The sequence below is a fragment of the Trachinotus anak genome, unplaced genomic scaffold (assembly GCF_046630095.1).
Source record: "Trachinotus anak isolate AG129_WGS33_773 ecotype Australia unplaced genomic scaffold, CSIRO_AGI_Tana_v1 ptg000001l, whole genome shotgun sequence".
NCBI lineage: Eukaryota > Metazoa > Chordata > Actinopteri > Carangiformes > Carangidae > Trachinotus > Trachinotus anak.
In genome coordinates, this window is record NW_027273852.1 from 6,560,530 (window position 1) to 6,766,718 (window position 206,189).

Below are 206,189 nucleotides of genomic sequence, written 5' to 3' on the forward strand. Positions count from 1 at the left end.
AGCAAAAGGAGTGACAAGGGGGGGAGAGGAATGAGAAAATAAGTGGGGCTGGAGAAAAAATTAGTGGCTGAAAAGGGGGAGGAGGCGTAGAGGAAAGGCTTGGAGGATAATGGACGAGATATCAAGAATCTGCAATAAACTGATTAGAAAAATGCCATCTAAGTAATATTACATTTCCTGAAAATGAAGTGGAGCCAGATGATGGGCTTTTCCTTTAAAAGGCAATCATTTCTACTAAATATTATTGATACACCTGAAGTCAAATTTAATTTGTCAAGTCAACAGAAAAATGTTTAATTAACTTCTTATGCTGTAGATTTCAGAGACAAAATTAAGCCAAACTGACCAAATATAAGATTAAAATTGCACTTTGACTAAAGCGGCCTGTTTTCAACAGTTACTGCCTACGTGTCCACGTGCCCACATAGTCTCTAGAAAGTACCATTAATGCTCTTTTACAGCTATAAGATGATGTGGTAATCCATGGTAAAATCTACCAAAACGGGTCCAATATGAACTTTCTTCAGCTTTGGGCTCTGATTTAAAATGCTGACAAAGTGATCAATAAAGGGAAAATGGGGTTGAGTGGAGGGGGTGGAGTAAGGGGTAGTGGGAGTATAGACTTGGGTGAATAGAGACAGAGGGAGGACACAGAGGAGGGGTCAGGGTGGGAGTAGGTGTGGTAGATCTACAAATAGCTGCGCTCTGTGCCTGGCATTTCTTCACTTAGTTTCCCTCCCAGTTGCCCAGTGGGACAGTTGGGTCTCAACACCTCAAGCGGCTCCATCCAAACCACAAGCCAACCGAACAGCCAGCCAGCCATGAGCAAGTCATACTCCTCCTCAGCCCAGAGTGCCTCCTCATACCGCCGCACCTTCGGCTCCGGCGTTGGATCAACCCCAATGTCTTCCCTCTTCTCCTCTGGAGGAGGCCGCAGCTCCTCTTCAAGCCACATGTCTGCCAGAGTCTACGAGGTCAAGAGCTCAGGCATCCCCTCCTTTTCCAGCTACAGGGTGTCCTCTGGTGCCGGAGGAGCTGGGTACGGCTCCTCTACAGCCATGCGCACCTACGCCGGTGAGAAACTCGACTTCAACCTGGCCGATGCCATGAACCAGGACTTCCTCAACACAAGGACCAATGAGAAGGCCGAGCTTCAGCACCTCAATGACCGCTTTGCCAGCTACATCGAGAAGGTGCGTTTCCTGGAGCAGCAGAACGCAGCACTGACGGTGGAGATTGAGAAGCTGAGGGGTCGTGAGGGGCCCGGGCGCGTGGCTGAGCTGTACGAGGAGGAAATGAGGGAGCTGAGGAGGCAGATAGAGGCTATCTCCAGCCAGCGTGCCCGAGTGGAGGTGGAGAGAGACAACCTGGCTGATGACCTGCAGAAACTTAAGCTGAGGTAAATTGGATGCTGAGGATGGATTGAATTGTGCCAGTGTGTGGGTGAATGGATGAATGATGAGTTCTGTAATGCCACTGGATTTCTATATATATGAGTGTGCGAATGTGTTTCCCAGAAAAGAGGTGTACTTCGGCAGGTGTGAGCAACAGATTGATGTTAACTTTTGCAGAAAGATAAACATTATACAACTGTATAATAGAGTTTAGTTTGTGCCTTTACAGCAAAACAATTTCTACTCCCTACTACTAACACATCTATGAGTTGATGTTCCCTTCCCTTTAATTTCAATAGTTTGTAGAAATCTGGACAGATACAATTTTTTATTTAACGTTTTTTCTTTTTTCTAATCTTGGTGATGATCTTGTGATCTTAAAAATGGAAGTTTCTGACCCATAGGTTGGCAACCACTAGTAAACATTACAAAAACAGAATTGACACAGTGCTGGATGTTGAAGGATGAGAGAATAAGAAGATATGGAAAGCTTGAGAAGAGTACGAGTAAGTGGAGTGTAAAGGTAGTTTTCCTGATTAATGAGTTAAAAACACCAACATGTGGCTTCCGTGACAACTCACTGATTTCCAGAGGTGTAGCTTCTCTTCTGGAGGAAAGGGAAATAAAATCACAAAGAAGAGATTTGAGAATAGCGTCACTTTAATGAGTGTCACAGTCCACCAACTTTTTTACAAAGGTAATTTATCATTTACTCACAGGAGACGTAGCAGGAAAAAATGAAAAGAGGGAGAGAGAGAGAGAGAGAGAGAGAGAGAGAGAGAGAGAGAGAAAGAGACGTGCAGACTCATAGGAATAAAGCTGAGGCAGACAGACAGACAGATAAAGTTTCAGTTAGACAGAAAGTGGTGCAGCAGTCAGTAGGAGAAGAAGTAGACAGATGAAAAAAAAAGAAAAACAGATGAACACACACAGCCTCTTATGTGTACGTGTGTGTCTACAAAGATAGAAAAACGAAGAAAAATGAACTAAAATTTCAAAAAGACCACCAAATACACGTAACTACTGTGTGTGTATGTGTGTGAGAGAGAGAATCAGAGAGAGAGAGAGAGAGAGAGAGAGAGAGAGAGCTGTGATGTGGGTGTATCGCTGAATTGTCTATTTGTAGCTACTAGGTCAGCTCTATGAATTTAGAATTTCTGTCACTGCAACAGCAAGGAACATCACTTAAATTTAAGTGTATATAGAGGCACACTCACACACACATACACGCACAGCCCATGCACAAACACTCACTTTCTTTTTATCAGCCCTTTTTAAATTGTTGCCTGCAGCTCTGGGTGAATCTTGCCAAGGCACCTGCTGCTCCCACTGATATCAAAATACTCTCAGAAACCTCCTGCCTGCCAACAGTTACAATGCCTGCATGCAGACACACACACAGGACGATCGCAGAGTTTAAAGATAGCACCTGCATCTCAATTATATACTATAAAAACAAATGTGTCTGACCAATTCCTTCTTTTTCCTGCAAGATACTTGCAATAAAAAAAGTGTAAAATAAAATGTATTTGCCACACACACATCAGCAACTACAATACACTGCAAGGACTGCAGGGGTATTAACAGGAATAGCACAGGTTGTTGAAAATATGTTAAAGTATGTATAATGTGCTGGGTGCTGCCCAACTGGTCCAATCAATATGAAAAAGAAGTTTGCATTATTTGAATTCACATATAACAAACCTTAGAATAAGCAGAAATTTCCAACCAGTGAGTCCTGAACCAGAAATACTTTTGCAGTTTGCAAAGGCTTCTCTGCATTTTCTACACTTTTCTACAGTTCCCAGTTGTTCAGGGTGCATAGTGAAATGCTAATTCTGGATACAGTAATAGCCAAGGGCAGACCTCTGTAGCTTTCTCAATGTTACCCTCTGACTCTGACAGTGTGAGAGCAGCTGCACCTCAGCTTTAGGACTCAAAGAGCAAAAGCGCAAGAATGTGTGAGCATGTGTGTATGGGTATGTACAACATTAACATAAGATTGTGATGTGTCATTGCCCAGTCGGTAATGTTCTTATAAATTTACTGGCAGCCAAAAAGAGCAGAGAGCGGAAAGCTGGAGGAATGAGAGCTGGCTACTTCATTTATCTGTTTAGTAATTGGTCCCCAAGGAAGAAACCATACTCTCAAGCACAGTTGTTGTGTTTGTTTTCATTTATGTTTCAACTTTCCTGTTTTTTTTTGCTCCCTTCCTCTTTTCCTCTGCTGCTCTTGCTCTCTCCAGACTGCAGGAGGAGATTCACCAGAAGGAAGAGGCTGAGAACAACCTGTCTGCTTTCAGAGCCGTATGTCATTATTTCCATAAAATCACTCTAGTATATTTCAAACTTTAGTCATTTTCCCCTCAAAGCTTGAGGTAGAAGGTGAAATTTTCCTTCAATCCTGCTGGCACAACTTTCCCTTTTATCTCTCATTTACCTTTATCTATCTTCACTGCCTCTTAATTTCCTGTTCTCACTGCACCTTTTCATCTTTTCTGTTGGTTGTCACTATAATGTTTGTTTTTTTGTTTGTTTTGTATCCAGGATGTTGACAATGCTACTCTGGCCAGGCTGGACCTGGAGAGGCGCATCGAGAGTCTGCAAGAGGAGATTGCCTTCCTCAAGAAGATCCATGAAGAGGTTTGTTGATCCGACTGTAAATTTAGTCTGGCTGCCTCCATTGAGGCCTACAGTGATATGTCTTTGTACTATGTGTGTCATTAGGGCGGTGTGTACTGTATCATATAGCAGCTCTGTGTGAGAATATGCTGTAATATCAGATCGGAGCCTCTGTAGGCATGCAGGGGATCAAATGTTTCACACTTGAACACACCTCCTGATGTTAAAACATTTATTCTCCACATTTACTCACCGCCACTCTCCGTCTCTCTGATGTCCTCCTCCCTCTGCAAAAATGTAACAAATTATAACATGCAGCTCTTATGCAGAGCAAAAGCAAGGAGTGCAGCAGATACATCTGTGCACATTCACTTGCAGACATCAAAGGACATAGCCAGCCACACACTCAGACACACGTCGGCACTCTTGAGGTCCCTTCCTGTCATTTTGTCTACCCTGCCTCTACTTTGACCTCTCAGAAATGCTGAACTGCGGATAGGTTAAAGAGAGCATGACAGCTGTTGTGTCTGTGTGTGTGCGTTGGTGTGTGCATGTGAACAGATGCAAAGCTATTTATAGCTTTTGGTTAGATCAGAAGACAGCTGAGTGGGGCCAAAGCTTACCATTTTGGAACTAGTTTTACACTGCCCGAATCAGCCCTGTGTCATTCTGGATTTCTAATAATAATGTTGCATCAGTACACCACTGGGGAAATTAATAGTCTAACTTTTTGTGGATATGTCATTGATGCCCTATGCTGACTTTTATTGATATATTAAGTTTCTTCAGTTCCAGTGTCAAGTTAGCGGTAAAGTGTTGTGGTTGTGAGAGGGACATGGTTTAAATGAGAACCTTGCTCCGTTTCTTTAACTTTAAATACCCACAAGACTAGTTCTTTTTGTCTTTCTAACCTTCCTGTCATTTTCTTTATTCTCTTGTCACCTTGCAGGAGATCCGCGAGCTGCAGAGCCAGATGCAGGACACTCAGGTCCAGATCCAGATGGACATGTCCAAACCCGACCTGACTGCCGCTCTGAGGGACATCCGCATGCAGTACGAGGGCATCGCCGCCAAGAACATTGCAGAGGCTGAAGACTGGTACAAATCTAAGGTATGGTGGAATCACCTACACATACACCCCCCCCACCACACACATGCAGTCTCTTTCAGCTGTCACACTGCTAAAACCTCATCCCCTCTCCCCTCAGGTGTCTGATCTGAACCAGGCTGTGAACAAGAACAATGATGCGCTGCGTCAGGCCAAACAGGAGAGCATGGAGTACAGACACCAGATCCAGTCCTACACCTGTGAGATCGACTCACTCAAAGGCACCGTGAGTATTTAACTCTCTCACTTCTTTCAAACAGATTTAATACATTTAGTTTGTTTAATTTTCCTTCCTTAAAAGCATACTCTCTGTTATCAACATCCCCTCTCCCCCTCCTCCTGTCTCTTTCATTCAGTCTTAGACCACTCTGTCCCTTCACTCTTCTAACCTCATGTCTCTGTCCCCCTGTAGAATGAGTCTCTGCTGCGCCAGATGAGAGATATGGAGGATCGCATGTCCCGCGAGGCCTCTGGCTACCAGGACACTATCACACGACTGGAGGAAGACATCGCTAAGATGAAGGTAATCAGCATAGAGATTTTACATGAAGTCTTTAGTCCATAAATCCACTAGAAAGTACTTTCAAACAGATACAGAATTCAGTATATTGTTTGACTGGAACTTAACTCAATTTAGCCACTGCATCAGTGATTTTGAAAATGACTGAAAGTAATCTTGAGTGCAGCTGAAACCTCCGATGGGCACACTGTCTGTGATTTTTAAACAGGATTGTTGCTGTTTTTCTAGGTATATTTTTTTTGAGCAGGCAATAAAAGCTTTATGAAATGATTCACAGGATGATATGGCCCGCCACCTGAGAGAGTACCAGGACCTCCTCAATGTGAAGATGGCCCTCGATATTGAAATTGCCACCTACCGCAAGCTGCTGGAGGGAGAGGAGAGCAGGTGTGTGTGTGTGTGTGTTTGTGTGTGTGTGTGCTGTTCATATTTGAATGTGGATTAACTCAGGCAGTATTATTCCCAAACCATCTACACTAAGGCTATCATAAGCTTCCTTTTCTCACTGAGATTTGTTACTTGTATGTAGGTATGTATATATCTACCTTTTTTTACTGACCTGTAATGCTGCATTATGTTCTCGTTGTTTACAGGATCACTACCACTGTGCCTGTCCAGTCTGCCTTTTCTTCTATTGGATTCAGAGGTAGGAAAAACACTACACATTCTTCCCTTCACACAAAAATACCCACAAAATCCATTTTACATTCCAGATGAGTCAATGAGAGGATAAAAAAGACTAATTATAGCTTGTGACTGTATATGGTAGGCACTATTTTGAGGGCATTACATGTTGCATTTCTGCAGTGTCACATTCTGACCACTGTGTGGAGATATATGACATGTCAAAAAACCCCTATGGCTTTATGATTCATAGAAGCAATCAACACAAACCCACAATTCAATAAACTCACAACTTAGCCTCTTCATTTAATTTTTTAACTGGTGAAACATGCCATTAATCTCTGCCACTACCTCCCCTTGTCCAGTAATTAGAAACAATGAGATGAAATTAGAGATGATGTAAGAGGTACAGCCATGATTCATTAGTGCCTATGAGTTTGAATATTACACTTTTAAGTGGCAGTCATACTGTCTCTGCAGACTGCCTGATGGCTGTATCCATAATGTTGGAGGCATGACAACATGGTGTTCAGCGCCAATTAACCCTCTAAGAGCAATACTAAACTAATGTTATTGTCTTCAAACTAATTGAGCTTAGTGGAACTGTAGCAAAGCGTAATGTACCAGTCTATGAAAGAGTGTAAGAGCTGTATGAATGTGTTCTCACAGAGACCAGTCCTGAGTCCCAGCATCAACGCTCATCAGAAGTTCACTCCAAGAAGACCGTTCTCATCAAGACCATCGAGACCCGCGATGGAGAGGTTTGAGCACATACGCATAAACATAAACACACACACGCACACACACACACACACACACACACACAGCAAACAGTATATTTTTCAGCAAGTACTTTACATATGTAGAAATCCATGCATAGGCATGCAAGACTCACATAAAACATACACTCATTAGTTTAGCTGTTGCGAGATAATATTAATAAATTATCCAGCTGAGCTGTTTTGATTTGTTACTTTCTTATCCAGATGAAGTATTCTATGAGCCAGGGTGCTAGTGCCCAGTGTGTAAGTCTGGTTCCAGTGTCCCACCTACCACCTGTTCACTATGGGTTTCAGCAAACTACCAAATTTAAAAAGAAAATGCCTCTATTCAGTTTGATTTCCTCTCCACCTCTGCATGTCCATCTAAAAAAGACAAAAGTTCACATGTGCATTTCACAGCATGGAGAAAAAGGTGACACTAACCAGGAGTTGAAATTTTAGCTGCAGCAACATTTCTAGTCTGTGACTGAATGGCTGAAATCTTGTAGTTTGCATTGACCCTGTGTAGACACTTTTACATAGGCAGCAACCCTCCACGCTGGCTTCTATGAATAAACAGCTTCACTCTCAGTGGTTACCGTTGTCCCCTGCACGACTCTTCACTTCAAACAATACCTGCCCTTAGGAGGGGAACATCAGTAGCATCAGTATCAGCCTGTTCACTGTTGATATGCTCACGTTTGATCTGCAACACTCTGCAGACCTTAACATATATAATGAATGTTGTTCAATTTGTTACAATTTACAGTACCTCTTTTTGTCCTCCTCAGGTGGTCAGCGAGTCCACACAGCACCAGCAAGACATCATGTAAACAAGAAGAGGCAACATTAGAAACCATATAAGTAATAATACAATTAAAAAAATTATGCAAACATCTACATTTTCCTACCAAGACTAAGACAATTTATAAGATGGGCCCGTTTGTAGATGCAGAAGCACAAAATTGTATCGGTGAATGCAACCAGTAAGCTTGTGCATCTTTACACACTGTTCTGTATACAAAATACAAAAAAATAAACAGGATAGAGGTACTATGGAGGTAGCCTGGTTTGAAATAAAAGCCATTCCACAAATGTATACTTTATTCATGTTACTTTCCATCTTTCAAAAACACCTACATTTGTCAATTTGTCATACTTTGTCTACAAATATAACTCAAAAGCATGAGTGCAGTTTGAACTAACAACACATATCTTATGTAGCTGTATTGGCCCAATATCTATAAGAAATTTTGCGAGGTGCAAGACAGATCAATGGCCGTGAAACACAGTGGTCAAAAATATTATTGTATCAGTAATTTTCACTGAACGTATTCCAAGTATGTGACTGAATCTAGGGCGGCTTTTATTTGTGTGACTGATTCAAAGTACGTGAAACGTTGGTCTAAGTTTTGAAATAGGTCAGAAACACAAACATCTAATGAAAGAGGAACTCAGTGATGTTTTAAGTTTGAGCTCAGTAGCATGTGCTGGATTTTGTATGTGTATGGGTAACCATGGTACGGGGCTTCATTGTGACAAAGTCTCAAATAAAGACATTTATTATCGCCATTTGTCACTTGAATTTCTTGATATTTTGTCACAAATGAACATCTTTAATTTTTGCTTTTGTCAGCACAAAGCCCAGAGAGCGTACATGGCTTTTCATTGGTTCCCTTATGAACCGTTTCTACCCGCTGCATTCTTTATCTGATGTGGCCTGTATTAGGTTTCTAAAAGGATACAAGCTTTCCCGGCCGAGCGGAACACTCCTGTCAACATTTAATTCACTTTTAGAAAGAAAATAGGAGTTGCAGTTTTGTTGAAATGATCAGTAACGGTACTGGTCTCAGTGCAGAGAAAAGTGAACAATGGTTTGTTAATGAGCTGGTCCCGGTCGTGCTTTGTTTCCAGCAGAAAGCAGATTAGCACAGCACCAAGAATTACAGTCTGTGCAGTTTGTTTATGGAGCCACTGGACTGAAAATGTCAGTGGAGATAAAAAAGAAAAAAAAATAAGTCGGGTGAGGGAGGAAAGAGAAAAGAAAGACACAGACAAATGAGCATGCAAGAAAGAGAGCGAGACCGGGAGGGGGGTATGGGGAGAAAATGAGAAAAATTGAGAGGACGAATGTAATGAAAAGGTTATTCAGAGACATGGAAAAAGAAAGGAGAGGAAGATTTAACGAGAAGACACAACAAAGAAAGAAGCTCAGAAAGAAAGGAAGAAAGAAAGAATGTCATTTCTCTGCTTTTCCAGTAATTAGTGGAGCCATGTTGGACCTTTCTGTCTCCATCACTGTTTCCTCACACTGCTGTCAGCGGCAACAGCTTCGCAGTCCTTATAGGTCGATAAAAAGGGCAGCGTGTTCCTCCGTTCCATTTCCTTCAAATGAAGCCATTTTATCTTTTTGACCCTTCCTCTATCAGCTGGTCAAAGTACAGGTTGACAGCATTCATTCTGGCTTTTTAAAAGATGTTTGTAGAAAACATTTATTATGAATGCACCTCTGATTGCATTTATAATTGACAGACTGAGAGTACAGCAAGCTATACCATTTCTTACATAACTGCTGCACTGTAGTTTTTCATCAGCGCAATGTAGCCTGAAACCTACAAGTCAGAACGTATCACTGCAAACAGCATGAGGATGAGCTCAACCAGCCAACCAGATGCTTTGTTTTACCATGTGTTATGTTTGAACTCCTCAGTAGATCTTTATCGTGGCTGAGGTGCAGAGCAAAGAAGGAAGGAGAGGAAGGAAAATACAATACAGATGGCTTATGAAAATTCATTTGCCACTTATATTCTCGTTTACATGGAGCCGTGTGTACTCCAACTTCAACCACCTTAATAAAAGAGCGGGCATTGCGGTATTAGTGATCTATCCAGACATATTGATACACTGATATCCAAGTAATAGGTGTGTTTCTCCTTCCGTCCAGAATTGTGGGCTTTTCTTTTTGGTGCGCATAAGCCCAGATTTGAAAACTGTTGTTATCTACAATGCACAGAACTGACTGCAAACAGGCCACGTGTTGCAAACTGCTGTAAAACCCCAAATGAGATGCAAATTCTGAATGTACTGTATACAATGTCCAGAGAACACTCATGAAACCTGTATAATATCTCTCAGGTCTTATAAGATAATGCTAAATTTGGGAAAAGGCCATATTCGGAAAATCCTAACAGAATATGCTGTTTATATGACCCACATGGAATGATAGCAGAACATTACTGTGCATGTAAATGTACTGACTGTTTCGAATGAGCTCAACCCTAATTTGGCATTTCTATGTGTACGGTAATTTGTTGTTACCTGCAACACACATACACCAATATCTGTAGATCTGTGGCCAGGCTAACTACTGGAATAACCTCGATGTAGCATGTGATCAGACTGCAGTATGTGACTGTTTTAAGTATGATTGCTGAATATTTGGTATTTTGTGCTCATGAATGCACCTCTATATGCAACTGTGTAGGAGCAGTACAGACAACAAGACCATTAGATTGTAGAATCACAATGTTTATCATATTTTAGGTCCATATAAATTCATGCTCAATAATAATAATGATAATAATAATAATAATAATAATAATAATAATAATGACCAGGTTGTTTGTACAAATTTAAACAGGGTGGAAGGGAAAATTAATTGCTGTCTCGCAATTACTGAAGTACTGATAACTGCTGATAATCAGAGTCAAGGCTCAGTTTGTTATTGTTGAATTTCAACATCACATGTTGAAACACCAGGATTACAATGATACAAGTGCCTCCACCACCCAGCCAAATGAAACCAACTGGACATACAGTAGTAACACAATATAAAACAAGTCTACTCCATTAGAAAAGAATCAGCTGGATAAATTACATAACATAAAGAACCATGGTGTAAACATGAAAATGGAACCGATCATTTGTACACTGAAAAACTATTTACAGTTCAATATCTACAATAAAAGTGTTCCCCCAAAATATATTCAGCGTTGATAAGCAACCACAGAAAATCATAGAAATGAAAAAAATTAATTAAAAGAAGAGAAATAAAAGATTTTTGTTTTGTTTTGTCCCCAAATTACAAGCAAGAGAAGGGCCAATTTTCAAATTAACCTTTTGTTCCCAGGTAAAGACAGTAATAATGTTACAACTGCATTACAATAAAACCACAAAGGAAGACCAAAACAGGACTGAAATGTAAGTAAAAACCAAAATAACACTTGAATAGCCACTACTGCAAAACATTATTGGAGTAACACTGATACAGCAGAACAGAAGGTGACTTAGCATAATACATGTCAAGAGGAGGAAAGTGATTTAAATGCCTTTAGAAAGCCCTTTTAACTGGACAGCATGAGCAAGAGAAGAGAAGAGAAGAGAAGAGAAGAGAAGAGAAGAGAAGAGAAGAGAAGAGAAGAGAAGAGAAGAGAAGAGAAGAGAAGAGAAGAGAAGAGAAGAGAAAAGTTGGACCTATTCACTGGGACTGAATAGTTTGGACCTTTCAAAGATGTTCTATACATGTTTTCCTTGATTATTGAAAAAAAAGCACTGTGGTCACTGAAAACAATCAGATTATGATGTTCAATTCTGCATATTAGTTAACATTGAAGTGCATTACACTTCAGACTGACATCCTTCCACAATTTTTATTTCATTCAGTCAATGTTGAAAGTGTGTTGTGCACCCTTGGACCAACAAACTAAACAGGAAATCTGAGTTTTTTTTACATGACAACAGTGACACACTGAAACACTGACACACTGGAAACAGTTACACAAGGATTCTCATGCAGTAATGGGTTAAGATGTAAATTACTAGTCCTCCAGTCCCATGTCCATCATACAAAGAAGTGCAAAGCCTGCTAATTCCAAGCACCACTTGAGTATTTAGTGGTACTTTAGTATTTAAGTATAGTAAGATTGTGTTGTTGATATAAACCTCAGAAATAAAATCCTCAAAAAAATACATAACACATATAATCCAAATGGCCATGATTTGTTTCCAATTAGAATTTAAAAACATTTATGCACTGAGGAATTAATTTTTGTATTTTGGGATATTTATTTGTGTATTTTTACAGAAATGTTTAACCTCAGTTGGAACAGTGACACTGTCTATTATGGGGTAAAACAGTATCCAAAGAGGTTCAAATAAAACAAAAATAGCTCAGCTGCACTGAAAATACTTCCTTTACATATCTCCCTCAACTCTCTGGATGTTCAGTACAACAACAGCAATGTTAGCACATTTGAGTTTAAAAGCGAATCACACGCAAATGCATGTACACACAAACATATTCACACATTAGCCTAGAAAAAAATGGTCCAGTAGTAAACATTAGAGGGTGCTATTTGCAAACGCTTTAATCTTTTCACTATGTCTCATCATTTACAGGAGATTATCTTTATTTTAAACCTCCTCCTTTTCATCATTTAACTCTTCATCCAAACTAGAGGATTCACATTTTAACCAGACCAGTATATTGGTGAAAAAGAGCCAACAGAGCACGTTTTACATACATTACAATGAATCCCCCTCTCCCTGCCCAGTGTTTGGTACAAGCCATCACTTGCCACAGGGCTCATGTGTCCACTCACACACACAAATACACTATATTAACCATTTTGTCGCCTCCAAAGAGATTTCATGTCAACAGTTAAGTTTCTGGACGACCAGTTATCAGACAGCAGGTAAATGTCTTTGTGCCTTAACAGCATTTTTAAACAGCTGACAAATTCTGTAAAGGTAGATTGTTGTTAGGATAAGAGGTGGAAAGGGAACAAGAGAGCACTTAGACACATGTCGACAAACAGAATTACACACAGTCGCTCTAAATTTTAGTGGAAAGAGGAAAGAAGAGGGGAGGTATGGATGTGTTTCCTGCTCAGGTCTGTAGTTAAAACAGTTGAAGATTGAGGGCACAAGGAAAGTAATTAGATTGTAGCACATTCCCCTTCGAAAAAGGCAACAGCATAGGAAATGACACATTGAGTGTTCACGGGAGAAATGACATAAAAATTGTCTTCGGTGTGAACTGCTTAATGCAATGCGCACCTAAAACCGGCTCCACTACTGCATGTTGAAGCAGCTGAAGACTTGTGCTGCCATGTGTGGATTCAAAGGCTGTCAGTGGAGACAACAGGCTGATTTCATGAACGCCTTGCTTTTTACACAATGACCTTTCAACAGTGAAGAGCTGCCTTTTTGTTGTTTTGTGAACTGCGTCTTGTACGCTGTTTTTTCCTTTCATTTTTCTCTGAGTGCTCTTAATGGAATCTTTATAGCAAATCATTTCATACCTTGACAACATGAATAACACGCGATGCATTTTGTCTTAAATGTTGCAGCCTCAACCTTTTTTTTTTCCATCTGCAATGACACTGGATATTACTTCGTACTGCTTGAAGCAACCAAGTCTTTAAATCAAATGTTCAACGGAGACAGTTCATTCAGCTCCCCACAAGACAGGTCCAGTTTTTTCTAATGCCCTCAAAACAAGGACAGTAACAGAAGAGCCAGATACAGCGTGTGATGACACATGATGTCTGAGATTTGACCACGTGACCTTCAGCTACAATCAGTTCTTGCTCCTTCTTGGCTCTCTTGTCTTGACATTCAAAAAGAGCAAAACAGAACCAAACTGGACAAATAAATACAACCAAACCAGTGTGGGACTCAATCATACCATCTTTGGGACATATTGAGTTCCTGTTGGGATAGGCAGTTGATTAGGTTGGCACGGTAAAGTTAGGTTTCCTATCCCTAACTGAGTTTTGAAGTAGCCTAATGTGATTGTGCGATTGTGTGTGTGTGTGTGTGTGTGTGTGTGTGTGAGTGTGTGAGTGTGCGAGCGCGTGGATTTGTACATTTCGCTGCCTCAGATGCGAACTGGATGTCCGCTGGGGGCTGTGAGGGGCACTTGAGAGCCACAGTCGTAGTCCAGTTCGGCCATTCGGGATCGGCTCATCATTCGACTGTGGGAGTACGCCCGTCTGTCAGTCTGTCTGTCCCTGAAACTCCTGATGTAGCTCTGTGGACAGACAGACAACACAGGGTTGATACAGGAATCTTTTTGAGTACAGGTGTAATGGCAGTAAACCGCACAAACAACAGTTGTTAAAGCTTACACTCATGTGCAACCACTGTTTAAGGTAGAGTACGCAATTGTAATGTAATACACTTCTTATCAAATTCAGTTAATATCTTCTCATTGTCTGCCAGATGTCCACTCTGTGTGTGCGCTGAAAAGCAGTTTACCCTTCTGTCAGTGCCAGATTGTATGGACTTTTGAATGGGATTGACTGGGAGACTGGAGGTGAAGGTGAATGCATGAAAGAAATTTCTACCATTTCAACAATTTCTATACTCCACAACACAATTGTTGAAAAATGGAGAAAGAGGCTGAGGACACCCAAAGAGTAGAAGGTCAAAAAAACAAAAATTTAAAAAGACGTGCTATGATCACGCAAGGGTGAAGAGTCTTGTTAACACTGCTAAGGCTTTCCAGCAGTGAAGACTGCACAGTTGGACTAGGAAACAAAATTCAGACCTGGACTTATCCACTGCGTCCAGCCCGCACCCCAAATGATAATGATGATTGTAAATATGGCTATCTGCAGCCAGTGGGCTGACAATGGGAAACCATCTTGTCCTCTGCATGTTAGCTTTGCAGCAGCAACTGTAACCACAGTTTGTTGTCTGTTGTTTGCTGTGTATCATGTTATTTATCTGTACAATATGCAAAAGGTTTTACTGTTACGAAGACCTAAAAACACAAGTTTTCCTTCCATGCTGCATAAAATTCTCTGGATTGCACTGCTGTGTTGCTTTGGCAATGCGCTACCATGAAATTTTGAGGCAGAGCACCTGAAGGAGCACTGAAGGGAGAGGTGGATTTGTTTTGCTGTTGAGTTCAAATATCATCAGTCTTCTTCAGGACTGCTGCAGAACTTATTTGCTGGCAGGCAGATTTTTTTGTACTTTGACCAGAGCCAAGATACCCGTTTCCAGTCTTCATGCTAAGCTAAGTTAACTTGCTGCTGGCTTCAGCTTCATTTTGAACACACTGACATGAGAAAGGTATCAACCTTTTAGTCTAACTCGTGGTAAAGAATGCAAATAACCAACTTTCCACTGAAGGTTACATGGATAGATAAAAAACACTAAATATATTACTAAATTAACAGCTTATCTTTAGCATCCCTTGAAATATTTTTTCACTAAAGCCGAAATCTCAAGATTAAGGGGCCTACTGCATCTTACCGGTGACAGCACATCTCCATCAAAACGCCTTTTGGGGTTGACCTTGCGGTGGTAGCCGGGCTCAGTCTGAGGAGGTGGGACTTTAGGAGGCTGAGAGCTCTGGGCTTGATGATGCGGGTGGGATGCCGCTGGGTGGTGATACTGCTGGTGGTGGTGGTGATGGGTGTGGGCCTTCTGCTTGTGGCTTGTCTTCTGGTTCTGTCGTCTTTTTTTCTTCTTGTTCTCCCTCTCTTTCTTTAGCCTCTCTTCCCGCTGTCGGATACGCATGAGCTGGACCCTGCGTTGCTGTCGACTCAAAACCACTACAGATGGAGAGAACAGAGGTGTGATGAATTTGTGGAAAGAAGGAGAGAAAGAGGATAATAGATACTCAAGAGGGGATGAGAGGATGATGACGAAAACTATAATTTAGAAACAAAAGTAATTAAGTGATTAAGTCAATAGGAAAGAATGCTCAAAATCACTGACACTGACAAGAAAAACAGGAGTCATGTCCAATCAGATGACATTTGTTTAGAGTATTTTTAATTAGCTTCTAACTACCGATGGTGAAATATCCCTAGGGAGTTTATTGTAAGTGCAGGCTACAAAAAGAAAAAACCACTGATGTCCATTTCCTCATTGCCTTCATTCTATTCAGTCAGTTGGCAGACGGATAATTTTTCTCACTGCATGTATCCATACTGAGCTGCTCAGTCTCCTGACATATTGTGAGTGGGTGAGAGTGTTTGTGCTACTTTTGGATTGCAAAAGGATGTCTAAAATCCATCCTGTCTCAATCTCCATTCTCCATTCTCCATTTTCTCCATCCAGTGTTTGTAGGCATTTTGATTCACTGGGTTAATATACAGTACTGTGTGTAGTGTAGTGTCGGGGATGTGTTTCCTGTTCATTATGGTCAAAATGTTGAAACAAATGGGAGGACCCCGCTGAACTTCATGAAGACAACATGCACTGCATGTATCACAGTTACTCTGTGTGTGTGTGTGTGTGTTTGTGTATGGGTGGGTGGCTGGGTGTGGGAGTGTTATGAGGTCTATTGTTGTTTTCATTGTGTGTGTGGACAGCTAACAAGGCACCATCTGCCAGGGAAACTGCTTAATGATACCCCCCTTTCCTTTCTCCCAGCTCACCCCACCTTGGGCCCCTCTGGCCACATGCTAGTGTGTGTGTGTGTGTGTGTGTGTGTGTGTTTGTGTGTGTGTTTGTGTGTGTGTGTGTGCGCGTGTGTGTGCGCGTGTGTGTGCGTATGTGTATGTTTGTGTCTGCTCTAGTTCGTCTGTCTTTGTGAGGACCAAGTTGAGCTTTCGACCTTGCGGGTGAGGACATTATAGTGAGCCCCCGCTTCTTTAGAAGTCTGTCTGAGACTTTAGATTCAAGTTAGGTTCCTAATAATCAATGAGGGTCCTCACAAGTACAGAATCACCAAATACGTATCTGTGTGTTTTATCATTTGTGAAAAAAAAAAAAAAGAGAGAGACAGGCTAAACATTTGTTAGCTCATTCATTCATGCCTGTGTCCTGCATGCTCTTCATTCGGCTGACAGATAGATGATTTTCCTCACTGCTCTACTTGGGTGCTCCGCTTACCCATCGTGCCCCAGTTTATCACCCTCGCCCTGCCCTTCCCCCAGTACACCTGCTCCCTCTTTACTCCTCCACATCGTTCCCCACCCTCTTTTCCTTGTCAATACAACGTTTGTCCACATAAAAGGCGCTTTCGGCAGTTACAGACTACAAACAACCTGACTGGAGTTCACTTGACATAGTATAAAGGTTAATTTAAAGCGGTTTACAATTAATACAAATAATGACTTGCCTCTTATCACTGACCGGCAGCCTGCATTTTTTCCTTTATTCATCTTCCCAGTCACAAGCCACAGGCCGTATCTACGTCAGCAAGCATGCAATGCACACAGAGAATAACTATGTTTTGCTCTCCTTTGTCTCATCTTGCTATTTGTTTTCATTATCATCCTTAATTGCTTCAGTATTATTATTGATATTTTTCTTACTTTTTATTCTTCTGTGTGGCCATATTGCTGAAAACCTTCTCAATGTGATTATCTTTTGATTTAGTGTTTAGATATAACAGGTGTAATGAGGGATACTGTACAAATTGCGAGGATGACTGGAGTGAGATCAATACAAACTGGTCTAGTTTTTAACCGTGTAGATAACGCTGTTCTGTCCTTTAGAGTATTTCTATTGTATTTCTATTTGTAAGTTTCCTCTGCCGCCAAACGTGGCTTCTTGCCGGGAGCGGGTCGTGGTGATTGTTGCTTGACAAGAGCTTGGGCCATTGTTGCGTTTACAAGACAAGAGGTTATGATACGCCCTCTGAGCAGAACTACATCTTCAGGGCAGACTGGAGGCGACAATCAGTCACTTTTGGAAAGTGATGAGACGGGCTGAGGCTAGCTGGTTAGCGTGCTAACTTCAGTAGAAGAAAAGATGTGAGAGGGAAAGAGTTAACACTGGCGTTGATTTCCATCGCTGGAGACAGCTCTCGGTGAGTAAGGGAATGGAGTTTGATGCTGAACTGGCATGTTTCTTCGAGACTGGTAGGTAATCAGCTCTCACTGCTAATGTTGGCTATGTAGCAATCGCAAAACTCACAAATGGCTCCTAAGCAGAAGTAATTGTAAAGACTCCCTCCCCTTTCTTGTGGACAGTTTTTAGTCTACCCACACTTCCTTCATGTCTCAATTTCTTTCTAGTGCTCTTTCACCCACAGTAAATTGTACATATTTCAAAATAGCACTAAAAAGCTCCCTCTATATCTTTGCCCACACCCTCTGACTGGAAGCCATGGCTGCCTGCTGTTTAATCCCATTATTTGAGGCCATGTGTGACTTCTTCTAAGATGCTGTATAAATCTGCACATCACAGGCCAGCGAAGAGCTTGTGTGTTTGTGTATGTGTGTACTAATGAATGATGTGTGTGTTTCAGCTTTTCTATAGATAGTGTGTGTGTGTGTCCGTGAGTGAGTGAGTGAGACTGTGTCCCAGTATATTACTGTCTCTGTCTGTATTGTGTGTGAGCAATCTTGCCATCTGTGCTGTGGTTGCTTTCAGAACAGACACTGTTTCTGTCAATAACACATTCTGTTGACAACGCTAATGTTGGTGTATTTAAACTCTCCCTCACACATACTCACACGCACACACATTCCCACACACGCTTCCTTGCCCTCATAATGGCTATGACTTCTAAAGCAATGACACTGCCCGTTTAATAGATGCAGGATGGATCTGTCAGAGCAGCTTGTAGTGGCCGCGCATTGGGACCAGCACCGAAACAAGTCTCATCAACATTCTGTGGACTCCACACAGTGTCCAAGATTAAACTTTAAATCAAATTCAAAATCAGAAACTAAAATGTTCTGTTGAAGTCCCACATTTTTATTTAAAACTGTGTTAAAGTCACCCTTGATTAAACATCTCTTCTGCATGTGCATAGCAGCAGTCCTCCTTCATTTATGTAGTCACTGTCATTGGTGGTAAATACTGTAACATAAATTTAAAGCTGCATTATACAAGATATGTAAACGGTCATCCTTATCACAGAACTAAACCACAAATTGAGGCTGCAAAACAGACCTTGTAGATGATCCCTCCCTGCCCATAAATCAGCACCTCTTCAAGAGGTCTGCATCAGTGTTCCTCTTGCCTGAAGCTTGTGGCTATGGCCCACTTTACCGCCAAGCTGGAGTGGACACGGTGATGTGAGAGCTGCTTTTCTTGATTCAGCCATTTCTGAGCATATCCTTCATGGATTCACAAGTTCACAAGTTCCAGGCTGGTGCAGCCACAGTCAGCTGTGTCTCACTGTGGCTTTATTCAGCAGTAAACTGACAGACTGAATTTACATTTAGGTAAATGAAGTTTATTCTTTATTCATGAGATGTGTATCTGCACATTTTCATAAATTCATTAGCTTTTATGATGTCTTTGATTAAAATTCAGCACCAAGGTAGAGATCAAAGTCTCTGCTGTTGTTCTGACATGTCCTGTGGACGTGTTGTGTCTCTCTGTTCCTTTCTTTAGCCTCAGACATTCTCACTTTCCCAAGGCCCTTGGATTTTTAATGGAATTTTTTTTCAAACTTTCCATCCCTATTGTCCGGCAATTGTCCCTGATGTGTCCTCGTCTTTCTGCTTCACATGACCTCCCCACCCACCTGCACTCCCTCATCCCCCCATCGTCTCCCAGTGCCCCTTAAGTGGTCGTTTCCTGCTGGGATGTCACTGTTGTCATATGCTGGTCCTTTCCAAGCACTCTTGTCTGCATATGTATCTGAGCCTGTATTTACCTGCCTGTATCCTGCCTGACTCTTACTGCCTTTGCGCCGTGTTAGATTTGTTTGGATGTTTGGACTGACTGCAAACTGCTGAATAAGCATGTTTTTGACACGACATAGTGGGGTTCCTTCATTCAACCTGTTCTGCCAGCAAATATCTAGATGCCTTGTTGCCGGTGCATGAACTGTGGCAACAACATATTTTTAGATAATAGCTAAATGCTACTGTGTTACTGTGTAGTGTACTGTAAGGGAAACTATTCTCATAAGATATTGTTTGTAGCCATGTTATTTAGTTTTTTTTTTTGTTCATTTGTTTGTTTTTGTTTCTTTTTTTGTCAAAAATCATGTTTTTTTTCCGATGGAAAATTTCTACTTCTTGGAGTGTTCACTATACTAACTTAGTCACTTGCAACCCCTAGTGAGGGTTACAAGATCAGAGTGGATAAGAGGAGTTGCAAGGTGATGAACAGAGGCAGGCAGAAAAAACATATAAAGTTACGTTAATTTGTCAACATTTTCACTGATCTTTGCCTTTTTCTTGTAAATTACTGGACGATTCTACAACTTCAGCTCTCCAAACCAGATGCAAATAAATCATGGTGTGGTTTAACAACCAGTAGACCTGTGGTGATAAGAGTTGCAAACAGATGTGACTCTTTTTTTAAGGTTCACAAGCCCAAAAGGTTGGGAAATAATATTCCGAAGTATGGTGGCTGGTTAAGTAAGTCGTGTTGTGTGGTTGTGTGTGTACATTAGCATCACTCACCCTCTGTGTGAGAAAATCCCTCTGCAGTGACTTTCCATTGGATCAACACTCCGAGGAAGGCCAGGACAGGCCACACCCCCAAGATGACCCAAGTAAACCAGCAGACCGGCTTCTTTGGCGCCACCTGCAAAGATTGCAGAATTTGCTATTTTAGTTGAATCATTTAATCCTGATAAACTGAAACTCAAAAACTACACATTTAATGAATGAACCACATTTGCTAAAGTTTTGTCAGTTCCTGTCACCTTGTAGACATTTTTAACCTTGTATTGTGTAACTAATATCATTCTGTTTGTTCTTTATTGTGGTTAATTCATTCTACCCCTGTGCCTTCTGCTGTTCTTTGATCTTTTATTTGACATATGTGTAGTTGTGTACGATGCCTTATGCTCAGCACTTGTTAATGCTGCTGATGTTGCTATTCCCCTGCCTTTTTAAACTCCTATGTGTTGACATAATTAAATGTTATGCTTGTCATGTTTGTATTAATTCTGCTAATTAATTAACTTTCCCTTCTTTTCATTGTTTTCATCTGTAATTGTATTTATGTTGAGGCTATATAACATCTGGCAAGGGATTACAGATGAAAAATAGCCTTAGGATAACTCTGATGCTTTAAAGAAATGCTTATTAATGTAAATCTGTTCCAGTAAATAAATAAATTAGAAAAAAAAAGTATGTTTCTCAACATGTCTTTAGTTTTCTTGATACGCCTTCTTGTTATGAAAGCACAATGCATATGAAACACTGAAAAGAATAATAAGATTAAATCTAATTGTTTGCTTGCGAAATAACATTTCTAAAGATGAAATCTGAGTGTTTTAATTGGAAATCCTCAAACCAAATTGAATGTTAGATAACAACTGCACCAGAAGGCTGCCCAGTGTCTACTCGCGGAATTGTGTGGGTTTAATCATAATGCATGTCTGAATACAGCTCATTGTCCTGAGAGGTATGTTAAAGACTTAATCACGGTTAGGAATTACATTAATGTTCAGACTTTAAATACACAAATAAAACACAGAAGGTTTGGAAAGATGACAGAAAATTGACTATATTCTAATATATCACCATGACAGTATACATTTAAAGTACTATAACAGAAGATTTTATCCATATCACCCACCATTTACTCAGCCTGTCCTACCCTCATCCAGTCACATTTGAAATACACAGAGCTCCCTGTCTCAGATAAACTATTGACCCACTCCTTCCTCTTAATTTCAACCTGCAGGCGCACCCTAAGCTCCGGGCAAAGTTTTGCAGACAGTGCACCAAGGTGAAATGTCTAAAAATCCCTGGTGTTGGCTGCTCTATAAAGTAGTCAATATCAAGAGGTTTTATCGGTCAGTCTGTCGAACAGTCTGTCTGTCTGTCTCTCATTCTCTCCCACAAAAACACATACACCAACATCTCTGACCAAGGCAACCGGCTTCATAGCGAAATGCAGAGATGCAGCACTGTTGTTTGTGGTACACACATGCGAGCTTACACATATGACTGCCCTCAGACATAATTAATAGCATCTCTCCAACTCTCTCTGTCACTAACAGTTTACTCAGAAACAGACAGGCAGAGACAGACACAGCCAAGCCTACCCTGAGTCTCTCGTAGATATAGTGTACCAAGGCGAACAGCTCTATAAAGTAATCCACTGTGACAGTGATGATGGCAGAGCCGAAGGTGGCCGTGGAGAAGGTGACGAAGCAGCACTGCCACTGAAGAGTGAGGACGGCAAATAATGTCCCGGAGCCCAGGAGGATACCCAGAGGAACCCACACTGTTTTGGGGTGGTAGAACTCCTCCATGACCTTTTAGAGAGAGAGAGAGAGGGAGTGGGTGGTTGTTTTAATCAGCCGAACTGGGGCCTTGTCACATCACCATTTATGTTGCAAAAATGTAAATGAGGTAAGTAAAAGTTGTGCAAAAGTGGTTAAAAAGTACAATCCTTTACATATATTACATTGTTACTGAGCAGATTCCACTGCAGAAAAGGCATCAATCTACAACCAAGACTAATCCATAGACAACACAACCACAGATGCCACTTTCTGGCCCAAGAAGGCTTTCCTGTGATAACAGTACAGTCATCATGAAAAGGAGCACATGGTACTTTTTTAGGTGAAGATGTATGCAAATGACCATGAAACTACGAGGTGCATAACCAAATGAGTCTCTTACCACCAGTGAAGCCACCCCAACCAGCAGGCCAAGCAGCAGGCCCACCATAAACAGTCCCACACTGCGAACCAGCATGGTCACCAGGCCACACAGGGTCCCAATGCCCAGGCCGATGCCGACTGAGGCTTCTACGCTCAGCTGAGTGTCCATCACCCTCTCCTTGTAGCACAGCATGAATATGACCACAGAGCCAAACATTAGGCCTGTGAGGAACAACACGGCCTTGAAGCATCGATAGCCTGGAGGAGAGATGCAAACAGACCATTGTGAGGCTATCACGAGCATGCAAACAGTGACAGGACGTTTTATTTTCATATCATAATTACATCGTACAGTTTTCTCAATTCAGCCTGATGATTAAATGTAGATTTCTTGGTTGTTTTGCAAAAGGTTCTTAAAATTAAAATGATGTTATTGTATTTAAAAGATAAAATCTTACAGGGAGGATGGGTAAGGAGCGGTATGTACACACACACAGAGGCATTTTCTCATTAGAGGCTGATGGGAGCAGCTAAACTCGCCCTGTAAACCTTTATGAAACTGCTTTAAAATATGATAATCATCATATTGCAAAAGGTCATACACATTCATTAGTCAACAGGCCTGCTTAAAAGAACAGCTGTGCTCCTATTAGTTTTTTTTTCTTTCCCTATCATATGGTCCCTCCTGTCTGTCTTGGCTTTCTCCGTTTTGCTCTCGCACCAATTTATTTCCATTTTAATTAGCTGAAAACTGAAAAATGACTCTAAAGCATTAAAAGCTCAATTTATCAACAGTTAAAATCTCTTTGTCCCTTGCTCCCGTGTTTATTTAATGTCTGCATATCCCTTTTTTTTCCTTATCTCCTTCTTTCTTTCTCTGACTGGACTGTGTCTCAGGGGGGACGAAAATCTGATTGTTATCTTTGTGTAATCAGGCATTGCACAGCTGAGCAGAACAACACTCTCATCTGAACCTGTCATCCATGCTCCTCCCTCGTGACCGTATCTCATTCATTTGATAAACTTTTTTCGATTCACTTCTACTTAATTTTGTGTGTTTTCCGTGATATCGCTCAGCCACCATGCCTTTACAAAGAAAGTGTAGTGAAAGTCAATGTATTCTTCACAGCTATTTGCTCTTCTTCTATGGCAGAATGCCTGAATGAATACAAGTCTGACACAGAGTTGCTAGAGCATCGACTCTACGGCCACCTGAACATTTGTTTTCTCAGTAGCTGTCACAAATTCCCAACACTGTTCTTCCGTATCAGATAGTCTCCATCAATCAATTTTGAAATATCACATCTCTCCCTGACTGCTCCTATGCTTCTGGTTCACTTTCACTGTCCACTTTTCCCTGAACCATCCTTCCCTTGCCTCACCCTTGCTCAGTCCTTTCACTCACCATTGTTGCACTGCTCCACTCCTCTGCTTATCCCACCTCCTCCCTCTTTTGTTCCTTATTGCTTCCCTTACTTTTCCCTCCAGCCATCAAATCCTCTGTCCCATCTGTTCACCCTGGCTTTGTTCAGCTCTCCTCACACTCTCCCGCCTTCTCTCCCTCTCTTTGCCCCGTCCATCCAGCGTCTATAACATCACTCATCATTTCTGCTGCAACTGTATTTCTGGATCAATACATGACAGCTAACCTTTTATTTCCAAAACCTTGGAACTAAATCACATTCTTCTGATGCATCTCTCAAGAGTCATCTATCAGCAGGGAGAATCAATTTTCCTGCTGATGACCAGCAGAAATGTCTTTTTTTTCCTCAGATCATTCAAAGATGACTGAGGGGTTTCTGAGAAATGTCAACAGTATGCATTGCATCTCATTTGCAGTGTTTTTTTTTTTCCTTACAGAGCAAGATCTGACACTGAGACTGAAAATGCACATCTTTATCTTTTTCTGTTTTTCTCAGAATACAGTTTGCTGTCAAACAAAGAGGCAAACCGACACCAGATGGTGAAGGACTGAAGAGCTCAAATATTTGAAGTAAAATATTTGAAGTAAAATTATGCCATTCTGTATTTGATGCCTTGTTATGTGTTTTTGGTGTTATTTATTCTTTTATTGGCAGCATGTATGAAACAACCTTTTTGATGTGTGTGATTCTCTAATTTTGAGATTTCCGTCAGCTAGAGACTTTCAGAACTGAGCTAACATGATAACATCTAGCTTCATCAAGGATTCAAATGGTAGCATGCTAATCCTAGAGGTATGCTTGAAGTACAGCTGTATATTGAACGTGGATGGAGCATAGTCTTGTGTCTGATACCACCCTGAGGGCAAACTTGACATTTTCTGCCCTACTAGTGTTAAGGACCTACGAAAACCAATGTTCTGTATATTTTTAATCCACCCAGCTGTTTTATTTTGGGGCCACAAGCCACAATCTTGTTTGTATGCTGCTTGTAATGCAAGGACGAGTGCCAATACTTTACTGGGACATATAAAGTGAATGTTAATGCTGTCTGTATGCTTCAGTGAATTCTGCTCTGTCGATTTGTATGCACAAGCCTGCTCACAGCTTCAACATACATCAATATTCATCCAATGTACAGCATACCTGTTGGTGTATTTTGAATATCCAAAACACCACATTGAGAAATTTCTGGGGGTTTTATACAATTTTGTATTTTTTTTATACATTTATGTTTTTCTTTTGTGGGTTAGGCTCTATTATAGTTCACACACAAGACTATAAACTTCTGTGGGATGATGTATGCATGGCTGTCGTGTGCATGTTGTGTTCTTGTTTGGAAATGAAGTTCCCAGTAGTATTTCTAGCACGTCCTGTTGGTCAAGTAGTTACTGATGCATATCATGTCACTGTGACATTGACAGTTTATTTAGAAAAGAGTTTCAGTCTCTTTTTATTCTGTCTGCGGTCCAGTAAAGGCAAAAAAGACATTTAAAAAAAAAAAGATCAGCATGGAGCTGACCTTGAACGCCTGCATTCCAACAGCTACATCATTAACTGGTGCAAAGACAGCAAGAAGAAAATCTCTGTGTCTGCCATTTTAACCAGAAAACCGCTGCAAACAAATCATTATATGTGCCCATAACCCAACCTAAGGCAATACAGAGAAATTAGTTGCACCTTTGGACAAAAATGCATGAGACATTCTGAATGCAGTGTCATTATTTGAGCACTTTTATGCAATTTGCCTGCTCACTATTCAAACGGAGATAAAATTTTCAACCCATGATTTTTTTAAGCAACACAAACAACCCTAATGTAGAAAGCCTGTAGCCATTACAGCAGATTTTCTCTTTCTAATTATTTATTGATTGCTCTTTGCTGTAATGACTTTAAATCCAAACTCATTAGGATGAACCCTTCATACTTATGGTGTAGTCACATCCAGTCACCCTCTGGGCACAAAATGAAAGCTCAAATAAGGGGTTAATGTAAATGGACCCATGCAAACAGTATGTGTCCAGGCGTTTGATGGCACAGACGAATTAAAAAAGGAAAAAGACAACAGGGCTCCACCGCCAGTTCAGTCTGGTACTTTTGATTAATTGTAAAACTGTGCTTCCTTTTTCCTTCAGCAGCACTGCTGAAAACAGTAGTTGAAAGAAACGAATGAAATGAGCAGCAGCAGAAGATAACATGTTTTTTCTTTAAAAGACAGCAGGCAGTCCAACTTTTTATGACGACAGCAATTTGGGGGTAGAAATCAAGGTTTTGATTTAAGGAAAAATATGAGTGTGAAAGTGCACAAGGTAAGCTTAGCGTGGTGTAGTCCAATTTACTCTCTGACGTAAATACATTATGTTATAGCAGTGCCACAGTTGCTTAATCTGTGGGAATACAAGTTCAGTATTGACTCACACACACAGGAACAAGGGAACCATTCTGTGCTGCTCTGAAATCAATAATATCTTACACCAACAGAGCAGAATGAACCACAAATGACAGAAATATGATCAACAGCAGAGATTTCAGGGATGTTTGGCTGCATGTTTTAACAATTTTCCAATAATTTCCTGGCACTTGCACATAAGATAAATGTCAACTACAATGCATTCAGAAAGTATGCAGACCCTCACATTTTGTTTTGTTGCAGCCTTATGCTAAAATGAAGCTTAAATTAATTTTCCTTTATCGATCTACACCCAATTCTCCATAATGACAAAGCAAAAACAGAATTTTAAAAACTTTTATATAAGTATTTAAAGGGAAAAACTGATATATCATATTAACATTAGTATTAGACCCTTTACTCAGTATAGTTGAAGCACCTTTGGCCTCTCAAGCTTTGTCAGGTTCGATGGGGACCGTCGGTGGACAGACTCTCCATCTCTCTCCAGAGATGTTCTGTCAAGGACATTCACAGAGTTATCCCTAAGCCACCACTGCAGTGTCTTGTCCTGTTGGAAGGGGAACCTTCAGCCCAGTCTGAGGTCCTTTGCTGCATTCAGCTTTTCCTCATCCCTGTCCAGTCTTCCTGTCCCTTCCACTGAAAAACAACCCAACAGCATGAAGCTACCACTATGCTTCACTGTTGGCTTGGTATTGGACAGATGATGAGCAGACCCTGGTTTCCTCAGACATGATGCTTAGAACTGAGGCCAAACAGTTCAAGCTTAGTTTCAGACCAGAGAATTTTGTCTCTCACAGCCTGACAGTTCAGTTCTCTTCTTTTCACTGATGAGAGGCTCCCGTCTGGCCACTCTGCCATAAAGCCCAGATTGGTGGAGAGCTGCAGTGATGGAAGTTTGTCCAATCTCCACACAGGATTGACCAGCCAGAGTGACCATTGGGTTCTTGGTCACCTCTTACCAAGGCCCTTTTCCCCCAATTGTTAATTTTGGCCAGACAGCCAGAGCTGAATGTCAAGTGTCATTATGGGGTATTGAATGCAGAATGATCAGGGAAAAATGAATTTAAACAATTTTAGTATGTGGCTGCAACATAACAAAATCTGACAAAAGTGAAGGGGTCACTGAATCTACATGTCACTCTTCAGGGGTTGTTGATTGTTGAGTAATGCAACTGGCTGATTACTTCATTGGTTAATACTCAGGATCTCCAATTTTGTACTTATGTAAAGGAGTAGTTTATGTCAGCTTTTAAATGATTGAAAATCAAAGCAGTGTATAGTAGGTAAAAACTACAGGATAGCTAATGGTGGATGATGTGCACACATTCTGCCAAGCTAATGTGACACATTAACTTATGAAAGAAGCATGATTGTCACAATGGAATAGGAGACATTTGTTCTTGTACATATATAAAACAGATAAAAACTCAGATAAAAAGACCTCTGTGAGGTCACTACTCCTTATGGTTATTAGCTCTTTCCAGCAGACAATGACAGCCACAAAAACATGTGCCCTTGACACCAGACTCTTAAATTATACGAGAACCCCGTAAAAGCAATTTCAAGCTTTTTATGAAAGCACATTTTTCAGTGATCCCATTTAATGCATGAGAAATCTTTAGATATATTTTAGCACTGGCTCAGACCTTATAAGCACAGCTCTGACTACACCATCACTCACCAAAGAAGCAGTAGATGATTCCAAAGAGGCAGCACATGGAGCAGACCACTGAGGGCACGATCTCGTATTTCCTCTCAATCTCCTGGTCACACCTGAGCCCAACCTCCGCCAAACCCAACAGTTGACTTGTAGAAGTCATGATGCCTGAGGTGGTAGGAAGGGAGGCAGGGATGAGGGATACAGGGGGTGTGTAGGGATGTCTGGATCAGTGGGCCTCACCCACAGAGACGTGTCTGTCTGCAAACAGGAGGCACAGAAAGGAAGTGAAGGAGAGAGGGGGAAGGAGTGAGAATGAAGAGAAAGAAAAAAAACAGAGGAGAGAGTGATTATTGATTGCTCATTTGAAGCACTCAACAGTGAGTACAGAGCAGACAGAGCAGCAAGCATGCTCTATGATTTTGAAACTAGAATCATTGCTTATTGCATATGCCTCCACCACAGAGATGTTTCAGGTAGCATCCCTTTTTATCCAGAATCATATAGAATATTAACCATTTGTGTGAAATTTTGTCACAATTGTTATGTGAATTCTTGAGTTATGGCTAAAAACATTGTTTTGTACAGTCACACTGACCTTGACCTTTGACCTTTGGCCACTAAAATCTAATCAGTTCCCTGAATCCAGGTGAACGTTTGTGCCAAATTTGAAAAAATTCTTTCACAGCATTACTGAGCTTTTGTGCCGGAGGCATAAAAGGAAACAACTCAGCACAGCAGAGCCACTCTCACTACTCACAACTATCACAGCAGATGAAATGACTGCGGTATGAAAAAAACTATCATGCACTTGGATATACAGTAGAGAGGTAGCAACAGATTGTTGCCAACAGTTGGGAAGTATTGGACCAGAAGCAGAAGATCTGTAGTGCACATATAATAGTTGCCATGGAAAGAGAATTCATTTGCATGAATTTGCATGGAGTGGGAAATTTGTGAAACAAGAACTAGATTGTTTGTGAGCCTTATAAAACCTTGTCAAAACTTTTTTAGAGGGATTTCCAAAGAACAAAAAACAAAACCACATTCGTCTCTCTGCTTAGTCCTGATTTGCCACTTCTCTGATCACTCACTGGAAATCAGCCAAAACTCTGCTGTTGAGTTGCAAAGCTGAAAGATGTCATAACCTTATATAGGACAAAGTAGTGCTGCGGTATTGACCATGTATAATGTTTCACTATTGCCTGAATCATGCAGGACAAACATTATGAAACATTAGAGTATCATTGATTTCTCATGCAACAATCAGACTGACCCTAACTCTAATGTCGTCAAGCAAAAAACCGAAGTATGATAGATGAGGTCTTACAACACGAGCTGCGAGAGAAGCAAGGATTTGAAGATGCAATGAGAGCAGGTCTGTCGCTGAAACAAAGGGGTTTCCAAGACCAAACATCAACATAGCAATTACAGTACAGGAGCTGCAAAGGCACTGACCAACTGAACCATCTGTCTTGGATTCTAGTCTTAAAGGAAGTCAGGAACAAGAACTCATAATGTAGGTCTCTGAGGGCAAATATGCACTTGAGACCTTGCAAAAGATATATGATAATATTTTCCTTGAGAGTGGCTGCACCACATCACTGCTGCATCACATGACAGGGAGAACAAACTAAATCTGGACTGTAGTGTGTTAAGTTAACACAAAAACAAAGTATTGATCTTTACCTTTAGTAAAGTATTTATTAACCTAATCAAACATACAACATTCATGTAAAAGCAAAATTATATTGCACCTGTAATTAATATTAGACTCCACTCACTATTTCATTGACTTTAATTTGTAAATGTTGCCACAGGGCAAATGGAGCTTTTGCTATTGCAATGATTGTCACTTACAAGAAATTACTGATTTCACAATTTCACATTTCACATTTCTTATTCCCAGTCTGTAACGTATACCTTTCATCTAATGAGATGTTATGTGGAAACGTACATTATGTACTGCAGCCCAGTAACGATAACTTTACTCCTAACCGAGCTCCTTGTGTTCTTTGGGTCACTGAGAGAAATCAGTGAGGAGTGTGGCATCAGCTGCAGGCACATTGCTTGAAAAACCCAAACCTTTGCTTTTTGTTACAGGTATTTCTTCGAACTATGTTGGATTAAAGTGTGCCTGGAGCTTCACCTTTGGTCCTTTTTTTGTGGTATTTCTACCATCAGCTAATAAAAGAGATCAAAGTCAGCGGTGTTTCACATAGTTTGTGTGATGATAGCCAAGGGCAAACTCAGTCAATCACTGTGTCACACTCTACCCTGACATAACACCAGATAACACACAGAATTTTGCATTGAACTAAATTCTACATGCACATATTTAAAGTAATACACTGTGTAATGCATGTGATTCAAGGAGCAAAGACTCATGCTGTTAGCCACACACCCACACACTGCTACACACTCATTCAGGCAGCAAATCCCAATGTTTCATTTCCAGCTAGGGTACAAATTAAAACCTACTGAGCCTATAGGCTCACTTACATTTACATTTAGTTGGAGGTAAATGTCAGTATTTTACTCTGCATTATAATTTCACAAAACAAGTACTGTACTACATCTTTTATGCAGTCTTCAAGGTTGTTCTCTGTCATGATGTTGTGACATCTCTTGCAAAGACACTTTCATGTATGCATAGGTATAATGCTATTCCCAATCTTTACACATCTTTCCCTTTCCATCGCTTTCATAGAGATGTGTGACTCCAAGATTCCTCTATCTAGACCTGTTTGCATCTTTTACCTGTCTGCATCTGCGTGTCTGTCTAGTAAAGCCCCAGACTTCAGAAAGAGACTTCAGAGTTTGTTCTTTCCGGAGAATAACACTGGAAAAAGATGGAGAGGGTTTACTGAGGTAAGAGGTGTAGCATTTTTTGCATTTTGTTTGCACTTTGTAACTGTACAAAAGTGCATTACTCCCCAACCTCTCCACCGCAGGATCTCTGGCTTTAAGGAACTGACATTTAGATGATTGTACTGCACGGTACATTGGCTCAGGTACTGTAGTAGCTCACTACTTACTGCACTCAAAACCCACATTGTTCTTTTGCAGTCTCTGTGGGTTAGAGATTGTGTATTAAATTTCAATTTCTGTTACTCTGGATCCTTTACCTTAGTCTGGTTTTCACCTTCAGGTCAATGCACTTGTCATGTCAGAGTGCAGATGACAAACTCAAATACTCTGTGTCCCAGTCTGCCTATCTTGGACTTACTCTTGCACAGGCATACACACAAATATACAAAGTGTGCACACAAACATGCCTGCATGATTAAACAGGGGAGGTAAGCCCTTGTTATTCCATATTGACCTAGTGGGTGATGATGCACTGTGGCATGCACACACACACACAGGGACACACACACACACAGGGACACACACAGCCGTGACTATCATGTTGTTGCTAGTAAGAGGAACTCAGTGATGAGCAGATTCCAATTTGACCTGTCGCTTTATTGATTGTTACAAGTACACCATCCGCACTGCAAAGAAAAAAAAAAAAGAAAAGAAAAATAAATCTTTGCGCTCACGTGAGGGAGACCGCCATCAGTCGGACACACATTACTAAAGGCCACACATTCTACACATTCTTGGTGGATGGAAGTGTGGAAACTGATGAGTCAAGTGAAAGTCTTCACTACATTCAGTGAATGGGTGCTAGCATCTAATCATCCACAGTGTCTCGATAAATAATTGCTCCCGACTGTCAGCTCCTGTGTTTAAAAAACTGCTCTTCTCACAGCACCTTTCATCAGATCCACTCCTGTGTCACCCACCTGAGTCTGCACCTCTGGGCTTCGCTGTCACCACTAATAAGGAATTAAAAGCACTATAAGATGAACTATAAGCCGGTCTTAAACATTTTAATGATACGGTGTAAACGATGCTCCCCGCAGGTCACGTCGGAAGCACATCACTCAGAGCTCAATGGAAGCTGATTAGCATTAATATGGAGCGTTTAAATAGGCTACAGCACTCGTCACTCACAACCATATTAACATACATAACCTGTACTGCATGGCCATGTCAAATACAATCATAACAACTCAGAGTAAAATGTGTAATGCTACATTGATCAGTGAAGTTAAATCCTGAGAGCCAGATACAGAAAACTTCAGCAGGGTAGACAGTTATTGACAGCAGAATTTCAGCTGTCTGGTTCATTGCACGATTTCCCAAGTCATTACGCCACTCTGCTGCCATCCTGCTGCAGACCTGCGACTCCGTGACAACTCTTTTTTATTCTAAGCTGGTGCAGATAATATGATAAAACTTCAACCAAATTGCTTAGGTGAGTACAACTGAAAGTAAGCTTCTGGAAACTTCTGTAGGCATCTTCAAAAACAGAAAATTGCAATAAAATTTAGGATTCTTTATTGGAAACTTGAAAGCATTAAGAGAGAATATACCTCTGCCAAGGCCTCACAATCACCTATGTTTAGAAATACTTAATCATGCTTTTTATCATTCTATGAAAGCTACTTTATGTAAGAATGCGAGGCAACCTACATGTATAAACCATTTTTTTATCGCCTGTGTCTACCTACAAAGTATGAGTAACATGTTGCTGACTGCAGTTTACTTAACAGCCACCAGTGTCATTAATGACAAGGGTTTTCTGAATGTTACATATAGAACCTTTAAATGCAGTTGTGCAGGAAAATTTATTTAAAATTTATTTAAATTTAATTAAAAATTATCTGTGTTGCAAGTTAACAAATACTTTCTTCATGTGCATCCCCATTGAGATTTGAAGTTTCAAACAAAAGCACCACAGCACCAGTTTGCACTCTGTCCAGAATGGGTCAAAAACCTGAAAAGCGAATGGAGGATTTCCAGTTCATAATTGCCTGTCTTAGAAAATCAGACTCCACTGGTGAAACAGATTGTCAAGACTGCAGCTTAGTTACACCACAGGCACCCTGACTCAGGAGGGAGATCCAACTGACAATGTATGACAAGGGACACTACTTCACTGCCAAAAAAGAATAATGACAAAGAGGAAATGTGGGCAAATGATTTGGTCTCTAAAGCTGATTTTCTTTTCTTCTTTTCTTTCTTTTATTTTTATTAAATTACATATTCAGACGACACAGTGTGAGTCATGACAGACTTTTCACTCCACAGTGAATGACTAAAAATCTGTGGGTCAGGAAGTGTAGTCGTTACCAGGTGTGGAAAAATGTCTGTGGAGGACGATATTTTTACTGCGATTTCTTTCATATTGCTTCTTTTTCTACTTTTGTATGTCCCTTGTATCCAATACTATAGATAGGAACTAATGAAGCTCTTTGCGATGTAAAATCCCATAAATTGTTTGACAAAGTGGTAGGTTGCTTAGCTACGCAATGCTAACAAGCAAGCTACATGCTACAGTTGTAGACGGCCCCACACACAGTCACATGGAGACTTCAGGGAAACAGTGTCTAAGAATTAGTTTGATTCTCATGAGGAAAAGAGTAATTTAATAAAAATAATCAGAAGTTAAAGGATTTTCCACTTATAAAGAAGGAAAAAAGTAATAAAATAGTAATTAGTTGAGAAAGTGAGAACAAACAGGGTAAATGATGCCGCTGCTTGGATACCATGTCAAATGCTGTGTCACAAGTACCGCACTGTTTATTTTTATTACAGCTTCAATTAAACTATAGTCATCCTAAGTTTACATCGCATGATTTGTCAACTTGCATATTGATTTGAATGTGTGAAGATTTTGTCACTTCTTATTCTGTGGTGACCTGACAGTACCTCTGCTAACTGCTACGACCACAGAGAGATGTCATGATTAGAAAAGAGCCCACAAGGTCAGAATAAGGAAGAGGAAAAAACAGCAAATTACACAACAATGTCACGTTCTGTCTGTTGCTATGACAACGAGCAGCGGTACAAGGACTCTGCAAATGGAACAGGGGGCTTGTCTCCATGGGAATGTGCATAATAAGATCCAATCCGTGATGGTTTCTTTGAGGCTTCTGGCAGCAGACTGTCCTGACCTCTGACCCTATTCAGCTAGTGCCTCTTTGTAATTCACCAACATATTAGGCTAATGAACAACATTTTAGATCTACAATAAGAGGAGTGTATTAAGGCATTAAATAGTTCCATCCTTGAAAATTGTCAGCCTTGCTAGTGGCATGGTCTGTTAGTCCGTTCACCACTTTGGCTCAGGCTGAAATATGTCAACTATTGAATGGCTTACCATGAAGCTTTGAACAGACATTCATGGTCCCCAGAAGTGATTCCCCAACTTTCCAGTTTGCACCATCATCAGGTCAGAGTTTTTATGGATTTGTCCCATACTAATGACAAATAATATTCCCATCAGCCTCAGCAGTACTTTGTTTTTAGTGGCTACTAAACGTTGCTAACATTAATGAAGATCAACAATTATGAACATGGCAAATATTAACACATTATCAAGATAAACAGCAACATCTTAGCATTGTCATTGTGAGAATGTTAGCATGCTAAAGTTAGCATTCTGGTCAATACAGCCTCACAGCCTGGTGTGTGATGGTGAGATAAACCAAGCAGTTTGACCCAAAAAAAACCCCAAAAAACTTCTCAACTGTTACCTGTAACCTGAAAGACTGGTGATGTGGGTTTCAATCAAAACATGTCTATAGTAACTTACAATGAGGTTTAGGTTTGCTGAAATGCTATAGCCATATGTAGAGAAGAACAGTAACAGCAATAATATGCACTGGTTTCATTTTTGAAAAATCTGCAGCTTCTTCGAAAGGTAAGAACTAGCCTCAGATGTGCTGTGTGATTGATGCTGACTACTCATCCAAAAGCACCCCAAATCATCATGTGCTTATGTTTACTCAGCCTCAAAAACACATGGTGGAAGACATCACACCATAAATTAACATTACTGCAGGAGAACAGCCTTGTATTATAGTTGATTTCTCTGTGAGACAAACAGAAATGATGCACCTAAAGGTCACTGTTCATTGAAAAACCATTATTTGCTTCACTGCAGCACTATGTAACCATAGAAACTGAACTGTGGATCTAATTATTACAGTACACAGTGCTTGCACTTTAATAAGACATACATTAAAGTTGGCACATGTGATGACACATCCATCCCTTTCAATTGTTTTTGTCTGAAATTAGGTTGGATAATGCAGCAGCATCAAAAGAAAATCACATTTTCCACTGTACTGAATAACCTGAAAGATTTCATTAGGCAATCAGTTAGCTCCACTTGAGAGCTTTTGTATGTAAACTCTACAATGAAACCAACATCTAAATGGTGTTTCACAGGCTCGATTTTCCTCCCTGCTGACAAGCGAGGGAACACTGAATCACTCTGCAGTACTTCTGACAGAGATCACGGTTCACATGATGATTTGCTCAGCCATATCCTTGCGTGCATGTCTCTGTCAGCCGAACAGGCCAATAATGTTAGGTTACATATCAAAACCGCTGGCAGTGTAATAACCATTCTGTGTGTTGATGTGCTCTCTGTTGGAGTTTCGCCTCTGTTCCTCTCTCCTCCAAATGGGTCGAGAGTCTGAGGTGACAGATCAAATCTGAGGACTGCTGGCACTGTAATAAGGTTTTCATGATTTGTTCTGCTTCATGCCAACTTGTCTCTGTGGCCTGTACTTGCCATTCGCGGCGCAGTGTGACTTCACCTTCACTTCTGAGTGTGGTGACTTTAACCGATCCATGATCTTTATATCTCTGATGTATTCAAAATATATATCTGCTGCAAAAAACACTGCCCTTACAATTTACAAAATAATTGACTTGAAAAATTGTTCATGTATAATGTAATCACATATGAATGTTTGATTTTGTACTTGCACTTTAATTAACATGATTATTTCAAATACAAACTGTAGAAATATAGTAAATATCAAACAGTACTCTTCAGAAATTCACAGGTCTTCTCTGCTTTTACTATGAGGCCCAGGGACATGAGTGTGTGTGAGTGTGTAAAGCTTTTTTTCCCTGAACCTGCTGTGAGATAAATTATATTTTCTAATATTCTATTGGTATGGGCAAACTAAAAGGGAGAAAAAGAAGATGGGTTTGAAAGAGGTTGTGTCTGTGTGTCTTTAGGTGTGTGTATATGTGTGTCAGTATGAATATTTCAGAGACCCCACACTGAGTGGTGGCGACAGAGCATCACCAGAACGAGGACACACTGCTCTCCAGGGTGAGGATTGGAGGGTTTGGACAGAAAGAGAGAGGGGGAGACAGAGAGAGAGAGAGAGAGAGAGAGAGAGAGCAAGACGTTAGACATATTCAGAGAGAAAAACAGGGAGGCACTGTAAACTCAAAATTGTATCATAATTAGAATCTCTAGTAGGATGATATGCCTGTGAACCTCATCCTCTTTTCAAAAGTGTGTCTACAGGGGACAACGAAGTTAGAGTCAAAGATACTCGGTCTGACTTGACAGAAATCAAAAGACAGCATAGATTTTTCCTGTTTCCTGCCTTTCCAGTGTTCAAGGAACAGTGTCATGCCCAATAAACTCCTATACAAGAAAACAAAGCTCTCATGGCATCCAGATATGCAGATGCTTTCGGTTTCATTGTCCCGGGCTTGATATATTCGTCTCTGAGATTTCTGCCTCAACCCCAACACAACGGATGTGAAATGAATTTTCAAAAACAACATGTCTTTCAAGAAACATTGTCCAGAGCTATGGGAACAACTTGTTTTTGCAAAGAGACGATGCCACTGAATCTTATTTAGTATTCAGTGGTGAAAGCAATGCAAACTATTACTCACCTCTGTTGTACTAGGGTTGCAGGAGAAACCATAAATCTTGAAAATCTTCAGAAATCTTCAAACTTAGATCAAACCACAACTATCTGGAGTGTTCGACTATTTATGTGTGGATACCATACAGCTTATAGGAAGGGAGTTCATTGGGTTATAGTTCAGTAGGCTAAAGGCAGATGGAGATTTAGTATGGTTAATTAAAGGTGAAATGTTTCAGAGGTAAACCTTTCTAATGCCACTAAAGCTGTTAGGGAGATATCAAGCTTGTTCCCCTGCTGTAGTTAACAAGATACAACAGAGAGGATCACCAGGTAGTAGAGAAGATGGAGCTGCAGCAATGTATTTGGCAGGCTGATACATCAGCTGGTATTAGCTGACTGCAGAAACATTGGTATCGCTGTGTCAGCCAATAAAGGACCCAAAACCGAAGTACAGAAATGTCAAAGATACGTTTTAAATAGAGACAAGTAATGTATCATGCTGATTACATTCCATCGCTTTGCTCTAGACTGGGATATCTCAGCTAAGAAGAATTGTAACTTTTCTTCTAGCACAATTATTATAAATAAATATACTTTATTATATTCAATGCATCTGCAGAATGGTAAAGATTATGCACACTATGAAAACTATAATGTAAACGCAGATTGCAACCAGGAAACAGCATGAACACTGGGCTGAAAGTATTGAAGGCAAACTCTTGCCAAGCCATCCACCAACCTCCAGATGCTTCAGGAACTTCCAACTACTTTATTCATCAGCACTGAACATTGCTAATGAATGTAACATTGCTTAGACAAGAATAATTGCTTATCAATATATAGTAGGAGACGGAGACGCAGAGAGTGAGTGCTTCTGGGTAGCTGATGCATAATCCATAGACTGGAATCATTATTCGACTTTCCATGTCACAGACTGCCTTTGTATAGTCCACCTTGCCCTTTGAGCAAGCATTTGCACAGATACATATCAGACTTCCTTGCTGTCTGTTTGGCTTTTTATCTTGTCTTTCTGTCTGACCATTCATGGACTTATTCCTCTGTGCCAGACTCATATCCCAATAAGATTTAGGAACTTGATTCAAAACAGAGACAGAGATGGTCATGTCATGAACCTTCGCTCTTCTGTTTCCAGTTTAGAGAGGGAAAGAGGGAAAGCATTCATGTGCATGTGACAGTGAGTAACAGTGTTGCTGATGTCATGGTTACTAACAGGATGACTGTGTTTCCATCAAGCCCATCTGTCACCAGGGAGACTACTACTGTGTGTGTGTGTGTGTGTGTGTGTGTGTGAGTGAGTGTGTGAGAGAGAGAGAGAGAAAGAGAGAGACTTATAGAGTGCGAATCTAATTAGTATTTTATACAAATGTAACACAAATGTAACAAAAAAATATAGCAAACAAATATACCACTCCAAACTCGCATCTTCTCTAATGCTGAATAAAGAAAATATGTAATAAAAGGACCAGAGCTTTGGAGCTTTGTTAGGGGGATCTATTGGCAGAAATCAAATAGAACATTGATTGAACTATGTTTCATTGATGTATAAACACCAATGAAACTAAGAATCGTTGTGTATTTGTTAGCTTATGAGCCCTTTATATCTACATAGCGAATGGGTCCTCGTCCATGGAGCCCACCATGTTGCACTGCCATGTTCCTACAGTAGCCCTCCTACACATTTGGAAAGGGAGGGGTGAGGAGATGGGTGTTCAGTTGGTTGCAGTCTGCAACCTCAACCCAAATGTCACTAAATCCTGCACACTGGTCCTTTAATTCACAGTGCAATTATTACTATTCCACATGAAATTATCTCAACACTACTATTGTATGTATCTTTATTATGATAATGAGCTTGGCAGAGATATGATAATGTATGCTTTAAGTGTGGCGTTCTATTAAAAGAACAGTACATATGCACTGGTTCCATGTGTTGTACACATGAGAACGATCCTTAATGTGATGATACTATAGATATGAAAGTGATGCAGTAATATACAGCATTTGCACCACTATTTCCTACAATGGTTACCAACATGTGTGTTGTTTACACAAAACTTAGCAAAGTTTTGCTGATGTCTATAACAATTTTAAAAAGGGAGAAAACTAGGGAACTAATAATTCAAGTTGTTTATGAAGGACACATTCCAAACACTGAGTGCTTCCATCTTCTCAAATGTGAGTAATTGCTCGAGTGATTATCTCTTTGATTTGTATATGTGGGTGTCCAGAAGTGTTCATTGGACAAATAGCAACTTCAAGAGTTTGGGCTTTGAGAATGTGTGATTAGGCACTATTTTCTGACATTTCAGGGACTAAATGATGAATTCACTCATTAACAAGTTCATTGACAATGAAGATAATCATTTGTTGCAGGTATATTTCTTAGCAAGCCACATTTGTGCACTTATGCTGAACTAGCTCCCTGCTCAGACAGTTGGCATAGTAACCGGAGAGCACAGATAGCCTTGTCTTATTGGAAATGCCTCCATTGTTGCATCTTTGATTAATTGGGCTGCTTAGCTGAAGGTTCTGTACCAACATTGTTCATACAGCAAATACAAGTATTGCAGATTAACAGTGTGACTAAAAAGTTAATGGTCATTTGTACAGGTATTAGATACTGATACAGTCTCAATTCACTCATCACAGCATTCACATCTTAAGTTTGCTTTACAAGCTCAACAAGTGCTAATTTCCATAATATTGTCCATAAGTCATTCTCACTGAATTGTATTCATGTCATGATCATATCTTGATCCACTTGTGATACTTGATTTAAAAAAATTACAAATTCCAATGTTTGACATTATGAATCATAAGGAAGTGAAGATACACTTATATTCCTAAGGGCAATGTAACAACATATTTTTGACAAAATACAGTACCTTTGATTAATAAACCACGCACGTAGATGGATAGATGGAAAAAGAAATGTTAATATCACAATTTTTTCACAACCTGTGTTATCAAGTGAACATGCAATTCAAGGCCATTTCAGAGCCAAATTGCACTCAATCTGTGCTATTTGTGCTTTAAAGAAAAATAAGTTCGGTCACAATTTAAACTGTTTAAATGCCTTTTATTCCTCAGGTTCTCAGCCTCCTCCATCATGCATACATGCATTTCATCAGCTTTTTTTGTCTCTGTTAAATAAAACTCAGCCAGAGGACACTCACAGTGAAACAGCCTTGGCCTGGGCCATTTGGTTGTCTGGGTCATTGGGTTTAAATGCAGGATGGGTGATTTGTATGGGAGCTGAGAAACTTTCTCCTCACACTCTCACTCTCTCCCATTGAGCTTCAAGTCTATTGAGATGTCTGAGTGACCCCTCACGCACCCACCCGCCCACACACACACACACACACACATACAAAAACCAAAGAGAAGTAATGTCCTAATCTCTAGCCATTTGTGCTCTTAGCATTCTCTTTTTGTGCATCTATTCATCCATCAATCCATCCTTTTTGTCTACTTATTAAGTGCCGCAGTATGGGTGAGTAAAGGCTGCTTTGCCATGCACTGACCCCCGAAGGTGTTGCATGTGTACCATGGGCAGCCTCGGAGCACTTAACGTGAGGTGATCTGAAGAGTGTGTATGTGTGTGCATGTGTGTGCGTATGCTGGTGGCCTCAGCATTGATCCCCCTCTAAGCCTTGGTCATTGCTTGTGGCCTGAAGGTGAGTTGACAGCGGAGTAAAGAGGCTTTCATCAGATTACAGCTCATTCTCTGTCTTTCATCGTCTCTTTTTCCAGCGTCATTTGTCTCACTGCTGCTTTCAACCACTTTGCTCTTTCTCTCTCTTCCTCTCCAGCAGAACACTAGGCCTACTTTAAGCTACAGTGTTAAATTTGTCTCCAACCCCACATGGACCCATTTGTCTCTTTTCAAATGTCCCCCATGAGCTGATAGAGACTGTTCAGAGCTGAGCGACAGCACATCAAGACAAACACTCAAAATGCATGAAACCACAGGCATTACACAGGTAACTGAGATCGCTTTAGTAGAGACTAATTTGCCATCTTTTGTAAAATCATTGTGCCTCCACTTCCTACATAAATACTCTTATGCTGCTTCATTATATTTTTCTCCAAATATTCTCCTGAATTTCTATATTAAGGTATAACTGCCTTGAACTCTGGTTGTCTAAAGTCTACGAAAGGCCACTGTCATTATGAATTAACATGTAAACAGCATTTTAATGGCATATCTGGTTTAGGTGGAGCCAATTTTAAAATGTTCATACACTGATGGGTAGTTGTATGTACTGTATAAAACCCCATCCATCATATGCTCATTATAGGTTTTTAAAATCATGTTCTACAAAGTAACGACAGCTGTTAAATATATATACCTGAACAAAAAGTACAATATTTGCCTATGAAATGTAATGAAATATAAGTATAAAGTAGATTTTACTGTATGCAGTATTCAAGTCAGGTACAGGAAGCTCAAAATTGTACAGGAACTGAACAAATGTACTTGGTTCCTTTCCACCAGGGGCAAACACACAATAACTTTTTGTCTGTGGTGAAAACACAACTAGAGGCTGTGGTACATACTCTAGACTCAAGTAGCAGACACACACACAACCATACACACAGAAAACACACTCCGTATAAAGCCTCGCCTTCAATGTTTTACTGTTTCTATTAGCTGTGCACAGCTCTGTCTCTCTGTAGACCCGTCCTGAATTACTGAATTCAATTGTAGCTCTGCTCTCCATTTGCTCCTGTGTTAGTTGATGTTTACCCTGTTAGCACACACATTCACAAACATACATACAGTATTGCTATACATTACGCATGAGAAATGTCTGTTGAACTGACTGATTCCAGATTGGCCAGATTTAAGTTAAACATTGACCACAATTCTCCTGAGGATGAACCAGAATCTTTATTCAAAAGAATAGTCTTTGCTTGTGTGAGAAAAGCACACGGTCGACAAATAAAGTTCACACACACCTTATAAACAACACATACTGCATCTGTGCACACATGCCTACACACACATTTTTCAGATATTGCTTGCATGTAGGACATAAATGTTGACAGATACAGATGCGTCTGCCAAGATAGTATGAAGAGACCCTTTCAGCTACAAACCACCATGACAGCCAAGCATACACAAACACATACACACACACACACACAAAACGCCACATCACCAGAGGGCTCTTACTGTGAGTCGGGTCTGGTTGAAACTAGTGGCTCTCAACCTGACACTGTCCTCATTACACTGATGGGAGTACTGACGACTGTACATTCAGTGTATAGAGTTGCCAAATCATTAAAGAGGACGTCCAGGCAGCATACTGTTGAGCTGAATAACAAACAGCAGCATATCTGACCGGTACTCTCCAACAATGAGTGTATGTGTGGTGTGTGTGCATGTGAACATGCCAGTGGGAAGGACAGCACTGGTGTGTATTAATGGGATTAGGATCGACTTTACCCTCTCTCTTCCCTCTTCTCTTTACACTCATCCTTCCATCCCACACCACAACCCCCTCCTACTTCTTTGTTCCCCATCTCTTTCTCCACTCTAATCATCCTGCTTGGAGTCCAGTCCCTTAATTTTATGGGGGTGGGGTTCTCTTGCATGTTTTTCTGTTTGTATTCAACTAAGTCCCCACTTTTCATTAGTCATAACCCTGCCCCCTTTCGCTTTTTCCTCCTACCTTCTCCCTTTTTCCTTCATTCTTTATATTTTTCTCTCTAATAACTCCCACGTTTACCCACAGTCCTCCCTCATTGTCTCCTTGTCTGCCCTCTTTAAATATGTAACAAAAACACAGAGGCCTGTTGCTGACTAGTTCTGTTAGACACAGAAGCCACTGTAGACATTTTGTACTCTGTCTTGAGTGTGAGTCTTTTTGGCTTATGTTCACTGCACTTATATAACCAATCATCAAAGCATTGCGCAGTGAGAGCATTGCAACACAGGCAATCCATGAATTGTATCGTCTGTGTGAATGATATTCTCTCTGGTACCCATCCTCCCCTCGATACTTAGATCAATTAAAGCATTTCTGTCATAAAATGCTGAATGATGAGGGCAATGTTACAGTTTGAAACAACATTTGTGCAGTTGAAAGTTTTCCTCTCCATACTCTCCAACATTTCTGTTTGTTTGTCTTGACTGAGCTGTTTTCTTTCAGGTACTCAAAGGCATGGGGATGATATCTCTCAAGCGATAATGGCTGAAAACAAAGATATTGTTCTTATGGCTGCGCAAATCCGAGGAAGTGCCTTTTATCACCTCTGTCAGCTTCACAGAGAGCGAAAATGCCACAAGAAGACAGAAATTTGGGACTTCTAGCCAGACAAAGGCAAAGCCAGGCAAAACAGCACGTGGGGGTCCCATTCAATTTTTTTTTATAGACTTTTCAAGAGCCATGGGATTGAGTCCCATTGCACGTTACACATCTCACATCTCCTCTCTGTCCTCCCGTCTGTCCTTCATCATCTCCTCATCCATCTTTTCTATCTTTTGGACATTATTGAAAATGAAAGTAAATGCGAAGCACTTTTAATTATTCCCGGTTGGGTGATACCCCACCCCCCACCCCACCCCCCACCCCTCACTTGCCCCACTGAAGCAGAGCAGCTTCCAGCAGTAAAAAGCTTGGTGCACGCTGAGCTGAAGGTAAATATGTGACTGCAAAAACTGTTTGTTCCCGAGAAACAACAAGCACGCTTTGTGGCGGTTTAGCTGGGTGAAGATATAACTGAGAGCTCTGTTATTTACTTAACATTTCCGATGTAGCTTCATTAAGCTATTAATTTCCTTAAACATACCTCAGTTTCATCTGTGGTAAGGCCACGGATTCACAGTTCAGCTCAGGAAATGATTCACAGACTGGAGGCGAGCCTTATTAAAAGATTTAATAACACTACCAAGTAAGAAACCCCCGTGGGTTGACACCAGAGCGCTCTCCAATGCATCAGCTGAACAACAGCACTCAGTCAGTAACTAGCAGCACAATGGTTTCTAAACACTCAAACACACTCCGTCTTATTCATGCTTCTTCCCATGGCATCCTTTCATCAGCATCCACTATTCAAATACAGTGCAAGCTTTAAATCTATCATTATATCTCAAGAGATCTCCGGTCAGGGATGTAATTTTACTTTCTCTAATAGACTGTGCCCGGTCATTTTTCATGCTTGCAGAGGGCCAAAATGTCCCTTGTAATCTGTCATTTTAAAGGCGATTTGGAGCACTCTGTATTTTTTTTGCTCTTTTAAGTCAGTGTGATATTTCTTAGTTTTCCCTGTAGTAGAAGGCATGTACAGTATGTGAATGTCTACAGTCTTTTCTGGGTGGACGCTTTATGTTTCTCTTCTCTAACACAACATGGACAGCTGTGCACACTGGTCTCACAAACACAAACACACAAACACATTATTAGAATGGAGAAAATGGAGAAGAAGAAGCAGATATGAACAGTTTTTTTTTTTTTAAATGTCAAATGGGTTTGTTTTGATCCACATATGAATAATGATATCTTAAACCACAGAAGTGGGAAATAAAACACACAAGTTCAAGCTTTGCTTGTTCTCAGAAAAGAACTAGTACATGGTACCAAGACAACATTTGCATGCTTAACAATGGAAATAAAATAAAAATGCCTGCACACTTAGCTCAGCAGGCTTGCTGCCTATAATTACTTCTTCTTTGCTCTGGCAAACTACTAATTATGAAGATGTTAAATGTGCTATTACTGTTCCCTACAGAAGAGAGGAGGTGGAGAGACATAAATCCACTGTGAGAAAGAACCTCTTTCTCTGTCAGATAGATAGATAGATAGATAGATGATAGATAGATAGATAGATAGATAGATAGATAGATAGATAGATAGATAGATAGATAGATGTGAATGGGATATGGATGCATGTGACTTTCAATCAATTTGGCTCCTAGTGTTTACACGCTGTCCAACCCAATTATCTACAGGGGTATCAAATTCAGAGTTTAGTCCTTTAAATTATTAATTCCCACACATCATGAAGGATTCATCTGGCTGTCACTGATATGCGCCCGTTGAGGGGTCTCTAAGAGCTTGTGTCTTGTTTAAGGGCACCAAATGTTCCGGTTTGAAAACAATAGAGGGAAAACAATAGCAGAGCTGGGGGAGTCCTCCATGTGTCTAATTTTCACAGGCAATTACAGTGACGGGCATAAGGCTGTGGGCAGTGTGATTGGCTTTTGGGAACCATTTTTAACATTAGGAAATGTGGATGGGTCTTCGTTCGGGCTGTTGGATGGAGATTAGTGGACAAAACGTCGGACTTTAGTCTGTATTTGTTGGCCCGCGTCAGACTCGGTTCAATCGAAATCTGTGTGCTGTAATTTGAGGTGAACAAAGAAAACTCACTCACCTCAGAAATGCAACATATTAGCGTGTTTTTCCGGTCTTCACACTCCAGTGCAAAACAAACAAACAACAACAAAATAAATCGAAACGGACGAAAAGAAGACAAGAAAATCTCCACTTGTCGGCTCGGTCAGCTTGAAAACCCCAGCATCGTGTCCCAGTGAACCGGATTCGGTCCAAAGCCTGAGAGCAACTCCAGAAACCTTTGAAGCGAAGATGAAACAATGCTCAACTCCTCTTTCCTCTCCTCCGCTCTTGGCTTAATTCTCACTTGCTGCCCGCCTCCCGTTGTCCAGACAGACGCGCTGTTGTTAGTCGGCACCTCATGTAATATTGAACGCCGATAATGGACCAGTGCGACGGGAAATGGAGATGCAGCCTTGCGGTTTTTATTCCATGTTTACATCATGCACCCAATTGTATCCCTCCTAAACGACCAGTGTATGCGCTTCCTTTGTGCTCCCTGTGTCTCCCTCACTCGCAACGGGTTAAACCATTCCCGCAGCACAGGAGGGGGGAGTGTGTGTGTGTGTGTGTGTGTGTGTGTGTGTGTGTGTGTGTGTGTGTGTGTGTGCGGGGGGATGGGGAGGGGGTGGGCGTGGGGGGGTGCAGAGGAGAGGAGAGGAGCTATTCATGTGATTATATGGGAACGAATGGGCTTGGTGACTCGTGGCCAAATGTTGTTATTGTCGGGGATAAAGAGACGGGGAGACAGGAGGGGAGGAAGAGAGGAGGGAGAGGGAATGAGAGGGAAAGGGAGGAGGCGGAGAGGGAGAAAGTCGGGGAGAGAGAGAAAGAGACAAGAAAAAAGAGGAGGGACAGACAGTAAAGGTGCAAAGGACGTGTGTTCACAAGGAAAACAGACGGCTTTAGTGTCATCAAAAAAAAAAGATTTTAAAAGAATTGAATTTAAAAAGTATTTTACGGGATAATCACCCACTCTGAAACCTAACCTCCTTAACACTAAACCATTTTTCCTCTCACATGCAAGGAGGATTTCTCCTAAGCGTGCTCTCATGCTAGATTATGCAACCGAGATATAATTACATCCAGTGTAATGGTAGGAAAAACAAAACCAAAACATAAGTACCGTTTTGAGAGCCTTTTGTCCTGCTGCCTTTCAGTCCCCTCAGCACCAGCGGAGCGTCAGTTCAGGACCGTGGAGAGCTCCCAGCCAGCACCAGCCACCTGAGACGATAAGGAGCTGAACTTCACCGTGCACTTTTATTTGCCAATCATGAAATAGGATAACAAATTATTTTTTTTAAGTATATTATACGGGATATTAAACATTGTATTAATGTAGCCAACTTATAGTCAGGAGCAGGTCACTGCAACTTCACCTCTAACATCACTCAGAGCTCACACTGAGATGTGAGCAGTCTCTCCTCTGTACTTCTGCAGAGCCGTGGTCCTTCACCAGGCTGCTGCAGCCCTTGATCAAAAACAGACACATTTTAAAAAGTGGGAAACTCTAAGCTCTTTAGACGCTGTAGCTATGTTGATGTGATACGGGCCAATAGTGCCATCTCCCGGAGTATAAAGTGGATTATTGCAGAGCGGAGTGGAACCGAGATGCAGATGTCCCGGTCGCAGTCGTGGTTTCTCCTCAGGGTCGATGATCATCTGGGAGAGGACACACCAGGGTATCAGCGCTAGCACTGGAGCAATTGTTAGTTCAAGTGGCCACCCACGCTCACCGTGTTGATTAGAGACTGTTTTTACAGGCCTGCACCTTTGCTGGCCTATCACCATTTACAGCCTGATGTCAAATTGTTATAAGAACCTTTGCTTCAAAACTTAATGCAGAAAAGTCTAGTTTTTTTTCAAGTAAATGTTATATCTGTCCATACTTAATAGTACTTTCTTCTGTCTATTATAGTTCCAATCCAACCTACGTTTCAGACAACACTGTATTTCATTATAGTCTCACTGTGTCGTTACTACTGTAAACACTGCTGAGCTGCTGTCACTGATCCCCTATGCTGTCGCTTCACTTCATGTGTTACGTAACCATATTACTGAGACACATAAGTTTGAAGCATTAACACATGCTTATGGCGAGGCCACGTCCAGCTGTTTGTTTGGTGTTCGTTGTTTGCTGTTTGTGTTTGTGGTCAGTTGTGAATGTTCATCAGGATATTTCATTGCTTGTCAATTGAAAACATTTATCATTTAAGACCTTCGTGATCCTCGGTTCTAGAGACAAATTATTTAAAAAAAAAACAAAAAAAAAAACAGAGATTACAAAAAAAAAAAAATCCCAAAGATTAATTTTATTAAAGCGCACCATGTCCTTCTGAAACACTTGCTTTTGTCCATATTTTAGCCGTGCCGGTGGATATACAGTCTCCTGGATGCGCGGCAGCAGCTGTGCCTTTAAGAGCATCTCTCGCAGCATCCTCCTCCTCTGTCACGGACGCGCACACAGCGGCTCAATATCAGAGAATACAGCTTAGCTTTCTGCACACACATAGGCCTAATTCTGTAGATACATCGTAACATCTCATAATCGCATTTATCAACTTTATTTTCTACACTGGACATTGATGAATTTGATTCAACGGTCGCCGTAGCGGTCCATCCGATCGTTATTATTTTTTATTTCCTTCCTTCCCGCATCCAAAGACTTATCTACGCTACAAGATGGCTGAGTTGAATTTGGGGAAGGGGCTGACTGCAGGGAAAGTGGCAAGCAACGTCCAGAAAAAACTAACCAGAGCCCAAGAAAAGGTAAGCGAAGAGCTGCTCCTGCTCCATGTTAATATTTGGGAAATTATGTTTCAGGCCTACAAGCTGCGAAGCAGCAGTGCCGCATCCCCCAACACCGAGGCGCAGTGTCGCATCACGACATCATAATATTAAAAGCTGTGTTTGGGGAGGGGGATGTCCACTTTAAATGCATTCCTCTTTTAGTCAATGTCAAGCAGCGGACACGGTCATAGTGCAATCAGATGCACTGTAGGCCTACTCATAATTTAGCCTGACGACTGATGTGGTCCTGGCATGTAAGTCATTACCTGGGCATCTTCATGAGGGTTTGTCACTCAGATGGTGACTGCAACCCACTCTCTTTGCACGCTGCTGGCACCACGATAATATTTAACACTCATGCTGCAATATGTGTAAGTGGTAAATAAGGGGCCTATTCTACGCGTGTATGCACCTGCGAGTTGTGCGCAGAATAAATGACAGGGGGCGCTACTTGTCTGTCAAAATGCACCATGAGCTGTTGGGCTGAAGAGCGGCGGAGGGAAAACTGATTGTGGTTCCTCTGTCAAGCCGTTGTGCGTTATATCTGTGAATGGGAATGCAAGAACGGTTGTATTACACTGTAGACTTGACTTACTTGGCTTAATTCTGACATTATCTATGTACGTGTGTGTGTGTGTGTGTGCCATATGCTGTTTTTACAAGCCATTCATTTTCCCATTCATGCAAATAAATCATATTTGAACTTAACCTTGAGAGAGAGGATAAAAGATTAAGACGAACAGGTGAATCCTCACGTTCAGTGTATTTTTGGGAGCGTCAAAAACTGACCTCTTGTCTCTTATCACTGAAAACTCAGCAGAATCAATAGCGACAGTTATCCTTTGTATTGTCTTATGTTACTATTTGCTTGACGGACAGGTTCTCCAGAAGCTTGGCAAAGCTGATGAGACCAAAGACGTTGCCTTTGAGGAGGGAGTTATCAACTTCAACAAACAATATGTGAGTGCGACACAGTGACACACAGAGCTGTGTTTCCAATTTTTACTGTAGAAAATGTTACATAACAGACCAGCTTTAAGGGAGCTGTAGCTTGCCAGACTTTCTAGTCATGTTTGTAGCCTAATCTCTGCCTATACCAACTTGCATTGGCTCAAACAGGTTTGAATTTGTTGAAACTGAAACTGGCTCAACAGGCCTGTGACATCTCTGCACTTGTCTACTCTGTACTGCTTTTGTGTTCTACGCCTCATGTTTTATGTTTCACTCACAGGCTGAGGGCAGCAAACTGCAGAGGGACCTTAGGGCGTACCTGGAGGCAGTGAAAGGTGACACACATACACGTCCGTTCAAAGTTACACTGATGAATGGACAAATGCATTTAAGCCACGCATGTAGATGCAATCATGGATGAACAAATACATACTTCAACCTGGAAATATAAATGCCCATCAATGCACACTATGTGTCTTTGTCCTCAGCCATGCATGAGTCCTCCAATAACCTGCAGTCGTGTCTGGCTGACATGTATGAGCCAGAGTGGTACGGCAAGAACGAAGTGGATTCCATTGTGGAGGTCAGAGACACTTTTATAAATGTGTTTGAAAGACAGCGATTGACTGCATGTGTGAGAGTGTGAGGACGAGCTGATTTTCATGTAGAGGTCTACTGTAGGCCTACATTAGTTGATTGTGTTTGTTTGTTGTTTATGTCCATGTTTGGCTCCTGATTAGCTTATATGTATATCCTAGCAGCTCCCTTTTTTTTCATGGTTAGAAGAATGGAGGTCTGGAAAGTTATTGTGTTCTTGTGGGATTATTTTCTTTTTGCTGTGCTTTATAAGTTGTTGAGAAATGTTGAGTAGATCTTTATATTCAACTTTGACTTCATTATGTTTGCTCTTGAAATTACCTTTGAATTAATGTGTCTTGTCAATCTATAACTGCAAGAAAATACATAATCACTTAAAGATTTAAGTTTATTCTTAATTTTAACACAAGACCACTTGGCTAGACATAGCAACTGAGCAACTGGAGTTCTAAGATATGAAGAAATGTTATTGTGCTATTATGTTAATCTATGCTGCAGGACTGTGATGTGTTATGGACCGATTACCACCAGAAGTTGGTTGATCATGCTCTCATCTCCATGGATACTTACCTGGGCCAGTTCCCCGATATCAAGGTAAGATGTGTGGTCATAAGGACATGTTGTAGCCTTAGCTGAAAACTATTGGCATTGAGCATTGATGCAGTGGCAAGGCTACACATAATATGCCATATTATTATCTTACTGTAGTTTTAATGAGCATACACTATTTGGATTTCAGTTGTGTTGTATTAGAAATATTGACCACAAAAACGACTATTAAACACATAGTATGTAACTTCTGCTGCTAGGGGTCTCTCAATCAAAACAAAAGACAGCGTTGGGTGATGTCATGGAATAGCGTGGGATCCTGGGAGCTGTTGTTTTCACCACCATTGCCGTAAACTTCTCCCGGTTTGAATTTCTTCACTGTCACTCGTTTTTACTTGGAGCTTAATTATCTACAGAGGTCTCCTCCTCTCCAAAATAAAGAGACCCGGTGATTATAACCGTTAAAAGCACTAAAAAGAGTTTCACATTACATTTAGTGTTTCGCTGGCGCTGTATGGTAGACACAGGACATCAGGGAACGGTTTGGGTCTTAGCCTGCAAATCTAACTAACTGTAAATTTATGAACCAGAATTATCCGCAAAGATGTCCACCTCTCCCAAACAAATGGACCAGGGGGTTAAATGAAACAACGAATAAAACAGTGTCACTTTCAACGTCTGTGATCACTGACTCCTCGGTGGACACAGAGCATCCATGAGCTGCCACCTGCCTGGCTGTTCTCTCTCCTAACTTAAATCCAGACATTTGATGACTAAAATCCTTCCACCGATTTAAAATATTTAGTTGAAAACGACCAAGTTGTAAAAAGTGTATCTTAAAATGTGGCGTAAAAAAGTCAATTTTGAGTTTCTGGCAAGCAACTGATGTTTCAATATTTATGAAGCATGAAAACTGGGCATCTCTCTGCAGATAGAGACACTAAATTACACTGGTAATTATTCTTCTCTTGTATTCATTTCTACTTTTCTGTTCAGGCTCGTATAGCTAAGAGGGACAGGAAATTGGTGGATTACGACAGTGCCAGGCACAACTACGCTACTACACACAAGACCAAGAAAAAGGACGGGGGGATTAAAATTACCAAGGTAAATCAAATACACAATAGTCTGATACCTAAGCAGCGGTACACTGCCAATGATGTGTATAATCACACATATATACATGTTAACAATTATAATTTATCAGGTGTAACTATAACTTTAAGGGTATTTACCATATGAACTTGTTCTCTCTCTTCCAGCCCTCCTCTTTGCTGGAGAGGGCCACTCCAGGCTGGGCTCAGGGTATCTTGTCTGCACACAACGTTGCCCAGAGCAGTCTGTCCAGGAGCCAGGTACACACTACTCTTACTGTACTTCCGACAAGGTCTGCTGACTATGAAGCAATGATAAGAGGTGTCCTGGTAGCTCAGCAGTCAAAGACACATCCTCAATTCAGGGGAGTTTTTTGGATGTCATTGCTCGCTCTCTCTCTGCTCAGGTTCCCTGTCACGTACTACTGTTGAATATATAGTGAAGGCAAAATGAAAATGATACTGGATAATGAATAATAAGAAACAGGAGATGTCAAGATATCAAGCACACATATATTGCTCATCACTTATCTATTGTACATCCAACACGCACTCATGAACAATGCCTGATGCCTGTGTGTGTGTGTGTGTATGTGTGTGTGTGTTTCAGGCTGAGGAGGAGTTGGAGAGAGCCCAGAAGGTGTTTGAGGAGATTAATATTGACTTGCAAGAGGAGTTACCTTCGCTCTGGAACAGGTGTGTGTCTTTGTGCGTGTGAGTGTCTGTGCAAATTGATTTTCCTTTTGATGGATAGATGCTATAATTACATGTCACTTGCATCTGTGCCACATTTACCTTCGCAGGATATTGAACTAAACCAAGCCGGTAATGCAGTCAATACTGTCTCTCTCTCTATCTCTAGTCGTGTTGGGTTTTATGTCAGCACCTTCCAGAGTTTGGCTGGTTTCGAGGAGAAGTTTCACAAGGAAATGAGCCGGGTGAGACTATTCTGTGGTGCTGCTGCATTTAGATAAAGACCAGACAAAACATTCTGACACCAAATATCAGATAACTGTTCTCGGAAAATGTTGACAGTGCCAGACTGTGCCAGTGTCTACATTAACAGGGGCTGCAATTTCATCTAAAAATGTTAACTTATTGCTGCACATCAGCACTGATTTTGAAACCATATGCAAAGTGTGTTATAACACATTTCTTATTTCTGGCCCAGTAAAGCAAAGCTAGAGCATGGGGTTTTAACTGAGTGCAGTGAGATTATCCCCTGTAATACTGCCTTAGCTTGAGAGTTGTAAATATTGTCTCCCTGAATTTGGACATACTGATGCAAACAAGCTGTAGTTGTAACTTTGCAGTGCATGGATAATATGATTATGTTAATGATTATGCCATAGAAGTTGCCAGAACGGTGTAAGATAATTGGATTTAATAAGTGGAACTGGGTAAAGATGTTGTTTCTCAAACAAGCTTTTGTGTGAATTATACGGTGTAACAGTTTCCACCCTTCTTTTTGCCCTCCTTGTAGTTGGATCAGGATTTGTATGACGTCTTGGAGAATTTGGAGAAATCAGAAACAACAACCAGGTTAGTGAGCAAAGATATATTATTAAATTCTCTGATAGTAAGTCTTCCTACTGTTTAGTGCTTTGTAATATATTGTGTAGCTCATAAGAGATTTGTGGAATTAAATGTCAAGAAATCTTTAATCTTTCTATTGAATGTTATAAGTGACAAAAATAAGCACCAATAAATCTTTTCTTAACAGTAATGCTATTCAGACTCAAACGTACTCGGATATTCTGTGAAGGCTTTGCCTTTCTATTTCGTTGAAATTATACTCAGGTAAAAACCCAGGAACCTCAGGTTTTTGCAATTCTAAGAAAAACCCTGGGAACCAGTTTAGAGAGCTGAGCCTCATCAGTCAATCACTGTGGTTGGTCGTCTTAGCCAGTGCAGAAAATACTCGCTATGCTGCGTGTCTGTGGCTCCTTCTCTTTGACCAAAAAAACATCCATTCAGACATGTTAAATATTTGAACCTCTTTCACTGTGCTTGATGAATGTAATGGTCTGCATCAGAAGTGAGAATAGCAGTAAATTAAGTGGTGATGCTATTTTCAGTGAACTCATTTATTTTCCCTGTTAGTGTGTTTACTGTAAGCTAGGAGTTAAAAGCTCAAAACGCTTTTTTATTTTAAATTTTAAGGCTAGGCATCTTTTACTGCCAACACATTTCAGTTGTCCATTTATTCTTTTTTAGACTGCACACAGAAAATTCAAACTCAAAACTCAAAACTGAAAAACAAGTGCATTAAAGAGATGATCCTAATATATCCAACTGATTATTTTACTGATTAAAGTTGAAGGTTCATCCCTCCATTCCTGGTTCTGTCTGGAAAAATGCAAAACCCATAAATTAGAACACTACACATCACAAACATTTTAAGCTACAGGAATAGACAACCAAAATGACATTCACTAACCTGGAGCCACCCTGAACCCCCCCTTGCAGAAAGACAGGTAACCGCGGCGCCTCATCGTCAGGAGCAAATAGGAGGTAACCGGCAGCAACTGTGGTAACCACGGTGACACAACTCTTGTCTGTCTGTCAAACTGACATGTCTGTCCAGCTGTCTGTATGTCAGTCAGTCTGCAGGCTTGGAAGTTTTTGAGGGAGAGTTAGTGCTTGGTTGTGTAAGTGAATTGACACACTGATCAGAGAGTCGTGTGCTCAGAGCTGCAGATGTACAAGAGACGAGCAAACCTGTGTCTGTAATGCTGCACCAGGCAACACTGTTACTTTATAATACACATACCTCACAATATCTCATCTCCCATTAACTTTTTGAAATGAAAGTGTACTCCAATACGTGTCTTTTTAGTCCCATCTCACAACGCCTTTCCTTTACTTAGCATTGTGAGACCACTTTGTCCATTTTATATCCTCTGATAAACACACAGCAAATGCACTGTGTTAGATTTTTGGGCCCTGTGCCAGAAGTTGGTTGCTGCAATCAACCTCCTGCTACTCCCCTTCTCTGTGTAATCTCTGTTGCAATTTGACTGAGAGACTACAGAACCACAAATCTGAAATAATAAAACTAGATTAAGCCTCAAGAAAAAGTAATAAAGCAGGACCCACCTTAGGTCCCTTGTCATGCCAGTGGATCGCTTTAGTGCTCTGTATTCTCAAACATATATATTAACACCAACCTGCTGATGCACTATAAGCCTGGAGCCTTTGGGAGCCCTGTAGTTCTGGGGCCCAAGAGTATTTGTCCACTATGCCTGGCTGGTAATACAATCATGGTAAAGTAGTTTTTAAAACCACCAATGTACAAAATTGCCTCCTCCAGCAGCAATTTGCAGGTATGCTCCAAGCTCTTTAAATATCTGCAGATCTGGGGCTGCTTTTGTCAGCTTTAGAAGATCTTCTGAATGACAGTGAATGCCTCTTTCACCGCTCGCTTGTGAGGATTTACAGGAGGCACACTCTAAGCCTGCTTGCATGGGATGGGAGGGATGGAGGGAAGGGAGGCTCACTTTTTTTGCATGACAGCTCCCACAACAACAATTTTCACTTAAACTCCTGTAGCATGCCCTGTAACTTCTCTCTAGTGATGTTTTGGCTTTTAGCTGCTCTCTTTAACCTTTGCTTCCCTCTTCTCTCATATTGTTTGCCATCCTTGTTACTCTCTCTATGATCTGTGTTCTCTTTTTGCCCTTCATCACTCCCTCTTTCATTCATTTAGTGGCGATGAACCATCTAACCACACTCTCAGGCCAGGAGGACCACCCCCAATCCCCAAATCTCCATCCAAGGTAGACACACACAAAAGAACATGTTTATTTTGTGATCTGAGCGTGAATTCTCCAATTGTTTTTTTGTTTTTTTTTTTAAGTTAACAGTTTTGCTGAGGCTCATATTAATTCTTTCTACAAAATTCAGAAACACAACAGAAATTTAAATCTCAAAGCAATGAAGTCATATTCATATGGCTTGTGGCACAACTTCATTACCACATTTTTTTCCCCTCTTTCCTAGCTAAAGCCAGCAGTGCCTCCTCCACCCAAGGTGACTCCATCTAAGGAGATGAAAACAGAGAACATCATCAACCTGTTTGATGCTGCAGCTACTCCTGATATCAGTGTCACCTCCCCTACAGAGGTTAGTGAGCAGCTGCTGCCGACCAACTGTGGAATAGCCCTTTAACTTTTCCTTTTCCTGTGCAGGTCAGAACCATTAAACACTCCTTCCTCTGGCCTGCCCGTGCTTCTGTTCTATTCTATTCTATTCTATTCTGTCCACTTCCTTGCCTCCTCTGTTGCGCACAGTTAGCCAACGAGCCCTCCTATTCCTGTTGTTATCAGTTTGACAGTCCTGCAGTGAGCAGCCTGTTGGACATGGACCTGGACTCTTTCAGTGCAGCCACCAAAGCCTCCACGGTCACACAGGTGGATGAGTCATGGCATGAAAATATAGTCGTAGAGACACTCCACTGCAAGAAATGCCAAGCTTCACAAGAGATTTTATGTTCTATTCAGAAAGTTTTTGAGTTCATTTCATGATACTTAAGTGGAAATAAATGAGTCTATGACCTGTTCAGTTAAATAAGTTGAACAGATGTTAAACTTTTGTTAAAGTTTTCTTTTAGCCAACAGCTGTGCCAGTTGCCAGTGCAGTTGTTTGACTTTGAATATATTGATATAAGCTTGATAAGTCTGGATGCAAACTGAAATCACTTGGTAAGTTTGGCATAGTTTGAGGTGTTACCTGCTCTGCTTCTGTCCAGTTTTCCAAACAAAAGGCGGACGACGGCATGATGATCTGTAGAAACCTGTTTCTAGTGACCACTTCTTCCTGCTTTAGCACAATCCACAGATCACTCATGGCATGAACTGTAGACTGACAATCCTGCTCTGCTCTGACTTCTTTCACATCAGACCTGGACAAAAGTACAGCAGAATGTAAATGTGAAATACTGGAATGACTTCAGCTGTGCTTATTGTATCTTAGCGCACAGCTGAGTAGACTAAAAGCTGCTCACGATACTTGGAAGGTGAGATAAATTAAGCACACCTTGTGTTATGTCACCTTTTTGAAAAATGATTTCAGCTGCTGTTTGATCCAGGTCTGCCACTAAGCCTCAGTATAGCATACCAGTTCCTGACTGTTGAATGGCATGTAGACTACTCTATACCTTAACGTAGCTGGTAGGTACCGGAGCCAAACTGGTCCTGTCATGAAAATGTAGGGATGAGATGACAGAGTTTTGATCTTTTGTTTGTATGATTTTTCATTCTGTGAATCTTGGACCTATATTATATCATTTTTTTGCACATTTCAACATAAACAGTTACAGCCTGTATATTTACCGTATACTTCAGTCATCTGCTCAGTACCAAACAGCAGAGAGAAAAAATTGGCAACTAGTTTGTGAAAAAAATAGCCACAGACAGACTTTGTACATATTTACATCAACGGAAAAAAATAACACATTATGGAATTTGTCATAACATGATTTGCAGTCTAATAAAACTGATACAACCTCCACCTATCAGAGAGAAGGGCAGCCTCCTGTATATATAAATAAAATTAGCTTCTGTACAATAAACATATGACAGAATTAATTCTTCAGATGTACATCACTTGCACTTCTTACTTCACCAAACAGTGCCTGTACTCTTGTTCTGCTAAAGATCTCCTGCGATGGGCTTGTAGGGTAAGAGCATGGAACCTGCATCAGAAATGCCTTACTGAATGCAACGGGTATAACCAAGAACTTTAGAGAGTTTTGTTCTGTCTTCTCATTGTGTTGCTTCCTCTGTTTTCCACAGCCTGCAAACTGGGACTCGTGGGTAAGCTTATCATCCCCATCCAAAGATAATGTTTTTAAAAAATAAAAAAAAAATAATGATGAAAATATATAATTACCATTATGATCATCATCTTAATCAGCATATTCTAATTTGTGTTCATAGCAACCATCTAATTTGTCATAGTTTAGTCCTTATGTACTGTATGTCACCATTATACAAGCCCCACTCTCATTGTGCTTGCTGCTACAGCTGGAGGATGCTTGACAGTCCTGCACTACAAATGCAGGACATGCTTGGCAGGGACTTCTGTAATGGTCATTTCTGCAGTCTTTTCCGTAAAATGGACCTCTTTCATTTGTCTGTCCCAAATCTGTTTGTGCGTTGTCCTTGTGTCTGCAGTGCTTGATGTGATAACACTGAACACTGACGAGATTGTTGTACAGCACAAATAGAACTTGGGAATCAAGTCAGTTCAGTTTCAAATGGACATTTTACACTGTTACACATACGTTTTTTTTCTCTCCCTCTTTGTATATATGCAAGATATACAGTGATATACAACATATTGTAAAGCAAAGCCTATGAAGGATTAATTGTAAGACACCATCCATAAAAGTGTACAAATGTACACACCCTTGTACACAAAATTAACCATGAATGTAAGGTAAATATATCTTCTGTGTAGAATTATTTGAAACTGAAATGACCTCATTTCTTTGTTTCCCCTCGTATCCCTGTGTGTTCACATGTTACAGTACATGCTCCATGTGACACACAGGGAACAGTTGTATTGTGAAAGTCGCGTGAAGTTGCTCATGTTTGCAGTGGGTTGTTTTATAGAAATGACACTGAAGAGTTAGTGGGCAACTTCACAAAGCCTTGCTTGCAAGTTGGCATCCTGATCATTAAATAACCTTTTTGTTAATCCCTGCCACTGTAAGAGGGATGTGTCACAACAGTCATACAGTTCTGTGTTAGAGCTTGAGGCGAAGCAGTGATAACCCAGACAGAAGCGACACTTCTACTCTTACAAAGCTTCCTTCCTCTATCTCCATCTGAACATAGCCGTGGGAATATAAACCATGCTTGCTAACTACACACAGAAGATCCGACATCTATCTTCTGATGGGACTATTTTTTCTTTCCTGCCTTCTACTGCCACCTTTCCTTATCTTCATTTGCCTTTTGATTTAAGCTGAACCTTCTCTGTAAAGGTTTATCCTTCTACATCAATCTTATGATGATGATGGTGATGGTGATGATGATGATGACTTGCTGACATCTGCTGCAGAATACCTATCGGTGTCTATGGCATCTTTCATGGCCCTCCTTTCTTCTCATGATTGCATTTTGCCTTAAATATGACAAATCAGCTTAATCAAAATAATACTTGATACCAACTCCCCGAACCCTCATTCATGTTCAAATCCATTAAAAGGCCATTCTAATGTTTTTTTCAGGTTTTAGCCCTTTTATTAATCAAGCATCTTTTACTGCCAACTGATTTAAAATAGCTGTAAAACTGTACTAAGTCAGAGCAGTCATTCGAGTGAAATGCTAACGCCATGCTAACATACTGATATGCTAACATGGTGATGATGTTTGCCATGTCCCCCACCTTGGTTTAGCATCCTAACATATGCTAATTAACACTAAACACACACTGCAGCTGAGGCTGATTTTCCTGATATTTGGTCATAAACCAAAGTAAACTTTGGACCAGATGATGGCGCAAGAGGAAAAGTCAGTTGACAGACAGAGTTGTCACAATTCATTTCTCCCTCAGAGGGACATGAATGTCTGTACCAAATTTGATGGCAATCCATGTAATAATTGTTGAGACAACTGTAAACCTTCTAGTGGCATGAAGGGCAAAGTCAGGGGATCAGCAATTTTAGATTTTAGTGTCAACCAAAATGGCCGAATGACTGACATTGCAATCTCTAGAGTCTATAGTCTAGAGATTCTAGAGTCAGAGTGATGGAATATAGTCAGCATAAGATATAGAAAACACACTTTTTAGTTTATGGACTAAAGCAAACAAAATCATTTGTTTGGTCCTTTAATGCTTGAACCCCTTACCTCTCATTCTGGTAGTGCAACCCTTACGCACCTCTTTAGTGCCCCTTTAATATCCCTATAAATTTTCTAATCCCTTGCCCATCAAAACCAGTTTACTGTATTTCATTCAAATAAAATGTTTTCAAACATCTGATTTACAAAAATGATACCCGTAAGGTAAAATATCTCTTATGACCTCTGATTCCTTGAAACCTGACCCTTGCCCCTCAGCCTGAGGACAGTGGCGCTCAGGAACAGGACACCCAGGAGCACTATGACCCTGTAGTTGCTGCTTCAGAGGCCTGGGGGGATGATGGTTCGCGGCCCGTCCGCTATGACCCCATATCAGCTGCCAATGAGGGTTGGGGGGATGACGGAAGCCAACCAGTTTCCTATGACCCTGTGGCTGCGGCTCAGGAGGAATGGGGGGATGATGGGAGCCAGCCAGTTCATTACGACCCTGTGGCTGAAGCCCAGGAGGGCTGGGGTGATGATGAGAGCCAGCCAGTCACAGAGGTGCCTACCACACCTACAGCTGAGGCTCCAGCTGACACTGCTGAGGAAGAAGCCACCCCAGCTGCCGCCCCGCTGGATAATGAAGAGGGTCAGGTAACCAAGGAGAGAAAAAACGGAGAGATGCATCTGGACGAAAATGGTGGATGCATTGACTCTTGAGGAGGAGGTTTGAGCATGGGAAAACAAGCAGATGATAGAGAGACAAATTGTGAATGGGAGGTGGAAAGATGGAGAAATCTTGAAATGGAAAGATTTAGGATGCATCTGGGCCAGCAGCATGGATGCATCAACTGTGACACAGAGGGCTAGATGGAAATTAATTGATGAGGGAAAGAAATGAATAGAAACATCTGCTTCTCAATGCACATAATTATCCCAGTCACTGCTAATCACACATGTACACACAGTATCCTGTGCAAAAGTTTTATCTTTATGGCAAATGTGCATTAGTATCTAATCCTGCTGTCTATTCAACATGCCTGCATTAACTATGACTTTGCTGTTTAGGCTGTGCTGCTTGTCTTTTGGTCTGTCTTTGTCTTGTCTGTCTGTTCCTCCTCCTTTCTTACATTCTTTCCACTTCCTTATTGATGACCTTTACCTGTCTCATTCTCTAACCTTTCTCTGTTACTCCTCTATGTCTCCCAGGATGAGTCTGCAGCAGCTGCTGCAGTGGCACCAGAAGAAGCAGCAACAGAAGAAGTGAGTGCAAGAATTCCTGCAGAATTCTAGATAATAATATAATGGCTTTTCCCCAAAAACAATTGGAAGCAAAGCAGTAAAAACAAACTACTGTATAGGATTTCATATTTACCCTATACACACATACACATAATTCAAACAACTTACACTACCCATTACATACATGCATTGCATGGTTATGTTTTAGGAATTATAATTATGTGAGGCATCCCTTAAAGGTTCTGAGATACTACAACAATCTATTTCAATGGGGTTTATTTTTTTTATTAGTTCTGATTCATCCATAATTAAATTAAGAGTTTTCTAGAATAAAGTATTTTGTAGAATCATATCTTTGTAGAAAAGCTATTTGTGTAATTTACAGATACAGGCGCTTAATTGTAGAAAGTTCTGCTGGTTCAGTTTCTTTCTAATCTTTTTAGAAATGACACTTAAAGGACTCAATTATGTGTATTTACAAGATGAAGAAGTGCTGCAGCATGAACAGTTTATCAGTAAATTGCACCTCTCTTTATTGTCTAGACACCTGTAGAAGAGGCAGAATCAACAGAGGCAGCATCAGAGCCTGCAGAGATGCCCCCTGGCTTCATGTTCAAGGTAAATCAGGAAAAAAGTTTCAAATGTGCTGAACATCTACTAACCAAAAATATATATCTTTTATGTATGGTGATAATTCACATTTGTATATATATATGATACAGGTCCAGGTGATGCATGACTATGCTGCCAATGACACAGACGAACTGGAGATGAAGACTGGAGATGTGGTGCTAGTAATCCCCTTTGAAAACCCAGAAGAACAGGTACGCACACACACAAACACACACAGGTATGCTCTGTTGTTTTCCAGTAGATTACTGAGTTGATTGTTTGCCGTGTGTGTGTTTAGGATGAAGGCTGGCTGATGGGAATGAAAGAGGGCGACTGGCAGCAGAACAAAGAAAATGCCGCTAAAGGAGTATTCCCTGAAAACTTCACCCAGAGGCTGTGAATGAGGAGGACAAGACATCATTCCAGCTTCTTTTCTTTATGTCTCTCTTCCTCTTGCCTCTTTCCTTCATGCCCTTTCTTGCCCAGATACTGTATCTTTACTAGGACTTTGGCCATAGAAGCAGAGCTGTCACAGCCCTGGCTGAAACCATGCATTTCTAAGGTCTGCTACACTGTGCTAAAAGTGGATCTTGGCATTTCTGTGGATTTCTGCCAACATTTACAAATTATACATGTAGGTAGCCATTTCACAGGTGCCAGTTTGTCTTGCTGCTATGTTACCAGAGCAAGTGATCAGAGAATCCTGATCATACTGGGTTGATGCAGGAATGGATGACCTCTGCAATGGCTACCACTGTAATTTCATTATAATGTTTGATTTTTAATCATGTCTCATCATATTCCATCACCATAACAGAGAAAATGTCTGTTCTTGAGGGATTGAGAACTATGGGAAATTATTAAGACAATGCCAAGTGTAGCAGAGTATCCCTTATACACACAAAGATACACACATATAAATATATATATGTATAACCTGTTTCATAAAGGTTGAGGGGATGTAATAACTAAAACCAGGCTGAAAGGACACTAACTGAGTCTTCACTATGTTTAGAAATTTCTAGCTGGCAACATCAAATCAGTCAATCTGTGAAAAAACCTTTGAGCACACAAGGTGCTAAAGTCTAATCAGCTAAACTGCACATATTTAATTAATCGGGGGGGTTCTCAGACTGGTGATCACACTCCTGACACAATGCCAATCCTTTATTCCTACTTTAATTATTGACTTGTGAAACATGGGCCCTTGGTTGTTGTATTCGTTTAGAGTCTATGGTGATATAGGTAGTGTGACGCCGTTGTTGAAGTCCAAATAAATACATATGGAGTTTGGTCATCAAACACCAGCCTAGTTAAAGTGACAGCCGGAATTCAATATGAAAATGTTTTAGGAATTCAAACAGAAATACTGGTCTTAGAGCCCTATAGAGCAGAGAAACAGGACTGCTAAAATGATTTTTGACAAGCAAGTTTTTTGACGGTCGTCTTTTCAAAAGTGATTCCAAATATGCATTCGTCAGGCTTGCTAAAAAGCTAGCCAACAAACTACACCAAGGAGAAGCTGCTACTTGTTGTATTGTAGTTAGGCAGATACAGTTACAGTAACACCCTAATACTAATCAATATATAATTACTGAGCCAGCCTCATTCGTTTAAAAAAAAAAAAAAAAAAAATGTGCCAGAAACAATTCTTTCAGTTTGCATAGAGACGACTTAACTCAAATGCAGATGACTCAGAATATGCACCAGAGCAACTTCTTTTATTTTTGTATGCTGCCAAGCAATGATTACATATAGCCTAATGTAACTATGTCAACATAATTGCCAACAAGAGGATGTTATGGAGTGTTTTGTACTTCTGTCAGGTTTACTGCTCTCAACATAGCCGCATCTCACATTCAGTCACTGACTCAAAAAAGATTCACGTTTCTCATGATGTTATTAACATGTAATAAGTGTGAGAGAAAATGTATGTGTGTGCGACTGTGTGTGTGTGCGTTTGTGTGTGTGTGTGTGTGTGTGTGCGTGTGTGTGTTATGGGTTGTTTGGAAACATAAATTCTTTATCTATAGGCTATTGTTATTGGACGATATCACCAACACCTACCAGGAGATGAGGCCGTTCGCTTAACAGGAAGCCTTTTCTGACTGGACAAAGACAACTCAAATGTATTTGGGTCTTTTTCCACTGGCTGGTATCATGGTTCCAGGTGTTATTGTGCATTTGTTGTGTATAAGTGTAATTTTTGCCGAGATGTGATGACAGATACATATTCTATAAAGACATTCATATCTGTATGTGAGTTACTGTGAGCATGCTGACTTCCCATGTGTTGTTGTGTGAACACCCCTAATTTAAGACAATGATACTTGCATCACTTTTGAGGCAGTTGAAACAGGCAATTTTTATTTTTTATTATTTATTTTCTTAATCTTAGTAAGGGGGGTGGCGGGCAGTTACATGCTGTATGTTTTTTCCACCATCCTCCCTCAAATTAGTCCTGATTAATGTTGCTGGTTATCCATCAGCGTTGCCTCAAAATGTTGCCGGGGTATCATGGTCCAAAGAGAGTTAAACATGATTACAAGGAGAGAGGACACATAGAGATACATTTCAAAACACCAGACTCAGGTGGACCAATTTTTCAATGGTTTTCAGTGTTTTAACTTCTTGAGATGTGCATGATTTCTTTATGTGGATTTAAAAAGTCTCACATTTGAGAACATCACCTGCACATTCAGGTAAACCAGTCACATTTTGTTTTCAAATTTTATGCATAACTTGGTGAGTGTTTTACCTGGGTCTGGTTCTCTATCTGTCTTCACTGATCAGTCTCCTGCGATGAGTTATGGGATACAACGAAAAGGTTTTTCCTGTACCTAACTGACCGATAATAATAAAGATGACTTAGAATCTCCTTTTGCTTACTGATCGTTTCTGGCTCTTGTTCTGATCATTCTTTTTGGTCAATCATCATGTGAAAAAATGGATAAAATATCTCCAGTCAATATTTGTTTTTCCTCTCCCAGCTTCCAAGATAGAAAAATAAGTGGTAGCTAAGACAAAACAAACTGTCCTGAATACTCTTTATGTGTGGATTATTGCTCATTTCCCCTCTGCAAGTACTGATGCATCCAGCAGGGTGTGCTGTGTTCAAAGACCTAACTCTCCATCCTGGAAAAAAAAAAACACTTTGAGGCATCAAGAGGAGGAAAGAGGAGTGTTGCTGAGTGCTGCTGTCCGTGGTACTGAAACCAATGAGCAGCCCACCCTGTAACCACAGCTATTCATTCTGGATCGACAATGATCCAGCTGATGTCAAACTTCACCACTGACAGTGATCACAGACTACGGGCTGTTTGATGACATGATCGAAACCCAGTTGTTAGCTCTTATCGGTGATTCTGAGCAAGCATGATGTAAATAAAAAGGAACTTTATTATGTAAACAGTATTTCTTTGCACTTTAGTCATTAGTGATTTCTGGCATATGTTTATATACATATTTTTTAATTATTGCTAGCAAATAATGCACAGAGTGGTTTTGGTTTAAAAACAACAGCTTTATGTTTCAAATACAAATTGTATGCACAGAGATGCCAAAAATAATAATAGTTTACATTATTTTCTAAAAAATAGATCTTTAAATAGTCTCTCCAACAATAGCTTAATATACATATTTAACAAATCTTTGAGCAGGCATATAGAAGAAAGCCTTGGAGTTCCTAGATAACTGCATCGTTTGAGTTTTCACAAAACATGCTCCACAAGTGTTTCCTGAAGGGATGCTTGGATAATATGAGCTACATGCGTATCCATATTAGGGCTGAATAATTTATCAAATTAGTAAAATCACAATATGGCCAAGTGCAACATTCAAATCGCAGGAACTGCAATTTTTTGATGAAAGCAAAATGTGTCACAACAAACCATAAATGAAACATTGTGGTGCTACAGAGATGCCACATATTAAATCATATTCTCCAGATATAAGAAAACATGCTTGTTTGGTTCAGACCCCAGAAAAAAATCACATTATCTTCATCTTTAGGTTTTTTTTTTATAGTGAAAATGAAATGCAAAAATGCTATTTCCTCTATAATTGTGATTCATGTTGCAATCGCAATATCTGTCAAAACAACCAAAATGATATGATTGCTTTTTTTTGCATATCATTCAGCCCTAATCCATACCCTTTCAGCCACATATCACAAGATTAGATGTGCTTCTCACTATATTAAAAATCAGATTTTCTGTACCTCTGGTCTTGGTTGATAGATGGAATACAAAAAAAAGAATAATGTAAAGGAGAGCTATCAGACAAACTCTTACTATTCAGGATTAAAGATAACTGTTATCATGATGCATAGCTGTTGCTTAATACAGTAGTTGAATACAGCCTGAGTGTTAACTAGATACTACTGACCTGAAAACTGAAACCTGAAACCATGAAAAACATGTCACAAAATACCTGATTAGAACATAGAGATGTATACATGAACCATATGAATCAGTCTGAGACAATCAAATTGGATGAAAGCAAATGGCAGAAGAAGAACAAATTAACAAGGTGGCCAATACAGCACCATGCATCTATCCTGCATCAGTACTTCACAAAGTTTGTTAAGTTGAACTAAAAACACTGCAACACAACTGTCATATCTGTCATCATTCCCTGCCTCGAGAATAGTTTTCCATCAAAGCCCTTTTTGCTGCAGTGCAACACCAGCATATAGCTACACTGCATTCAGTAAATACATAGAACCTCTCCGTGCACGTTTTCATGAGCTTCATAAATTTTCTAGTCAAAAGTTATTCTGTAAATGAATTCTAACATACAGTATAGGCTCTACATAGAGAATCAGTGGATTTACTGCAGTGGTGATTTTGACAGTAAACAGAGCAAATTTGATTTGTTGTCTTTCTTTCCTTTTTATCATTATGTAACTGCATAAATACCTATGTACATACAGAGCTTCAAATCGCACCATGTTCCTTCTCTAGTTTTCTTCATGACGCTTCACTTTTTTCCTCATATGTTAAAATTTCTTCTGACTGTATCAGCTTGATCTCAAAATGAAATGCATGAATGTTGACAGATTACAGTAAATACAAAACATAGGAATGATGAAACCTCATTGTCTTACTCCACTACCCACTTTTTTTGGTCAAATTAAAGCTATCATTTTAATTGTGACCACTAAGGTGACTGGAGATGCTGCTTAAGGCAGCATTTATGTTGGTATTTAAGCTAGAAGTTTTATTTTGATTTATGCTGATTTTCTTGCGCAAATTGTCTCAGTCTCCTCTCTTTGTCTCTCGTACAATTGTACTGTTGCTTCAAAAAGGAGCAGCACATACAGGCGAGAAGAGTTAGTACAAAATACATTTACACTGTAAAATCAACTGTATTTGGTGGATCCTCAGTCGCTTTCTGTTGTTGAGAGAGACAGCTGTGGTCTGTGCTTTAGTGCTCCTGAATACAGGTAACTGAATAAAGTCATCAGTGTGAAACATGTCACTGTGGCTCCTATCTATGTCCTTGCTCGATCCCCCAGGGGTGGAAGTGTCCAGCATCCAGCAGCATTTGCCCTAGCTTCTGTAGAAGCCAAGGATACCAGTGCAGCCCGTCAGTCTGCAGTTCTGAAGGTCTTATCAGGCTGTAGAAGAACCTCAGTGGGGCCAGGACCCAGTGGGCCAAATGGTGATCGTCCACAGCAGCATAGCAGGATGCGAGCACTCCGTTCACCACTACAGAGCCATGCTGGGTGAGGGGGGCATACAGTCCGGTGCTCCTCTGCTCCTCCACAAAAGTCACAACTGACAATGTCGTCTGTGACCCCACCTTCCCTCGCGGCGTAAGTACACACTGTCCTGGATGGACCTCGCTGGCAAAAACTGTCCTCAGACCTGCTTCCCAGCTCGGCCTGCTCCCCAGTATAGAGCCCAAAAGTGGCTCTTCAATCGTCTCCTCCCACCCAGGCTCACTCTGACCACCAGTGCAGTCCGTGACAAAGATCAGGTGGGCTGCTGTGAGCGTAATATTACGTCCTGTGTCGGTGCCAATGACGTAGAAGATCTTTGTGACGTTGGGCTGGCGGTCCAAAAAGGACAAGACTGGGCTGTAGAGAAGAGGACCGTGGCCATCCGCTGTTGAGGAAGCTAAGACACGGTCACCAGGGTGAAGGTCACGCATCTGTTTAGTAGCCCCGTCCTCGAGAATAACCTGAGCATCGCCAGGGAAACAACCACCAGTTTTGGCTGCCACAGAATGTTCTGGAGAGATGAAAGACAGAGAAGCAAGATTTGTCTTGCATTATTATCATTATTATTGCTTGATGCTGCCAGAATGAGGAGATAAAACATAATGACAGGAATACAGTTGGAGCTCCTCTCAGGAGTGGAGCGAGAGTGCAGCAGTAGCACTTGGACTTCTACATCTACAGGTTATTCTAGGTCACCCAGTGATCTATAAAGCAGGTGAGACTTTGACACTGACTCAGGGACAACATTATCTCAGTGGATCAGTGGTAGATTGTTAACATATGCATATGATGTGACTGGGGTTCAAACTTTGTCTTGACTGTCTGTCCCTGGCTCTACACACACACGCGCGCACAGAAAGACACTTTGGAAATCTTGAGATTAGCATTTTCACATGATTTAACATGAAGGCCTATATAAGGGCTATGAATCCGACTCAAAAGTCATAATAAAGTTTTTCAAAACCACAGTCAAATGCTCGGTGTGGTCACTGGAATTGGCAAAAATCCTACTTTTTCTCACTGTTTGTCCCTTCACATTGTTATGGTACGGACGTCTTTCCTTCTACTCTGCTCAGTCGGTCAAAACCACTATAGCATGCTGGCATCAGTACGACATGAGTAATACAACATTATTAGAAAAAAATGTTTTTTGTCTGTTGCTATTCATTTAGGCTGCCAACGTTGCCGCAACCTGTGCGTTTGATCTTGTTTTAGCTTATCTCAATAAGGTGGCCCTTTAAGACACACGGAGACGAAGTGGCAAGAAGAGGTAGTCGGCAAGAGCTAATGGATAACCAGCTGATTGTATCACCACAGTCAGAGCACGGCCGGGGGTCAGAGAGACAGGAAAGTACACAGACTCAGACCTGGGTCTAGAAATTGTTTGGATTACAGCAGAGTTTGAGTTTTAAACTGAGTCACATGGTCAGTCATGGGTCCGCACAAGGAAAGAGCACCAACACACTGTAATGAGTTTGAATCCCAACACAGAAATCTGCTAATTTGAAGGAAGACTTAGTGGAACGACTGGGAAGAAATTGGGAGGGAAATATCGGGGCAAGACTCCTAAGAGACTCCTAAGACTCCAGTAGGGAAATCAGTTTGAAATACGAACTTCATCACTCTTCATCAAATGTGTGTGTGTGTGTGTGTGTGTGTGTGTGTTTATGGGAGGGCTGTCTTAAGGCAGCGTTAAGGCAGCCAAATATTTGTTCAAGGTGTGCGTGTCTGTGCGCCTGAGGGCTGCAGAAAAGGAGGGCTGTGACCAGGAGGTGATAAGACTCAGATAAGAGATCTGAGAGAAACCTGCTGAAGGAAAAGCAACAGCAAAACAAAGAGAGAGTTAATCATCTCACAGCCTACTAACCTCGTCAGGCTGCTAGAATGAAGTTTGGCATCAAATAACTGGTGGTACCAGACATGGGTAAATGGATTTCTAAAATGTCTGAATGAAGTTAGCATTGCTTGAGATGGAATGTGGTCAAGTATTGTTTGCATATCTGATTTGTGTTTTATAAAATATGTGTGTGTTGGAGAAATGTAACTTAATATCAACATTAAAACTGGGGGAAAGATTTAAACACACAATCATAGAAATGCAGAAAGGATATGACGTGTCTTTATTATATTTATTATACTAAATTATTTTTATTTTATTCAGTGGATATCACTCCTCTTTTTTTTATATAAATGTGCTGTAATATTAGTTACTGCTCTGTCCCACTCCTGAACATAGCACAGCCTTCATCCATGTCAAAAATGACAGTGGCTGAATCTGCACTACAGATACATTATACAGCTTAGTGTTCCAAAATCACAAAGACATCTTATGATGACATCTGACCAAGAGGTGAGACTGAATACAGCAAAGGGCACAGGTGCACACCCTGCTTTGATTGGCTCCCAATAGGCCACACACACATAAACACTCGCAGACTGATGATACAGGCACAGAAAGGCAAGCTAGCGAATCACCAACAAAGGGTCTAGCATCAACCTCATTAATGGTAACGACAGCTGGCCGTGAAAACAAAAACATACAAAAACACACATTCAGATAATGCACACACACACACACACACACACACACACACACACACATTGCAGTTCATATACATCTCTTACCTGACTTGACGCTACAGTGAATGTGGGCTTTGGACTCGTAGTAGACCCAGTCAAATCCAGCTTCTACAGCCAACCGGGCCAACATGGCATACTTATTTCTGTCCCTGAGAAGAGGAATAAAAAGACATTCTTAACTTCCAATATGATTAAATCAGAGCTTGGCTAACATGGAGTATTTCTTCAAAGATCTACAGAGGATCATTTCTTTTAGCTTGGCATTTATGCAGTCGTTATAATGCTCTAAAGGGTTGTAATTTCAGGAGGAATTTGGTTGCACACATGTATAGTTTGCTGACTAAGTGGTTGCCTCATCACATTACTGATAAGCTGATTGACTTGCTGACTTGTTGATTGACACAACTGGCAGACTGAAGTTTTTGCCCCGGACTATGTCTTGTCTGGCCTATTTCCACCATATAATCTGTTGTATTGTACGCCTACCTGTCTGAAGTGGTGATGTCGACAGCACGTCCCTCATAGTGCAGCGAGTCCTCTGAATGATGGCCGTCCTCATCCCAGCCCTCTGTCACTCTCAGCTTCACACCTGGCCACATGTTCATCACAGAGATGGCCAGAGAGTTTAACTTGTCTTTACAACGCTACAGAGAGGTACAGACAGGGAGAGAGAAGACAGGTTGTTAGAAACAAACGACCAAGAAACCAGCTCAGAACGTAGCCTGATGCAGAGAAAGGTCAACCGAAGAGAGAGGAGAAGAGGGAGCGAGTGAGACAAGTTGGTGTGATGAGTATGAGGAATGGTTACAGCCATGTGATCGACGGAGACATACTAAGTTCAGATTCAGGGAATAGACAAGTTTTCACATGAGTTTCATCACATTAAGGCAGGTACATGGAAGGTGGGATGACAGAAAAAGGAAAAGCAGAGCTCAGACAGATGAAGAGGAGGAGAGCAAGAAAGAGACTAAACAGCATAAGATATACCCATCAGGTACAAACACAGAAGGGAGGGGGACATAATGTAACTATAATGGGAAATCTTGTCATGTGAATGGTCAAACTACACACTACTATCCATGTGTGTTAGCTTGGAATGATTTAGCAGGTTTACAGTTGCCCCTCAACAGTGGAGATGTATTTGTTCAAATCTGATGAATCTCATTTGAAGCTATTTGTTTTTTTTAATGCAGTTAATGTTAACGTCCATCACTGAATGAATGAATGAATGAATGAATGAATGAATGAGTGCTAGATTTGTTTTATTTTCACCCAACACACAAAACAGTGCTGGGTAGAGATTTGGCGCGCTGTGCGTAAAGGAGCAACTGGCCCAGTTGTTACAAATGCATATGGGTGAAAAGTGTCTTCTTGTGGGCCAACACCAGCATTAAGATTATAAACTGAAATTTAGATTAAGATTAATAACTTTGATAGCCTACTTTATCGGTAGGTCAAATGTATCCTCCAAATTTAACCCTAAAAGGCGTGATTTTACGCATCTTCATGTGTCTAGCCTTGTGGAAAAGTGTACAGACAGACGATGACTATCCAACAAAATAAGACTCAGTTTGGGCGTAAAAGCAATACTTCAATTCAATATCAGCAGCTGCGTATGACAGGTAGGAAAAATCCAGAGGTGAAACGAAGGCCAGGGAGTCGATGAAATCAATCATTTGGGTTTAAACATTTAACTGACAGCAAACATTCAGCAGAATTGGATGTAACAGTGTGGCAAATCTGGACTGAAGTGAGTCAGTTCCTTCGGCCACATGGAACAGGTTCGCTGTAGTCATCTGAGAGCTCAGGGGTAACCGAACGAGATCTTGAAAATTACATCTTTGCCACTATAACCTATGGACGGTACAATGGTGTAGCCTACACAGAGCAGTGGCACCCAGGACCTGTGGTCCATTTGCGCATCGGTGCAAGATGTTCTGCATCCATTTGCTCCGCGTACCCATTCATCTCCCCTCCTCACCTGGGTCATGAGCCTGTCGGCGCCCGTGTCCTCCTCATCTTTGAAGATGATGTCTGTGTTGTAATTCGGCGTCAGTTCTTTAAAGCGCTCGGAGTTGCGCGTTATTTTGCCCTCGGGTCTGCCGCTGGCTCCCAGGGTCTTCTCGGCAACGTTGGGGCTGAACTGCTTGTAGGCGAGCGGCGTGAGCTTCTTCGGGGGCCGCCTCTTGCCGTACCCCCTCCCCGGCCCGCAGCCCTCCGAGGCAGGTGCGAGGAGGAGGACCAAGGCACACAGAGAGGCGGTGAGAAGAAGGAAGGAGATCCGCATCGCCCCGGGGGGGGAGGGAGAACTCTCCCTGGGGAGAGAGATGTCTTCAGTATCTCCCCGGTTCAGTTCCCGACTCCATCGTCCGTGACTGTCGCAACATGACGTCCGAAAAACTCGGATAAAAGAAGCTCAGCACCTCGGCTGCACCGGGCACCATGAGGACACCGAAAAGTTTTTAGTGGCTCCAAAAACCAAAAAAAAAAAAAAGACCCAAATTGAGAAACTTCGCTCCCTCCGCCTTACAGAATCAACAGTAAGTGTGCAGGCTGTAAAGTCCGTGTATTTAAACAAACAGGTTCAAAGTCGATTTGGTGGGTGACAGAGTTAAAGAGAGAGAGCGGTTACTGATATCCAAGTTGCAGTGTTGTGGTTTCTCTCCCTCTCTTTCTTTTGCTCTGGGAAACTGTCACAACATCAGCCACTTTCGCCTGCTGTTTGGTTGGTGCCCTCTCTGGATTGAAAGCTTTTCCTTTCCATATGCGGCCGGCGCGCAACAAGCTGCAGCTTTCCAGTTGAATTGAAGGGATTTGAGTGATCCAAAACGATCTGTTGCCACTTCAGACCGCACCCTGCCAGTCCTGCCCTCCTCTCCTCTCTCCCTCTGTCCCTGCTCTGCCACCCACCCCGCCCCTCCTGGGCACAGGGCGCACTGGAGAGTCCTGTCCACACTCCGCTGGCAGGCAGGCAAGCAGCAAACATAAGCTTTGCCCTTCACTGCTGCCACTTTACATTTCCAGTTGCTGTCTTTCTCTGTCTGTGCCCTTGACAGCTCTGTACGCTTTTTGTTTTCAACTGTAAACAACAGGCAATCACAATCAATTAAACCGATCAATTTCCTGGAGTATGCAGCCACTAGTGCTTTTTTTTTTTCCCAGCTGCATTCCAATATCAAATACGATCAAGGGTCACTGATTGACTGGCTGGGTAATGGGGTAATTTACTAGCTGTGAGACAGACTGATAGCCTGGATGTGTCACAGGTGGACTAGCTGGGGGATTGCTTGGCTGAATAAGTGATTGACTCACTGAGTGACTGACAGCCAAAAAGATTGTTTGACTTGCTTGCAGACTGACTAAACTGTCTATAACTGGCTGGCTGCCTGACTGACTGCTGACTTACAACTGTGCCGTTTAGTTTAGACAATACTCCCAATGAATGACCAGATTAATTACTTTATGCCAGTTTCCTAATATGGACAAATAAATTACATCTTAAATGTATTAACTTTTGGCTTGCTCCCTGGCTGCAGGCTGAGCAGCACACACACACACACACACACACACACACACACACACACACTGTTAAACACCAGCAAACGCAGCCCCTCCAAATTAGCTCTTCAAATATTTGCCAGCAGAAAATCAGTGGTCTCACCCCTGTTTCTCAGGGCAAGCTCCTTTGAATGAACTGAACTGTACAAGGCTGAGGGTTTCCACAATTTATGTTTTATTATTTGTGAGCGTAAACACCATAAAGTATTTTTGCTATGCCACCGCTTTTCATGTCTCTTGATGGAACAGAGAAAGGCAAAGAGTGAGATTCACTCACAGTAAACAACCATCTATAGCTGTGTTTACCTTTTAGCTGAAATAGAACATCAACTGAAACTTGTGTAAATTCATTAGGACTATACTGGTGAGGAACATACAAGCCAGGTAAAAGAAATCTAAATCACTCATAATGGCGTCAGTGTTTTACTGAATTTGTGGTGGAAAAAGCTCCGATAATGAAGTTTCACCTCATCATAGAAGTGGAACCTCTCTTTGCATTTTAGTGAGAGGGCAAAGTGTAGCAAAGTGTCTCAGAAGTCTCTCTTTTTCTGCTCCATGACCAAAGGTATGTGGAGGGTATGGTCACTGACCACCTTTTGTAAAATCCCACAGCTAAAAAGTTTCCTTGCAGCGCTTTTAGCTACATCAGTCGGTGGCAGCGTATCAAGTGACTGAACATGTTGACTGTCAAAGCAATAGTTTAACTTGACCTGTCTTTATGCTAAGCTAAGCTAGCCAGCTGCTGGCACTAGCTTCATATTTATAGAGAAATGAGAGTGATCTAGCTCTGCAGGAAAGACAGCGTATTTACCACAATATCAAACTATTCCTGTAAGAGTTGGTGGTTCAACCTCTGTTTCCTCTTGACTGTTTAAGTGTTATGGGGCAAGACACTGAATCCCAAACTGCTACGGATGCGAAACCCAGCGCCTTGCATGGCAGCTCCACAGCAGTCTGCAGTGTAAGGCATTGTCAAGAGCTTCACACTGCCCTCAGGTTAAAGGTATTGCATACTACAGGATGTTTACCATTCACACTATTTAACAGCTAAATAGGCTGCTTTTCATTTTAAAGACACAACTGCAGAGCTGCTGTGACCCGTTGCATTAATGTAAGTGGTGATACTTCTACATGTGTAAAAGGTTTGTCTTTATCTGAGTGCGTTCGTGAGCAGAAATCTCTATGCAAATTTGTGTGTACCCACGTTTGCACAGGCATATGTTTTCCTGTAACTATCAACATTTTGTGGGTGTGCGTGAGTGCGTGTGTGTGTCATCTTTGCTTTGAAGATCATAAATACGGGCGTGGCTCCAGGCAGGCCCGCTGCCTATTCAGCGTGGCTGTCGACAATGCTTCAGAAGTGGTCACATTCTCCCATGCATCCATCCCTCCCTTCATCCATCCGTCTTCCAGTTCCTCTTTTCCTCAAGAAATGGCCTTTCAGCAGGCAACAATCTGATCAGATCAAACCAAAGTGGAACCTCACACCCCGCAAAAAATATTCTTTCTTTGTTGCTATTCATCAACCTGTCAATTCCTCTCACTGACACCATTCCTGTCAGCATCTACTCCTGACGTGGTTCACATACCGTAAGGTATCAGCTCAAACACACATGCATCCTCACAAATACATTTACTGTCGCAAAGACCCACACATCCAGGCACGTGTGCAAAGCACAAACTCATATGTTCACATATACACACACACACACACACACATACACATACACCAGGCCAGCCGACAACCCAACCATGCATCAGGCCCTCGCTCATTGATGTTTGTTAAAGTTATTAATTTTCTCTGTGAAATAAGAGGCCACGGTGGCAGGACAGAGGGAGATGGGTGCCAGCCCCAGAATCTCCCTCTGCTTTCATCTACTGACACTGGGGCTCTATGAGTCCACAGCATTGGGCCTTTACATGGGCACCGGGGTTACCCACGCATACCCGGGGACCTAACCAACAAAGGCTCTGAGAGGGGCAAAAGGAGGAAGACACAGATAAAAGAAAAAGCTAAGAAGGAGCTGAAGAAAAAGATATGGGGAGGATGTGAAAAAGAATGATACAGAAAAACAGAGATAATGACAGAGGGCGAGAAAATTGTACAAAGGGTTTGAGGGAAACATACTGGGAGCAAGATGTGAACTAAGAAGTTGATGAAAGAAAAAGAAAGAGGAGAGGGGTTGAATGAGTAAGAGAGAGTGAATGGCATGGCACATTAGCTGGTAAACAAGTGAGTTTGGGTTGTTTTGCAGTCAGTGGAAGCTAGCGTGTTTGTGGTTTGTGGTGGATCGCTGTAATGGGGGTTAAAGTACGTTATGCTCAAGGTAACAACAGCTGGTGGCTAAAACCACCATCCCTCTTCCTCCTCCTCCTCCTCCTGTCCCTCCACACACTTCAGCGTCCAACCCCAGACCACAATAAACACCTAACACTATGTCTCTATACACTAGTCCTATAAGTATCAGAGAGGTTCTGTCTTAATCCATGTAAGCCTCAATTTTCCAGGACAAGGGGATCATGACTTCCCGGATGTGCTTAACTGCAGCCTTTACACATTTTGCCATACATTTTTGTCAGCGAGAGCCACTCGGCCAGTGCAAGCAGTTTAGGAACTAAGCCGGAGCTAACATGGCAGCCAGTGAAAACCACATTGACCAAATCTGTCTATCAATGGTTCAGAGTGGCACCGATACTAGTCCTTCTTAAGGCCAGTTTAGTGCAGCGTGTTTGGTCTGAGAGCAGACAGAAGGAAAATAAAAGCAGGATGATATAAAAGTGGAGCACAGGCTAAATGTGTCTTGGAGTTAGCGGGCTAGGCTAGCCACCACATGGCTAAAGCAAACAAAAGAGCTGCCCAGGGGACTGAAGTACGCCGTGCTCTGACACTAAACACATATGCATGGAGAGACGGAAGCACATGTGCACGCACATACACATGCCAATATACATACACATAGAGGAATGCAAGTGCCCGCAGGCATCAGTCATCAAACATATACACGCAGATGCAGTAGGCCTGTACAGTTACACATGCAGCATTTAGTTAAGCATTAAATCATGCATACAAAATTACTTTATGATAAGAAAACACAGTCTTATACTACCGCACACACAATTAAATGTAAACAGACTGGAATAATTATGTCATTTAGAGAATAGAAAATAATACAATTGAACAGAGTACAAGAGATTCAAACAGTTTTCATTTGTGAGCTTCCTAGTATGGTCATTGTGAAAGTATTTGGACTATTGGAAAAGAGGAGAGGAGAAATACATTTTGCTAACTATGACTGAGAAGTAACACCAGTGTAGCAGTCTAAATGCAGCTGCAAATCAAATGTCTGTCTCAGAGAGTAGTTGAACTTCCCTCATAATTGCACTTGAATGGCATATTTATTAATTACATATGGATAGTTTTTTTTAAGTTCCTTTAAAGACTAGTCTTAAATTAAGACTTGAGGGTTGAGTGAGACTCATGTTCAAAAGATTGGAGACTTGCTTCAAGATTGTTGACGAAGACCTCGAGGCAAATTTGTATGAAGTGTCCTAATAACAAGTCCAGTAGCTTGGTAATGCCAACAATAATGCAGTCAGTGCTCCTGCTGTAGTCTCTCCATGTCAAATGAGGGATTTTTTTCTCCTCCCTCTCTCCATCCCCCTCTCTCCCTCCTGAATGTGTGCCACATCTGCGGGCACTGTGGTGATGTTTCTCTGCTCAGAATGGATTCACCAGCTCAAAAACGTCCTTATTATATTTATATTTTACTACACCACTAGAAAACCATGCCAGCTGGGCTGCAGAACTTTGGGCAGAAAGAGGGAGAGAAAGCAAAAGGGGAGGAGGGCAAGTGAGAAAGAGAGAGAGAGAGAGAGAGAGGAATGAAAGATGAAGAAAAAAGGAGTGAGGCAAACAACAAGCAAAAACAGGATTCAGGATAAAGACAGACAGGTAAAGACAGTACAGGGAGAAGAAAGTATAGTGCAGTAAGGATGAAAAGCAAAACAGATGGGCGGAAAAGCACAAGAGAGGAAGAGAGGTGGATAGAGAGAAGTTGAGTGGGCACCCTGAAATAGTCTGTGACAATATGATTACCCTGGGTGCTCAAAGGTAAACACAGGAACGCACTGACGAATGGATGGAGGGATATGAAAACTGCGTTGAGTCAAGTTACTCTTACGCACATACACACTGAAGGGCACACACGTACACGTGCATTTACACAGATTTCTAACCGAAATCAGAGAAAAACAACAGTGAGCTCCGATGATTGGAGGTGGAGGAAGGACAGAGGGACGTGGCTTTGAGAGAACGTAGGGAGGGAGAGTTGATGAGAGATGAGGAAGGGAGAAGTCCACAGATGAGGAGAGAGAAGGTCAGCGGAGGGTGAGTGAGATGACAGGAAGATTCGGTTGAGTGGAGGGAGAGGAGGTAAACACAGTGGGAGAGTGTGACGGACAGGAGAGAGTACAAAGTTAGGGGCAGGATGAAAAAGGAGCATAAGGACACATATTGTTTTATATGTAAGTAATCTGAAAACTACTCACTTGTTTCTCTTGTACTCCTTCGTTATCTCTGAGACCCAATCCATTTATATACTTTCATTTCCTAGCATGTGTAACATAAGATGCATAACTGCATTTACCCCTAGAGGAACAAGAAGAAGAGCTAGGTGTCATCAACAATTTTAAGTGCATCACTCCCAAACAACTGAGACTGTGACGGTCAGTCCCAGGTCCATTTTGTTCCTTGTACCTGAGCTGAAACTAGTCCAAACTGTATTTAGCCTAAATACGCTGGGTAGGGTTCTACTGTATAAGTGCAGGCCTCGGGTCACTGTGTCAAAACAAGAAGAATCAACTGCAACAGAACAAACCTGCTCTCACCTCTGATCACATGGTGCAAAGACTGTGTGTTTCTGAAGCAAGAGAAGGGCTGGGGCTGAGGAAGAGGAGGAGGAGGGATTTGCAGAGGCTGATGTTGTACAGGAGTCTACAAGAGCAGACTGCGGCTGCGATGCTTGCAGTAAACATCAGTTTGTTATCCAGGATCAGACCCAGGCACCTTGCTGTTAGAGCTGACATTACCATAGCATTGACATTGGTCATGGACATATCTCAGTGTGAGCGTCCCCTCACCTTAGGAACTAAAAATGTCCTTCTGTAATAATGACCCCTTAAGCCATCTGTGCAAGCAGTTTATTACGACCCATAGTTACGTTTTATTATCAGGTTACCTTAAGGGGTTGTAGTTATTAAGTCCGTATGAGGAGGAGAATTTTGACATGGGAGACTGCTGTTCCTTTCCCGTGTGAAACTGATAGTAAACATTTTTTCTTTTGTCCATGAACATTTGACAACCTTAACTTTGTGTTTATTGTTGCTACCATGAGAACAAAGACTCATTGGTGCTGTTGGTATGCACGAATGGGTCGTATCCAAGAGTAGGGACAAGCCTTTAGCTTGGAGGTATGTGTTGGGAGAACCAGATGGTTAGTCTTGTCCAAACTGAGCTTGAGGTGGTGCCAACAACATCCAGGAATGTCTGCCTGGTCACCTATGGTGCATGCCTCTACAAGAGCAGGCAGTCAGGGGGAAATGAGAGGAATAGCTGGATGTCATCAGCATAGCAGTGGTAGGAGATGCTGTGGAAATATATGAAAGAACAAAACATTCTTGTGTAGATGGAGAAGAGAAGGGCACACAGATTCCCTGTCAGGCAGTCTGGCTCAGACACTGAACCTTTTCTAGTCACATGGTCGGAGTGAGCCATCATCCAGGATGCAAGCAAAAAGGTCACAGAGCCTGAGAAACTCAAACCTTAAAAGGTGTAGAGAACAATCTGGTAAATGCAGGAGTATGAGGACAGAGGACTTCTGTTACTGCAAGGAGAGCTGTTAACTACCATTCATCTTACCTGCCCACATGTGAACCATTCACTAACCGGCAGCTCAAGTACTGTAACTGCTCCTTTAGCACACAGCCCCCAGCTGGTGTTGCTAAACACCTCCAAGAAAGCAAAATGAAACTTCTGGTCGAACACATGCCTGGGTCTGGCCCATATACTTCCACATCTAGGCAGATTCCAGCTGTTATTCTCTGTTATTGACTGACTGCTAGAAGATTTTCTGTGTGTGTGCACCAGAATTGGTGCAGATGTGGAAGTAGCATCTGACGATCATGCTATATATGGGCCCAATTTGGGTGTATACTGGGCCAAAAGAAAACAAGGATGTGGCCCAAATCAGAGCTGGATTAATTTTATAAGAACCCACGGTACACTTACATCCAATCTATATACAATCTTAAATTTAGCAGTCACACTTTATAGCTAATATTTATATCTTACATATTAATGGATAACAATCCCACAAAGCCTAAGAACAGAATATTTGTACATCTGGTTATTCTGGAGAGAGAACACATTTTCTCAATGGGATCTACTTAGTTAAATAAAGATTAATGTATAAATAATGGGATAGAACAAGTCTTATCTAAATCTATTAGATTCAAATCTAGCCTATTTAAAGGTTATATTTAGCACCATGGTTCTTTTGCAAAATTTGCAATAGAACGTAAACTAAAATTTTCCACTCAGTTGCACGGAACGATATTAATAGAAATCAACATAATATTCACTTTCCCATGAGGCTAATAGTTACCAGAGTGGAACAGCTACTACTGAGGAAGGAAATTGGGACATTGGAACAATTTTATTGAACAAACAGCAGGGTTAATCGAGATCGTTATCAAAAGGAAGTGATACTGGCTACTCCCAATAAAACTAAGACCACAATAGCCACAGTGTCTGGTGTGCAAGTAGGTTTTGTTACTTTTGTTGTACCTCAGTCTTCTTTCAGCACATTGCTATGAATGAAACAAATACATCCACATCTGCACAATACTAAAATGTTGCTGTTGTGCCATTCTGTATGTGCTAGGGATGTGGATTACGTGTCTTGCTCAAATGCTCACCAGTAGCTTTTACTGGGAGATTGATTGATCTCATGAAGCATCATAGTCAATAACCAGTATCAATGAAGCAGAGTCAGGAACTGTCACTTATCAAAACAGTCAACATCGACTATCTTGGTTCACGTGTTGCTTACTTTGCAGAAAACCTGTCAAAATGAGTCTGGGTGAGACTGTGGGAAAAATCTGCTGTAAACACAATTTTCTCTCATTTTGTGTAAATTTTCCCACAAAAAACATCCTTATTCATAAATCAAATACATGCTTGGAGAGCAACTATTGTGCAACTGTACAGACATTTCAGTTTGTGAAATTTGAAGAAAAAAGAAAAGTGTATGAATGAAAGGTTTCAAAGGGAGAAAGAGAAAGGAGGAAAAAAGACGGAAAGAATCAGAGTTGATACCGATGTAAAAGAGAGCAAAGAAGAAAGAAGAATAGAGATAAAGAGAGTAAGGGAGTGAAAAAAAAGAGGTTGAGAAAGAGCAAAAGAGAGAGATGGATGGCTATGAAGACTGGTACTGATCAGTAGCTCTTTCTGTGATGCGGCTTCCAGCTTCCAGCCCACCGACTGGTCAGCTGCCTAACTCGGAACATGCGTTCCCACAATCCCTCAGCACCACTTCAATCCCACCACACTGGTTCACCACTCTGCGGCTCAAAACAGTGCCTGCTGGCACAGGCAACATATCAATAAATTCATTACACATTTATACTTAAATATTTATACTGCAGCAGTGTGTTTTGAACAGGGATGGTATTTATAGTGTGTGTGTGTGTATGTGTTTGTGTGTGTCTATGTGTGTTCATATTTATAGCACACTGTCACATCGTAGCTCTGTGCTGCGGTGAGACAGCTGTCTGGGGTGGGGGTGGGGGGCGTTGGCTTTTGGGCCGTGTGGCAGTGGGGGGGGTTATGTGCACTGTAACAGAGAACAAGTGGAAAGACTGAGGGGCAGGCTTTTAACAGAGATATATAGTGGATGAAGAAAGAGGAAATCCAGAGGAAACAGACATGGTCGAGAACAGAAGGGGGTGTCACACAGTAAGTAAATGGGAAAGTGAGAATCTGTGAGTGATTTCAATGAAAAATAAAAAACAACTATAAATAACTGATAACAATCCATACTGCTATTACTAGAAAACACTGCAAGAAAAAAGCTCGAAACACAAAGGAAAAATAAACTTAAAAATTAAATATTCTTTTATTGGCACCACCAGTCCCGCCCATTGACTCACTTGTGCAAAGACAGAGAAATATTTATTCTGTGGAAAACAGAAACTAGGGAAATTACATGGTGTCTTATTGTTCAGCTGTTTATTGAATAAAGACATTCCCATTCACAGGCCCTTTTAGATACTTCACCATTGTTCGTATGGTTACAATAGTTTTTATAAAGTCCATTCAAAACAGTAGCAAGAGACTACGTGCCATCTAGAACATGGCAGGGAGGGTGAAAAGGACACAGAGACATTAGTAAGGCCTCTTAACATGGAGCTGAAAAATACATTAATGTAGACACACTGAGCTAGTGTTGGCGGGGGGTGTTTGAGAAATTCCAGTTTAAATTACGGTTAGGTTAGGGGGCTCTGTACTGTACCTGTGCTTTACAACAGATCCAACCTAAATTTGTTCAGACATAACATATGGAAGATGTAACATGCAATTCTTCAGCTGTTGCTGCAAGGGCACTTTCTTAGAAGATGTCTCTGCTAAGGGTTTAAGCACTTGACCCAAACTCTTCGTCAGTGTTACTGGGAAACATGCAGCTGACTTATGAATGAATTTACTGACGGGAGATTGTTGCTAGGTGTGTTGACTTGTTAACTGTGTGCATGATGCATGTTTATTCAGTGAGCCAGCAGTAAAGGAGTGGAACATACATGACCTGTATGTTTATTTGCAAATGGGTATGTGCGTGTGTGTATGGGTGTAGAGAGGTGCTGAAAACATGGATTTCCCTCCTACATACAGAAGGCAGTGTTTGCTCTGGTTTCCTTTATCCCATGAGCTGACACAACTCAGAGCCATTGATCATCTTATTCCAAAACTCACCACAGGCCTAAATATTAAATATTTTACCCAGGTCACTCATCATCTTCTGTCTCAGTGTGGGCATGTTTGTTTGCATGAATGTGTGAAATGCGCATGTGTGTCATGTCGGTGTAGTCCTCATACATGTACCACTCCCCCCCCTGTTTGTGTTCAAAACATGTCTGTGGTGCACACATACAGAGGCCTCACTGAAAATAACACCCCAGTCAACAACGTCTTCATTTGACTTAATTCACCATCAACAGCCTCATTTTACCTTACCATAATTATACCTCAACCAGCCTCCATTCCCCAGCAACAACATCTGCACTCCATTTCCATCAAACATCTCAACATCAAGATTATATTGTAAATGAACAAAATATTCATTTTGGAATTAATTAACACATCTACTTTATTTCATATTAGATTTTTATCATGCTGACACTTGGTGGTGATGGATTTCTTTGTGTTTTAATGTTACTTTCAATAGCAAACAAAACAGAGTTTATTGCAGCACAAATATAGCGTAGTTCTAAGAAACCTTGGGAACCCTCGTATTGGTCCATGTTTTGTCTGATCAGAGTAAGTACAGTCACAGCATTATAATGTGCGCAGCCAAACACGGCAGTGTATAATGTGCGCAGCCAAACACGGCAGTGGCCCAAAAAGGGAGAAAGAAATTAGCATAGCTGCTGCAGTGAACCATAAAGCCTCCTGGTTCATGGTCAGTAACGTGAACTTTCAACATTCCCCAGCTTCAATTAAAAAACAGAAACGTTCAAAATGTAGAGCCAAATGCTCTTTGTGTATTGTTTGGGGTCTTCCCCTCATTGCTTTCCATCTCTACATCAAAACAGGATGTCTTAGCTTTTGTCACCCTATTGGCTAGAAGACTAATACTGACAAATTGGAAATCAACAGTATCTCCTTTTCATAGCCACTGAATAAGGGACATCCTTTATTTTCTTAGATTACAAAAAAGTCAGACTTTGATTGAGGGCAAAATATGGGGTCCATTCTTCCAACTTGTTAAGAGGATACATTTCCCAATAACTTCTGATTGGAGCAACTTTTGTGGTTTGGAGGTGTGTCAACATTGTCTTTGTTGTGGTGTGAGTGATATGCTGCTATACTAACTGGTGTCTTCACTATTAGTTGACTGATTTTTTTTTAGCATGTGTTTGTTTATCTTTGTGTTATTTTAGTTTCTCAGTCTTTGTAAGCTGTTTTGCTGTTTCACAAAATGTCAGACACTTTTTAAAATGTCCTTTAATAAAAGGGAATATATTCTTTTTCCTTTTTATAAATGCTCTGATGACACAGTCGTATGTTGTAACGTAGCCTGCAAAAATTATAAATTAGATTTGAATTAAGATTTTGACATTACAACAAGAAAAAACAACCCATGACTTTCTTGTCTTGTCTTGTAAATCAGTCATGACTATGCCCTGACTGAGAAGAAGAGTAACTTATGAGAGATGAAAGAAAGGGAAAGAACTAAATATTTCCCCTTGAAGCTGAGTACAAATCAAGCCATAATATACATATAATGCATATAATTAAGTGCACACTTTCATGTAATGCACATTTTAGATTTGTGAATGCATACACTTTTGGCTCAGGTCAGCACACTGACCTGGATGAGAGGGCAGCAGTTTTTAGATGTGTGAGAGAGAGAGCAGAGATGATGTGAGAGTAAGAGAGGTTAAAAGAGAGACAGAAACAAGGAGACAGCGACGGACAGACCGAGAAATTAGGGGCTCTACTGACCAGAAACTGCTCTGACTCAGACAAAGTCAACATCTTTGCTGACATCACTGACCATCAGCTCCATCATTTCAACTTTAAATGCTTTGATGGCCCAAACAACCTTCATTTGTCTAAACCCACAAGGGTTTTACTACTGCCAGGGAGACAGGGGTAGCCCTGTAGCACTGCAAAAAAAAAAAATGCCACAGCAGGTTTATGCTACATCCAAACACATTAAAGGCCTTTAAGTCAAATGATTTCATTGCACTGCAAAATTCCAGTTTCAAGATGTAAATATTGTCCAACTTAAATGATGAGTTTGGTATCTCCAAAAGATGAAAAAATATTTGCTAAATGTGTCTTTTTTTTGGAGTGACTGCCTACTGGGAGAGTGGTGTTCTGAATAAGAAGACTGTAGTGTGAGATGAGAGAGGTAGACAACTGACCACAGGCGTCCTCCAGGCACCAGTCAAATATACACCTTCTTAATTAACACTTGTAAAAAGCCGTAGCAAGGCTAACAATGTGATTCACGGTGGGTTTTCATATATAATATAACACCACATGGGGTGAAATAAGGATGAAATAATACAGGGATCCATGTATAAATACATAGTTTTTTTCTGATATTTGGTAGTTGGTACATAGTTGGTAGGAAAATCATGACAGATTATGGAGCTAAATTAGGTAATACTAGAAAAAGAAGTACACTGAGAAAAGAGGTAATTTCCATTGAGAAATTATGAAAACATGGTGATAATAAGCCACAAAAATATCAAACTTTCCCTGGAGAGAAGACTCTCCATGTAGGGTAGAGTGAAACTGAAGGGAAATAGTAAAATATGTGAATAAGAAACTACTCAATTTATGGAAAATGACAGGTAGTAGTAGCAGTAGATTTTGATAATATTTATTTTTTAATCCAAACACATGTAATGCAGGCGGAATGAAGAGGGGTAGAGGGAGTTTTGGGTTTAAGGTTGTGGTTGTCTACATGGGGGGAGAGGGGAAAAAGGGGGTGTCGGGGTTTCAAACCAGCAGCCTCTAATCCTGACACGCTGCCTCTGGCAATTATAAGGCCTTCAAACACGGCCGGTGGGAGGAAAAAACATGACCAGGGAGACCAGACTAGCGCCGGGGCGTATTTAGCAACATACAGGCAGACTGTAATTACATATATGGCCAACAGAGAGATTTAATGACTTTTTCCTCCTTCTACTGATTGACAAGGCAGAGGGATTGATGGGGGCGGAGGGGGGGGGGGGGGGGGGGGGGTAGCACAATAAAAAGAGAAAGAGCACGAGTTGAACAGTTTCTTCTTAGCAGAAAAAGAACATTTCAGGATTTTTGTTAAACAGGGTTTATTACTTTGACATAAATGCATTTCCTATAACATGACAGTGAGCGGGCTGCCAGAGAGGACTCTAAGGAGTTTTCTTGTGAATAGATGTAGCAAACAGTTATCAACACGAGATACTAGGTTTGAAAGAACTGCTGACTTTCAGGGCTTGAGCGTGGAAGTCCATTCTTGATCTTGGGAATAACTTGTGATATAAAGGTTGACTTACTAGCTTTGTTCTGAAGTATCAACCACATCTCACATTCTTCATCCCCTGAAAAACCCCATCAGAGAACTGAGCTAAGTCAGGTGTCATCATGTGACGTACAGTATGTAGAACGTTATATATGGTTGAGTAGATATTAACCCCCATCTTGGTTCAAAGTAGTATACCTGAGCCAACTCTGTGCACTGATGAAGTCAATGACATGTGGTTGAAAGTGAATCAACCTATTAGATAACATTACTGCCACACATGCTGACTGTTGTAAATAGGTTATGATATCTCTAATGTTCACCAAACGTATATGTGAACATGTGTAGTAGCCTACTTCACTGCTACGCTGATGACATCCCATTATACCTGTCATTCCAACCAGACGATGCCACGGTCTCATGGATGAAGGAATGCCACCTTCAACTAAACCTCTCAAAGACTGAACTCCTAGTCATCCCGGCCAATCAGTGTCTTCATCATGATATTGATATCAAAATCACCTGTTAAACCCTTACCAAATCTAAAGTCGCGAAAAACCTGGGTGTCATGTTTAATGACCAATTATCCTTTTCTGACCATGTTGCATCCGACTCTCAGTCGTGCCACTTTGTTCTATACAACATCAGGAAAATCAGGCCTTAGTTGACTCAGTACGCCACCCAGCTCTGGGCCCAGGCCATGGTTATCTCTCTCCTCTGTGCACGGTGACACCCTTACAGATGATAGAATGCAGTAGCCCCCCTGGTTTTCAATCTGAAGCCCTTCTAGGGGCTTCAGTGGCTACCCATGGCTGCCCGAACCAAATTCAAGTCATTAATGCTTGCCTTCAGAGTGACTTCTGGGTCTGCATCCATCTACTTGACCTCAGTCATACAGCCTTATGGTCCTTCTTGGCCATTGCATTCTTCCAGGGAATGTCATCTGGCATTGTCATCCCTGCACACCAGGCAATCTCAGTCCAGTCCTGTTCTCATCTGTGGTTCTACGAATTTGGAACGAGCTACCAAATTCTATCACAGCAGGGGCGTCCCTCTCTATTTTCAAGACTATCTTGAAAACTCATCTCTTCCCAGAGCACCTCCTTTCCAAAAAACTTAACATGTCTAACTAGCACTTACTATGCCCTTTTGGTGCACTTCCTTATACAATCTCTTTGCACGCATTAAATAGATGTATTACTTAATTCTTGGACCAAGGTGTCCCACTGCACTGAAGCTTTACTAATGACCTTCACTTGTAAGTGGCTTTGGATAAAAGAAAATGAGTGATGCAAATGTAGAGTAATGAGTAACGTAATGAGCAAATGGAAAACGTAAAATGTAATGGCAAATATAAGTCTATCATCACCTCACATAGCATTGCACAGTGTCTCCCTATTTAATGGTAAGCCTCAAGGACCGTCTCCCAGAATGAGATTATACCTGATGTGTTTTGCTGTGATGAAATGATGAGCAAGAACAGCTGTATTGCTCTCCTCTGTCCACTGCAATTCCACATATCAACTGTTGGTGGCTGTAATGTGTCATAAAAGAACATGTGCTACTCAAGGTGGAGAAGAAGAGTGGAATATGATAAAATGTGGGACACATGAAAAACTGAAAAAAAGTATGCTGGAAAATGATTCCATAAAAATGTACAAAGGTTTGTGTTGTGGACAACAAAACAATTAAAGTTTGGAAATGTATTCATGTAAACATACTTTATTTGTTAAGGTCTACAGATAGACTATACTAGTACTATATTTTAAAACTTTGTAACATTTTATTTTACCTTCCTGTATTTTCCAGGTAATTTCTTGGAATTGTCTTCAGAATTTCCCAAACATTAGGTGATATTTAGCTGTGAATTAAAGGACAGTTACAAGAAATGCCTACATAGTTTGGTTCTGATTATAAGGGAAATTGAGAAAGTGTTAGTTGCTACAGTAAGGACATTATGTAGTATGCAAGTGGAAAAAAATAGAAGATCAAAATCCATTTTCCTTAACAGACTAACTGACTATTTTTCATAACTTTGAACTGCCAAACATTATATATAAGCTTGGTAATCAAGAAATGTTGCTTATTTGTGGAACTGTATGCTTTTTCAGCTGCACTGGAAATTCCTTATTTTGTGTTTCCAATTGATATGATGATCATCAAATACAATATAATCAATTTTCACAGACTCATCAGTTAAACTTTCAAACATATTTCTACCTAATTTCCACAGATCGAACCTGTAAAATGAAGTATGAACTGTAAAATATTTGTCATTTCATGTACTACTTAACTACTGCATAATATCCTAGTTTTTTTCTGAAAAACTCAAATTTAATGAGAACGTACTTAAAGGAACTGTTTGTAAGTGTTGCTATGGCTACATAGCCAGTATTAACAGCTGTTTATTTACCAGTCTAGAAGAAACTAACTTTATTCCTTTACTCACAAAGAGCTGTTTCCAGTGTTGGAAAACAACGCCAATGTTAACTCTTGTTCCTATCACGTCTTTTCTTCTACTGAAGTTAGCATGCTAATCCCATTTAGCCCTGTCCATCTCATCACTTTCCGACAGCGACTCACTGTAGCCTGCAATCTGCCCTGAAGGGGTGTATTATAACCTCTTGTATTCTACACACAATGATGTCCAAAGCTCTTGTCAAGCAATAGTCACCACCACCTGCTCCCATCAAGAAACCATGTTCGGCGGCAGAGAAAAACTTACACACTTTCACCATTTCCCAAATTAGTACCAAATTGGATAGGCCTTTCTTGGAAATATCCTTATACTTTAAAACAAAATAAATATCAGTTATTTTTTTAGGAAATTACAAGGATTCTTTTCAGGACATTAGGTGGAAAAATACAGTAAAGTGTTAACAAAAATTGTTTATGTGTGTTTAATGCAAGATTTAAGACCCCTAAGCATCCAATATGCCAAAAACTAATTAAATGTATCATTAATTCTGCTGCAACAAAAGGAGTCTCAAATCTACATATTGTATCACCTTTTATCTTGTAAATTTCTATATCATTTGAGACACACAAAAACATGATGTTTTCATATGTTGTTTGTAGATAGCGTGCTGCTCTTGTTTACTCCATTGCGAGTGTCTTACATCATTACAACCGCAGCAACATAATAATAGCGTGCACTGTAGACACACACTAGCAGACATGGACACACACACCTCATCCCATCCTTTCATCGCACACCACATTCACACTTCCCGTAAAACCCTGGCTTCTTAAACGATGGGTCTCAACCCATGATGGGTCACAGCCCTACTTCCGGTGGGTTGCCACATGATAAAGAGTCCTCATATTGTTTAATGAGCCTGCATCCCAGGCTATATTTCTCCTTTTGGTTTTAAAGGCAGAGGATGTGAGAGAAACTGCTTTAAACATCCCCTTTTATTGGTGATAGATCTATCCAACCCCCCCCATCTTTCCTCTATCCATCAAAAAGTTCTAGTCTCCGGCTTTAATTTCTTCCTTCAAACCTCTGTAATCTTGCTCTTCAGAGATATGACCACAACCAGTTACCATGGAAATGACTGCATCATTGTTCATTACACTATTACACAGTGCTATTACTATGCAGGGTACTCCACAATTTCACAGTTGTTGAAAATGTATTTCAATTTGCCGGCATATTGTCCAGGTTGGGCACAAGGTTTAAAATAGGCAGCCAGAGTTTAGTTTGTCATTAAACATTCTTTTGGTGAACCAACCAGTGGGAATAATATTTCAGTCAGTTACAGCAAACAGAACAAAAATTAAATTGAACAACAGAACATATACAAACATGTGACTGTTAAAGCTTTGTATTGTGAACATTTGTAAATATACACACTAGTCTGGGAAACAATTGATCCTAATGTACCTGTATCCTACAGGGAAAGTAGATTGTTAAAACTTGTTAAAAATGCCATTGCTGTAAGATGAGGATTTTGAAACTGATCTGTCACAAATGTAGTTCCACATTTTTGTTTTTGTCCATACAAACCTGTCAAAATGTATTTAATATCTTAAGTGCTCTTGCCAATAAGACTCCAATCAATCATATTTTACTAGCTTTACAGGATCATTGTCCATCATCAATGCCCTTTCTAAACAGATAATACTGCATGACTCCTGTGTATCTGTAATTTTCCACATTCCCTGGCCACCTGAACTAACCCACTGTGTGCTCTGAACTAATTTAAAACATGGTTGCTGGATTTTTGAGGTACAGGAAGATTCACGCTAAGAAAATCTTCAGTTTCTATTGCTGCATAGTACTGGACAGATGTAGCTAATATTAACATAGGATAGCTACAGCATATTGTAGTTTGTTGATGCTAGCTTGACACATAAGACTATTTTTATTTTATTTTATTTTTTACAAATGTAAACATCTGGCAGTACTCTTTACCAGCTGAGTATCTAGGAATGATAAAGTTTTGATGGCATGCTAACGTTAGTTTTTTCTGCTAGATCAGTGGCACTACCTCATCTGAACTGAAGACTACTCTGTGAAGATGTGCACACTTGCTACACAGTTTTGTCATGTTGGGTAGATAGGCTACACCAAACATAGCAGCCTCTGGGATATTCTTAAAGTCCTTTATCAGTGAAATTCACTTAACAAATATCCTGTGTTTTGTCACAGCAAGTATTGTACTTTTCTACAATTTTCACTGGATACAGTTTAAGAGCCATTACAATACACCTTTATACTGTATTTCAAAACTACAAAATAATGCTTACATTGAATATTTTTCTCACTATCTTGTACTATTTTGCTAAATCACTAAAACAAATTTGTAACTTGAATAGGATGCCAGGGCAGTGTCCCGACATGTACATACTCACACACACACACACACACACTTACAGACATCTTGCTCCCAGCAGATGTTTCGTCCACCGCTGCCTTCCCAGAAACCCACAAGTGAGCGTATTTTCCCGCCGCAGGGTCGGGGAGCAAAACCACTGAAGAAGACCGCTGCACCCCAACATAAAACAAAACACCAGAGGGAAAAAAATGTACAGAAAACCTTTCAAAAAGGAAAGGAAGGGAAAAAAGCAAAGGATTTTCTAATCCATCCTTTATTGAGGTGGCTGGTTTTCGGCAGCGCAACCTTTTTTATGTGTGAGAAGCCTGGCCTGTAATTTGGGTAGCCACGACGACCAGAGGGACTTGTAATAAAACGAGACTCTATTCTGGGATGCTCTGTAATAATGGACGCCACCATCCACTCCTCTTGTTAGAGATGGAAGGATGGATGGAGGGATAGCGATGGATGGATGGATGGATGGATGGACAGATGGATAGATGGCAGTATCACATATGGACAGGCTCAAAGACAGATGGACAGTGGCTGGACATGCACTGTGTGAAGACTGAAATTAGACCAGCAGAAGAGTAGGGTCAAACAAAAAGCAAAAACCTGAATCAACAGCCAGATAGATTCTTGTTGGATAAATTAAAATACTGAATGAATGGACAGATGGATGGACATATGGATAGATGGCACAATTGATAAACTATACCTAATTAAACATTCAAGCTCACACCAACTCACTCACTCACCTGCAAGACCCCTCTCAAACACACTAACATACTAATACTTATCAATACCTGGCAGGACTTCTGTGTAGCCATTATGTCCCTCAACACCGTTACAAGTCCCTGTGGTTGAATTTCTGCATTCAGACACCTCTCTATAATCTCTGCGCCATGTTAACAGTCACCCATTATGCCAAGGCCATAATTAGGAAATCACATTGGCATATACATCCTGTCATTAGAAGTGTCTATTGCTATTGCATTGTAATTACATTTTAGTAGGTTGTTATTACACCATTTAGAAGCTGTCCATCTTACCTCAATCTCCTCCTTAATTGGTTATGTTGGTCTGTCCCGCCTCCCGGGTCCGCCCACCTCTTTGACGGAACATTCCAGTGGTCTAAGCATTTTAAGCTGGAGAGTATTACAACTGAGTCTAATATGCCACAGAATGAAAAAAATGAAGGAGAAAAAAAATGGGCACAGTGAGAGAGAGAAATTGGTGAAAGACAGAACTTGGGAAGAGGAGTTAAAAAAAAAAGGGGGGGGGGGGTCAAGAGAAGAAATGAAAGAGGGAGAAAAAAAGGGTGAAAAACACAGTTTTCTTGTTGCATGACAGATTCCCTCCCAGCCAACCAAGGCTTGTCCTTTAATACCCAGAAGCCTTGATGTGGCTTCTCAACGATTGCACATGGGGCAAAGCTGACCACATTGCTGCCACGCTGCTTATTATACTGCATTGCTCACACTCTGCATGTGTGTTTGCATGTGTGTATGTGTGTGTGTGTGTGTGTGTGTGTGTGTGTGTGTGTGTGTGTTTGAGACTAAGTGCCCATATACAGCAAATGTGTACACATGCAAGTGTGCATGTGCTCATTGGAAAGCAGCATCAGTCATGCAGAGAAGTGTTCAATGAGACTTGCACATTTTTATTTGTCAACACTCTGGTGATGGATGGGAGAAAGAAAACCGGATATAAATGTAAAAATGCGTTGGAGAAATGGAGAAATGGGACTCAAGTGAGGAAAACACAAAATACATTTCAAAGCAGGAAGAAGAGCGTATAAAAATTGAAATTACCATACATGACCTGTCCTTCTGTCATCATCTCTTACATCTCAGTTTGATATACATAACAATGGGCATTGTGTTGATTTACAGTCATTTAATTTACATAGCATAATCTTGCAATCCATTTAAAATGGTAGAAGTATGGAGATTAGGTCATATCAGGTCACTAAAATTCTTAAAAATGAGAAGGTCAGTTACATAATAAAAACATTAACGTTAGCTACAATAGAGGTTATTTGAACAAAATAATTTGAAAAAGATACAAATATTTCCTTTAATTGTATGTAATCCCAAGTGCAGAAAGCCTACAGCAAGCCTGACTGCACTGTATTTACCATCAATAGGGAATGATGATGACCATTTTCATAAGGTTACAAACTTCATTATGGCATTTCATGTACATACTTATACTCTACTGGCTCACCCACACATATACAGGCCCACTGGACGCATAGCATAAGTTTTTCACCACTGTCAAAAGCAAGAATAGATGGATGAAGGAGAGGAAAATGAAGGACGGAGACTATGACATGGAGCAAAACATGTGTTCCTTTCTACTGACCGCAAGGACTTCCTCTTTATGACCTTCGTGACCAGCCTCATATACAGCACGCACACACGCACACACACACACACACACACAGTACAACTTTTTTTTTTTAAACTTCCTTCAAACCAGATATCTCATAAAAATCACATATAAATATATCTAAAGCAATAATGAAATTGTTTTAAATAATATACTAAACATTCATGTCTAACATTTTGAAAACGACAAACACAAATAACTTTGTAAGGCAAGGTGACTGATCATAAGGAGAACACATGAATAAAGCTGTCTAGTTCTGGCCACTGAAAACTGGCCCCAAGACATAACAGCGCTAATCAACAGTAATGATGCTTAAACCTCAAACCAAATAAAGATAAGGGTTAGGGTTTTATGCATGTGTGTTAAACACCAATGTTTATAGTGAAATAGTTTGGCAGCCTATCCATTCAATGTGCTATTGACAAGACAAAGGTCCTTGTACAGATATTTGACCTGGATCTCCTGTTACTGTATGCTTGCAAAAAAAATTATTGTTTATGAGAATAAAACACATTACACATTAGAATGGCTTTTATTGCTGTATTGTATTAATGTACCAAATAATAAATGTAGGCTTTTTTTCATGGACAACATTTTCACATGTGTCAGGGGCAACAGCACAGGTGTAAACAACAATAACAATGGTTGAATTCCATGTAGCTGCTTCAGTATTGGGACGGTAGAGTAGGGCAAAGACATTGTTAATGACATTTGTAACACACGTGCTATGATGTCAGTTCAAATTGTCTGCTGTAAAAGGGCCTATTATTCACATTCTTACTGAAATTACATTATACTCAACGTCATCATGCAGTGCTGTATATACTGATTCGGATTCTCATACCGATGCACTACAGGTTGCTGTACATCAACATTATTGGGTTTTTGCTTCCCTCTGCTGTTCAACAGTCAAACTTCAAACAGGGTTATCATTTTCACTAAGCAATAGACATATAAAGGAAAAGGGTTAGTTTGAACAAAACATAATAGTCAAATAAACAAGTGACCTAAAAGATTTTTATAAACAACAGACCTGAAAATTACATTTAAAAGAATATTTGAAAATCATTTGTAATACCAATGTATTTGCTATTTTTGTAATCGCTTTTGGCATGCACAATATCCAGTTGATGAGTATTATCAACAATAGTTATCATTCTTGTTTGTCCCCAGACATACCCAGCTCGGCAGCTTTAGGTCAGGACTTCCAAATATAGACAAGACAGGAAAAATGTGCGCACACGCTGTGCATAGCTTATTGTAGCTTAGGGTTCTCGAACGTTGGTCGGAGATCTCTAAAAAGTTGTCAGATGGCTGATTACAGTCAGCCAAGTAGTGCTGGAGGTGTGCATGCATTTGTGTGTGTCTGCGTGCCCCTGTGTGCGGACAGGAAGTGGTGGTGGCTGGTTTGAGGTCAGTGGCAGGAAAGAATGGCAACTATGCTGTTGCTGTGACTACGGCTGGTCACAGTGCAGGCTTTGGGTTTCCTGACACGCTGCAGCCTGAAACCGCATCTCACCATCACTCCATCCATCCATCCATCCCTCCTGCATATGTGTCATTAGTCACTTTACAATGAATCATTATTTTAATTTATCTCACCTACATACCTTTTCTCCCCTTGCGTGCATTTCTTTGTCTCTCTCCATTTCTTTCTCTTTTTCATTCATCCCACAACGCTCCAACACCCCACTCTATGCCCAGTGGCATCTATATAAAATGCTTCCTTACTAAATGCTGCTCCACCCTTCTCTTTAAACATTAAACGCTGCACAAAAGCGTGACCACAGGAACTAAAAGGCCGTGTTTCTGTGCTGTTTACTAGTCTGAGGCATACCGCATCCCTCTCGTTCACATATGGGCCCACAACCATCTACAACCAATGAGAGATGGACCAAATGATATCACCACATTGAGGAAATTGATCAATTATGGCAACTTTTTCCAATTTTTGTTTTCCAGCATGATGACAGCAGTGAAGAAAAGTTGTTATCCCTTACATTTATAGTTTAATCTCCAACACTTTTATAATATGTCAAAAACCCTCATAATCTTAATCTTAAAGGATATATCACAGCATGTTTAAGCAATGATGCCAAAGGAGGGTAATGGTCTCACCAATGAGGAGCACAGCTGCATGTAAACTTTTATTTTAAACATTAATTGAACTGCTTCAGATGTGACCCAGGTTGTACCATCATCATGTGGCCTAATACACGCACATTACAAGGGAATTACAATTATGTTTTGCTTAAATGAGATTACTTTAACTTTATTTATTTAACTTTAACTTTATTCACTGCTATGTCATTGCTGCATTTTACTGATGGGTCTGAGATAGGTCTGATATCATATTGTTTTTACTTTGTGAATAAAGTTATATTTTATTGTGTTCGTTCAGTTATTTACGATCTTATTAACATTCGTGATTTAAAACCATCAAAAACTGCAGTGGTCACTGATCCCTGGCCTCGGCATGAAACGCGCATGCGCAGACGAGAGGGACCGGTCTGCCAGCTCAGCTGACAACAGCAGCACCTCCGCAGCAGACAGGAGATGATGGCAGACTCTGGAAGCAGCGAAGAAGTAGCTGTGATCGGTAACACCGACCTCACTTCAACTGAATCAGAGAACAACATTATTAACACGGTCGTACTTTTTGTTTCTCTCTATTATAAGCACTTTTGAGGTCTAAAAAGCCCGTATTTTCTGGTGAAAACTTTTCCAAACAGGCCTAAAGTAATGTTAGCTAGGTGGAGTTAGTGACATATCGAGCCACGGAGACTTTTCCGCTTACATTTTCTAAAAGCTGTAGCAGTTTCTGGACCGTCAACTGGCTTCAAAACTAGATTAAGTTACTTATTCTGCAAGATAACGCTAAAGTTACAAAGAGACCTAAAGTTGCTTCTGCTAACGCTTGTTCCCAGCTACTCTGTAAACTTTATTCCTGACGTTAGCTTGCTAGCTAGCAAGTCTGAACGCTAAAGTTTTGTTTACTTTAAATTAGTCTCATTCCTGCCTGTGTCCTTCGAGACTACTAACCGTGGTTTCTAGTTAAAGAAGACGATTTCCGAGTAGAAAGCGTTGATTTTTATTTTCAGTCATCTGTTGGTGGTTATATTGTCTTGTCTAATCTTGTGACCTGCACACGCCTGTCATAACCCTGTGTACTGCCTCTCTGTGTTCATCTGCTTTCATGCTTGTCTCTCTGTATAGAGTTAAATATCCTCCATTATTTTATTATTCTATTTTCTTCTCATTTCCTCATCCTTACTCATCATTTTGTCATCATCTTGTCTTTCCTTTGCAGATGGTGGAAAAAGGGACAGCTTTGTTGAGAAAAATGGAGATAAATGTGGCAGAGGCAGAAAAGAGAACAGGGAAGAACACGGTTAATATGCAGGAAACCTATACTGTCTACCTCATAGAAACACGGTAGGCCATAAACTGGAGCATCTGGTTTTCTGCTGCCATATGACTCTTCACCCTGCAGGGTAACAAGAAGAGTGAACACTTAAACATACACTTCATTAATATTAGAAGCACACGAGGCATATTTGCGTTATCTTGCACAATTTCAAGAATAATCAAGCCAAATACTTCCTTGAAGTGTACAAGGAAGTGCAGCTTTCATATTTATGTCCCTTGATGTTGCATAGACCAACCAAATGTTTTTGCATAAATGTTTGAAGATGAAGATTTTTGGTTGCCACACTGCTTGCCACATGCCATATTTAAGTATGAATGAAACAATGTAAATTAGCAGAATCACTTGCACAATGCTGATGACCTTTCTCAGCCCTACTCAGAAAATGCCACTGGAAATTTCAAAGTTCGATATGTTGTTTTTTTGGTGTTGGCTTTGAGTACGAATTTTAGCTCAAATGTTTTACCACTAACACCTAAAAACACTGTTAATTCCTGTCTGCAGGCCAGCTGAAAGTGTCCCAGAGGGAGGTACGCCAGCCGCACCTGACACTTTGTGGAGACGCTACAGTGAGTTTGAGTTGCTCAGAACGTACCTGCTGGTCACTTACCCCTACATCATTATCCCTCCACTACCAGAGAAAAGGGTGAGTGTCACATAGGTGGATGGAGAAATGTAATTAAGAAAGAAAATTATGCAATTGATTTGTTTGAAAAATTCTTCTCTGGGATTGACTTCAGGACTTGAAAGCTTATAAAAGAACAAATCAATCTTGGTTTCTTCCTAATAGGAGATGTAACACGCCCTAATTTTTAAGGTGATATGTTCTCTTTGCTCTCTCCTCCTGAACTGTGTCTCTTGTAGGCAGAGTTTGTGTGGCACAAACTGTCAGCAGACAACCTTGACCCAGACTTTGTTGAGCGACGGAGAGTCGGCCTGGAAAACTTCCTGTTGCGTGTTGCGTCACATTCTGTCCTTTCAAATGATGAAATATTCTTCCGCTTTCTCACAGAGGTTAGCATACATGCATATTACCACATAACATCTCATAGAAGTCTGCTGTCATACATATGTACAACAGGCACATTTACAGTTCAACAGGGATAAACTAATAATATCACTATGGCAAAGCAATGTCAGAGGCTACATTGGTGTTAAGATGTTGCTAAAGGATACAGACAAAGAAGAAAAAATATGAAACAGCATTTCCAATTAGAAAGTATATCACAGTGCCATGGGAAAATGCAGGCTGAATATTTTTATGCTGGAGGCTGCCCCATCCACACAGTGATCACATTGAAAAGATTGAGAGCCTGTAATTTATGCCACAAAGCTATTACATGAACCCATACCAGGTTTAATACCTACTACCACATAATGATAATTTGCTGTTCATCTGTTCTTATTCATCTGTCTGTCAGGAGCTGAAAATTGTTTCATTTTCCCAAGTTGAAAAGTCCTTTCATACAGAATCTAGCTCTTTGATACACCATGAAACTCGACTCTTGGATTGGTATCTCATCTTCTCCCTGTAATCTGTAGCAACATGCTCAGAGCAGTGCAGGGCCTTGTTTTGTTTTGTTGTGGTGCTGTTGTCAGCTGCTAAGCCACCCTTTTACATACAATAGCTGATAACCTGATCGTGTGTCCATCATCTGTAGTGTTACCCATGCATTGATTTATTCGTGGCCACAATATTGACATTGACCGCCACATATTGATTTTCTTTTCTTTTTTTTTTATGCTATTACAAATTGGTAAAATCTTTTTTCATTGTTGTCATAATCATAGTCAGACTGGCCATTGCAAGCATTGCAAAATTCTGCAGCATTGGTTGTCCGGTGTTTTTACCATCACTCTTTACCAACCCTCTCTGTGTGTCTGCATGCGTGTGCTGGGACTGGGTTTACTGGCCAATTACAATATGTAATCAACCCTCACCGAGCTGAGAGTTGTCATTAGTTTGACTTAACATAAAGCAATGGAGCTGTATCGTTCAGTTATGTACTTTTCAGCTACCCCCACAAATAGAATCTAGAAACACTGATCTGTCAATCATCTATCTACAGGAGAAGGGTTGGAGGGAGATGGTTTTGGAGACAGGTTTCCAAGACAAGGTAAGGAGCTTGTGCTTCATTGCATTTTTTTCAAACATCCATTAAGTTCTTCTTGCTGAATTGCTTGACTTAAAATTTTGTTGTCAACTGAACTAACACGGTTATTGTTTTACTCACATATCTGTTTTATGATAGGCAAATCATATCATCGCGGCTCATATCAAAAGCAGCCTATCATAGATTCTCCTGTGTGCTGTATGCAAAATAACTAAAACAAGCAACCAACTTGACCTGATCCTGAATTTCTGTTCTCTACCAGGCTGACTCCAGGCTAAAGTCTCTGAGTGCCATGTTCAGAGTCAAGAACCCTGACAAGTAGGTGTAAAACAGACATAGGTGATATACTTTGATTCAGTTCAACACTGTTTGAGTTATGATCTGTTTGTTGTGTTCTCCAGGCGATTCACAGCACTGAAACACTACAGTGATGAACTGAACACTGTGATCTCTCAGTTACTCAGGGTGCGGGCGGTGAGTTTTGGCATGTGCAAACACACACTTACACACACACACACACACACACACACACACACACACACACACACACATCCCTATATTTAACTGTCTGCTTAGGTTTGGGCAGTGGTTTACATATTTTTCCATATTGGCTTATGTAGCATGAGCTGTCTGCAAATGAGTTTAAAGCTGCATCAAGCTGCTGTGTGAGTTGACTTTCAGTGTGAACGTAAACACTTTACCAGCCTTTGACATGAAAAGAAAGTAATTTGAGTCCATGTTAATAACATATTTATATATATATATATAAACTGAGGTGTTTTAAATAGAAGATCATTTGAAGTAGGAAACAGTGTTCATGATGACTGATTCAGTTATCTTTTTTCTAGAGAGTTGCAGACAGGCTGTATGGCGTTTACAAGGTCCATGGTAATTACGGCAGAGTCTTTAGGTGAGAAACACCTGTTCTTTTGTTACTGTATTCTTTCTACATAAATAAAATTATAGTTTTGCCCAAAAGAGGGCGCTACATTTAAAGAAAACAAAGAATTAACAAGCCACAAGTTAAAACTAGAGACATTTTGTGCACATTCTGTAACCAGCTACCTTTGATTTAAATTACTTTTAAGAAAAACTGTATCAACTGAATAGAGAGAATTTAGATAAAGTACCCCTGAATTGTTGTGTCTCCAGTGAGTGGAGTGCTATAGAAAAAGAGATGGGAGACGGACTACAGAGTGCTGGCCACCACATGGACACGTAAGTAGTAGACTATAGATACACAAACTAGTGTAGCCTCAAACACTTAAACTAACACTTAAATGTGTTTATTGGTCCACTTATGAATGTGACTGTGTGTATGTGCACAGGTATGCTGCATCAATAGATGACATTCTAGAGGAAGAAGAGCACTATGCAGACCAGCTGAAAGAATACCTCTTCTACACTGATGCTGTCAGGTAAGCGAGTGTGGAAAAGAGAGAGACACATACTGTGGCAGGCCAAACAAGTAACTGTCATGCAATGTTATTGAGTGTCGTTCAGTGTTTCATATGTAGCTGCCCCCGAGCTTTAAGGCCAGGCTCAATTTACATCAGGCTCAGCAGGAAGTATATGCTTAATTTCTCCTTAATTTTGATGGACACATAGAGGATATGTCTCCTCCTGGTTAAAAGGCAGCGGTTACTCTGGTAGAGTTTTTATGTTTGGGAAAAGCTTTCCCCTCTTGAATTTTAGAGCTGTCCGTTTCCTTGATCGGATTAAGATCGGCTATGTCTCACATTAGTGGTAGTAGAAGCATATTCTCTGTTTAAATGTTGATTGTTGTGTGTGTATTAAGGTCAGTATGTAGGAAACATGAGTTGATCCAGTATGAGCTGGAGATGGCAGCTCAGGACCTTGCCCATAAGAAACAGCAGAAAGAAGAGCTGGCCACTGGGGTAACACACTAACACACACTGGCTTATTATCCCTCACTTTCCTCCATACATCCTGTGCAAATACACAGGTGGCATACACACGTAATGTCTGTATAAAATCAAGTGTATAAATTGGGCATGATTACATAATGTATATGCACCATAAGTTTAATCAAATGTGTTAGATGTGTATTTAAACATTTATGTGATCCAGTTTGATGAAAACATCAGTGAAAATGGAATACACATAAATGTATGCTGTGCTGGATTTTAATTTGTGTGTCTGTCTATGTGTGTGTGTAGACGGTGCGAGTCTTTTCTCTGAAGGGGATGACCAGTAAACTATTCGGCCAGGAGACCCAGGAGCAGAGGGAGAGCAGGTTGGCAGCCCTGGAGCAGAGTATACAGGAGGGAGAAGAGGCACTCAAGGAGAAGAACACAGAGTGCCAGTAAGTTTAAAACCAATTAATCAATTCTCCTTTAAATCATAGATGTCTGGTCCATCTTCTCTCTTTCTTCTGTATGTATATAATCTGCTTTGTAGTCAGAAAGTTAGCCCTTGATTTGTAACATGCATTAACATTGATAAATCAAATCATTGTCTTCCCTCCATGCCTTCTCCTCCTCCATGCATAATGATCAATATAACATGTTTCTTTGTTTGTGATTGTGTCTTTAGAGAGTTTGTGCGAACAGCCTGGGAAGACATTGAACGTTTCAAGGAGCAGAAGGACAAAGATTTGCGTGAAGCCCTAATCAGCTATGCCATTATGCAGATCAGCATGTGTAAGAAGGTATGGAGTCCAATGTATTTTCTTCTCCACAGTTTGTGTCTGATTTTGTGTGCCAGATATTTTGATATTGATTATTCATCAGTTCCTCTCCTCATATGTTTTTCTTTTTTGTTTTGCCAATTCCTCCTCTCTAAATCTATCATTTTCTGTTACTCCTTCAGGGAATCCAGGTGTGGTCCAACGCCAAGGAGTGTTTCAACAAAATGTGAGCCACTTTTCCAGCCAATCACACTTCGCACCAAAACAATAATCAGATTGTACAGACTGCGAGCATCAGCCAGCCATTATATTGCAGTCTTATGGAAATGGACCATGGGAGCCCAGATACTGCTTTCTCTTTGTTTGCTGCGCTAAATTGAAGCTACTGAGAATAATTCTCCTTTTTTTTCTCTCACAGACATGCACACACACATTTATTTAGAAGAAGGTGCCAAGTCAGAGCCATTTAGTGAGACCATTCCTTTTAAACCCAAGTGTCTTAACAGTACCACTCTCTTTACATTCTGCTGATGTTACCTTCATACTGCAGTCCACCCCTTAGTTGCACAGCTGACAGCATATCCGAGAGGATAATCCTGCACAAATAATGGCTGATAGCTACCTGTTGGGAATAGCTATTCAGTGCATTTCAGTTGAAACCCCTCTCTTGACTTATTTTTCACCCTGAAAGTAAAGATTGCACAGCAGAGTGCTATGTAATATTTAGACACGGAAAGCTGCACATTTTAGCCAGCAGTTCATTAGACTCATTTTAGAATTACCCGCCTTAGAGAAATTGAAAGAAACTGTGGTATGTGCTTTTCCATATTTATTTTTAGAGATTCCGCTTACAGGTGGGGTTTCACACTAATTAAACTACAGTTAGATGTCGACTGACAATATTGACAACAAAGAGAAGAACGAAAGGAAAAAACTTTTTGTTATAGATAGCACTATTGAACAGCATCATGCTTACATTGCGGCTAATTTTGCACGTTTAAACTCATTAATTGTCACTGCGACAAAGCTTTTACTTTGATAATTGGTTGGAAATTCATATTGTCTATCTGCAAGCTGGGACATTTTGTAGGTACAGTCCCCCAGAGTTATCCTGAAAAATATTGCCAGGGATCTGCCAGGTGTAAATCAGTTAAAAAAAAACAAAATGTAATAAATCAAGCTGTGAGGCAAGGAAACGTGGACCACACTTCAGAAAGCCACTACACATTCACATTTCCTGCTTTCCTTTTTCATGAAATACATTTTATGTACATTCATGATGAAGTCAATCTTTATGCTGTTATTGATTGAAAGCCGACCAAAGTGCATATGACCAAGTACCCGTGTAGTACAGATCACAGATGGGAAGAAGAAAAAGGGGAGACTGGCAAGGTTGGGGTTGTTTTGGTATGTGTTTTTTTTTTTTTTTTTTAAGTGTAGTCGGGAAGGCCTCAGACTGTTTTGATTACAGTGTGTTTGTTTTTCTAGGACACTTTTTTGAAAGACTGAAACATGGCACCCCCCACGAACCTCCTTGATCCACCAGGTCCAACCATAAATGTTGTTAAAAGCAACACACACATACAGATCAATAAATAAATAATAGCAATAAATAATAAACCAGGTTTCAGGCATGCTTTGGGTCAATGTTTATAAAAAGTACTGACCAGAATGTGGGAACCTTTAAGTACTAATATGTTAGATCCTCACAATCTGTCTTAATGAATATGCTACAGTTATACATTACATCTGTTTCTTTTGCTTCCTTTAAGATATCTGTCTGAGGTGGAAACATTGGTACAAAATTGATTTAACATCTGGAAGTTATGCTGAGTTTCTTTCCCATCAGCAAGTCCTCCCTTTTTCACAATAAGAGTAATGAATTCACTGAAATAATCCCAAATTGTATGTTTTTATAATAAACATGTTGAATGAGAGATTGTTTTTATGTTTCTGTATTCCCTGTGCTAAGACACTAATAAACAGATTTCTTTTTTAAATTATTTTGTTGTATTTGTATGCCAAATGTATAAATGAGTCAAAGATGATACTGAAAACCTGGGCCATATGTGACACTGCTGGTTTTGCTCTACATTTACAGATGACTGGGCTCATACACTTAATTCAAATATGAATATACTGTGTTTTTGCTGGTTGCAGGACATTAAGTTTGTGTTTGAGGCTGAAAAGAACAGAAAAACGGTCTTTTTATTGTGCTTGTTCTAAAGGTCAGAATGCAATGTGTCAAAATAACACACAGCCTTTACTCCTGTGTTATGATTCTTATTTTTCCATGACACCTGTGGTGATAGAAAAATCAGATGGGCGTCTGTGTTTACACTCATGTCATGATGTCATGGCCAATGTGGCATTGATGCCCTGTCTGGTCCTTTGAAGCATGGATTATCTCACAGGGATAGATTTGTCTTTTTCTTTTTTTTTTTTTCTTTTTTTTTTTTTACTAGTTCTGTAGTTGATACATCAACAGTTTTATGGTTCTTCTTAAATGAATGAATGGATTCATGCACAAATCATTAATGATGTTTAAATAGGATGGTTTTAAATGACATAATTTTTTACTAAAAGACTTAATTTAAGGTGTGATTGAACAAAAGGGGTCTTTAATGTGTGATGTTTGCTACAGTGATGAAGTGTACATGTGATTTCATGTAACTTATCTGGTTACCTTTGTTCTATGTTTGATATAAAAGGATTTAAAAAAAAAACCTTCCCCATCAGTTTATGGGCTAATGTACACTATAATGTACAAAAAGGATGAAACGGAGCCTAAAGATAATAATCTTGTAGAAATACAGGAAAACCCAAAGAAATTGGGTGGTGGTTTGAGTGAAATGATTGCTGAGAGTGTGAAAATGCCTTTTAGATATTTGTCCTCTGCAGCCCAGAGGGGTTAGACAAAGCCTTGAACATTAAATGACTATTGGTATTTGAACGCGTCATATAAATTGGATCGATTACAGGCGTATACAATGAAATTATGACTGAACGGCGCCCCCTGCCGATCCACACCAGGAAAAACGTTTCAATTTGGCGGCTTAAGAGGAGGCAGAGGATAGGAAAGAAAAATGCCCTCTTCAGATCCACCTACTGGTTGGTTTGCATGAGGTCATGTGTGGTTTTCTTAAATAGAAACCTAACATTAATTTAACATTAAAAAGAGCCCAAAGCCTCACGTCTCACAGTGTACTCATCAGAAACTCGGCATTTACAAGTAAATTATAGGCTTATTAGACTTTAAGGGAGTAGCACAGACTAGGTACTTAAATCAAAGCGATTTTATAACTTCATATGTACATGTTTTATAGGCCCAGTGATGCTGATAAGGGAGATGACGTTAAAAAGTCCATAAAAACGCACGATAGGTATGCAGTTAAATCCCAGGTTTCGAGAATCTCGTCATAAAAAAACGACAGGGACTCAGGACAAGTTCAAACCCTAACATTAAATTCTCTGTTGCTCAGCTCACAGCTGCCGGTGCTCTCCGTAACTACAAGGACGACGACTTGAATGAAAGAGGATGTTTCTGCGCAGCAATGTGTTTTTAACACACTGAGCAGGTTTAACAGAAAGACGAGTAACAACACAAATTGTTGATTGGCAAAGCCACTCGGAGAAATGAGTGCCGAGACAGCGCTGTACCCAGCCCTGCCTGCGTGCCTTTATTTGAGAGAAAAGACCCGCCCACCTTAATAAAGAGTGGACCCACTCTCCTCCAATTCAGACAAAAGGGGAGGACGACAGATCCGCGGCGGCGCGCACTGAGCCGAGCATCTGAGCACCTTGGAGACGCCACCGGTCTGATCCGACGCGCAAGAACGCACCGGCACGCCGACACACACGCCCTCCAGATCCACCTGAAACCCCCAAGCCGGTTAATTGTCCAGTTTGAAGGCCGTGGAAAGCGAGACTGAGCCCCGGTTTGTTTGCAGACAGAACACCGTGTTCCCATGATGTCATACCTGTGGATTCTGCTATTAGGAAGCCTGCTGGCTGCAAGCGCCAAGGCACAAGGTAATGATTTCTTTCCAATTAACTCAGCCCAGCCCTTTATTTTTGTTCCTTGCATGTAGCTATACCTATCTATCTATTTATCTATCTATCTATCTATCTATCTATCTATCTATCTATCTATCTATCTATCTATCTATCTATCTTTATTATCTATCTATGTAGTCTGTCTGCCTGCCTGCCTGCCTGCCTGCCTGCCTGTCTGTCTGTCTGTCTGTCTGCCTGTCTCCTTGTGTGTTGGTCATCAGTCTCCATTTCTGTCTCCACTTTTACATCCCTCTGGCTCTCACCTATCTTTCTCTCATTCTGTCGTCTCTCGCCTCCTCCTCTGCCAGTCTTCCTGATTACTCATCCGTGTGTGTGTGTGTGCGTGTGTGTGCATGCAATCGCCAGTGTCTTTTGCCAGTCTGTAAGCCTTCCCGTTGGCATGCCAATGAATTCACCTCTAGGTGTATTCTGCCTCTTTTAATCTGTTCTGACTGAATGAATTTTAGATAATGCTCTGCATTCTTCATCCCGCCCAGACATTATTCGTGAAAAAAGGTGTGCCATGTAATGTGGCCGTATCTTTTTGGACATGAGTTTTGGTCCACAGGGGTGTGGTGGACCCATTGTCCTTACATAAGTAATTCTCCTCCTTTTTTTCTCTCTTTCATCCTTCTTTTCTCCTCAGTTTATATATTTGATCCTTTCTGCATTTTGTTTCTCTATATCTTTTTTGCTCCCTTCTCTTCCTTCATCTTCAGCTGGCCCATGGGCCCCTGCCCTGCCCTGCGGCACATGCAATGGTTTCAGATTGTTTGAATGTGCAATAAAACTGAAACAAACACGGACACTGGCAAAAATTAGAGGGAAAGTCGGGGAGATGCTGGAGGGAGATAAAAGAGACTGAAAGGGAAAACAAAGAGATATACAAGGAGGAAACTAGTGAGAGAGATAGTCAGAGTGACAGCAGGCCTCTTAATCATTATGCAAACAGAAATTCAGTTGAACGTTGGTGCACTTGGATGCTATCTGGAGCAATCTCACTCTACCGGTTCATTTTTTATTACTCGAAAAACCACCAGAGAGGAACCACACACACACGCACACTCACACACACACACACACACACACACACACATACACATGTTCCCCTCTTTCTCTTTCCCACACACAATTTTTCTCTAATTTGCTCAGCTGTAAATCTCACAGTAAACCCAGTGGATGTTGGTGTATTGAGGCACAGGAAATCTCAGTGGGTGTGTTTGCTCTCTTGCATGTGTGTATGTGTGTTCGTAGTCACACTGAAACAGATAGGGGTGCTGGGTCAGTTGCATGTGCGCACCTCATGTACGGTGTGTGTAAGTTATAGAAGTAAAGGACAGGGAGTATCCCAGTAACTAGATCCAGCACCAGCTGTAGACAACACCCAGCAACACAACTAGTTTCAGCGCCTTCCTCTCCTCCAGGGCCCTCAGCATCTGTGTGTGTGGGAGAGAGAGAGAGAGAGTGTGGGTGGGTGTGGGTTATAACTTTAATGTACAGAACATGTGGGAGTATGAGAGTGCTTCATTAATGTGAGTGTGCACATAAGTTTTAGATATAAGACATAAGTTTTGTGTGTGTGTGCGCGTGTGTGTGTTAGAGGAAGATGAAAGACAAAAAGGGCTTTGTGATGTGTGCCAGGTGTGTGTACAATATGTGTGTGTGCAGGCTTGTCTGTGTTTACACCTTCAACTGCCAACACATAAATCTCTCTTTTGGTGGATAAGTGAAACACACACACACACACACACACACACACACATTTTCTGTTCCCATGGGGGCAGTTTTAAGGTGTGCATGATTGGGGTAAACACCACACTGTCTGTCCCACAAACACACAATAGAACCATACCTGACAGAACAATGGTGTAGAGGTGTTGTTTTACGCCTGACACACATGCACAGACAGATTCTAGGGTACTATTACAGGGAAAGGCTTGGTTATTGGTTACACACACATGCATCTACATGCATCATTACCAATTAAACAATGCTCAATGGGTGATCGCACGCAATCTTACGGCCAGGAACCAGAAGAGTCAGAAAATGAAGTTCCTCTCACTGTGGCACAATTAACAGTCCCCAGGATTTATGTAATAAGGCCTCTTCAGCACTGTGCATTACACAGCTGAAAGGGCAGTGAACTGACTTATTTGCCCTTGTGTAATTTCCAAAACAAAAGGTGAACATGGTGGAAATATGAGGAATTTCATTTTTTTATTGTCGGGTTTACCAAGATGTCAGGTGCCAAGGGAAACAGTTCCGTCACATGTCACTATTTGAATATCAAAACAGTGACACCAGCATAAAGTACAATTCCAGCCCTCAAGCTTCCATAAAGTGTTTGAAACCTGATATACTGTACATAATACTTTGAGCATGGTCTTCATGCTGTATTCACTTTCGTCAGAGTAGCTCACCAACATGATGTAACTTGCCGAAAGTGGTTGCTCATTGAAGACTGAATGTGAATTGTTCATAAGAAGCACAAATTGTCACAGAGGTTGTAAATGATATATTATGTACACATCTTTCATTTTAATTCACAATTGGTGCCACATCTCCCATGAACTCTGATTTGCCCTTTTGCCAGGGCAAATTTTGTTTCTGTCAGAAGAGAGGCTATTTTTTAAAGCATGTCGATGCATGCAGAACACCCACATTGACGAAAGCTGATGCCCATATTTGTTGTGAATACGAGGAGATGTCCCAATCTCTTTGCTGTAATGAAAAGAACAGGGAAATGAATTTGATCGTATCTTATAAAGGGTGTTTTCCATGTTCCAGCCAAAAAAAAGTCAAATTGGTTTCAATCACAGAAACATTTTCCTGTTACAGATTAAAGCTCCACTCTGCATGACATTCAGCGGGGGGGTGTTTCCTGTTTGTAGCCAGTCACTTCAAGTTACATATAATTCACAAAGTGTCATTACGCTCAATAGGCAAAATTTTAGGTCTTGTGTGTGTCATGTGTTATTATGCCCACTGTTGTCTGCCCACACACACACCAAGAAGGATGGTGAAGTTGAAATTTAGATGAATAGTGTGGCATTTGGGGAAACTGTCTTGCTGAGAGTTAGATTAGTAGTTTGATACCACTCTCATGTCTTTGCACTACATTTAAAGCTACAACCAGGAGCCGCTTAGCTTAGCATAAAGAGTAGAAACTGAGAAAAACATGGTGATGACCAGATAACCCCTGGCAGCTTGTTTTTTTTACACTTTGGTTTTTGTAGGACTTGAAGAAACAATGTATGAAGTGTTCATTAGTGAGCATTAGAGGTGGTTGTTGTTTCCACCCCGTTCTGCCAGTCTTTGTGCTAAGCTAACATAACTGGCTCCTGGCTGTAGCTTTTTGTTCTCTGTACGGACATGAGGGTGGTATCAGTCTTTTCATCTAATTCTTGGCATGAAAGCAAATAAGCATGTTTCCCAAAATGTCAAACTACTCCTTTCATAGCATAGTAACTTCTTTGGCTAGGCTATATACTTGTCTCTTAGGTCCTGTCACAAAGTGTTCTCTCCGTCAGATGATTCGACACATATGAAAGACAGAAAGATGTTTGTTTATTGATCTATCAAACCACTTCACTAGTCTTTAAAAGAACACTGTAACTAAAAGATTTATGGTTTCCCACATGTGTGGACTGGTCTGACTTAAGACCAGTTTCCTCTGGGACCTTTTTCTTCAGTTTATCACTGCACATGCTGTACAGTCGCGCACAATAGCGTGCAGCCATGTCAAAGATATACAGATGACTCATCAGCCTCAAGGGAAAGCAGTGGCAGAGAAACAGAGGGAGTTTAGGGGAGAGAAAGAGAGGAGAGGAAAGATGGGAGAGAGACTTAAAAGACAAAAAGAAAGGAAGGGGAGGGAGAGAGGTTTGGATGTGCAACCACTTATTTCACTGCTGCGCTAACACAAAACAGTGCGCCGCTAACTCGGTGTGAGAGTGAAAGTGCACTAGAGCATGCACATGGACTTAACGTGTGTGTGAACATGTGGTTGTTTGTACATTTGGACTGGAAGAGGAGGAGAAGGTGTTTTATAAGTTTGCAAGCATGTGTGTGTGTGTGTGTGTGTGTGTGTGTGTGTGTGTGTGTTGGTGGATGTGGGGGTGGGGTGTTTGTACCAGAGGTTATTAGAGGAGGAAGTGGCAAACCGATAGATGGGAACAGAATGTTCTATGGAATAGCAACAAAAAGAGAGAGAAGTTACATGAGAGCCACATACCTCTCACACACACGCACATGCATGTAAGCACAATGCCGTGCCACTCATTTCCTCATAAGCATAAAATACAAACACACACATCACACACAACAGAAATCCTGGTCTGTCAAGTCAAAAAAAAGAAAAAAAAGTGCCGGCAGCAGGTTAATGGGCACTTTTGCACTGGTTGAGGTTTCATTCTTCTGTTTTATCTCATCTTTTCAGTCCACTGGTGTGGCACATCACCTGGCATCTTAAGTTATTTCCGCCTCATTACCTTGAATGGCGTGAGGCAGTGCATCCTTGATGGAGACAGTGGATTCCAAGGAAGGCATAGAGATAGTGAAACAGAAACACCCTGCACATACATGTCGTCACACATGCCGTCCTGTTATTAAGCTGTTTGATTGCTGTTTGAACTTGAAATAAATCACACTGATGGATGTTGGCCTTGGATGCGAAAGTGGTGTAGTGAAAAACAGGGAGGGAGAGACACCAACACCGCTTGTTGTTGTTGCTGTGTCAGTCACCATACATCTGTGCAGTGAGTGTCTACATGTCTCATATTCATATTTCAGTGCATGTAGTGTGTGTTTAGTCATACCTGTGTGTATGGATTTTTGTTCTGGGGTGGTGTTAGGGTGTCACCAGTTCTGCACACCTCTGGTGAATTTATGGTATGATGGAAATACTTCAGATGTCTTCGTGCCGCTCTCCCTCAAGGCTTCACTGACTCTGATACAATCTCACTTGGCAAACGCAGCGATCCTTCAATGGAAATTCACTACTTCTAAAAAAGATATGTGAGCGCATTAAGGAAGAGTGTTATGGTGCTGAGCAGCAAAGCCCTGATAGCTTTTTGATATGTTATTTTTATTCTGTTTCTTGTATTGGAGGCATTTTGGCACCCGTGCCACCTGCTGTGCATTTCTTCCCTACTTTTTCAAGCTATCTTATTACAGTTGTGTCAGCTTGAAGGATAGCCTCACTCCTACCATAATTTGTCGACGGCTAGATCTCTTAGTTAATGGTTGGTACTTGTTTTTTTAAAAAAAGGCACTGCCCCAGTGAACCAGCATCAGGGTCCTGCTGAAATCAGCAGAGCAAAGGACGATCGAGTCAGAGCACAGTTTGCTGTTTCAGCTTCTCACATTCAACAGGGGAATGTCACAGCACTGGCTCAAACACACACACACACACACACACACCATGCCCATCTCACACACAGACTAACAAAGACATGCTCTTTGTATTTTCTCATTAGCACAGAGTTGCGATGCCAGTGCTGAGGTCGAGACTCCATATGATGTTGAGGCAGGTCAGATGTGATCGATGTGTCTGTCATCCAGTTGTGGCTGAAGCGTTAACATCAGGCACCAATTAGGCCTGGGTGTGGCTCTCCGAGTGTGTGTGTGTGTGTGTGTGTGTGTGTGGTGATGGTCATGTCACGATCATGAGAATGTGTTGAATGCACAACATCTTGACAACCATTAGACAGATGATTTTAATGATTTTAAAGGACAACAGATGGACCAAGTCATGCAGTTTTTATTAACCAATGGTCACACTAATCACCACCCAGTCTTTAGGTTTTATTGGTTCTACGTTAGATTTGATTTATATCTGTGCTTTTTTTTGCTTATAAACAATGGAAGACACAACATATTGGACAGTAAAATGAATTTTAGGGATTTTGTGAAGTTGCTTGACTTCAAACACACAAGGAACTCCCTTTGAGACACACTTTCTTCTTTTTAAAAAGGAAACAATAGTTGAACAGGCTTCTGTCAGTTGAGTGATGTTCACTGAAGCACCAGGGTTTCAGAATAGCCCTTTATTTTTTTCCCCACTTTTTGAAATAATGATATGTCCCAGTGGTCAGTGCTTCACTTGATGTGAGCTCTTTTTTCATTTTTCTTCCTTCACACTTGTGTAGATGATCCAGCCCCAACGGAAGAAGAGACAACAGCTCCTGAAACCCCAGGCCCTGACGCCCCGGGCCCTGACGCCCCGGGCCCTGATGCCCCGGGCCCTGACGCCCTGGCTCCTGACACCCCGGCCCCTGACGTAGTAGCGCCAGAAGTCGATGAAGAAGCTAACGCTGAAGAGGAACCTGACCATACAGCAGAGGTGAGGAGAGGGAATATTTGTATGGTTTGGGGCTTACTATGTGACATAACAAATTATATAGAAAAAGAATAATGTGAGGGTGGGTAGGTGAATATTTGCCTAACGTAGTGCATACATATCTATAAACCCTGGCATCTCCCAGAACCTCTGCCCAGCTTTGGGCCGTTTGAATTATTCAGAATGTCTCTAAGAGTGCTTCTCAGTGTAACCAGACTGTCATCTTGTCAAGTTCACTTAGGTCTGAAGAAAATATAATTCTAAATCCTCAGGCAGCTGTTTGATAAGCTGAGCCATGTCAGTTGTGCCAGATGTTAGTTCTTGGTTGGATAAAGCAGGTCTTATGTAGCAAAAGTTTACTGGCTTGAAACGTAATGGCAGCTCGGTGTCTCCTGACCAACTTCTCTGCAAACCTCCAACTACCTGAAAAGTTTGGAAAGTTGTTTTTCTGGACGATATCAGTTATGCAAACTGAATTTCAAGAGATACAAATCTTCTGAATACAGGAAGTACCACCTACTGATAGTGCAGCTGAGCCCGCTGGTGACCCTGAACCCGAAGCAGAGGAGCCAGAGAATCCTGCAGATGATGAAGCAGAGAAAGTGACTCCTGGAGCTGGGGAACCAGAACCAGTAACTCCTGCAGCTGGGGTCGCAGAAGAAACAACTCCTGCACCTGAGAATGAAGGGCTGGGAACTCCTGCAGCCGTGGGGCCAGAGGAAGAACCTACTTCAGCAGTAGAAACAGAGACTGAAGAAGCTGCAAAAACACAAGGTTAGGAGTGTAAACATGCACATTGAAAATGATAATGAAACTGAAATAAATGTTTTGTGCGCTTATTTCAAATTATTATTCTGACACAAATACAATACTTTGAATTTCCTCACTTTTGTGACATTCGTCCTACACCGTTGTTTGTGTACAAAATGATTCTTTATTCACTGTTGCTGTGCAACATTTCGATCAGTCACATCTTCACTTTTGATACAGCCACAGTGAAAAAAATCTAATTTGGGATCAAAGACCAGAGAGCAGATTTTGCTTTCTGCCATGACATCCACTGCTTTTTCTCCCCTTTAATCATACACTCCAGTGCCACCAGGGACGATATAATTTACACTGAGAAGCAACAGTGATAGCAGTGATAAGAACAAATGTTTGTCTAACCTCTTGAGTCAGCGTGAGGCTGAGCTTAAATCACAGACCTCATACTAAAACGTACATTTTATGACTAAGGCCTCCTTGTAGGTTCTGCATTTGTTCCTTGAAATCCACCCTCAAGGTGCCACATACTCCTTCCTCTCACTGTGTGAAGGTATAGCAAAATACTTTTTCAACTTCTCTGGTTTTGCTTGGAATCTACATTAAAATGGATGATGAAAACACAAATCAATCATCTAATTCTTTCCCTCTGCTGTCCAGAGCCAACAGCTGATCCAGAGCTACCAACAGCTGATGTGGAGGAACAAACTACTGAAAGCACTGATACAACACCGGCTCAGGTGGAGGACAGAAACAGTTTTGAGAAAATACTATGCAACATCTTACTCAAACCTACTCTGACAAATACACTGTAGTCTAACAAACTGCCTCATTAGAATTATATAAAACCGGCATGTATTGTATAACACAGATATTATACAGGCATTGCTATGCTATTGAGTAATTAATGCGTCCTTTCTATTTGTTCGTATACTATATAATACATTTTTAATAGAGTGGACCTGAAGAAATAGCCCCACCAGAGACAACCCCAGGTTTAGAAGATAAACCAGAAGGACCAACTGATCAAGCTCCTGATGCAGGACAAACAGAGGGAGATGAACTACCAGAGATCGGTACAGGAAGGAAGGTCCCTACAGGTAAGAATCTACATGGTTGGGTGCATAATATGCGCTCTCTCGTACATACACTCATGAATTCAGGCAAAAACTTCCATTCAAGACTGCACAGATTTATATGCTTGTTTCCATGTTCTGTTTTATTTTGTTCTTTTTCTTCTTAATTAACCTGGAACAAATAAATTACCCTGAGTGGGTGGGTGAGAGCCAATGAATGCTAAGATATTTTAGATTGAGCGTGTACTTGTAGGTGTACCTAATAGAGCAGGACTGATCTATTAGAAAAGGTGTTGATTAAAATAATTAGGATGCAGTTTATGGTGCTATTGAATTGTATTGAATTATGCTGACAGGTGTTTCTATCATTGTGTCCACCCCATTTATATCAGAGTGTAGTCTAAATAACAGAAAGACCTTTATGTATAATACAATACAGTTCTTGCAACTGAGAGCACACAAATCTATAAGTGTTGATAGATAGATATAGGTTTTTAGGTATACCTTAAAAATATGTGATTTTGAAATATATATTATATACAGTATAATAAAGAGAAATGAGAAGTTGATAAGCATTCATATACTGCTCCTTTCTGTCATTCTGTCATTGCTGGCTATGTGCGCTGCCACACTTAAGTAAATTTTGTAAACACAAATTCCTTTTGAGATCAGGAAACTCAATTTCTGCTTTTGTAATTGTATTAAAGATGAAAAAAAAATAACAGACTAGTCTTCCACAGCTGTGCGGCTGTTGATAATAGTGTCTCTCTATTTTACAAAGTGGATTTTACAGTGTTCAAATTTCAAATTCAATTTCAAAGGTGCTTTTTTGACATGAAAGTATCAAGGTGAAGTGGTTAAAGTAAATGTTCCTTATTCCATTGAATGATTTACATTTTCAGAGGAAGTGCATCTCTGTCTCTCTACCCCACCTGTCCGACAGTGATGTCCTGTTTTCTTTCGGTTGCCATGATTTTTTGTGTCTTCCTTGTGCAATTGCAGTGGTCACTGTGTCTGCTTGGCCAGGATCCGCCTCTGCTTTCTATCTCTGACAGTTAACAGATATTCTGCCAATTCATTATCTCTGTTTAGCGACACATAACTAATCTCTAATCTACTTTGGCTTTCCAGTGTTTCAAAAAGGTTTCCTTGCATTGTGTTATAATGTGGTTTATTCCGATTGGTGTTTGGGGAGTAGTATTGTTGTGAGATTGGTCAGATTGTGTTTGAGAGGGGACAGTTAGCCTCAGCACCAACTGATGTAGGGGATTCCTGTCTGGGCTCAGCTCTTGGGTTTGGAGGTTTTTGGATGGAGGGTGATTTTGCTCTTTGTCTTTGCCAACAGTTACAGGAGACACTGCCCCGAAGTTGGATGATGGTAAGTTTTTGTTTTTAAAGTTTTATTCTCCTCTGCCATTTTAACAATCTCTAAAATTCTTAGGCACAATATATAAAGCTCCACCTCTCTGGAGCCAAGTCTTCAACCAAACAAAGCATTAAGACGCACTGCAAATAATTGCTTATATGTATGACTCAGAGGTTCTTTTCATCATACAACAGCACTTCAGGACAGCATAATTAAAAACAGTATATTTCAGTAACTATGGTATGAATCCACAAAGACACTGAAGTGATGAATTCATGCTTCTGTTAATGTTAATGATAATTCCTTCATAGCAGCATTTTAAAGCATCACAGAAAGGGCAACAGCGTAGGCTCTAAGCAGCTCAAATTCTCTGAACAGTGTTTGAGGAGAGCGCTTTTCCAGCTCCACTCTGCATGGGCTGTGTTTGAGGTAAACTGACTTCTGACTACAGCGCTACCTGTCCATGAGCAACTATCACACATTAGATCTCCACTGTGTCTTCATTTGACCCCTCATAATTTCTGTTATCAATCATTGTAAAAAAAAAAAAAAAAAAAAAGTACATGACCTGCTTCCATGAGTTATCATGAACTATTTTGCTGCAACTCCCTATTTTCTGAGCAAATTAATGGCAAACAGATGTGCTTTTCTATCAGAAAATACAAATCATTTAGGAAGGTTATGAGGTTGGATTTTGGCCCATACATTTTTACCTCCTAAATTGTGTGTGGTATGGTTTAAGTAAAGAAACCTCCCAATTACCTCAGGGTGATTTTATCACCATTAAAATGTCCACTCATCTGTTATTGTATTCTCTTCTCCATTCCCTTCCCTCTCTAAAACTGCCCTTTCCCTTCTTACTTTTACGCTGATGTTATTTCAACATGTCCTGCTCAAAGTGGTGTTGTATTTTATGTTTGGCTGGTAATTAGCTTCTCTTTTAGTAATGCTTAAAAAAAAAAAAAAAAACAACACATGGATGTCATTGAGAGTTCAGGGTTCAGGGTTTTTTTCACGTTGATAACCGAGGAACATTCTTCCATGGTGGTGACAAGAGGAAAAGAGTTGAGAAATGGATATGAGGATAAAGAAGGGAGGTGGGGAGAAAAGCCATAAAGAGGTGGAGATGACAGAGAGGAGGGGACATTGGGCCCCACTTTTAAGCAGTGATGGAAAAACAAAAGGAAAGAGAGATAATAGCAAAAGTAAAATGAAATGGCAGAGAGGAGAAAGTGTTAATGGAGGTTAATGGATAAGCCAGGGATGAATCAAAGAAGAAAGGCTGGACAGTAGAGGAGAATCTGAGTATCTGGCTAAAAATATTGTTTCATTGCACACACTCATCTGTGAAAAATTGTGCTTTAAAATGTGAGCACAATACAATGTACCATCGGAATAGGTCACTGGATAATTATGCCTGTGAGGTTCTGTCTACCATAAGTTAATTCACTGATGACTGACCTCGCCCTGCCCAGCCTGATACTGCTTTGTGCACTGAGTCACACATGGGGTTTTCCCCCTAGTGATCATAGAGTCAGGGTAAGGTATCATTCCTGACAGTTAATATCCTTTAATTTAAGTCAACACTAGTTCACAGGATCACCATCACACCCTTAGAGCTGGTAATGCTTATTGAGTGCACTGACTGGAGGGACTGGACTAAGAGAGCTTCTAGGATGGCTGATATTACCATTAAATAATTTAACATGGAACAGTGTAGAATAATGTGTTCGCGAGATGACATGTTTTTGGCAAACACATGGAAGATATTCTTCTTGGGTGGGATTGTGAAGGATTAATATTGCATTTCTGTCACCAATGCAGACTTTAACTTGGAAAATGCTCTGCCGAAAGACCCTACAGTGGACGCCGAAGCACCTTCAGGAAAGGGCCACAGTATAGGAAACAATGGTTAGTAACTACTGATTAACAATTCTATGGTTTTAGAACAGCTAAGGGGCACTGTGAGGCATGAAGTGGAGCAGATGGCTTATTGCTTTTATAAAATGTTTACTACATATACCTGGCAGGGTTCCATTAAGTAAACAAAAAGCAACAATAAATGCCATAATTTATTCACAACTAGTAATGGTTCTTCCACCAAGCGATGTAGTTATTCAGTGACATTTAGGAAAGTGGTTGCCCAGCAAAACACAGATGAAACGACACACAGACACAGCAACACATATGCAGTGGAAAGCACGGTTAAAGCCTGGGGTGATTATTAACTTTTATCTGGATATCACCATTAATTATGCAATTGTTGAATTATGCTAGCACTCCTCTTTACAGGGGTGTCTGACACTGCTCCAGCATCTTCTCTCGTTGAAGTTTTGACACCAGTAAGATTGACAGCATCGGAGAGTTTTGTACAGTGGTGGTTGGTGTAAATTGTTTTGGTGCTGCTGCTGCTGCTGGAACCAAGGAAGTTCACCCCCCATGGGATATACCCAACATTAGAAGAAAGAAAAAAATGCCCCCATCATATTGCAGTTACATTACAACCACAAACAACGAATGACTGTTGCTGCTTTAAAATGTTGATTTTTATTATTGTAACCAATAACTTCAAATGACCCAAGTATAAAGCGGTGCACACAAGAACCTTTAGGTACACAGTCACCAATACAAACAGGCACAGGTGAAGAGATAATTCAGTTTAAGTGGAATTGTACTATGTTTCCTAGTTACCACATTCTCATGGATGCCTTTTTTTATCACTCTTTATGCTTTTTGAAACTATGTGGCACAGTGAGATAAGCCTTGTTTACCACAGTGTCTAGACATCTATGGGATCGGCAGCATCTTCACTTATCCTTGTTACCCCAAACTAGCATTTGTTTTTTCACAAGTACATATAAAATCCCAACACTCACAGTTGGCTACATTTACACATATCAGCAGGGAGTTTATATGCTGCAATTTCTTTGGAAATGCTGACATTAGAGACTTTATGAATATGTAAATTACAACACGTGACTTAGTCAGACCAGTCGTCCCTCGTTTGAGAAGTTGTATTTCCTTGTCTTATCTGAGCAGCGCAGCTAAATGAACCCATAGATATTTGTCATTATCTCACCTTTCGGCACAAAAAGCTATTTAAATATTTCTCCTGCTCTATTAGCATTTCTGTTGAAGCTGGCATCAAGTCTTATTACGTAAAACATGACCACTGCCTTATGAACAATGACATCAGATCTTGAGGTAGGCCATCTTTATGCGCCTGGTGTGCTGGCTGTAGTCTCGGATCAAAACTACAAGGTATTACCTTCCCCAGATGGTTTGCAGCGCTTGACACTTCAGACTGTGCCTTGTAAACTGTCTTTTGAGACATTCTTCTGGTAGATCTCTATACTGCAAGCATGCCACTCTAATTTAATGAGCTTTGTTCCCATGACAAGAAACTGAATTTACTTGTTTTACCTCCTGTGTTCAGAAACTTTAATCACTAGCCACAAGGTAATTAGACAGGAGCAATAGATTTCCCTTAGGCAGCCCCTCTCAACGTTCACCATTTAGTCCCCATCTGAAAGCTGATTCATTATGCTAGCATAATCATTATAATCTAGTGAAAGGCGCTCTTCTTTAGTGCTCTGTTATTAGCGGCTTCGTCAAGTTGAAGCAGGTACGGAGCAGCCATGATGGCACAGGCATATACAGACAGGCAGCACAGAGAAAGATAACAGGGTTGTTTGCATATAGATTTAATCAAAGATATTTGATCTCTCTGATATTATAAAAGCATCTCTGTGAGTTTACAGAATTGACACTTCATGCAGAGTTATATATGTGTGTGTGTGTGTGTGTGTGTGTGTGTGTGTGTGTGTGTTTCCAGACCAGTTAGGACAGAAACTCTACACCTCTAAATCCCTCTGAGGGATAAACTACCTCAAAGAGAATAATCTTGCTCCTTGCTTTTTGTTCTCTGCAATCTGTCACAATAATTACAGTTTTTATTAGTCGCTAAAACACTAAATTCTATTCTCTTAATCAAATGCTCAGTGGCCTGAACCCATTTCTGGCATCAGTCAGTGTTTTGGCAAAATTTTCACCAAGTTAGACATAAGTTGCATATCTAATTTCACCTTTTTCACAAAACACAGTTTCACTCACTAAAACACACACGTACTGGTGACACATACATTTTAACAGGAGCAGAAGTTAAACACAAATATTTCCATTGTTTTGTGTGTTGTGTAATGAATGAACAGTAAAAACAGCCTTTGATTTTTAGCACAGTTAAAACTGGTTTGAGGTGATTGTTTTTGATTGATTTTGTAAGAAGAGTCATTCACAAGGTTTTTGTGAATGTAGTTTGACAAGTTTGTGTGTTTACAATTTTGGAAGGTTTCAAGAAATGTGTTTCAGCAATTGTGAAAGACTGTAACATACATCAACACATTTATATGACAATGTCTTTGCTCTCCATGCTCTTTCAATCACTTCTCTGTCTTTCTCTCCCTCTTTAGCAAATGTTGCTGGCGCCGCAGGAGAAGGTAAGGCCTTTTTTGTGTTCGTGGTCAAGACATGCATACTGCAAAATAATCACATCACGCCATCTTCATTCCAAATCACACAAATCTAAATCGGATTCAGAAATAGATTTGCGGCGACGGCACTGATAGAAGAGCTTATGAAGCTCTGAAAACTGGTGACGCACACAGGATATTACTGGCATGCTTCTGACAATAAAAACAGGATACAAGACTCAGGGGCAAAATGCCTCTGGACTATTGTTTTAGTTCAAACGATGTCCGTAACTGGCTTTCTTTAAGTGTTTTACTATGAATTCTCGAGTGTAGTCACGCTACCTCTGTTAGAAGAAGCTCTTTCACGCTGGAAGTAGCTTCTGTTCCTGAATGTCAAACTGAACATAAGATACAACAGAACAACAGGTGCATGTTCGTGCCTGTGTAAATAAATGCTTCCGTGTTCCATGTTGCTAATTGTATATGTGTTTTCTCTGTTCTAAACAGCAAACCAACCTCAGGCCCAAGGTGAGTTATCATTCTGCTCTTTTTTTTGTTTTGAACACATCCACCACTACCCACACTACCCACCCATTCCCCCACTGTTCATCTTCATCAGTATGTATATTTGCGTAATTTCATGAACAACAAGTTCAGGCAAGGGAGGCAAATGGTGATGGCTGTAATATTTAGTGAGAAGTGCGTCTGTGTAAGTAGCAATGGATCAGTTATCAGTTGTCAGTCATCACACAATGAAATGACAGGAAGTCAGACTGGAAAAAATAAACATTCTAAAGAAATCATACTTCCAGAGAAATCGTATCTCATGGGACAATTTTAGTAACACACAGTAGATAAGTGATAGATCTTGATACATAGACAGGATCTACTGTGGCTACCAGGTGTTTCTTTGACCTCTGACTGACTTCAGCCATGTAGCGTACATTAATGTGATAGGGGTTGTGACTGCTGACCACATAGTTCTCATACGTTCCCTTACATTTCTGTTTCCATAGAGCATCTTGTCTGTCAGTAGATCTCTCTGTGTATGCACGCTGTATTTGTGTGTGTGTGTGTGTCTGTTCATGCAGCCTTTTTTACGTCACACAAACTGGTGCGCCGGTGTTGCATGTTCTGCATTTGTGCACGTGCACGTTCATACATGTCTGTGTCTTCACCCACCTTCACTTCCTCTTTCTGATTCACTACATTCTTCCAGTTTATTCCACTTCATTTCAATGACTCATTCCCCCTTTTTTAATTCACCTTGAGTCACGCGAGACTGATGCCACTCCCTTGTTTTTCTCACCTTTAATTTTGTTTATCAGTTGATTTACTGTACCCTTTCATTCTTTCTTCTTAAGTCGCTGACTCACCCATCACACCCCCTCTCCTCTTCATCTCCCTCTCTGTTGTCCCTTCAGCATATCCTGCCATTATTACTCATGTGTTGACTGAAGCCACAGCAGGAACAATAAAGAGCTAGTTTTTAGAGTTGTCAAGTAAAACAACAATAAAGTGCAGCTCAGAGCATATAATCAAGTATATTAGAGTTCTTTTTTTCTCATATTTCCAGTCTTTAATTGCACAAAATCAGTTGCAGATTTCATTTAACCAGCAACGTTTGCTCTGCCTCATAATGTAGCCTGTAGCCTGTAGCCTTCTACCTCCCTCATTTACAGTAAATTCAGAAGGTCCTAGCACCATAATATAGTCATTAAACAACCAAATTTAGCCCCAGATGACCTGGAAAGTCACTTTTATCACACCTTGAATACTGAATATAGCACCTGTAGTGTAGCTTAGTGGAGACACCTCCTTACATCTGCTATTTCATGTGTTAAATCTTAATTTTATCAGTAAGACCAAAGACTTATAATATATAAAGGTTATTAGTAGCTTGATCTTGAATCACTTATATAATTACATTTGCTCATAAACTTCCATTCCACTCGTAATGGAGTATTTTTAATGTAGTTTAGATAAGATTTCTCATCAAGTTGTCTGTGTTTGCTTTCTGTGCTTTTAATAGACTATGAAATGTTTTTGCTGTATGCTATGACACAGCATGAAAACTATTCAGATCGTTGTCATAGTAACTGGGTAACAGGTGCAGAGCGATTTATGGTGTCACTGTGAATGCTTTCTTTTAGCAGTCTAAATTATGGAATAGACGAGTGAAAAGAAAATGTTGAAACAAGATGATGCATCACTCTCTCTCTCTGTCTCTCACTTACACACACACACAAACAGAGAGAGAGAGAGAGGCACATGTTACTGAGCCACACTGCTGAATTGCCATTCATTATTTCAACTGCAACTTGGCACCCTGTGGTGACACTGAACATTACAATCTCCATATGCAGGTGTTACACTGTAAAACATTTCACACAGTGCGGTCACATCTGTGTAACAAAATATGCTCAGAGTTCAAATGGTATTCTCATATGATATTGCCAAAGTCGACTACGTATCGTTTGCAGCTCTGGTGCAGTGGTGTTAAGTGTTCTTGGTTTTTTTTTTTTGTCTTGTCTGTGCCTTTGTTTCCTGCAGAAGGCAGCTCCAGCTCCTTAGCAGGCATCCTCGCTACAGTTGGTGTGGCTCTTGTTGGAGCAGTTACGGGATACTTCACCTATCAGAAGAAGAAACTCTGCTTCAAAAATAGACAGGGTAATTATTTTGCTGATTTCTCACTAACCAAAGACAAAACCTGAATAACACAATACCTCACTGCTGTACACAGGGCTTCATATTTGACTAGACTATGCAGAATTTACAAGAAACTCCTTCAGAGCCTGAACATTCCTAAACAATGAGCTGCAAACCAGGATTTTGTTGTTTCATTTATTTATCCAATTGACGTTATAAGAGCAGTCATGCAGTGCTTTCAAAGATGGTCACACCTTGAGCATACTGTCATTTAATCAGCTTACGTCAAGCCACATCACAACATACAATGCTTTTAGAGTCAGACATGCAGGATACTGCTGTATACAGTTGACCTGGATCATAGCAGATTCTCAGCCTTTAGGGTACGAACAACTGTAACACTTGTCTTTAGCCAGGCTCAAGCATGAGATGGGTGGTGCCTGTGTGTGTGTGTTTTAAGTTTTGGAGGTCAGCAATCCTTTCAGACATAGCAGACTCAGCTTTATCCCTTAGAAAGTGTTGTCAGTTCCACTCAGGTCACAAACACCCTGCATAGCAATACTGCCAGTTCAGCATAGTTTTCATTTACAGTCAACATGAACAACAGGCCATTCAGCTCTTCAGTGATTTAAGGCAAATGTCAGAGTCAGAATAAGGATTACACCGTGAATATAAATTGTAATAGCAGGTATTTATCAGGGTTCAGAATTTGAAAAACTTTTAGAATTTCATCTGTCTTATTCCTCAGTGGATTTCTGAGACAGCTCAGTCACTATTAATGAAAATACATTATTCTCCCTCAGATGAAATCTTGAGAATGAGGTTTGTAATTAGAATCAGCATGTACAGCCCAGAGCTGCTCCACTGACGACACATGGGAAGTCCTGACTGCACAGACATGAATAGTGTTGCACGTTTACACCAGAAAAAATGAAACAAGTTTTCATGGTGGTGATAATAAGCAATTAGAGCCGAGAAATATTAACATCCCAGAAACTCCCACTGGGTGTTCTCACTGTCATACTTAATTTATGGTCAGTGAGGCTGTATAGTTTCACAATTATAGAGGGGGGATAAATCCCACTTTGTTAAATTTGCCAGAAGGGACACCATAAAGTCATTTATGCTAATGAGAAGGAAAAGGAGTTAATTAGCTAAATGCTGGCGAAATTCAAATTGACACGTGAAGCCTTGTCTACATCATTTTGTCTGTGTTTTTGACTATAACTGACTCTCTGTCTCTGTGATTAGAAGCCGATCCAGAAGCTGCACGCAAAGCCGATGCAGCGGAAGCTCAGTCAGATCCCCAGGGTATGACACAGACACACACACATACATAAATACACATAAGATACATTATACGCACATTGCTTTGACCTTTACAGTGCATTTTTTTTTTCCTTTTTGCAGTCCTTAGCAACCTGCTGAACTCCTCCTAGACCAGCGATGATCACACGACTGTCTGGACCAACTACAGTCAAGCAAAGTGGCAATCTCACTGTTAGGCTCTATCATCTGTAGAGCTAAATTACTGTGAGGCCCGAGAGTAGGGCTGTGTGTGTTTCTGTCTTATTGATTGCGTGTGTGAGTGTGTGTGCGTGAGTGTACGCGTGTCGTGTGTTTGTGTCTATTCATTAGTGTGTGTGTGTGTGTGTGTGTGTGTGTGTGTGAATATATGTGGGGTAAAAGGAGTTAGATAAGAAAAAGCAAGTAATATGTGAACCTTAGGGGTTTTATGATTGTTATAACATAGGACTTTATTGAATTGATTGGTCAAATTTTCTACTTTAAACGAAATCCAAAAACTTTTTTTTTTCAGAGGGGCCAATAAAGAGATTAGATCTCTAATTAAGTATGACCATGAGATGGCTAACTTAAAGAACTACCTTTTTTATTGTTATTTGTATGGCGACCTTCTAGTTCTAGTAATTCAGTGTGAATAGAAACCAGTGACGAATTTTGATGTTGTAGACGTTTAACTTTGTACTGAATTCTTACAGGTGGAATTTTTATTTCCTATTTTCTGTCACTGTTTGAGCCATCATATGATTTTGAACATCCACTGACAACCAGTCACTTAAGTAAAGTTTATTTTTAATTTTCAATGTAGTTATCTGCAGTACAAATGCAGGATAGATGGATAACAGGGGGCTTCAATAACTGCCACTGCATTTCCTGGATAGTGGCGAGGAATAATAAGAGTAGGATTATAATCCTAGGATTCTGGGGATGCTCTTGAATGGTCCAATGTGTGTCAAGAGGGCCACCGATGTCACTGTATGCGTGTGTGTGTGTTTGTGATTGTGTGTGTGTTTTTTGATTGGTGAAGGGGCTTAGTTTTAAAATCTGTTGGGTCACTACCACTTCTCCTCAGTCAGTTCAAGAAATTAAATGGAGATCGGTGAAATTTCCAATTAAGCACTCAAAGATCCAAATAAAATAAAATCTACATACAAACTGAATCAAAACATATTTACCAATATTTTCCCACAAAAACGATATTTTCTTAATTTACTGAGGAGAGTTAAGTGGAGTCTGGTCCAACCCTGTTTCTGCCAATGGATGAGAGTTCACCTGACATGAAAAAAATTCAAGCGGTCATGTAATAATGTATTAGACATTGTTCCGATGTAGTGTGTGTCAGTATAGTTGTGATGCAGTAATTTCTTCTCTATAGTGCCTTTCACTGACACAGCCTGGCTTGTCCAATTTGGTGACACACAGAAGAGAGCTGGAACATTAAAAGTGAAAAAAGGCTAAATAGTAGATGGATGTATATACATAAAAAAAACTCTTAGAAAGAAAATTGAGGAATGTATAGTCTTTATTAATTTTGGTGGTTGAAAGTCCTTACTTTGAACTGCTTGTGCATGTTAAGCTGTTACATTATTCCACATTATTGTAACAGCTTCTACATATCTGTTCACAGTGGGCCAGTTTGCTGTTTTATTTCCAGTACTTTTTTGACCAATATCGCATCCCACACTGTTTTAACAGCCCCTGTTAATTTCAGCGGTGAGACTCTTCTTCCTGTGTCTCTGTATTTGAGCAAGCCAGTTGCTGTCACAGTGTTTTTGTATCATTCATATCTCCTCATCACAAACACCATTTACCTGTGATTTTTATATGAATTTAATATTTAGCAGTGGTGCCTCAGAGCTGACACAGATAATCTTTAGTCAACTTGCTTGCTGTGGTATTTTGTGATTATTATTGTGAAATGCCCAAGCAGCGCTACAGCAATTGAAAAAAAAGCCCAACAGTTTTTCTTTTTTCTTTCTTTTTTTTTTTTTTTGTTTTGTTTTTGTTTTGTTTTTTTTTTTGCTACTGTAGCACAAAAAAATACTAACTTCTGAATGTCTTTTGTTGCCTTGCAGTTTTGTACTTGCTCTGCTCCCTTTAAACATAGGGTTATAGAGGTTGCATAGTGCTGCAGTTCATGTAAAGTGTGTTACTTGTACAGCACCATATAGCTGCAATACAGGACAGAGACTGTTGCTAACAGCCTAGCCTCAAGCTGAGAAATATTAGTAGTCTGTGATGTCACATATCAGTTAATTCTACTGTATGAACTGTGGACTGGATGTCAGGTCAAATCTCTGTTTGAATTGCCTTCTTATCCTCTAATCTGTGATAGACTGAGTTTCTCGTGACACACTGAACATCTGGATAGTGTGTCTGAAATCTCTTACATCTGCTACATTGGCATGGAGTGATAATGCACAAAATACCCACTAAATAAAAGTACAAGCTTTCAGAAATAGCCACTGATGCCTTCAAAACAGAAGATCCTCCTTTTAATGCAGTTCTCGCCTCCTTTGTGCGATCCAATGAGTGCAATACGAATCAGCAAAAGCACTCTGCTGTCCTGCAGTACACAATCACAAACCTTACTGGGACTGATTTGATGTAAAGGAGACCGAAACAACAATAAATCTCTTAAAATGCAACAAGGACTGCTTGTGTTTTGAGTCTTATGGTCCACTCTACATTTAGTGCCAAGCAGTCAGATTCCTTGTAAACACAAACTATTGGAGCGTAGCATCCAAATCAGAATGTAAAGGGAATCGCCAACTTATTGAGGCCTGAAGTGCACTTCCCAGATAATGCTAGGGCATCAGTCACAGCGCTGACAAGTCCTGCCTTAGACCGCCTCTTTAATATCCCAGAGAGGAAAACGAACAATGTCATCATGAGAGAGAAGCACTTTCCTATCCTGTATACATCTTGATTCATTAAACATATTTAGACAATTCATTTTTGATTTAGACTATAGTGTAAGACTCTTCCTTTTTATTTAAGTATTCTGTGTTTTTATTTTGTGTAGGAACTGTCTTCTTCATTTTTGTCATCTGGCACTTGTGTTGTTCTTCTGGAATTGTGTAAATAATGTTTGAGGAGTCAATTAAACATTTTTGTGGGAGTTGGTGTTTTATTCCCCTGCCAAACACCTTGTGTGTGTTTGTTTTTCATCATAATATCACGCATGATATTACCTTATTTAACTCATTCAACTTCACGGTAGATAATCAGGTCTACTTTGTGGTTCATTGATCCTGTTATACTGGTATTTTAGATATTAAGATATAAAATACAGACAGCGAGCTCCAAAAACCTTAAAATTTAACATTTAAAGTGTTTTTCATTGATTGAAAAACACCTTTTGTCTCTCTCTGTGACTTTTCTTCAGTCCCTGCAAGGTGCTGCAAAGTCAGTAACAAGCACATATAGTGACACATGACCTGAAATGCATGATATGCGAGATATTTAGAGAAGGGAACTTGCACACATGGTTTGGAGCTTTGTGAATGATTTATGGTGACAGGTCCATGAAAATACACCTGAGGCTCTCAGAGGTTAAATGTGAGAACCTGTGTTGGTTTTTCTCGCCAAACAAATATCCACATAGTTCCCATACATGTGCACATATTCATTTCATACCCATCAGCCATTACACCCACACAACCAGTAAACTACTTAATTAAACCCAGCGGTGCAAGCAGCTATGGAGACCTGGTATTGATTCAGTAATGGAGCTGATTTGATTCCAAATAAATCAGACTGAATTATCTTTCATGGTCGAAACAATAAAACTCAGCTGCGTTGTTGTCTGTGGGATAAACTGACTCATAAAAATACCAGAGCTGGAAGACACATTCAGATCACTTACAGAAGTAAAAGTACATATACCTGAGTGTAGAAATACTCCATTGTGTAGTTATAGCCTATAGAAATGGTCCCGACAGGTCAAGTTATTGATTTACAGTGATGTAACAGCAGAAGTTGTAATGTTGTAGCCGGCCTAAGTATCATGTAAGTCAGCCTATTATTCTTGTACTGTTAGGTTGTTCAAACCACTGGTTCCTTACGTGGAAATAAGGAACTCCCACAGGTCCACAATATAAATCTGAGGGGTCATGAGATGGTTAACAAGACCAGGAGGAAGAGGACAAAATATTGCAAACATTTGTTCAGTTTTGGCTCTGGCTTCTGGCTCTTTGCTTTTTTCTTCTTCAAGAGTTTTAACTCATCAGAGCTCTAAAAACTACTAAAGTTAGCCAGCATGAGAGGGGAAATTGCTGTGTGGTTCAACTTCTAACAAACAACTTGTGGTGGAGGGTTGTGACTATGTATCACGTGGCTGTAAGTGGTCATAAGACAAAAAAGATCGGCGCTTTGAACTCCATCAATGAACAATTCATTATCTTTTATGATACAAGTCAAATCTTGATCTGAAGTGACTGGTGACACCATCCACCAGAGAAATTTAGTGGAGTCATTTTCTGTAAATCTGCACAAAATGGAAATCCAGAGGAAGGTACAAATTTATTCAAACTGATTAAGCAGACAACATGAGTCATCTGTATCTACCTCGCTGAATCCCTTAACATTTAATAAAACAGTTTTTACAGCATGGATGGGATACTCTGCAACAGCAGGTCAGATTAACAGTGCATGTTTAGAATAAATGTTTCCATCCATCAGCATCAGCATCCTGCAGCAAAAGCACAGGATGCCAGCCAGTGGGGAGAAAGACATGGTGTGAGGTTCATCCTGCTGCATTTCACAAACAGTGCTGTCATCATTTTTGGTCTGTGACCCCTTCATATGTAACATAGGTATACGGAAATGAGCAATTAACAGTTCAGCCACAGAGAGTTTTTTGCCTGCGCAGTTTTTCACAAGAGAAAAATCCTCATCCCCGCTTTGTCCCCCACACCCCGTCAGATAGGGACGACTGTTCTCAAATATAATCTTTTTTTTTATTGCGCATCTACTCCACACATTAAGGGAAATGTAGCTGTTTGCTAAAGCTAAAGCCCGTCGGTCCAGCTGAGGAAGGGAGGGGGGCGGGGCCAGCGGCTTCAGCAGATGACGTCCTTGTAGTTTTATGAATCGGTGCATTATGCAGAGATGAGGTGAGTCCACACGGTTTGCCTTTGCCTTTTTTTTTTTTTTTTTGAAGACAGCTCATGCAATGTCCTGTACAACGGTAAATTCTCCTGAATAAACTGAAATTGGGGCCTAAAAGTCAACGTTGAGTCCATGTGATGTCGACGGGTTCGCTCGTCCTGACGGTGCAGACGGTGTTCACCCCTGGCACATACCAGAGTCCCCGCCTGCAACACGTCGCCCCTGCTTTCAAACTCACAAAAGTTTGATTTGGTACACAAAACAATGGACAGCGAGGCCGACGCCGCTGTCACGCCAGGCCGTGGGAGATCAATCATTCATGTAGTTAGAGGTGAAGGTCTCTGGTGTAATGTTTGACGACTGAAGGGCAGCATGGTGGTAAACAAACGGGTTAAGTTAACCGGTTCCATTGCGACGTTTATCCTTCTTTGTTTGTGAAGAGGAGGAAGAGGAAATGTAAACCGAGAGGAAGTACTTTGAAAAAAAATAAGTGATGTCGCTGAGGGTGAACATTAGCTTCTGCAGTGGTCACCTGAGCAAAACTGGAGGAAGAGTTGAGGCCATTTTTAAAATGCAAGAGCAATAATTTGTGTTTTGAAGCAGCAGCTAATGATTACTTGAAAATAACCACAATGATGAAATAATTATCAGTTATTCTTAGAATAAAGGAATTCATTGTTTAGTATATACAGTAGCAAGCAAAAGTACATGAAGTCAGTCAATTTACTGATTATTTCAGCACTAGCAGTAGGTTTATTTATTTTTCTTTTCATTCAAATTAAATCAAAACCACTTTCAACCTTTTACCTCAAGGTCCCCCCTGGTGGCACCTCTTCTTCTCTCCCTGCTCCTGGCAGCAGGAAGTGATGTCACAGGAGAGGAGATGGACAGGAAGCCAAACTTTGTCCTGATGATGGTGGACGACTTGGGTATTGGTGATATAGGTTGCTACGGTAACGATACCATCAGGTAAGTTCTAACAAATGTGTCATAGGTCTTGCTGTGTGTGTGTATATAGCCTTTCTTTTGCTCACCCTTTGTCTGCTCCTATTCTCCCCATTTTCTGACTTTAATTCTTCATTATTAACAAGTTTGTCATCATCCCTTCTTGCTTATGATGCCAGATGTAGTCCATTATCACTCTGATGTGTTTACACCTGTTCTGTCCCTGTAGGACTCCTAACATAGACAGACTGGCTTCTGAAGGGGTGAAGCTGACTCAGCACATTGCAGCTGCTCCTCTCTGCACTCCGAGCCGGGCTGCTTTCATGACGGGGCGTTATGCACTCCGCTCCGGTAACAGATACTCTTAAAACTTGTTCAGCCAGTACAAATAAGAGCATATTTGTACAGCGATGTCTGTTTCAAGCACGTTATGATCCATATTTGTTTTATTTTTCATGTGTGTCTTGAGTAGGAATGGGTAGCCTAGGGCGTGTGCAGGTGCTGCTCTTCCTTGGAGGTTCGGGGGGGCTACCAAAAAGTGAGATCACCTTTCCAAAGAGGCTGCAGCAGCAGGGATACACCACAGGCCTTGTGGGTGAGTTAACGTAATGTGAGCATCTATTTACTCGTCCACATTGTAGAATTTCTTCTGACCCATCCACAGGAAAGACAGAAAAGACGGTTATAGACATCTCAGCAGGATGGTTCAGCTGTACAGACAGGCACTTGCATATTTGCACACAGCCAGGTGTATGATTATAGAATATAGGGCTCGCTTGACTTTTCTTGGTCTTCTGCTTGTGTGTGTTTTTGACAGGATGAGAAAAACCTTATTGTACATAAGGAGAGAATTTGGCAGCACTTGAATATGATGGTTTTGCATTTGGCATACACTGTTTTGTGCAAGTATGTAAGACAAAGATGCTTGGGGTATATGTAGGAACGCAGAAAATGAGAAAAACATTTCGCTTGGCTCTCTGTGGCACCACCCTCAATGTGATAAAATATTAGTGACCCTGTAATTCTCCATTCATGTGACATAGCTGAAGGATTTCATTAATGTCTTTCTATTTCTGGCTTGTCCTCGCCTTCTTGAAAGAGCCCACTATTTGTAGCTCGAGGGTCTTACAGCACAAAAATACAACTAAATTGTGCGTGTTGCTTTCTGAGGGGAATATTATTGAATTTAATGAACTGAAAATGCAGTATGATTTAAATGATGCTAACGTCTTTCAGCATGTACAGTTAAAAGTTTTACATTGCAGAGGCATTGCATGTAGCCATAAAGACACACACACACAAAAAACTGAAAGGCAAAGAAACCGTTTCCAAACTTGCAAACTCTTATGATAGACTCTTCGTAACTGCTGCATGAATATTAAATGATAGTGGGAAAGAGGCCTGGCAGTGTCTGTCACCACAGACCAGTTGGAAAATATATTTCGGCAGTTAAAATATTTAGCAGATTGTGTTTGGTCTAAAGTTATTTCAGTAAAGACCTTAAGGTAATCTTGAAGATTATTTGAATTTGATATATATGGAACAAGCAGTAACAGTTCTTTAGGGGCACAGTAGCAGGCTTACAGATACTTGGATACCCATCAGGTCATGTCTTATTATTCAGTTGTTTATATATGTGTGTTTTGTTTTTTTTGACGCAGTGTCTGCTGTTTGAAACAATAAGAAATTGAGATCCTGAATACATGATGCACGTACATGCCACCCCATGTGGTCGGACTGTTGAGTATGAGCTTACAGCTGATTTGTTCTGATGTAAAGGGTATCACTCTGACCTTTTGTGAGCAAGCCAGGCTGGAGGCCAAGCAAACCTGTCACATTTGTGGCAGGACTGGGCTGATGGTGTCTCCACCTTGACACCATTTGCTACCCCAACCCCAGTCCTGTGGCTGTGTATTTTCCTGTGTTCTATTTCTCTGTGTCTTCTTTTTTCTTGGATAATAATAAAATGAAACAGTTTTGCAAAATGTAAAGCTGGAATGTATCCATATTCCTGTCTTTTGTCTGTGTCCATCTGTCTCTCTCCCTGTCACTGCAGGTAAGTGGCACTTGGGTGTGAACTGTGAACACAGAGGGGATCACTGTCATCACCCAAACCAGCACGGCTTCAGCTACTTCTACGGCCTGCCGTTTACCCTGTTCAACGACTGTGTGCCTGGACAGGGGAGTGATGTCCTGGCAGATTTACAGCACACACTCCAAAATATGGTCATTATTCTTGGAGTTGGTCTGTTCACAATGGTGAGGGTGATTCTGTGTCATTTCAGCTTTAATTTCCCTCTCCTTTCCCTCGAAATGATCACGCGAAGATGGATCTGAAAAAGACACATAGATAATACCAGAAAAAGATGACTGGTCTGGGGAACACAATAAAAGACAGAAAAGGAACAAAACAGACACATACATCTGGGTTGCCAGACAACAAGGACGAAATGGGAAAACAAAGAGTTGCTGTGCTGTTCACCCCAAAGCAAACTAACTAATGTGTAATCACTTAGACATGAGCCGCAGGGTTTGAAAAAAGATTGGGAACAGAAGCTGCAATTGTGAAACTCACAGTCATGTCAGCCAGAAACCTGTTTTAGGGGAAAGCAAAATAATGTCGAAACTGAAATTTGGTGAGGACCTGGCGATGGTAACTTAGACAAATGGGAACCAGCTGTGCTGCAGGTAAAGCAAGCAAGATGGCTTGAAACAGGCATTTGTTCTGAAGAGGAAAAATAAATGAGAACAAAATAAAGAACTGCAACAATTTAGAGTTGCCTGCAGGGAGACAGAGGTCTATAAAACTATTTTCTGATCTAAATTTAAGTACTGCACTGTATGTATGAACAGAGGACACAATGTACTACTTGTTTCACTCGGTGAGTAAGGACTTTGTTAATGGTTTGTGATATCATCTAGTGGCAAAGTCATGGAGTTGCAACAGAATTAAAAAAAATAAACAAACATTCAAAACACAAATAGAAGTAAAATTCAACAGCCTCTAAATGATGAAAATGAGACATAAATGGCCCTAACGCTAACTCTGGATATTTCACAATCAGCAATGAAAGATGAGGTTTGTATATTGAGGAGCAACCTGCATTACCTTAAAGACACTAATGACTTTTCTAGTTTGATTTCTTACAATTTGTATATTACATTTCTGTATACCAATTATATTTTTTCAGCATTTTAAGTATAGTAGTACCTTAACAGAATTCAAATTGTGTGAAAATGTATACAATTACTGTGTAGCAGACACACATCACAAGAAGTTACATATTAATGTGGTTGTGTATTGTATGACAGTGGTTCCATTTTGTCTGTGGATAATTTCAGGTGTGTGTCCGTGTGTGTGGCCTCCTTGAATTCAGCCTGTGGCTCCTGGTAGCACTTTTCTTTCTCAGTATCCTAGCAACCGCTGTGTGGTATGTGCCCTTTAAACTCCTGTCGACCTGGAACTGCATCATAATGAGGAACCAAGATGTGATCGAACAGCCAATGACAGTGGAGACGCTGCCCCAGAGGTTGCTGGGAGAAGCACAGAATTTTATAAAGAGGTGGGAATGCACCAGCATAATAACACGTTTGTTACTTTAAAACAAAATGACATCTGAACTGCAAGCCCTAAAAAGTCTTATTTGCAATCTGATCAGAGCAGTTTGAAGTGTGTCTGTGGTTTGATAACTGATTGACTAGACTTGCTTCTGCTTGCTTATGATTTTCAGTTTCAATGGTGAGAAAATGGACTTTAGGTTTCAGAAAGGCAACGATAAGAATAAGGCTGGAGTTAGCAAATTCCGTAAAAGACCAATACTAATAATGTGTTAGTCTATCTCTCATTACTTTTAGACTTCTTTACCCTGTTTATGGCACTCAGCCCAAAGCCTGTTTGTTTCCACTGACATAAATAAAGTGTATTGTTTCATTTTTAAGTCACTTCCTAAAACACCTGGGCATTGTACTAGTTTCAGCTGTAAATGAATACACATGAGGTGCGATAGAGAGTGTTTACTTTATCAGGACAGTGAATGTGGGATTAACTCAAAATAAACTAATCCCCATGTTTATTCTTCTGAGGTGAGGCAGCGAGTCAATATGTGGCTCACTGAAAACAGTTTGTAGGATGTAATGACAGTATGGAAAATACCTAATCCTTTATCATACACACATAAAACATTGTAAATGGTTAATATTTAAAATGACACTACATCTTCCTCCACAGGAATGTTGATCGTCCATTCCTCCTCTTCTTCTCTTTGGTCCATGTCCACACACCACTCTTCAAAACACCTGCCTTTGCTGGCAAAAGTCGCCATGGTTGCTACGGTGACAACCTCGAGGAAATGGACTGGATCATTGGTGAGTCAGGGCCATAAAGCTGATGGGTTAATACTAGCTTGCATTGTTAAACATTAAACACTTGCCTCTAGTGGTAGTTTGAGGGCGGTTAACTGTTTGACATTGTCAGTGGGGCCCCTATGTTTCTGTTTCAGCTGATCTGTGGATATGGCATTTCTTATGTTCAATATTACAATCTTGTTGCAGTTGTACCGCCACATACAGTGGTTTAGTTAATCTGCCTAAATTGTTTGCTTGTTTACACCCTGTCTGATGTCCCATCTGATTTAACTGTAGCAATGTTGCTATACTAGGAAAAGATGCAATATACACTCCCTCACATAATGTATGACCTCACTAACCATCTCTAATGCTATGTTATGTTTTCTAGGTAAGGTGACAGAAACGGTGGACTCCCTCGGCCTAGCCAACAATACCCTGATATACTTTACATCAGATCATGGTGGACACCTAGAGGATGCTGACTCAATAATAGGCCAGAAAGGAGGCTGGAACGGCATCTATAAAGGTAGATGATATCCTAAAGTGTTTTTTAAGGACACTGTTATCTTTTTATGTATTTGTAGAAAACACTCAGATGTTTTCCTTATGTGGTACAAAAACATGTGTTGTGTTGTGTAATTTCTCTTCATTTCTGACCTCTAGGTGGGAAGGCTATGGCGGGCTGGGAGGGCGGGATAAGAGTACCTGGTATTTTCCGCTGGCCTGGCAGACTGGCAGCTGGGAGAGTTGTAGACGAACCCACTAGTCTTATGGACCTGTACCCTACACTGAAGTATTTAGCCAAGGACACTCAAACAGACAGGTAGAGACTGGGTCATATTCAGTTCAGTTCAATTCAATTTTATTTGTATAGCGCCAAATCATAATATACATTATCTTGAGGCACTTTACAGGGTAAGGTCGAGACCTTACTTTACACATATGTGTGCTTTCACTGTATTGTGTGTATTCTTTGTTCACTAAGTCTAATTTGTTTCCCCATTTTTTTCTTGGAAAGGTTGAAAAGCATGTACAGTATTTGATAGATAGAATGGCACACCAAACCATAATACAGAGTTACATAAACAGGGCAGACAAAAACATACAATTACTCCTTTAAACCTGAGCATAATGTTTCAGGGCTTTTGTAGCCAGATGATTATAATATGGATCTAAAAGTGCCTCATTATCTGTAAACAACCAAAAGACATGATTTTGGAGAAAGCTGCTGTGTGGGCAGCTAATTACTAAGAATTGTAGGTGGTGTTAAGAAGGTCATTAAGACAGAAAAAAAAGAATATATGTGCTTATTACTTATATAACAAGATTGCGTTCTTACTTTCCTTTATAAGGGACTTTAGAAATCTCAATATTACATTGATTCAGATTTGTCAAAATAGAAATTCTTTATTTCAACATTAATAAATAGCTTCTGCCACTCATCCTTTCTGACCTTCTTTGTGAAGGTGAGCAAAGATTGACATTTACAATGTGAAATATTTCATTATAGAGCAAAAGGTCACAAGTCTGGTATCTCCTCTGCATGTAGTGTTGTGTTTATGCTCTGTCCCTTGATTTTAAAGCACACTGTATCTCATCAAGCTTTGCTCTCTGCTCTCTATCTGTCTTTATTGTACTTTTCTCCCAGACATTTAGATGGATACAACCTCATGCCACTGTTGGAGGGGAAAGTAGAGCGATCAGAGCATGAATTCATGTTCCACTACTGCGGCATCTACCTGAGTGCAGTTCGCTGGCACCCTCCTGGCAGTAAGTTCACGTATACTGTTGACACAGAGATGTTCCAAATCACCTAGCAGACAAATGTGTTTGACTGTCAAAGGGTCTGATTATTTATTCTGCATATAAGGCCACCTGGGTTGATGTAACTGCTAGCTTTAAGAAAGAACACAGACTGTACTACCAACTTTCACAAATAGAATATAACCAAAAACGAATGGTTACCTGATGCTCTGTGCAACAAAATATCCCAAATGAAAATGAATTGAACGAGAATATACAAACCCTTTGACTTGCTTCCTAGAATGGGAATGTAGCTGAAAAATCTGATTTTGAAGATGGTGTTTGTTTAGATTTCAGTGGTTCTGACTTTATCTTATTGAATCCTGGCTCTTGGATTTTATCTGACGTGAAGAGCAGCCATTACTTTCAGCAGATTTAGGTAGACCTGAGATATATTGTGCTAGATGTGACTGTATGTTCTGTTCTGTATCCTGCCATACAAAAGTGTGATAGGGCGTGATGACTACAACTGCCTTCTTATAGCTTAGTGCAGTAATGTAATGAAAATGTAAAATATTTTTAATGGATTTTACTGGGCTTTACAGTATCTTAGTATACCTTTTGTGTGTTTTCTTCCAGGTGACTCTGTCTTCAAGGTACACTTTTTCACTCCCAACTTTTCTCCTCCGGGAGCCGGTGGGTGTTATGACACTAAGGTCTGTCTATGTCACGGAGCACATGTGACACACCACAATCCACCACTGGTGTATGACATTTTCCACGACCCCTCAGAGTCCCATCCACTGACCCCTGATACTGAGCTGCGATATGCTGAAATCCTCGAGCAGACTGCCAAAGCTGTGGAGCGGCATCAAAGTACTCTCACAAACAAGCAGGTGTCTGATGACACAGATGGACACAGCGTTCAAAGCCAGATGACTTGGGAGAAGATTCTGTGGAGACCCTGGCTTCAGCCCTGCTGTGGGACCTTTCCATTCTGTGGCTGCAAAGAGGACACAACACATGTTTAAGAGAAAAGTACACCCTGTCACTAAGAAACATGATGAGAAAACAGCTTAGGCTTGGACTGAAACTCCTCAGGCAGGGTTTTCAAGAATAATGTAATGCTGTAGTTTTTATGACTCAGGGTGCATTCAGGTGCTTTCGCCATTCCAAGAACATTTCACAGACATGAAATGATTTGGTGTAAAAACCGTCCTACCACACTTTTTTGGATTTCCAATAAGACACTACTTGCATTGAGGAACTTTGTTTAATCTAAGATTTAAATTGATTATACAAAGCAATTAATTATTTTGTAACTAAGACTGAAATTGAAACAACAGTCATACTGTTTATAAATGAAAATGAGCAGTAACATCTTTAAAATTGAAACTAAATTTCAATTAAAATAAAGGCACTCAAAGTTAATTGAAGTACTACTGAAACAAATGAAAAGTTAATTGAAGAGTAAACAATATACTGAGTGGTATACTTGTGATCAGTGAAGTCAACACACATGAAAGGGAAGTCTGTTACTTACATGTGAGATTCATTTAATGAAGGATCTGTTCAACTGGTGCTCTTATTTATCACAATGTCAACAGTGTTTGAAGTACACGATACAATAAAAATGTTAATTTTCTTGCATTTTTCTTGCACTTCATCACTGTATCTGCAGTCAAGCTTATAGAGAGGTTATTGTATTACTTAGGATGGCTCTCTCTTTCGATCATATAACTGTTTGGTAAAACTGAAAATTGGGGTAAGATTCCTCAAGAAAGTAAGTTAGAGTGTGAGCCATTAGGGGGCAGAGTTAGACTGTGTTTGGGAAGATGGATTGCTGTAGTGTGTGTGAGAGAGAGAGAGAGAGAGAGAGAGAGAGGGAAGGGGAATGTGGAGGGAAAGCATGAGATTTCAGTTCTGTCACTGTCGGCTTTTGTGCTATGTGGTTTTAATTTTGCATTAAGATACATAGTAGGGACACAGGTATATTGATTAGCTGGAGGTTATAAATGGAATCCCTTCTTTCGTGCACTGTTGTTTGTTTTTAGTAGTAGTGATCAGTAAAGTACCTCACAGTAACCATCTTTTTGGCTATTTTTTCCTTTCGCCCTTTATTCTTCATCAGTCACTCTCCATTTTCTTCATGCCTTCTGTCTTTCGTCTCCTCTCCATAAATATCCACAAAAGTCTCACCTGTAACTATCATTTTGGTGACACAATAATGCTTTTTGATCTCACAAAAGGAATTTTCCTCTCACTTACTCCCCTTGAGGAAGATCAGAGCGCACCGTCAGCTGCAGAGCAGCACTGCTCAAGGACACCAAGGCAGGCTGGATGTTGGCCAGTAGGGTGACCTACTGTGGCCACAAGGACATCATGTGGTTCTACAGATCTTGAATAATAAAAGACTGTTGGAACTTCTCCGTCATCATCATCATCAACACTCCCACTGTCTCCCTCTGTCAAACTCTCTGTCCCACACTGTCAAAACATCAAAGTTTGCGACAGTGGCAGGCTATAATTGTTCTCCTTCCTCCCCTTCTCTATGTTTCCTCTTCCTCCATCACCTCAAACTGCTTTCTGCATCTCTTCCTCCCTCTTGTCTTCCCCACTTTGTCATCTTCCCCCTCCAGAAACTCTACTCGCATCTGCAAGTGAGGAGGGAAATTTCATCATCATCATCATCATCATCATCATCATCATCATCTCTGTAATCATTGCCATCACAGTCATAGTATTTACTTCTCTCCCTCCAGCAGAGACGCGTACATCAAACACTCAGCAAGTTCATTACAGTAGCCACTCCATTATATCTCTGACAGTAAATCATGCAGTCGACCATACATAACGACATTTGGCTGGACATCAGAGTTAATGATGACTGGTGGGATAGAATGTCACTGGCTCTGCATCATGTCTCACACACACGTAACCATGAGCATGCAAAACCACACAGAAACCTACATGTGTGCACAAATGCAAAAGCACACACATGGTTTTGTACACACATGCACATAGTATATCATGCTGTTTTGAACAGATCAGTGGTTTTCTGTAAAGGTCAATGTTTCAGGAGACGCTATAAAGCATTTTTATAACCCTCTGTTTGACACGCAATAAACACACATACAGCTTGAAAAGAGGGGGATATTGCACAGCACCTTAAGCACACTAGAAATAGCTCTCCTGCATTAAGCATGTTACACACACAAACAATTAATTTAGTTGTGGGGTTGTTTGGATGATGCTAAGAATAGACCAGAGAACGTTTTTAAAATGAACCAGAAGAATATCTTTGTTGTGGCAAATCTGTTTTCCATTTTTGCAATTATCTTTCACTGCCTTTTACATTCATAGTCACTGTCAAATCTAGAATTTTTTTCTTCTTTTCAACATTTGAAGTTTGAATTACAGGAGCAATTCTGATACTGTCTAAATGTCAAACACAAAACACACACCACAATCGTTCTATCAGTTATATATTCTGAAGGACAGCATTGTAACCTTCTGATAAACCATTAAGGGAATAGTCTGACATTTTGAAGAATTTGATATTAACAATCAAATTTGATTAATATTTGATTTGCAAGTTGGATGAGAGGATAACCCTCTCATATCTGCACATTAAGTATGGTGTTACAACTGGGAGGCAATTAGTTCTAGCTTAGCATAAAAACTGGAAGCAGACGCTAAACAGCTAGCTTCACTCTGTCCAGTGTTAGAAAATACTCCTACCAACACTTTGTACCTAGCTTTAAGATACAACGTATCAACAGATATAATGTTTAAATTACTGAGATTAAGAGAGATCTAAGACTGCTGTTTAGCAGCTAGCAGTTTAAGCTAGCCTAAAAGAAATGTGTATTTCCGAAAGGTTGGGCAATGACTTAACGGTAAGATCACCAATTACCTTTAGTTATATGTAGAAAACCTAATTTTTGACCATATAATGTGATATGATATGATATGATATGATATGATATGATGTGATATGATGCAGGAGTTTGACCACTTGAAGGAATTTGTGCATTTTGGATCTGATCTTAACTGAAAATACTCAAATGGTGAAATATCCCTTTAAACTCACCTAACAAGCTTTCCACCTCATCCTGTGCCTGTTTTTTCCCAGCTGTTTGTTGGCTGTGAAACCATGGGAAGGAAAGGAAAAGAAAAGCTATTAATAAACATGAAAATCAGGGCAGAATCTCTGTGGCCAGTCAGTAGCCATACAATTGTTCTGTTCGGCAGAGGTTTTGTTAAAACCACAACTGACCTCTGTGGTAAAGCTGTCACATACCATTACAATCTACAGCCCATGCCCAATGCACTGTGCACTCTTTGCCCTCCTATCTCAGTTTATGCCTTTTATTATTTCCTCAAAATTAAAGCTAACATTGTCTGCAGTGGATTGCAAAGCCTGGGGCTGCATGAACCGGGAACTGAATAAAACACACACTGCACTGTTTTAAAAAGTTTTAAAATTAATGAGAAATCTGGGAAAAAGTGGATTTCACAGATGCAAAATGTCCGCAGAGCACTATACATTCCACATCTGACCACTACTTAATTCTCAAACTTTCCTGACCAACCAGTCCGAGAAGAAAACCAATATTGCTCCATCTGTCAATGCTGACCATCTGTTTGCCCATCTCTCTGTTTCTCTTTGCGGATAATCGAAGTACTTATTTAGAGAAAACAGAAGAAAATCACTGTGGTTTGTCAGTAGCCTGCTGCTGTGTTCTACTTTGTTCAGATGTGGTTTCACCTACCACAATAGATTGCTGTGGCAAAGCAACCAATTACACACCATTACACTACTATTACATTAGGAAGCGTGAATAATGTGTGGGATGGAGAGGGTCTGTGTCAGGTTTGTCAATGAATGAGGCTTTTTAGAGAGTAAGACAGGTGGTGTTTATGCCGCTATTAGTGCAGATTGGATTTGTGTGCATACAGTATAGGTCTTTATGTGTAAGGACACAGCACAGAGAAGAGGAGAACGTATTTGCATACGTAACTGTATGCTTGTTCATAATCATAAATGTCGGCACAACAGAGGCAGATTTTCGTGCATGTACCCCATGTTTCGTTTTGGGAGATTTTATGTGTGCGTGTTTTCAGCTGCACTGGGCAGAGTTGTGACCATGTTAGATAGCCTTCAGGGGATGAATTGCTGTCTCTGCTGGGGAACCTTCACTAAACAAACACATACACACACTCACACACACACACACTGACCACTGACTCTAATTGAATCTGAGCCTTCTCAATCTCTGCATGTCTGTATCTAAATGTAGATCTTTTCTCTGATCCCACAGGGGGATCAGAGGGGGAGTGGTACTGTATCAGAGTATGTTGGATTTTTGTGTGTCTGTCTTTAGTGTGGTACAGTATGTGGTTTGAGTATGTGTCATGTTGCATGCCATATGGTCAAAATTACCCCTCACTGGGAACAAGGCTCCAAGCAGGGAACAGGACTTAGACTGGGATGTCAGCACCGACACACACATAGACCTCTATGCACATGTAATCAAACCACAAAACTTGCACCAGCACACACACGGCCTCCACACACATTTTCCCAGTAATGTAGACCTATTAGTGGCAAACAAACACTTTCAGTCATTGATACTGTCATGCACGCACACACACGCACACACAAATACACTCTTCCGTAGTCACAATAACAAATCTCCTTAACATTCAGTCCGTTTGGTGACAGGATGTGTTTAGGGAGGTGGGGTTTGATGAGGAACAGATAGCTAAATAACTAGGCTAATGGGACAATTGTAGCCGTACACACACACACACACACACACACACACACACACAAACACACACACTCACACACTGTGCCTAACCTCTCTTCCTGTCTTTATGCCTCTTAAACTGACAGAATTTGGCTGCAACACTCTCATCTGTTTTCCAGTTTAGCATTCAGCAACAGCTCTTAGGCTGTTTGTTGCAGAGGCACGCTTCGACTCAGGGGCAAATAAAAAGAACAACTGCAGCAAAATGCTGCATGTGTGTAATTTGGGAGAATTACAGGTTTTCAAAGCGAGACACACTCCCACATCTGACACCTCGACCCACACACACACACAAACGCACAAATACAGCATAAGTCTGTTTTTGCTCAGGCTGCAGATGTCACAATGATGCCAGTCACTTTGCCTGATGGGCTTGCTGAAAACTACGTGTATGGCCTGCATATGCTCACTCATCCTACTTAGTGGTTGCAAAACCATTGAATAGGATGCAACAGGTTTTTAGTATTTGCATTTCATTGTCTTAGACTTCCTTTGTTGGAGTCATTCAGTTTAGTCTGACCTAAATTAGCTCAAAAAATATCTCATGATTGGCAGGACTCTCAGTGCCATCATGTTCTTATTTATACCCACAAGTTTGGACATATAAATACAAAAATCCATCTTTTTTCACTATCTAGCACAGATCAACTCTTTGTTTTATAAAACGGATGAAAACAAAGCTCATGTGCCCTCTCTGTGTTTAAAGGCTCCTGGAAATGTGACACAGCAAGGGAAGGAGTAAAATGAGATTGACTGACTAATTATGCCACCTTGGGAATTTCACCCCAGGAAATATGTACAGTAATACTTTACAGTGTGTGACATTAATTATTATTAAGGAAATTCTGTTAACACTTACAGCACACAAGCCCACTTAAGGAAGACAGGATAAATTTTAATTCTAGAAATTAAACAAAGATGAAGAAGTAGCTGCAGGAGAGATAAAAGCAAACATTAGCATTTCAAAGTAATCTAATCTAAGAATCTAATAGATGTTATGTTTAGAGTAGTAAACAAATCCTTTATTTCAAAAATGCACATATCATCAAGAAGAACATGCCTCCCCAACAGGCTATAGTGTTCAAAACAACATGACAGGAAACAAGAAACATATTCTTTGTAAGTTAAACTAAACTTTCAACTTTCAACTTTTGTTGTCTATACTATCTAACAATAAGTGAAACCAGTCTGAAACATTTATAACCAATGACCAGATATTCCCTCCATAACTCATCATGACAGGGTCTATGCTGGTGAAGAGCAGAGGGAATAGGACCAAGGGCAGGAATGAATAATGGAAAAATGGTGCAATGGTCAGTGAAGGAGGGAGGGGTGATGTGTGATGGAATGAATGATAGTGGGAAAAGAAAAAGGAGAATACAGGCATAGAAACAGCAGAGGTGCCTGAGGTGTGACCAAGAAGATACAGACTGTCTGATGACAAACTGAACAAAAACTTTTTTTTTTCTCTCATTCGCTCATAGAAGGGTTAAAGGAGAGAGTGGGAGCGGGAGGGAGGATCAGAGAGAGCAAAATTATTCCTGAATGAGATCAGCCTTTGTCATACTGTTTCGTGTGGGAGAAAGATTGAGAAAGAGATGGACAGGTAGTGGAACTGAGAAAAACACTCATACTGTGATGACTGGGCAAAGAAACCAGAGGAAACGAGGCTGAAGTAGGGATGAGAGAAAGAAAATAATTGTGAGACATTGATGAAAACCTTAAGGATCTTGCTCCAGGGGTGAAGGAGAGAAAGTCAAAACAGAAAGTGCCACGGTAGCAGGGAGAAAGTGGTGCTGTTGGAAAGAGAGACTCTCTCAATCTTTGATTCAAACAGAGACAGAAAAGTGGAGAGAAACTTTGGTGGTCCTTTCCCACACAAATAAAGACAAGAGAAGCATATAGGGATGCAAGAAATGAGGATGAGGATGAGGAGAGAGAGGCAGAGGCAGGTCACAAATGTAAAATTAAAAACAACTGAAAACTGCAATATACAAAAGTATATGAACACCCCAGGTTCACATCTTTCCCTACTAAAGTTCTGGCTGTTTTACTGATTTAATGGAAAATATAAGCAAATTACCTGAACTGCTGAACTGGAGTACAATTTTAAGGTACTTGTCCCTCCCTTGTGTATTTCTATTGTATACTCAATTTATACTTCCACCAGATTTCAGAGGCATTTTTCACACTTCAGTTCAGTACTTTTTACTCCACTATATTTATTTGATAACTTATTCACTAGTGACTTTGGCAGTTTCAGATCGATAATACAAAACATTATCAATGAATACATTATGATCGGCACAGGACAAGACTACCGTATACCGATCTACAGGGGGGAATGAACAGCAGCTGCCTCGCAGTATTTAAGAAATTATATGCTGTAATTATAAGAAATTGAAATTAGTCACTAGCCATTAGCTGCAACATTCAAATGATGTAATGCATCTGTGATTATAATACAGTTACATAATGCAATATATTGGTCTGAAATGTTCCATTCTGTGTGATGTGTTCCTTTTCTTTTGGTACTTCAGATACATGATGCTAGTACTTTTGTACTTTTGTTCAAGTAGTATTTTGAATGCATGATTTTTTCTTATAGCAGACTATTATTATTATTAGTAAAATTTCCAAGCACCTCTTCAACCACAGGTTTGGCCTAAGCCCTTCATTTCCAACAAAAGAAAATCTTAACATGCAGCATACAATGGTATTTCAGACAATAGTGTACACCAGTGCAGCTTTGTGGCAATAGTTTGACTAAACACTCTCTTGATTCAATATTACAATACTCCTGTGTGCACAGCGAGGTACACAAATGAACCTTTTTTTTCTATTTTGATGCGGAAGAATTGTCTGGCCTGCACAGAGCCTTGACCTTGACCTTATCGAAGACCTTTGGGATTAATTGAAGCACCAACTCCAATCTAGCCCAACATCAGTGCCTGACCTCAGTAATGCTCTTGTGGCTGAATGGGAGCAAATCCCTGCAGACAGGTTCCAAAAATGGAAAGCCTTCCTGGAGGATTAGAGGCTGTTGTAGCAGTATATTGGTACAGCACATGATTTTGGAATTAGATGCTCAAAAAAAAACAAACACACACACACTGCAGGGGTGTATTGATTGGGTGTCCATTTACCTTTGGCCATATAGTGCAGATGTGTGGGTCAGTCTGTAGGGGAAATAAGTGGACAGAGAGACAGAATGGACATTTTGAGAGGGACATTTCATCTTGACGGAGAAAGAGATGACATGAAAGGCTGAAGGAGCAAGGGGCAGAGGCGTTTTTTTTTTTGAGAGATGGCTGGAGACTGATAGAAATATTTGTCTTCACTGGAGAGATGAGACAAGGAGGGTAAGATGAAGTGAGGGATGAGATTGAAAAAGGCAGTGTAAAGGAGGGAGGAGAAGGGACACAGAGGGAGATGGAGAGGGGTTCAGGGGGCATAATAATGACAAAATGACAAGGGGATGATCGAAGCATGGGTCATGTTTACCCACAGGAGAGAGAGAGAGCAAGAGAGATGCCGAGGAGTCTGGAGGCGGAGAGGCGACAGCCCACTGAAGGGTCACTCTGTTTACTGGGAGAAGGAGAGATTGAGGGATATTGATGTGAGGAGGGAGGAGAGAGATGAAGAGAGACAGCTTGGGATGGAGAGAAGGCCTCTGGCTCTGAAAAGAGAAAGGGATGATGAAGCAAACAGAGGGACAGAGATGATGCAAGGCCGAGAGGGGGGAAAAACAGTCATGGAGGGAAGAGATGAAGGGAGGAGAAGATATAGAGAGAGAAACTGAAATCCAGCGAGAATATGGAGTCCACTGCATGGAGGCATTTCTTTGATGTTTTGAAAAGATCACAAACATACTGTTTTTTATCCAGATGAGGAAGTCCACAGGGAGTGAAAGAAAAGACTGAGAGGCACGTCTGTGTGATTTGTCTGTGTGTTTGAAGGGAGAGGTGCAGACAGATCATGACAGAGGGTTGCAAAGTTAGAGAAGCCTGTCCTGAGTTCAAAAAGATAGAGATGAAGATTTTCCAGAGGAATCCAAACAGGTTTTCACTGGGTTCCATTTAGAACAAGCAATTATGCATGTTGAGGACCAACAATGATATTTACAGACAGTTTAACATGGTTGCAAACGAGAAGGGATTGAAGACTTTCTTTGCCTTTGAAAAATCCACAGACCTGGTACAGCAAACTGAACTTCGCTAAAAACAGTCAAATCCATGGCTGATTTTATTTTGTGGTACTTAAGTGTGTGGCCCCCTGACAAACCAAGATTATGAGAACACCCAACCTAAAGCCTGTACACTGAAATTTATAAAAACATCCTCGGAGTCCAAAACACAACAAACAACCAAGCTGAGTTGAGCTAATGTCCACCATTAATTATGATCCAAAAAGAGCAATAAAATTACGAAAACAACTTAAGGCAGTTTAGTCCAGCTTCTACCAGGTGTGTGTTGCCAATAGGAAAAGAGGCTCAGCTAATCTAACAGTGCACAGCCTCAGCACAGCCCTCACACAGACTGGACCAAACAAATTATCGTCAAATGAAAAGAAAAGTACATCAAACCACAACAAAAACTCAGAGTAAACTTCAGCGTTATGCAGCACTGAAGTGGCCTGTTCTCTAGGAAACACAAATGGCCTTAAACTGAGAAAGACATTGGCTGACATTAGAGTCCAGATACAGACAAACCTGGCAAACCAGAGAAAACTGTGACTGTGTCAAATCTCCCAACAAGAGATAGGACATTTCCTGCAACACTGCAGCCTATAGATACAAGCACCAAGTTCTATTCAAAAAATGAAATTGAACACAGTCTTAGAGCAAAACAAAATACATAACGAAAATGTCTACACTTCTATGGTCTTCAACATTACATCCAATAGATCGTAACTATTCTTTTCCTATTTTCTATTAGCATTTTAATTGTGTGCATTGCTCTTTTACACTTTGATTACACTACACTATATGTCATAGTAGTGAAGCTCTTGCAGTCTTCTTTATATAGTGTTGTAACATGTATACTGTATGGTAAAGTAATAGCTAAATAATTTGTTTCTTTTCTTTTCTTACATTGTGAATTATTTTACTTACATTGGAAACCTTGTACAACTTACTTTGGTAATATTTCATTTTGCTCATGCTAATAAAGCAGATTTGATTGTGAGGGGAGAGAAAATAAATTAGAGGGGCAGACGATGTGGTAGAGAAGTGACTTCTGCTCTGCAGGGAGAGAGTGATGGTCTGAGTGAGAAACAGATGAGCGAGGCAGACAACAGTACAGAAAATGCTGAGTCACTCTGTAGGGAGGAAAATGGTGGTAATGAGCAAGGGTGAGGGAGCCAGGAGTGGGTGAGAACAGATGAAGGGAACAAAGGGCGGAACGGGTGAAAGAGAGATGCAAGGAGAGAGAGAAATGAGGGAAGGAGAAGGGGGGATGAAGGGTGTGTCGGGAGTGAGGTCATGCTTTTGCTATCATTATACATATGTAGGTCATCCCTCTTTTTCTCTCCTAAGATGATTTAGGCTTCAAGCACACCTGTTTCTTACTGATAATGACAACACATTGGAATGTGCCTCCAGTGTGTGTGTGTGTGTGTGTGTGTGTGTGGGCTTGTTTTACTATATCCATGGGAGCCCACTATATCTGGGGGTCCAATAACTTTGCTGGGACCAGAATGCTGGACTGGTTAGGGTTCATGGTTGGGGTAAGGATTAGGGCTAAGTATTTATTTGTGTTATGAGTCAACATCAGGTCCCCATGAATATAGTAAAAATATATTTGTGTGTGAGAGAGAGCGGGAAAGGGAGTGTGTGTGAGTTTTGTGATGGTCCAACAAGTCCTCCAAACAACAAAATAGTTTGCTGTTTAGTTGGTTGTAGTTTCCTTCCAAAATGACCTACATTACAAATGACTGTTTGGTTGCATTTAGGTACAAAAACTATTTGGTTAAAGTTTAAGGATAAGTCTGGTGTAATTGCATATATTTCTTATTGTTAGCAAATCTCACAAAAAGACCAAAACCAACAATGCATCCTAATTCTTTCTGGCTTCCCTACCCTGTTTGTGGCCCTCAGCCCAGAGCCCATTGGTTCCTAGAAGAGACATTTAAGCAGCAGTTAGCTTCACAAAACAACTCTTATGGAAGGACATCTGCAGTCAGTTAGATGTACTGAGCCAAAAAACAATTCATTGATACCCACAAGTTTCCTTGGGCTTGTGTTGCAGGTGTCATTCATGCATCCGCTTTACTTCAGTGTGTCCCTGCCTTGGACCTGCACAGCCTTTACTTATGTCCAAGCTTATTCAAACAGGTTCTTGGCTTAATAACTGCATAGTCTTCTCAGAGCAATAGGCTTAATTGGCTCATTTATGATAAATAACTGCAGAGCCTTTGAGTTGTGATAACCTTCATCTGGCTATACCTCATGAAGGGTGGTGTCGCTCATTATTATTCAAACCAGCTAAACTTCATGAAATTGGAGTGTGGCAACAGTGCTCACTCTTAGTTAGCAACACAAAACTTGAGGCAATGTGCTACAAAAAAAAAAAAAAAAAAAAAATCAGAAAACAACAGTTGATCCTAAACATACCATAAAACATTGTTTGATGGTTTCATGGTTAAATGTAAAGGTATTGTTCAGAAATCTGTTATTTAGCAACAGTTTTGGACAAGTCCACTTTCTGACATTAAAAGACCTCCACCTCTATGTTTTCCAGTGGTCTGGAAAAAAGAGGGAAGACAGGTAGATACCACTGCGATTAAAGGAAAGAAAGAAAAGCATGTCTCCTTCTGCAACAGCTAATGCTATGTAACTATAGTTGGTACTCAAGTTATCATGCGATTCGTATCAACTAAATCTAATCTGAAGAGTATAAACACAGTAAAAGTGGTGCCCTGAGGTGGTTTACAGTGGGTGAGATCGTACAGTATCTCCTAAAACCTCTTTGGTTATGGTTGAAAGTCAGAATTCTAACTTTTGTCACTCTGCTGAGTGTTTTAGTTTTGAGTTTGTTGACCCCCTTTTCTGTTATGAAGTGTCAGTGATATTATCTGTAATTTCATTCACCCTGAGGTTTGGTTTATAGCCAAGGGGAGCAGTGATTTTGTCCACCTCCTTCACCTCATATGAAGTCAACCAAGAAATTATGCAGTGGTCTTAACTTTAAAATTTTTTCTCATCATGAGTATGTATGAGATGATTTTCCTCTTTACATTTCCCTTTTCACCTAAAAAGATTTGACTATTTGTTTATGTGAGGGGCAACAAGACAGGAGAGGACAGGAGGCATTTTTTCACAACCACAGATGGCAGAAACAGCCTTGGGAATATTTTAAACAATAGAGCTCTTTTCAGTTGTGTTGTAACTAAGAGGTGTGACATAACTCGGAAAAAAGCCATCTCACGCTTTCTGTTTTTCACTATAAGCATAACAATATCCCATTATTGTGACGGCTGTACCAAACATGCATCAAAATAACTGGTTGCAGATAAATTCAAACTGTCCTGACACTAGAGGTTTAATCTGCCTTACTTCAGAAAACAGATGAAGTGAGCATTAGTGTTGAGAGCAACAGTCAAAGGTTAAAGGGTGGACACTGGTCATCATTCAGATGAGATGACTAGTGTGTCACAGTAGATCCTAAGGCAAGAGTATTCTTTTTGAATTTTGCCAACTTGAAATGTTTAGCAATGCTTGATCTGCGCAGCATATTGAAGTCGGCAGCAGCCGGTGAATCTGAATTTGTTTGGTAAGTAGAGTTGGCAGGCAGACTCCTCTGCTTGACTGTCTGTCTAAATATGAGCCGAGCGCTTCAGGGGATGTTTCTTCTGCTCTCTCCTCCGCTTCCTTTGTCTTTCTGGGTCTCACTGTCTATATCCCCTCTCTCATCTCCCTCCCTTTCTTTAACTTTCTTGCTTTCTTTCTTCTCCTCGTGCGTTTGTTAGTTTGTTCAGTGATTCTTGATTCTTCCATTACTGTCATAGATTCTCTGTCCTCTACCCTTTCTCATTTCATCATTCCTTAATCCCTGTCTTCTGTGATGTTCATGTGATGTTTATGTGATGTTCTAACAGAGACTATTCTACAAAAAAGCATCTTTTTATATGATGACCTGCAGAAGCTTCTTGACATGGCATGTCAATCTGTGACATAGGCCTAACATAAACTTCCTGTAGTTTGGATTTATTTAGTTTGAAAATATGGAAAAGTTTAGCTCATGATTACAGTTTGGCAGCAAATCATAATCATGAGCTGAACCTTTCTGAGTGCATATGGTTCATATCAGAGTAATATATAAAATCATCTGAATTAAAGTTATTTATATAACTCAGATTTGCGTTAGGGTTCACAGTAAATGGTGTGTCTAGGGTGAGAAAGATGGTCATTTAACACATCCCCGCCGTGATCATCAGCATCATCCTTTGCCCTTTCACGTATTCACAAACATGTGGCTCCTTCACACATGACATCACTCTGATTGCACACGCATGCATAAACAACACACACAAACACACAAATGCAAACACCACCCACCAGTTTTGAGTTGAGTCAGAGCCCCTCAGGTGTGCTGATTCAGAAACCTCTCCTGCTAAATCTCTGATGGCAGCAGAAGCACTCCCTGTAGCCTGCCATGCACACGCGCGCGCGCGCACACACACACACACGCATACACACATACACATATACACATGCAAGGTCTATAGCATATGTGATGTGCCCAGATTAATCTCATACACCACCATCCTGGTGTGCATATAACCACTGGGTGACATGCACACCGGGAGGAGGCTGTGGAGGTTGCTCCTCCTCTATTTTTGATTGCAAGAGTAATTGAGCCATTACTAAATCTCAGTATCATTTCTAAAATATTGAAATTCAGATTTAAAAGCTTCAACAGCGACGCCTGCAGGGAAGGAAAGAGGGGAAAGGGCAGTCAGTTTGAAGTGTTGGTTGGGGGGCAGAGGAGGATGGACCTGCTGTCCTCCGTAGAGCAGGATTACTTCTAATTTAGCTTAGTTTGATGTACTTCATTTATTTTCATGCTAAGCTGTTATTGGCCAAATACGTAAATGTAAATAATCTCCAAATTTCATCTTCACTTCTGTACCACTGTATTGTAAGCAAGTATGACAAACTAGCATGTTAGAAAAGAAATTATAACATGCAAATTGCAAATTACTTTTAAATTTCAAAATAACATTTTATTCCCTTTTTACAGATTTACATTTCCCTTTTTATTGAGCAGTAGCTAGCTATTTGTGTTAACCAAAGCAACAGTTAGCTTGTTGTAGCAGCCTTGAGGAATGTTAAGCTTACAGAAAGAGGGGATTTGGACTTTGAGGTATGGTGGTGGCAGGATGCTGCCAGGGAGTGGATGGAGAGAGTCTGAGGCTGGTGGAGCAGCCTCAGGACTCACTGCCACAGCTGTCTGGGCTGCACCCACGTCAGCACCACAGAGGCTTGTGGTGGCCCAACGTTCTGCTGCACTCCACACACCCAGGACTTTGTCTCAGAATGGGCAACGGATGGAGGAAGTTCAAATGAGTCAAAATGATCCATTATTAGTTTGGAGGGCAGTTAAAAAAAATGCTGCAAATAACCTGGCAGAAATTAATCCTAAATAAAATGAAAAAAAAATTGAAATGAAAGAAATAAATAAGTAATTGTTGACAGTCCTCGTCATTGTCTCTGCATGTTTCCTGCGCCATTAGAGTTGAAGTCAGTGAACTCCGATCAGCTCCATTAGGGCTGGACCCTCACGCAGCTGTAGCCTGAACGCAGATGGCCCACAGCTAAGCAGACTGTCTTAAGAGACATCCAGGGACATCTTCGATGAGAGAATGCTGATATGTGGTGCAATGGGCTCCACAAATGACTGCATGGCCTGAAAAATCAGCCTAAGAAAAATTATTAATCCAAAATTAAGTGGCTGCAACATTTTGCTATATTTTATATTTAATAGGAAGATTCATTTTGTGTTCTAGGTATAATAATAATAATAATAATTTTGTAGTTGGTACAATTAGATGGTTTTATTTTTTGCTCTCTAAATTTTTTCATTTATTTTAGTGGTGCCAAATTAACAAAGCAAACTGCTTCGGTATAACAGAGCTCTGTTTTTGCAAGCTGTGTAGGACTTCATCTTCCCATCATTTCCCCCTCAGGCCACAATCATCACAAATTGCTTGCAATTTAACCTCCACAATAAATTCTCATTTCTGGCTTTCCCTTTGGTGTGCAATGAATTTATTAATTCCGTATAATTTTATATATATATATATATATATATATATATATAATTATTATTATTATTATTATTCATGCCATTGCTTTACTGGTTGATTTTTTTGTTGAACATAAGAAAGTAGAGATAAGTAGTCAACTAATGTAAAATAACACAACACTGTGGGTCAGTTTTACTCCTGTCCTTCCAAATTTTTTGAGTCACCAGCTTCCTCTGATTCACACACATGATTAAGTATGCTTGAATACATCTTCACTCTTATGTGTTAAGCACAGACACGTTGCCACACACGCACAGTTAGAATACAAATTCATGCATGAATTAAAAGACATACATAAATATCCAACACTTTGCACATATATACATTAATATGGTCCTGTCTTTGACCTAGTGCGGTGGGCAAGGTTTTCACTAAACCAGTTTGTTAATCCAGCATCTTCAATCCAACTGACTTTGGTTATCCCTGACTTTTGGCTAAAACATGTTTACGCAGATTGTCCTGTCCATAGCAGCACATTGCTCAGCTTCTGTGGTGCTCCTGGCATCTTCTCCAAAGTTTGCTAATCTGAATCTACTGTAGGTAAACTGACTATAGATGACTACCTCACACAGCCCCACATCAAGTAACCCAAACTTCACTTTAACTGTTCCTCTCTAGGGCCACCAGCAGGTCAAAATTTGGTTTATAACCCCTGCAATGATACTACCATCTGCTAGGACTGTATTTTGTTTAGTGCTAATTAGCAAATATTAGCATACCAGCATGTTCAACTAAGACGATGAATATGGTAAACATTATACCTACTAAACATCAGTGTGTTGGCATGCTGATGTTGCCATTTAGTTCAAATCAACACCTTGCCCAACAACACAATGGCTACACAGCCTGCTTATTGAAAGCTGCATATTAGTGGCACAGTATGTAACTTCTGCCGCTAGGGGTCTCTCAATCGAAACAATAACAAAAGACGGCGTGGAATCATGGGAGTTGTAGTCTTCACACAGGTTTTGCTGTAAACTCCCGGTTTGAATTTCTTAAGTGTCAGTCGTTGAGGAAGTTTTTACCTAGAGCTGAATTATCTACAGAGGTCTTGTCCTCTCCGAAATAAACAGGTGGTTATAACCGCTGAAAGCACTGAAAGCAGTTTCAGTGTTTCGCTGATGCTGTACGGCGAACTAATCTAACTTACTAACTGCTAATTTATGAATCAGACATTCTGGGGTTTGTTTGTCTTTATTTTTTTACCGGCAGCCGAATTATCAGCAGAGATGTCCTCCCCTCTGGAACAAATGAACCAGGGGATTAAAATTGGTAGAAACACCAAACAAAGCAGCATCACTTTAAAAATGTGTGATTCACCGGCGCTGTATGGCAGACACAGGACATCAGAGAATAGTTATTAGCTAAAACTGCTAATCTCACTGGTAATTTATGAACCCGATGTTCGGGAGTGTTTTACCGGCAGCCGAATTATTCCCAGAGGAGTTTTACCCTCCAAAACAAACGGTGAAGGGGATTAAAACTGGTAGAAATACAGAACAAAGCAGTGTCACTCTAAAAGTCAGTGATTTGCCAACGCTTCTCGGCGGACATGACATCTCAGAATGGCTGGAAACCGAGACGAAAATCCTTCCTCCAAAACAAAGGATTGTGGCTATTACAATGTCATCTGTTGTGCCTTATCAGTTTAAGTCAAGTCCAGTCTTGAACAAGATGATAGACCCAATCCACCTTTGCAAGCTAGCCTGGAACAGGAAAACGTGCATGCCCACTGCCAGGCAGTCAGAAGGAGGGAAATGGCAGAAATGTGGACAGAAGTGCTGCAAACAAAGTCCTTCCAGAGCCTGCAGTGGCCTTCACATGACAATATTCATAACTTGGAATACTTAAATGAAAAACCCTTTTTGATGTTTTTGTTATCTGTGGACCCTTACAGACTGAAGGAATATAAATAATCAAGGAATGGATAGACCATCGGCCTTCAGGACCACTTCAAAAGTAGGGAGTCACTACTGCTTTGCTTTCTTGCTGGTTTACAATGCTGGTAAATCTGAGTTAATTATACTTCTGTGCTGATAGTTACTGAAAAAATAACAGTATGGTTAAATTGTGCATAATTGTTTTTGTGTGTGTTGCTATGCGCTGGCACTAATGCAATTAGGTCACCAGCGACCCAGTTAAACACCACCAATAAACAAATAATAATGCATACTTAAAGATTGTGAGCCCGTGTCTCCCATTGGGCGACATAGAGTGGCAACTGTCCCATCCTTCAGAAATAATCATTTTGAAAATCCAATGTCAAACTGTGCGCGGTTTTTGAAGCAGTCCTTGAAATGCCAGGCACACAGTAAAATGTTTAGAACAGTGGAGGGGACTGTGGTGTAAATGTATTCCAGCCACTGAGTTCTTTCTGGTTCTGCCATTGGCAGAGCATACAAAGTAGATTTCTCAAGGCAACTGAGAACACAGTGTCTTTTCAGCATGGATGTAAAACTTAAAAAACACTTTTCCTGGCCTTTATTTTAAGTAGTTGTATGCTGTGCTGCTGTCAAGCTTGCAGGGAGTGTCCAGCTTGCAGGTACTTGCAGGTGAGTGGCACTGAGGGATGTACTGATGTCAGTAGGTCTGGGAGTTACGTCTTGGAACCCCCCCCCCCCCCCCCCCCCCCCCCCCACCCGCCTGCTGTTTTTACCTCTTTCAGGGGGGTCCAAGTCTTTATCCCCCCTCAATCCCCCTCGTAATTCGAACTGGGATGGCAGTGTTATTTTTGTGTAAGAGATTAAATTCCTTTGCACACAACCAGGACCATATGGGAGGCTAAGAACTTCCGGTTTGGTTTTATGCCATATAATAATATACACACAACAAACTTGTTAAAACATACACCAAAGAATCACAGATAACCAAAACAAAGATCGCAGATTCAGTATCACATGGGACAAAGGTATGCAAACATCCTGATTGTTGCTCTTCATGTCATATTGTGCTCATACACAGATGCATCCATAACCATGAACATACACAAGCAAATTCAGAAAATGCTACTGACAAGAGGCCACTTTCAATATCTTTTTAATTCACCCTTTACCCAGCAGTCTAGTACTAATTACATTTTTTGTCAAAGATGTCTTGTTAGTTGTATTTTAGCTTTTTCAGCAATGTACGGTTCACACTGTGCAGATAGACAGTTCACTGAGAATCATACTTTAGCATATTCTGTGTACTATAAGATACATAAGTCAATGCTTTTTTGCAAGTCACTGCAGAAGAGATTGTCAGCCCAGTGCCACTGATGTAAAAGTATTGTTACATTTAAGCTAGAACAGACACAAGGGGATGAGGGTATATTTAGTATATCTGATGCTCTCTCTATAAGTCATTGTACCGAGAGGAGAATCACTTCAGTGACTTTAATATAAATGTAGGCTGTGACAGAGACTAGGGAATTAGAAGACATCACCATAACTGGGGATTAATGTTATCCTGACATTATTGTAAATCTGAAATGTCCCCATCTTTCCATTTTCTCTTGTCGATGCTCTCTCTCTTTTCTGTACTCCCTTCTTCTGTTTCTCTCCTTTTTATTCAGTCCCCCAGTCGGTCCCCCCACTCCACTCCACCCCCAATTGAGATTACATTAGCAAGACCTCCTTTCTTGTCTCTCAGAGGAGAAGAGCATAATTACTGTGTCTGAGTCCCTCTGCCCTTATTGTGTTTTAAGAAACCTAATTTTCACAGCTGTGTCACCACACTTTTGTTAAATAATCAAAACAATACAGTTGCACTTTCACAAAATCTTATGAAGTTAATGTATAGAGGGGATTATAGAACAAGTGTGTGTGTGTCACATTTTAACAGCAGAGGTATATACCTGTCTTCATAATCTTTGTAATATATCTCTGAAGAATCGTCCAGAAGTAAACTCTCACATGAAAAACTAACTGTTACCTTTTCTACCCGTTTTTTTAAGAAATCCTGTGAAACTTTTTTTGAGGCCGCAACACCTGAGAGTATTTTTTCAGTCTGGTCTTTGTCTTTTTGTGGGGAATGTGCAAAAGACAGACCTGGAGACAGTGCAAGGCAGAGGGAAATGGGGCAGTAAAACCACAAACACAGTCTCTGATACAAGCCTCCTGCCTCCCTGAGACAGTGTATTATTATGGCTTCCTGATACTAACCAGCTCTCTCTGAGTCATGGTGTCTCTTATTGCTCCCACTCTGTGCTCCTTCTTTCATCTCTTATTATGGTTTCTTCTCCTCATAGATATTCTTTTCTTAGTTGCTCTCTTATCTGTCTGTTTTTATCTTGACTCTTTCCATCTCTCTCTCTCTCTCTCTCTCTCTCTCTCACACACACACACACACACACACACACAAACACACAAACACACAAAAACACAAATACACATGAAATACATTGGGTGCAGAAATATCCTCCCTAATGAGATACAACAATATCCACACATATCCACAAACACCTACACAGGGAGACACACCCACACACACACACACACACACACACACTGTATGAGACATGTTCTTAGAGTTCTACAGCTTATGATAATGTCTCTTCCAATTAGACACCTCTATCTCTGTAATGTTTTCCACAGTCCTTGCACTGTCTTTCCTCTTTAGTCGGTCCCTTGTTCTCTCTCTCTACGATTGCCTCTCTATTCAGTCTCATTCATTCTCTCTCTCTAAGCCACGCTATCAGCCTTTAACCTGTCTCTGACACAAAACAGATGTCTCTCCATCCCCTCCTTCCTCCCTCTATCTCTTCCTGCTCCTCCGCCTGTCTATCCTTTCACTTTGTCTTCACCCACCTTCAGTTCTCAGCACTGTATTTTCTGTGTCTGCCCTTTTCCCCCTGTACTCCCCTGTCTCCCAGTCGGATTTTTGTCATTTTTATGTTTCGCAGTCTACATTCTCACTCTTTCTCTGTCTTTGTTAGAAGCAAGTGTAGTGTTTCCAGATTACCAAGTGCTCAGACAAGTGCTGTTTGTCTTGCTTTGTCAGCAGCATCACTCATGAACAAAACACTCTCATTTAAATCAATGGTATTAGTTTGCCATTTAAAGTAGCTGTTGTAACTCTGGTTCTCCTCTCTTTATTCGTCTTGAGCCTTCTTTTGAGTTTGCTTTTCATTCATTGAAACGCTGACCTAGTTGATCACACATCCATATACATGATAGAATCATTTACCTTTTCTATCTGTTTCTTTGCCCCAGAGAGATCAGCACATACATCCCCTCATTACAATATATATCCATTCATCCTATGTCCATACAACCATCTGTCCATCCATCTTTCTTCCATTCACATAAATTGTTCCAGCGTGATTGTTTTCTGCTCTGTCGCATCCTCAGAGCACCCTCCTGCAGCCTCATACAAAAACAGTTTTTTTTCACATATACTAAACATACATCTGTGCATTTTATTGCTTTGTTAATCTGCCTCGTACTTGTCTCTTTACTCATGTGTTCCATTCTCTCTCTTTTTCAATCCTGTTATCCTCTGCCAATCTCTCCCATCCCGGATCACCTAAGGCAAACTCACCTGCTACAGAACAGAGAGTCTCGTTATCTCTGCCACCTGATGAGTGTGTGTTAGTGTGTAAGTGTAGGGGCGGTTGTATGTCTCTATTTGTTGCTGCACATGAAGGCTTTTGAGTGAGGAAAATGCATGCAGTGTGAATGTGCGCGTTTGTGTATGTGTGTTCCGCTTATCATCCCCAAAAAAAGAGTGGTCATCTCACAGCTGTTCGGCAATTTATGTCTATAATTACAGGGTACATGTCAAGGAAAATGATGCACTAAATCTCAAGTGTTATCCATCAGAGGATTTGTGTGTGTGTGTTTGAATGTTTTTTCAGCCCAAGGCGTTAGATTCATTTTCAAAATATGACACTTTCTTTCCTAAATCTGCGCTTCTTCAGCCATGAATCAACCCAAAAGTGCGCGTAGGCGTGTTTCTGAGAGCTCTCCCGCAACACAAGAACATTTGTTTGTTTTAATGGGCCCAGATCCCAGTGTGACACTGAATTTATTCGATCTGGTGAAAGTTTAACGGTTTCTTTTCTAAATCACTGGGTTATAACGACAATAGAAACACCCTGCTCTGCAATATTCCCAGGCACCCTTCCCTCCATAAATCCAAGGCCTCCTGTCTGCCTCATTCAATTAAGTTTATTGTGGAGGAACTTTGTTGAGGTCTTTCATGGGGCTGGGACTTCCCAAATCCACCTTAACATTACTCAGTGAGCAAAGCATCATCGTTATCACTTCTCAAAAAAACAGGCTTTCTTCATAAGAAACATGATAAACAGCCAAAAATGCCTCTTGAGCTAAGTTTTCTATAAATGATGTAAATGTTTTGGATCTATAACATCTCATTGACCTGTATATCCACGTCTTCCTTTTTATTGTGTTTATAACTGTATGTTGTTTGGGCCTATAATAGTAATTTCCTCGGTAATAGTGCAACAGGGCGTGTCACATCAACTGTTGTTTAAAATTCAGCAAATATACTAAAAATTGAATCAAGCAGCTTTTAACCAGTGAAACATTTTTTCAACACTTGTAAAGCTACACTATATAACAGTGTATTAGGTAGTTCCCACTGACATCTGACATCAAATCACAGATTTTCCCATGAGTTACTGCATGTATTGTGCAATAATGCATTAAAAGACGCTGCAAGTGGAAGGGCGTGAGAGTGCACAGTTTCATAAAAAATGTAGAAATTCCTTAAGTATGTCTTGTTTCCTTTGAATAAAATATATTTTATTTTCTTTTTTTTATAGCTTTGCTACAGTTTTAAATTTTAGCATTAAAAATAGACTTTAAAGTTTGGAGACAATTAAATAACATAGGTGAGTCTGAATTCCTCTTTGGAGCCGAAACATGACACTGATGCTCATATTAACAAATTAGTTTTGAGGGTTGAAATCTGTCAGCTCCTTTTGTCAGGTTTGTATTTCTCTATTTGGCCCTAGGGGAATGAACAAAGCAAAACTTTTCAAGTTTCGTGACTGAGTGAATCTCAACCGTAGCTACCTTGGGATGTCTTGGTCAAAAATGCAGGCTGAGCTGAAAATGCTCTTTTGAAGCTTTTGTTTCTGAGTGAAGTCAAATGCAGTGAGTCCTCTCACAGGGGCCGCTCCCGAACCTTACAGCACAGGCTTTGTTCAAACCAGCTGTCTGCCTCTCCACTGAAAATATGCATCTGTCATCTTTGATTTAACTGTGGCTCTTGTTCCCTGCACCTGACCAATGTTTGCATGTCTTAGTGCAAAGTATTGCAAAGTAACTTGGCAGCTGCACATGCGCTCGTGTGCGTGTTTTTTTCTGTGCATGTGTCCTGCAGTGTTCCACTTTCCTTAAAGTAGGCCAGCCAGTGAGCCCATGAGTCAGCCTTTTCTCCTGAGAAAGGAGACTCCCTGACATGACAGCATCATTAACAGCTGACCAACACACCCTACACCCTACCAGACACACACACACACACACACACACACACATTTTTGGATTAACTTACACGTGCAAGTGCTATCACACATACAGTAGATGTACACGCAAACACATACTGTGTAAAACCGCACAAACTCACACGCAGCTGACTGACCTGCTGCATGTGCCGCAACACACCCAAAAGTCCGGCCTCAGCAGTATTTTGTGATGGATACTGTAACCGTTTGTCTCCCCTGGTGTAAAAATTTGATGCTGAGGTCACTGACTCTCTGCTGAATTCAAATTAATCCTGACATGAACCGCCTTGAACTCGGCATTACTGAGCTGATCTTAAATCTGGTTTTGACTGGATTATTTCTCTTCTTGGTTTATCTCAAATAGTAACATCTGCAGGACCTGATTGAGCAAAAATATTGACAGATAATTCCTAAAGTTAAGGTGAAATTTAAGCATTACCGTTGAAGAAACTGGGACATAGAATAAATACAGATGCAATGTCCCAGTTTCGTAACCGCAGAATCACGATAGCGCACATTAGAAGCAGAGGGAAGCTCATCAAACATTTAACGTTCTTCAGTGTGTGTTTAAAATGCATTCAAACACTATTTGCCTTTGTGTGGATTAAATGGGATCGAGCTGAGAAACATGGAGAATAAGTGGGCTCGGTTCTCGCTAAGCTGTTGTTGCAGACCGTTTATGGGCTAAGGAGGATGAATTATTTCTCAGCTGGATCCAGATAAATCCCCAACATGTCAGTGCGCCACAAATTCCACTTTTTAATAATAGCATACACCAGTGCTATTAAGAAACTGTAGATTTCTGTGATGTAAATAATATCAGCCACTCAAAACATTCAACAAGGCAGTATCAGAAAATTCTTATCCATCATTTTCTGCTCTACTATGAAGCACTTCCTCAACCCAATGCAGACAGGATAGCAAAAACAGTCCAAATAGGTCAAATATGTAATGATGACACAGCCCATAATCTTTCACAGCTTTCAGGCTGGTCTTTCACGTGATTTTTTTTTTTCACTCAACAAAAACCCACATCCACACTGAAACTGTGGGCTTGAATGAAGTATTTCTCAATGCTAACATGAGCTGCTAATGGGTTTAAGTGCTAATGTAAACACAGCCTGTTGTGAGAGGTGATATCACCGCGTGAAGCATGTGCAATGAGATGTGTTTTGAGTGCGCGCTGCTGACGGAGATGCTTGGTGTTGGGTTTTTTTGTCCTTTAAAAACATTTTTGAACTGCTGGTGAAATGGCATTGCTGTCAGCTCTATACTGCCACACAGACATGATGGTGTGTGTGTGTGTGTGTGATTCTCTCTATATCACTTGGCTTGAGCAGGTGCACATGTTTATCAGACTGTGTACTTTATATGTGTATGCACATCTGGTTCATGTTGCAAGTTCATGTTGGATCTTGTCTTAAAGCTCATATTTTAAGTTACCATCTGTGCTCCCACTGAGTCATGTGTATGAAATCTGTATGACAACAGCTGACTGAAGTCTTCTTTTATGGCATAGAAGTTGAGATCCAAATAATTGCTACAGTATGTCTCTTCCCACACACTCCCATCTTAATCTCTCTTTTTCCATTAGCTGATTACTGCACAGCTTGATCTTTAGTAATATGCATCTAAGGGGAATGATAACTGATGAGGTGGAACGGATCATAACTATAAGGCTGAACCTATATCTGATGGTGAGACAGACATTAGTTTACACAAGAGAAATGATAGATAATAGGTGTAGTTAGAGTTAAATCTGACTGGAGTATCTGCCTTTAAACATCACATTACTTAGAGTTGATGGAGTTGATGTAATGTAAAAAATAAACCATTCATGTATCTGAAACCATAGGGCGAAGATGTCATGTACTAAGCAGTGCTTTTCCCAAGCGCTCTTCCATGCAGGAATAATTTTCCAATTATTTCCAGTTATATAATCATTATTACTGTGAAATGAAAGGCTTCAGACCCTTTTCATATTTTCATATCATTAATATTTTCTTTGGAGTAGCAAAATTACATTGGAAAAACACATTTGTGATGGGTGAACCTAATGAGGCATCAAAATGTCTTTTTTCACTCCAAAGTGTGTTGTTGTTCTGAAGCAACATTAAAGTAATGAAGCCGTCTGAGGCCTCTCTGTGGGCGGTGGAATACATCCATGGTATAAATTAACATCCCTGAACTTGAGTAATACAACTATTACGTTACTGATTACAATTTTTTGCAGCTAATCAGTAGCAGAGTACATTTTGAAATTAATCTTCCACCTGCGTGCATGTGGTTTCACTGCAATGTATAATTAAGTTTCTTTACTGGCCAGAAAAAGGGCTTTGAAAGAAGTTATACTGCCTGTTTTCTATTTAAACACACTGAAAAATCAGAGCACACAGAAACAGATGACTAGCTGGTGTCTGTCTTTCCACAGTGATACATACATGAAAGCTGGGTGGACCGTGACATGTGTCTTGTTGATATGCCAGATTTAGTTGGCCTGACTAATCTGTGATGACACCATTGATGTGAATATGCAAAATATGAGCAGATGCAGCAGCAATGTGTGTTTTGTATTACAAAGTGCTCTGTGTACGTTTGAGTTTCCAGGTAGAGTAGGAGTGGTTTATTTATAATGTCTCTGAACGGTGTGTCTCAGAGTACTTGTCGTGTATTTTTTTTGCTTTTCCAGTGTTCCAGTTTATTATTATAACATAAATGATGATATTACAATCAATATTGACAGTAATGAGGCTGATGCACTTCTGCAGGATCGTGGATCATAAGTGTAAATGAAAAGCTTTGATGACTTGTGGTCATCAAACATGTTGTTGATTTACTTTATCTGATTGCTAAGTGGAATGTGTGCAGACAGTTTAAGTAATCCTGACATTGTGATTGCTACCGTCGGATTTGATGCACAGTTAATAAGACCTAAATTGTAATGCAAAATATTTGCAGCCAGTCCAATCCAGACAGCAGCATTTTGCCCATCTTGCAAACTCTTCATGTCAAAAGTTAAAGTGAAATAGGTGCACAATAAAATGTCTGTGTGATGGTATTTATTAGTCAGTTACAGGACAAAGAAGCATGATTAGCAATAATTTATTTGCTTAAATGGATCACAAACATGCATCTATAAAATGAATGTGCCACAATGGAGGGAAACGCTCCAACACTATAAAGGAGCTAATTCAAAACATGAAAATCCTCCACAGAAAACAACTGGCCTCATCAAAAGTCGAGCACAAAACAGAATTCTAATGTTGCTCCTCTGCACTATATTTCCCTCTGGTACTCAAACCAAACTGCCTAAATTACTGGGTGGTGCACTGCAATGATTTTAATAAGCACTGTTTTTGATCTGTGAACAACTTCACATCAATAAGCTTCAGCGCTACAAAGATTCAATCTTTTGTTTGTTTGTTTTTTAACATTTCACTAATGCAACAACTCTCATTTTCCACAAGGTTGGACTAATGACATCAACAAGTTGAGATTGACTATGTTCATTTGGACTAAATAGTCTGATTACAGAGCATTCGGCCCAGAACTAAAGACATTTGGAGCATTTTAAAGGCTGCACTCTAACTCTTTCCAAGTATCACTGGAGATGATTTTAGGTCAGAGCTAACCACAACTTAACAACTTTGTGTCATGAACAATAAGATAATAAAAATTAGCCGTGGGCCAACTGGTGGACCGTGGAAGAGTGCTAAATTAGCCAAGTGACTGGTGTTAGCCTCAAGGGCTGAGGACATAGTCCTGGGCTGTGTCCTAGTTGCATTTGGTACTTCTATTCTAACTGTGTTCTGGGTGTGCAGTACTATATGTTCACACCACACAATGTCTAAATAAAGTAAATAAAAATGCCACCATGTAGATACAAAATGTCATCAGTTTTGAGTGGTGTTGATTGACACTATTGCCCCACAGTGCAATGTAAATAGAGATGCAGAGGCGGTTCACAGCAGGAAAAATAAAAACAGTCTAGAAGTTGTGGTTTACAGTATGCACAGTCCAACGGCTCTGCTGACAGCTCAGAATACAAAAACATCCAGTAATAAATCCTCCATGCAGCATTTTTTACCAGCAGAGCCGATGCTTTGGCACTGTTTTGCATTTCATTCATCAGTGCACACCTTGTATCATTTGCTGTAGCTGACATTATTTCCTTTCATACTAATGGCTAAGTAGTGCTCCTACATATAGTGTATAATTTAAAGTATGGCTATTTAGTGGATTACACAGTGTAAACAGCCCCTGGCAGGTGTGAGCACAGGGCTGTGTGTGGTGGTGCTCTGCAGGCTGCTGTGAGTTTTATTTCACTTCCCATGGAGAGAAATATGATGTCATCAACATGTGTCTCATCTACAGTTAAGGCCCCATTTCCTGGTTTGACAGCTGAGCTGAGGATAAAGAGTTTCTGTTCTCATAATATACTGAGGGAAAAGTTTCCTTCCTCACTCTTGCACCAGCGCTAGGTGTTTTCTTTTCTCACCCTGACTGAATACACACACACTCACACATATGCGCACACTCACTATCCTGAGCATATTTCTAAAAAAAAACTGTGCTTCAGTTGTTGAAATTTCATGAAGTTAACACTTTCAGTTCTTTTCCATTTTTATTTATAAAATGAAGCAGTTAAAAATATAGCAGGCAATCATCGAGCCTAGTGAGACATCAAACATACATAATAATATTTAATAATTTCTCCTTTCATGACAAAACACTGGTGTCTTACAACAGAGTCTTTACAAGACAAATAATTTAAGAACAAAATGAAAACATCAAAGAAAAGATAAAGGAAACATGGTGACCATGAGCTACTTGCTCTGCGCAGAAATTTAGGGCAGGCTGTCGAGTTACTCGCACATTTATACAATCTGTATATCAAAACAGTCATGAAGATCACTGTGTTTACATGAATGCTCTGTACCGCATCCGCATTATGCCAAAGTAATACAGTCAGAAGGTGAAATGGTGGTAGAACAGTGATGAGAAGAGTTAAAAGGTTCACAAAGTCCTGAAGAAGCTGGTGTTTGGTGGATCATAATGCTGAAGTCCTCTGTCATCATGTGTGTCACAGATTTAATATAACATACAATAGCGCAGCCAATTTAAGTTAATGTTTGCTATAAATGCGTCACAACAACAAAATCCAACCTTTTTGACATATGTGGCTTATAAATAAAAATGCAAAAAAGTACTTAAATAATTAATAAGGTAAATATTAATCAATATTAATTAAATTAATTATTTACGTATTGTTAATGAAATTCCAATTTGCAGCATTTGAAAAAAAAATTATAAATTTCCATCAAGAGAATTATATCACGTGTTATTATTCAATGACTCAATGACATACTGTATTGTATATTACACTGTAGTTCTATGTTAGTGTAAAAATGCATAGTAAAGTAATGCCAAGTGAAGCAATGATGATATAATCATTCACAAGGTATAAAACCTTGAAAGCTGCAGGGTTCTGACATCATGAAAATATTAGTAGTTTACACTCAGATGTAAAAGTAATTTTTTTGGATTGTTGCAATATTAATTTTGTCCACATCGCCTGGTCCTAAATTTTCACACAAGGCAGGAAAATAAAACCAGTGTTGGAAAAAAAATATTCAAGTTAGCTGTTAGTTTTTTCCACTTAAACAATAAAGATGTGGGTATTTACAGTTTTGCAGCAATTTACACCTGTTGTTTATTTTATTTTATCTGCATATAATGTTTTTTGCTGACAGAAAGAACAAGAAGAGCACAACAGGTTAAGTGTGTACCACTAGCTACATAAAACAATCCTCCTTAAACACATGTTGTTCGTGCAGAGACACAGGCGTGACTGAATCTGCTGAGAGTCCTGCAACTCCTGATATAAAAACAAAACATTATAGGAAAATCATACATTAAAAAACACATACATGAGACATAAACTGAATATTAGTAGTGTCTTTTCTGAGATTGAACAGTATCTCCTGCACGGAGCCTTGCAGTTCCTTTGGGCATGAAGGACAGCAGAGGAGTCCATTCACCAGTATAGAGAACCGACGGGGCGTCTGTCTTTCTACTGTGTGTGTGTGTGTGTGTGTGTGTGCGTGCGTGTGTGTGTGTGTGCGCGCGTGTGTGCGTGTGTGTGTGTGTATGTGTCTCTTTGTTTCACCTCATTATATAACATGCAGATAGGTCGCCTTGGTGTCCACTCCTATTACATTTTTGGCGGTGCATCTGTAAAACCCTGTGTCCCTGCTTGTCGGGTTCTGTATCACCAAGGAACCCTGAGGACTAAGGTAGCGGTTGCCATAGATACGAGCCTGACCCATCACCCTCAGCTGTGTCAGGTCTGGTGTTTCCCAGGTCACTGTCGCTTGGGGTGTTGCTATGGTCAGGCAGGGCAGCTCCACAGCAACCCCTGGCCGCGTATAGGTCACAGGGGAGGGGCCTGTTGTGATCCGTGGGGGGTAGGCGATGACGATGACAGGAACAGTGATGACTGAAACCAAGGAGGAGTCGTAACTGGTGGCTCTGCAGGTGTAGGTGCCTCGATCGAACACAGAGGCCTGTTGCACTATTAGTGTTCCATCCTCTTGGACTAAGTATGGGCCCGAGTCACCACTCTCACCCCGAGCCAGCACCTTGCCACTGGGCAATGTCCATGAAAGAGAGCCCTGGGTGAATCCTGGGGTTTGAGGAGCAGGGCAAGGCAGGCGAAGGGTCTCTCCATTAATGATGCTCACCAAGGAGGCTGTTCTGGTGCTCACTGCTGGCTCTGACACAGGGCCAGTTGAGTGGGGTGGAGGGCTGACGGGGCGAGGTGGAGCAGGTAAACTCAGGTCCCTCTGCAGAGGCTTTTGAGTAACTGGGATTCTTGGATTAAGCTTCTCAGGCAACACTGAGCTGAAGGACTGAGCTGGATCCAATGAAGCTCTTGATCGAGGCACTTCTATTGAACCTGCATTTTTCTGCACAGGTCTTTCCACAGCTGCTCCTCTGTGTGGAGGTCGGGCCGCCTCCTGTGCCTCAGAGACCTCCAGCTCCACCTGTATCCTCGTCTCTCCTCTTTCACCCCTTACTACACAAACCAAGGTCCCAGCATCACTTGCCCGCACACCCCGCAGCTCCAAGGAGCCATTTCGGTGCACAGTGAGTCGACTGCCGTAGTAAGGAGCTGGCAACACTCCATTGCCAGGTAGAAGCCAGGCCAGACGAGGGGGAGGGGAGCCTTTGGAGGGGCACGGCAAGAGAACATTTTGGCCTTTCACTGCTCGCTGCTTCACTGTTGTTACCACACCCACAACTGTGTTAGTAGAGTTTTTAGTACCTGTATTACTAGCACCTATATCACCACTATTCCTTCTGTCATTGTTGATCAAAGCTACATTGCCACTCCGAGTGAACCAATTTCCTGTGTCAGCTCCACTATTAGATACACTGCCGCTAATGCCAGCACTTCTAAAAGTACCACTTATCCTGCCATGATCTCCATTGGTGTTAGCGTCATTACCAGCTCTTCCTGCTAAGACTTCATTATTATTAGTCCCAGAAATCTTTTCTACACTTGCTCCTCTAACTGTGCTGTGACTGTTACCCACATTATTACTACTACTACTCACAATGCCAGGTCCATTTCTATTTATTCCAGTGTTATCCGCTGTAATGCCTATATTGCTCACCCCAACACTGATTACACTCCTGCCATGTTGTGTTGTAATCCCACTGACAGGTCTGGTGAATCCATTTCTACTTTCACTCCTAAGGGCAGGATTAGAGCCACTGGTTGCTGTATTGATGCCAGGGTTTGGTTCGAAGTTTCTTATCCTGCCATTATTATCACTATAGCCATTACTGCTGCTGTTATTGCTACCTAGCTTGCTTGAGGCTCCATTGATAAATCCATACTGGACTATTCCTGCATTATTAATGTTGTCCCTTATTCTACTACTACCGGGCCCATTGCCAGTACTTCTTCCTCCCACCTGGCCACTCATTCCATAGTTAGGAGTCTCCACCTCCAGGCCCACCATCATGCTCCTCTCCCCAGCTGAGTTGCTTGCTCGGCATGTGTAGTTTCCGGAGTCAATCTTTTGGGCCAAACGCACCTCCAGAGTTCCACCTGAAACCACCACAACCCTCTCAGAATAATAACCAGAGCCCAGACTTTGTGGGATGACGCGGCGGGCTGGAGAGAACCATGTCACTGTTGGGGCAGGATCTCCTGCAGCCTGGCAGTGAATTTTGGCAGTTGCCCCCTGACGTACTTTGATGACAGTGTAGCTTCTGTCATCCGTGAAGGTCGGTTGAGATGTCATCATGACCTTCACTTTGACCTTAACGGAATGAATAAATGACAGAATTAATTAGCATCTTTATTTCAATGCTTCAAATTAACTTTTGCTTTTAGAACATTCATACTGACAAACAGCAATTTATAAGCAAAAGAAGTAAATTAAGGTATAATTAAATTAATAAATATATATATATATAAGGAGCCACACATAAAATTAGAGAAAAAAATTAACTGAAATGTTTTTATTACCTTCATACTGTCTTGACCTCCTTGATTTTCAGCATAACAGGTATACTCCCCTTCCTCCCCCATACCCACGGCTGGAACCAGTAATGTCCCATTGTCAAACACAGTTAGCCTCCGTGCTCGCCCTCCCCTGTCCTCCCCCTGCAACACACTGTTCACCATGGTTCCATCTGGTAGACTCCAACGAACAGCTGGGTCAGGCAGTCCTGATGCCTGGCAGTCCACCTGCAATGAACAGGATCAATGTTTGATTTATGTTATCTTCTTAAAGGTTTTGTGCTAAACCTTTTGATGAAGCTGAACTTTTGACAACATAACAACCTCCTCTGTTTGTAATGAACAATACATGCTATCCTGTATCTTTAGGCTTTTATATTTAGGCTTGACATTACTTTTCATTGCGCTGTTACATATTCATGCATGAAGCGCTATCCCCTGAAGCCCACTGTTTATAATTCATAACATCCCATGACCTGGCAGGTCTTTCTTTTCTTTTTGAGTCAAAAAGATATGAAGCACTTCTTGATCAAAAACAACCAAAAATGCAGCCTGAAGCTTTGGAGGTTTTTGTCACCCCACCCAGCAATAGGAGAAACCCAACACATACCACTGCCTGAATAAAATAAAGCATAAACAGTGGAGGTGTGGAAGACAGACTGTCTGGGGGAAAACTCCCTCAACTCCTCTCTGCTAGGTGTTGTGCAATTTCCAAGCAATGGGACAGACATATATATGTCATGATTCACAGTAAAACAAATCTTAGTGGCACAAACTAGATGTATTTTTTTAATTATGTGATGTAAATGTTATCAATGACCAATAAGTATTAAAAAATGATGTGATGATACTAAATTTACGTTAAAATTGCTGGTATGTGTTTATTGAAAAAAAAAATTAGTGAGAGAAAGGCAGAGATGCAAGAATTATTACTTTTACTCAACTCACCTTCAGCGGCTTGCCGAATGACACCATCTGATTGAATGGTTGTTTTGGCTCGATCTTGGCAGGCTTGGTGGCCACAGAGACACGCAGGAGGCGATAATCATCTGCGACCTTGTTGCGTGCGATGCAGAGGTAGTCTCCAGCATCCTTCTCCGTCACTGCCTGGGCTGACAGGGTGCCATTAGGATGCACCTTCAGGCGACGGTCAAAACTAATTCAAATGTAGAAGCAAACAACAACAATAGATACAAAGAATTATCACGAGATATAACTGTACCATCAACAAAATTTAAGTGATCTCTTTTTCTCACACAAACCCACATCCCATGTACCTGAAGTGCATGTCCACCAGTTTCCTCGTAGGGGTCCTCCAAATGATGATGGGGGTTGGGTTGCCGGTTACAGAGCAATGGAGCTGCAAAATGCCCCCATGGTGGACAGTAGTGATGGAGGGCGATGTAGAGACAATACGCGCTTTAGTGAAGGGGGAGACGGGCAAGGGACTCAAACTAGCTGAAACTTTGCTTTTGTCGGAGGGGGAAGACAAAGTAACTCTTGTGTTGTTTACAATACTAGGTAAGACTTTGGTGTTATTTGTGGGCCCTGTGGAGGGTAGGGAAGGAGTAGAAAGTTTTGTTTTGTTGGTGTTGGTAAAGCGTGTGGGGGAGGCAGTGACTGTTTTATTGATTTTAGGCAGTGAGTTAGTGTCAGTGGGTCGGTGAGAGAAAGAAGAGGAGCGAGAGGAGGAGCTCGGGGTGAGTGGCAAGGTCCTGGATCTATCAGAGAGCAATGGAGGGGAAAGTTTTGGGGAGTTGAATGGATTTGCAGGGTGGGTAGGGACCGACAAAGTCCTGTCTTTATTAAGTGGATATGAAGGGTTTGGTTTTTCAGTAGCAACTGCTTTTCCTTCTTCTTTTCCTGCTCCTCCTTCTCTTCTTCCTCCCTCTGCTCCCCCTTCAATTTCTACCCTGACTGTTCTCTTATCAGCCCCAACAGCATTACTTGCTGTGCACTCATAACTCCCTGAGTCTTTTGGCCCAGCTTTTCGAATATGCAGCGTCCCATTGGGCAAGACAAAGAGGTTGCCATGGAGAAACTGGGATGGGCGAACAAGAGTCCCATCTGGGATTCGCCAGCGCAGAGTTGGTGGTGGAGCACCTCGGGCAGAGCAGTGAGCATAAACAGGCCTCCCTGGAGACAAGAGCAGGTGTTCCTCTCTGGGTTGCTGTATCACCGGGGGCAAAGAGGACACATGTACACGCACAGAGGCACTGGCAGCACCTGCCGAGTTGGAGGCCACACAGCGATACATTCCTCTGTCACTCGGTAAAGTCACTGAGATATGGAGGGTTCCATTTGTGTCCATAAGGATGCGACTGGCTGAGGGGGCAGTGGACGTCAGGGTAGAACGATCAGGCAGAACCCAAGAAAGCAGAGGGGTGGGAACACCATCCGCCTGGCACTGCAAGAGCAGCTCTCCGCCCTGATGAATGGTGGCTTCTCTGTAACTCGGCAGCTGCATCCGAGGGGGGCGGGTCCACACTTCCAGGGTAGTTAGCAACCTGTCGTGGAAAAGCAAAGCACACACATACTCAAAATAGAAACACATTTACAAATATTAAGCATCTCATATGTGCATTCTAAGTGAAAACACACCAGAAATGTCATGTGATTCATTAAGGAAACAGCCAAAGACATTCAAACAGAAGTTCTGATAGAAACATGGACATAATGAACATATTAACTTATAAACACAAATCATATAAACAGATTTCAAACAGAGATATTTGCATATGTCTTGAGGCTGCTTAAAAATACTAAATCAAGGTTTGTAACTGTTTGCAACTGACAAGTTTCATTTGTTTTGCAAATTCACTGGGAAAATATCCAAATACAACCTATATAATACTCAATTATGAAACTGCAGTTTGCCTTAGGCCTGCATAATTAATAACTGAAAATGTTATGCTATGCTATGTTTGTTATAACTAAATGGTATATGGTGCTCATATTGAGAACTGGAATCAGTAACCTCACCTGTCACGACCCAGGAAGCTGTGGGCACTGCAGATGTATGTGCCCCTGTCCTGCAGCTGAACATTCTGGATAACAAGTGTGCCATTTGGCAAGACCTCAAAACGCTTGGCCTTGGAGTGGATTGACATCACCGCTCCTGAGAGAGTGAAAAGGAGCATGACAGTCAGTCAGACAAACAGACAGCAAGAGAGAGCAGCAGCTCGCAGACAGAGTGGGGAAAACAGAGACAAATTGGGAAAGAAAGTTAGAGAGTGAGTAAGAAACAGAGAGGAAGGGAGGAACGGGGGCAAGTCGAGTGGCACAACGTGAAGTAAAGTCAGTGATGCAGTGCACAAAATGTTCCATTACTTTCTTGCAATATGTCTTCCCCACATGGCAAGTTCCTGAAAAGCCTATTGTATTCATGCCAGTGCGTAATGATGGGTGTTAATGGATTATTTCATCAGTGTAAAATGTGTACATATTCATTCATTTCGTTATAGTGCATACTGTGTTAAAGCTGACACATTTGATTTTACCTTTCAAATCTGTGAGATCAGAATATAAATGCAAACCTTTTTTGTTATGTTTTAAATGTACAGATGTACAACCAGGTTTACTGAGTAACCTGGCAAACTCTGCTGAGCTTTTACACAACTCACTGAACCAAATTTGATAGACCTCCAAGTGGATAATTTGCACAAATGTAAATGGAAGATAAAACTGAATCCTGAGCTATACATTCATACATTGAAGGGTATCTTCTGAAAATGTGAATATGTGCCAATGCTCAGATAAATGTGTGTGTATCTGCTGTACCTGTGGCAACCTTGGTCCATGTGACGGAGGGTTTTGGCTCGCCTTGAGCTTCACAAGCCAGCCTGGCAGTGCTCTCTGCTGGGAACGACACTGTCCTGATGTGTGGGTCTGCAATTCTTGGTCTGGTTCTCACAACTTGGGGCTAAGAAAATATTTAGAAAATAATTAATAAATAAAGTAATGAATAATAGAAATAAGGACTCCTTTTGTTATATTATAATAACTGGAAGACATGAAATCAGGGTTCCACTTGAATGTGGTAAGATGAAATTTCTTCATCTTACAAAACTGCAGCACTGTGTTTGTCTTGAATTTTTAATTTTTCAACCATACAGCATGTGATTGGAGAACTTGCAAGTGAACATCAGCCTAAAGCCTCAATAGCCTCAATAAATAAAACATGAGAATTGTCTAATAGCAAAAATACCAAATCTGATCATTTGGCCCAGGGCTATACGTGTGACAATTTTCAAGGAGAGAAAATCAATAAATACATTAATCAAAACTTAGTTTTGGAGTTAAGGATATAGACCATTATATATCAGTAATTACTTTTTATCTTTAAAGTGAATATTTAAAGTGTGATTGTGGAATGGAGTTATAAATTCAATACAGCATCACATTGATGCCAGATTTAGAATGACTCATTGGTGGTGGACCCAGTGGTTTGGTCTGAAAAGACTTGCCAACACAGCTCTGAAAATTAATTAACAATTGATTATTTTAAATCCCTTGGGATTAGGCTCTAAAGACACAAAATGTTGTTGATTGTGGAACATATGTTTTTCGTCTTTTCTTTAGATCTGACAGGGACTCTGGCAGAGCTCTGGAAAATCCATGAAATTGAAGAATTGTCATAAACATCCCTCAGGTTTAATAGCAGGTCATGTGGATACAGATTAGACTATTTTCAGATCTATATTGTGTTTTCTGCTAAGCCTTTGCCCAAGGGCTTTCACAGTCAAGTGTGTGTGTGTGTGTGTGTGTCTGTGTGTCTGTGTGTCTGTGTGTGTCTGTGTCTGTATGTCTGTGTGTTGTCATTTTCTGGGCCAGCACTCACTTAGGAAATGTTCATTTGAGTTCCACTTAGCTGACAACAAAGAAGAATAGCTATATATACATGAACTGCAAACTACATTTAAAAGTGCACTTTAGGAAATGAGTAATTGAATGAATGACTGAAAACAAGGAACAAATAAATGGGGAACATTAGCTAGAGTAGCCATTAAATTCACAAATAAAAAACAAATTTTGGTTCTACCTTAGCCCTCAGTCTTGTTGTAATGTATTTGGTTGCTTTAAGACCCATCTTGGGTAAAAGTATCCACAAAATATCGATATCATGTTATTTGAATCGATCTGAACTCACCCCAGGGACAGCAGGGAGAGAAGGGGAAGGAGACCATCGTGGCCGGCTGCTGTGTGAATCAGGAATAGTATTAGCTCCAGGGTTCTTCCAGTCAGGAGATAATCGACTCTGGTTTGGAGCCCCAGAAACAGGCCTCCCTCGGGGGTCAACTAGGCCAACATTTTGCCTCTCTCTGGATGATGCTCTGGTAGTTGTTGATGTCATTGTTATGGTAGTAGTAGTGGGTATAATAGAAGTAGTTGCCCTAGTGGTAGTTGGAGTAGTTTCAAGTGAGGTGGTCATTCTAGTACTAGTAGTAGGAGTTGTAGTTGTAGTAGTGGGGTTAGGAGTTGTGGGAATAGGTTTGAATGAGATTTTAGTACTAGTTGCAACAGTGGTAGTAGTAGCAGTAGTAATAGTAGTAGAAGTAGTAGTGGTAGTGGGAGAAGTAGATGTAAGAATAGGAGTTGTGGTAGTAGTAGTAGTAGAGGTAGGAGTAGTTGTAGTACTTCTGATAGTGTTTGATGTTGGAATAATCATAGTTGTAGTAGGCGTGATTGGATTTGTTGCTATAGTAGCAGTTGTTGTGGGAAGTGCATCCTCACTAGTTGTAGTAATAGATGTACTTGCAGTGCTTCCAGCAGAGCTAGTTAAAGGAGTAGTGGTTGAAGGAGTTGTTCTGATTTTTGCAATAGTAGCTGTAGCTGCACTGGAGACTGTGGAGGAAACAACAGATGTTTGGGTGGAAGAGAGAGTTGAGGACTGAGATTCATATGGTACGTCCAACAGATTCCTCTCCTGCTCCTCACTGTGTTTGCTTGGGGGTCTATCTATATGTTTGCCTATGGCAGTGTTTGTTTTTGTCTGTATGTCATGTGTAAGTGTCTTGGTGTATGTGTCTGGCACATATGTCTCCGAAATCACAACATTAGAGTGCGTGGATGCTGGTGTTGCTGTGTTGGAGCGAGTGGATCCTGCAGTGTCGGGGATGTCAACTGAGTGAGTCGTAGTCTCTATATATGTCTTTCTGTGAGAGGGGGATAATGAAGTGAAGGAGGTGGTCGAGGGGGAGGCAGATTCTGAGGTGGAGATACCAAGAGACAGAGGATTCAGTGCCACACCATTTGGAGAAGTCTTAAGATGGTCATTCCTTGTCAACAAAATAGCTGGAGATGTGGTTGTTGACACCAGCAGCAACATATTACTTTTATCTGTCGTAGTGTCAGGTGTTACGGTTTGTGACCTCTGCTTTGTAGGGTCAGGTAGAGGTCGGGGTGGGGTCAAAGGCTGCACCCTGGGCCTGTTGATGATTCGTCTTTGTTGTCCGATCCTCCTGCGAGAGTTCCAGGGGCTTTGAGGTCGAGAGTTTGGAACCAAATTAGGTAAGAGTCTCTGCCGGGGGTTCTGAGGCCTGGTTCTAGATGGGTTTTGGTTTGCTCCTCGGCCATCTCCTTCAGCTGGTTCTGGGACAATTTCATTAGCTCCAGAGATTGGCCTAGATGTGGCTGGTTCTTTCTGTGTCTCTGGATTTGTCACTGTCTCTGTCTGTGGACCTATGTTCTGACTCTCTATGTCTGTCTGTGTTTCTGTTGACCTATCTTTCCCTCTCTCTATCGCAGTCTCTGTTTTTGTCTCTGTGTGTGTCTGTGTTTCAGTGAGAAGAGGATGGATGGGCTGTAGGCCTTCCTCTTGTAGAACAGTGTCATCAACAGATGAACCTTCAATTTCTGCTTCCACCCCTGCTCCCACAGCTTTACCGCTTTCTGTATCATCCACTCTCTCATCTCTTGCTGTGTCTCTGTCTTTGCTTCTGCCCACTGGTTCAGCTGTAGGCCTTGCTGTTGTGATGGGCTGGCTGTCATTAGTGTGAGCAGTCTTTTGACGAATCTTAGCCAGTAGGTGAGCCCATTTCTCAGGGTCTATTCTTTGTTTGTTTGTAGTCACTCTATGTCTGTTCTCAAAGCGGTTTCTTCTCTGGTCAGTGGAGGATACAGGCCCTCCTCTTCTCAGAGGGCCTTCTCTCACAGGACCCCGTCTTCGGGGTTTTCCGATTGGATAACGCCTGTTAGGGAGAGGTTGGCGAGGTCCTGGACGCCTCTTAGTGCCAACAAGAGTTCTCTCCTCTTCTTCCTCGTCATCCCCTGATCCTTCCTCCATCGGACGTAGTAAAGGGGCTCGAATCTTGGTTGACCGGCCAGCAGCTGACTGTGGCCCTCTGGGAAATGAAGTCCTAATTGGAGGGGGATGTTGTGGTTTTAATTCCAACTGCATGGACAGAGAGTCACTACCATAATGGTTGAACGCAATGCAGCGGTAGTGACCAGTGTCCCTCAGAGAAGGGTTAGAGAGAGACAGGCTCCCATTTGGCTGCAAAGTGAGTCCACCTGATACAGTTAATCCAGACCGTATGATATTTCCGTCTGGCAACACCCAACTCATATGAGGTGCTGGTGAACCAGATGCCTTGCAGGACAGACTGATGGGCTCCCTAATTGTTCCGGTGACAGAAGGTCCCACTTCCTCTCCTGAAGGAGGGACAGAGGACTCCTCCACTGTCAGGCGCAGGGGGAGAACATCTACATCCCTGCCAGCCTGGACTACACAGTAGTAAAGCCCAGCATTTGAGAGCTGTACTTTTTGTAGAAGTAAACCAGAGGCTGTGGCCTCCAGCCTGCCACCCAGACTGCTCGAGGGGGAGTTGAGCTTGGATCCATCTGGGAGAATCCAATATACTTTGGGGTTACCAGAACTTAAAATTGGACAAGAGAGCTCCACCTTACTGCCTGATACTGCTGCCATTGCTGTGGTGGACTGCCTAGTTGAAATCAGAACCCATGGGTGAGAAGCAGGGGAGGACGTTGAGGGATAAGATGTGGGGCCAGGATGAGCAGAAACTCTTGTTGAGTATATAAGGTGAACTTTGTGTCCATTAGACTGCGCTCTGTTTAGCTGGATGCTAATAGCTGGCTGTAGTAACCACTGTGGTCTGACTTTAACAGAAGCTTTGACTCCAGTGTGATAATATCCGTCTGTCTCTGCTGCCTGCCTGTAGCGGTAGGCCAACGCTGGGGCTTTACTCAGCATGATTTCCCTCTCAAGGCGAACTGCAGTCTCACTGTAGTAAGCCAGGATCCTCCAAAGTTGCTCATAGCTCTCCCTCTCCACAGGGCACTCCAGCGAGAGTGACAGAGCTAGAGGGATAGGAGAAGAAGAGGAAAGGGAGAGATCTGGAGGAGAAGTAATATCCCGAGAGTCGGAAGAGTGAGTGACGTTACAGCTCAGCTCAACACTGTTCCCTTGTTGGTCCGAAAGACCCAAAGAGGCACTGCCTAAAGGCTCTCTGAAGGTTTCCCTTGATTGGATTTCACTGAGTTCTCTGTCCAAAGGTGTGTTTCTTCCCGGGAAAAGGATGACAGGTGAGGCGCACGATAGGCCAGTCTGATCAAGCAGGCCCTGCCCTTGAAGGGAATTGGGTGAGGCGCAGGTTGGACACTGAGGGCCACTGGGACATTTCATTAAGCCTAATTGAAAGAGAGAGACAGAGAAAATTATGTCATTAAAGACCTGCCATCTCTGGCAACTATGTATAACATAGCAACTAAACAAACATTAGTTCACATTTCGGCTATCTGCAGATATTAGCACTGTCATATATTAGTCATCACCTCTCTTTCTAAGCATTCATTACCCTTTATATCTCTTACTAATTATGTATGGTTACTTCATCTGCTCATAAATCAGAAATATGCATCAGTTCATTATAACACAGCAATCATTAGCCTATATTTGAGCTGCCTGCCCACATCAATGCTGTCATCGTGGATTAGTCATGGCAGGATAAGTCTGGCATATCAATGAGACACATTTCATGGTCCAGCCTTCCTTCACATCTCAATAACAGCCACAACACAGACTGGAGGAGATACATAAAATGGGATGAAATATAAAAATAAAAGAGTGTGTGATGCAAAGCAGGTGGAGAGAAGTCAAAAGTATCAAGATAACAAAACCAGATGTATCTGAAAGTAAAGTTATCCCATCTTTCTGTCATCTGGCTGGGTTTGACATTTTACATTTTAGTTACTAGACCGCTTATAGAGTGAAATTATCAACAAAAGAGTTTTGTTTCTAAATCCATTCCCCATGTTGCATTTCACCTTTGCTTCTTATCTCTTTCCAATTGCTCATTCACTGACGCAAAACCTACATGTTAATTTAACAGTTGCCTTTTTTGCATCTCTGATTGATTTAAACTGGCTCAAAGGCATAAAAATATTTTATTGTGCTGCATGTGTTAGTGACAGAAAATAAATGGTGTTTCGGGCATGTAAGTCACCTGGGTGAGCCAAGCTCCAAGCGAGAAACCAGTTCATCCTGCAGTCGCAACTCCATGGATTAGCCTGCAGCACGAGGGTCTCAAGCAGAGGTGCTGTTGCTAAGGTGTCTTTTGGCAGTGTGGTTAGACTGTTGTTGGACAGGTCGAGGTGTCTAAAGGAGGGAAAGAGAGAGAGCAAAGAAATGATTGAGATGAAGAGGGGGAGGGAGAACACAGAGGTTAAATCAAAGTCATAGAGCAACGGAGGAAAGGATGTGGGAGTGAGAGGTGACAGGTTAGAGGTAAGAAGATCATCCGTCATTTTTATCATTTTCATCATCACCTTTATGTTCAGACCCAAGTTTAATACTCAGCAGTAGTACTACAAGTGGATCAGACAAAGGGTGGAGACTAATGTTAGTGTAGCTTTAAATACCAATAAACAGTGCTGGAAGTTTTACCTTTCCATTACGCTATTTGTTTCCCACAAGAGTCAGTCCAGTACTACATTATTTCCAGACCTGGGAGTTTTTTCATCTCACTTCAAATGTGTTTTTTATGAGTTTGATGGTAAGGCTTGACAATGTGATGCGAGTACTGTGCTCTCCTCATTTTTGAGTAGAAAGCGTTGGTTACATTCCTTGCTTTCCTCACTGTCGTAGCCACCAGTATGCAGTATACTTTGCTTACTTTCAAAACGTACAAATATATTGTAACTTGCCCGACATTGATTATTACAATATGTGCTTTAAGCGTTAAAATTCACCTGAGTGTAGAGAAGTAATATGTATTCAGGAGGGACAGTGTGCACAGAGAGTGAGGGTGCAGCTGATGCAGCCTGTTCCCTTGCAGACGTAGCAGCCTGAGGCTAGGCAGCTGGAGCAGGGCTCGGGGATGGATGTGTTGGAGGAGGTTGTGATCCAAGTACAGACGCAGCAGTGAGGTCAGGCCAGAGAAGGTCAGAGATGAGGAGATCTCTCTCAGCTTGTTATAGCTCAGCTTTAGTATCTGTGGGGGTGGAGGAAATGAAGTAAGTGGAAAAAATGAAATAGAAGACATCAAGGCTGACGAAGAAACCAAGTCTATGCTGCAATCTCAAGTCTGTCACTGGACACCACATGCTTGTAAATTGAATTTATGACAAATGATGTGAGGAGAATTGGTATGAGTTGAGTGAAAAACTATTTGTAAGCAAAAGTGACTGAATGCATCCTGTGTAAACTTAAAAAAAAAACATTAGGAAATATTTCCTGCTGCTCACTAACTCAGATGTAAAAACTGATAAAATAGCCTACGGCACACAACCAGACGATATATTCATGCTGTGAGTCTACCGGGTTAAAGCAAGGAAAACTAAAAAGGATATTCTAGCAGTGGGGGTCTTCAACTTTTCAAATATGAATTTTATCCCTGTATCCTCTGCGGAAGACTCAAGGGGATCTATTGCTATTCTTTTCATGTGCAGAGAACCCACCAAAAATTTAAGAAGGCACACCATGAAAACCAGGTTGTGGAATTGCGTTGCTGTGAGGCGGCTTATGATAAATCTGTTCTCTAGGGAGGCTACTTAGCTGGAAGAGTTCCAGCTGCTGACAGATCTAGCACATGACCATGTCAACACACGGAAATATGGATCCTATTATCACACAATGGCAAATATATCAGCATCTGCCTGGGAGATGAAGGGAACAATTGCTTGTTGAGTAATATCACTTCCCCGCAGACTGCTAACTCTGCCCTTAGGTTGCTGCTAAAATGTCCAGTGTGTTTCCTTGTCACAAGCAGTGAATGATGGCACATAAATTATGTATTAGTTGTACAGAAATTAGAAGAAAAAAAAGTGCTGAAAATGTGAACAGAATCTTGTAAACTGTTATATTAATTTGCATTCTAGTTTCACAGATCAAATGTAAAATTGGGCCTTCTATGAATCCATTTCTTATTAACAGCGTGACTGCAAGATTTAGGCACATTTATCAGTGACACATCCTCTCCAAATTGTACCAAACCCTTTTGACAAATGCCATATATCTTGATAATCCCTACATTAATCATCATGTTAAACACTGAAATCTATTCTGTCAAACAGTTTAAATATATTCATCTCTCATCATTATGGAGCTATGCAGACTGAGAACTAGAAGTACTACTAGAAAGTTTATGAGCTGAGCTTTCTGCAGCAAAGCACATCTGAAGTAGTACAGGCACCCCCTGCGTGGTCCACTCTGCCTGAGGCTGGAGAAAGATTAAAGTAAACTATGTGAAGATTTGCTCCAGGTTTGATTTTCACATCTGTGTCCTGCAAAAACCTTCATTTCCAGAGAATCATAGGTTAAGTATGTGAGAAAACACGGGTTTATTTTCCCCATTAACAGTCATATATTTTATAATCCTGCAGTGTTAATTTGGTTTGGCAAAGGACAGTTGAGGATATTGGCTGCTGTTAGTGGCCTAAGAGGCAGATCTATGGTGCTTTCATGAAGAACTGTAAAATACAAAAGAGCAGAGGTTTCTGTAGGATCACTCCCTGTCTCCACTGCCACAAAGTGCTGATCCTCCATTGGTTTTGATCTCAGTAAAAATGACTCCATTCAGATTATGTAATTCCAATAGAGAGGGACAGTATATTTCACATTGTTTACCTGCAGTGATTTCATATCTGTGAATACTGCGTCTGGGAGATGGTGGATGTCATTGCTGTGGAGCATGAGAAGCTCCACCTTCTTTAGCCCAGCCAGTGAACTGTCATGGATCCTGTTGATGCTGTTGAACCTATGGGAGCACAGAAACGGCATCATCAACCTAAGACATTAATAAGCCAACAAATATATGATTGTTTCATTATTAGCTGCTATGTAACTGTGGTTTGGCACTTTATTCCAAACTGTGGGTGTGTTTGCAAGGTAAATAAAACCACTTTAGCTTGGAATGCTATTTGTGTGTGTGTGTTTGTGTGTATATATGTCTTTGCAAGCATGCACTCATACTTTCATGCTTTGAAACGTGTTTGTGTGTCTTTCTTACCCTAAGTTTATGCGTCGTGTGTGTGCAGGCAGGCCAGGAGGTATAGTGAGCAGGGAGCGAAAGGTGCAGTGGACTTCGCTGGCCTGGTAGCAGTTACAGCTCCTGGGACAGGACTGGCCACCGGGCAGCACAAGTGTCAGCACCAGGAGAGCCGCAGGGACACACACACTCCGATACATCTTCACTCCACAAGTTGAGAAGCTACACTGAGATTTTCTATTATGCCAAATAGGAAAAGGAGGTCAAGAAAAAAAGGAGAGAAGCAAAGTGCACCACAGTGACATGTGCCAAAATCCAGATGGAAATCTTTCTCTCTCTCTCTCACTCCCTCTCCCTCACACACACACACACACACACACACACACACACACACACACACACACACACACACAAGTCAAGTCAGTTTTATTTATACACCCCAAAAGCACAAATGTGACTCAAGGGGATGTGCAATCTGCAGCCTACAACATATGACACCCTCTATCCTTAGAGCTACACTAGAGCCATGCTGGCACACTGCACCTGTCTCAAACAAAACAGAGCTTTGGGCTACCTACACATGCCCGGTGGCTTGACTGAATGACAGATACATCACAATATTCATCAAAGTGCAGGAAGGATTCAAGAATAAAGGGAGAATACAGGAGAGACGCAAAATCAGACCCCACAGAAACTCCCCTGCTCTCTCTCTCTCTCTCTCTCTCTCTTATCTAATCTCACACAGGCGCACAAATACACTTAAACCATTCATATTCATCAAACCAACTGTGGCTGCGAGAGGCTTTTCAACTTGCAGCTGAAATTAAAGTAAATGACTGTACTGACGCAAGAAGCTTCCCGAGATGACTAGATTATTGTAATGCATAAAGTCACGGCTGATAAGAATATACCTTGAAATCCTTTGGTCCGGAGGAGTGAGTTATTTCACGGAATTATTCATTTTGCAGCGTCAAATTCTGATTTTAATCCAAATGCGCGGTTCGGGGAGATTTGATAAGGAATTAACCGGTTTAATCACTCATTAGATCCGAGATTGTTGAACTGCGAAGAGGATCCCTCCCTTATAAAAAAAAAAAAAAAAAAAAAAAAGTTTTCACCTCAGATGTCACAGGGGAGAGCAAGAGAAAACGTGAAAAGTATTATGCTAACACTTTTGTCAACTTCGCGGAACAAAATGTAAAAGAAAATATGCTCTTCGTAACATCCAACAGGTCCTCAGGTCTTCTGGTGCGGCTCCTGCAATGAAAAGTAGCGCTGGGAAGCGGCAGGCGGAGTATTTGCAAAGGCGTCTGGCGCAGTGTGAAAGTGTGTGTGTGTATGTGTGTGTGTGCATTTGTGTGGATGACAGTGGATGTGTGTGAGTGTGTATTTGAGCTCAGGGAAGGGGACTGGACTGAAGTGAACTTCGAGTGACGCTCAGGCTCCTAGGAGGAGCTTTCTGGAAAGTCAGAGGTAGTAAGTAATAGACTGCAGACTGCTCCAGTCAAACCCTGACACACCGACTGAATGATGGGCATCTGCGGCGCATTTCACACCATTTCTTGCAAATTTTCCAACTTCTCTGTTTCGCTTTATCTCTGTCTGTTTTTTGAGTCAGTATCTCATCAGTGTACTTTAATACTTTTTTCTTAGTAAGAGCATGAGGAATTTTAGACCAGCCACCAAAACATTTTTTCTCATTTTAATTCTTTTTTCTCATTTATCATGTACAATTTTCTTGTCTTGGATTTAGATTTTTTTTTTATATATATAAAATAAGCATTCACAGCCAACTGCTGTCTCTGTTTCCAAGGTTTGGTCAGAATTAGAATTAGAATCTGGTTTATTGCCAAGTAGGTTTTCAACATATGGGCAATTTGGTTTGTTGTTTTGGTGCAAAACAATAAACATAGTAAGAAGAAACAAATACAATGAAAGATAAAACAAGCAAGTACTGCAGGTCAGATCAGATCAGCTGTACAAAACTGTGGCATTTACGGCCACAACTATCTCCATTCCACGACTGTTTGACCCCGTTCAGTTCAGTTCAGGGGACAGTGGGACGCAGGAGCCCAGACTGAACAAACACTGGCCAGTAGATTCATCCTGTATAGTTCCAGACAGTTCTCCAGAAATGTGGGTTAGGGCAACTAAATAAGGGATTGTCCTCCCTTTCGTGTGATCTCAGATTCTCAGGCACCCCATAATAAGCACACCTCCTTCTGAGATACTGAAATGAGGGGGGAACAAAAATAGACTGATGCTTCTCAGCTGTTGTCTCCTGTAAACACAGTAACCCCCCACCCGCCCTCTTTAAGGGCCTTTGTATGTATGTGTGTGACAAGTGAGTGGGCAAGTCAGTGGCCCCTTTCACATAAATGGGATTCATTAAGGTAGGATTTTCTAGCATTCAAACTGAAGTTTCCAGTATCTAGAGTGTCTCCATACATGAGCTAACTGTCCCACTAAAATTGAAAAATTGTTTTCCGATTGTTTTCCTATGCACAGCGGGCGGGCAGCAGTGCTAGAGAGCAGCAGCAGATGTGAGAATAAGGTCACCACTGAAGAGTTTTGAATCCTAACATCAGTTCCTGAATAATGGATTGTAAAATTAATGATGAATGTCTGTTTATCCCCTTAGCTCGACAGTTGACAAGTGAACATCCATAAACATCTATAAAGATGTGATTCCATGCTTTACATTTTTCGGCAGATTCCTCTCTGATGATTCTCAACGGATGACCCAGCCTTCACCACCTTATAACCCTTGTCTCTGTGGGTGATGTTGGTTTGTTGAGGGCTTGACGGTTCTCATGCTGCACTGATTCCCTGTAGCTGTGATGTGACTGTGAAAAACATTAGGCCGAATCCCAACTCACTTCATTTTAATATCCTTCACTGTATTGGAATGTTTTGGGCCATAATGAATGATTCACTGTCTGACTGGAAGGAACAAAGACATAGTGTAATATCAATGGCTCTTAGGAGGAGATCAATGAATGAATGAATGAATGAAGAGAGGAGAAAGGAAGGAGGGTGAGGGTAAAAAGCATTGTGCTTTTGACTTACCTTTTGGACAGAGACCAATTAAATGAATAAATGAGTGAATGGCTGACTTGCAGACTTACTGTCACTACACTTACAGTCTCACTTATACTCACAACTTACTGTATAACCTGCAGGCTACAACGAGTAAAGTTCCAGTCTCCCACTGAGATTTTAAAAAGTACACTGGTCATCAGTGCTCCCTAGCTTTTCGTCTCCAGGGTGAGGTGCTATCTAGGTCAACTACTACTACTAGTGCTGAAACATGAATCCAGGAAGTAAACAACTCAGTGCTGAGATGAGACCAGCTTGCTGATACATAATTTCAAAATCATGTGCATTATGTATTCTTTTTGATCTTGCTTTGATGTATGCACGAACTCTTTGAAAGTCCTGGCTAAAAATCATTGCATTTCATTAACTTGTTCATCTCCCAGCTCTGGTCTTTGAATTATTGAACTTGACAGCAATGGATTTCTTTTTTCTACTGTTTATAGTAAAGAAAAGTAAGGTACAATGAACAGAGGTATTTACAGAGGCATTACATCATCATCTCTGGGTACATGGAACTTCATTACTGTCATGAAAACATGATCATTTTGTCATCTGCATATTACTTAGTTTGTGTATTTTGGAGCTCATATATTGGTGCACCATTCAAAACAAAAACAAAAAAAAGTAATAATTACAACAGTCTCCACACAAGGCCCCCCTCTCTGTCAAGGTCACTTCAAAAAGTGAAAACAGTAATAGAGGCATCAGACAGGGCAGGAAGCTGAGGGCTATCCTTAGAAGAACCAAGACCTTCAATTACGTTCTTTGTGACCTCAGGGCTCAGGTTGAGGCTGTGGGCTCATAAAGTGCTAAAGGCAGGGACAGGTTGCCCAGCACAGACACTCATGGGTAGACCATAAGTGACGTTAGCATTCTTAAACAGTCAACTGCTGCTATTAGCTCATGCAAAACATTTACAAAATGTGATTAATGTTGTTCATTATCAGTTTGATGCATGGCACAAGAAAATGTTATCAATCACATGATATATGCTGATCTACAAGTGAGGTGTGATTTAGATTACCATACCGTTACAAGTGTACTGTTTTTCATTTCTAAATTCAACTAGCTCTTGTCAACATTATGTTTCCACGAAGTCTACCTTTCTTTTTTCCAGCCAGAGTTGCTGAACTGTGAAAAGCCAAGACATGAATTTTTTTTAAGGTCCTCTTGTTTTCCATTGCTTTGTGTTGGACCACCACCAAAAATATTGTTGCTATACAAATACTGTTGCTATCCATGGGGTCAAGGCTTGTCTGGCCAAGTGAGAGCCTTGATCTTAGCAGCCAAGTGGCCGGCCATGGCAGTGAAACGTTGGCTGATGGTTGGATGGTCACAACAAATCCAGGGTGTACCCATACTCGCTCAATGACAGCTGGGATTGGCTCCAGCCCCAACACGAGCCTAAAGGATAACCAGTATGGCTAATGAATGAATGAATAAACATACTGTACCAGGCAGTAATTACAATTCCAGTCAATAGTTTTAAAATGTAATATATTGCATAATTCACCTCTGGCTGACTCAGTCAGCATTTTTTTATATTTTCCAATTCATATGACAACTTAACTACCTGAAGTCCGGCTTTGAAGCTGGGTTGCCATCTCAGAGCCTGAGGGTGAGCTGTGGCACCACCACCAGGACCTTGTGGTCTGTTATTGATTTCAGACGCCAGGACTCCATGGGGTCAAGGCTTGTCTGGCCAAGTAAGAGCCTGGAGCTTAGCAGCAAAGTGGCCGGCCATGGCAGGGATTCATGGGCTGATGGTTGCATGGTTAAAAGGACCTATTTTTATAGTTTTAGCTTTATTCCCATTGGAAATCAAGTTATTTGAGATGGCTAGCCAGGAGAGGATTATGTGGTTATTGTATTGTATCAGTTATGCAAAGCAAAAAGAACACCCCATTTAGCCTTAATTCTGCACTGTCTTGTAAAATTAAGATAATAAAATGCAAAATGAATATTTATACTTGATAAGTACATTCTAAGAGGATTTCTGGGCTAGAGAGAGAGAGAACGTGATCAGAACCCAAAACATTATACAGTACATTTATGGTATCAGTTTTTATTTCAGGGATTGGACACTCAGTTGTGTCTTGACACAGGTGAGCCGTGTCGAGTCCATCTGCAGTTCTGCAGCCATACAAGGAGTTAGATCTGTGTTCATGGTCTGGGGAGTCACAATGGACTGTTGTGAGTCAGACATAATCTGAGGTGAACTGTTCTGGGGGAAAAAAACAATAAGACTTTTTTTAGATACTGTAGAGAAATATTTACTATGATGACCCACCATGTTATATTGAGTTGCATACAGGATGCTGGCACTATATTGAGTATAATGGTTGTGGATGCGTTTGAGTCAGTGAACAGTCTCAGGTTTGATCCTCTTTGTATAGCCATGTAGCATGTAGATTGGCAACAACTCCATTTATTTTATTGTATATGAAGTTCAGCACAAGATATGCTTTCATTGCACAAAAACAATGTATTTTAATCACAACGTCCAATGCAATGCAAATGAGCTTATTTTAAGAATTTGCTTAAATCACATGGTACTGTGTGGATCCAAGTGGACCAAAAGAAAAATAAAAGATTTTAATGCACTATACTTAATGGCTAGTGGTGGATATTTTTGTTTATAATAGAAGGAGTGAAGAGGGCATTCACAAACTACAGCAGGAGAAAAATCACCCTTACATTGTTTTAATGCATTTATTACTAAAAAGGACACGTGTAACAACCCATGAACACTTGGTCTAGTGTTGTTACCCAGAATCCAGGGACCAACACAATGAACCATCCTCTACTGTAGGTCTACATGCTGGCAGGGAGGGTGGCTGAGAAGTTAGAGAAAGCATGTTACAACCAGAAGATTAAGGTGTGTAAAAATCACTTCAAAATTAAGTAAGTTTCAGCAGTTTAAATTTGGTCTATCAGCTTTAGGGAGAGAGGTTTCACTCTTGTAATGCACAGAAAAAACCAAGACCTACCACTTGTGTGCTTTCTTGAATGACATGCGGAGCTTGTTTGAGTGAATCTCACACATAGACAGCAGAAAAGTGGTGATACCTCAGACCCCCTAAGCATTTTAGCCTCAGGCCAGAGGAAAGAGAGGGGAGTCTAAGTGTGCAAAAGACTGCAAAAGTGATTTAAGAAAAATGGAGGGGAGGTTAAGAGGGGTCCATCAGTAAGCTGGGGGTCTATTATCTGCAGATGTAGCCATTAGATGGCAACAGTAAATTATCGTTTCACTGTTACGACTACACCCTCAGGACAAAGTTGTTTTTTTTTTAAATCTGGCAACCAGTTGTTTTCAGGTTTTGGTTGCAATTGTCCTATTCAGCTGTACCATGCAAAATCTCAATAAGCAGAACTGGGTATGAAGAAAAGAGTTTGATTCCCACTGGGACCACCCATACTGAGGAAATCAGTCACAGCACTGCTAAGTGTTGTGGATAAGCAAAGAATGTCCTTCAAATGTTACAAATTAGGCCTTACAGGCTCTTAATCAAGTCCTTGGAGCCTTACATGGACTGTGACTTAACTGAGAATGGAGGGGTCATTGACAAGAGGAAATTCACATGAAGCGAAATTAAGAGGGACTGAACACAGATGGGTAAAAATATGGAAATGATAACGTTTTCAGGGAGGTGAGAAGGGAAAGATGTCTACCAGGTAAAGGAAGGAGGTTCCAGTAAAAGAAGGAAAGAGCTGATTCAGAGCAGGGATGCAGGGTGGTGGGGGGGGGGTTCAGAAGGAGTCAGAAGGAGTCAATAAGAAAGGAGTGTGGTCAAGAGGGGTGGGGGCTGCTGTGTGGCCATCCTGGAGGCATGATGTCTGGTGGCCTGTGGTCCTTTACATATGCGCTCCATAACAGGGGCTTTTAAATCAGCATGAAACACCAACACACAAAGTGTCCCACAGAAAAAAGTCCATAACAAAAGCTCAGGTGGGACATTCCTCCTCAATCCTCCACCACAGCTCTCTTTCACCCCCTGCATGTACTTTCATACTTTTTCTCCATGTATTCCACTCTGTTTCTTTTTTTTTCTCACTGTAACTGTTTCTGCGACGACAGCTCATTAGCAGTATTACACATGATTTCATTACGCCGTGCAACAGACACAAACAACATGAATAACTTACTACTGTGTTTGCTTACTCTAATTACATCCATAAATTACTCAAGGCCACTTAGGGTGATTTAATGCCGCATCTTATTTTCATGTTGCCATACATAGAGTGTAAGAGGACAGTCACAAATACATGAACCATCTTGAAACAGACACAAAGTTAGACTCAAATGTTCATTAGCCTATTATGAAATTGAAAAAGTATCAACCAATCATATTACCCATCTCTCTCCAATATAACCAAAATCAAATCAATCAAATTTTATTTTTTTTGTAAACTTATGTCATTTGCAAGAGTCACTTGTAAGTTGTAAATGTAGATGAAGGTCATCCTACCTTTTAAGAGGTGTGAAAAGAAAGAATTTTTGTTACAGGTTGTAAATGTAAATGTATTAAGGAAATCCTTAGAATCTAATTCTTGACAAAAAAAAAAAACACAGATTGAAAACATTGAATGAATACATTGACCTTTAAAAATTCTGAACTGAACCCTACATCTAGGACTCAGATCATTGCCTGCACAAGTGTTTCTTCATTAGCGACCTGAAATTCCTCAGGGGTCTTTTCCTCCAGTTTCTGCCTTTGGCCCCTCACAGAGATGCACAGCAGTACTTTTTTTATTGAATCTGGATCCCATGGTGAGACTACAAATTTCCCCCAGTTTGCCTTGAAACAGTTGAGGAACCCCCAGTCTAAACAAACAAAGGCTAAAGTGTGTCTTTTTAATGATCTTATACTTTGTAGTGACTCTATCTCAGCTGTAGCTATTTAGACAGTCATTTACTCCAGTTGGTCCATTGGTGTTCAGGTCCATAAAGTCCATTCACACAGAGGTGTGAGTAAGCTGTCGTGCTAACTAGCTCAAACACTTGAGGCTTTTTAGAGGTTTTCTTGGCTCCCTTGAGTCCCTCGGGCCTTGTCTCTCATAGTACTAATGGCCCGAGGCTGAAAGCAGACTTCATGGTTCTTTGAATTACTTTAGCTTGAAAGTTGACATTCAAGACATAAAACTTCCATTCAGAAATGTCACTTTGAGTGTACTGAGCACAGACATGGTATAACTGGGGCTGTTCTGGTTGAAGTCTGTTTTGCTTTGCATCATGGGATTATTTTTGCTCAATAACAGTTGAATTTCTCAGTTTTAATCGCTGTAAACAGAGAAGTGTGGTGCGTTGTTGATGCTCCCAGGAAAATGCTGTTTTCAGTACCATAGTCCCTCCAGTGCAGCCAGTGAAGTGTTTAGTGCTGAATAGTGCCACCAGGGTGGATGTTTGTGGACATGGGGCATAAACCCAGGTCATCAGTTAGAGTTTGTGAAGAGTACAGTAAACAGTATTCTGCAGACAGTCGTAAGTCTAGCAGAATGTGTATGAGATGTTGAGCTGACTAACTTAAAAGACACACATATGTAGGACACAGAATAGCTTGTCACAGTAATGATATTATCAGAATGTTTGAAGTTTAACTTAAAAACATTAATGTAATTTAAACTAGGTCTTGTCCAATAAACAGATTCGGCCTTAAAACACAGACACAATCAACAGCAGAGTGGCAAACACCTATCTTAAATAGGAAAGAACTGGCATTTCACAGCTGGGCACGGTAATTTAGCTGGTTTACTTAAGAGTGCTAAAAGTGGCAGAGAGCCGACCAGCTTAGAGATAGGGTTTGGATAGGCTCAGCTAGGTTATATGAGCACAGTGTCTCAGAGCATTGTGTGACAGACACAGACAGCTGGAATAGAAAGAAAACATCATTGATAACTATATAATAGGATGTAAGATTAATCAGGCACTTCATGGACATTAATGTCAGACTGCAGGCTAAGAAAACGTGTCCTCTGGAGGATGCCAGGGACTTAGACTGTAGTGGATTCTCAGTGTCACAAATGTGTTTTTTTCCCTGTTGCTTTTCATCTTTGTGTCTTTTCTCTCTCACAAATACAGTAGACCAAGAAATGGACTTCCACAGCACTTATGGACGTGTACAAAGGCAGCAGAAAACATTTGCTGCCCTGCAGGTCAGACTGACAGAATCTGTAATTATCTCAGTGGAACAGTTTTTCATTGAACCTTCACACAAGAATCTAGACCTTCTTATGTAATGGCTAGTCTTGCTCTGAAACATGTTGAAAACGCTAATTAAACTCTTTTCTGAGTGTCACACAGATGTAGCTCACCTATTAGTCTCCTGACTAGTTTTATTGTATAATACATGGCTGGCATCGCAGCCACTACACCATAGTATTTATCCTGCACTTGTAAAGAGGCAAATGAGATACCACGCTGAGTAAAAACATATATTCTGCTTTGTCTGCATCCTGCCTAATGGTCAGCAGAGTGATCCAGCTGACCGGCTGCTTCATGTAGTAAGCCTACTCATATTTTTTCACAAATACAGGCAGGATTACTCTTGTGGTTTGCAGTCATGTATGTCACACTATCCATATTTGCACAACATAAAAACATGCAAACAGGAACAACTGTTCAGTTCATTAACAGAAAGTGCACAAAAACAAGAGTCCACAGCCATGCTACTGGCTCTGTGAAGCTGTCCTCACCATCTTAGTTTAGCATGCTGTCGTTTGCTAATTAGGACAAAATACAAATAAAACACTGATGGAAATATCATTACTCTTGCAAAGATCTTGTTAAAAACAAAGTATCGGACTAACTGAAATATCGATCCGATGGTGGTGCAAGACGAAAGGTTAATATCAGCAAACCTGTTGCAATTCATCTCAAAAAGGACATGATTTTACCAATTTCATGGAAATCCATCTAGTCAGATTGTTGTTGAGACATTCACTAAAAATTAAAAATGTGGACTTCATCAGGGTGCTAAAAGAAAAGCCAGGGCATTTCCAAAGTCAGTGAGATTGCTGCACAAAAATTTCATGTAAATCCAATTATTGCTGAGATATTTACATCTGGACCAAAGTGGTGGACGGACTAACCAACACACACTGCCATTACTGGAGCCACGGCACTAGCATGGCCATTAGGGAGCTGAACAAGTCAACTTAATTTTGCTCTGGTAGAAATATGATCCTTCATCTCCTACAAGAGCTTGTCCTTTGAATTAGCTCTAAGTGTGACTGAGATGAAGGAAGCTGATTAAACTCACTCTGGTGGAAATACTATCCTTCATACACTTCAAGAGCTTGTATTTCTAATTAGTTCAGACGATAAGTTGGTCGTCTATCATTGTGGCGGGTGCTGCACTTGGGCGAAGTTCAAGGCGGCAAAGTGACTTACCCTGTAAGAAAGTCACTAACTTTGCTAGCATGATTGAAGCCTGTGACACTGTCACACATGATCAAACTAATAGTTTAAGAAACTGTGTTGTTTCTAAATACCCTAAATTTAATGCACTTCTTGCTAGTTAGTTTAGAGGTTTATTATTATTAAAGCTGCTATAATCAATATTTTATTTTTTCATTTTATAATGTATGAAATGACAATGTGTATGTGAAATAGGTTGCTCGTAGTGATGAACCCACAGAAAGTTATCACCAGACTCTGCACTTCCCCTCAACTCTACTGAGTATTTTAGCATCTTTCTACTCATTGTGTAGGTTTACCCATCCCTAACTTTTCTGTTTAGGTTCAGTCTCAATGTTCTCGCAGCTGTACAGCAAAAAAAGCTTTAAAAACCCAGTATACACCACCTTCCCAGCACCAAACAGACAAACACAGTTAGTGACTGGTTAGCGATTAGCTGGTGAACATGGTGGGGCATTTAGCACCTAAAGAGTTGGTGGGAACCAAAAACAGAGCAAAAAGGAAAGTGATTATTCGACTTATCAGGTGGCCAGAAAAACAACTCCAAATGATTGCTAAAGTTGCTCTCTGTTTTTAGGATGTGTAAACAAGCAACTACTATAAGACAAGACATTTGTCCACTGCCCAAAGTGGCCACATAATCAGTAAATGCAGGTTTAGCTTTTACAGTTAAGGACCTAGAGGGGACCCTAGACCTTTCCTGGATGAAGAGATGGAAGAGGCTTTTTAAAGGCTTGGTCTTCGAAAACAAGAAATTTAATTTCACATACTGGTGTGTTAGGCAAGTATTATTCCTCAGGCATCACTCTCTGTTTCTCTCTTCAGCCTCAGAAATGTCTTTTCATTGGACAGCTTCATAGCTTTACAGTCAGAAGCCCATGGGGCAATGAATTGAGCTTGATCATTCCTACACACTCCTACACATCTGTGTTTAGCTCTTAAAATAGAAAATATTAAAGGAAGAAAGGAAGTAGTCTGTCTTTTTACATCAAGGTCCATACATTATTTCCTGAGAAATCAATGAAAAAAAAAGGAAAAAAAAAACATTATCTCACAATGATAAGGAAAGTAATGAATTCCTGGATCTGCCCCATTAACCGTATTCGCACCCCAGCCCATGCCCCATCCCTCCACTAAGTACGGTGCAAATTAGTTCCGTACATTTTGCCTAATCCTACTGACTAATAAAGAAACAAACAGACACAGGTGAAAACAGAACCTCCTTGGTAGAGGTAATAAAATGACCTGCATGTTTCTCAAATACAAAAAAAGGGCAATTTTATATGTAACTCACAGCTATCCCACATATACACAATATTCAGTCAGTAGGGATCCACAAGAATAGCTCCTCCGTTTCTTTGCAGCAACAAAGCTAAACACACATTACTTTGCAGCCACATAGTAATACAACAGAGTTTGCCAACTGAGCAGCTCTGATAAATAAAAGTACACTGCAGGAGTGTCCTGGAAGTATTCAGTGACTGCATATGAAAATGTGGCTTTAAAGGCTTTAAATATGACTTCATCCTCAAAAAGGCTTTTGAGATAAAAGAAAAGACCAAAACAGAGGCATGATACTCTTTGCCAAGATACAGTGCTGGAAATCATTATGTTCACCTTTTAAGTTGAAGATAAACATTTCAAAAGTAAAAACAGATGTAACTGCAGTGATCCCTGGGGCAACAAAATACCATATCATATCTTATTACAATAATGATTTTAATTTTGAATTCTCTATTAGGTGTGAGATCTGTCCAGGGACTACAGATGATAAATAGCCTTTTGGTGCATTTGCAGCAATGATAATTGCTCTGCTCTCTGTTATGCTCTGGTTAATAAACCAATTAATAAATAAGGAGAGAATATTGAAGACACAACATGTAATTATGAAAAGATAAATAAATAATAAGGCAGCCTCTTTGACAGATGTACAGCAAGAAAGCTCCTGAGGAGAGGACCACTGAGAAATGAGTCCTCATTAACACAGCTTCATCTACTCTACGTTAATAACTCACATTATTATCAGTCCAGAGGAGAATAAAACGTATTCTGAATGATGACCATTCAACAGAAGCATGATGTGTTACTGCCATTACCTTGCCCATACACCTCCCTGCTCCCCCTTTCTTTTCTTCCACTCCACGCTATACCTCATTCCTTGTCTCTTCTCCTTTCTGCTGTACAGTTTTCATTACAGTGTGTGTGTGTGTGTGTGTGTGTGTGTGTGCATGTGCTCTAGTCCTTGTGTCTCAGCCCATCTCCAGATGTCAGGGGGCAGGAGGGCTGCAGATGGTCGTCATTCCCCTCTGACGGCGACAGGAAAAGAGAGATTGAGAGAGAAGCAGAGAAAGAGAGAGAGGGAGGGAGAGGAAAGAAAAAAGAAATGGAGTGTGTGTGTGTGAGGAACAGAAGGAGATGAGGGGAGAGAGAAAAAGAGGGAGGGCGATAAAAGACATTGAAGAGGCTTCTCTTGTCCCTACAGTGACGATATTGCTAACACTTAAACTCCACTTTGCTTGAAGGGACATTCTGTGCAGGGAAACTGATGGAGCGAAAACACATCAGAAATTTGTTTGCTCTTTATTTTATATTCAAACTCTATTAAAAAATTTAAATGTGAAGTCACTTCAGTTCATCTGTATACATGGTTTAACCATATGAATCATTTTAAATGGGAGAAATGTCTTTGAGCACAGGTGAAGATTATAAAATGGGGGGAAAAAAATCTCTATATGACAGACAGATAGCTTTAATGAATGAGTAAATTAGCAGAGAGAATATTCTTTGATGTGAATGTGGCTGTTCGGCGAGGAGGCAGCACTGAGGAATGCTGGAATGGGCAGAAAAAGAAGAGAGAGGGATGGAAAGATGAAGAGAAGGTTAATGAGGAGTCTGTCGCCCCGGGGAACTGTTCCTTGGCTCCAGACGTACATACAAACATACACGAACGTACATGCTCGCACACACCTAAACACCGCGGTGAAACACATGGTAAAAGCTGTTAACCTATAGTTTAGCTTATCATCAGGCCAACAACACAGGAAGGCTGCCTCATTAACACACTTAAGTACTTACAACACAGTAACACGACAACAGGCAGTTTTGGTTTTTTTTATGAAAACAAGCCTATAAACAAAACAGAACAAGACACTGGCACCTCTGTGACATAGAAAGCCAGCGTGTATACATAATAACAAGTCTCACAGCCCACTGCCTGGATGAATCCTCATAAATAAAGAAGGGGCTACATTTCAAAGTGCTGTTGGTGTGGGTTACACGACTCATTTAAAACACGTGGGCCCATTAGGGTGTTTTGTTACGAGAAAGGAATATTTTGTTTTTACTGTAAATGACAAAAACGTGAGCTAATAGTTTTCAAAGTACCATCCAAAGTGGATAAATTTGAAAACACTGCTTTCACATAACCAGAGGGTGGTGGCAGTTATGAAATGTTTTGCTGCAATTCTGAGTGGTGGTCAAAGAGAGACACAACACATACGTTGTGTTTTTTTTTTCTTTATGCTTCATATGATATGTCATATTGTCGAGGTGGTGACTATCTTGTCATTAGCAAGTGCGTGACTCTGCGGATGGCAAAGATGGTCCCGTAGTCCACTGCTTTGGTCCAAACAAATATTGGATGGACATTAATTTCTATTCTCTATATTCAAGTACAACCTCGCAGTTTCAATGTAGGTGGCTAAGTTTTAGAGAGAGATAAAAAATTATGATGCAAACCATTTTCAACATGTAAACAGCACTTAGCCTAAGTTAGCATCAGTTTGGTTACAGTCTTATTCAGAATCCTGCCCTTCAGACTTTTGTAAGTCCTCTACCTTACAGTGTTTTTGTCTGACATCTCACGGCAGTAACAAAGCGCATATCTGAATAAGTCAAAATGGAGAATCATTGCTTTGTAGTTCAACCTTGCAAAATTAATTTTTCATTGGCTCTTTTTAAACATTCTCCCTGCAGTCCCTGGGCGTTTGATCGTTACTGATTGTCTCTACTTTTCGCTACATTTCGGCTTTTTCCTGCAAGCTGAATAATAAAGGTGTCACTCTGCAACCTGCATTTGGAGGCAGAGTGTGAAGTGAGTGTGTGTCAAATGTCAGCGGGCACAGTGTGTGTTTGTGTGAGTTTTGGTGGAGGACATGCTCTGTAATCTTTGACCAGCTGGAGTGAAGAGTTGCTTCAGCATTGTGGTGTGAAGTGATTGGTGCCACACACATACACACAGACACACACACAATCATTCACACTGCACAGTCTTGTATGACCTACCAGCCAAAACAGCAAGCAACAGACCCCCAAAGTAAATACAGGGATTGATGAGGTGTAGAAATTGTTATACAAACCATATAAAACCAAACCATCCAAACCAGTGGCTCTCGGCATTTTTGGTGCAAAATCTGTTCCAGGGCGGGAGGCACAGATAAATGTTTTCTTGAATGAGAGCCAGTAAATTCATCGTACTTTGCCAAAATCCTCTGAAAATTGAGAGAAAAACACTGTTCAAGTGAGTGCAAAAATTAAGTTGGATATTTATTTTAGCAAAAATCAACTCTGGACAACTGAGCATGCACAACTGGCAAGCCAACAATGGTTTGCTGATGTAGAGAAAAAACTTGAATTCAATTTAAGTTCAGTTAAACATTATTATACTCTTTTTGGGGTAAAGATAATAACTAGCATCGAGTCAGGGTGTTTCAGTCAACGTTCAGACAAGAAAAAAAAAGATAGACAAAAGATAAAACCTAGCAAAGTCTAATAATACATGGATATATCCATAATCTAAGTTCAGATGGAGGGTCTTCGAAGCAGCATTGAAGGGCTTCTGTTGCTCTGCGGTATTCTGGATAGGGTGATATGCTGTTTCTAATCATCAAATGTGACAGGGAGATTTTGCAGCCAGAGCCCACAGCGATCCTGAGATCATCTGATGTTGGCAAGCTATTGAGAGGGAAGTGGATTTGGACGACGTGCAAGAGAATGACCAAGAACTGGAAGAAGGACACGGAAAGAGGTTTAGTGGAGACAGAGAGCATGATAGAGAGCCGAAAGAATGAGGAGCTTGAAAAGAAGGATGAAAAGTAAGGTCGATGTAATTCTTTAGAGGGATTAGTGCTATCTTCCGCAGGGTTTTGGACATTTACACATGGTTCAGCGCGCGCGTGCCCACACACACACACACACACAGATGGACCTATGCCTATGAGCATGCGCACACTCACATGCAGGATTATACTTATCCAGCAATAATCACATCACATCTGATGCTCTGTTCATGACTTCTGGCAACATGCACTGTCTCTCTCTCTCTCTCTTTCTCTCTCACACACTCTGTGTGTGTGTGTGTGTGTGTGTGTGTGTGTGAGCATGCAAGCTAGTGCATATGTGTCTGCTGTGAGATAAAGCAGCCTAATCCTAAAGGAATGGAACATCTTCTCTCTTTCATCCTTTCACCCTTCTTTCTTTTTTCACAACATTAAAGGACAATGTAATGCTCTCCAAGTCTGGTAAGAAAAATGGGAAGAGATAAAGGGTAAGAGAGATGAAGAGATTAAATACGAAGAGAGAGGAGATTTAGCAGGGAAAGAAAGTCACTTCCAGGTTATATCTTGTCTCTCCTATTTCTGCCTTACTTTTTTTTTATCCATACAGTATATATCTCTCTCTTTCTCCCTTTTCTCTCTTTATCTCTCAAATTCAAACTTGCACCATAATTAAGTGCAACATTGCCTGAGAAGGTTGTAAAAGGTTGACAATATAATGATCATATAATATAATAATAATTGCTTTAGAAACTATACAAAAGACCACTATACAACTCTATTACTATTCTCTCTCAGTGGAAGAAAACAAATAGTTATATAAAAAAAAATCCATTAAAATAAAATAGAAAACAATTGAATGAAGCATCTGATCAACATCAGCTGTTTCAGTCATGCTTCACAGTCATTTAAAGCAGCTGTAGCTTGTAACGTCCAATCATATGCATGCAGGTATAAAACACAGCCACATTACATCATTCTACTGATAGTTCATGAACCTTTCCCACTAAATCTATCTATATGACCAAATATTATATTAGATTAGATGTAGTTTAGCAGTTAAATGTAATGGCATCATTGCAAGGCCGTCATTGTAAATAAGAATCTAAAAATAAAATAAAATGGCTGTGACATGCTCCGACCTATTTTGGTGCTTCTATGGCAACGTTGTTTTTTTCCAAGTAAATGTTGAATTTTGTTTGGAGTCTGCTGAAGTTTTGGTGTTTGGGTTGCAGTGTAGTTCTTGTTGTTGGCAGAAGTAACACAGTCTGCTCTCTCTCTCTGTTGCCAGGTTTGTCTGTATCCACCAATCTCAATGCCCAGGGTGCAGTGTGTTTCCCAGTTTCTGTTTGGCCAGATAATCTGCCACTTGTTTTTTTTTTTCTTTCCTTTTTTAAAAATAGTTTTAAAGGTATTTTTTTTTTAGTTTTCTTTTTGTGTAAAGAATTAACTGAGGCACAGAGGCTCTCTCTCTCTCTCTCTCTCTCTCTCTCTCTCTCTCTCTCGCTCTCTCTCTCTCTCTGTCTTTGACCTTATAGAATGCATACATTTTACAATGGGAGAGAAACAGCCAAACACTAAATGAAAGGCAGTGTAAACTCAGAAACCTCCATAAAAACACACATACACACACACACAAGCACATATAAATAATGAGAGTGTGCACATGTCAGACACAGACTGGATCAAGCACTGAGCATGAACAGGGGCCTTCACAAGACAGACAGCCAGGCTGCTGATGTGTTAGTAGTGCAAAGGAAATGCCACAAACAGGAAATTCTCCAGGATTTCCCACAGATCCCCTCTCTCTTTATGTGGTGCATAGCTGGTAGCTCAGGCTGAGCCGCAAACATGTAAATAGACAGAGAGAAGTTGTTTTTTTGGAGGAACACAGGATCTGGATCAGACTTGTGCTGATGATTATTTTTCTACTCAGGAAACAAAATGTAAGAAATGGCATGTAAAATCACGACACTGTTCGTCATCTGTGTGCTGCCCCATTTCAGGGCCACATATTGCACCGTAGTAAGGCTTCAGAAAGTGACTCATATTTATAGGTAAAGGAGTTAAGAGCTGTCAACATGCAAGAAACAAATTCCATTAAGCCAGTGAAGTTTTATTGACAAGTACAATAACAACAAAGTTTGATCCCAAACTGAATTGCCTAATATTTGAGAAGACTGTCTGGCTTCAGTTCATCATGTGGTTCCATCTCCTTCTTATTCAGAATTTTTTCCGAATCTGTTTGTGTTTTTGTAGGAGCAGAGTAACCATCATCAATCTGGGGAAATGTAGCGAGGGCAGACACTTTTCTGGAGGCTGCCACTTGCTTTTTGGAACCTTCAAAGATGATGTTGAATATCGAGTAGACAACTTAGAAATACCTTGCTTTTTCAAATCCTTCAAACTTTCTACTTCAAACCTGAATGCTAGTAGGCAGGCTATGCAGTTTCAAAAATGAGGATACCCGTGTGCTATGTGAAATCCATAAGTTGATTCATATTCTTGAAATTGACATGGACCGTGTAATTGAGGAAGTTGCAGCTATTAAAAAAGTTCTGTAGATGCTTAAAACAGAAGTGTCTTGCCGCCAGAACAGAGCTGAGGTTTTCAAGCAACGAAAAGCATGGTCAACTGTGTGGCTAGCTGGATGGTAAATATGTAAAAAAAAAAAAAAAGATTTATGTAGTGAGTGTGGCCAGTGGGATTTGGTCCCTTAGCCTTCACCGCGTGTGTGTGCCAAATCTAAGACGTGACCCAAAGAGATTAATTAAACCTAATACATCTGAGTAATCTTCAGCAGATTTTGCTCTTGGTTTTATGAGCTCATCAAGGCTGTGCGTCCACTGACTCACAGTCTCCTGTCCCTCTGATAAAGAGCACACTTCCCTCCAATCTGTTCTCAAAGAATGACCTTTGAGAAAGCAGTGGAAAACTCCCCGTGGCGAGAGCATGTTTAGATCTCACTAATGCCTCTGATAGGAACGTCCACTTTGACAAACAAGCAGCAGATTCACGAGCAGACCATCAAAAGCCCTGTGATTACTTTCGGTGTGGGCTTATGAAGCCTACTTTCAAAATGTTGCTGCTGAACTTTCATGTTCGAAATTGGAAAATTCTGTGGCATTTGTCAACTTCTGTACTGCTTTTGTTCTCACAGTCAAAGGAGCAATGAGTGCCAATAGTGAACCTGTTCAGTGTAGTTTTGTGAAGACCAGGAGAAGAGAACCGGGACAAGGACAGAACCAGGAAAAGGGGGGGAAAAAAACAGCTAAACATTAACAGCTTCTCATTGATTAAATAAACATTAAGTGCACATGAAACATCCATCACTGAGTGAAGAGTGGAGATTTCCAGCTGTAGAGTGAGTTTAAGCAGCTTCCCACCTGTTTTCTGAAAGAAAACGAGAGGCTCATCAATCCAGCTGTCACACACACACTTAAACCAAGCTCCCAGGATGGTAAAATCATTGAAAATGTAAGGGCCTCTCGCTATCTAAATCCATGTTGCTATGGCGACCGCCAAGACGAGGATGTGTAAAACTCTGGACCTTGGTTGTGGTGATGTAACTAACATCGGTTTCTCAACCTTCAACCTGCCTAAATTCTGTCCAGCTCTCATTTGCCACCATGTAAGGATCAGCTGATGCATCTGTTCAGTCTGGATCAACGCAGGGGAAAAGTTGTGACACAGATCAGATTATCCTCTGGCTTTTTTGACAGGAGGAAACCAATTTGTGTCTGTTTAGACGACCAGGGAAAGATCAGATCAGTGCTGCCAAAGTCCTCAAGTCAGACATGACGTCTGCTGCTGTGGCTGTGGGAGGAAGAGAGGGTGAAATGATGAACAAAAAAGAGCAAAACAAAAAAGAACACATGAATGAAAGAGAGCAAAAAGTAGACGAATGAGACAGTGAGGACAGAAGTTAATAGTGATTTAATTCATAAAGACTACATGTTATTTCCCAAAGGCACCCATATCTAAAAGCTTTTAAATTAAAGTCTGTGCTTCATGGAAATATGATATGACACCTGATCTGTTGTAATGAAACTTTGTTTTACATTTGGCCTGAAAAGTGTTTGAAAAGGTGTTAGGATGTGAAATCACACCTCTCTTACGTATACACCTCTTTTTCAGAATGAATGAGTCCAGTGTTCGGCTGTTTGTCCGTGGCTGCTGGTAGCAATAACACTGATCACTGATCCCCTGGTGCCAATAGACCATTCCCTGGCCTGGAAACACACACACACACCCACAAAGACACCTTATGTAAGCTTACACACAAATACACAGGGAACTAATACTGAAGCACACACCCAGAAAAAAATACAAGAAAAACACAAAATTATAATCAAGAAATAAATAAAACAATAAGAAGCTGTAGCATGGGAAATGATGCAGATCGTCATACACACACAACCATGATCAAGTGAATCCCCCCCAACCCCCCTTTCCTTGCCAACACACATACACAGACACACATACACGTACAGGTACTACAGTAAACATCCCCTCTGGCCTCTGTGTGACCACCTACAGAATAATAATTACTGACACAAGGAAGCAGTTTCAGACTTAAAGATCCAGGTACAATACACACACACACACACACACACACATACATGTATACAGACATGACAAACACATACAAATGTACATATGCAAACACTTTTGTGTACAAAAGGACTCGTCACACATACTAATCTTTCTGCATTTCCTGCACACAAAATATTCCCATACCCACTCACACAAACACAACCGTCCTGCGTCATCCAGTCTGTTTGCTTTCTCCTGGTGTGGCCTGACTTGGCCCGGTTTGATTGAATCTTTTGTCTCCAAACAACAAGCACATGCAGTCTTCTCCTTTTCTCTTCAACCTGATCTTTTGTACAAAGTACCATGAAAAATGATGTAATCATACTGATGCCCTCTTACACCTATAATTTGAGTAAATTTGCTGGGTAATTTGACAGCAATTTTTGTTATTTATTGATTAAATGTTATGAGCTGATCGGGCCCATATTCTAAATCATAGTTTCCTTTAGGTATTTATTCTACAGAAAAAAATGAATAAAGAAAATTCAGATAAAAATGTCATCCTTTGCCTTTTTCACACTGGAGAATAGAGGACACTCCCTGTGCCATGTGTTGGTGAAAAAAATCACAGCACAGATTTGTGTGTACGTTGGACTCCAACTTATTCTGGACTGACGCCTAAGCTCCAGGGCAAGACAGAGCCAAGTATCCAGTTCACATTAACACCAGAGTTCGCTCCAACACACATACATGCACGGGTGCGTCCACCAACTGACGCCAAATCCGAATTTAATTAATATTTCTAGTCTTGCTTTCGCTCTCTGTTGTTTTTTTTTTATTTGTGAAAAAGGTATAAGGTTTCATGCTGTTTAAGTTCAATGTAACAGTTGTTTGGAAATGATTTAAAAAAAAACATCTCATTATGGACTACTGTTGAAAGACAACATCTGATCCAGTGCCCCCCTAGCCCAGAGCAAACTGGCCACATTAACACCAATTTATTTCCAATTATTGGTAATGCTTTCAACAGGATTCGGGTGAATTATTATACGACCCTGATGATGGAAAGTCGAATCAGTACGTCCTTCAGTTTGTCTGGAGACCAATGATGACGGACATGACCTGTGCTTCATGTCAACATACACAGTCACACATTCACATACAGGCAGATACAGACAGAGATTCAGTCAGACTGACAAAAGGTCAGAGAGGCAGGGAGGATGAGGAGTCAGACAGACAGACAGGAAGAGTTAACTTCCACAGTCTGCCTTCTTTTTGGCATCACCTTTCTCTGTGAAAATCTCATCTTTGACCCGAGGCCACCGACCTGAAGTCCATCACACCTTGGGAAGTGTCTAGGTCAAAAATGGTTGTTATTTCATGAGCAGAGTGGACAGCAGAAACAAACTGTGTGAGTCACTTTTGAATATCTAAAAATGTTTTTTTTATCTTTTTGTTTATTATTGTTGCAAAGACACAACAGTCTGTGCATTTTTTTATATTTGTGACATTTGAGTCTGAACCATTTCTTTTTTAATTGCTGCACCTCAAAAAAAATTACGAGCAGTAGTAAACTTTGTTTTGTGTTTTAAAAAAGCCAATGTTTCCAAACAAAAACTTGAAAATATCAGATCAGTAAAATATAATAAAACCAGTAAAACAAATGGCACCAAGACATTAAACAAAGAGGAAGAAGGAGAAATTAATGTTAAATAAAAAATGAAAAAAGAATCACATAAAAATATTTTTGAAGAAGTATTATACACCGTGAAAAAAAACACAGTCCTTTCTAAAGCAAAATGTCCATTATGGCAAAGGCAGCAGTACCACAAACGCCCAGCCAAACCACCTGTATACCTCCAGAGTGCCTTTAATGGCATGACGACACCAGTTCAGCCACACACACATCTGACCAAACCTTAGACGGAGGTGGAGATGGAGATGGAGGAGATCGCTAAGTTTCGGAGACTTGTGTCTGTGAGAAGCTGGTGGCTGCATCTGCATGGTGACATGTCATCTGGGCTAAACATGATGCCAGTGTGTGACTGTACAACTCTGGAAATTCACAAGAACAAGTAAGTCGTTTTTCACCCATTGTTTAGCTCGAGCGGTCAGTGTCCACGAAGGACAGCGCAGCTCAGGTCAAAGTTCAACAACTTGAAATTGGAACAATCTGGCTGCAATTCCCCTGGGCCACTGTGAGCCCGGCGTGACGTTCGGCTAAAGGGAACAGGGAGGGCAGAGATGAAAGCTGTTATCAAAAACTGTTGACAATATATTTAAGTGCGGGAGGGCCTTGACAGACAACTATGACCTGAAAGCAAAGGTCACATGACTGACAGACAGCTGCAGGTGTTAGCAGGCCTGTTATTGGTCTTCCAAACAAAGGTAAACAGGAGAGAAAAAATTCTGTAAAAATAGTTTCTTTCATGTTTCTTTCTTCTTTCATGTCAGTTTAGATGATTGTATGATGTGATGTAACGATCATGACAGAAACAAACTAGTGGCAAGCTAAGCTCCCTCCAAAATATGACATTTTATCTATTATGAATATTCATGCAAATATAAGTTATTTTTCAATTTCTTTTAACACTCTCAAATTATTTAGTGAAATATCACATAATGACGAGGGCACAGCTCAATGCCATCGTAATGAATAGACAACAAATGTCATTAATAAAAATATAATAATCAATTCCTTCTTAAATGTATCCATATTGTCATTCTTTCAAATAAAAATTCATAAAACAACATAATCAAAGCCACAGTCAGGTTAGTCTATTAGACAACTTTGTGATGGCACGCCCAGCCAATAGTGGTCAGCCAACAGTAAACATGGTAGCAATAGTGCTAACTCAGCCACCCCTCCATTGTGTCATGTGTCATGTGAAGGGTCAGATGGTGGGGCAAGATCACAGCCCACTGATTCCTTAAATCACAAGTCAAAAAGACGCCATCAGAGTAAAACTGCTTCAGCAGTGAAACATGGTGCTCAGGGTTTATAATTGTTACAAGAGAATTTGGGGGGTGATTTAAATAGAGGCATTTATCTAATTGCAATTACTTTCAACAAATGTTAATGTTTGCTCTCATAATTCAACAATGCATCATCTTTGATATTATTCTAAGATATTGATCCTATTTATAATTGAATCCTGTGTCACTGAGAGCAGTTTATGGGGGAGGAGGAGGAGAAGAAGCCGGTCTGCAGAAATGCATACTATGATACACAGTGTTATCATCTTGATCCATTTCAATGTGTACGTGTGTGTGTGTGCATGTGTGTGTGTGTGTTTCCAAAAGCAATTTTTGTCTCTTCGACCTAAAATATTGCAGTTACATTTTTCCTGACAGAGCAGATTGCAACTCGGGTTTAAATTTTGCAATGCTAAAGATGAAACCCAGATGAAAGATGGTTATTCTAAGCAGGCCATTGATTCCTGTAAGAGACAAACCTTCCCTGCAGAGAGTGTTGTTTGTCTAAGTGTTTCTCCAGCCAGCGGATATCAAACCACCCATGAGTCCGAATGCAGCCCTACATACGAAACGAGACAACTGTTTCTGTCTGAGAAGTAAAATCCCGGAGTTACATGATGCTCTCTGGCTGAAGGAACAACTACATTCCCAGACTCATGTCTATTCCAGTAGTTCAGTGTTTGCACGCACACTAACACACACTTAACCAAAAAACACATTATGTAAAGCCTTTTTTTTACTAGTTTATATAGATAGTATCACATGGAGTAACATTAAATTGAAACATCCTGAAAGACAAACTTTCATACAAACACACACACACACATACAGACACACATACATACAGTATACTGGTTGCAAAAAGTCCGTATGCATGCAGGGACACACACACAGAAGCATAGTTAGGGATTTATTGGGAACAGAGGTAGTAGTTTGTACTTAGAGAGGTACTTTGAGAGTCACTAATGTCAGAGCAAAAACGAAAACACAGCCTCCGGTCAAACACACCCCTAGACACACGCACACACACACACACACACACACACTTTCTTGCATACACACCTGTTTCGACACCCATGGATTTGTCTCTGCTGGCCTCGATACACATGCACTGTATTTGTCGGCTCAGATGGAGCTTTCAGTGGGAATCCATCAGGTTTGGCAGCAAGGGGTCTATATATATATATATATGTGTGTGTGTGTGTGTGTGTGTCTGAGAGAGAGAGAGAGAGAGAGAGAGAGAGAGATGAAACAAGATAACAGAACAGGGAAGTTGTTTGAAGGGAATTTGAGTTTGTGAATTTGTAAAACAATTGGCCACGGGAAAATGACCTCTGCTGTGCAATGGTGAAACGATCTGCTTCTCCTGAGAGAAACAAAGAACTGAATTTGTTGTTGGGCAGAAAGCAGATATTGAACTCCTGCCGACAGTTTATACAACAGAGATTTGAGTTCTTTGCAAGTTCTACAAAAGAAGCTATTAGGTCTGTTCAATACTCAGACAGACAGAAAGGCAGGGAGGGACGGGGGAACAGACCGACATTCCTTCAGAGCAAACCTGGACTGTGACAGATTCACATGCAAAGCTGGAAATATTGGTTCCGTGAAACCGTCTGGTTGAAGAGCAAGGAGGGGTAAAGCGAAGGGCAGAGGGAGAAGGCAGGCAATAAAGCCAGACAGAAAGAACAGGGAGCAAGGAGGGCAGTAAGATGGAAGATGAAAAATTCTCCTTGTGTGCTGTGGCAGAGGAGGAGGTGAAGCAAGAGGGAGGAGGGAGGAAGAGAGGAGACTGAGGGCACCTTAACATCAAAGAGGAAGAGGAATATGAGTTTGACCTCTCCAGAAGAGGCCAACAGGGTTTAACCTCTGACATCTGTAAAGATACAGTTACCCCGAAACAACATTAATAAACCCACACGCACACACACACACATGGTTACACACAAAGTGGAAGAAACACTGAGAAAGGTCTTTTCTTTCTGTTCTGCACCACTTGCTCTGTATCTTTATCTCTCCTCTGTCCCATCCAAACACATATATCCACTCAGTAAATAAAATAAAAGCTTCAACGTGTCAACATTTTTCACCTTGAAACAGACATATGCTTATGTCTCATGTCAGTGGTGTGTTCAGAGTTAGATTTACATATTGTAGAGGTGCAGAATGACACAAATACTCTGCTGAAATCACAAAGTGGAGCTACACTAGAGACAAGTGTCACCTTCTATCTAATTGAGAAACTGCGGCTTCACCCTGTTTGTTCAGATTATTAGTATTCTGGTGCTGCGTACGTTCACCGGTAGGAAGTCCTATCAGCATAACCATCAAAACTGAAGAGCAGAATGCAAAATTGCTCCTAACAGCGTCAACAAAGCTGCATTCAGCACCAGTGGCTGAAGAAGAAAAAAAAAAAAAACATTTTTCTCATTTCCTCCAAACACCAAGACATTATTAAAGTCTGAGGACTGCACACACTGATGTGGGGTTTTATCATTTCTGAATAATTAAGTTCACCTCATTCTTAACTTTTGCTGCTTTTTAAAGCTGCCAAAAATACAAAATTGCATCAAGAAACACTAGCTGCAGCTTATTAGTCTAAACAAATGATGTCCTCTTTCATTTTTATAACCAGCTTGACCTTAATTGAAAACATAATTTTTACAGGAAGGAATGGCACCTCTGACCCCTTAACATCCAGTTACTTTTAATTTCCCTTTGCTTAAAAAATAATCTTATCTACTATATGTCATTATAACATTTGCACAAGTCATATTTTCAAGCCCATCACTAGTCTTTTTTATGGCTGCACCATGAAACGATTCCAATTATTGTGTTTTATTTTGTGTACATTTGAGTTTGAAAGTTCTGAACAATGTTTTGCTGCAGAGCATAATTTTGTACTGACTGTCAGCGGGATTATGATGCAATTTGATCGGTTTATTATCATATCACATAAACACTTCCAGGTTAATTAATTCAACTAGGAGCCTTCCTAAACCAGAGCTAAAGACTTTGTGGGCTTTGCCACACATGTACAACACAGCTAGCTAATAGTTTTAGGTATGTACTTTATGTCTGTTGCTTTATCATTTATTGTGAAGCGGTTTACATTCTGTTCTTGAAAGTGGCTACATACATAAATTTGACCTGTCTTTTGCTGTGTTTTTCAGGCATTTTGTTCATATGCCTGTGATCAGACAACTCATGGTGTAGCCTCTAAGCAGATGAAGGATATTTGGTCAGTTTTCCTGAGAAAACGCCACTCCATCACAAGGTCAAATGGGAATCCTGTTCATTTATAATCAGCTTATCTATAAGCACATCCAGAGTGCAAAGAATATTGAGAAAATTTGTACACACACACACACACACACACACACACACACACACACAGACATCCAGGTAGTTATCTGTGTCTCCCAGCTGTGAGCCTACTAACCTGAGTTACATCACAGCTCAGAGAGACACCTGGGTGTACTTTACATAACACACACATGCATACACACAAACAGAAAAACACACAAAAGCATGCACACCCACATAAACTGAACAATCCCATGCACACAGCCACATGCACATACCATACACAACAATGCAGAGACCTGTGCGCCGGCCTGGAGCGGGCTAGATAAAATTAGGAATACATGAGTCTCAGTGGACTGTGGCTGTGCATCTGTCCAGTGAATCAGCACACAGACAGCACAGTACCTGGCTAGCTGGCTAAGTGATTCTGTTTGTCTCATCTGTCTCTACATGACCAGACTGGATAAGCAGAGCCATTTGTCTACAAGAGTCCTGTCACCGAAACCACTGAGGCCAGAGCGGTTCCATCGCCTGGATGGATAATGAGCGAGTGGTGACAAAAACAGCTCCAGTGAGTAAAAGCTGAGTAATAGTACTGCAAGAGTAAGAAAGTAGGTAGCATTGTTAATTAACAAAATCCACATTCAGAGTAACCTTGCGAGGCAGCTGGATATCTCACAAACAAGAATCCATCTTGCCAGGCTCTAAGCTATTGGCTTGTAGCCGAACCACAGAGGTTCGAACCAATCAGCTCCCTATGAGGGCGGAACTAC

The 206,189-nt window shown here is 40.7% G+C and overlaps 8 protein-coding genes across 15 annotated transcripts; 5 read left to right on the top strand and 3 right to left on the bottom strand.

Annotated features, from left to right (window-relative positions):
• The first annotated feature begins 568 nt into the window (after nucleotides 1-568).
• Nucleotides 569-8,596, top strand: LOC139608062 (desmin-like). Its single transcript, XM_071461556.1, has 10 exons — nucleotides 569-1,399; nucleotides 3,640-3,700; nucleotides 3,941-4,036; nucleotides 4,965-5,126; nucleotides 5,224-5,349; nucleotides 5,536-5,646; nucleotides 5,921-6,030; nucleotides 6,237-6,289; nucleotides 6,937-7,028; nucleotides 7,820-8,596. The coding sequence occupies exons 1-10, from the start codon at nucleotides 822-824 to the stop codon at nucleotides 7,859-7,861; spliced, it is 1,431 nt and encodes a 476-aa protein (XP_071317657.1). The 5' UTR covers nucleotides 569-821; the 3' UTR covers nucleotides 7,862-8,596.
• Nucleotides 8,597-10,540: 1,944 nt separating this feature from the next.
• tmem198aa (transmembrane protein 198aa) lies at nucleotides 10,541-45,604 on the bottom strand. Its single transcript, XM_071461649.1, has 7 exons — nucleotides 45,163-45,604; nucleotides 28,040-28,276; nucleotides 22,547-22,785; nucleotides 21,964-22,176; nucleotides 20,366-20,489; nucleotides 15,294-15,595; nucleotides 10,541-14,061 (listed from the first exon to the last, which is right to left on the bottom strand). Exons 2-7 carry the CDS (start codon nucleotides 28,176-28,178, stop codon nucleotides 13,909-13,911), a joined length of 1,170 nt encoding a protein of 389 aa, XP_071317750.1. The 5' UTR covers nucleotides 28,179-28,276; nucleotides 45,163-45,604; the 3' UTR covers nucleotides 10,541-13,908.
• A 1,948-nt stretch (nucleotides 45,605-47,552) lies between these two features.
• LOC139608227 (myc box-dependent-interacting protein 1) lies at nucleotides 47,553-63,628 on the top strand. Of its 6 annotated transcripts, XM_071461756.1 has the most exons (19): nucleotides 47,594-47,891; nucleotides 48,792-48,872; nucleotides 49,144-49,198; nucleotides 49,352-49,446; nucleotides 49,959-50,054; nucleotides 51,006-51,116; nucleotides 51,272-51,364; nucleotides 51,714-51,799; nucleotides 51,966-52,041; nucleotides 52,587-52,645; nucleotides 53,573-53,617; nucleotides 54,813-54,882; nucleotides 55,106-55,228; nucleotides 56,899-56,919; nucleotides 59,173-59,550; nucleotides 60,106-60,159; nucleotides 60,682-60,756; nucleotides 60,861-60,962; nucleotides 61,049-62,385. In XM_071461756.1, exons 1-19 carry the CDS (start codon nucleotides 47,805-47,807, stop codon nucleotides 61,148-61,150), a joined length of 1,809 nt encoding a protein of 602 aa, XP_071317857.1. In that variant the 5' UTR covers nucleotides 47,594-47,804; the 3' UTR covers nucleotides 61,151-62,385. The 6 variants fall into 6 exon arrangements, with proteins under 6 accessions (XP_071318295.1, XP_071318120.1, XP_071318034.1 ...); XM_071462019.1 differs by lacking the exon at nucleotides 59,173-59,550 and having other exon boundaries at nucleotides 47,577-47,891; nucleotides 61,049-63,628; XM_071461933.1 differs by lacking the exon at nucleotides 53,573-53,617 and having other exon boundaries at nucleotides 47,586-47,891; nucleotides 61,049-63,628.
• Nucleotides 63,629-64,252: 624 nt separating this feature from the next.
• On the bottom strand, nucleotides 64,253-71,930 carry LOC139608475 (indian hedgehog B protein-like). The gene is made up of 4 exons (XM_071462318.1): nucleotides 71,037-71,930; nucleotides 69,542-69,699; nucleotides 69,101-69,204; nucleotides 64,253-66,986 (listed from the first exon to the last, which is right to left on the bottom strand). The coding sequence occupies exons 1-4, from the start codon at nucleotides 71,340-71,342 to the stop codon at nucleotides 66,241-66,243; spliced, it is 1,314 nt and encodes a 437-aa protein (XP_071318419.1). The 5' UTR covers nucleotides 71,343-71,930; the 3' UTR covers nucleotides 64,253-66,240.
• A 22,676-nt stretch (nucleotides 71,931-94,606) lies between these two features.
• Nucleotides 94,607-102,308, top strand: snx4 (sorting nexin 4). Its single transcript, XM_071462450.1, has 14 exons — nucleotides 94,607-94,766; nucleotides 95,428-95,552; nucleotides 96,049-96,190; nucleotides 96,409-96,558; nucleotides 97,614-97,661; nucleotides 97,921-97,976; nucleotides 98,060-98,132; nucleotides 98,507-98,568; nucleotides 98,811-98,876; nucleotides 98,987-99,076; nucleotides 99,457-99,556; nucleotides 99,839-99,984; nucleotides 100,215-100,329; nucleotides 100,491-102,308. Exons 1-14 carry the CDS (start codon nucleotides 94,674-94,676, stop codon nucleotides 100,536-100,538), a joined length of 1,314 nt encoding a protein of 437 aa, XP_071318551.1. The 5' UTR covers nucleotides 94,607-94,673; the 3' UTR covers nucleotides 100,539-102,308.
• Nucleotides 102,309-104,048: 1,740 nt separating this feature from the next.
• LOC139608595 (uncharacterized) lies at nucleotides 104,049-125,474 on the top strand. 2 transcript variants are annotated; one of them, XM_071462569.1, is made up of 12 exons: nucleotides 104,049-104,340; nucleotides 110,514-110,707; nucleotides 111,211-111,478; nucleotides 112,127-112,206; nucleotides 112,422-112,566; nucleotides 113,888-113,920; nucleotides 115,733-115,819; nucleotides 118,378-118,404; nucleotides 118,885-118,905; nucleotides 120,931-121,047; nucleotides 122,278-122,337; nucleotides 122,437-125,474. In XM_071462569.1, the coding sequence occupies exons 1-12, from the start codon at nucleotides 104,277-104,279 to the stop codon at nucleotides 122,463-122,465; spliced, it is 1,125 nt and encodes a 374-aa protein (XP_071318670.1). In that variant the 5' UTR covers nucleotides 104,049-104,276; the 3' UTR covers nucleotides 122,466-125,474. The 2 variants fall into 2 exon arrangements, with proteins under 2 accessions (XP_071318670.1, XP_071318746.1); XM_071462645.1 differs by lacking the exon at nucleotides 115,733-115,819 and having other exon boundaries at nucleotides 104,134-104,340.
• Nucleotides 125,475-127,361: 1,887 nt separating this feature from the next.
• Nucleotides 127,362-136,125, top strand: arsh (arylsulfatase H). 2 transcript variants are annotated; one of them, XM_071462766.1, is made up of 11 exons: nucleotides 127,362-127,445; nucleotides 128,254-128,409; nucleotides 128,615-128,736; nucleotides 128,858-128,980; nucleotides 130,442-130,644; nucleotides 131,728-131,948; nucleotides 132,614-132,750; nucleotides 133,121-133,258; nucleotides 133,396-133,555; nucleotides 134,381-134,502; nucleotides 135,115-136,125. In XM_071462766.1, exons 1-11 carry the CDS (start codon nucleotides 127,441-127,443, stop codon nucleotides 135,504-135,506), a joined length of 1,779 nt encoding a protein of 592 aa, XP_071318867.1. In that variant the 5' UTR covers nucleotides 127,362-127,440; the 3' UTR covers nucleotides 135,507-136,125. The 2 variants fall into 2 exon arrangements, with proteins under 2 accessions (XP_071318867.1, XP_071318952.1); XM_071462851.1 differs by lacking the exon at nucleotides 127,362-127,445 and adding an exon at nucleotides 127,644-127,771.
• A 26,535-nt stretch (nucleotides 136,126-162,660) lies between these two features.
• Nucleotides 162,661-180,627, bottom strand: LOC139608834 (matrix-remodeling-associated protein 5-like). The gene is made up of 12 exons (XM_071462969.1): nucleotides 179,943-180,627; nucleotides 179,053-179,268; nucleotides 178,671-178,800; nucleotides 176,795-177,036; nucleotides 176,050-176,201; nucleotides 171,735-175,234; nucleotides 170,366-170,507; nucleotides 169,568-169,703; nucleotides 167,863-169,092; nucleotides 167,534-167,741; nucleotides 166,592-166,813; nucleotides 162,661-166,382 (listed from the first exon to the last, which is right to left on the bottom strand). Exons 2-12 carry the CDS (start codon nucleotides 179,229-179,231, stop codon nucleotides 164,223-164,225), a joined length of 8,301 nt encoding a protein of 2,766 aa, XP_071319070.1. The 5' UTR covers nucleotides 179,232-179,268; nucleotides 179,943-180,627; the 3' UTR covers nucleotides 162,661-164,222.
• Between the last annotated feature and the right edge of the window lie 25,562 nt (nucleotides 180,628-206,189).

Bases quoted from the DNA above. Each gene is read 5' to 3' on its own strand.
- LOC139608062 (XM_071461556.1), top strand. From the start codon at position 822: ATGAGCAAGTCATACTCCTCCTCAGCCCAGAGTGCCTCCTCATACCGC. The intron at 4,037-4,964 runs GTTTGTTGATCC...GTCACCTTGCAG, and splicing joins TCAAGAAGATCCATGAAGAG to GAGATCCGCGAGCTGCAGAG. The intron at 7,029-7,819 runs GTTTGAGCACAT...TGTCCTCCTCAG, and splicing joins TCGAGACCCGCGATGGAGAG to GTGGTCAGCGAGTCCACACA.
- tmem198aa (XM_071461649.1), bottom strand. From the start codon at position 28,178: ATGACTTCTACAAGTCAACTGTTGGGTTTGGCGGAGGTTGGGCTCAGG. The intron at 22,786-28,039 runs GTGAGTGATGGT...TCTCTCCTCCAG, and splicing joins AATCATCTACTGCTTCTTTG to GCTATCGATGCTTCAAGGCC. The intron at 14,062-15,293 runs GTAAGATGCAGT...GTCTGTCCACAG, and splicing joins ATGGAGATGTGCTGTCACCG to AGCTACATCAGGAGTTTCAG.
- LOC139608227 (XM_071461756.1), top strand. From the start codon at position 47,805: ATGGCTGAGTTGAATTTGGGGAAGGGGCTGACTGCAGGGAAAGTGGCA. The intron at 49,447-49,958 runs GTCAGAGACACT...TCTATGCTGCAG, and splicing joins AAGTGGATTCCATTGTGGAG to GACTGTGATGTGTTATGGAC. The intron at 52,042-52,586 runs GTGAGACTATTC...CCCTCCTTGTAG, and splicing joins TTCACAAGGAAATGAGCCGG to TTGGATCAGGATTTGTATGA.
- LOC139608475 (XM_071462318.1), bottom strand. From the start codon at position 71,342: ATGCGGATCTCCTTCCTTCTTCTCACCGCCTCTCTGTGTGCCTTGGTC. The intron at 69,700-71,036 runs GTGAGGAGGGGA...ACCTCTCTGTAG, and splicing joins CCGACAGGCTCATGACCCAG to CGTTGTAAAGACAAGTTAAA. The intron at 69,205-69,541 runs GTAGGCGTACAA...TCCTCTTCTCAG, and splicing joins GACATCACCACTTCAGACAG to GGACAGAAATAAGTATGCCA.
- snx4 (XM_071462450.1), top strand. From the start codon at position 94,674: ATGATGGCAGACTCTGGAAGCAGCGAAGAAGTAGCTGTGATCGGTAAC. The intron at 97,977-98,059 runs GTAGGTGTAAAA...TGTGTTCTCCAG, and splicing joins AGAGTCAAGAACCCTGACAA to GCGATTCACAGCACTGAAAC. The intron at 98,877-98,986 runs GTAAGTAGTAGA...GTATGTGCACAG, and splicing joins GCTGGCCACCACATGGACAC to GTATGCTGCATCAATAGATG.
- LOC139608595 (XM_071462569.1), top strand. From the start codon at position 104,277: ATGATGTCATACCTGTGGATTCTGCTATTAGGAAGCCTGCTGGCTGCA. The intron at 112,567-113,887 runs GTAAGAATCTAC...CTTTGCCAACAG, and splicing joins AGGAAGGAAGGTCCCTACAG to TTACAGGAGACACTGCCCCG. The intron at 122,338-122,436 runs GTATGACACAGA...TCCTTTTTGCAG, and splicing joins AGCTCAGTCAGATCCCCAGG to TCCTTAGCAACCTGCTGAAC.
- arsh (XM_071462766.1), top strand. The intron at 130,645-131,727 runs GTGAGGGTGATT...GGATAATTTCAG, and splicing joins GAGTTGGTCTGTTCACAATG to GTGTGTGTCCGTGTGTGTGG. The intron at 133,259-133,395 runs GTAGATGATATC...TCTGACCTCTAG, and splicing joins CTGGAACGGCATCTATAAAG to GTGGGAAGGCTATGGCGGGC.
- LOC139608834 (XM_071462969.1), bottom strand. From the start codon at position 179,231: ATGTATCGGAGTGTGTGTGTCCCTGCGGCTCTCCTGGTGCTGACACTT. The intron at 170,508-171,734 runs GTGAGTTCAGAT...ATATTTTCTTAG, and splicing joins CTCTCCCTGCTGTCCCTGGG to CCCCAAGTTGTGAGAACCAG. The intron at 169,704-170,365 runs GTACAGCAGATA...TCACTCTCTCAG, and splicing joins ATGGACCAAGGTTGCCACAG to GAGCGGTGATGTCAATCCAC.